At 43.2% G+C, this 211,316-nt stretch overlaps 1 protein-coding gene and 9 long non-coding RNA genes across 38 annotated transcripts; 6 read left to right on the plus strand and 4 right to left on the minus strand.

Moving 5' to 3' along the window:
* Positions 1-302: 302 nt before the first annotated feature.
* Positions 303-6,164, plus strand: LOC144336365 (uncharacterized). The gene is made up of 3 exons (XR_013408090.1): positions 303-1,695; positions 4,097-5,831; positions 6,032-6,164. It is a non-coding gene; the product is annotated as an uncharacterized LOC144336365 (long non-coding RNA).
* Positions 6,165-6,469: 305 nt separating this feature from the next.
* On the minus strand, positions 6,470-183,452 carry KIF1B (kinesin family member 1B). Of its 26 annotated transcripts, XM_077974401.1 has the most exons (50): positions 183,151-183,452; positions 161,772-161,952; positions 137,216-137,292; positions 134,851-135,030; positions 131,288-131,353; positions 125,721-125,899; positions 125,020-125,131; positions 121,082-121,159; positions 120,325-120,390; positions 119,583-119,600; positions 116,935-117,010; positions 116,035-116,113; positions 114,271-114,413; positions 113,268-113,309; positions 109,894-110,105; positions 99,790-99,869; positions 98,831-98,906; positions 95,795-95,874; positions 95,192-95,298; positions 94,298-94,381; positions 93,889-94,069; positions 93,722-93,794; positions 70,369-70,462; positions 68,617-68,765; positions 66,126-66,304; positions 65,284-65,421; positions 63,522-63,770; positions 56,946-57,064; positions 54,839-54,924; positions 54,378-54,507; positions 54,048-54,210; positions 51,698-51,788; positions 49,080-49,198; positions 47,696-47,751; positions 44,401-44,509; positions 42,199-42,265; positions 41,307-41,391; positions 37,879-37,984; positions 35,228-35,254; positions 28,684-28,798; positions 27,588-27,721; positions 25,705-25,766; positions 22,577-22,722; positions 22,173-22,412; positions 17,936-18,007; positions 16,066-16,187; positions 13,475-13,624; positions 12,918-13,110; positions 12,589-12,707; positions 6,470-11,569 (listed from the first exon to the last, which is right to left on the minus strand). In XM_077974401.1, exons 2-50 carry the CDS (start codon positions 161,875-161,877, stop codon positions 11,527-11,529), a joined length of 5,478 nt encoding a protein of 1,825 aa, XP_077830527.1. In that variant the 5' UTR covers positions 161,878-161,952; positions 183,151-183,452; the 3' UTR covers positions 6,470-11,526. The 26 variants fall into 26 exon arrangements, with proteins under 26 accessions (XP_077830527.1, XP_077830557.1, XP_015005262.1 ...); XM_077974431.1 differs by lacking the exon at positions 35,228-35,254 and having other exon boundaries at positions 109,894-110,027; XM_015149776.3 differs by lacking the exon at positions 35,228-35,254.
* LOC144336373 (uncharacterized) lies at positions 58,045-61,209 on the plus strand. The gene is made up of 2 exons (XR_013408101.1): positions 58,045-58,250; positions 58,791-61,209. It is a non-coding gene; the product is annotated as an uncharacterized LOC144336373 (long non-coding RNA).
* On the plus strand, positions 62,494-64,412 carry LOC144336371 (uncharacterized). Its single transcript, XR_013408099.1, has 2 exons — positions 62,494-62,674; positions 62,958-64,412. It is a non-coding gene; the product is annotated as an uncharacterized LOC144336371 (long non-coding RNA).
* Positions 72,625-81,529, plus strand: LOC144336367 (uncharacterized). Of its 3 annotated transcripts, none has more exons than XR_013408092.1 (4): positions 72,625-72,768; positions 73,801-74,507; positions 75,147-76,536; positions 80,854-81,529. It is a non-coding gene; the product is annotated as an uncharacterized LOC144336367 (long non-coding RNA). The 3 variants fall into 3 exon arrangements; XR_013408095.1 differs by having other exon boundaries at positions 73,801-74,491; positions 75,134-76,536; XR_013408093.1 differs by lacking the exon at positions 72,625-72,768 and having other exon boundaries at positions 73,788-74,491; positions 75,134-76,536.
* On the plus strand, positions 99,225-112,155 carry LOC144336378 (uncharacterized). The gene is made up of 2 exons (XR_013408110.1): positions 99,225-100,095; positions 109,853-112,155. It is a non-coding gene; the product is annotated as an uncharacterized LOC144336378 (long non-coding RNA).
* LOC144336382 (uncharacterized) lies at positions 105,064-108,495 on the minus strand. 2 transcript variants are annotated; one of them, XR_013408114.1, is made up of 2 exons: positions 108,369-108,495; positions 105,064-105,959 (listed from the first exon to the last, which is right to left on the minus strand). It is a non-coding gene; the product is annotated as an uncharacterized LOC144336382 (long non-coding RNA). The 2 variants fall into 2 exon arrangements; XR_013408115.1 differs by having other exon boundaries at positions 108,355-108,495.
* On the minus strand, positions 123,132-124,672 carry LOC144336363 (uncharacterized). The gene is made up of 2 exons (XR_013408088.1): positions 123,511-124,672; positions 123,132-123,205 (listed from the first exon to the last, which is right to left on the minus strand). It is a non-coding gene; the product is annotated as an uncharacterized LOC144336363 (long non-coding RNA).
* LOC144336368 (uncharacterized) lies at positions 155,180-161,057 on the plus strand. The gene is made up of 3 exons (XR_013408097.1): positions 155,180-155,649; positions 157,865-158,117; positions 160,059-161,057. It is a non-coding gene; the product is annotated as an uncharacterized LOC144336368 (long non-coding RNA).
* LOC144336370 (uncharacterized) lies at positions 155,869-159,697 on the minus strand. The gene is made up of 2 exons (XR_013408098.1): positions 159,272-159,697; positions 155,869-157,702 (listed from the first exon to the last, which is right to left on the minus strand). It is a non-coding gene; the product is annotated as an uncharacterized LOC144336370 (long non-coding RNA).
* Positions 183,453-211,316: the final 27,864 nt, after the last annotated feature.

Here is a 211,316-nt window from a genome sequence, read left to right on the forward strand (position 1 = left end):
CCAAATCAAAGCATGAGCACAAGTTCTACAAAAACAGCCCTCTATGCAAACCTCCAAGGGTGGAATCCTTGTTTGACTTACGTAAGAGGGTGTGTAAAGCAACATACCAGTAAGGGCAGATTTGAAAATCCCAGCTCTGACACTCACTCGCTACATAATTCTTATAGCTGAACTCACATTGAACTCAAATGACCTCAATATATTTTAGGTAGAAAGAGTACTTTTTTTTTTTTTTTTTTTTTTTTTGAGATGTGGTCTTGCCCTGTTGCCTGGGCTAGTCTGCAACTCCTGGGTTCAGAGGAGTTTACATGAAATGATGCCTTTCATTTACAGGTACATGCCACTATGCCCAGCTCCTTTTTTCTTTTTTTTTGAGACAGGGTCTTGCTCTGTTACTCAGGCGCCAGTGGCACCATCATGGCTCACTGCAGCCTCAAACTCCTGGGCTCTAGGAATCCTCTCCTCTCAGCTTCCTGAGTAGCTGAGGCTACAGGTGTGTACCACCATGCCCAGTTAGTTCTCTATTTTTTGTAGAAATGGGGGCTCACTAAGTTGCCCAGGCTGGTTTTCACTCTGGCTTCAAGTGATCCTCCTGCCACAGCCTCTCACAGTGCTGGGATTACAGGTGTAAGCCACCATGCCTGCCCCCCAACTTTTTTTTTTTTTTAAGAAACAGGTTCTTCTTGCTTTGTTGCCCATGCTGGCCTTGAACTCCTGGACTCAAGCAATCCTTCCACGTCAGCTTCCAGACTAGCAGAAGGAGCAATTCTGAAAAAGCCCAGAGGCTATATATTCTCACGTCAGAGGAGTATGCTTGTGATATGCTCAGAATAGCTAAAATGGTCTGTGCAGGGACAAGGAGTTCCTAAGGGAAAGTGGAATATCTCCCCATCCAACCACAAGTGGAATAACAAGAACCAGATAGAAAAGCAGCGCACCAGGCCGGCGCGGTGGCTCATGCCTATAATCTCAGCATTTTGGGAGGCCGAGGCGGGCGGATGGATCACGAGGTCAGGAGATCAAGACCATCCTGGCTAACACGGTGAAACCCCATCTCTACTAAAAAATACAAAAAATTAGCCGGGCCTGGTGGTGGGCGCCTGTAGTCCCAGCTACTCGGGAGGCTGAGGCAGGAGAATGGCGTGAACCCGGGAGGCGGAGCTTGCAGTGAGCTGAGATGGCGCCACTGCACTCCAGTCTGGGCGACAGAGTGAGACTCCGTCTCAAAAAAGAAAAGAAAAGCAGTACACCAGACTCGTGCACACTTCCATGGGTCACCTGACTTCCCAAAACTATCAGCTTTGCAAGAGACATGGGGATTTACGAAGCGCACAACCCTAGTGAGGACTCAATCCTACATGCTTCTGGGTGAGGTCTAGTTGAGGGTACAACCAGCATAATAAGCGCTGATTCGGGGATGATCTCCCAGTTTAAACTGCAAGTCCAGTTTCAGGAAGACGTGGCCTGACATAAGCCCTAGAGCGGACATTAACTTTTTTTTTTTTTTTTTTCTGGGGGCGGGGGGCAGAGTCTCACTCTGTAGCCCAGGCTGGAGTGCAATGGCCTGATCCTGGCTCACAGCAACCTCCACCTCCTGGATGCAAGTGATTCTCCAGCCTCAGCCTCCCGAGTAACTGGGATTATAGGAACCCACCACCACACCCAGCTAATTTTTGTATTTTTAGTAGAGACAGGGTTTCACCATGTTGGCCAGGCTGGTTTTGAACTCCTGACCTCAAGTGATCCACCTGACTCGGCCTCCCAAAGTGCTGGGATTATAGGTGTGAGCCACCGCGCCCAGCTAGACATTAACTTTTAAGACTGAAGAGTCCTAGCAATCCAGAGACTTGCAGTGTTCCTGTAGCTGAGCTGTCTGCAGCACTGCGGATCAGCCAGGGTGATCAGTTGGATCTAGGATCTACCTCTATGCTGTGCACTGGCCCCTAGTCCCTCAGGCCCACTCCACAACTCTCTCTGCCCTACTGTCTTCCCCACTGCCACATTTTCTCTCCCAGTTCATTTATTCCAGTTAGCACATGCACAAGCTATGCTATTTCCCTTCTTTAAAGCAAAACCCTCTCCTTTACCCCATATCCCCTTCCAGTTACTCCATTTGTCTTCTCCCTTTTACAGAAAAGTCTCTGAAAGAATTGTTTGTGGCCGGGCGCGGTGGCTCACGCCTGTAATCCCAGCACTTTGAGAGGCCGAGGTGGGCGGATCACCTGAGGTCGGGAGTTCGAGACCAGCCTGACCAACATGGAGAAACCCCATCTCTACTAAAAATACAAAAATCAGCTGGGTGTGGTGGCACATGCCTGTAATCCCAGCTACTTGGGAGGCTTAGGCGGGAGAATCGTTTGAACTCGGGGTTGGGGGGGCGGAGGTTGCAGTGAACAGAGATCGCGCCATTGCACTCCCCGGGCAAAAAGATAGAAAATCAGTCTCAAAAAAAAAAAAAAAAAAAAAAGGAATTGTTTGTACTGTTTCACCTTCCTCTCCTCCCACTTCCCCTAGAACCTACTCCAATTAGGCACCACTCAAACAAATGCTCTGCTCACCAATGACCTTGCTAGTGTAGAAGTACTCCTGATGCCTCCCTCCATGGGAAGTGAGCCCCATTACTGGAACGTTCCTGTGAGTCTGGAAGGAGGCGTTAGGTATAGACTGCCCAGCCACTTCCTCCCTCTCAGAACCTCGGCTGCCTTCAGGGGACATATGCACCGCGTTCCTCTTAACTTCTGCTACTCAAAGAGTGATCCCCACGATGGCAATACTGACATCACTTGGAAGCTTATTGGAAGAACAGAATCTCAGGCTCCGCCCAAGCCCTACTCAGTCAGAACCTGCATTTTAGTACGATCCCCAGGTGATTCTGGTGCACAATAAAGTTCAAGAAGTACTACTCTAAACTGCCTCATTCTCAGGTTCAGTCTTACAAAATAAATCCAGGCCGGGCGCGGTGGCTCACGCCTGTAATCCCAGCACTTTGGGAGACTGAGGCGGGCAGATCACGAGGTCAGGAAATCAAGACCATCCTGGCTAACACAGTGAAACCCCATCTCTACTAAAAATACAAAAAAAACAAAACAAAAATTAGCAGGGCGTGGTGGAGGGCACCTGTAGTCCCAGCTACTGGGGAGGCTGAGGCAGGAGAATGGCGTGAACCCGGGAGGCAGAGCATGCAGTGGGCCGAGATCGTGCCACTGCACTCCAGCCTGGGCGACAGAGCGAGACTCCATCTCAAAAAAAAAAAAAAAGAAAAGGAAACAAATCCATTGTTCCCAATCCCAGATGTAACCACATTTTCTAACAGGGGTGGTATTTTGGTCTTCCATCTCCCATCTGTCTTATTTTTTCTCAATTGATTCTGAAATTGGGAAAAATCAGGGTATTCCCTGGTTCCCTCGGACTTCTTACACCTTTCAGTTGCCAAAACCTGTGGTCCCTGCTCAGTACTTACTGTAACCTAATGGTTGCCCTGGACAAAGTGACCACTTCCTCAGTCTTCCACACTCTCCCTCCATGGCCACTGCTTGTCCTCCTGGCAGGACTGCTCTCCCTGACCTCTATGTGTCGGAACGCACCAAGCTCCAAGATCTATCCTTGGTTTCTGTCAGCTACACACACTCTCCAAGTCTCCTTCCCTGCCTGAGCCTCGATCTGCTGTCTTCATCCTGACAACTCCCAAATGTGTGTTTCCGGCCCCAACCACTCCCCTTGAATCCCGCTAGTCCAGCCAGCTGTTTTGTTGACTACACACTTGGGTGCATGTGTTGGCATCTGAAAGTGAAAATGACTCAAATCAAATTATTTTTATGTATTTTGAGACGGAGTTTCGCTCTTTGCTGCCCAGGCTGCAGTGCAGTGGCATGACCTCAGCTCACTGCAACCTCCGCCTCCTGGGTCCAGGTGGTTCTCCTGTTTCAGCCTCGCAAATAGCTGGGATTACAGGCACCCGCCACCACGCTCGACTAATTTTGTATTTTTTGTGGAGACAGGGTTTCACCATGTTGGCCAGGCTGGTCTTGAATCCCTGACCTCAGGTGGTCTGCCCGCCTCGGCCTCCCAAAATGCTATTTTTTTTTTTTTTTAACAGGGTTTCACTCTGTTGACCAGGCTGCAGTGCAGTGGCAAGATCACAGCTCACTGTAGCTTCCAACTCCTGGGCTCAAGCGATCCTTCTGCCTCAGCCTCCTGGGTATCTGGGACTAGTGGCGTGCACCATCATGCCCAGCTAATTTTTAATTGTTTGTAGAGATGGGGTCTCGCTACGTTGCCCAGGCTGGTCTCGAAGTCTTGGCCTCCCAACGTGCTAGGATTACAGGCATACTATTCTCAGCTTTTGTTCTATCAATTGTCTTCACCTTAGGAAACTGCAATGCTGTTCCTTTCACTCAGGCACTTACCCTTTTAGTTACTTTCTTTCCAACTCTGCATGAAGTCTCTCAGAGAACTGTTAGTTCTAACTTCAAAATGTACCCTGAATCTGCCCCATTTCATCCTACCTATACTGCTACTACCTTAGTCTAAGCCACCGTCTCCTCCCCTGGAATGTTGGGGTAACAATCTTATTTTGTCCCTTTTTTCTACTTGTCCCTGCCTGAGTACAGACTGTTTTCCACTCAGCAGTCAGAATGGTCTTTTAAAAATGTAAATAAACCCCTGTGACTTCTCTGCTCCAAAGCCTTCAATGGCTTCCCATTCACTCTAATGATAAATTCCAAGTCCTCACCTCAGCCCTAAATACCCTGGTCCCTGGCTACTTTCTGATGTCTTCTATTGTGCTCCCAGTCCCTGACTCCATACCAGTGACCTTGCTATTTCTGGAACCTACTGAGGACACTGCTGCCTCAAGGGATTCATTTCTCTACTTGGAGACCTCTTTGCCCAGGGGTTTGCATGGTTTACCTTATCCTTTAATTCCAGAGTCTGCTCCAATGTGATCTCCTGAGAGGCCTTCCCTGACTGTGCCATCTAAACACATCCCTCCTTCCCATCCCTCTTTCATCCTTTTATTTAGCTGCTTTCCTCCAAAATACTTACGACTGATGTTGTTAATTTGTTTAAACAATGTCTTCCCCACTGGAATGGGAGGGCACAAGTGCGTGGGCTTGTTTTGTTTGCTGCTGAATTACTGCACCCAGCAGCACACCAGGCACAGGGTGGGTACTCAAAATATTTGTTGGAACAAATCATTGCTTTTAACCTGAGGGCTGCTCCTCCCTCCCTTCTTCTGTTTCTCCCCAAACACCCAGGACAGCGGCCCCTGCTCATGCTCTGCTCATGATGAGGGCTTGTTAAATTAAATTGACATGTTGGAATTTTCAAATCCTCATTTACCCTTCCCCATCCCAAAAAAACAACATGGCCAGGTGCAGTGTAATCACACCTATAATCCCAGCACTTTGGGAGACCGAGGTGGGCGGATCATCTGAGGTCAGGAGGTGGAGACCAGTCTGGCCAACATGCTGAAACCCCGTCTCTACTAAAAATATTTTTTAAAAAATTAGCCAGGTGTGGTAGCAGCCGCCTGTAATTGCAACTACTTGGGAGGCTGAGGAAAGAGAATTGCTTGAACTGGGGAGGCAGAGGTTGCAGTGAGCTGAGATTGTGCCATTGTACACCAGCCTGGGCAACAAGAGTGAAACTCCGTCTCAAAAAAATAATAGGCAGGGCATGGTGGTTCACGCCTGTAATCCTAGCACTTTGGGAGGCCGAGGCGGGTGGATCACGAGGTCAGGAGTTTGTGACCAGCCTGGCCAACATGCTGAAACCCTTCTCTACTAAAAATAAAATCAGCTAGGATGTGGTGGTGGGCGCCTGTAATCCCAGCTACTTGGGAGGCTGAGGCAGGGAGAATTGCTTGAACCCGGGAGGTGGAAAGTTGCAGTGAGCTGACATTACGCCACTGCACTCCAGCCTGGACGACAGAGTGAGACTCTATCTCAAAAAAAATAAAAATAAATAAATAATAATAAAAATAAAAATACAAAAATTAGCCAGGCGTGGTGGCGCACGCCTGTAATCCCAGCTACTCAGGAGGCTTAGGCAGGACAATCGCTTGAACCCAGGAGGCAGAGGTTGCAGTGAGCGGAGATCATGCCACTGCATTCCAGCCTTGGTGACAGAGCAAGACTCTGTCTCAAAAAAAAAAAAAAAAAAAAGCCAACACAACACTACAGAATTATTGGAAGGCATACAAGGAGGCTTCAGGAGAAAAACGACAAATCTTCCAGCCAAAACAACCACTTACATCTTTGGGAGAAAAGTACTTTCAAAGAAACAGCACCATATTAGCTTTCTTGTTTATATAAAAACCACCACTTTGAATATCAGAAAGGAACACTTAAGTGATGATATCATGACTTCTGTCTTAGAAAGGTATTATCTTTGCAAGTCAAGAAAAGAAATCTTTGTGTAATTACCTTTCAAGGGGTGCAAGAATAAATGCACATCGAGAGCCTTCGGATGCACTGGCTGTACCTTTATTATTTTTACCTCGTTCACTAATAGTTCCGTGATGCAAGGTTACCATACAGAGTTAGATAATGTCTGCATTGCACATCTAAGGCTATACAGCAAAAGAATCAGAATTAGTACAAATACAAGAACTATATTTACAGTCTGTATACTCAAGCTCCAAACATCAGATAATATTTACAAAATAAAACATGAAAATGAAAATCCAAAATTAATAATGTACATTGTTGCTAATGTGCTCAACTCCTTCACTGGGGAGAGATCAGTTTGCAAAGTCTTGGTTCAAAAAGGCCACTTATGCATTATGGGTTTTGTTGTCATGTGTGAGGATGGTGACAAGAGACTTGCAATCTCAACAGACAAGTACTTTAGAGCCACAAAGTCTAAGACGATGCCTTAAATACAAGAAGGCTGGTGGACTCCTCAGGTGAACTGATGCCAGAATACGCAGAATGAAAAAAAAAAGAACTCGAAGACATGAAGAACAACACACAACAGCCAGGGTTTGGCAAGAGACCAACCTCAGCTCAGACTTTCCATCCAAGCACAGCCGTTTGGCTGTGAGCTTTTTACATGAATTTTATAGCAACTCTGATTTCTTCCTTTAAATGATTGGAGGCTTTTTAAAGATCCTATGGGGCTCAAATACTAACTTCATAAATGGCCTTTTGAACAATAGCAGCAAATAATCTCTCAGCTGATATTTCAATTTACTAAGGAAGCACAAATTAAAACATTCCTCCTACACAGTCATGGTCTGGCCACACACCAGGGTGAATCACTGGCCCTGGTGAACAACTGTAGTGCACACAAGTTAGAGTCCTATGTAAACACATCCAGCAAACCTTCTGGGAGCAGCAGCAAAATCAATCTTTTCTTTTGAGACAGAGTCCTGCTTTGTCACCTGGGCTGGAGTGCAATGGTGCAATCTCAACTCACTGCAGCCTCCACCTCCCAGGTTCAAGCGATTCTCCTGGCTCAGCCTCCCGAGTAACTGGGATTACAGGCACACGCCACCACGCCCGGCTACTTTTTGTATTTTTAGTAGAGACGGGATTTCACCATGTTGGCCAGGCTGGTCTCGAACTCCTGACCTCAGGTGATCCACCTGCCTTGGCCTCCCAAAGTGCTGGGATTACAGGCGTGAGCCACCACACCCGGCTGAATTTTTTCTTTTTAAGGGGCAGGTTAACAATCACATTTTAAAAGGGAACCAAAAGAAAAACTGAAAGACCCAAGTGAAACAAGCCCTGATACTGTCCCTTGGAACCCGAGCGGGACACAGCATGAGGGAAATGCGGAAAGAGTAGCGATGAGTGTGCACAATGGAGGATCTCTTCTCTCCAATCTACTGTGCAAGTAAGTATAGCTGGATAAATATACATAGACCTGACAAAATTAAATATCCCTGTAAATTAGACAATAAGCAGCAGGCAACAAAGTCTTTGCTTTGGAATATGTGCCAGGCAAAGTCATCTTGTTTTTAGATCCCAAGAGACAGTTCACAATGACTTAGTTCCTTCATCTGAAATGAGCTGAAAAATCCACAAAAACTAGAAGCAGTTATCTGAAGTCTATATGACTGAAGGGAAAAAAAACATATAATAGTGGTTTTTTAGTTGGGAAACTCACTCCATTGCCCCTTGCGGTCAGCACGTTTAACAACGAGCTGGGGCTCAGGTGCCCGGCCACTGCCACAGGCAGCCCTTGCCTGTGCTCCTGACTAGTGCATGGGCTGGCCGACCCTGCACAGTCCTGGCCTGAGCGCTGACTGACTCCCAGGAGGGGACACAGACACAGACGGTCTGAGCATTGATTTGGGGCTGGTAGTGAGGCCATATTTTGCTTTAACGGGAGAAAGGAGGATGAGAGAGAGAGGAGGAGGTGATTAGTTTTAACTAGCACTCATTTCTTTGAATTTGCCTAAGAATTCTCTTTCCTGCCTTTTACATTTTTTGCTTATTTAAAGGCGTTCTTTAAGAAAATAAATAAATAAATAAAGGTGGTTTCCTTAAGGGCTGGGTTTTTTAACTTTTCCGCCACAACAGCAACAACTAGAGCCTCATAAACCGTTCCTGCCACAAATCTTCTCTCAGAGCTTCAGAGTGGGGATGGTTCTGTCGGGCAAAGGAGCACCCACCCTGGACGTGCTGGGGGCCAGCAGAGGCTGTCTGCACCTGCCAGCCGCAGCAGGGGCTCCCCAGAGGGTGGAGAGCATGCAGAACATGACCACTCTGCTCCTTCTGGCTCCCTAAGAGGCCTTCTTATCCGGGCTCGCTATGAACAGACAGTCCAGTTTGGCCTGTTCTAATGTCTGATACTTCCAAAGCAAAGACTTACCAAACCAGTTTTGTATGAGTTGGAAGAAAAACCGAAGTCATTTCAGTGTATCACATAATTTCAAACTCTCAGGCTTCCCACCGTCCTGTGTCACAGACATGGATCCTCTGTCACACTTTGTAACAGCAGCATCAATGACTTAATTTTAAAAGTGACCTTCAAATTCCATCTTCATTTCCCTGAAATTAGATTTGATTCCAGTCCAGGCAGCCATCTCTAAGCACCAACAGATCCTGCTGGTTTGAATAGAACCAGAAGGGCATATTGTGTCCATCAGACAATGAAACTTCTAACTACGTTAAAAAATCTCACATACCACTTAGGAAACAAATAACATCAGAGTTAGTGACCTATGTTTTAACGGGAGGAAGAAAATTTTTAAAAAAATCCACCATAGAGTTTCTGCTGGTCACTTTTCAGGTATAGACACAGCCTGTGATTCTATCCTCTCCTTTCTCTCTCCGTGATTCACTTTTCCTCCTCTTCACAATGCAGTGATAAGGATCGAAGCTGGGAGACCTGTTCTTCAGAGATGAGCCCAACCAGGAAGTGAGAAACAAAGGTGTGGACGATGACACAAGTCTCCCTAGCAACAACTCTGCAGAGGCGTGCGAGGCCCTGGCCTTTGCTGCATGAAGCGGGAGGTCATCCGGCTACCTATCGCCTGAGAGTCAGCAACCTCAAGGCCGAGGACCTCACCAAGTAGGAGCGAGCAGATACTTTCCTGAATGCCTGAGCGATGGTGAAACAGAGAGGTCTGAGCAAGGGAAGTAAAGGATGGTGTAAAACAATCCCAAGACAACTGGCAAAGCAACGGAAGTCTCTGGAGGCTTTCCTTTTCCCCTCTTATCCGGGAAAACAACGGAAGTCTCTGGAGGCTTTCCTTTTCCCTCTTATCCGGGAAAACTTACTGGCAGCTGAAAGAGACAGACTTATCTTCTCTGATGGTCTCAGAAGCCAGATGACCTGGTCTGTCAGAAGGAAAGAAGACTCTGTCCACAGTGAGCATCCTCCGTTCTCCCTGGCAGTTTCCACACCACATGGAGAGGAGCAGGGAATACGCAACAAACGCTGGGGCCCAGGCTCCCTGGACGCTCTTCTGTGTCCCTAGGCATATTGTGTTTTGTTGGGAGTAGTGGTCGTGGTTAGTTTTAATCCTGGGATCCAGAAAGCAAAGCCTGCCACATTTGCTTATTTATGAGTATAGAGAGCATCACTGAAAGCATTTTCAACTTGACAAGCATCAATGAAAATGACTGCTGGATTCAGAGGGAGACTTCCAAGTGTATGCCTGAAAGCTACATTTCTTTGATCAAAGGGAGCTTTAACAATCACAAGGTCACTAAAGCATAATCTTTTTTTTTTTTTTTTTTTTTTTGAGATGGAGTCTTGTTCTGTCACTCAGGCTGGAGTGCAGTGGTGCGATCTTGGCTCACTGCAACCTCTGCCTCCTGGGTTCAAGCAATTCTCCTGCCTCAGGCTCCCAAGTAGCTGGAATTACAGGAGTGTGCCACCATGCTGACTAATTTTGTATTTTTAGTAAAGACGGGGTATCACCATATTGGCCAGGCTGGTCGTGAACTCCTGACCTCGTGATCCGCCCGCCTTGGGCTCCCAAAGTGCTTGGATTACAGGCGTGAGCCACTGTGCCCAGCCTACCCAGCATTATCTTAATCATAACAGTGACCATCAAGTTTATCACCAGAAAGTGAAACACTCCCGCATTGTGGAACATTTATGTATGACATGGCACTAATTCCAACTGTACCACCACCATCACTAATGCCAAAATCAGAACTGAGACACTCCTAGAAAAGAGCTTCCCTCCCAGCAGAGAAAAAACAGTGGGCAGGAATCCTGCTGTGAGGAGCTACAAGCATCCCACCACCTGCTGCCCTCATGGCCCACAGCCAAACCCTGGGGTCCCCTGAAGTCTACCCGAAGCATCCTTGGCATTTCCCTTCACACGAGGTCAAGAGCAGCCACTGTCCCAGGCCCACTGAAAAAGCCTCTCTTCTCCTCTCTACCAGTAAATAAAAATTCCATAATTATGCTCTACAAAGCCCCAACTTTGACTCAGAATACAACTGTTCCAGTTCTATGCTCACCACTACCTTTTCCCCGAATGGAAATGCAGGGATTAGCCTTGGCAAAAAGAGACAGAGGGGGAAAAAACGACTGTTTTTTTCCTCTCAGGTTCTAAAAAGGCCAGATGTCTCCTCCCTTAGTCTCTAAGCCACCCAAGAAAAATTAAAGTGATATCACAAACAGAGAAAAGGAGAAAAAAGTATCATGTTGTCTTCAAAAACAGACAAAGGTGTCTGGTGACAGCAGCACAGACATCAGAGGTGGTCATGATGGGGACCTATCATACAAAAGGAAGCCAAAGTACACCCACAATTATTTGGAGATTCACCAGATCCCCTCAGCGCTTTTGTGTTTGTGTGTGTGTGTTTGTGTGTATTTAAAAACATTTTTTCCTTTTGTTAGGCCACATGCTACTAACAAGATTCTCAGCACAGGAAAAAAGAAAAGAGTACAGAGCAATGGAGATGGGGACGGGAGAGCTGGAAAAGTGCTGGACAAGGAGGGAGAAGTAGTTAAGCCACAGGATTACATACAAGAGTCACCGTCAAGAATCACAAAGAGAAATGAGAGGTAACGTTTTATCTCTCGAAGGTGAGTGAGGGCACTCGGCAGAGTCACTTAGTATTTCGGCTGGCTCGGGCATCTGCGGGAAAGCTTTGACCTATGGGGGACAAACGGGGAGGTAGGATTAGAAGTCTGGGTACAAGTGTTGGCCCCTCACAGTCCTCTCCCTCTGAGGCTCCCTCCTGGAGCATCTTCCTATTTGGCACCGCAGGCCTAGGCCCCATATGCAGACCTCTTGAGAACAAAAAGACAAAGAAGAAAAATAATTGGTGCACATGTGTCACCAGAGTCTCCCTGGTGGTTCAGAACATGACGATGTCTTACAAGATGCAGAGGCCTCATTACCACCCCACAACCAATTTACACACCTGTCTTTCTTCTCTTTTAAATTTATTTTGAAAAATACTTCCTTTCAAGTCAGACATGGTGGCTCACGCCTGTAATCCCAGCACTTTGGGAGGCCAAGGAGGGCGGATCACCTGAGGTCAGGAGTTCAAGACCAGCCTGGCCAACATGGTGAAACCCCGTCTCTACTAAAAATACAAAAAAAATTAGCTGGATGTGGTGGTGGCGGGCACCTGTAATCCCAGCTACTCGGGAGGCTGAGGCAGGAGAATGGCTTGAACCTGGGAGGTGGAGGTTGTGGTGAGCCAATATAGTGCCATTGCACTCCAGCCTGGGCCACACAAGAGCGAAACTCCATCTCGAAAAAGAAAAAAAAAAGAAAAATACTTCCTTTTCTATTTATCTTGATATTCCTGAAGCCAAAAGCCAAAGAGAGAAAGAAAACACAGAACAACTTCTAGACTGGGTGCATTGGCTCACGCCGATAATCCCAGCACTTTGGGAGGCCAAGTTGGGTGGATCATTTGAGGTCAGGAGTTCGATACCAGCCTGGCCATTGTGGTAAAACCCCATCTCTACAAAAAATATAAAAATTAGCCAGGCATGGTGGCGCGTGCCTGTAGTCTCTGCTACTGGGGAGGCTGAGTCAGAAGAATTGCTTGAACAAGGGGCAGAGGTTGCAGTAAGCCACTGCACTTCAGCGAGATAGAGTGAGACTCCGTCTCAAAAAAAAAAAAACCAACAAAAACAACAACAAAAACAACTTCTTACCGTATTGTGCCAGCGAGAAGCGGGTTGAAGGCATACAACCAGTCGTTCATGTCTTTGTCATTCAGGGCCTGCAAAAGGACCCCACGGTGCTTTGTGCAGACAGCAAAGGTGTTTGGTGTCTGAAAGAAAAATGCAGGTAGACAAGAAAGTTACTACAAAGACAGCGATGGGGACCCTTGCCATATTCCCAAGGCATATAGCACTTCACAAAGGAAGTTCAAGACCAGAGAGAAAGGGGAAATTTCACACCACAAAACAGAGAGTGCAGAACTCAAAAGGGAAGGAAGGGCACATGTGGCGATAAGAAACCAAGACAGGGCAGGACGGACCTTCACCATGGCCTGCTGGTCCTCACTGTACTCCACCTGTGCTGTGGACAGGTTAATGATTCCACGCTCCACAGGGTCTTTGTCACTGTTATAGATGAAGACGTAAGGCCGACGGACAACAACAAAATGTTTAGCCCAGTTACTGTAAAGTGGCTCCTTGAAATGAAGGTATCCTTTCTTAGAGACCACTGAGCTAAAAAGGACAATATGACATAAAGTTAGTTTCTCACAAAAAGAAAATAATCATGTGCTGAGGACCATCAAAATATGCCACACCTAGGCCAAGATTCAACAAAACAGTCAAATGACCTCTTTGGCCTAGAATCCTATCTGCCAAAGTAATGCAGCAAAAGAGAGAAACCATGCCATGGCAACCTGCTGCACCAGGGTGCAGATGCATCATGAGACCCAACTGGAGAAACCCGGGCCAGCCCTCTCACCCCAGACTCAACCTGCATTAGACTACAGTACAGACCTCACACAGAAGAGCTGTCCAGTCAATTCTTCCTGTGGATGTGTTTTTTATAGACGGAATTCCTGCTTAATATAGTACTCACCCTGGTCTAATTTCTTCAATATCTGGAACAAGATTGAGAAATTCGTTTTTTCCTGCTCGGGCCAAATAGGGCGTTTCCACAGCTGGGACAATCTGAAACTGTTCAAATTCTGGGCAGGGACTAGAGGCCCGGGAATTGGCTTCTGGGGTCCTTTAAAAGAGATTAGAAAGAAAAGGGTAACAACAGTATCAGTTACGATCAAGGCACACTGAGTAGTGTCTCACTGGGAGGAATACAGTGCCCCTCCCTAAACCCCAGCTACAAACTTGAGTTTCAGAGATCTCAGCTGAGGAGACGAGCTGGCTTCAGAAAGTTAACTCTGAATTCAACTGGTATCCTTCTGAAGTTATGAAAGGAAACTGATCATTGATGACCACTGGGTCACACAGTCTATCTGCCTATATTAAAGCCGTCTGAACACATTATCTGGAATATGAACTCTATTCCTTTATATGTTTCTTTTTAGTCTCATGGCCACACCAAAAGTGATGTTTCTCAAAGTGTGCTCCCAGCCAGCAGCATCAGCTTCACCTGGAAAACTGTTCAAAAACTCAAATTCTTAGACTCCAAGCCAGACCTACGGAATGAGAAACTCTGGGTGGGGTTGAGCCATGGGGGCTTCAACAAGCCTCCCAGGGGATGATGAGGTACACTGAAGTCTCAGAGGGCTACTGCCTTAGAAAATGGAAGAGAAAGCAAACAAATGGGAAGACCATGGGTTCCTGAATGGTCATGCAGAGTAGACCTGCACCACTGACCTGGACCTGGACCAGCCCTCATGACTACTGTGTGATAAATAAATTCCTATACTCTGTATTGTTAGGTATCTTTGTACAGCAATGTAGCATTGTATCGCACTAATTCTAAAAAGCCCATTTTAACATTTTTTTATACTTTATTCTTTTTTTTTTTTTTTTTAAATCGAGTTGGCCTGGTGCAGTGGCTCACGCCTGTAATCCCAGCACTTTGGGAGGCCGAGGTGGGTGGATCACCTGAGGTCAGGAGTTTGAGACCAGCCTGACCAACATGGCGAAACCCCGTCTCTACTAAAAATACAAAAATTAGCTGGGCATGGTGGCGGGCGCCTGTAATCCTAGCTACCCAGGAGGCTGAGGCACCAGAATTGCTCGAACCCGGGAGGTGGAGGTTGCAGTGAGCTGAGATCGCGCCACTGCACTCCAGTCTGGGCGACGGAGGAAGACTCCCTCTCAAAAAAAAAAAAAAAAAAAGAAATAGAGTCTCACTCTGTCACCCAAGCTGGCATGCAGTGGTGCAATCTCGGCTCACTGCAACCTCTGCCTCCCAATCTTCCTGCCTCAGCCTCCCTAGTAGCTGGGATTACAGGTACATGCCCCTATGCCTGGAGGCTCACTGCAGCCTCAACCTCCCAGGCTCAAGCAATCCTCCCACCTCAGCCTCCTGAGTAGCTGGAACCACAGGTGCATGCCATCATGCCTAACTATTTTATTTATTTTTTGTAGAGATGAGGGTCTCCCTGTGTTGCCCAGGCTGATCTCAAACTTGTGGGCTGAAGCAATCCTCCCACCTCAGCTCTCCAAAGTGCTGAGATTACAGGTATAAGCCATTGCACTCAGCCACCATTTATTAAATTGGGATTCATCTTATAATTGATGGCATGCTGAAGTTAGTTGTCAGTGCTTTTTCTTCTTAGTGACATAGAATAGTCCCTACAGTCTGTGGCATCCTAAATTTAATGAAATTACCTGGTTGTGTTATTTTCTCCAGTCACCTTTGCCTAGGTCAGTGTTGGTACAATAAGATAGACAGGTGGATAACCAGATGAGAATAATTGATGGAGATGCACAAGAGTGAGGGTGTGTTGCAAAGAACGGATTATGATGATGAATCATGGACTCTAGACTAAATTTGTCTTTTTCTTTCTCTTTTTTTTTAGGGACAGGGTCTTGCTCTGTCACCCAGGGTGGAATGCAGTCGTGCAATAATAAAACCTCACTGCAACCTTGAACTCCTGGATTCAAGCAATCCTCCCACTTCAGCCTCCCAAGTAGCTGGGACCACAGACACAGGCCACCACGCCTGACTATCTTATTTATTTTTTGTAGAGATGGCATATTGCTATGTTGCCAAGGTTGGTCTCGAACTCCCAGCCTCAAGCAATCCTCCTGCCTTGGCATCCCAAAGTGCTGGGAACCACCTCACCTGGCCTTGTCTTTATTTTTCTTACCTACATAATTTGCTGTGGAATCAAAATATTTTTTTCCAAAACAGTTTCAAAATATTTTTCCCAAGATAGGACTTCCTATGTCTGTTATTATGACTGGGGAGACAAGCAGGGGTAGGAATGGAGGACAAAACTAGCAGAAAGGGATGAAGAAGACAGTCATCATGAGTTGATGATGCAGAAGGTTAGTAAGCCAATATGTGAAGAGCTGCCAGTAGCTAGCACCTCTCCAGTCACCATGATAGCCAAAAAGGCTCCCACACATTTCCAAATGCTGCCTAGGGAGAAGGTGCTGCCTTCAGTCAAGAACCATTGAGCCAAAGGAAGGTTGACGTTTACCTTGGTTCTTAGATTGATTGACTTCTCTCAGTGAAATCTGGGTACTTACTTCTGATCCAAAGAGTTGCTCCTACAGTCTACCAGAGAGGGGCAGGTGGAAGAGGGGGTGAGGGTGGCACTGCTGAAACTGGACTCCGAGGGATCCCGTCCAATTGGAGAGATATCAGACAACTGAAAGCAAACCAAACACTACAAGTTACATTCAGCTGAAAAAAGCTGCCTCTACAATAACAATAGCAAGTTTCAACAACCAGAGCCTCACTTTGATACATCTTGTTTCAGAAAGTCATTTAAGAAAACAAGCCCATATGTACAATTATTATTTATCAATAAATAAATACATAGATAAAATTTTAAGAGACAAGGCCTTGCTCTGTTGCCCAGACTGGAGTGCAGTGGTGCAATCTCAGCTCACTGCAACCTCCACCTCCCGGGTTCAAGCAATTCCCCTGCCTCAGCCTCCTGAGTAGCTGGGATCACAGGCGTGAGCCACCACGCCTGGCCCATTGTTTTGTTTTGGGTTTATTTTGAGGCGGAGTTTCACTCTTGTTGCCCAGGCTGGAGTGCAATGGTGTGATCTCGGCTCACCGCAACCTCCATCTCCCAGGTTCAAGCGATTCTCCTGCCTCAGCCTCCTGAGTAGCTGGGATTACAGGCATGTGCCACCACGCCTGGCTAATTTTGTATGTTTAGTAGAGATAGGGTTTCTCCATGTTGGTCAGGCTGGTCTCAAACTCCCAACCTCAGGTGATCTGCCTGCCTTGGCCTCCCAAAGTGCTGGGATTACAGGCATGAGCCACCGCGCCCGGCCCCCCGGGTCCGTTATTATTTAAGAGACAAAAAAATACTCTGTCATCCAGGTTGGGGTGCAATGGCACGATCATACCTCACTAAAGCCTCAAACTCCTGGGCTCAGGCAATCCTGCCTTGGCCTCCTGAGTAGCTAGGGCTATAGGCGTGTACCACCACATTTGGCTAATTTTTCAAAAAATTTTTTGTAGAGATAGTGTATTTGTGCTATAGTGCCCAGGCTGGTCTCAACCTATTGGCCTCAAGCGGTCCTCTTATCCTGGCCTCCTAAGTGCTGGAATTACAGGTATGCGCCACCACACCCAGCCCCTGAGTTAATGAGTGGTACTACAGTGGTGCACCTTCCATGTGTTAGGCATTGTTCTAATAATATGGCAGAGGATCTGCCTCCCTGGAGTTTAAGACAGACAATAAACTACTCACCAAGCACTTTAAAAGCATCAGGAAGCAATTAGCACTACAGCAAAAAATAAAGCTGGAAAGAGGGGTGCGTAGAAAGTTTCAGAGAGCTGTCAGATTACCAGGTGTTAACAGAGTCCACTCACAGGAGGCGATAAATGGAGTAGAAAAATGAAAGAGGTAAGAGAGCCAACCACGGGAATACCTGGGGAAAGGCAATTCCAGGCAAAAAAATAGGTGTGCAAAGACCCCAAGGCAGGAATGAGCTGGGAGGGTTTAAGGTCAAGCTGACTAGAATTGAGTGAATAACACAGAAATTCTCTGAAGTGTTTACTTCACTCTTTGTTGACGTCAATAAAACTTTATGCCACCAAGAACCTCAGGGTTTCCTTGCACCCTGGCATAGAATAACATACCACCTCCCTATAGAATATTCTCCTCCAAAGGAGTCATGAAAAAGTCAAAATGTTTCCCATCTGATAATCACTCTAAGAGACACAAAGGAGTACTTTTATCTTCAGAAGTCAGTGTTCGGACACTGAAAAATTAGAATGACTACCAGAGCAGTATGTCATAAATTTTCAAATACAATGCTATGCCCATGTCAAGTTGCTTAAAAGCAGCAAAAACCAGGAATAGGTAATCTGGGATGCTGTGGAGAAATCAGTTATCAACACACTGGCTAAAAATTACAGCTTCAATGTGCTCACCTTACAGTCACTGATGCTGCCGTGCACCTGGCTGAATTCTCTGTTGAAAGTGTGGGTGAGAAGTTGCAGGCACTAAAGAAGAGAAAGAGAAGTGCAAGCTGAATGTAAAATGTCAACAGCCAGGAGCCTTGGGATAGCTGACCACGTGGAGGCTACTGGAGGGCTGAGTTCCCAGGGAGGGCACAGAAGCTCCACATCTCTCCCTATGCATTTGTCCATCTGCTGTTCATTGGTCTCCTTTGCACTGTCCTTTCTAATAAACCAGTAAATGTAAAAACAAACAAACACCTCAATGACTTAATGAAGCCCTGGATGCAAGGTAGGAGGGGAAATAACATGTCCTAAACCCACAGTGCAGCTCAGATGTTGCCCTAACAGCTCTAGAAATTAAGTATATAGCAAGGGAAGTTCTATGTATGTCTAATAAAGATAAAGCAAGCGGCTTAAAAAAGCCTTTCTCAAGATTACCAAAGTGAATTACTAAAAACACCATAGTTTTGGCTGGGTGTGGATGGCTCATGCCTGTAATCCCAGTACTTTTCGAGGCCAAGGCAGGAGGATCACCTGAAGGCAGGAGTTCGAGACCAGCCTAGCCAACATGGTGAAACCTTGTCTCTATTAAAACTACAAAAAATGGGCCGGGCATGGTGGCTCATGCCTGTAATCCCAGCACTTTGGGAGGCTGAGGCAGGTGGATCACAAAGTCAGGAGATCAAGAACATCCTGGCCAACATGGTGAAACCCCATCTCTACTAAAAATACAAAAATCAGCTGGGCGTCATGGTGGGCGCAGGTAATCCCAGCTACACTCGGGAGGCTGAGGAAGGAGACTCACTTGAACCCAGGAAGTGGAGATTGCAGTGAACCGAGATCACAGCACTGCACTCTAGCCTGGCAGCAGAGTGAGACTCCGTCCCCTCTGCAAAAACAAAAACAAAAACAAACCCTACAAAAAATGAGCTGGCAATGGCGGTGCACACCTGTAATCCCAGCTACTTGAGAGGCTGAGGCAGAAGAACCGCTTGAAAATGGGAGGTGGAGGCTGCAGTGAGCCGAGATTGCACCACTGCACTCCAGCGTGGGTGACAAAGTGAGACTCCATCTCAAAAAATAATAATAATAATAAATTTAAAAAATAAAAATAAATAAAAAATAAAAACACCATAGTTTAGAAGTACTTAAAAATGCAATAGGTGGCAGGGAACGATGGCTCACACCTATAATCCTAGCACTTTGGGAGGCCAAGGCGGGTGGATCACCTGAGGTCAGGAGTTTGTGACCAGCCTGACCAGCATGGTGAAACCCTACCTCTACTAAAAACACAAAAATTAGCCAGGCGTGGTGGCACCTGCCTGTAATCCCACATACTAGGGAGGCTGTGACAGGAGAATTACTTGAACCTGGAAGGCAGAGACTGTAGTGAGCGGAAATCATGCCACTGCACTCCAGCCTGGGCCACAAGACCTAAACTCTGTCTCAAAAAAAAAAAAAAAAAAAAAAAGCACTGGGTGCGGTGGCTCATGCCTATAATCCCAGCACTTTGGGAGGCTGAGGCGGGAGGATCACCTGAGACTGGGAGTTCAAGACCAGCCTGACCAACATGGAGAACCCCGTCTCTACTAAAAATACAAAATTAGCTGGGCATGGTGGCAAATGCTTGCAATCCCAGCTACTCGGGAGGCTGAGGGAGGAGAATCGCTTGAACCTGGGAGGCGGAGGTTGCAGTGAGCTGAGATCGTGCCATTGCACTCCAGTCTGGACAATAAGAGCGATACTCCGTCTCAAAAAAAAAAAAACAAAACACAAAAAAGTCAATAGCACTCCTTTTCATTTTTTTTTTTTTTTAATTATTTTTTTTAGACACAAGGTCTCATTACGTTCCCAGGATGGGCTTGAACTCGTGGGCTTGGGCAATCCTACCACCTCAGCCTCCTGAGTAGCTGGGACTGCAGGTGCATGACACCACAGCCAGCTACCTCTTTAATTCTCAATTCACTCTGGTGCTAAAAGGCATGAAGGCTTCTGGATGGACATATTTTCCTAAATAAACCAGAAGACTATTTGAGTATTAAAACAAACCAAACATAAAACTCCTCTCATTTTTGTATTTTCTTTTCAACTGCCCAGAAACCAAACCTGGGAAACATCCTCAACAATCCCTCTGCCTTTTCCCACATACCTCTGCCTCCTTTGAAAGAAGGCAGCATCCAACCAGATTCCCCTTCCTCTTCATCACACATACCTCTGCCTTCTTTTTATTTTATTTATTTATTTATGTTGTTGTTGTTGTTGAGATGGAGTCTCGTTCTGTCACCCAGGCTGGAGTGCAGTGGCGCGATCGCGGCTCACTGCAACCTCCGCCTCCTAGGTTCAAGCAATTCTCTGCCTCAGCCTCCCGAGTAGCTGGGATTACAGGTGCCCACCACCACGCCCGGCTAATTTTTGTATTGTTAGTAGAGACAGGGTTTTGCCATGTTGGTCAGGCTGGTCTCAAACTCCTCACCTCAGGTGATCTCTTGACCTGGTGATCTGCCGGCCTCAGCCTCCCAAAGTGCTGGGATTACAGGCATGCGCCACTGAGCCCGGCCACCTCTGCCTTCTTTAAAATGCTTTTATCTGGCCGGGCATCCACACATCCGTAATCCTAGCACTTTGGGAGGCCGAGGTGGGTGGATCACCTGAGGTCAGGAGTTGGAGACCAGCCTAGCCAACGTGGTGAAACTCCGTCTCTACTAAAAATACAAAAATTAGCCAGATGTGGTGGCACATGCCTGTACTCCAAACTACTTGGGAGGCTGAGGAAGGAGAATCGCTTGAACCTGGGAAGCGGAGTTTGCAGTGAGCCGAGATCGCACCACTGCACTCCAGCCTGCGTGATGGCAGCGAGACTGCATCTCAAAAAAAAAAAAATTTTTTTAAGTTTTTATCATTTCTCATCGGATTACTGTAATAAAGATAAAGAATTCTCCCTTCCTCAGCATATCTCTTCACCATCAATCCATTCTCTTTATTGCTGCTAGAGAAATCTTTTTTTCTGAGACGGCATCTCACTCTGTCGCCCAGGTTGGAGTGCAATGGCGCGATCTCGGCTCAATGCAACCTCCACCTTCCAGGTTCAAGCGATTCTCCTGCCTCAGCCTCCTTAGTAGCTGGGACTACAGGCGCAGGCCACCATGCTCGGCTGATTTTTGTATTTTCAGTAGTAGACACGGGGTTTCACCATGTTGGCCAGGATGGTCTTGGGCTCCTGACCTTGTGATCCACCCGCCTCGGCCTCTCAAAGTGGTGGGATTACAGGCATGAGCCACCGCGGCTGGCCAGAAATCTTTCTAAAACACAAGTTCCTGTTTAAAATAGTTCTGCATTGCTCCCATCATCCACTCTAAACTCTTCAGTGCAATATACAAGATTCTTCACTACACACCTTCTGTTCCAGTCCCACATGAATTCCCCAAGACTGATCATGCAGGACACCACTGCCTCCCTCCTGCGCATCCTTCCAAGGTCAGCTCATGAGCGCCCCCACTACAGATGCTTCTCCTCTGACTCCCATAGTATTTGAAACACACACCTCTATTATATGCTTGTGACCTAATATTCTGTAAGCCCTTATATTTTTTAATTTTTAAATTTATTATTATTTTATTTTTTGAGATGGAGTGTCACTCTGTCGCTCAGGCTGGAGTGCAGTGGAGCTACCTTGGCTCACTGCAATCTCTGCCTCCCGGGTTCAAGCAATTCTTCTGCTTCAGCCTCTTGAGTAGCTGGGATTACAGGCGCCCACCGCCACGCCTGGCTAATTTTTGTATTTTTAGTAGAGACAGGGTTTCACCATGTTGGCCAGGCTGCTCTCAAACTCCAGACCTCAGGTAATCTGCCTGCCTCAGCCCTGTAAATTGCTGGGATTATAGGCGTGAGCCACTAAGCCTGGCCTAATTTTTGTTTTTGTAGAGACAAGGTCTCACTATGTTAGCCTGGGTTTGTCTTGAACTCCTGGGCTCAAGCAATCCCTTTGCTTCAGCCTCCCAAAGTGGTGGGGTAACAGGCATGAGGCAGTGTGCCTGGCCCTGTAAGCTTGTTGAGGGTAGGAACTGCGTCTTACTTTTTATTTCTACATTCACAGGATTATCACAGGCCTTCAAACACCTCAAACAAAGCTGTTGAAAATGAATAAACTGAGAGGCTAGTTTGTGGAGCCTTGTGGGAAGACGTTCAACAAAGAGGAAGGGATTCACACCTTGGTAGCCAGCTCTTTCTCTCGGTCCACCAGGCTTTCGATGTCTGCTGAATCGTAGCCACTGCTCTCGCTGGGTGTGATGGCGCTTTCAAAGGTGGTGGTTGAGATCTGAGAGGAGATACTGGTGGAGGTGCTGAGGGTCCCACTGCTGAGGCTGGGGGATAACGAGTCACTCATGGATTTGGGGATGCTGTCACCAAGTCTCTCACGCAGCAGCAAAAAGTGGCGGGTTTTTTCCACCTGAGAAGATCAATACTACTGCTATAGCAAACACAGAGCTCGTTAAGATCTCAGGAGAGAAAAGTAAAAAGCTATGATCACATGCAGCAGGGGGAAGGAAGACTGATACTTTGGCAATCTTGTCCCAGAGTTCTTGCATCTGAGCAACCCTGCCCCCTGGATACCTCATGTAGGAGCTCCAGCTTCTCCAGCTCCCACTGGTGCTCAAGGATGAGACTGTCTCCACGGGGCCGCCAGCCTGCTAAGTTCTCTTCTCCCCGCACATATGCCACTGAGGTATCTAAGATTTTTCTTCTCCTTCTCTGCATGCCTAAGACAAGAGGAAACAAGTTTTTGTTTCAGAAAAAAATTCAATTCCAAGTTTAAGTCAAAACGAATTAATAATTCTTATATGTAGCAAACTAAGACAGTTTGGTCTCAAGATACATGGGATTTTGTTTAAATACCAAAGCAACTCTCTGAACGTTTTTAAAAACTGAGTTTTACATTCTTTGATAATTATAAGACTGGGATGCAATTTAAGAAAATGATAAAATTATGATGTTAGGTGAAAATGTAGAAATATTAAATAGTCTATAATAGTCTATACACTATGGGGCCAGGCATGATGCCTCATTCCCAGCACTTTGGGAGGCTGAGGTGGGCTATCACCTGAGGTCAGGAGTTCGAGACCAGCCTGGCCAACACGGTGAAACCCCATCTCTACTAAAAATATAAAAATTAGCCAGGCGTGGTGGCGGGTGCTTATAATCCCAGCTACTCAGGAGGCTGAGGCAGGAGAATCGCTTGAACCTGGGAGGCGGAGGTTGCAGTGAGCTGAAATGGCGCCACTGCACTCCAGCCTGGATGACAGAGCAAGATTCCATCTTTAAAAAAAAGTCTATACACTATGATTGCAAATAAATAAAAATACACCTAGATGAAACAAGTATGGAAGGCCAGGCACAGTGGCTCATGCTGTAATCTTAGCACTTTGGGAGGCCAAGGTGGGAGAACCACCTGGGGCCAGGAGTTCAAGACCAGCCTGGGCAACATAGTAAATAAGACCCTACCTCTACCAAAAATTAAAAAATTGGCCAGGTGTAGTGGCATGAGCCCAGGAATTGGAGGCTGCAGTGAGCTCTCATCACACCACAGCACTCCAGCCTGGGCAACAGTAAGATCCTGTACCTAAAAATAAAAAATTTTTAAAAGACCGAAGGGAACACACACACGCACATACACACATACACACACTCAGTAGTTCACTGGCCGACAGATGACGGACAGCTTTAGCCTCTATTATTTCCTGTTAATTTTTTTTGTATTATGCTGGTTTTACATATTAAATACATGAATTTATATTAATTTAAAAAATTCCTCAAGGAACTATCTGGATATTATAATAATTAACTGCTACTTGGATTCATACTCAAAGTCTTCTTTACTTACCTAAGTCTTGCCTGTGGGCCCTGACTTGTTTTCCATGTATATTCTATAAAATGACTCAAACTCATACTAATCAAATGCTATTAGAAAACCTTAACTTTTGTTCATGTTTCAGTTTACAAACATAGAAATGCTAAGTGCTGCTTAAGTTCGCCTAGCTAGAGGAACAAGAGCAGTTTAAAAACACATTAAAAAGAATACAGAACAAATCTGACTTAATAATTTGATTTTTTGCTAGGCACGGTGGCTCACGCCTGTAATCCCAGCACTTTGGGAGGCGGAGGCGGGCGGATCATGAGGTCAAGAGATCAAGACCATCCTGGCTAACACAGTGAAACCCCATCTCTACTAAAAATACAAAGAAGTTAGCCAGGCGTGGCGGCGTGCGCCTGTTGTCCCAGCTGCTGGGGAGGCTGAGGCAGAAGAATGGCGTGAACCTGGGAGGCAGAGGTTACAGTGAGCTGAGATTGTGCCACTGCACTCCAGCCTGGGTGACCGAGTAAGACTGTCTAAAAAAAATAAAAATCAATTTTTTTTTTTTTTTTTTTGAGACGGAGTCTCACTCTGTCACCCAGGCTGGAGTGCAGCGGCGCAATCTCAGCTCACTGCAAGCTCTGCCTCCCAGGTTCACGCCATTCTCCTGCCTCAGCCTCCCAAGTAGCTGGGATTACAGGCACACACCACCACACCCGGCTAATTTTTGTATTTTTGGTAGAAAGAGGGGTTTCACCATGTTGGTCAGGCTGCTCTTGAACTCCTGGCCTCAGGTGATCCACCCACCTCGGTCTCCCAAAGTGCTGGGATTACAGGTGTGTGCCACCATGCACAGCCAATAATTTGACTTTCTAAAACATGGGAAATTTAAATTCCAGTCTGATGGCATCTATATACTGCTAAGTCATCTTTGGGCTAAAGTGGGCAGAGAAATAGTTATGAAGTTTTCTAAACCAAACTCATTCTAATTCACATGAATTTTTTTTTTTTTTTTTTGAGATGGAGTCTCACTCTGTCACCCAGGCTGGAGTGCAGTGGCACGAACTTGGCTCACTGCAAACTCTGCCTCCCCGGCTCAAGTGATTCTTCTGCCTTAGCCTCCTGAGTAGCTAGGACCATAGGCGCCCACCACCACGCTCGGCTAATTTTTGTATTTTTAGTAGAGACAGGGTTTCACCATATTGGCCAGGCTGGTCTTGAACTCCTGACCTCATGATCTGCTCACCTCGGCCTCCCACAGTGTTGGGATGACAGGCATGAGCCACTAGGCCCGGCCCATATGAATTTTTTAACTCAAATTTTACTCATAGCCTAGTGATACTGTGATATAATTTTAATACAATTGTACATTATAAACCAAACAATGTTGCAACTCTGAAAAAGGTAACTCCTACCACCCCTCCTCAATCAAACTAGCTTGTAAGACACACATGGTTTCTAAAAGGTTTTATATCTATCCTACTTGGGTAGACTCTCCAGTTTTTATATACAGTATATTTTTTATTTACTTATTTTTTTTGAGACGGAGTCTCACTCTGTTGCCCAGGCAGGCTGGAGTGCAGTGGCACAATCTCGGCTCACTGCAACCTCCGCCTCCTGGGTTCAAGCAAGTCTCCTGCCTCAGCCTCCCAAGTAGCTAGGATTACAGGCACACACCACCACACCTGGCTAATTCTTGTATTTTTAGTAGAGAAGGGGTTTCACCATGCTGGCCAGGCTGGTCTCCAACTCCTGACCGCAGGTGATCTGCCCACCTCGGCCTCCCACAGTGCTGGGATTACAGGTGTGTGCTCCCATGCCCAGCCTAAACACAGGATACTTGAAACATACACAAAGATAACTATCACCTCATCAATCCACAAGAGCTTACCTGGACTACCTGTGTCTGACATTTTGCATAAGCTGAGTTCGTAAATGCCAGTGACTCGATTCCTATTTGAAGAAAATAAAACAATGGTTTAATCTCTTACAGCACAAAAACAGGAAGATTTCAATCCCTGCTACTTAAAATAGTGTCTTCGCTGCAGGGACTGCAACCCATCCTCAAATGTAATTACGGACATTTCTTATTTGTCACTGCTGTTTTCCTATTTTGAACTTAAGTAGCATACCTTTTCCTAGAGGAGTCTGCTTTCATCTCAATTTTATTTATTTATTTATTTTTAATTTTTTTTTTTTTGAGACAGAGTCTTGCTCTGTCGCCCAGGCTAGAGTGCAGTGGCCAGATCTCAGCTCACTGCAAGCTCCGCCTCCCAGGTTTACGCCATTCTCCTGCCTCAGCCTCCCGAGTAGCTGGGACTACAGGTGCCCGCCACCTCACCTGGCTAGTTTTTTTTTGTATTTTTTAGTAGAGACGGGGTGTTTCACCGTGTTAGCCAGGATGGTCTCGATCTCCTGACCTCGTGATCCACCCGTCTCGGCCTCCCAAAGTGCTGGGATTACAGGCTTGAGCCACCACGCCTGGCCTCAATTTTATTTTTTTAGAGATAGGATTTCCCTGTGTCACCCAGGCTGGAGTGCAGTGGTGTAATCACAGCTCACTGCAGCCTCAAACTCCTGGACTCATGTGATCCTCCTGCCTCAGCCTCCTGAGTGGTTGGGACTTCAGGCATGCACCACCATACCCAGCTAATTTTTAAATTTTTTTGTAGAGACAGGGTCTCACTATGTTGCCCAGGCTGGTCTTGAACTCCTGGCCTCAAGTGATCCTTCCACCTTGGCATCAAAAAGTGCTGAGATTATATGCATCAAAAAGTGCTGAGATTATAGGCATAAGCCACCATGCCCCACCTCATCTCTATCTTTTAAACACTTTATTTCAATAGGGTGAATAAAATTGAATGATAAACTAGAAAATTTACAATATAAATATGAAAACTAAAAATTTGTCTTTTCTTACTATAAGAGAGAAGATATGAGGAAACATTGACTAGAATGAAATGATAATCAACAACTTCTGGGGATTGTGAGTAGTAGGAGGTATAATACCTTCTATTGTATTAGTAACATTTTTTAAGCTGGGTGGTGATACCCAAGTAGTCAATGTATTTTTTCTCTTTTTCTTTTCTTTTTCTTTCTTTCCTTTTTTTTTTTAATTTTGAGACAGGGTCTCACTGTTTCACCCAGGCTGGAGTGCAGTGGCTCTATCATGGCTTACGGCAGCCTCAACCTCTCAAGCTCAACTGATCCTCTCACCTCAGCCTCCTGAGAAGCTGGGACTATAGGCGTGTGTCACCACACCTGGGTAATTTTAAAATTTGCTGTGGAGATGGGGTCTCACTGTGTTGCCCAAGCTGGTCTCAAACTCCTAAGCTTAAGCAATCCTCTGTCCTTGGCCTCCCAACATGCTGGGATTACAGACATGAGCCACTGTGTCTGGCCTTCACTGTATTATTCCTGACATATTTTGTATGCCTTAAATATGCATAACAAATCTTAAAAAGAAGAAAATTTCAATGGTACTCTGTTAGAAATAATAATGATGACATTTAAAAGTCTTTGCAAATTTAGTCTTTGCAGAATTGTTTTAGAGGTGTCCACAATGTAATATTCCTTCCTTCCCTCATAACTCATCCATCCATCAACATTTTATTAAATGTCAGCATGCAAATCAGTACATTCCAGGTGCCAGTTACCAAAATGGTTCATAAACTGTAAACTAACCGTGAGACAGTAAGACAAGAATACTTAAGGACTAATGATTCTGTTGTACTGAACAAACAAACTGGAAGCTAACTTGTGTGAAAAACTTACGAATCTGGTGACTTCGAGTAGCCACTGCCAAAGAGGCTACGCAGAGAGCGTGGTGGTGAGATCTTGGCATCTCGGGAATAGAAGACCATGCACACATCCTTGGTGATGACAGCCGGCTGGATGCAATGATCCAGCTGAAAGCAGACAGGGTAGGTGCTGATGAAGTGTAGGCAGAGTACTGTGACCAGAGTCTATACACGAATGTATTTGGAAAGCTAGTCCCAGTTGTGAGAACTGAAGGATTTCAGCTCCACGAATTATTTCAACAGTCACCCAGTGGATAATATGTGCAAGAGTAGGTAGTACTCCTTATAGATGCATTTATTTATTTATCTGTTTATTTTTATTTATTTATTTACTTATTTTTTCTGAGATGGAGTCTTGCTCTGTCACCCAGCCTGGAGAGCAGTGATGCGATCTCGGCTCACTGCAAGCTCCGCCTCCCAGGTTCACATCATTCTCCTGCCTCAGCCTCCCCAGCAGCTGGGACTACAGGCACCTGCCACCACACCTGGCTAATATTTTTGTATTTTTAGTAGAGACGGGGTTTCACCGTGTTAGCCAGGATGGTCTCGATCTGCTGACCTCGTGATCCGCCCGCCTCAGCCTCCCAAAGTGCTGGGATTACAGGAGTGAGCCACCGCGCCTGGCAGATTCATTTATTTTGATAGGTGAGGAAACTGAGGCAAAGAGAGTTTCTCCAAGGACATAGAGGAAGTAAGTAGCAGCACAGGGATTTGAACTGACAGGCTGGGTCCTGGGTCTGGGCTGTTAACCACTATTACACTCTGTCCACAACTATAAAAACAAGAGGTAACATTTTCTTAAAAATCACACATTCTTCAAGCAGTGGTGATTAGGCTACTAAAGCTGAAGCTGGAATGAAAGTCATGTGATTTTTTGAATAAACAGAACCCAGGAATAGAATCTAATATAATCAGAAGAGTTAGCAAAGTATAATAAAATGAAAAACTTAAGGATATGGAGGAAGAAAGAGGACAAAACAAGTGGAATCTTCGCTGACCACTTCCTGCTATAACCTGCACAGTGTTCAGGGCTGACTGTTCGCATCAACTGAAGCTCCAGGTCTCCTCACCTCTAGGTAGGCCGACAAGGTCATGTAGATCTTTTCTCCATAAGGTGTCACTCGGTTCAGAAGAAGGGAGTTATGTAGAGAGCTATCCCACACAGCCTCAAAGCGGTAGAAGGTCCTAAGGTCAGAAAGACAAGAGGGAGTCATCCAAGCTAAAATCACCTTAGCCCAGGTACTGACACTGTCAATCATCCTAAAGAACCCTATGCCAACCAACTGACATTTTCAATTTATCAAACTCTAATAACAGGGAGGAACACTTATCTCCTAGGAGGAAAAGATAGGTCCCCATCATCTTGCCCCCAACCCTACCCATCATTAAGGAACACTTAGTTGTGCCTTTTTTTTTTTTGAGACGGAGTCTCACTCTGTCACCCAGGCTGGAGTGCAGTGGCACAATCTCGGATCACTGCAACCTCTGTCTCCTGGGTTCAAGTGATTCTCCTGCCTCAGCCTTCCGAATAGCTGGGATTACAGGCGCACACCACCATGCCTGGCTAATTTTTGTCATTTTTAGTAGAGACAGGGTTTCACTATGTTGGTCAGGCTGGTCTTGAACTCCTGACCTCAGATGATCCGCCTGCCTCGGCCTCCCAAAGTGCTGGGATTACAGGCGTGAGCCACTGCGCGTGGCCAGTTGTGCTTTTTTAAATTTTGTTTTGACAAGCCTGCCTCTGCCTATAAACATAAAAATAGTAAGGTCAATCAAAAGGATTAAGATGAAATGGTAAGTGAGTATGAACAGAAACTGAAAGAATAAAGAAAGACTAAGCTCTCCTGTCACTCAATGATGAGAGCAGGAAGTGAATGCTCAGTCATTTGTCAGCTTCGATCTTCACATCACAAGAAGGATAAACATCATTCAATCCAGTGCTGCTGGGCCTCAGAAACATCACAGATATATCTGAGGGGATTAATGGTAGAAACTGGGTAGAAGGGTTTAAGTATAGACAGTCTTATTTTATTTTATTTTTGAGACAGAGCTTCACTCTGTCACCCAGGCTGGAGTGCAGTGGCGCAATCTCAGCTCACTGCAACCTCTGCCTCCTGGGTTCAAGTGATCCTCCTCCCTCAGCCTCCTGAGTAGCTGGGATTATAGGCAAGCACCATTACGCCAGTTAATTTTTGTATTTTTAGTAGAGGCAGGGTTTCATTATGTTGGCCAGGCTGGTCTCAAACTCCTGACCTCAAGCAATCTGCCCACCTCGACCTCCCAAAGTGCTAGGAGTATAGGTGTGAGCCACTGTGCCAGTCGAGAGCCTTATTTTAAATAAAAGAACAAAAGGTTATTCTTAACTGACGTTTCAGTAAAAGAGAATAATTTTTTTAACACTAGAGCCAGCCAAATATCATTTGTTAGCTTTAAAAAAAAAGCCATTTGAAAAATTAATCTTACATTTATATAACAAATGGAAACTTAATTTAATAGATACTCACAAACTGTTTTGCTGTTGTTCTAATATCGTTTTTTTCTACTGGTAAAACAACATAAACTCTAATTGACATTAAATCTTCCAGTTCTGCAAGTCTAATCTGAAACACGGCACTTAGTTGAAAAGCAGTGTTACAGATCGATTCCCAATTCTGCCCCATGTTTCCCTTCTCAGACCCCTATGACAAGTGGAGGGAAGATGCCGGGTCTGCCCCGCCACCACTAGTCCTCTGCAGATAGAACACAGCTCACCTGATACACCTAGCAGAGTCCGTGCATACTCTTTCCTGCCCTATACATTCCTTTTTACTCCTTTTCAAATGGTGACCTCACTATGGCTGCCTTTTCTAGACTTCCTATGACAAGTAGCTGGCATGTCCTCCCTCTAAACACATCCCCATGTTTCTTCCTCCAGAAACGATCAATAGAGAGAACAATACATTTGTGAAACTGAACCCCATGACTACACCTCCTCTTCCAAGTGGCAGCGTATGAGGTCTGATCATCTAGCATAGTTGCTTCTAGATCTAAGTCTTCTTCAATTATTTACTACTCTCTCTCAAATGTCTAGCCTTTGAGGCAGTGAGTGTGGGTCAAGAAAATTCTCTACAAAGACACAGAAGATAGAGAAACAACAAGACAAAGACAAAGACACCAAGTGACCCAAACAGGAACAGAAATGACGGACAATGAAAGCCTTTCTATAGTTCCTGGGCTCCCTGGGCACAGGAGGAAACCCTTCAGGTGTCCATAAACCTCTGTGTAGAGGAAATTTTTAATTTGGTTTAAGATATATTCTAATATTGGGTGACGATATCCACTACTTCAACAGATGCCACTTGAGAACGATCACTGTGATATCTTTTTTTTTTTTTTTTTTTTGAGACAGAGTCTTACTTTTGTCACCCAGGCTGGAGTGCAGTGGCGCAATCTCGGCTCACTGCAACCTCCTCATTCCGGGTTCAACCGATTCTCCTGCCTCAGCCTCCAGAGGTCTGCTCTTTTATTGTGTCCCTGTTTTTGTCAAAGTACCTAGAAGGGGTGGGGCTTCTTTGTCCGATTTCAGAGACTGGATACATCCATTCTAAAGTTAAATAAACCCCTCTTCTTAGAGTGAGGGCATTTATGACTTTGGTGACATCTGACAGAAATTTCTTTTTTTTTTTTTTTCTGAGATGGAGTCTCGCTCTGTCGCCCAGGCTGGAGTGCAGTGGCCGGATCTCAGCTCACTGCAAGCTCCGCCTCCTGGGTTCACGCCATTCTCCTGCCTCAGCCTCCCGAGTAGCTGGGACTACAGGCGCCCGCCACCTCGCCCGGCTAGTTTTTTTGTACTTTTTAGTAGAGACGGGGTTTCACCGTGTTCGCCAGGATGGTCTCGATCTCCTGACCTCGTGATCCGCCCGTCTCGGCCTCCCAAAGTGCTGGGATTACAGGCTTGAGCCACCGCGCCCGGCATCTGACAGAAATTTCTATCAGTGCTGCTGTCTTAAGTTCCAAACCACAACGTGGCACCTCCCAGGACCACTGAGATTTCATGACACTGACTCAACTGAGGCAAATGTTTTGAACTTGTCAAAAAAAGCCTCTTCACATTTCTGTTTTCAGACTAAGCTTTCACTTAACGTAAAAAAAATTTCACTGGCAGAAACCTGGTTAACACATAGGAAATTTTGTCTTTTTTTTTTTTTTTTTTTGAGACAGAGTCTTGCTCTGTAGCCCAGGCTGGAGTGCAGTGGCCGGATCTCAGCTCACTGCAAGCTCCGCCTCCCGGGTTTACGCCATTCTCCTGCCTCAGCCTCCCGAGTAGCTGGGACTACAGGCGCCCGCCACCGCGCCCCGCTAGTTTTTTGTATTTTTTAGTAGAGACGGGGTTCCACCATGTTAGCCAGGATGGTCTCGATCTCCTGACCTCGTGATCCGCCCGTCTTGGCCTCCCAAAGTGCTGGGATTACAGGCTTGAGCCACCGCGCCCGGCCAACACATAGGAAATTTTGACTCCACTGAAGTCTTCCTGTATTAAGGGAAAAATTTTCTTTTCTTTTTTTTTTTCTTTTTTTTTTTTTTTTTTTGAGACAGAGTCTTGCTCTGTAGCCCAGGCTGGCGTGCAGTGGAGGGATTCCGGCTCGCTGCAAGCTCCGCCTCTTGGGTTCACGCCATTCTCCTACCTCAGCATCCCGAGGAGCTGGGACTAACAGGCGCCTGCCACCACGCCCAGCTAATTTTTTTGTATTTTTAGTAGAGATGGGGTTTCACTGTGTTAGCCAAGATGGTCTCGATCTCCTGTCCTCGTGATCCACCCGCTTCGGCCTCCCAAAGTGCTGGGATTATAGGCGTGAGCCACCACGCCTGGCTCATTTTTTTTTTAATTTTGTCAATAAAAGTTTCTTTTCTTTTTTTTTTTTTTTTTTTTTTTTTGCTTTGGACTTGCTGCACCAAGTTCTGTTGGAACACCCACCAAAGGTGGTAATTCAATTTTTTTTAAAAAAATTATTTTTTTATTTATTTTTTTGAGACAGAGTCTTGCTCTTGTCGCCCAGGCTGGAGTGCAATGGTGCGATCTTGGCTCACTGCAACCTCTGCGTCCTGGGTTTAAGCGATTCTCCTGCCTCAGCCTCCCAAGTAGCTGGGATTACAGGCACCCAACACCAAGTCTGGCTAATTTTTTAAATTTTAGTAGACATGGGGTTTCACCGTGTTGGCCAGGTTGGTCTCAAACTCCTGACCTCAGGTGATCCACCTGCCTGGCCTCCCAAAGTGCTGGGATTACAGGTGTGAGCCACTGCGCCTGGCCTACTTTGTTTTTAGAGACAGGGTCTTGCTCTGTTGCCCAGGCTGGAGTGCACTGGTGCAATCTCACTCCTGGGCTCAAGTGATCTTCCCACCTCAGCCTCCTGAGTAGCTGGGAATACAGGCATGAGTCACCACTCTCAGCTAATTTTTTTTTTTTTCCCTGTAGAGACAAGTTCTACATTGCCCAGGCAGGTCTTGAACTCTTGGGTTCAAGTGATCTTCCTACCTTAGTAGGAAAGTGCTAGTATTACAGGTATGAGCCATTACAGTGGCAATTCTTGAGAGGTGGCTGTAAGAAATACAACAAAGGCTGGGGAGAAATGTCAATTTAATTAAGCTTGCAATAGAATTTAGGGTTACAAACAGGGCTGAATCCCAAGACATATTTTCCTGTACGCCTCCTAAGGTGGTGAGAAATAATTCCAAATGGATTTCTCAAGATGTTCTGAACAGCAGCAGCATCAGAGGAAAAGCAGGTTTCAAGGTGACTGCTTTGAAGGATATATTCCTTTGAATTTATTATTTATGAACAATTAAAGATCAACTTCTGGTCAGTCATGGTAGCTTACAACTGTAATCCCAGCACTATGGGAGGTAAAAGTGGGAAGATCACTTGAGGCCAGGAATTTGAGGCCAGCCTGGGCAATACAGCGAGAACCCGTCTCTACAAAAAAATTTTAAATTAGCTAGGCATAGTGGCACATGTCTGGAGTCCCAGCTATTCGGGAGGCTGAGGCGGGAGGACTGCTTGAGCCCAGGAATTCAAGATTGCAGTGAGCTATGATCATGCTACTACTGCCCTTTATTTATTTATTTATTTATTTATTTATTTAGAGTCTAGCTCTCTTGCCAGCCTGGAGTGCAGTGGCGTGATCTTGGCTCCCTGCAACCTCTGCCTCCTAGGTTCAAGTGATTCTCCTGCCTCAGCCTCCTGAGTAGCTGGGACTACAGACACGTGCTGCCACGTCCAGCTAATTTTTCTATTTTTAGTTGAGATGGGGTTTCACCATATTGGCCAAGATGGTCTTGATCTCTTAACCTCGTGATCCGCCCGCCTTGGTCTCCCAAAGTGCTGGGATTACAGGGGTGAGCCACCATGCCCGGCCACAATTTTTTTTTTTTTTTTTAAACCATCTGCAGGTATAGCTAGCTACTACACTCTAGCCTGGACAACAAAGCAAGACTTTTCTTGTCTCAAGAAAACAAAACAGAAACCACCTTCTTACATTATGGTCACATCTGATGAACCCTCTTGAGTTCATTAGGAGAATCTCTGAAATATAAACTGAATGGAGTCCAAATTACTCATTATATCAGTAACATGAGTCAAATATATAAATATGTTTATGTATTTTTTTTTTTTTTGAGACAGAGTCTTGCTCTGTCGCCCAGGCTGGAGTGCAGTGGCGCAATCTTGGCTCACTGCAACCTCTGCCTCCGGGGTTCAAGCGATCCTCTGCCTCAGCTTCCTGAGTAGCTGGGATTACAGGCGCCCACCACCATGCCAGGCTAATTTTTGTATTTTTGGTAGAGACGGGGTTTCACCATGTTAGCCAGGATGGTCTCAATCTACTAACCTCATGATCTGCCCGCCTCGGCTTCCCAAAGTGCTGGGATTACAGGCATGAGCCACTGAGACCGGCCCGTTTATGTATTTTTTAACATTTTAGGTTATATTGTCATGTATCACTTCCTTCAATTTTCTTCCCTAAATGAGATAATTTTTTAAAAACTTCCTTTAATACCAAACCAGGATTTTTTTCTATTCCAAAAGAAGAAAATAAACAGATAAAACAAGTAGCCCTGACAGAAGAAAGATAAATATTTAAAAACACATATAAAATATTTCTCACAGACTCAGCTATCCAAATAGCCAAATTTGTCTCTATTACCGCACAGGACAAAACAGAGAAGAAAGGGAACCGTTTTGCAAGGCTGTAATGGGCTCAGGTTTTATAAAGCAATAAACCTTTCAAGCTTTTGACAGACAGAAGACAGATAAAGAGGAGAACAGAAAACAAAACCTGAGATTCTGTATGATATGGAGAAACATTCTACTTTGTAATGTAGAAGAGGAAAACTTGAAAGGGCCTAAGAATAAAATTGACAAGTTTAGTAAATGGAATGAGAAAATAATTTGAAACTAAAAATCATTTAAGAAGCTATATGCTTCTTAGGGTACAGAATAGGGTCTACTTTATCCTAGGTACAGTAGGTTTACATGGGGAGGGGACTACAAAATTAAAATAGTAATCAAAGCAACATAAGACAGAAAGCATTCTGATAAACTAGAATCCTATGTGCAAAAAAGCAAACAGAAAATACCTAGGAATATCCTTATCAAGAAAGAGCCTGCAAAAACATAGAAAAGGCTTTAGTTAGTGCAGCAAAAACAAAAACAAAAAAAAACAAAAGAAATAGAATCAGAAAAAAAAATATATATAAAAGACATATTTGCTGATAAGCAAAGTGAATTCAAGTGGACAATTAACAGAGAATCCCATGGAACACAATTTGATAGCGGACTTACAAAAACATGGATCCCTCTCCTGAGACTTCCAACTAAGGAAAATACCAGACATAGGAGGGAAAGTGGAGACCACCACCATCAATACCCCTTTCAGTGGTGACTTAGTATTGAGAATAATAGGAAATTGCTATGGAGTTAAGGGAAAACCAAGTCAATGCATTAACATAAATGTAAGACTGGGAAGAAAAGGAATAATAGTCCCTTGTCAATTATACTCCACTATCAATATATTAGCAAAGCCCTCTAAGATACACACATAATATAACCAAATTGGAGGTAAGTTCAACTTTAAACATTAAACCTTAGACAAATGGAACGAAAGTTCTCTTAACCAAACTCCATTATGCCACTTACCATATTAACCTATGTTTTCTATATCCCTAAAATATACATATTGATGGCTAGTTCTCCTTGAGCATTCTAAACTACAAAGATGTCTCATTTGCCCAGACACTTCGCTCCGAAGAGTTGAGTGCTTATCAAATGTCAGTAGTATCTGGTCCCAAATCTGTTTCTGCCAGTTGTACTTGTTATTATTATCTAACTTCATTAAACATTAGGCAAATCAATGAAAGATGAAAACAAATAATTTTTGTTCCTGTGAAAACTAAGTTGAATGTTTTCAAAAGGTTTGATAATGGTGAGTTGTTTAAAAATTACTGTTATGTTTGGGTGAGATAAATGTAAAAGAAAGGGGAAAATGATAAAATGTTTAAATGGTAAAATGTTATTAAATGGTAAAAAGTTTAAAGGACTTTGCACTTAGATTTTCTTCGCAGATTTCTAATTCTTGCTCCACCAAACTAAAAGTCACAGATGATGAATTACAGGTGTGGTTTTGCAAGAAAGACAATCAGAATTCCAGTAAATGACCTTATAATTAAAGAAAAGGCCATGGCCTTCCAGCAAAAGCTTGGTGAATTAATGTAGATTTATATAGTTTAAATTAGAACAGAAATATTTAAGGTGTTTTTCTTTTTGTTATTCTTGACTTCAGCCTTTTTTGATCAACTCATTCTAACTCACAAGATAAGCTACTTCTAACAAAGCCAAATTCATTTCTTGTAGCACCTGACCTGTTGTTGGGCATGAATTAAAGGACTTCTCAAAGCTACTCTAATGGAGGCAAACTTAGAATAACCAGTATTTCAACCAAAGCCCATCTTTCCCTGTATATTTTACTAAGTACCTACGGAAATTTACAATACATTTTTCATAGCTACAAAGAAAATGTGGTGGTAAAACCCAGCTGAACATTGGCAGAAAACAGAGAGCTATGCAGAATTACTGCAGACTTCAGGGAAATAGTATTGTTCATGATTTTGCCCACGGATAGTTAAAGCACCTGTCTTGATCTCTGCCACACTCCTCCCCAAACCCCAAACACACATGCCCTCTCACTCCTTCCCTCTTTTTCCACAGCCCCTGCCAGCAAACACAGGTTTGTTTCCTTTTTCTCTTTCCTATGGTAAACTATAATACAAGAAAACAACAGAAAGAAATTAATCCTGGTCCAAACCTTTCATTCCATTTCTGACTATTGTCTTATTCTTTCCCTCCTTCCTCTCAACATGGATGTAAACAAGCTTTTCAGGAGCAGACTGAAGCACAGCAAAGTCCTGTGGTGGGAAGGCAGTGTGCTCAGCCCACATTAGAAGAGGCAGCTGCTCCTGTTTCCCAGCCCCTAGGATATAGAGACAGAGTCTCTGAGACAATGAGAACTCCTTTCCTGGGTGAGGTAAGAGGACCCCAGCTGGTTTAGTTCTAGTCTTACAAGGGAAAATAGAATGGCTATGTACTTTATGAATTGTCTGTTATCACCTGATTATAAAAGATAATTTTAAATGAAACATTTAAAATAAAAAACAAAATAAAATCTACTATTTATGGCAGCCAATCTTGGTCGTAAGAGTTTGTATTATTTATCACTTTTGTGCATAAATGAAAACCAAATATGAAGGATAATTAAGCCTATAGCAGCAGCAGCAAAGACTAACAACAAGAGGCTTCATTTTATCTTAGAGGGCACGTTTCCATGATACTTAGGAGTGAGAGAAACCTTTCTCTCCACAGCAACCATTTCACAGGAAAACATTTAGTCTTGGCAATAATTAATTTGTACTTTTAAATCCTTGGGGAATATACTGAGTTTTCTTTCTCTAATTTTCTTTTATCACTTGTTACATCTATTCAAACTTCACGTGGGACAGATCACGTCCACTCTCTAACAGTAACTGATCACATACCAATATCTCCAATACTTTCTTTCTTTCTTTTGGGACCGCACAGCAGCCAGGTAAAGAAATAAAGAGATTTTTGAAGCTAGAAGGGAGAAGGGAGTTAATTTCTTCGTCTGAACTGGGAGTCATTAATGAATAAGGAACCTAACAGTGTACCAATTAACGTCCGCAAGTGTGGACTCTTCACGCTGCTCTGGGTGTCCTACCTGCTAGAGTTGTGGGAAGACTTCAGGTACTTGGCAGAAATAATATTTAGGGAGAGGATGGCATCAACTGCAGCTTCATCCACCTCAGGCTTATTCCGAATACGACCTAAAAGAAAGGATAAAGAAAACAGAGCACAGACACATTTAAAAACAAAACATGAATTCATTAAGCCAAAAAGAAACTTTTAAATCTACGTGTAAGTTCAGGAGCTGGAAGGGTCATTTGGTTACCTGTTGGGTCCTCCATCGTCTGACTCCATTACTTCCCACATTGAGTTAACTATGAAACCATATCGATTCTTTATTCAAAGAGTTTCTCACATTCATCCCAACTTTTATTTACAATATCATTGCCTTGATCACAAAAGGCCACCTCCTCTCTGATCTGGAACCTGCAACAGCCATTTAACTGGTCTCCCTGCTATTCACACCTCCCCTGTTCCAATCCATTCTACTCTCACCTAATAGCAACTTCTTAAGCCACTGACTGACTGTTTTTTGTTGTTTTTCTTAAATAGGGTCTTGGTCTGTCCCCCAGGCTGGAGTACGGTGGTGCAATCATAGCTAATTCCTGGGCTCAAGTGATCCTCCCACGTAAGCCACCTGAGGAACTGGGACTTTAGGCCTGTAGCACCATATCCAGCTATTTTATTTCATTTTATTGTAGAGACAGGGCCCCACTATGTTGCTCAGGCTGGTCTCGAACTCCTGGGCTCAAACGATCCTCCTGCCTTAGCCTCCCAAAGTGCTGAGATTATAGGCATGAGCCACTGCACCTGGCCATGCTGACTTTATTACACCCCTTTCTTGCTCAAAATCCTACACTCTGTTTTCAAGTTAACACTAGGGGATGCAGCATTGCATAGAGGTTAAGGACTTGGCCTCCAGTGCTGGACTGCCTGGGTTCCAACTCCTACCACCTGTGAGGCTTTGGGCCTAAGGTTCAACCTCTCTGAGCCTCAGTTCCCTCATATGTCAAGTGAGAATAACAATTCCTTCCATATGTTGTTATGAGGATTAAATAAACTAGTATTTTTGGAGCATTCAGAAAACCACCTGGCACATGGTAAATACTACATCAGAGTTTGTTAATAAACTAAAAATGCAGGGTTCTTCAGAGAAGCCATAGTAACCACTGCCTCTGCATCCTCCCTCTCCTTCTCTGGTCAGAAAGCATCTCTTCTGTTTCAGTATTAGTGTTCCATATAAACATTAATTTTGTCAAAGGACATTCAGTGCTTTGTAAACAAAGTTTAAAAAAAACGAAATTAAAAAAAGAAAAATTTATTATGAAAAATCTTGAAAAGCTACTACCACTGCTGCCCCAGACAAGAGAGAACATAATCTCCCTTCCAAGGATTTTTTTTTTTTTTTGACAGGGTCTCACTCTGTCATGCAGGGGCATGATCATGACTCACTGCAGCCTCGACTTCTCAGGTTCAAACAATCCTCCAGCCTCAGCCTCCTGAGTAGTTGAGACTATAGGCATGCACCACCACACCCAGCTTATTTGTAGGGAGACAGGGTTTTGCCATGTTGTCTAGGCTAGTCTCGAACTCCTCAACTTAAGCGATCCGCCCGCCTTGGCCTCCCAAAGTGCTGGGATTACAGGCATGAGCCACTGTGCCTGGCCCCAAGGTTCTTAAACTGGTCCAGAGAGACACAAGCACTCTGTGGACAGAATTCAGAGGGTCCTTGAGCTTGGATGGGGAAAAAATTACATCTTTATTTTCACAAACCTTTAACTAAAAATTGGCATCTCCTTCAATCACAAAGGAATGCAATAAACCACAGAATTGGCCAGTACCCATGACTCTGTCCCCAGTAGAAACCACAGATGTTTCCATGTGCAAAATATCTGTCTATCTATCTATCTATTTATTTATTTATAGACAGAGTCTCACGCTGTTGCCAGGCTGGAGTACAGTGGTACAATCTTGGCTCACTGCAACCTCTGCCTCCCAGGTTCAAATGATTCTCCTGTCTCAGCCTCCCGAGTACCCGGGACGACAGGCGCGCGCCACCATGGCCAGCTAATTTTTGTATTTTTAGTAGAGACAGGGTTTCACCATGTTGGTCAGGATGGTCTTGATCTCTTGACCTTGTGATCCGCCCACCTCGGCCTCCCAAAGTGCTGGGATTACAGGCGTGAGCCACCGCGCCTGGCCACAAAGTATCTTTTTCATTGATCACTACTTTGAAATTATGGTAATTAGAATAACTGCTAAATCTTGTTATTTCATGCATCAATAAAGAAGAGCTTAATGTTTTAACAAGTGTATTTCAATATTATCGGTTTCCTTTGTAATCCTAAATACTTTATTTTTCACATTTGAAAACAATTCTAAGCCTTCACCACTGCCAAAGAGGTCCATAGCAACAAAAGTTCCAAACTCCTGCCTCAGACTGTCATTCTAAAGTTCACACTCTCTAGCCAATACACCTTAATTTATCCACTCCGGCCATGGGGTTTCTTGTCATTTGCATGTTAGACATATTCCTGACTCTCTTACTCAAAATGCTTGTGTCTGGAAAACAAAAAAACAAAACCCCTCTAATTTTTCTTGAATCTATTCAGTCCTCCTGGCTTATTTTCACTGTTAACTCTCTTAGCATAGATCTTCCTTTGTCTTTATTTTGGTATTTATTCATCAAAGCATTCTGCATATATATATGCTGTCTCCCTAACTAAACTGCAAGCTCACAATTAGTAGAGATTTTTCTTTTCTTTTTTTTTTAAGACGGAGTCCCACTCTGTTGTCCAGGCTTGAATGCAGTGGTGCCATCTCAGCTCACTACAACCTCCACCTCCCAAGTTTAAGCGATCCTCCCACCTCAGCCTCCTGAGTAGCCGAGACTACAGGTGCATGCCATCATGCCCAGCTAATTTTCATATTTTTTTGTAGAGATGGGATTTTGCTACCTTGGCCAGACTCAAACTCCTGAGCTCAAGTAATCCACCCATCTCAGCCTCCAAAAGTGCTGGAATTACAGGCATGAGCCACCACACCCAGCCAGCAGAGATTTCTTGTATGCCCTCTCACAGCCTCTATCACAGAACCATACTCTGGCAACTGAGTTAGTTTGATAACATATCACTAATGATAGAGCGAAGAAACAGGAATACAGAGTTTCAAACTCAAGGCCTCTACATCTCCATAGTCTGTGTTTCCCAATATGGTCTTCCACACATTCCCTGTACCACAAACAGGGAAGAATAACATCTCTAACAGGACACAGTGCCTCACACCTGTAGTCCCAGTTACACGGGAACCTGAGGCAGGAGGATCGCTTGAGCCCAGGAGTTTGAGGCTACAGAGAGCTATGATCTCATCATTGTACTCCAGCCTGGGTGACAGAGCAAGACCCTATCTCAAAAAATTCTCTATAAGTCCTGGTTCTGTCCTTGGCTGATGAAATGTACTCACCGACCACCAGTTCACGAACATCCTTCCAATGGAGCTCGCTCCCCTTCTCATGGATAATGGTCACTGTGATCCTTCGCTGGATGCCCTAGGTAATGAAGCAGGGTTGCAATTTAGCTGGAGCAATCTATTATCTCCTCTCCTCTATTGTTTTCTGGGCTGTATGGCATGGCATGGGGGATGAGCAGGAAGGAGAGGCGTGGAAAGAGGGAAAATGCTATCCACATTGTTATTCCAAAAAAAGGGAGATGTGTCAGGGACTAAGGAACAGTCAGGTCTGATATGGTTTTCTTTTTTTAAACATTCTTTTTCTCTATGGTTTTAAGAATAAAACCATAATCTGTCACAGGAGATTATGTGGCTGCATCCCAGCCCCTTGCATAGTAAGTATTCAACCATGCCCTGATTGTATGTCCCAAGTGTATGGCATCCCTAGTCCCTATGCCCACTTGGGTCTTAAGTACTTTTGAACACTGACTGAACCTACTCTTGATTTACCAAAAGGGGACCTATATTTCATAACCAGACTTTTAGTCCACTGAAACCTTATCCTCTACCCCTATTAAGAACTTTTGGTGTGAAAGCACAGAGCTTCCAAACATCCTGAAAAGTATTAAAAGTGACGTAGGAGCTACACAAATTAGAGTAATTAAATGAAATAAAATATTTTTCAAAATAGCTATTCTAAATACATATAAAAGCAAGGGTAAATATAAGCCAAGGTCTGAGGAAGAAATATCAAAAAACAGACATAGAAAAAAAAATGACAACAGGACAATGCCCCGCCCGCCCTTTGAAATAGAGATGAAAACAGAGAAAAAGAAAGAGTTCCATCTCTTATTCTAAACTCTTTTCAGTGTTCCCTCTGAGGCCTATTTTGGTCCCTCATTAGTACCTGATGTAGCAAAAATGTCCCCTGGCAAGGCAAGCCTGCTGTATGGTCAACCACAGCTGGGATATACCTATAAAATCAGAAACGCAAAAGAAACAACTAAGTGCTACTTCATCTGCAAGGGTTCGCCCCTGGTGGTCTTTGTTTTGGTAAATTCTGATCCCATGTCTTTCTCACCCATGCTGGCATTTAATCATACAGTCATTTGCATTTACTAATCCTTTCCACACATCTGTGTCTCAATCCTCTCTAGACTTGAGTACTCAAAGGACAGTAATATCTTTTGGTTGCATTCAGCCCCTTGATATTAAGTATTCAATAAATAATGTAGAAGTGCAATGGCAATTGACAGGAGATAAGAAACACAGATAAGGCCGGGCGCGGTGGCTCAAGCCTGTAATCCCAGCACTTTGGGAGGCCGAGACGGGCGGATCACAAGGTCAGGAGATCGAGACCATCCTGGCTAACATGGTGAAACCCCGTCTCTACTAAAAATACAAAAAAACTAGCCGGGCGAGGTGGCGGGCGCCTGTAGTCCCAGCTACTCCGGAGGCTGAGGCAGGAGAATGGCGTGAACCCGGGAGGCGGAGCTTGCAGTGAGCTGAGACCCGGCCACTGCACTCCAGCCTGGGCGACAGAGCGAGACTCCGTCTCAAAAAAAAAAAAAAAAAAAAAGAAACACAGATAATTTCAGACTATAGTTTTTTAAGATTCAGAAAGCAATTAATTCAGTAGAAACAATTACGTAACTACCTCTCCCTCATAATGCAACTTGTAATCACATTATAGGTCTATGAAAAGTCAAATTCCTCAAAGCACTGTCACTACTGACAACCACATATAAGATTGACAGAATCACACTTAACACAGCATCCTACAAGTAGTAGGAACTTAGTGTTTCCTGATGATGACCATGATGGTGGTTCTCAGAAGTACATATAGGAGAACATTAGGATAACATTTACCCCTACCCTTTACATTACCTGATACAGCCCCTTGCCTCTGTCCTAAGAGTAAGATCTCTTTCATTTGTGTTTTTCCAAAAGCATTTTAGAGATGATTATATACAACAATTACATTAATCACTTACTCTCAGCTCATCGAGAGAGAAAGCTGATGGTATCATTTTGATCTAGGACAGTGGTTCTCAACTAAGGATTCTCCCTCTGGGGGATATTTGGCAATGTCTGAAGACATTTTTGGTTGTCACAAATAGAGTGGAGCTGCTACTGGCATCTTATGGATAGGGGCCAGGGATGCTGCAAAACATTCCAAATGCACAGGACAGCCCCTCACAACACAGATTTATCCAGCCCCAAATAGTGCTGAGGTTGAGAAACCCTGGTCTAGGAAAAGATTCCACCCTTCTATGTCCTCCTTGACATTAGTAATGTTAAGTCTTTACCATATTCTATGCAATATGCTCCTTTTGCTTTACTACTGATAAAACCCACTATGATAAAACCCTTATAACAAGGTACCGCCAGGCGCAGTGGTTCACGCCTGTAATCCCAGCACGTTGGGAGGCCGAGGCGGGCAGATCACCTGAGGTAGGGAGTTCGAGACCAGCCTGGCCAACATGGTGAAACCCTGCCTTTACTAAAAACACAAAAATTAGCCGGGTGTGGTGGCACGCACCTGTAATCCCAGCTACCCAGGAGGCTGAGGCAGGAAAATCGCTTGAACCTGGGAGGCAGAGGTTGCAATGAGCCGAGATCGCGCCATTGCACTCCAGCCTGGGGAACAGAGCAAGCCTCTATCTCAAAAAAAAAAAAACCCAAAAAACAACAAGATTTGCTGTCTCCATGATTTTGCTGTTGCTAACAAGAAGGTAAATTATTATGCTGAACAGTCAGTTCTTTGACAAACATCTGATTCAAATACCAAGACCACCAAAAAACAATTCAAAACTGGAATTCGGCCAGGTATGGTGGCTCATGCCTATAGTCTCAGCATTATAGGAAGACCTATAATGCTGGGAGGCCGAGGCAGGAGGACTGCTTGAGGCCAGGAGTGGTCAAGACTAACCTGGTCAACATAACAAGACTGCATCTCTATTAAAACAAAAACAAAAACAAAACTATCCCTGGAATTTGACAGCGACAGCGACAATGATTCATGAACCCAAATACAAGAACATTCAAAATTGCATTTCCTAATTTGAAACATTTTGCCTTATTTAAAAAATTATTAAGTTGGACTTACTCTCCTGTAGGCTCCAGTTCACTGATCTCAAACCAAACCAGGAGGTCATACTTGCTCATGCTCTGGCCAAGGCTGGTTTTGCTCATCGTGTTTAACTTGGTGGCTGGAACTTTTAAAAGTTTTTAGAGTATGTCAAAATCTGGTCCAAGACTACTCAGCAAAAGTATAAGCTTCTCTAATGTCAGTCTTTAAAGACATACTTGGGAAAGGCAGCAAGAGTCAGAGGAAAGATTGCAATGCAAAAGACCCAGAGAAACACCAATATAAACTTTGTAAGTTATTAGTTATCTCTAAATTCAGAGAACAAGGAAAATTAAGAAATCAGTATTTTTTTTCTCAACAAACTGTCTCTAATGATGCGAAAACAGCTTTTGTGTAGAATAAATGTACTCAAGACACCTTCCAATTCCAGAATCTCAAATTGTGTGGCATGCAGAGCATGGGACTAACATGGGAGAGACGGCTGGGCGCGGTGGCTCAAGCCTGTAATCCCAGCACTTTGGGAGGCTGAGACGGGCGGATCACGAGGTCAGGAGATCAAGACCATCCTGGCTAACACGGTGAAACCCCGTCTCTACTAAAAAATACAAAAAAAAACTAGCCAGGCGAGGTGGCGGGCGCCTGTAGTTCCAGCTACTCGAGAGGCTGAGGCAGGAGAATGGCGTAAACCCGGGAGGCAGAGCTTGCAGTGAGCTGAGATCCGGCCATTACACTCCAGCCTGGGTGACAGAGCGAGACTCTGTCTCAAAAAACAAAAAAAACGAAAAAAAAAAACATGGGAGAGACAACGCTTGGAAAGCCACACACGTCACAGGGGCTCAATCAAAGCTGGTGTCCTGGAGAAAAGACCCATCCTCCACCCCAGTGGTTCCCAAACCTCCCTGCAGGTAGGACCACCTGGGGACCTTAAATTCCAGGACACACCCCAGATCAATTAAATCACAATCTCTAAGGGAAGGACACAGTTCTTCCTCCATGAGGGGTAAAGTTTCCCAGCTGATACCAACGTGAGGACAAAGTTGGGTACCACGGGTCTCATTTATAAACACAGGATTCTGTATATGATCTTATGTTACACATTTTCTTCAGATTTAAATTCCATATTCTTTTTTTTCTTTTTTACGGCGTGATCTCGGCTTACTGCAACCTCTGACCCCGGGCTCAAACCATCCTCCCACATCAGCCTCCTGAGTAGCTGAGACCAAAGGCGTGCACCACCGCGCCCGGCTAATTTTTACATTTTTTTGTAGAGATGGGGTTTCACCATGTTGCCCAGGCTGGTCTCTAACTCCTGAGCTCAAGCAATCTGTCTGACTCAGCCTCCCAAAGTGCTGGGATTACAGGTGCGAGCCACCACACCCGGCCAGATTTAAACTCCATATTCTTAACTGTACTGATGCTATGTGACTTTAGTTAAGCTGCTTAACCTCTGGGAGTCTGTCTCCTCATTTACAAACTGTAGATCCTAATATTTAGCCTACTATCTTGAAAAGCGATCATGAAGATCCACTAACATAATGTATAAAAAGGGGCTTTATGAATCATTTAGCACTATTCACATGTGTACCCTATCACCAGTATTCAGCCCAGCTGAGTTTCACATGAGTTGGTGATGCTAGTCAGAAAGAAAATAGGGTAAGTGATCCTGGCAGTCATCTAAGGGGTCAGAAAGCAAAACCAGAAGTATTCTAACAAACTACCTACTAGTAAAATCTTCAAAATTAAAAATACTATTGCAAAGAATCCATAAAAACAAATGCAAGGGCCTCCCCCACTGCGACGGTGATGTGAAACAGACACATATAGAGAAAGTGCTTCCCAAATCTCTAGGAAGAAAATGTGATACGACCTTGAAAATGTGCTGAGCTCTACATTCAGCTCAAGTTGCAAACGGAAATGTCAGTGTTTCATTTGCAGAGAGCCAGGCTTCAGGACAAGCGCCTGAGGTTGGTTCTACATCTAAGGTGGAGCTAATTCAGCTACTAACCATCTCGTTTGGGTACCCTCTCGCTCTGGCAGCTGGGAACTGGCAGAAAGAGAAAAGGCGGCAATGGGTCAGCCTCATCCTGGAAGGTGGCAATAGCGGAGGATGCAAGCACACTGGCGTGCTCAGAAAATGTGTCCAACACATGCACATTCACATAGCCAGACACGAGAAACCGAATCAGCTCAATCTTTCTCTCATGGTCTGAAGGCAGATGAAGATGGGGAATACATTGGGTGGAGAGTGACCACAGGGTGGGGTGGGAATTTGGTGAATGGGCAATGAGGAAAAAGGACAGAAATAAAGAAAAATCAAAACAAGATCACTGAACATGCAGAATAAATTTACTACGCAAAGAAATGCCTAGTCCCCTGACAGTTATGGGAAGTTACATACAAAGCAGAAAGATTTAGGAACAGAGTGATTATCAAAATCTGCAAATAGAAGACCAGAGAGTTGGTAGATAAGGCCCCCTATTGTTTCTTACTTCTTGTCTTATTTTATTATTTTATTTTATATTGTTTTGAGATGGAGTTTCGCTCCTGTTGCCCAGGCTGGAGTACAAAGGTGCAATCTCAGCTCACTGCAACTTCCACCTCCCTGGTTCAAGCGATTCTCCTACCTCAGCCTCCCAAGTAGCTGGGATTACAGGCGTGTGCCACCATGCCCGGCTAATTTTGTATTTTTAGTAGAGACGAGAGTTTCACCATGTTGGTCAGGCTGTTCTCGAACTCCTGACCTCAGGTGATCCACCTGCCTCGGCCTCCCAAAGCGCTGGGATTACAGGTGTAAGCCACCGGGCCTGGCCTTTACTTCTTATTTTAAATCAGGAACTAGGAATTCTAGTTCCTACTAGATATATACAAGAGGAGCAGGAATACATGTGGATACATAGAAGGATAGAAATTCCAACATGACTTCTATTTGAAAAGTCATTCAGGGCCGGGCGCGGTGGCTCAAGCCTGTAATCCCAGCACTTTGGGAGGCCGAGACGGGCGGATCACGAGGTCAGGAGATCGAAACCATCCTGGCTAACACGGTGAAACCCCGTCTCTATTAAGAAATACAAAAAACTAGCCGGGCGAGGTGGCGGGCGCCTGTAGTCCCAGCTACTCGGGAGGCTGAGGCCGGAGAATGGCGTGAACCCGGGAGGCGGAGCTTGCAGTGAGCTGAGATCCGGCCACTGCACTCCAGCCTGGGCGACAGAGCGAGACTCCGTCTCAAAAAAAAAAAAAAAAAAAGAAAAGTCATTCAGAATAAGAGATGTATTCACACAGAGATTATCATGCAAAAAGCAGAGTGAGTGCTCACCTGGCTTGGACAGAGGCATGGGTGGAGGGAAGAATCGGCGGCATGGCTGAGGCGGACTGCAAAGAAAGGAAGACAAAGATCAAGACTACAAGGAGTTATTTATTTTAGAAATTCTCCCCTTTGTGCTGGACTGCAAATTGAATTTCCTTCTCTTTAGGCATTTCACAACTAGGAGTGAGAATATATGTAAAAGTTCTGTGACAGTACAGAAGGAAAACAATGTTTTATGTATAGCTTCTAAAAGCAGGGAAAAAGAGAGAAACTGTTTGACTTCCACATGCCTATCTCAAGACATTCCATTTGCAGATTTGAGGTTCTGGATTCCAAGTTGGAGTTTTCCAACATTAACGTAAACAGAACTGGCACACAGACATTAAGATTAACGTAATTATTATTCTTCTTGCTGGTCACTACCATCGCTTTATACTTCTCTTTGTGTGAATGTATTTAAAAGAAAAAAAACTTTTTGTAATAACTATTTGCAGTGTATAAATCAATAAACCCCGTTTTTTCAAGAGAAAGAAAAAGACTACAGAGCTGGATGTTGATATCAACAGCATGTTTTAATTCCCTTTAAGAGAGCAGACTTTTGCATTTTCAACTCTGGCATAATACCAGATAATAGAGATAATCCTAGATAGTGAAATAGGCTAAATCTCATTTAAAAAATGTCTCCTTCTAAGTCTTAGCTAATAAATGAAATAAGAAAATTCTTCTGCCAACACTAACACTCTGCCATCACCAGAAAGGCCCACTGTTGCCTTCCTCAGCAGTTTTGATGACTGTACTTAGAGCTTCTATTTCATAAAGCTGTGGGCATTAGGAACTTTTTTTTTTTTTTTTGAGACAGAGTCTTGCTCTGTCGCCCAGGCTGGAGTACAGTGGCACGATCTCGGCTCACTGCAAGCTCTGCCTCCTGGGTTCGCACCATTCTCCTGCCTCAGCCTCCCGAGTAGCTGGGACTACAGGCGTCCGCCACCATACCCGGCTAATTTTTTGTATTTTTAGTAGAGACGGGGTTTCACCATGTTAGCCAGGATGGTCTCGATCTCCTGACCTCGTGATCCGCCCGTCTCAGCCTCCCAAAGTGCTGGGATTACAGGCTTGAGCCACCATGCCCAGCCAGGAACAATTTTCAACAATTTTCATGTTATATTCCTATCACCTCAAATTTCTACCATATTCAAAGTCTCTTCCTACAAAAAGATGGTATTTGAGATCACCCGGTCAAAATTTAATTTGTTCTATCTAAAATCAGCGACTAGGTGACTATAAGATGATGGTGAAGTTTCTAAATCCCTCAAAAGATTTCTTCCTTTCCAGCAATCGAGAAACTAAAAATCAAAACAATACCATCAAAAATGTTTGCTTATTTGGTCCAAACCTGTTAAGCTCCTGTCCTTGCAGATGAAGCGGGTGCTGCTGATAATGCCCAAAGACTTCAAATACAATAGGCTTGGTTTTGATGTAATCCACAAACGATTCAGTGATCTCCACGGCAATCTACAGCCAAGCAAGATTAGGAAAAGATTACAAGAAAACACAGATTTCTGCTTCAATCAGAACTTTAGGTATTTTGATTTTGTTTGTTTGTTTGTTTTTGAGACAAGGTCTTGCTCTGTAGTGCACGAACAAGGCTCATGCAGCCTCACCCTCCCAGGCTCAAGCAATCTTCCTGCCACAGGCTCCGGAGTAGCTAGGACTACAGGCATGCACCACCGTGCTTGGCTAATTTAAAACAATTTTTTGTAGAGACAGCATCTCACTATGTTTCCCAGACCGGTCTTTAACTCATGCGCTGAACTGATCCTTCTGCCTCAGCTCCCAAAGTGCTGGATTACAGGCATGAGCCACTACGCCTGGCCCAACTTTACTACTGCTGAGTGTCCAGAATCTGCTAGGCCTCTTGCAACAAAAAACAGGGAATCCCCTATGTTGTTTTTAATTCTAAAGTAATTTTTCCAAGTTTCAGGTATTTAAGATCTTCCATAATTTGCCTCAACTGATCTTGGCCCCTGTTCCCCTTCCTATGCTTACCATTCTGGCTCACTCACTCATCTGCTGCTCCTTTCACCTGCTCTCTCTTCTGCTGTGCCGAAGACTGGCCCAGGCTGCAACCCTGCCTGGAAGGCACTTCCATACATCCATGCATGTATTGACTATGGCCTATGTGCCAGGCACAATGCCAAGTTTGACACACCTTTTCTTGCTTATACTACATCCTTCAGGGAGCTTCCTATCCCCTTTCTCCCCCAACTATCCTCCCCAACAAAAAGTAACTATTTTAAGTTAGTTTTCCATTCATATAAATAACTTTCCCTTTCTCTACTCCCACTGCATTTAGTGAATATTTTCTCATGTTCATCTTTGCATGACTGGTGTTTATGTATGCATTTTATTTCCCCTATCGTAATTCGAAGCTCACTGGGAGCATCTGAGATTCATCCGCATTCCCCAGTTGTCAGGCACAATCCTTGTGCAAAGCAGCTGATCAAAGTTTATCAGATACATGCTTGCTTATATTTATATGAACATGAAAAAGAAGATAGCATATTTTGTGTTTGCTTTTTCCATCTTTGAAGTTCTCCTTTCCTCTCTTACTTTAGAGAGCAGACATGGTTAGCAAGAGAATGAGAGACAGTTTCACGTAGTAGTGAAGATCCTGAATGCCAGAGCTACATTTCTCTGAGCTTAAGTCCTATCTCTGCCTCTTGTAACACTGATGAGTAACTTTATTTTATTTTATTTTTTTATTTTATTTATTTTTTTTTGAGACGGAGTCTCACGCTGTTGCCCAGGCTGGAGTGCAGTGGTGCGATCTCGGCTCACTGCAAGCTCCGCCTCCTGGGTTCACGCCATTCTCCTGCCTCAGCCTCCTGAGTAGCTAGGACTACAGGCGCCCGCCACCGTGCCCGGCTAATTTTTTGTATTTTTAGTAGAGACGGGGTTTCACTGTGGTCTCGATCTCCTGACCTTGTGATCCGCCCGCCTCGGCCTCCCAAAGTGCTGGGATTACAGGCTTGAGCCACTGCGCCCGGCCGAGTAACTTTATTTTTATTACCACTTTTTTTTTTTTTTTGAGATGGAGTCTTGCTTTGTTGCCCAGGTTGGAGTGCAGTGGCGCGATCTCGACTCACTGCAACCTCCCCCTCCTGGGTTCAAGCAATTCTTGTGCCTCAGATGGGATTTCACCATGTTGGCCAGGTTGGTCACAAACTCCTGACCTCAAGTGATCCACCTGCCTCCCTCCCAGAGTGCTGGGATTACAGGTGTGAGCCACTGTGCCTGGTCTGATGAGCGACTTTAATTGCTCTATGCTTCAGTCATCTCAGCTAACACAGGGATTATCTTAATCTATGGTATAAAGGGAAAGACTAAATTACACAAAAACTCTCAGAACAGTGACTAACACGAAATAAACTCTCAGTGAATGTTAGCTATTGTGATGAGGATAATGACTCTGGAACATAGCTTGAGTGAAATTTCATGTAAGAGAGGGAAGGATCTGTTTTCTTACTTCACATAAGAATACAGTTGTAAAGGGCATTAATGTGTTAATTATACTATCAGTTGCAAGGAAAACAGACTCTAAATCTTAATTTAGCTACAGAAGGTATTTGATATTGTTTATGTTATTTGCAATTGAGCAACATAAGTATCTTAGGGTTTAAAGGACAATGCATTCACTTTAACAAAACTCTTATTAAGCATGCTTATTTTTCTAGGACAGAAACACTAAAACAACTCATTGCATTCAAACTGATGGAAGATATTATTGGCAGACCAACCCACATTCCACTCACTAGGCCCATTGTAATACAGACAAGAAGGCTTGCTGCTCAGGCCACTGTGGATGACCTCACCACTCTAGTCACGCCCTCTATTGTCTACTCCCTCCATTGCACAGCCAGTGACTTGTACGTCTTCTTATCACCCTTCCTCGGCTAAGAAAACCAAGGTACCAGAAAAACATACGTTTGGCAAAAAGGTCTGGCCACTTACATTCTGCACATGATAAAAGCCCAGGGGACTTCCTCTGCCATTGTTTTTGAGGGGCTCCGTGGAGAATGCTTCATCATGGCGATGCAGAAAGCTTCATAAAAAAATAAAAAGACTCGTGAACACTGTATTAAATGGTTTTATCAGAATCTGTTTCAAGAGCCCAATGTGGATCCTATAGAAAGAAGCATTCCACTTAAGCAGATTCTTTAAGTTATTTACATTCCCTTGTCAAGAACCTTTTCCGTATCGCAGAGGGTATTTTAGATTTTATTTCAGAAATGACTGAAAAATTAACTGATCCTATTTTAGACTTTATTTCAAAAATGACTGAAAAATTAACCGACCCTGATCACTTAGCTAAATGGATGTATGTGCAAGAATGCTTTAGAGAGAGTGAAGAAGTGAATTCAATTAACTCCTCTTCCTTTGTAAAAGCTTTTTACTAAAAATAAAAACAATGTCATTTTGTACAGAAAAAAATTAGCAGACTCAAGCTTCCACAGTTAGTGCGAAAGCCTGTGGCTGGCATAGTTACCTAAGAGTGTTGTGGATTCAAATGTCACCTCTTCCAGGCAGTCTTTCCTGACTTACTCTGACAGTTCTGTGTTCCCACATTACTAGTAATGTTTTTTTCCTTAATAGCAATGATTTCACTGTAATAATATATTTATATGCCTCTCCCCCCACCAGACAGCAAGTGTTTTCCCACAGGTCTCGACACACAGAAGACACTCTGGAAAAATTTGTTGAACCAGTGGGCTATATTTAGTTATCTTCACAGATAGTGAGATGCTATTTTTTCTCTTTCTCTCCCTATTATTAGTCTGAAATAAAAATAACTGCACAGTTAAAGTGGACCCAATACAAAGATTTACTGCCAGATAGAAAAATCCATCAGAAGGACACCCCTTCCATCAAGAAAAAGTGGAGAAAAAGAAAATATTTTCAGTTCGGGGGAGAGACCAGTAGTATGAACTTGTTGCCTTCCAAATTAGTTCACCAGTCTGAGAACACTGGCATGTTTGTGCCAAGTGTTCCAAATCCCTGATTCCTGTATTGCTGACACTGCAGCATTCTTGGGGTTCCCTGGTGAAAGGTGAACTCATTCACAGTGCTCTGCAGCCATACCTTCCCGGCACAGGCCAGAGGAGCCACTGTAAAAACACGGATGCCTTTGAGGCTGCTTTCAACACAAGCAACATGCCCTTTCCCCCAGAGCTAACACCAGGTGGAGATGCTGCTCTTTTTAGGAGACTGCAGGACAAAGGTCAACTCACTATTGTCACTTCAGACATCAGTTAACCAAATAGATGTTTTCCATGAAAAACATGCCTGATTAGAATAGCAACAGTTCGAAAAAACAGATTCATCTGGTCAATACTATCCTGCCTTCAGTTTGAGGGTATGAGTGAAAACACATTAAATAGGTGAAATCAATTCTCGATGGGTAATACTTCAACAATTATGAGTTGTAGCAAATAATATTAGTGGCCTACTATATAGTAATCACATTTAATTCAGATCACATTTAACTCAATTTTCTGTGATAAAACCTGTACAAAAGCTTTATAAACTGCACTAGGACCGATGGGAAGGCCAAGGCACACTCTGAGGGGAGAGGGATGGCAGAACCCAAAGCAGCCTCTTGGTGGCACCAGTAGCAAACTGAAGGCTGTAGGTACGGAGGGGTCAGACTTCAGTCTCTTGTACTGTGGCCCTTCCCAAGTACTGAAAAGACACATTGAAGTTTGGAGGTATTAAAACTGAAGATTCACAAAAAAGTGTTTTCCTGGGGCAGTCTTGAGAAGAAAGCACCTAGAGCACAGGGTTTGAGAGGGCCGCGGGAAACAGCAAGTCCTATGTGGATGACAAATGACAAGTGTCACATCTTCTCCACATACTAGCTTTTTTCAGTTGATGTAGAATTTATCCTTCTTTACATTGTTTAAATTTTCCTTTTCCCGAGTATTAAACAGGCATAATTGGTGGCCAGATAAGCCACTGCTTTCAGATTTACTAATAAGACATTTCAACATGAAGAGAACTAGAAAGACTCATCAACAGGCTTATGTGATCAGACCCTACATTCCTGGTAAAGGGGGACCACTCACAGCAGAGCCCTGCAGCAGGGTGCGCGGCATGCTCCTCCTGCCAGGGAACCCTGTTGCATTCCAGGACAGGTTTCTGGTTCTCACTCCCATAGGAGTGATGAAAGCATTTTCCTTCAGAGACTGGTTAGTCTTTGTCTCAAGAATGTCAATCCCTCACACACGTAAAGCACTCTACAGTGCACAAGAGATGTCACCTCGGTTAGCAGCTAGCTAGGAGGCAGAGCAAAGGGGCAGCTTACTTGAACTGACAGAAGATATCTGCATACTCTGGGAGGATTCCACTGGCCTGCAACACTGTTACTCGGAAAGTGAAGGCACTGCCCAGTTTCAGGTGGTTGCCAATCTCTTCAGAAAACCCTTCCATTACCATCTTACCATCCAGCAAAGTGCTTGACTTCAAATCTAAAGAGGGTCAAATGAAGACACAGATGGTTCAAATAATGCAAAGAGGAGGGAGTTGGGCATTCTTTCCATTCCTAGTTGACGAAGGCCACTACGTCCCTTGATAACGGTCAATATTTTCCCTTTGTCGAAAATGTCCCCAAGCATAGTAAACTCTGTCTACATACCCAAGTCATTCATCCGATTGATTTCTTCTGGAGGAGTGATGACCTCAGAACTCTGACCTTGTCCTTCCACAATCCTCAACTCCTCCAAGGACAGACCAGAACGAGTCATTGCAACAGACGAAAAGTCACTCTGAAAAAAAGGCAGGGGCAGGTACATGGTAAAGTAGTATAAAAACATATTTTTCTCCAGTTGCCTTACTTCTGTTTATCTGCCCAAAAAATAATAGTGACTGGAAAATTATACGGACCGAGGGCTGTCTGAGGAAAGGCAATGAATAAAATATGAATGTTGAGTCTATACACCTTTACCTTCATAATTGTTAGACATGTCCCATATTCTATTGAACTACTCTGTGACAACCAGCGCCCTATGTTTTTCAGTTTCACAGGAGAACTGGTCTCCAACGCTGAACATTCTTTTTCTTTCCACAAGGTTTTCCTTCTTCCTGACGGGTTCTCACCTGATTAAAGTATTCATTATCAAAAGATATTTTAGCCGTTCCTGACTGTCGAATTCCAGAGCCATAATCAGGAGCTTCTTCATCCGCTAAAGCAGAAAAAAAAAAAAATTAGGAAGAATTGAGTGAGACTACACAGCGGGAGGAAGGGAAAAGGCTCTTGCTGGATTATAAACTCAAGTCCTTTGGCATAAGAGAATGATACCAAAGTAGTAACACGGCATGGGCTGCTTCGCACTCTATTCATGTAGATTGATCAACTTCTTCAGCTCAAATGAGACTAGTCAATAAAGAAATGAGACTAGTCAATAAAGAATTGGTTTTAGACTGGGCGTGGTGGCTCACGCCTGTAATCTCAGCACTTTGGGGGACTGAGGCGGGTAGATCATGAGATCAGGAGTTTGAGACCAGCCTGACCAATATGGTGAAACCCTGTCTCTACTAAAAATACAAAAATTAGCCGGGCGTGCTGGCACACGTCTGTAATCCCAGCTACTCAGGAGGCTGAGGCAGGAGAAACCCTTGAACCCGGGAGGCGGAGGTTGCAATGAGCCGAGATCGCGCCACTGCACTCCAGCCTAGGCGATAGAGCGAGACTCCGTCTCAAAAAAAAAAAAAGGTTCTGTTTTATTCTTGAGATTGTTCAAATGTCACACCTAGAAATACTGACTGTCTCCATGCTGGCAAGATAATAGTCAATAACACCCAACAAGTATTTGAAAATATTATATTGTACGTGTGGAGGAGACTTCCATATACTCAATACTGGTGATTATGTCACAAGTTTCCATGGGGGAAAGGCTGAAAGGTCACTGGACACAGCACAGCATTTGGCAATTAAGACAGAAAGATTACAGAAAATGACCACATTCTTTCCTCAGAACATAGGCTGGATCATGGAAGAATGGAAAATACCAAAATCTTTTTTTTTTCAATTGTTTTTTAAGAGATGGCGTCTCACTATGTTGCGCCAGTTGGCCTCAAACTCCTGGGCTCAAGCAATCCTACCTCAGCCTCCCAAATAGCTGGGACTACAGGCACAAGCCACCATAAACAGCTTGTATCAGCTTGACCCGTGCATTACGAAACAGCAGCCAAACAAATGTCTATTATAAGTACTCTGAGAAAAAAAAAAACTAAGCAAGTCAAAGGCCTAACAATCCTTTGTTAATAATGAAGCAGTTAAGATACATTATTTAGGCCAGGCTGGGCACAGTGGCTCATGCCTGTAATCCCAGCACTTTGGGAGGCCAAGGTGGGTGGATCATCTGAGGTCAGGAGTTTGAGACCAGCCTGGCCAAAATGGTGAAACCTCATCTTTACTAAAAATACAAAAATTACCTGGGTATGGTGATAGGTGCCTGTAATCCCAGTTACTAGGGAGGCTGAGGCATGAGAATTGCTTGAATCCAGGAGGCGGAGATTGCAGTGAGTTGACATTGTGCCACTGCGCTCCAGCCTGGGCAATAGAGTGAGACTCCGTCTCAAAACAAAACAAAACAAAAGGCCAATGACTGGCCAGGTGCAATGGCCCACACCTGTAATCCCAGCATTTTGGGAGGCCAGGGCAGGAAGATCGCTTGAGCTCAGAGGTTCGAGACTATGCTGGGCAACATAATGAAACCCTAACTCAATAAAAAACTTAAAAATTAGCTGGGAGATGGTGTGCATCTGTAGTCCCAGCTATTTAGGTGGCTGAGGTGGGAGGATGGCTCAGCCTGGAGGTAAAAGATGCAGTGAGATATGATTGCACCACTGCACTCCAGCCTGGATGACAAAGTGAGACCCTGTCTTGAAAATTAAAAAAAAAAGGCCAATGACTTTTATATAGTTAATGCAAGAGCTGCTCTTTAACATGTTTAAGAAAATCTCTTTACCCCATTATTGCAAAATAGCAGTAGTCTGGACTAAGCAGGATCTATTTGTGATACTTGGGAACAATTGCTAGAAAGGAGCAATAAACACTTTCTCCAAAGTATGTGTATGTATATTACACATACAAACTCTCCACAGTTTGTCTGTGTAATATAAGCGTGACCCACGCGGAACTGGCCTGCTTTGTCTCTAGACAAAGAACTCACAGCTCTCATTTCAGAAGAGGGTCACCTACCTGCAATGGCCTGTACAGCCACACGCAGAAATCCCCGCACTTCACCTTTCTCACTGACGATGGCCACCCTGTGGATCAGGGGCACAGGATACAGCAGATTGCTCAGGTAAACAAATGCTCTAGAGACAGAAACCAGGAGACAAATGTCAGAGCATCCATGGAGAGAGAAACTGCTTTCAGGTTCACTGAGAACATCTTCCTGCAACTGTGAGCTGACTTCTGGCCTTGTCTTAAGACCCCTTCTCAGTCCTATCCTCTCAGATTTGCCTCCAGCTGCCTTTTCAGCACAAGCAAATGCTTGTGAACAAGCAAATGCTTGGCAGAACTGTTGACGAAGACCAACACACACCAAATCACGCTCTAAAACTTAACTACTGTAGGGAGAAGAGTCACACCTGGAAGCAGACTTTCAAGATACTGCTCTATGAATGCTGCTGGGGGCAGGTTAGAGGAGCCCATTCAAGAGCTTAACCTATTTTTTTTTTTTTTTTTGAGACCGAGTCTCACTCTGTGGCCAGGCTATATAGTACAGTGGCATGATCTCGGCTCTCTGCAACCTCCAACTCCCTGGTTCAAGTGATTCTCCTGCCTCAGCCTCCCGAGTAGCTGGGATTACAGGCACACACCACCATGCCCAGCTAATTTTTGTATTTTTAGTAGAGATGGGGTTTCACCATGTAGGCCAGGCTGGTCTCAATCTCCTGACCTTGTGATCCGCCCACCTCAGCCTCCCAAAGTGCTGGGATTACAGGCGTGAGCCACCATGCCCAGGCAAGCCTAACCTTTTAATTTAAGAAATTATAAAGAGCTTTTGTTTCATTTTTCCCAATAGATAAAACAGAAACCAGGAGACAAAAAAGGCAGGAAAACGGGCCAAAATACAGCTAATAACTCTAAAATAAATTCCATATCACAGCATTATGGGTCTTTATTGTTTTTTGTTTGTTTTTAAGACGGAGTCTCACTCTGCCACCCAGGCTGGAATGCAGTGGTGTGATCTCGGCTCACTGCAGGCTCCGCCTCCTGGGTTCACACCATTCTCCTGCTTCAGCCTCCCATGTAGCTGGGACTACAGGCACACACCACCACGCCTGCCTAATTTTTTTGTATTTTTAGTAGAGAGGGGTTTTCACCATGTTAGCCAGGATGGTCTTGATCCCCTGACCTCATGATCCACCTGCCACAGCCTCCCAAAGTGTTGGGATTACAGGCGTGAGCCACCACGCCTGGCCTATGGGTCTTTATCGTTACCTTATTTATTTATTTATTTTGAGATGGAGTTTCACTCTTATTGCCCAGGCTGGAGTGCAGTGGTGTGATCTCGGCTGACTGCAACCTCCACCTCCCGGGTTCAAGCAATTCTCCTGCCTCAGCCTCCTGAGTAGCTGGGATTACAAGCATGTAATACCATGCCTGGCTAATTTTATATTTTTAGTAGACAGGATTTCTCCATGTTGGTCAGGCTGGTTTCGAACTCCTGACCTTAGGTGATCCTCCTGCCTTAGCCTCCCAAAGTGCTGGGATTACAGGCGTGAGCCACCACGCCTGGCCATTCATTGTTACTTTCAGAAATGACTATTATTGTCTGGGCCTGGTGGCTCATGACTGTAATCCCAGCACTTTGGGAGGCCCAGGTGGATGGGTCACCTGAGGTCAGGAGTTCGAGACCAGCCTGGCCAACATGGTGAAACCCCGTCTCTACTAAAAATACAAAAATTAGCCAGGCATGGTGGCAGGCGCCTGTAATCCCAGCTACTTGGGGGGGCCAAGGCAGAAGAATCGTTTGAACCCAGGAGGCGGAGGTTGCAGTGAGCCAAGATCGCACCATTGCACTCCAGCTTGGAGGACAAGAGTGAGACTTCGTCTCAAAAAAAAAAAAAGAAAAAAGACAAACGTTAAGGGAGAAGATGACAGTTGATGCCTAAAAGGTTTGCTTTTGCTCCTAGAGTTCAAAACCTAATTCAGAATTCAGAAATGCATAAGAAAAAGGTAAATTATAGCTCTAACACTTTATATTTCAAGCAAACTAGCAAAGTCCTATCTTTGGTATTGTCTTCTTCTTCTTTCATTATTTTGTAGCTATTACTTTTTTTAAAAAGCAATAAAAACTGGTGCTCACAAAGCTAAAGAGTGTTCATTCCAATTAGTGAAAGGGAAATAGAATCTAGTTCCTAGTATGATTCTGGTCTTCCCATTTGGTATATGCTGATCTTCGAACATAAGACAAAAGACAAACATAGACACTTGTATCAATAAATCAAACAAAACCAAGTGACACACATGCTTATCTGATGCTTTTGCTGTTCTGAAATCTATTTTAAAACAAAGAGAGGAGGAGGACGGACTGGGTATTTGGGATTCAACTCAAAGTAATGAAAATTATGAAAACAGACATAATACATCACAGAAAAACAAATGTTAATATGACTAGAGCATAAATGAAATGCAAATGAAAAAATAACAAAACTAACTGCAAATGAACATTAAATCAGATGAAATAATGCCACTTCCCTTTCAGTCTGCTCCAAAGCAGGAGAGAGAAATGCTAAGAAACAGAGAGTTGAAGCTCTGGTGTAAAAAAATGTAAGAATGAAAAGTTCTAAAAAGTTCTAAACAAAACCATCAAACAACAACTACTGCAACAGAATTTAAAAGACTAAGAATTTGGCGTAAGGTATCAAATGGATAATTTCACTTTCAAAGTCAACGCATACACAGATCACTCTCCTCTATTATGGGCACCCCAGCTAGACTTGTCCATTTCAAGGCCTGGCCCATTAAAGAGCCATTGCACATGTCCCCTGCCTGGAGTCCTCTCTGCACTTGATGCCTACACCTCATGCCTTTGATTTTTTTTTGAGACTGGGTTTCACCATGTTGGCCAGGCTGGTGTCAAACTCCTGATCTCAGGTGATCCACTCACCTCAGCCTCCCAAAGTGCTGGGATTACAGGTGTGAGACACCACATTTGGCCTCATGCCTTTGATTTCACATCTTCAGGTCTTATTTCAAACACCACTTTCTCATAACAGGTCCCCCAATGTTATGTGATCTCCAGCAACACACACAACTATTTCATCGTTGCTATAATTTACATTTATTTGTGCAATGATTTAATTTATGTCCGTGTCATCCATCAGACTATAAGTCTATAAGGGCAGGAACCATGTCTGGTTTTGCTCACCACTGTCTGCAGAGGGCTGGGCCACTCTATAAATATTTGGTAAGTGAACATCTATGTACATAAGGGAACAGGAAAATGATTTCTCTCTTATCTTTAAATAGAAGTGGAAGCTTTTCCAGAAAAATGGGTTATACCAGAAGCAGAAAAGCAAAGCCATCCAACTTATACTAGGTTGATTTTTCAGAGCCAGCTCATACTAGATATTAACTACCCAGAACACATTTAGATTCCTAACTATATCTAATTAATTTCAAAAAATAGCTATTCAAAAGCAGGAGTCACTTTTTTTTTTTTAAGAAAGCTTGTATTAAGCACACATTATATTAAAGCACTGTTTGCACACACACTAAAGATGAGCTTGCCTGTCTGCCTATGGCAAAGGCTAGTCCAAGTGTGGGAGCATTGAAGGCCATTATTATAGATTTCCCTTTTTAGATAATTCTGTAATTCTATGGCAGGGACATCAGCTCCATGACTATACAATCACACATTCACTAGACAGCACCTTGTCATGTTACCAGAATATAGCCCTTAGCTCCAAATCAATGCTATATAAACATTCTATTCTGAAGCTTTTTAAACAGAATTTTCATAATTACTCTGCATTTTTGAGAATCTTTATACTTTGACCTAGCAGACTGAAGGAGAACAGGGATGAGAGAGGGGAAAATGTAAAAGATACATTAGCAGAAAGTTCAATGAAGTTACTTCAAAAAGGGAAACAAACTGGTCAACATAAAGATAAGAAAAATTAGCAAAATTATGGTGCTACTTATAGAAAGAATGTCAGTTAAGGTACTTAGAGAGATCACAGAATAATCATCTTTAACCCCCTTTTAACCCAGAAGACTAGCTTAAATATTTTACATTTCATCCCAAATTATGATGGATGGTTCATAACATCCCAGCATGCCATAAGAGAATAGCTAAAGGGACAAGCTCTTTTCATGTGCAATATAAAGTTTTAGCAGAGGCAGTCATGGCTAAAAAACAAACTTACTAATGGAATTTCACAAGAAACTAATGTTTTTTTTTCCCCCTAGACGGAGTGTTTGCTCTGTTGCCCAGGCTGGAGTGCAGTGGCACGATCTCGGCTCACTGCAACCTCTGCCTCCCGGGTTCAAGTGATTGTCCTGCCTCAGCCTCCCGAGTGGCTGAGATTACAGGCACAACCCACCATGCCTGGCTAATATTTGTATTCTCAGTAGAGACAAGGTTTCACCATGTTGTTCAGGCTGGTTTCGAACTCTTGACCTCATGATCTGCCCACCTCGGCCTCCCAAAGTGCTGGGATTACAGGCGTGAGCCACCGCACCCAGCCACAAACTAAAAATTTTACAAGTGAATTATATTTGAAATTATATGCCAATAGGGGAAATCCAATCTTGTGAATCACAAAAACAGGAAACTAGTTACTTTCCTTACACATACAATGACACTACACAACTGGGTGATGATGCATTACTGTAAATTTTGTTTGCAGAAGAGAAATGTAGTCAAGGGCAAAAATGGAAAGCTATTCTTCACTTTACTGATTGTTATTATATTATTTCACTTCCTCCACCAGTCCTTTCTTACAAGGTTAGAACCTGGGAATCTAAACAAACGGAAAAGTCAATTCCTGAGCCACAGCTCATAAGTATTTTATGTGAAAATCAAAATAGAGTTGATTGCTTTATATCTATACTTACATCTGATATGATTAAAAGAAATAAAACTATAAAACTAGAGACAAAACAATACATGTATCCTCAGTTAATTTCCACATTAAGCGGGATTGTCTCCAGTTACCATACAACTTCCTCAAAATACAAATGCTTCTTAGTAGAAGTCTTAACCAGGATATTCATTTTTGCTAGTGTAGATGACAGAATATGAAAGCTGAAAAAGATCTTTATGGCTCTTTATTTCTACCTGTTACTCACTTTACACTTGAGAGCCCAAAAGGCTTCAGTTTAAGTTGCTTGTCCTAGTGACAGAGATGGCCTAGGACCCAAGACTTCTCCTGACAATTAGGTCAGCCCTCTCCTCACCATGTTACGTAAGATGAAGCTGCCTACTCTTCACTGCAATAGTATAGAACACAAGCGAACAGTTTTAGAAACTGTAATTAGCATTGGGACAAAGTTTATGGCCAGAAACTTTTTGGTTAATCCAATGGGTGCTCTACTGTTGAACTTGTAATTTAAATTACCTCAGCATGAAAGCTGGAGATGAACAAAGACACCAGTATCAGGAACATGTGCATAGAGAGTTCTGCATCACTGACAGATGGATGCACAAGCTGAGAGCCAGAGACAATGCCTCAGTTTGGTGAACTACTCTTAACACAAAGCAGTTTCATATAGCACCGAACAAATATTCATTGTTTTTTTTTTTTTAGACAGAGTTTCGCTCTTGTCACCCAGGCTAGAGTGCAGTGGTGCAATCTTGGCTCACTGCAACCTCTGCCTCCCGGGTTCCAGTGATTCTCCCGCCTCAGCCTCCCGAGTAGCTGGGATTACAGGCACCTACCATCATACCTGGCTAATTTTTTGTATTTTTAGTAGAGACGGGGTTTCACCATGTTGGGCAGGCTAGTCTCACACTCCTGACCTCAGGTGATCCATCCACCTTGGCCTCCCAAACTGCTGGATTACAGGCGTGAGCCAAAGTGCTAGGATTACAAGGGTGAGCCACCGCGCCCAGCCAATATTCACTGTTGATGGGGTCAATAGATGATTTTCTGAATTTTATCATTATAAACCCTATAGGTTAAAATTTTAGCAGATGCCAAAGATCCGTAGACAGGCTCAGTGAAACTGGCCAAAGAAAGGCATCCATTTTAGGTAAAGGAGAAGCTTAACTTTCCTGATTCTTTTTAGGACTCAGTAGACTAAGCAAAAAATAAACTTAACTCTACTCCTCAATCTACTTTTGTCCTCTGACTCCTGCAGTACCACAAATTCTTCAGCCAAACCTTGGCCTCGCACTGCCCCCTCTCTCATGTTATCTCCATATGCTTTTTCAATCACAATCCTTTGAAAAGGAAACATCTAGACCATAATACTATTCACTGAACCCACCACATTTGACTCTTAGCTTTACTTTCTCCTTTGGGGTTCCCCTCCTCAGAACAAAATTACTGGACAATTTAAGACAAGGTGTCTTCCATGCAGTCTTCATATATTGCTGCGTATTGTGCTGAGCAGACTGAGGACCTCACACACAATGCCTGAGAACTGTCTCAGCCAGACCAGCACTGACAAAGAACTTGAAGTATTGGAGAACTTGAAAAAGAGCATTCATGAGTTGAATTGGCTAATGCAAGGTTATCCAAAATTGCGCAAGCAGGGAGGCCTTCAGAGCAAGAGCTGGTCCCTTTTCGCCTTTCTCACAATAACCTCACCAACCTTCCCACTAAAATGAACCAAGGGGATCGGTCGTAAAACGGGTCATGCCCGTCACTGAAGAGATCTGATCCCTCCTCCGTCCCTGCGTCAGAGCCGGCGTCATCCACGAATGCCTCATCATCAAAATCCTCCATCTCATCTTGCTGCTCGTCAGCCAGCTCAGTGATGTCGGAATCAGCCGTGGAAAAAGTGGGGGAGGGTGTGCGGTCGGCAAGGCGCTCATTCACACAGCCGTGGAAAATGGGGGAGCTAGACACCAGGTAAGACGCCAATTAACACAGCCAGGGAGAGAGGAATAGTTGGTTAAACAGGAAGCAATAGGTGCCAACAGGACAGAATCCACTGGGGAATCAACACAATAAAAGCAAATGGAAAAGCAAAAGGATAAAATAAGCATAAATCATTTGGGTCAGGTGAAAGGGAACAAGGGCAAGTTGAAAAAGTTATATAAGGACTGATCCTTAGAATAAGAAAAGCAAAGGAAACACGTGAGTAGACCATCCTAGGTAAACACTGTACTATAACACGTTTACATCCTCCCGTTCACATAAAAGATCAGCATCCAGGCCTCCAAGGACCCACTCAACATCAAAGTGAAACAAGAAGGCTTTCAATCTTTACTGAAATGCTCACGTCATCTTGGAGCAGAAACCAAAATGGATGAAATGGTATATGGCAAAGCAGCACATGCTTTGCTAGGGTAAGATGTGTTTGGCCAATTCATCTCTTAGAAAAACTACTTTGCTATCAGAGTAGAGTGGAAAAGATTTACTTCATTTCCACAACACACTATGATTTCAGCAACTCCTTTTTACCCAGCCTCTTTAAAAACCATCACAGGGTTTTCTTTTCTTTTTTTTTTTTTTTTTTGAGACGGAGTCTCGCTCTGTCGCCCAGGCTGGAGTGCAGTGGCACAATCTCGGCTCACTGCAAGCTCCGCCTCCTGGGTTCACGCCATTCTCTGGCCTCAGCCTCCCGAGTAGCTGGGACTACAGGCGCCCACCACTGTGCCCTGCTAATTTTTTGTATTTTTAGTAAAGACGGGGTTTCACTATATTAGCCAGGATGGTCTCGATCTCCTGACCTCATGATCCACCCGCCTCAGCCTCCCAAAGTGCTGGGATTACAGGCGTGAGCCACCACGCCCAGCCCATCACAGGGTTTTCTGCAATTGAAAAAGCAATTCAAATTCTGAAATCATAAGCTCAAAACTTAAATTTCCCTGTTTTGAAAATTTGAAACCTCTAAGAACTTGATTCAATATGGACTCATAGAGGCAATACGTGTTTTCATTAAGTGCTGGAAATAATGTATAAAAAATGAGGCTGAAGGGGACTACCAAGGTGCAATTCACCCTTGCAATGACTAAAGTGTGATGAATCGCCTTTTAAAAAAAGGAAGAACAAATCAGATCATGAAGAGATTGTGTCTGATAAACTGTACTATGAATTTAAACTGTGTAGGATACAGGCATAAGTTTTCTTTTCCTTCTAAATTTATCTTAAGTACAGAACACTTCGTAAGTTTAAAGTCAGGGAAGATTTAAATACTTTGGCTGAAAGTTTGAGACTCGAAACAAAAATGCCTGCTGAATATAACTGAAGGGAAATACACCAAATGATGCAGTGGTTGTGAGTGGATAAGATTATAGACAAGGCCTTTTTACACTCTTTTTTTCCTCTTAAATTTTTATATTATCTGCTCAGGTTTGTTGAATAAAACCATTATTTTAAAAGAAGATATCAACAAAATCATCACATACCTCCCCACAAGTTTAAACCAGTGGAACCGATCATAGAAAGGATCGCTGCCAGTCACAGTGGTCTCGCTTTCGTCTTGGGCACTGGAGGCCATCTCCCCTGCCCTATCATACATCTCTCGCATCAAATCCAGCCTCTGCCTATTTAGTAAACACAAAGCACATTGGGTTAATATAATGAAATTGTATTAAACTTTCACTTTGGAAGCATCTTTCATTCAAGATTTTCTCAAAAAAAAAAAAAAAAAAAAAAAAAAAGGAGTTGCTCCCACTATTTAATGTTACTTAAAAAGAATGAAGGCCAAAAGTACAGAAGCCAACACTCAGTATCCAAAGTGTCTTGATTCTAGAGATAAGCCATCAAAAGTCAAGAATGGCCACCTATCCTCTACCGGGTGAAAAGTCATAAGAGGGAATACTGTAGGTCAACTGTATGTGACACCTCAAATACACTGAGACAGGGGGAGGTATCTCATAATACTAAATATAAAAGAAGCTAGATTATAACTTCCATGTTTATTATTGATTATCCTGAGGTCCAGGATAGAAAAGATAAGTTTCAAATCTGAAACAGAAATATGATGAAACTGGAAAATTTAAAATTTAAAAGAGGGTCTATGGAGGGTAAACTTAAATATCTACAAATGTCAGAGGTGTGTGAGGAGTGCAATTTATTCACTTAAAAGAAAACGGATGGTAATACCATTGGCCAGCAACAGCGTTTAGAAAGTACAGGGAAGGAAGCAATGGTGTCCTCAGAGAGAGGAAAGTTGGAAGGAGCTCACTTGAGCAAGTCATTGTTATTTCCTAAATAAAACAATCAGCCTTTATGAATGTTTTCATACTTGAGTTTCTCCAAAGACCAATAGTGTGTTGCTCCATTCTTCAAATCCTGGACTTCTACTGCTACCACCGTGCGAGGGAAAGGCCTGTCCTCGTGAGTTTTTTCCATCTCAGTGGGAAGTAATTCAGGAGGCAGAGGGGAGTACAGTGTGTCAGTCAGCAGAACAAACTGAAACTGCACCTGAATGGAAAGAATAAACCATTGACAAATGGTTTTCAGCAAGCAAGCTTCAGAGAAGATGATACAATCATGCCCAATGGGAAAGAGGTCAAATGTGCTGTATGTGCTCAACAAACAGCTTGTGACTAACTGAAAAATATGGCCACCTGTTAGCAGTCACAGGGAATAACCCTAACTTCAAATCAAGCTATTTAAGGACTTTGTTTTCCTAGTCTGGCAGTGTTTTTGCACATACTAAAATCTTCTTCAGGGGAAGGCACGGCGGGGACAAGGTTACACTCTGTCACCCAGGCTGGGTGCAGTGGTGCAATCACAGATCACTGTAGCCTCCACCTCCTAGGCTCAGGTGATCCTACCACCTCAGCCTCCTGTATAACTGGGACTACAGGCATTCATCACCAGCCCAGCTAATATTTTTTTATTTTTTGTAGAGATGGGTTTTTACCATGTTGCCCAGGCTGGTCTTGACATCCTGACCTCAAATGATCCACCCACCTCGGCCTCACAAAGGGCTCAGATCACAGGCACAATCCACCATGCCTGGCATAAAATCTTGATAAATATATTTTGATTGACTGAATGAAGACTTTTAATAGAATTTATACCAGAGACCAAAAGGTGGACCACAAAATGCATATCTAGTCCCTCACTAATGAGAGAGGATGAAAACACAGCAAGGTTTCCTGTTTTAAATTCAGAGGATTGCAACTACTGCTCTTAAAAGCATTTATCTGATTGGGCATGAAAGTTCACACCTGTAATCCCAGCACTCTGGAAGGCTGAGGCGGGAGGATCACTTGAGCCCAGGAGTTCAAGACCAGCCTAGGCAACACAGTGAGACCCTGTCTCTACAAACTGAGCCCAGCCCAGAAGGTGGAGGCTGTAGTGAGCCATAATTGCGCCACTGTACTCCAGTCTGGGCGACAGAGCCAGATCCTATCTCATAAAAAAGTGTTTATGGCCAGGCACGGTGGCTCACGCCTATAATGCCAGCACTTTGGGAGGCTGAGGGGGGCGGATCACGAGGTCAGGAGATTGAGACCATCCTGGCTGACACGGTGAAACTCCGTCTCTACTAAAAATACAAAAAATTAGCCAGGCGTAATGGCAGGTGCCTGTAGTCTCAGCTACTTGGGAGGCTGAGGCAGGAGAATGGTGTGAACCCGGGAGGCGGAGCTTGCAGTGAGCCGAGATTGTGCCACTGCACTCCAGCCTGGGCGACAGAGCCAGACTCCGTCTCAAAAAAAAAAGTGTTGATTATATGGTAAGTACTTCATGACATTGCATCATTTATTTCTCACTACCACGTTATATTTTCACCAACAAATTATTATTAAACAATTATTTAATATTAATTAAATGCTATGCACAGCAGTAAGAAAAAAAGACAGTTACTGCCTTTATTTAGTCTACTTCAGGAGTGGCTAATAAATAATTATAAAATGAGAAAGGCTGCCGAGATAATGAATGAAGAAGATATCTTACTCCCTAGAACTAGAATTTAGTTCTAGGAGAAGATAATTAATTTCCCCAAAGTCAGGTGGTCCGTGCTCTTACCTACTACACAATATGGTCTTCCACTGTAATCTTAGCAGTGAAGATACTGATAAACAGTGGAGCATACAGAAGACTGAATCTTAAGGTTTGGTGTGAAGTTGTGGTAATACTTACAAAAATGAATAACATTCATTCCTTTTACCATGCCAGGTACTATTTTAAGTGCTTTATGCATATGCCCATTTTCATTCCTCACAAAATCCCTTGGTGCCAGGTACTGTTACCAACCCCATTATGTAGATGGGGGAATGGAGGCACAGGGCTACCGGGATCGACACCACTCATGGAGCTGGGACTGGAACCTGGACTGTCTGGGTCCAGGGTGCATGTGTTTGTCTGCTACACAACAGTGCCTCGCAGACCCCAGAGGGGGAGCAGATCAATGGCAAAGAGGCAAAGCAAACATAGAGGTGCAAACTTAATAATAGAAAAGCAGAAGAAAATTAAAATTATTCAGAAACCCAAGAGAAGTATTTTTCTACTACTATGTTTCTCCAGTTTTTGTCAGGAATATAGTCTATTTGTAAAATAAGCTAGAAAACATCTGTTTTTTAAAAATTTTATTTAACAAAAATTTAAGTAGTACCTACTATATTCCAGGCACATATATTAAATAAAGACATATATAAAGCTGTTTTATAGCACAAAGCTGCTGAGTTCCCCCAAAGGAAAGGTTAATTTAAGGTGAGAGCCCTGATGCACCCACAGCAGGCTCGGCTTTGCCTCCAGCTCTCCTGCGTCCTCCTGCTCCATACCTTCTTTTTCAATTCCACACTGATGGCATTGGCCTCCTTTAGGTACACGGCATTGCCCCAGAGCAAGTCCCGTAATGAAGTAAACTGATGAGACTTCCATTTCCGGAAGGCCCATTGGGCTAACTCAAATTCATGCTGTGTCCAAGGAACTGAAAGAATGAATGATGCATATTTAAAGATTTAAAGGCAATCTTACAACTATATAAAAATTACATCTCTCTTCTAGCTTATCTCTTTTATCAAGGTGAGGTGTTTTCCAGTTTCTCTCCATTCAGCTTCTTTTGTTTCTTCTTCTTTTTAGTAAAGCTTACCAAATTCTGTTGATACTATGAAAGCAATATACACATTTCAGAAAATCTTTAAAAATCTTACTTTTGGATTTATTTAAAATAGAATAACAAAGAAATAAATTTTTCTCTGTTTTTTAAAAAAGGTATGATTATAACATGTGGCCACAATAAAAAAAAAAAAAAACTCCTGGCTAGGCGCAGTGGCTCATGTCTATAATCCCAGCACTTTGGGAGGCGGAGGTGGGCGGATCACCTGTCAGGGGTTTGAGGCCAGCCTGGCCAACATGGAGAAACCATATCTCTACTAAAATTACAAAAATTAGCCAGGCGTGGTGGCACGCACCTCTAGTCCCAGCTACTCAGGAGGCTAAGGCATGAGAATTGCTTGAACCCAGGAAGCAGAGGTTGCAGTGAGCTGAGACTGCACCACTGCATTCCAGCCTGGGTGACAAAGTGAGACTCTGTCTCAAAAAACAAAAAAAGACAAACTCCTGACCTCTGTTATATTGTATGACTTCATGTATTTATTTTTTTCTATTACAGAGAGAAAAAAGGTACCATCTTGCTTATTTAAAAATAAGAAATTGGCTGGGCGCAGTGGCTCATGCCTATAATCCCAGAACTTTGGGAGGCCATGGCAGGCAGATCTACCCGAGGTCAGGAGTTTGAGACCAGCCTGACCAACACGGTGAAACCCTGTCTCCTCTAAAAACACAAAATTAGCCGGGCATGGCGGCGCATCTCTGTAATCCCAACTACTTAGGAGGCTGAGGCAGGAGGCGGAAGTTGCGGTGAGCCAAGACTGCGCTATTTATTGCACTCCAGCCTGGGCGACAAGAGCAAAACTCTGTCCAAAAATAAACAAGTAAATAAATAAATAAGAAATGTAATACATAACTTAAGAGTTCCTTCAAAGTTAGTTTGAAGCCTTGAGATTGCCAAGAGGTTGGGTGGAAAAATGAACTGTGATAAGTGTTCATACTGCATTATAAGGCAATAAGTAACAATGAAAGCCCTAACTCAACTAAGAAATGCTGGAAAATCTAAGATAGGCAAACATGACTAAGCAATATGACTAGAAATTTGCCAGAAATGGCTTCAAATTGAACAGACTGTCTTAACAAAGATTAAGCTCTATATTTTTAATAGGTATATAAAAGTCATATCTACAGTAATATGAGAGACAGTGCATGTAAACTTTCTAAGGGATTTAAATCAAGATGTGTTCAGAAACCTTGTGAAGGTCTAAGAACACTATCACCCCCATTCCCACCTCATAAAATACAGCCTGGATTCTCAACACTGCACATCTATTCAATCATCTGTAAACTGGCTCAGTAAAATGTCGATAAATGATAGGTCCAACTAAGAGGAATTCAGCTTTGATTATGCATAAATGACTAATTTGATAATATAACTTCAAAAAGATATACACAGGAAAGTTTCAGTCTCTAGATTTCACCTTCTTCCTCCTCTTCCTCCTCTTCAGTTGTTTCTGCAGCCAGGGATCGGGTTTCAACCTGCTTCTGCAAGGCCTGCAATTTACTCTCATAGTCCTGAATGAAAAGAAAGGAGATAACATGTAGGAGTGGGAAGAAATAAGAGGGCAGGGAAAGAGAAATGGAAGGAATATTGGGGGAAGTAGAGAAAGCAAAGGACAAAGAAAAGAGACAAAGGCAGGAAACAATAATAAAAAGACATACAGAGAAATGTTCAGGGAAAAAACCCACAAATCACACAAGATGGTCTGTAATGGGTAAACGTGAAAAAGAAAAAACCCACTACAGTATGTTTCTACTCCCTCAAAGACTCAAGAGTTCTTTACCTGGGGTAGTGGTAGGAGAAAGTGGGAATTTTTAAGTGAAATAATGTGTGTATACCTTAAGCATTAGAATATATTCAGGTAATATATATCAATAAATTCCAGAGAAAAACAATATTGAAAAAGATTAAAGTCACCAGTATCATAAAAAATCTCAATTATCTAACTCTTTGGAAGGAAAAAAAAATTAAGATTGTAGACTTTGATGCTTCCTATGGGTGAAAAATTACTATCTTTGATCAGTTGGATGAGTTTAGCCTTCAGGTAACCAAAAGCTCACAGTGCTATTAGGACTGAAATAATTTATAGATTGCAATTAGTTATTCAAGTAAGATACTTTATTTTCAATATGCAATTATAAGATGGATTACTGACCAGGTGCAGTGGCTCATGCCTGTAATCCCAGCACTTTGGGAGGCTGAGGCGGGTGGATCACCTGAGGTCAGGAGTTCGAGACCAGCCTAACCAACATGGAGAAACCCTGTCTCTACTAAAAATACAAAAATTAGCTGCCGTGGTAGCACATGCCTGTAATCCCAGCTACTCAGGAGGCTGAGGCAGGAGAACTGCTTGAACCCGGGAGGCAGAGGTTGCAGTGAACAGAGACTGCGCCACTGCACTCTGTCACAGAAGAAAAAAAAAAAAGGATTATTGTAATACAAATCAGAGTTATCCTTCATTTTTTCATCTACTCCACGCATTTTTCAATAAGGGTAATATCACCCCAAATGGCCAAAAAATGGTTCTGAGAGGACTGAAGTACAAATATATACAGTATACAGATAATGTAGTAAATCTGAGATATTAAACTCTCATGGTGGGGAGAGAATAGGGGACAAATGTCTAAAAAGTTTCCTTAGGTTGTTAATTTGAAAAACTTGCATTTTAGTGAAAATAAAATACGTAGGGTTAAGAAAGAGACCTGCAAACAGCACACACTAAATTACAGCAGAAGCATAAGCGTTCTAAGAAGGACTGCCAGGGTTTCGTCCTTCTTTTTTGAGACGGAGTCTCACTCTATTGCCCAGGCTAGAATACAATGGCGCGATCTTGGCTCACTGCAACCTCCACCTCCCGGGTTCAAGCGATTCTCTTGCCTCAGCCTCCTCAGTAGCTGGGACTACAGGCACCCACCACCACGCCCGACTAATTTTTGTATTTTTGTATTTTAGTAGAGACGGGGTTTCACCATGTTGGCCAGGCTGATCTCGAACTCCTGACCTTGTGATCTGCCCACCACTGGCCTCCCAAAGTGCTGGGATTACAGGCATGAGCCACCACACCCAGCCCTGCTACTTCTTTTGGTTCCCTAGCAATGACCCAATTACAGGCTGTCATGAGACAAAGGGTGTTTAAGTATGACCATCCACTGTTTCCAAACAGAGCTCTCCAAGTCCCATATCAAACACTGCATGCATCACAAAGCACTGCTGAAAGCCATTCAGCAAACTCCATTACAAAAGGAGCTCCCAAAGCAATGCTCACAAGGATGCATTATCCTCTATGGTTCTGGTCATTTGTCAGTTATTCTCACAAAGGAAGTGTTCTCTTTAGATGGGCAGGCAGGGACCAAGACCACCAGCCAACTACGTAGTTTTATTAGATATCTAAACACACTTTTTAGGAGACTACATGTTATGAAAAAAAAGAAAAATAAACAAAAAATTAAACAGGTAAAAGGCTTGGGTTTGGGGTCCTGGCACTTGTTCTTACTAGCCTTATAATTCTGAGAAAGTTAAATCCACTCTAACCCTCACTTTCTTCATCTTTAAATGAAGATTTTAGCACTTGACTTGCCTACCCACACAGTACTAGAGGAAGGACCAAGAGATGAACCATTTTAAAAACATGTGAAAGCCCTCTTACATGATAATACAATATCAAAATGACAGGCAATTTTTTTTTTTTTTTTTTTGAGATAGAGTCTCACTCTGTCACCCAGGTTGGAGTGCAGTGATGTGATCTCGGCTCACCACAACCTCCAACTCCCAGGCTCAAGCGATTCTCCTGCCTCAGCCTCCCGAGTAGCTAGGACTACAGGTGTGCGCCACCATGCCGGGCTAATTTTTTGTATTTTTAGTAGAGGCAGGGTTTCACTATGTCGGCCAGGCTGGTCTCAAACTCCTGACCTTGTGATTCACCCGCCTCGGCCTCCCAAGGTGCTGGGATTACAGGTGTGAGCCACTGCGCCCGGCCTCAGGCAATTTTTTTAAAGGTTATTTTTTAAGTATTCTTAGCACCTACATCTTGGTTTCTAAATACCACGGCCACTAAAAGGAACCAGGGCTCCTTGAAAAAAATAGCTGTTTCCAGGTCTGAAGCAAGGAAAGTACCAGGTGAGTCTGAAATATTTTGTGTCAGAAAGGATAGAAGAACTCAAACACCACTGGGGCCATTTCAGAAGGACACAGGATCCCACTGACCAATAAATCAACAGAAAAATAACATAGTACATTGAATATAGAAAGAATTCATGACTCCATGGTGATACTGAAAGAAGGAAAGAAAAAGGGGAAACTCTTCTTTAAATAAAAATTTTTAAAAAGCTAGCTAATTACCAGGCATGGGGCATGCACCTGTTCATTTCAGCTACTCAAGAGGCTGAGGCTGAGGCAGTTACTGGCCTCCCAAAGTGCTGGGATTACAGGTGTGGGCCACCATGCCCAGCCCCTGGGATCCCTGGAGCCCAGGAGTTGAAGACTGCAGTGTGCTATGATCAGGTCTGTGAATAGCCACTCCAGCCTGGGCAGCATAGCAAGATCCCATCCGAAAAACAAACAAAAAAAAAAAGGTGGCTAATAAATGCAGAAGAAATGACAATTGGAAAATCACCACATTGCAACCCCACAAGTAATAATTGAATCAAGCAAGGATCATTAATAAATACTAAAATAGGCTAAGCACAGTGACTCAATGCCTATAATCCCAGCACTTTGGGAGGCTGAGGCAGGCAAACTTCTTGAGTCCAGGAATTTCAGACTGGCCTGGGCAACACGGCCAAACCCCACATCTACAAAAGAATACCAAAATTATCCAGGTGTGATGGCACACACCTGTAGTCCCAGCTACTAGAGGGGCTGAGGTAGGAGGATGACTTGAGCCCGGGAGGTGGAGGCTGCAGTAAGCTGAGATCATGCCACTGTACTCCAGCCTGGGCGACAGAGAAAGAGATCCCATCTTAACAACAACAACAACAACAACAACAAACAACAAAAAGCTAAAATAATTGAGTAAAAGATGCATGGGAAACAGAATATGCATATGATCCAAAGTCCATGCCCAGATATCTATTAGTAAGAAGAGAAATGAAATATTTACAATGGAGAGAGCTGGGAAACATCACATTAACCAAATTTACCAAACTTTAACATTATCGATAATAGACCAAATTGACATTTTATGTCTACTGATGTGATGCAATGGGAAGTACACAACATCACCATTACAGCAATCTTTTTCCTTTTTTTTTGGAGACAAGGTCTCCCTCTGTCACCCAGGCTGCTGTGCAATGGTACAATCATAGCGCACTATAACCTAGACCTATCGGGCTCAAGTGATCCTCATGCCTCAGCCTCCCAAGTAGCTGGGGCTACAACAGTGAGCCAACGTGCGTGGCCCCTTTATAGCATTCTTTTTTTTTTTTTTTTTTTTTTTGAGATGGAGTCTTGCTGTGTCACCCAGGCTGGAGCGCAATGGCACAATCTCAGTTCACTATTACCTCTGCCTCTCAGGTTCAAGCAATTCTCTTGCCTCAGCCTCCCAAGTAACTGGGACTACAGGTGTGCACCACTATGCCCAGCTAAATTTTATATTTTTAATAGAGACGGGGTTTCACCATGTTGTCCAGGCTGGTCTCGAACTCCTGACCTCAGGTGACCACCTGTCTTGGCCTCCCAAAGTGCCGGGATTAGAGGCGTGGGCCACCGCACCCGGCCCCTTTATAGCATTCTTAACAAAAAGGTTTAACTTGAATCTAATATTGAGGAAATAATCAGATAAATCAGAATGTGACCTAGATAATTCAAAAATACCAGTATTATGAAAAATTTAAAAAATCATAACCAAATGAAATATATAAACCTTGACTGGATCTTGGATTAAAACACTCTCCTAATTTTTGAGATAATTAGGGAAATTTGAAAATGGACTGTACATGATATAATATTGAATCAATATTGGATCTGTATTCAATTTCCTAGATGGGATAGTATTAGGAGAATATTCCTGGCTGGGCACAGTGGCTCGTGCCTGTAATCCCAGCACTTTGGGAGGCCGAGGCAGGCGGATCATCTGAGGTTAGGAGTTCAAGACCAGCCTGGCCAACATGGTGAAACCCCGTCTCTACTAAAAATACAAAATTAGCCAGGCATGATAGCAAGTGCCTGTAGTCCTAGCTACTTGGGAGGCTGTGGTGGGAGAATCACTTGAACCTGGGAGGCGTAGTTTGCAGTGAGCTGAGATTGCGCCATTGCACTCCAGCCTGGGTGACAGAGCGAGACTCTGTCCAAAAAAAAAAAAAAAAATTCTTGATTTTAGGAGATAAGCATGGAAGTATTTGAGGTAAACTGTCATGATATCTATAATTTTCACATAATTCAGGAAAGGTATACAAAAGTTCATTACAGTATTTTTTTCAGCTTCTCTGTTTGAAATGTCTCAAAAAGCTGGGGAGTAGGGGAAAAACTATACATTACACGGAATTATTTTAGCAAAAACAGAAATGCTGCTGTTTTACCTAAAAATCATCACGTAGAAAAAAATGTTAATACTTTATCTTAGGCCGGGCGCGGTGGCTCAAGCCTGTAATCCCAGTACTTTGGGAGGCCGAGGCGGGTGGATCACGAAGTCAGGAGATCGAGACCATCCTGGCTAACATGGTGAAACCCCGTCTCTACTAAAAATACAAAAAACTAGCAGGGCGTGGTGGCGGGCGCCTGTAGTCCCAGCTACTCGGAGGCTGAGGCAGGAGAATGGCGTAAACCCGGGAGGCGGAGCTTGCAGTGAGCCAAGATCGGGCCACTGCACTCCAGCCTGGGTGACACAGCGAGACTCCGTCTCAAAAAAAAAAAAAAAATACTTTATCTTGAGGATTTCTTCAAGAATAAGTGGACAGGCTGGTCAAACTACCAATGAACACAAAATTCTCAGACTCTGACAGTTAAGGAATGAGGATGACCTTCCCTAACAGCTGTGGCTGTGCTTTAGTAACCAAAACTAACATGAGAGATTTCCCATAGCCCTGTGAATCTAAAAACATTAACTGGGCCAGGTGTGGTGGCACATGCCTGTAATCCCAGCACTTTGGGAGGCAGAGGCGGGTAGATCACTTGAGCTCAAGAGTTTGAGACCAGTCCGGGCAACATGGTGAGACCCTGTCTCTGCTAAAAACACAAAACTTAGCCGGGCATAGTGGAGGGCATACGTAGTCCCAGTTACTCGGGAGGCTAAGGTGGGAGGATCACTTGAGCCCAGGAAGTAGAGGTTGCAGTGAGCCAAGATTGTGCCACTCCACTCCAGCCTGGAGGACAGAGCGAGACCCCATCTCAAAAACAACAACAAAAACAAACAAACATAAAACTTTAACTGCATTTTGACCACAATTGATAGTCAAAATATCAATATCATCTATAGAATTGGCCCCCTCCCCAAACCGGGCTACTTATGAGCTTTTAAAAAGCACACTGTATATCATTACCATTTCCCACAACAAATGGCTAATGAGGTTCATATACTATTGTTCTGTTCATTTTGTGATAAAAACTAATTATGGAAGGCACATTAAAAAATAATACATTTTGGCTGGGCGCAGTGGCTCATGCCTGTAATCCCAGCACTTTGGGAGTCCGACGTGGGTGGATCACCTGAGTGAGGAGTTCAAGACCAGCCTGGCCGACTGGTGAAACCCCTTAGCTGGGCGTGGTGATAAAAATAATTTTTTCCATAGGCATTTATGTTTATAAGAAATCCTAATGGCCGGGTGCAGTGGCTCACGCCTGTAATGCCAACACTCTGGGAGGCCAAGGCAGGCAGATCACGAGGTCAGGAGATCGAGACCATCCTGGCTAACACAGTGAAACCCCGTCTCTACTAAAAATACAAAAAATTAGCCAGGCGTGGTGGTGGAGCCTGTAGTCCGAGCTACTTCGGAGCCTGAGGCAGGAGAATGGTGTAAACCTGGGAGGCAGAGCTTGTAGTGAGCCAAGATCGCGCCACTGCACTCCAGCGTGGGCGACAGAGAGAGACTCCGTCTCAAAAAAAAAAAAAAAAAGAAAGAAAGAAAGAAAGAAATTCAACTAGTTCAAAATAAGCCCCATATTTATAAAGGCACAGCACTGGCTGTTCTCTCTACTAGTATGTTCTCTCCTACCTATCTACCCTGGTTTTTAAGCTTGTTTTATATCAGGAAGTGTTCTTAATGTTAAATGTGAATTATTACAATCTTCCCAATAACCTTATAAAGATGGTACTAGGCTAGGCGTGGTGGCTCACGCCTGTAATCCCATAACTTTGGGAGGCCCAGGTGGGCGGATCACCTGAGGTTAGGAGTTCGAGACCAGTCTGGCCAACATGGGAAAACTCATCTCTACTAAAAATACAAAAAAAATTAGCGGGGTGTGGTGGCATGTGCCCGTAGTCTCAGCTACTTGGGAGGATGAGCCACAAGAATCGCTTGAACCCGGGCAGCAGAGGTTGCAGTGAGCCGAGATCGTGCCACTGCACTCCAGCCTAGGCAACAGAGCAAGAATCTGTCTCAATAAAAAACCAAAAAACCAAAAAACAAAATAAAGATGGTATTATATAGTCAGCTTCATGTTAAAGAGAAAGAGGTTAAGCAAATGCTAAAAATGGAACTTGAGCCCAGGCAATACAGAGCATGCTTTTTAAAACATTATCCATCCATCCACTCAGGAAATACCTTTTGTGCTCCTACTATGTGCCAGATGCTAGTGGTCAATAAGACAGGGTTCCATTGACAAGGGAGACAGAGATGATAAACAGTAAACAAAATATACGCTGATTTTAGTGCAGAGTACTAGTATGAAGAAAGATAAAGGTAGGGTTAGAGACTACCAGGGAGAAGAATGGGAGACAGACTTCTAGACTGAGTGGTCTGGGAAGGGTTAAGCAAGCATGTAGAGGTCTTTGGCAGGGGTTATTCTACTCAAAGTAATAATAACAGCAAGTGCCAAGGTCCAGAAACGGAAAGGGGCACCATGTACTTCAGGAAAAGCAAGAAAACTTGTGTGGATGGAATGGCAGAGTACAGAGAAGGGTAAGAGATGCAGCGGATGTAATCAGGTAGCAAATGGGGTATGGATGGCCTTATAGACCATGGTAAGGTCTGGGGATATATACTAATGGAAACTGCTGGGTGGTTTAGAGCTGGGATATGTTTTTTTTTTTTTTGAGACGGAGTCTCGCTCTGTCGCCCAGGCTGGAGTGCAGTGGCCGGATCTCAGCTCACTGCAAGCTCCGCCTCCCAGGTTCACGCCATTCTCCTGCCTCAGCCTCCCGAGCAGCTGGGACTACAGGCGCCCGCCACCTCGCCCAGCTAGTTTTTTTGTATTTTTTAGTAGAGACGGGGTTTCACCGGGTTAGCCAGGATGGTCTCGATCTCCTGACGTCGTGATCCACCCACCTCGGCCTCCCAAAGTGCTGGGATTACAGGCTTGAGCCACCGCGCCCAGCCTGGGATATGTTTTAAAAACATTATTCTCTGTGGGACTTAGGAGGAACTATGGAAATAAGAAGAATGGTCACAAGGCTGTCACAGCACCGTCCAGCACTGTGGTGGCTTGGACCAGGGTATTAGCAGCAAAGGTGGTGAAAAGAGATGGAGTCAGAATATGTTTTACAGGGAGAGTGTTTAAACAGGATCTACTGATGATCTGATCATGAGATGTGAAGAAAAACAGAAACTAAAGATGACTTGGATTTCTGCCTTGAGCTAGCTGCTCCAGTTCAAATGGTTCAAATGCAAGGTGCCTGCCTGCCAGTGATTTGGATGTCAGGTAGTAGTTGCATGTCAGAATCTAGAGCTCAGGGCAGGGGCCCAGGCTGGAGAGAGGACACCTGAGAATCAGCAGAAGGCGAGGTGGGGCAGAGGTTTGCAGACAGAATGACTCCCTGGGACTGGCTCTGGTTGCCCCGCTGAGTAGCCATGTTACACTGGGAAAGTATGTGAAAAGGGAATAAGCAATACCTACCTCACAGAAGAGGGGTGTTGTGAGGACTCAATGAGTCAATACATGTAAAAGGTTTATGTGTATAAATACACGTAATACATGCTCAATATACCAGTTATCATTATCTTCATCATCAGTACAAAAATGGAAGGGGGAACAGAGAAACATATAGAAATAGCCAAGGTCTGTGGCCAGAGACCATGATGGAGCAGCTAGAAAGGTCCAAGGAAAAGAAAAAGCCAAGAGAAGAAAGTGTCCCATGAAGAGTAGGCAACTGTGTCAAATGCCAGAGACATTCAGTAAGATAAGGACTGAGAAAATGTACTAAATCCGTCATCAAGAAGAGCTTTCATGACCCTGATAAGAGCAGCTTTGGCGGTGAGGGGAGAACAAGAGTCTGACTAGATGAGTTCCAGTAAGAATGAGGATAGGAAATAATGAAAAGAAAAAATGGGGCCAGGAGCGGTGGCTCACACCTGTAATCCCAGCACTTTGGGAGGCTGAGACGGGTGGATCACCTAAGGTCAGGAGTTCAAGACCAGCGTGGTCAACATGGTGAGACCCTGCCCGTCTCTACTAAAAATACTAAAATGAGCTAGGTGTGGTGGCGTTCACCTGTAGTCCCAGCTACTCAGGAGGCAGGAGAATCACTTGAACCTGGAAGGTGGAGGTTGCAGTGAGCTGAGATTGTGCCACTGCACTCTAGCCTGGGTGACAGAGTGAGACTCTATCTAAAAAAAAAAAAAAAAAAAAAAAAAGAATGGGAAGTGGGTAAGTGGGACGTAATAAGTACAGAAAACTTTTCCAACTGGTGACATGTTTGCATGCTGGCAGTAATAATCCAGGAGAGAAACTGATGACGTAAAAGAGAAGTGGGTAAATGTTCAACAAGTTCTTGAGAGGGTATGGAATGCAGGGAGCAAGGGCTGGGCTAGGAGAGGATCAAGGACAGTTCATCCACTAACAGGAGGGAAAGCCCAGTACAGGAATGCAGGCAAAACTAGACAAAGGAAGAAAACAAAGTTTTCTTCTGATTGCTTTTTTTCCTCAGTGAAACAAAAACATTGTCAGCTAAGAGCAATGAGAGGCCACCTTTCATTCCCAAAGGCACCCGTTAAACCCTTTCAGAGCACCTTGTATTTTTCCACCATGGCACTTGTCACAAATGTACTGACTCACTACCGGTGTGGTTATTACAGCTGTCTCCCTCCACAACTCTGAGAACTTTATGAGGCCAGGGACCACACATTTGTCACTTACCACTTATCCCAGCAACTGACATATATCTGTCTTCTAGATCACATACACAGTCACATACTGATCTTTTAGATAAATATTTATCAGAAGTAGCTACCTTCTAGATCGGGGTCGGCAAACTATGACCTTCAGGTGAGATCCAGCCCCCTGCCTGTTTCTGTAAACAGTCTGATTGGAACACAGCCACCCTTGTTCGTTTCCATACTGTCTATGGCTGCTTTCCTACTACAACGAGTTGAACAGTTTCACAAAAAAGACCACATGGTCCACAAAGTCTAAAATATTTACTATCCAGCGTTTTACAGAAAATGCTTACCAAGCCCCCATTCCAGATCACTGGTTATCAAAGGTGGTTACTGGACCAGCAGCAACAGTATCACCTGGGAATTTATCAGATATGCAAATTTATCAGGTCTCGCCCCAGACCTAGTGAATCAGAAACTCTGGAGGTGGGCCCAATAGTCTGTGTTCTTGTAAGACCCCAAATTCTAATTGACATAACAGTTTGAGAACCCCTCTTCCAGGTAATGGATTTATATGACTGGCGAAGTGAGTAAGATAGATACGGCATTTATTCTAGGTGAGTTTACATTCTCACGGAAGAACAAAACAAGTACAAAGAAAAGATAATTACAGGCCATCATTATTAAAACAGTGAGTCAACTTATGGTGGGCTGGGCAGAAAGAGCTCAGGAGCTCAGGTCTGGAAGGGGAGGTAAGCATGATGGAAACGGGATCCAGGCTTGAGAAGTACAAGAGCCCAGAGGTGGGAAGAAACCTGGCATATACAAGGAACAAAAGGGCAGACAGAGTATCTGTGGTGTGAGAGTGACAGTGTTAAGAGTGGTTGGTAAGCAGCCAAAACATGTAAAGCCTTGGAGACTACAATAAGACTAAGATTCTTTCATGCAATGGAAAGCCCCTGAGGACACTGATAAGATATGATTTATGCTTTTAAAAGATGATGTTGGTTGCTATGTGGACAATGGATTACGGGGGTCAAGAATAGAAGCAAAGAGACAAGTTAGGGTACTGCAGTATTCTCGATGAGAGAGCATGGTGGCACAATTAAGGCACCTCTGAGAAGGTGATATTTAAGGTAAAATCAGTATCATCATTCTGAGTTTTCCAGTTAGGCTGTTTTAGACATTAGAGGCTTGGCTCCTAATGGCAGATTATAATTAGCAAGCAATAGCCAGAAGGAAAATATCCACACCCAAGATGACACCCCAGTTGTTGACAACACTTAACTTAGCTCCTCACCACTAGCAGCACTGTGTGGTCACAGTCTCATCAGCACAGAGTCACTACACATATCACACTGTAATCTTCCGTGTCACCCTACAAACAGTAGGAACACTGCAACTTTTCCATCAGTTTCTCCAACAGCAGAGGAATACAAAGTACCTGAAGGAAAAAGGTATGAGGCCGGAAGCAGACCAATTCAGGCATAACAATTCTCTGAAGTTCCAGATTTCATATTAAAAACTCATGTGGATTTTGTATTCTACCCCATGATGCATGATTACGTTGCTTCTAAACATTAAAAAATAATGTCAGGTACAAATTTTCATTGAGACCAGTGGTCCATTCCAGAAAAATATTCTGCTTTGTCCTGTTTCCTCTCTAGTGCACCACTGATACTCTGGGTGAAGAAAAGCAGAGGTTAAAGGAGAAAGAAAAGCTGCAGAGTCACTCAAAACTTTTTAGAAATTTAGTTTCTACCTATAGGAAGGGAAATAAATAATTTCATTTGAAAGAACTTCAAACCAAGAGTATGTAGAGAAAAAACTGAAAACACGGTTAAACTCAAATCAGAAAGTAATATCCTTATTCATCTTTTGTGAGAAAAGATTTTATGTAAGTGAAATGTGGCATAAAATAGGGCTGAAAGATCTTGTTTAGGACAGAATTTTGTTAAACAGAAAAGAGTAGCTAAAGCAAAAGCTTTAAAACTAATCAAGTCCACGTAAAAATATTAAAAAGATTTAGTTTACAACCATCTTCAGAAGAAAAAGCAATAAATGAAAGTCAAAACCAGGTTTAGTTAGCATTACCTTGCTTTCCTTTTCCCTCTTCCCAAATAGAGAGAAATCACACTCTTAAAAGATGACTTCAACTTTTATTGAATGAGGTCTTTATTTTATAACATTACAAACTAACACTCCCTTTCTGAAAAGGCAGATCTTACACTCAAAGACAATCTTCAAGCATTTTTTTGTTGTTGTTGTTTAAGAAATTGAGGGGGGAAATCCACAGTTTATTAACAAGAAGATTCAAAATTTCATTTTACAGTAATAATGGGACAACAACTAATACATTTCACAATCAAAAGTGGTTCAAGCTAAGAATATCTAGAACAGATTTTAAAATCTGGGAAAGATGACATAAACTGGACAATTATCAGTATTGCTCATGACAATTTTGGCTCTAACAGTACAGAACAAATGCTTGTTTCGCACTGCACCTAAGATGGCTCCTTCATTAAGGTTCACCAGGACACAGGCAGCATCCCCTCCTCCCAGTCATTTGTACAAATCATTAAGGCGAGTCTACAAAGGACCAGTAAGGCACTGGGGGCACAGCAGCTGACTGCAGGAAGTCTATGTAACTTCCCGTAGTAAAACAGCCTTTAATGCAGACATAGGTGTGACAAATTCAGTGTTTTGTTTTTTTTCAGCGTCAACCTGCACCTAAAGCACAAAAGGTCACTTCAAGTCACTTCAATGTAATAAACAATTCCCATTCACCACATTACCAGTGAAAAGATAAATAATTCACTGGGCTAGAAGGAATCAGAAGCAGGAATAGACTTTGGTTTAGACTTAAAGAGAATGTCTTTAACTCTCCAAGGAATACCATTCTGCTTTGTGACATTATACCAATTAATTAGGACTCCTCTATATTCCCATTAATGTCGGATCATTACACAACTTCAATAGCATAAACATTTTCTTCCCACTTTGCTATAATAATAGCTAGGGATACTTCAACAATATAATAATGGTTTAAATTATGACCATTTCTCTTTGGCCTTGTGGTATTTAAGCTTAGAGAAAAATCACATTAAAAAAACAGGCCAGGCGCAGTGGCTCACGCCTGTAATCTCAGCACTTTGGGAAGCCGAGGCAGGTGGATCACCTGAGGTTAGGAGTTCAAGACCAGCCTGACCAACATGGTGAAACCCCATCTCTACTAAAAATACAAAAGTTAGCCAGGGGTGATGGCGCACGCCTGTAGTCCCAGCTACTCAGCAGGCTGAGACAGGAGAATTGCTTGAATTTCGCAGGCAGAGGTTGCAGTGAGCTGAGATTGTGCCACTGCACTCCAGCCTGGGCGACAGAACAAGACTGTCACAACAAAAACAAAAAACAAAGTAATATGGGCCATACCAAGAGCTCACAAAAGCATGGCACTAGTTACTTATTTAGTAAGAGATTCAATTTTATTCATACAAAGTTATTCTCTACGATAAGCATTTGCTCAGAAATGCACCATGGGACATACATAGCAGTCAATAAAATCTTGGTTAATTTCTTCCTGGTCGTCTGTGAAATTAAGGGATCCTTTAGCTATCTAAATATTTCAGCAACATGAGGACACCTGGGATTAACAGATGAAGCACAAATATAAACCCAATTCTTTGGAACATCACTGTGGACACACAGTCCTTACCACAATCCACAGCTGTAAATGAATATATTATATAATTCTTCATTGTACAGTGTTACCTAATCACCAGCGGAGAGTAACTCATTCACTCCCATGAAAAGACCACTATAAGAATGAAAATATATGGACCTACCCTATGTTATCTCAAGTCAGGGAAATGAGAGCCCATTTTTGCTACAGAGTTGAAACCTGAATAATATAATAAATATATATATATATATATATTTTTTTAAGACAGGTTCTCACTCTGTTGCCCAGCCTGCAGTGCACTAGCTATTCATAGGCAAGATCCCATTACTGGTCAGCCTGGGAGTTTTGGCCTGCTCCATTTCCAATCTGGGCTGGGTTCACCCCTCCTTAGGCAAGTTTGTGGTTTCCCACTTCAGGGAGATCACCATATTGATGCCAAACTTACACCCAACCGGCATAGTGTACCACAGCTCAGAATTCCTGGGCTCTAGGGATCCTCCTGCTTCTGCCTCCCAAGTAGCTGGGGCTGTAGGCGTGTGCCACCAAACCTAGCAATTATTATTTTTAATCTTAGAAAATAAATTGTGTCTAGAAAGGAATAGTTAGCACATTTATGTCTAAAGAGGAATAAAAAAGGACAACCGGGTTTACACAAAATGCATTGAAGTGACTGATTTGAAGCAGCCTCTCAAGTACATTCAAACCAAATGGCACAGGAGATTGTCATCTCAGTAAGTCAACCCATTACAGACATCATTTACCCACGTCTCATCTGCCATAAAACCTCAGTTGAAGACTTCAACTGTTCTAGCTATGAAAGCAAAAATATCTCTCAAAGCTTCTCTTTTTAAGGGGAAAAATATTAATTGGAAGCAACTTTCTGTGCATTAAGAAAGTATTTTCTTAGAGGCAAAGAAAAAATACTATGATTAAAAATAACGTGTTCTAATAAAGCACAGTGCCCACACGCAAAGGAAAAAAAAACATAATCACAATCTTTAAGGCTTCCTTGAATGCTAACTGCTATCTTGGCTGTAGTTTTTCACACCATTTGGAAGAAAAGTGTTTGATAGATGATTTCATGTGACTTAGGAATCTTCCAGAACATGAAGTCAGGCAATTTCAGACATCTCTGGCTCTTCACATTGCCTCTTAGAAAAGTTTTTGACAAACTCAAGAGATGAGGAACGATGTAGAAAAATAATTCTTTTCTTCCCATTAAAATCCATCTTTCTTAGTGGATTCTCCAGTGAAGCAAACTGAGACCACAACCAAATAAAATGAGGTATTGATACAATAAATGATCGATCATCAGGACTTCGCCTTCCTTGTTTGAGTGTCTACGAGCATTACTACTGCTAACCAAAGAATAGTTTATTATGTATCATCTCCTTTATTCCAAGCCCAACCAAAGTTAACTTTTATTTCACTATTTCATCAACTATTGGAAAAAAGCAGCACCACAGAGCCATATGCTGTAGCTTTGTCCCCATGTCCCACCTCTTCCCTCTCAGGCCAAATAACCTCCTTACAAACTATACAAGTTTTTTGTTGGTATTTCTGTTGGCATGATTTTGGTGAATAGTTCACTTTGTGTGCGTGTGTGTCAAATGACACACTGAACTTCAAAATGCAAACCACAAACAGAATCCCAGACACAGTGCCAATTTATAGATTCTGGTATGACAAATTTCATACATATTCTGATACATTCAAAAGAAAGAAAACATTGTATGAGTTTCTTGTAAAACACAGAATAAAAGAAGACGTGGAAGTTCTGTGGAAGATGCAAAGCTATGTATGGCAAGATATGTTTGAAGACCTTTAGTTTTTGCTTATGAAAATTCTAATTATATTTTTAAAAGGGAACAGACATGGATGAGAAATCCAAAGTTGTGCCCACCCAGTTGCATGTTATTATTTTTAAACCAATTTCTCACATTTATGAAGAATAACAGACATTTAATTCTGCTTATCAAATTCTCCTTTTGAATGTCTGTATAAACTAAGAGGCAGGTCTTTCTGGATGTCAGATTAATTTATAGGCATTATAAAAACATAACAAACTTACATCAAGATGGGACAAGTCTATGTAAGTAAGTATATTAATTATCTAGGCACTAAAAAGGAGGAACGTTTCAGAAAAAGTTCTTGATGCTTTATCCAAAATTTCAAAAACTGCCCATTTATGGTATACAAGCAAAAGGGAGGTGTTGAAACTTTTACCAGTGTTTTGTCTTAACAATATAAAACCAGTTAATATTTATAATGTAAATAATAAGAACTCAAGGCCAAAGGTAGAACCAAATCAAATCACGAGCTAACACTGTCTGTTTCTTCCACCATGATTTCAAGTTTGTCCAGTAACTGATTTATACTGTGGTTTCTCGACCAGCTTTGAGATTGGGTGCTGAGAACTGTCTCCTCATCCGCGGAGGTGTCACAAACTGGCTACAGTGGCTGGGTTTGTCAGTCTGCCTCTGACAGGAAGTGGCCGCACTGCCCTCTAACTGACCTCCAGTGTTATAATTACAGTAAGACTGACGGTGTTGATGAATATGGCGCTTTGCCTGGAAAGTCTGCACATCAGCAGTGGGGTGACCACTGTGGGAGTTTAATGACTCCGCAGAGGCAGATGCCTGGCAACGCGTACTTTTCGGCTGGCCATTATTGAGAGAATTGCTTCTCCAACGTAGTTGAGGTGGCTGTTGCTGATTATTAATGTGCTGCTTGCTAACTTGGATATGATCTTGACTTCTCATTCCTTGAGAGCCCCAAGGAAACTGGGGATCCTTAAAAGTTCCTTTACCCCCTTTTTCTTGGCTCTCTTCTTTATTCCCTTTCCTTGCTTCATCGTCTTTTGGAATCCTAAGCTCTATAACCTCATCTTCTGTTATGATGATATGTGTCCCAGGACTCCAAGAGTTTCTGTGTTTAGGGTTGCTCTTAAAGGGGAAGCGGGGCTTCCGGTTCTCAGGAGGGATGAATCTATGAGGTACATTCTGACGACGAAGCTGCTTTGTTATCTCCTGCTGTTGCAAGTTCTTAAACCGAATTTGCTCTTGCCTCATCCAACGCAGACGTCCACGTCTAAAAGCTGGATCCCCATTCATCAGCTGGGAAACACGTTCTTCCTTTGCAAGTTCTCCATTGTCTCCTTTACTTACATTATTCTCAGAGGTGCTACTAACACTAGCACCAACAGGCTCCTTTGCTTTGTGGTTTCCTGGGCTTTTCTGTTCCTGAGATCCAATCAGTGGCAAGACTTTTTCCATTTTGAGCATTTTATTTCTTAAGACTTTTATCTCCTCATCTTTCATGTTATTTTGCTTTTTGACTTCTTGCAAAATATCTTCCAGCTTGTCTATATGAACCTTGAGGTCATCTACATCAGTGCTGCCTTTCCCGGTGGCCATGACGTCTTCGATCTTCTCATCCCCAACACCGACGGTATCCCAGACGTCCCTGGCCACTGCCCTCCACGAGTCCCGCTCATTGGGGTCTTTCTTGCCATACATGGCACAAAGCTCCTTCATCTTGACAATGGCCAGGGCTTCAATCTCCTGCCGACTGTGCCTGAAGTCGTTGAGAGCAACCTCATAGCAAATCTCTTTGACAGCCTGAATTTTAAGATCTGAGATCGTGACCCACTTGGAATCTTTACTCAAGCGCCTTCTTTGGGGTATCTGATACATTTTAATTGGTTCACGTTTCTTCCCACTGCTGGGGAGGCCACATTTTTTAACAATGGTTTGCAACTTGCTGGGAGGTAGTTTTTCTCTCAGAGAAGTAATCAGTTTCCAGCTCTCTTCACACGACCTCTTGTCAGAATCGTCCCCGCTATCAGAATCCGCGTCCTTTGAAAAAACAAAATCAAAAAATGGCCCCAAAATAACCAAAATTAAAATGTAAAAAAGGAAAATTAAATTGAAGAAAAAGCAAGCAAAAAAGCCTTAACCAAATTTAAAAATAAAACCAAAAAAACTAAAAAACAAAACAAAACAAAAAACCCCTCAATAATGTGGAAGTCTATTAAGACATATGCCTATGTACATTTCTACTAATATAAAGATTTGCTTATTTGGTGTCCCTAATCCAAATTTCCATTTTCTGGCTTAAGTGATGAAATTTGCCACCAAATTTCTTAGGAGAATTGACAACAGGGGTGAGTTTGTCACCCTATGGTCATTCAAAATTATTCAAATGGCATGCCTTAACGACCTCACTATCTGAAGAAAATGAAGTAAAACCTAGGCCCCACACATCATGCTAACAACCCATGCAGACACTTCCCCACATTTGCCTTGGTTATTGCTGTTGCTTCTTCCAGAATCTCTTTCCCCCATGAGTGAGCACAGATGCCATACAAAGATGTGACGAGCAGGCGGATTAACAAAGGTTAGTAAGGCTGTAGGACGCCAGGTTTTGTTTAGCTTTACTAAAAAGAGCAGCCCTAGAAAAAAGTTAGAAGATAAGAATGTAGAAAAAGAAGCAGTCAAACAGGGATGATGTTAAAAATGCTAAGAATCCCTATTAGCAGACCATGTCAGTTCTTAGTCAACCAAACGTTTTCTTCTGTAAGACAAGAGGGTTTAAAAATCACCTTTCCATGAGCAGAGGATTTGCTATTCTTTGTCATGTTAAATTTATCCATTTCAATTGTACAATTACAATTAAAGTGTGTTATCTGGATAACCAGAAAGCTTTTTTTTTTTTTTTAAAAAAAAAAGGATCCTCATAGCAGGTGTGTTTTGTCTTGTTTTTCACACACACAAATCAATAAATACCTCACCTCTAAAATTTTGAGAAATAAATTACCAGAACAAAAATTAAGATGGGCAAATATACTTCCACTGAATATAATTTAAAATTCCCCCAGTCACATTTTAATAAGTACAACTTAGAGATATTTTCTATTTAGAAAGCCCAGGACATTTTTAGCTGTTTGAGGAATATCACTTTAAGTGACAACTCTTCCAATAAACACATAAAACACAAAGATTATACTCTGGTTACATAAAATTGATCCACTTTAAAAGGTACCTTTAACTCTGTCTTTCCAGCTGTCTTTGCACCATTGCCTCTTTTTCAGAAAACCTTACCTAGCCCTAAAACAGCAGCCTGACTTCACAACAACATAATTTCAAGGGCTGTTTAGATAATAACCAATAGCTCTTAACTAATACAAGCAAATCTTGATAATATGGATCTCTATGAAAGCAATGTTGGATTTAGAATTCCAAATAATAAGTGGGATTAGAAAGAATTTCTATCCGGGAGATAAAAGTTGCTGGGAAAAGAAAATACTCAGCTGCTCTGCCTATGAAGTAGCCGTTCTTTATTCCTTTACTTTTTTTTTTTTGAGACAGAATCTTGCTCTGTCACCCAGGCTGGAGTGCCCAATCTTGGCTCACTGCAACCTCCACCTCCTGGGTTCAAGTGATTCTCCTGCCTCAGCCTCCCAAGTAGCTGGGACTATAGGCATCTGCCACCACGCCCACCTCATTTTTGCATTTTTGGTAGAGATGGAGTTTCACCATGTTGGCCCGGCTGGTCTTGAACTCCTGACCTCAGGTGATCCGCCCACGTCAGCCTCCCAAAGTGCTGTGATTACAAGGGTAAGCCACCGCACCCAACCTATTCCTTTACTTTCTTAATAAACATGCTTTCACTTTAAAAAAAAAAAAAAAAAAAAAACCCCAACTCATAGATGAGCAGTTCAGGGCAGCCTAGTAAATGAAAACAGTTACTTCATAGTCAATCTTTTACTCACTGTGGTTACCAAAAACATCTCTAGAGGAGTTTGTTTGCTTGAAACTGATAAATAGTAAGTACCTTGCCTCCTAGACCAAAGTTTGTTGTTTTTGTTTGTTCCTTTGTTTGCTTTGTTTTTTGAGACAGGGACCCAAACAGGTCTCAAACACTTGCGCTCAAGTGATTTTCTTGCCTTAGCTGGGACTGCAGGCACACATCACCACACCTGACAAAACCAAAGATTTGCCTGTATAGTCACTTACTAAGGAACGAAAAAGTAACTTTCAACAATAATAATAATTTGGCCTCTGAATTTAAAAATCTTGCCACTGATTTGTATCATTTCTATTGACCTACAAATGAGTACTAAGTCCGTTTATAACTCCCACCTGTTTGATAACTTAGCAACAAAAGCTTGCTAAATTTATACAGACTCTACATTAATTTTTCTTTTCATTTTTAGTTTTAAAAATCAGAATGGCTAATTTTAAGTGATAAATATGACATTAATAAATATTAAAGAAAAAACTGTCTGACTCCTGAAGAGGATTTTTTGCAAATATGTATAAACTGAATTTTACAGAACATAAACAAATTCTCTCTGATTCTTTCTCACATAACTAACAACTATCACTTTTTTCCTGGCTGTTTTTCTTTTCCTCTTCAAATTGCTTAAGGATGAAATGAATATTACCTAATTCTGGAAATGACAAGTATTCTAAGAATTGTTTTAATATCATGTTTAAGAGACAAAAGTTATCTTTAAACTCTAAAATAAAATATAAATAAGTCTACATAAATCTAAAAGAACTCAAATCTAGCAGCCGTCATTTTCTTTCTTTTTAAAATGCTGCCATTTTGACTGTGTAGAATACGTCCTCTTTAAAGTTCAAATGTATCACCCTGTCACATATTGATAGTGATACTAAAAACTATATGCAAAGTTTATGTGATATAAATCCTGTCTCCATGTCAAAAAAAGAAATGTTTCTATTTATTTACATTATTATTATTTTTTGTTGTTGTTGTTGAGACTGAATCTAGCTTTATCACCCAGGCTGGAGTGCAGTTGTACAATCTTGGCTCACTGCAACCTCCGCCTGCTGGGTTCAAGCAATTCTCCTGCCTCAGCCTCCCAAGTAGCTGGGATTACAGGCGCCCACTATGACGCCCTGCTAATTTTTGTACTTTCAGTAGAGACAGGGTTTCACTGTGTTGGTCAGACCGGTCTCAAACTCCTGACCTCAAGTGATCTGCCAGCCCTGGCCTCCCAAAGTGCTGGGATTACAGGCGTGAGCCACCGCGCCCGGCCAAATTTTTAAAATATTTAGATTCATTTATTAAGGAGTTGGAAAAGCTACTGAGGTCTGGTCAATTCACATGTCACAAAATGATCCTTCGGCTTTCATTAAATGCCAAATGCAAAGTAGGCCTCCTAAAGAGACTCTGCAAGGAACTTATGCAAATAAGAAGAGGGAAGATCCCTAAACTGAATGTAAAAAGCAAGCAGAGAAAAGGACCAGGGTATCCTAGAGCACTAACTGAAGAAAACGCTCAGCACCCTAACAATGTGAGGCATTTGGGAACTATCAGAATAGAAAACACATGAGCCTGAATTTCATTGTTTAATACTGACATTATGCAAAAAATGACTACATATGGTAAATATTAAATAAATATTTACTGATTAATAATTCCTTTGCATTCTCTCAATGTTTATTCACAGGGTGCATTAGAAATATATCTGTCAATTGACCAATACAGGGTAATATATAAAAACATTCAGTATTACTACTGGTAGATATTCTTCAGGCTAAAGTGTTAGCAATCAGCTCCTCCTTTAAGTCAAGAAATGAAAGTGGAAGAGACAGACCTTTGAGAGGAAAGCAAGTTCCTTGCTTTAAGGAGCTGCTCTTGAAATCCTGGCTTGCTTTCAGATACACAGAGCAAGCAACAACCAGAATCTGATTATCTGCAGGCTATATACACTCCCTAGAAACGGAATACGTCTTAGACATTCACTTTCTCTTTATTTAGTGGCAATCTTTATTTTAGGGCACAGAATGAACACCGACTCTTGGTTAGGGACAGCACCAGGCATCCTTATTCTGCCGTGCCTAGTTCCTCTAAGTGAGGTCCCCAGGATCAGGAGCACTGGCATCACCTAGGAGCTTGTTGGAAATGCACACTCAGGTCCCAACCCAGACTTACTCAATCAGTATCTACATTTTTTTTTTTTTTTTTTGAGATGGAGTTACGCTCTTGTTGCCCAGGCTGGAGTGCAATGTCGCAATATTGGCTCACTGCAACCTCCACCTCCTGGGTTCAAGCGATTCTCCTGCCTCAACCTCCTGAGTAGGTGGGATTACAGGTGCTCGCCACCACACCCAGCTACTTTTTTGTATTTTTAGTAGACACGGGTTTCACTATGTTGGCCAGGCTGGTCTCAAACTCCTGACCTCAGGTGATCCACCCACCTCGGCCTTCCAAAGTGCTGGGATTACAGGCGTGAGCCACCGCGCCCAGCCAAGTTTTAGTTTCCTCAACTATGAACTGGAGGTAACATTACATAATTTACTTATACATATGCATAAATAAACAAAGAGGGTTGTTTTGAGGATCAGATAAATTGATGGATGTTAACGCTCTGTAAATTATAAAGCACTATACAAATATAAGGCATTATTGTTAATAATAGAGCTTAATTACACCTGTCCTCGTTTGATCTCTCACAGACCATCAGAGGCATGTTATTAGAATGTACTACATTATTAAGATAAAAGACTTCTTCTTGTGTCACAAACCTTTCAAGCCACTAATCACATTGTAGCTAGTCCCTTCCGTTTTCATTAAAAACGTAATGCTAAAAAGGCCTCCTAAAGAGCCTCTGTCGGTAACACTGCTATTATCTTGCCCAAACCCTTGATTTATTCTTAAAATCCATTCTTTTTAGGGCTTTACTATAATTTACAAGATAACTAACTGGTTTAATCCATGCCCATGCCTGAGAACTGAGGTGCTCTGGAAAAGGTTGCTTTTGCTCAAGTCCTTCACTTTTCTGGCCCACTTAGCACTAGCCCCTTCTTTTCCAAAGCACAGAGCATGACTATAAGGCTGTAGTTTACTTGCTGTATTTTATACTAAGGTAAGAAGCCAGTGCCTGAACTTTCTCCCTAATACCCCTTTACCTTAAAAGATAAGACTGAATCTTAAAAAATGAGAACTTCCTAAACTGCATCCACAGTATCCAAAGGTTAGTTATACTTTATTCTTACATACCAAATGAATGCTGAAAAGGTTCTTATAACCACGGCTTTGTTAACCAAAATTGGTTGTTTGGTTGGCTTTAAAAATGAAAATCTAACTAATGGATCAACTTATTTACTCATGTGATTCAGTTTCTATCAAATCTAGGAAATCAACTACCATTATAAAATGCTGAAGCCATTATTAGTATTATATCAATAGCTGGGACCTTAAACAGACTTTTTCCAGCTGCTCACCCAAATCCTCCTTCCCTCAAAGGAAGCAGCCCTTCTGTCCTGTCCGGGCTGGGTATGCAGCCTCTGCTCCCACCGCTACCATACATGCCACTGAGAACCTGATTGAGAATTCAGACTCCATGCAGGGGAACAGGAAAGGAGTAACACATGCAACTGTGCAGCAACACTTTTAGACACAGTTTAACTTAAAAAAAAAAAAAAAAATCTGCCCAGCGTAAGAACAATCCCAAAGTCAGCCCAAGAGCAGAGAATTAGTACTATCAAGTGATCAGAAACAAAACCAAGGCAAACTCCCACCAAATTCAATATTCAGAGTTATTATCATTTAAAGTACCACCACTGATGCAAATTCCAAAACCACTATCAAGAGGCAAAGGCTACCAGAAAAGTTCTATTTCCTTAAAAAGCACTTGGTTGTAACAGAAAGATTTGGCTTTAAGACATAAAAAGCCCAAAAGAGTACCTCTATGGACTATTTTTTCAGGCTAAGGCTCCTGGGAGATTTAAGTTCATTCTCCATCAAGGAAATCAAAGAATAGTGCTTGGTATCCTTGAGAGAAGCAATTTGGGTGAGTGCTGCTCTGCGGAACAGGGAAAGTACGGGAACAAGCTGCCCTTTTCCCAACAGTTTAGCAGATTCAGGACTCCTACCAGTCTCTGCTGCTCCAAAAGAAGATCTGCTTCTTCCTTCTCCTTTTTGTATAAGATCTCCATTTCCTGTAGCCTAGAAGTAAAAAAAAAAAAAAATTCAAGAAGGCTAATAATATTACATGTTTAAAAGAAGGAACAGTCATGTGGGCTGCGTAACTGTGCATTACCTTTTCTCCATCTCTTGTTTCATATCAATTCCTTGTTTTTCCAGAAGCTCTCTCTGGGCAAATGTCCAGTCCACAGGCTCAGACGGGGTCTCAGCAGAAGGAGTCTTCTCTCGCTCAGCTCGTGCTTGTTCCGGGTGGTTAAAGCGGAAAACATGGTTTTTACCCATGATGATACGGTTTCCTAGCACAAAACAGAAAAATAGGGTTAAGAAATAATTTTTAAAATATATAGTATATATTTAATAACCTCACCCCTCCCTAATGTGAAAAGACAGCTTTCAGAGCTGTTGTTTTCACAAGAACAAAAATCCTAATGCTATTACTTCATCCTTTAAACAGCCAAAAAATTAGAGTGGTCACAGAAGCCATGTGCACATTGCTGAAGAGGGCAAAACTCTCCCAGTCTCACCTGAGCGCAGCTGAACAGGCTGGGACACCCTCTTGCCATTTACGTAGGTTTCTGAGCGTTCACAGGGCTCTAAGGTCACGATAACTAAGAGGAACACAAACTAATGTTATCATCACAAACTACTGGAATCAAATAACGGAAAGCAGTTGCTTATCAGGATTTGTGGTAAGTAGAATAAATCCCTGCAATCAATCAAGTGGCTGAAGTTGTCTACACTGTAGTTCATTTTGGGGTACCAGAACTAGTTCCAATAGAAGAGGCTATCTGGGGCTATGGCTAACACAGGAACATTTAACTGTATTTGATAAACCTAAGAAGATGATAGGAAATACTAGTTTCAGTGATCTCTGACAGTTCAGTCAATAAAACTCAAGACTGTCAGAAATTGTAAGGATGAGACATAGGTAATAACCAGAAACTAAAGATTGAAAAGCTAATATTTTGATAAGGGAATGAGTGAATTATATAACACAAAAATATCATTAAATTGTTGTTGTTTTAATAACCCAGGCAAAAATCAAGACTGACTTTTTCCTCCCTTTTAGATAAAAATAAATTCTGCTGGGTTAAGACTTAATGTCCTTCAAATCTCCTATTATCCAGGATATTTGCTATTTTCTTACTTTTCTATTAAATAATTAACATTCCAGACCAAGCCTAATTGCCTATGTCCTTCTCAGTTCTTGGCAGTAACAAAAGGGCTTCTTTTGTCCAAGCTATTTTCATGTAAAGTAGCCTTGTCCATCTCTGCATTCATAAGCAGCCTATGTCTCTCCATTTTTCAGAATTAGACTGTATAAGAATTACTGATAGACAGAGAATACAAAGTCTTAAGGATTTCTCCGAATATAAAATGAAAAGGTTGCTGCTGAAGCTCCAGCCAGGAATGCTCACCTTCCCCGCTGTTGTTTCTCTCACTCCGGAAGATACAATGCTCTTCTTTAATGTGAGCCCCGCTCAGCACTATGTCCTGGCGCCGCTCAGCATCTGCTTGGCCAACCCTGAACACAAGAGAAAAGTGTTTCCCAGGGAAATTCAGACACAGAAAGCACTACAAACAATGAACCTCTTTATTGCAAAGAATATCCTTTGGTATGCACAAAAAAGGTATTGCCTTGTTGCATCAGAAGCTTTCAACTACAAATTCTATCCTCACATATGATCAACCTCTCTACATCAGAATAAGAAACAAGGAGCACTGATACACCAATGTAACTCACACAGTATTATAAAAAGACATGAGTCAAATAAAATCCCTAAGGAATGTATATTTGTTAAAGGAAAAAAATTTATTTAGGGTCTTCAGAGAAAAACTACATGTTAACTGGCTCCACTGGCAAAAACACATTATTTGGAAAGAGAGGATAGTTTGTAACTATTTCAGACAAAAAATACAGCAAATCATCACATTAATTTTTTCAACTCCTTCCCTTTAGTTATTCAATTATCTAAGAGGGGGAAAAAACATGAAGTGACCAAAACAAGAAAGAAATATACCTTGTAATTCCATCTTTGATGTAATAAAGTAGGCACTCAGACATTAGTGGGTCTTCATTGAGGTTAACAAGATGTGGGGTCTGAAAAAGATTACAGATGATCAATTTGGAGCAGCGCACCACGAGAGAGCTGTGGCAACAACAGGGGCCTACAGGAGTTCAGGCTTCGCCAACTCTCCACAGAGCCTAGAGAGGGATTTCTTTTTATCCCTAGTTGCGGTTCCATAATAAAGAGAAAGCACTCTCTTTAGACTTCACCAAATGGAACCAATGCATTCTATTTTATTTTAATTAATTAATTAGAGACAGAGTCTCATTCTGTCTGGAGTGCAGCGGCCTGATTTTGGCTCACTGCAACCTCCACCTTCCAGGTTCAAGTGATTCTCCTGTCTCAGCCTCCCAAGTAGCTGGGATTACAGGTGTTCGCCACCACACCTGGCTAATTTTTCTATTTTTAGTGGAGACAGGGTTTCACCATGTTGGCCAGGCTGGTCTCGAACTCCTGACCTCAGTGATCCACCCTCCTTGGCCTCCCAAAATGTTAGGACTATAGGAGGTAGCCACTGTGCCTGGCATTCTATTTTAAAACATGAGTTCTGGGATAAAAAACAAGACCCAATTTTTGATAAGATCAAAGCACAAGGAAAAAATGAGGACAGGCCAATTCTCTGAATGGAATAATTATAATTTTTGTAAATGCCTGGGTAAAAATCTTAAGAAATATTTACTTTTATTAAAATGTCCTCATACCCCCCTACCACTTCCCACTATAATTTTTATCAGTTCTTCTATGATCCCAGTTATTAATTTATTAGTCTTTACCTTAAAAGACTTTAGTTTATTAGTCTTTACCTTAAAGAAAAAATTAAAATTACTGATATTCGATAATATAAACATCTTCTAACAATCCTCTTCATCTAACTCTAATATTTCTAAAATCTTTTTTAAAAAACCAACCTTCTTCGGTGAAAATACCCCACTGGAATCCAAAAATAAGTCACATGGTCTTGAAGCCAAAATCTACTCAAGAGAGTGCCAGCAAATGTGGAAGAATGAAAGAAGAGTCAGATGAGGGGGTAAGAAAAGGGACTATAAAAGATGGTTAAAGAGAAATTTGAAAAACCTCCACATCTTCTCAACTAGCATCCACCTTTGTAGTTGAAGAACTTGACTGGTTTGAGAAAGTCAAAGCCCTTTATGGGTAGCATTCTTTAAAGCACATCATGATTTGAAAAATGGAATCTCAGAAACAGGTCCTAAGACTGAGTTTGGATGTGGTCACTGGTATATCCCTTCCTTTCATGAAGAAGTCTAGAAAGCTAAAGCAAAAATTAAAGTAAGAAAAAGCTTTGGAAACAGAGATCTCCTTTGGAATTCCACGCAGTTTACATCTCAACATTTGTTCAAGTTATTTATGATTTATGTTAAATGCCATAATATATTCACTAGTTGCTATAACAAAAATTTTCCAGCCAGGGTCAGTGGCTCACGCCTGTAATCCCAGCACTCTGTGAAACTGAGGTGGGCGGATCACAAAGTCAAGAGATCGAGACCACCCTGGTCAACATGGTGAAACCCTGTCTCCACTAAAAATACAAAAATTAGCTGGGCGTGATGGCACGCACCCGCAGTCCAGCTACTCGGGAGGCTGAGCCAGGAGAATCACTTGAATCCGGAAGGCGAGGCTGCAGTGAGCCAAGATCGCACCACTGCACTCCAGCCTGGCGACAGAGCGAGACTCCATCTCCAAAAAAAAAAAAAAAAAAAAAAATCCTTACAGGTTTAACACTGTAAGATGTTATAAAATACCTTTAGATATATGCATAGGCACAATTAAATTCCACCAAAACTGTAACTGCTAAAATCTATATAATCATAAGTAACATATCTGAATAAACGCATGTCTTACTGAAGGAAAACTATTAAAACTGTGGAAACCACTAACCTCTCATAATATAAACATATAAAACACTTACTGTTCTATTATACAATATGCATCTAAAATGTCTTTACATCAGTCTTTTCTGTTGAAAATAACACATTGGAATTTGAAAAGAAAAAAAAAGTTACATGGCCACAATAGAAAAACCTGACCAGAAGAATTGTAGCGAAAACCACGGGAATATTTCATATCACATAAAAGTACCAATTCAAAACTCACCACCCCTTGTATCCTAACTTAGAGAGATCATCATCAGAACCTAGGTATAAAGATGTTTAAGTCTCCAACAGCCAATGTAAGGTCACTTGAAATAAAGGATAATTTACTAGTAGCATAAAATCATGCTTTATACATCAATATATGTTCTCCTATTCTCTGACACATAAGCACGCAAAATAACCATTCGATAGCCATTTTCCAGTATCCAACAATAAGTTGCAACTTAGTTTAATAAAAAAACAAAAAAAACCCTTACTATTCTAATTAGCTAAAAGCTACCTAACTACGTTATAACTATGATTATGTAAAAAGGAAGGTAACTATGGGAGACACTTTTTTAAAAATGAAGAAGGAAGCAGAGGAGTCTAGAAGGACAGGGAAAGGAATTGCTTTACTCAGTACAAGGGTTGTCTATAATACAAATTGCAGAAGCAAATGGAAGCAGTATTCTTCTCCACAAACCTGGACAGCTGAAACTGGTTCCAAAAAGTTATAAAGCAGGGTAGACGACTTCTGTGGGAAAATCTACATGAAAGAGTAGCCAAAACTGAAAGTATGCTAGGTTAGGCTGGGAACTGAAGAGAAAGCAACAAATAAAGATGACTAAACAAACTGAATCATGGCCAAAAGTTACAGATATATTGCCTTAGGCTTTTTCTTTGGTAAATAGTAAACAAGATAGGCATTTTAAAAATAGGCTGCCTTTGTACTATAAGACCATGCTTTAAGATGAAATCAGAAATATCTGAAATTTAGGCAAGTATCAAGATAATAAGGGGGAGACAGAGTAGGTCCTGAAAGACATGAAGTGCCCCAGTAACAAAGACAAACAAAAAGTGTCTCTGTCTGATTAGGTTTCACAACATTGTTTCCTACCTTTTTAGGTGAGAAAACCCCTAGGGTTCCTCCATCTTCCCGAATGGCAACTCCCATCTCAGCCAACAAAGCCTCTCTAGGAAAAAAAACAGGTAAATCAGAATACTAATACCAAAATGTCAATTAAATCAGTCTAATACGAATTGGAAAATAAAGCCTGCAAAGCAAAAACAACTGGCCATGTTTATAGTCAATAATGCAAACATAAAATAATGTGCTTATCTCTCATCGTTAATGAGAAGTTATCTCTAAAAGCAATATCACATTCGAAATAAATTAAAACTTGGTAAAAGTTATATTCACTGAGATAAGAAATTTGTCTCAACTGACTTTGGAGACAGTCAATAATTCATAAATGATATGCATATTAATATAAAAAAGAAAAGGCTATTCCTTTTTTTTTTTTTTCCTTGAGACAGAGTCTTGCTCTGTCACCCATGATGGAGTGCAGTGGCACCATCTCGGCTCACTGCAAGCTCCGCCTCCCGGGGGTCATGCCATTCTCCTGCCTCAGCCTCCCGAGTAGTTGGGACTACAGGTGCCCGCCACCACGCCCGGCTAATTTTGCATTTTTAATAGAGACGAGGTTTCAACGATAGCCAGGATGGTCTCGATCTCCTGACCTCATGATCTGCCTGACTCAGTCTCCCAAAGTGTTGGGATTACAGGCGTGAGCCACCACGCCTGGCCAATATGTTCTATTTTCTATGAATCCCTAGCAACAGGTAATATGGTAACTATTAAACCTGTGACTCCCTAGAGAATATTTAAATACGTAGATGTCATTTCAAAGCATAAATTCAACTGGCCATAAATCCCTGTCCATTTTATTTGGTTTCATTTTGTGTTTTAGAAGGGCAAATTCTTCTATTTTAATTTACATTTTATCTTTTCTTACTATAAAGTAATCCACATCCCCTAGAAAACTTAGAAACATTTCCAGATTTTAACCTCCTGACCTCTCCATTCTGATGGCCTCTGTTTTACGAAGCTTCTCTTCCCAAGTTTCATTCAACTCAGCAATGATCTTCTCTGATTCCTAAGGAAGGAAGTGCACAGTTAAAGGGGCAAAGAGTCTGTAATTTAACAAACCATGCTAGAAAAGCAAGAAGCAAATCATGCCCTTTGAGGAAACAGGCCAGAATTAAAAGTAATGAGATTTGTATGTTATTAATATGTAAGATAAGAATCATAAAGACTAGACCTAAAACTGAATCAACCCCAAACAAATAAATCCTCTAAGCGTTTTTTTTTTTTGAGACGGAGTCTTGCTTTGTCACCAGGCTGCAGTGGCGTGATCTTGGCTCACTGCAACCTCCACCTCTGAGGTTCAAGTGATTCTCCTGCCTCACCCGAGTAGCTGGGACTACAGGTGTGTCCCACCACACCCAGTTAATTTTTGTATTTTTAGTACAGATGGGGTTTCACCATGTTGGCCAGGATGGTCTCAATCTCTTGACCTCGTGATCCACCTGCCTCAGCCTCCCAAAGTGCTGGGATTACAGGCGTGAGCTACCGCACCAACCGATCCTCCAAGTCTTAATAAAAATATCTTAATAGGCTGGGCACAGTGGCTCACGCCTGTAATTCCAGCACTTTGGGAGGCCGAGGCAGGCGGATCACGAGGTCAGGAGTTCGAGATCAGCTTGGCCAACACAATGAAACCCCGTCTCTACTAAATATACAAAAAAAAATTAGCAAGGCATGGTGGTGCGCGCCTGTAATTCCAGCTACTTAGGAGGCTGAGGCAGGAGGGCAGGAGAATCGCTTGAACCTGGGAGGCAGAGGTTGCAGTGAGCCAAGATCGCACCACTGCACTCCAGCCTGGGTGACAGAGTGAGACTCCATCTCAAAAAAACAAAACAAGAAAAAAAACACCTTAATAGTGACTCTGTCTATATGTATCTGTGTGTGTGTGTTAGAGGAGGAAGGGTAATATTAACATTCCAAAATGAAAGATACTTTTTCTGACAACCACTTCTATAAAAGAATAAAGGCCGGGCGCGGTGGCTCACGCCTGTAATCCCAGCACTTTGGGAGGCCAAGGCAGGCGGATCACGAGGTCAGGAGATCGAGACCATCCTGGCTAACACGGTGAAACCCCATCTCTACTAAAAATACAAAAAATTAGCCGGGTGTGGTGGCAGGTGCCTGTAATCCCAGCTACTCAGGAGGCTGAGGAAGGAGAATGGCGTGAACCCGGGAGGTGGAGCTTGCAGCGAGCAGAGATCACGCCACTGCACTCCAGCCTGGGTGACAGAGCGAGACTCTGTCTCAAAAAAAAAAAAAAAGAATAAAGTTCCCAAAGGTATTTACTGCTTTTGTTTCACTATAATTTCGCCATGACACAATAACCTCCTGAACACAACCCAACAGTCAACATAGAAAGGTTTAGTATTAAATCTCATCTGAAGGCACACAGCCACTGAAGTGACAATTTACCAATCACTAGCTGAGTGTTTACACTTACATAAATATAAGAACCTAATTCATACGGGGCTTAAAACCTAGATAACAGGTTGATAGGTACAGCAAACCACCATGGCACATGTATTCCTACGTAACAAACCTGCACATTCTGCACATGTATCCTGGAACATAAAGTAAAATTTAAAAAATAAGCAAATTAATTAATTTAATTTAATTTAATTTTAAAAGAACCAAAACATGTTTCCTGCTCTCAAGGAGGTTACTGTATACTAGAGAGACAAGTAAGTGATGATTTATTCATTCAATACTTACATATAACCCCATTACATATCAAGCCTTGTTCAAGGCACCTATGGATATGGCAGAGAACAAAATCTCTGCCTTCATAAGATTTACATCATAGTAAGGAGACTGATATAATCCTATTCATTTATTTATTTATTTTCTTTGTTTGTTTGTCTGTCTGTCTGTTTGAGACAGAGTCTCATTCTGTCATCCAGGCTGGAGTACAGTGGTGTGATCTTGGCTCACTGCAACTTCCACCTCCCGGGTTCAAGCAGTTCTCCTGTTCCAGCCTCCCGAGTAGCTGGGACTGCAGGTGCCCACCACTATGCCCGGCAAGTTTTTGTATTTTTAGTAGATACGGGGTTTCGCCATAATTGGTCAGGCTGGTCTTAAACTCCTGACCTCAGGTGATCCGCCCGCTTCAGCCTCCCAAAGTGCTGAGATTATAGGTGCGAGCCACCATGCCCAGCCATGATATAATCCATTTTAATCAATAAGTACACAGTATGTCAGATAGTGGCAAGTGCTCCAGAGAAAAAGCAACAAAAGGAAAGACCACACGGGGAAGGGTAGGTGAGGGAGCGATCTGAAGTGAGGTTGTCAAGACAGGCCTCACAGACTCAGTGATACGTGAGCAGAGATCAAAGAGCAGAAGCTGCCATGTGGGTATGCTGGGAGTGGGAAAGTACCTGGAGTTTTCCAGGAATAATTGTGATGCTAGAGCAGTATGTCTGAGGATTGAGAATGGATACAGTAGGAGATAAGAGAACAGTGTACTAAGAGCTAGAACTGGAGTATTCATAGGTCTCTGTAACATAGGTGAATCAAGGCTGAGTGAGGTCCAGACAGAGAAATGAAGGACAAGTAGCAATTAACCAGACAAAGAATGGAAGCAAAGGAGTACAAAAAAGTGGGACGAGCATATGCCAAAACAGGTGAAAATGCTGGTCATGGAGACGAAGTAAGAAAGTCAGGCCGGGCGCGGTGGCTCACGCCTGTAATCCCAGCACTTTGGGAGGCCGAGGCGGGCAGATCACAAGGTCAGGAGATCGAGACCATCCTGGCTAACATGGTGAAACCCCGTCTCTACTAAAAATACAAAAAATTAGCCAGGCGCAGTGGCAGGCGCCTGCAGTCCCAGCTACTCAGGAGGCTGAGGCAGGAGAATGGCGTGAACCCAGGAGGCGGAGCTTGCAGTGAGCCAAGATCGTGCCACTGCACTTCAGCCTGGGGGACAGAGCGAGACTCTGTCTCAAAAAAAAAAAAAGAAAGTCAGATGATGATAATGAAATGATAGTAATGATGCTAACAGTGATTAACAAGGAAAAGTGTTATATGTTATAGTTCATCAAACACTTCAATGTATGATTCATATAACAGGTCACTAAAGAAGCCTGTGGCCCCAAAACATAAATGTCTACACAGAAAGGACTTGTGAGTAATACAATAAACCTTAAGTTGTCTAGTGTTTGATTTTCTGAATCTCTTGGACTTCCAGAATATTATATGATTGGATGTCACCTCAAAACAAAAAAACATACCAAAGGCAAAGGAACACGTGAAAAAAGCAAGAATGAAGATTCAAGGCAGCAGCTGCAAAAGCAAAGTAGTATATGAGTTTGGTGGAACAAATAAGAGGGGATGATTTAAAATAAAATTTAAAAAAAGAAAACGAAAGATGAAGAACAACAGAACAACAACAACAAGCAAAGGCAGGCAAAGACTAAAACAGATTAAAGAAGGAACCTGGGCATCAGTAAGGTTTACATCAAGGCAGCCATGTAGAAGGTACTTTTTCAGAAAAGAGTTACACTTACAAAGTGGAAGAAGCTAGAACAAGTCTGTGGTTGGGGGTGGCAAGGTGACAAAAAACACCTGAAATGGCTCTCATTAGGCTTCAGAACACACACAGAGGCTGAAAGGCTAAACAGCTACCTGAATGGCATCTCTACAGTCCTCAGCAGAAATGATTACCATGCAGTGCACGTGCCACTCCACGAGTGGAGAACCAAAGTGTCATGCTAGAGGGCCAGCGAGCAAGACAAATCCACGCAATTCCGCAAGGAATGAGAAGGCCAAGGACCAAGTTTTCAACAGTTTATCTATAAAGCACCACAAAAGTTATTCAACAATCACTAAGAGTGGTGTTAAATGCTTCTGCATAAGTGAGCTATGACTGCACCACTACACTCCAGCCTGAGTAACACAGTGAGCACCTCTTTAAAAAAAGAAAATGCTGGCCAGGCATGGTGGCTCACACCTGTAATCCCAGCACTTTGGGAGGCCAAGGCGGGCGGATCATGAGGTCAGGAGATCAAGACCATCCTGGCTAACATGGTGAAAACCTGTCTCTACTAAAACTACAAAAAATTAGCCGGGCGTGGTGGTGGCACCTGTAGTTCTAGCTACTCGGGAGGCTGAGGCAGGAGAATGGCGTGAACCCCAGAGGCGGAGCTTGCAGTGAGCCAAGATTGCACCATTGCACTCCAGCCTCGGCTACAGAGTGAGACTCCGCCTCAAAAAAAAAAAAATGCTTTTGCATATGACTGCTTTTTTCCTTTTTCTTTTCCTCCCAGCCCCAACCTGCATATGATTTTAAATAGACAAGTATAAGACAAGCTGATGACATAACCTACATAATTTTAAGGTCTATTAAAGATAGCTGGGTAGAAATCTATACAGTCTTCTCAAAGTGAAAACCTTCAACAAACAGGACAATAGGATGCACCCGACCTAACCAAGGTATCTTGACTAGTACTTATCACAGTGCGGTCCACAAACCACTGTTGATTATGGAATACAAACTGACATGAGATATTTTAAAAATATTTCTTCCTAGTTGATTACCTTCAGAAAAAGGTTATTTCAGAGCAGAGAATTATCTGGTCATATTAAAGCCACCCTATTTTGGGGCAACTGTAGAACTCACTCTAAGAAAGCAAAATTACTGTCTAGGAATCCTCTTACCATTTTGCAGCCAACTCTAATATGACTTATCTAATTTTACTTACCATCTGAAGAGTAAATCAGAACATGATCTCTTTGTAGAAAAGAGATTTAATGAGTAAGGTATAACTTTTATTTTTATTACAGTTTTCAGCTGCAATTTTGAGGTTGTCTAGAAAGCTATTTTTAAAAACTTTGAGGGAAACTTAGAGAAAATACTAACTGTGAGTCACATTAGCACAACTTCGGAGCCAAAAAAAGCCTGCGAAATCATTTATTCCAGAACCATTCTAGAGATAAGAAAACTAGACCAAAGACGGGAGTTCAAGACCAGCTGGCCAACATAGCGAAACCCCATCCCTACCAAAAATACAAAAATTAGCCGGGCGCAGTGGCACGTGCCTGTAGCCCCAGTTACTTGGGAGGCTGAAGCAGGAGAATCGCTTGAACCCAGAAGGCACAGGTTGCACTGAGCCAAGATGGCGCCAATGCGTTCCAACAGACCAGAGAAGCTAAGTGAGGCCACACTACTCACTGAGCCAGGTCTAGAGCTATTTGCTGACTCACTGTTCTTTCTTCAAATAAAGCAGGATCAACAGGCTTTCAAGTAAACATTCTATGAAACAGTTCACCCTAAGTTAAGAAAGAGTGAGGGATATTCTGTTCAAGCTTGAGTAGCAAACTTAGTATAAATAAAATAGGGAAGCCAAGTGCAAAACAGCATCCAGTCTCAGGAGCATCAATTCATTCTGCCAGCAGGTAGGCATTCTGGTGTCCAGAGCTTCCCATACCCCACTCTAGGGGCCTAATGTAAGATGAACTTGAAATGTGGATTCATGGTTCAGAAATGAGGGATTGAGGAGATAAACCTTTAATCCTCCTCCCTTTCTTTGAAAAAAAAAAAAAATTCCAAAAAACAGAGGGACACCAGGAACTCTTCTTTAAGCTCTGAGGAATGCCGGGCTCAGGTGTCATTCACTCTTTGGTCTCACATCATATTTGTCTGCATCTCTAGCTATTTGTACAGCACTGGTTAATAAATTATGTTCATATAGCTAAACAATTTAATCTCTTCTTGATGGTTTAGTTAAGGAAACAGAAAAATCACCAGGACAAGTCAGAAATATTTCCATGAAAAACACTTACTACACAGAACATTTGTTGAAGCCACTGAATCACCAAGGTTTTACCGTACTGAACATAGCATACTTCCTAAGTGGGTTCCAAATGTGGCCTTGGGTGCTTAGCACAGCATTTGCCCTTGCCTGCTTCTGTAATGGATATTTGTGGATATTTATAGGCTAAGTCTAAGCAACGGCACTCACAGTACTGACTGTGATGCCAGACTAATAAACACGAGAGCTGTGGCTACAGCTGCATGTTTAAAACCTTATTCGACAGGAAGACCAGGCATGGTGGCTCACGCCTGTAATCCCAGCACTTTGGGAGGCCGAGGCAGGCAGATCACCTGTGGTCAGAAGTTTGAGACCAGCCTGGTCAACATGGCGAAACCCAGTTTCTACTAAAAATACAAAAATTAGCCAGGTGCGGTAGTACACACCTGTAATCCCAGTTTCTCAGAAGGCTGAGGCAGGAGAATTGCTTGAACCCAGGAGGCGGAGGTTGCAGTGAGTCGAGATTGCGTCTCTGCACTCCAGCCTGGGCGCAGAGCAAGACTCCGTCTCAAAAAACAGAAAAGATATTTACAATGGTGTGATGTGCATACCTAACATATGCAAAAAGGCTATCCAGTGAACAAAGCCACAGCAACATTGGGTGTAAAAACAGTATCCAATCAACTGACCTTTTTTAAAGTCAAAAAGAAACAAAGGGAAATAAAATGTTAGGAAAATGAATTAACCTCCTCTATTGCTGTTCTCCAGTATAATATTTTTCTCCTACAGTTACCATGCCTTAGGAACCCAGTTCCTAGATATTCTGAAGCATTTCTATTGTACAAACATTGCCCTGGAGCTTTGGATGAAAGATGCTATCTGCCTGCAGCATTAAAATGCAGGTTTACCCGAAAGGAATTCTCACCATTCACAAAATAAGGGCAGAACTAAGGCGCTTATGCTTCAGTGAACTACCACACTGCATTAAAAACCCAAGACAACAAAAAGCCCTAAGGAAGCTCTTTTCTTTCTAGAATAAAACTAGGGAAAACCGAAGAGTTCTTTATTTTGGCGTAAGAAATAATTAAAACAAAGAAAATTTGTTTTCTGATTGAAGTAATACAGTTTTGTTTTGTCTTGCTTTAGTGGGACATAGGGAAGTTGGAGGAAGAGTTCCCTGAATAATGACAGTGTTATTCCCTAGAAATGATCTGGAAGACACTGGGTAACCTGATTCTTAAAGAGTCTGGTTAATGTCTTGACTCCTAACGTGACATTATTTTCAATTGGTCCCACTTGGCAGTTAGGGAGAAATTTCTCCTTTACATCAAGATGAATGTCAAAGGAAAGGGTAATCTCAAGCGTATGCGCTAACGCTTTAATAAGCAAATAGTTACGATTTAAAATCCCCAAAGAAAAAGAACATTTTATATTAAGGACTCAGTAAGTGGGAGTTTTACTTCTCATTCCCAAGGAGCTCCCTATTTTTAACTCTGGTTCTAAAAAGAGCCCTGCAAAGCCGACATGGTCACTGACGCCTATAGTGAGAAAATGTGTAGTTACCACTCCTCTTCGTTAAGGTCTTTAGTAAAATTTCAAAGTCAATTTTACCAACAGCAAAAATTACCCTGCAGCCTACAACATTTAATGGAAAGATTTCTCACTCTTTCTCCCTTTGCTAGGTATTGCAGAACTTCACCACTTTCCACTTACATGTTCTGAAGGAAGAAACAAGAACATTATTTTTGTTTCTTTCTTTTTTTTTTTTTTTGAGATGGAGTCTCACTCTGTTGCCCAGGCTGGAGTGCAGTGGCGCAATCTTAGCTCACTGTAACCTCCGCCTCCTGGATTCAGGGGATTCTCCTGCCTCAGCCTCGATCAGGAGATTGAGACCATCCTGGCTAACATGGTGAAACCCCGTCTCTACTAAAAAATACAAAAAACTAGCCAGGCGAGGTGGCGGGTGCCTGTAGTCCCAGCTACTGGGGAGGCTGAGGCAGGAGAATGGTGTAAACCTGGGAGGCGGAGCTTGCAGTGTGCTGAGATCCGGCCACTGCACTCCAGCCTGGGCGACAGAGTGAGACTCCGTCTCAAAAACAAAAACAAAAACAAAAACATGCTTTAGAAACAAAAATAAAGCTGGGCATGGTAGCTCACGCCTGTAATCCCAGCACTTTGGGAGGCCAAGGTAGGCAGATCATCTGAGGTCAGGAGTTCAAGAGCGGCCTGGCCATCATAGTGAAACCCCATCTCTACTAAAAATACAAAAAAATTAAGCTGGGCGCAGTGGCTCATGCCTGTAATCCCAGCACTTTGGGAGGCTGAGGCAGGCAGATCACTTAAGGTCAGAAGTTCAAGACCAGCCTGGCCAACATGGTGAAACCCCATCTCTACTAAAAATAAGAATATTAGTTGAGCACGGTGGCGCACGCCTGTAATCCCAGCTGCTTCGAGGGTGAGGCACAAGAATCACTTGAACCTGAGAGGCGGAGGTTGCAGGGTCTGGAGATCGCGCCATTGCACTCCAGCCTGGGCGGCACAGTGAGACTCTGTCTCAAAAAATAAATAAATAAAAATAGAAAAATTAGCCGGGCGTGGTGGCTTGCATCTGTAGTCCTAGCCACCACCACACCCAGCTAATTTTTTGTATTTTTAGTAGAGACGGGGTTTCACCGTGTTAGCCAGGATGGTCTTGATCTCCTGATCTCGTGATCCACCCATCTCGGCCTCCCAAAGTGCTGGGATTACAGGCTTGAGCCCACTGCGCCTGGCCAAGCATGTTTTTTTGAGATAGAATCTCACTCTGTCACTCAGGCTAGAGTGCAGCAGTGCAATCATAGCTCACTGCAGCCTTAAACTCCTGGGCTAAAATGATCCTCCTGCCTCAGCCTCCCAAAGTACTGGGTTTACAGGTATGAGCCACCATGCCCGGCCCACACTATACTTTTGAAATGAGTAAAATGTCAAGGGAAAAGGTAGGCTGATTAAGAAAGAAAAAGCAGAACATCTTTCTTCAGATAAAATGTTTGCCAGCCTCACATGAAAATTAAAATGAGAGCATCTGACATTTTCAATTGTCAAGCTTAATTCACTTTAGTGTTAAAGAGTTTTTCAGCAAGCCTTTTACCTATTAAATGTGTCAATGTGTCACTGTTCTCTAATGTCCTTGCATGAGCGGCAGTCAAGGGGAATACCGAGCGAATGTGAAGAGGACTGCTGGCTGGCAGCATGATTGCAACTTTTCAGACTCTTAAAAAGTGTTCCTTGTCCTCCCTGTGCCCCCTATTCCAGCACTCTTAAACACAATGGTTAAAAGGTATGGGTCAAACTATCTTTCAGCACTGCAGGTGATAACTGTCTGTGCACTGAATGAATTGAGGAGGAAGAGAAGCAGTTATGAGTCAGAAGGCTCTGTTGCTCTTAACTTTCATATTCATACAGAGAGGTGAGATCGAACCTCACAGAGCCAGTAATAGGCTGGGAAATACCTCCAACAGCAAAGCTGGGAGCCATAGGCCAAATCTGCATACATGCAGCTATGGCCCTGCGACCCCATGGGTACCAGTGTAGGAGGAGATAACCTTCCTACACAGTAATCATAGGGTATCAATGTTTTCTGTGAACTTCTAGAAGATATAACCTAATAAGTATCTGAATAAACCTGGAAAAGCTACTCAAATGTTCAAACTTTTTTTTTTTTGAGACAGAGTCTTGTTCTGTCACCCAGGCTGGAGTGCAGTGGCGCGATCTCGGCTCACTGCAAGCTCCGCCTCCCAGGTTCACGCCATTCTCCTGCCTCAGCCTCCCAATGGTCTCAATCTCCTGACATCGTGATCCGCCCGCCTCAGCCTCCCAAAGTGCTAGGATTACAGGCGTGAGCCACCATGCCCGGCCCAAACTTTATCTTTATTAACAGAAGCATGGCTCTATACAGAATTCCATCTTCGAATGAAACCAAACGTTTCCAAATAAATTTCTAACAAAACAATTTCACTGTAACTTGATGAACTACCCCAGAATTAACGTACACATCTATTAATCCATTACTCTGCCTTGCCAGCCTATGACCTGCCCATGCACCTCTCCCAACTCTGCCTGACCATGTCAGACTCAGGCATTCTAGTGAAAAGAAATTAACTTACAAAGCAGAAAATTCAATCTTCAGGACACCTCTAAGAGTCAGAGAGTTCTCCATATGCTGAATCGAAATCTTAGTGATTTTTACTCCTAGTTCTTCCTTGTGGAGCTATATAGAATACCTTGTATTCAGTGTGAACTATTACTTACCTTTAGACGTTCAATAGCTTCCTCTCCTCCAGGTGTAGACATGATCCTCTCTTGAATACTGGTCACAGACGTCAAGCCCACCTGACTATTGAGTGAGCAGGAAGATGGGGATGAAGTGAGGGACCCCATGGATGCTGTGGAAAAATGGCCAGGGCGTTGATTCTCAGAGGCTAGCAAGTACCTATGCTTATTGTTCTGAAAATCTTTCAGATCTGGGAGATAGAAAGAAGAGAAGGCAGAAAAAGTAGGGAAAAGGGAAAGAAGCAGAAGAAAAAAAGACAGGAAGGAATATTGTTGTAAGAAAGGACAGCATTAAAGCGCCAAGACAAAGACAGGCTATAATACAAACACAGGTTACAACTGTTCTAGATGGCAGTTCTAAAACATGTCTGTCTTTAATAGTGGTATCCTAGAGGTTCAGAATCATTTGTGCATTTACAAACTAAAAGATTCCAATGTAGGTTAACACTGTATCTTGCAGGGGGATAAACCAGAGCCTCAAAGGAAACTGCTTAGGCACTCTCCCTAAAAAAACCAAAATACCTTCCATTTCGTCTTTCTAGTGCTCCTAGTCTACAATGTCTTCAGATTTACACTTTTCCAGTAGTTTGTAAAGGGGAAAACAATGATCATTTATTTATTAATAATAATCCATATTGGTCTGGCTCAGTGTTTTATGTAATTTCAGCAAAAATTTCCAAGAAAATGTTATGGTTAAAACAAAGTTTGTGCACTGAGTAGTATGCTTTGTATGGCAACATTTCAACATGCTAAAAGGATTTTTAATATGTCTTAAATAAAAAAGCGTAATTATAGAAATGAGAGGAATTTTGTATAAGTCCTGGTTAAAAAGTCAGGACTAACTGATTGCCTCAACAGGGAAGAACAATTAGCAGATGAATGAGTTTTAGTGTAGGTTCCATTCTTCAGTCAGAGCAAGCAAAAAATAAGGCCGATTATTTGTTAATTTAAGGCCCTTAATTAGCCTAAGAGTACAACCATGGGTCACTGCTAAGCCTGCTTCCTAGTATAAAATGCAAGTTTTAGGAACATACTTCCATTTACTAAGTCTCTAATAGAACGGTTAATTTCGCTTTTAAACTCAGTATTGGTAAAAGAAAAAAAAATTTAAGCCACAAACAACAAAATTTACTGATTTGCTGTTGTACTTTCTTTCATTAGTCATCCTTTGCAAAAAGATACCAAAGGTAAACCATAAGTATTGGTGCAATCCAACTTTAAAATTAGCTCATTTTTGAATCTGAAAAATTAAAATTCATATCAAAACTATGTAAGTTTTCCTTAAAGGAGATGAGTCAATACACACAGTTGGAAAAAATACTATTAGTTTTCCCTGGGCCTACTCATCTCTACTATTTAATTAAAGCCAGTTTTTTAACTCCCTTAAAGCCAGTGGTTGCTTCAAGACAGTTTGAAAACCACCATCTGCAAATACAGAACACAGGGAAACAAGCAAAGAGGCATCTTTTAAAAGGGGGATAGGGATTAGAGCAAAAAGTTAACCATCGGGGGAAAAGACCAGGATGGACAGAGTTTAGGTCCAATGGTCACATGCAAGCCCTAAAAGGAATTAAGAGAATTAGATCAAGATGGAAATTGAGAAGTAGTCAGGGCTGCTTTCCCTCAGGAATATAGAATTAAAACTTAGTCATGCGTGGTGTTTCAGGAAATGCCGCAGCTGCTAAGAAAAGAGGTAGGCAACAAGCTGGCAGCAGCAACACCTTGAGCACAAAAGCAAAAAGAAGGCGGCACCTTTTCTACACCAGTATCGTTGAGCTTTGGAAATCTCAGACAGAGCTGCTGCAGTCCAAGAGTCACTTCTGTATCAGGACATTATAGTGTATTTAAGCCCTAACCTCATAACCACAGCCAGGGCTATATTTGGTTTCTCCTATGCATTTTCTCACTGTCTGCCAAGCCTCATTACATGCCTTACTGTAGAAATAAACAACTCAGGTGGCCGGGCTCAGTGGCTCATGCCTATAATCCCAGCACTTTGGGAGGCCAAGGCAGGAGGATCACGAGGTCAAGAGATTGAGACCATCCTGGCCGACATGGTGAAATCCCGTCTCTATTAAAAATATAAAAATAAGCTGGGCGTAGTGGTGTGGGCCTGTAGTCCCAGCTACTCGGGAGGCTGAGGCAGGAGAAATTGCTTGAACTCGGGCAGAGGAAGTTGCAGTGAGCCAAGAGCTCACCACTGCACTCCAGCCTGGTGACAAAGCAAGACTCCATCTCAAAAGAAAAAAAAAAAAAAGAAAAGAAAAGAAAAAAAGAAATGACTCAGTACGAATCTAAAAATTAACCCCAAAATCAAGATATTTTTCTTCTAAGATAACAATTTCTTGATGAATTACCTTAAAAGGGTAAGAAATAATTTCCTCACCAACTTAAGATATATATGGAGAGAATAACGAGGTACATGTGATTCTTTAAAAATGTTTGAGTCATTTTAGACACCTAAGTTATTTTAATTTGTGACTTATGAAAAGAGGAAAGGCTGGGTGTGGTGGCTCACATCTGTAATCCTAGCACTTTGGGAGGCCGAGACAGGAGGACTGCTTGAGGCCAGGGGTTCCAGACCAGCCTGGGAAACATAGCAAGACCCCCATCTCTACAAACAAAAAATTTAAAAATCAGCCAGGCGTGGCAGTAAACAACTGTAGTCTCGGATACTCAAGAGGCTGAGATGGAAAGATCACTTGAGCCCAAGAGTTCAAGCTTGCAGTGGGCCATGATCACGTCATTACACTCCAGCTTGGGTGACAGAATCAGACCATCTCAAAAAAAAAAAAAAAAAAAGGAAAAAATATTTATCTAATCATCTGAGGCCGAAGATATGGAGAAAAGCAACTTAGCACAAGCTCCCATGAGTCTCAGCCCAACATTTACAGAGCTCTTCAATCATAGATAGTTTTGCGGACTGAAAATGATTATTGGTAAAATGGACATAATAAAATATTTTCAAAGCCATTAACAGAATTAAAAGAGACTATATTCAAGGTGCCTAGAATAGGGCCTGGCATATTATGCACAATTAGTAAGTGCCAGTTGCTATCATCATCTATGATTTTTGGATTTAATTTAATCACACTGGGAAAAACTGAAGAGTAGACGCAGCAAGAGATTCTCAAGCCTTTCTACTTCACTCAAGCCACAAACTGAAATTCAGCAAAAATTAGTTTGCTAAATGAAGAAGGGCAAAAATAGGATTATTTCTGATTCTATACTATGCTCTGTCTGGGATTTCTCTGTAAGGATTGCTGGCATGCAAAGCTCATTTTAAGGCTGATCCAGCAGAGGCAGATTAGCAAGTCAGAGTACTGGAAATAACCAATATGTGAAATACACACATTTGCTTCCACTTCCAGAGTAATCATCGATCAATGGATCAACTGAAGGTAAGCAGGAGGGAAAATACGAGAAGGGTCAAAGTTCAGGTTCAGCAGTGACACAGAAAGGGAACAGAGCATTTTTTGGCATTTGGGGAGATGAGAAAGTTAATATTTAGAATATGGTATCAATTTTACAAATGGTATTCATCTAAACTCAGACTCTAATCAATAAGAAGAATTAAACTAGAAGAGGCCTTGAAAATCTTATTAGAACTTTAAGGAATATAATATTAATTTTACACTCAAAAAATAAAAATATGCTTTACTAAACCAACCTATATTCTATTCATATATGAATAATCCATTTTACTCACTTTAGAGAACTTCTGAATAAGCCATTGTATAGGCACATCATGAGTTTTTTTAAGATACATTTTAATACAACATCGTAAAACAATACTGTCTGGAAGTGTAGTTCTTGAACTTCACAGGAATTGAACTTTTCCCCTTCATATGTTCATAGACAGCAGGAGGCAATCCATCATTTTACAGGAGGAGGGGGCCATTCAAAGGAGAATCTTATCTGAAGGTAGGCTTGAATGGTGCATTTCTTGTATTACTGCCACTACACTAATCCAGAGTAACCCATGAAACGAAACCCAAAATTTCAAATAACATTTCTATGAAGTAATTAACTGCTCAGTGATAACAGGTTTAAAATTCCAAATAAACTTCATTGCTGATCTAAAATAGAATTCTAAAAAAAATACTAGCGACATATTTGTGATTTAAAAACTAATTTCATGAGTTCAAATGGATAGCCTGGTATATGCTACATAAAGGAATCTAGAGATCATTTCCATTGAGTTTTTTAAGGAAAAAAACAAAAACAAAAACATTTTCACTACCATTTAGCTTCATCATGTTCCTTAACTTGAAGTTTATTTTAAATATAAGAACCCTGAATAAGAACCTTGAAGAAGAAAGGATTAGATTTTGTAATGATCCTTAATTCACTTACTATCAATAATATCTCCCAGGCCCTGAGCACGAAGAAGGTCCTTCAGCCGTGTCACCTCCTCCTTTAATTCACGAACCAGTTTGGCATTGGGGTCCTCATTGATAACAGCATTGCATTTAATTTGTTTTGCACGATCTGCATATCTAGATCCAAAAAGAAAATTCATTCTTGTCATTTCTCATATGTTCTACTTCTCATAAGTAACATACTATTATTTTTAAATCAAATATCCTGAGTGTTTACATTTTATGAGCCTTCATAATAATACATCTATATAAAGCTTTATAGTACCTATTAAAGATGAAGAAAAAGGCTCAGATGAATTTAAGTGATTTGCGCAAGATCACAATGGAAATAAATAACAGCGAGAGGACTTAAACCCAACTTATGAGACTGTATAGTATTCACTCCATTATATCAACTGTCTTTCATGGAAGAAGGGTAGAGAGTTCCAGACTAAAGTAATGAAACCTACTCATACATAAAAAATAGGCCTCAGGAGGCAGCTCACACCTGTAATCCCAACACTTTTGGTGGCCAAGTGGGGAGGATCACATGAGGCCAGGAATTTGAAACCAGCCTGAATAACATAACAAGACCCCCGATCCCTACAAGAAATTTTTAAAAATCAGCCAGGCCTAGTGGCATGTGCCTGTAGTTTTAGCTACTTGGGAGGCTGAAGTAGGAGCATCACACGAGCCCAGATGTCTGAGGCTGCAGTGAGCTACAATCTTGCCACTGCACTCCAGCTTGGGCCACACAGCAAAAGACTCCATTACAAAAACAAAAACTAAAAAGCAAAAAAAACTTCTCGTGAACATTCTGTTGTGTAATTATTTTGTTTTTTGTTTTTTTAAGAGACAGAGTCTCACTATGTTGCCTAGACTGGCCTCAAACTCCTGTGCTCAAGTGATCCTCCTGCTTCAGCTTTCCAAATAGCTGGGACTACAGGCACACACCACTGCACCTGGCTATGATGGTAATTTTTTAATATTGCTACATATTCCTATAATTTTTATTACTTATTATGACTTCAGCATTTCTTTTTTTTCCTTTTTTCTTTTTCTTTTTTTTTTTTTTGAGACGGAGTCTTGCTCTGTCTCCAGGCTAGAATGCAGTGGTGCCATCTCAGCTCACTGCAACCTCTGCCTCCCAGGTTCAAGTGATTCTCCTGTCTCAGCCTCCCAAGTAGCTAGGATTACAGGTGCATGGCACCATGCGCAGCTCATTTTTGTATTTTTAGTAAAGATGGGGTTTCACCATGTTGGCCAGGCTGGTCTCAAACTCCTGACCTCAAGTGATCCACCCACCTCAGCCTCCCAAAGTGCTGGGATTACAGGTGGGGGCCACAACGCCCAGCCGACTTCAGCATTTCTATAACGACAAACACCACAAGCAGGGTGGCACTTCTTTTTATAGAAATGAATATTATAAGAAAATGTCACTATTATCTAAAAGTTACCCAAAAATCTCACTTGAGCAATTTAAAAATCTTTCCTATGAAAAAGTTCCTGCCTTATCTAGGAATCCATGAGGGATAAAAAAATAAAAAGTTCATACCTTTCCCAATGAAACGGAAAACCATAAAGAGGTAAATTCTACTATAATACAATCACTTTTTCCCTAAGTTTTCCCTGTTACGAGAGGAAAGGAACATTATTTTCATAAATAACTACCCAGACAGCATAAAAACATCCATGGTATCACAAAATGACATCTGATGGCAATGTGGTCTACGTTGCTACTGAGATCAAAACAAAGTACCTCAGAGTGCTCAAAGTCTCATCATAGTTGATATCCGCGGGGCTCAGAGCAGCAACCATTGCAGTCCGAGAATTGCCACCTAAAAAGATTAATCATGAGTATCTCAAGTCACACTCATTTTAAAAGAAAGAAAAATTTCATGGAATGTGTCAAATCTGAGGTTGCGATCTCAAATCCTAAGATTTAATGTAATGTCAAATTTCTTTTTTTTTTTTTTGAGAGGAAGTCTCACTCTTTCACCCAGGCGAGCGGATCACTTGAGGTCAGGAGTTCAAGACGAACCTGGCCAACATGGCACAATCCTGTCTCTACTAAAAGTACAAAAAAGTTAGCCAGGCACGGTGGTGTGTGCCTGTAATCCCAGCTACTCGGGAGGCTGAGGCAGGAGAACTGCTTGAACCCGGGAGGTGGAGGTTGCAGTGAGCCAAGATTGCACCACTGCACTCCAGCCGGGGTAAGAGAGCGAGACTCCATTTCAAAAAAAAAAAAAAAAAAAAGTAGAAGTGAATGAAGAACAGTGATTCGAAGGTCTGAAAACATCAGCAATGAGGAGGAATAAGGGTTGGCAATGTCTAATTTTGTGCACCTCAGAGGAGCATGGATTTTTGAAATAACTTTGAAGAGCGAGCAATAATCTGAAACAGGTATGGGCAGTTGGGAAGACAATTACAGCACAGTTCATGCCCTGAAGTAAATGAGATATGGGAGTACACCCTGGCTTAAAACCAAGAGAATCCAACCAGCTGAAATTAGGAGTAAAAATGAAAGCAGGCAAGGAACACTCAAGTAGTAACATGAATATCTAGAGATTATTTGTCTCCAAAACAGACACAGGACAATTAACCACAAAAGATAATCAAAGTGAAAAAGATAACTACTTTTCACTAGTGGTCAACATACCTAAATTTTCTCGAAGGAGCCAAGTAAGTACAGAATCCCTGTAGGGAATAAAATCCGTTTTCTTCTTCTTTTTACTCTATTAAAGGGAAAGGAATGGTCTTAGCATTTTTTGTTAGGGAAAAAAATTCCCAAGAAAGGCAAATCAGTCTAAAATTCCCAAGTAAATTAAATTACAGTAAAACCCCAACACTGTGGAAGTTTATCATTCATAGTTTCAATTCTTCACAATACCAAAAACTCACGCAATAAGGTAATTTTTTCATTTTACATTTTATTTTGAAAACTGTGTAACATATTCAACAGTTGAGAGAGCAGTATAATGAGCTACCATACCCAACATGCAGCTTCAACCATTATCAATACTCTGCCAATCATCTTTCAATTAACCCCCAAACACTTTTCTACAACTTTTTATTTTCCTGACCCATTCTGAAGTCAGTTGCAGACCTCATCTCCATTTACCCCTAAACACTTCAGCATATAAGAACATTGTCTTACACAGAAAACAATGACCAAGTTCAAAAAATTAACATCAATACAATACTATTACCTAATATCCTGTCTATATCATTTTTTTTCTTTTTCTTACTGTGAAGGAAAAGGTCATGTCTTTTTTTTAAAAAAAAAAAAAAAAAAAAGCCACAAGACCATTATCACACTTATCAAAATAAACAATAATTCCCTAACATCATCTAATACTCCATCCTCAATTTTTATTTTTGCAGAGGGGAGAATACTAATCCTGTGCATTCCAGGTTGGATGTGTTGGAGCAAGTCATCTAGTTAGTGAATTTACTTGGCCAACCACCATGTCATTGGGTGGGTTGCTGCAAATCTAGCAACTCCTTTTTTTTTTTTTTTTTTGAGACGGAGTCTTGCTCTGGAGTGGTGGCGCAATCTCAGCTCCCTGCAAGCTCCACCTCCCAGGTTCACACCATTCTCCTACCTCAGCCTCCTGAGTAGCTGGGACTACAGGTGCCCGCCACCGTGCCCAGCTGATTTTTTATATTTTTTAGTAGAGACGGGGTTTCACCGTGGTCTCAATCTCCTGACCTTGTAATCCGCCCGCCTCGGCCTCCCAAAGTGCTAGGATTACAGGCGTGAGACCCCGCACCTGGACAAATCTAGTAACTCTTGTAAAATAATACTCATTTGGTCTCTTTGAAAGGAAATTATGCGAAAAATAATGCAATTATTAAAGCAAAGACTAAAAGTAAAAAGGTCTAAGAAAGTGATATGATTTGCTAATTTAGAAAGGTGAATGTTCTATTAAGTCTACTTATTCCGCTTTCTTCATGATCCTTCTTATTAACACAGGATAAAGCAAAAAACACCAATGAAAAGGCAGTGCTGAAATGAAAAAAAATTATACTTTCTAAAAGTAAAAATTAATGCAAATGCTTTACAGGTAACAGCTATTCAAATACATGCTGGCTGATTACTGCGTTGTGACACTTTAAGAAGCTACTAAGGGGAGGCCGGGCACAGTGGCTCATGCCTGTAATCCCAGCACTTTGGGAGGCCAAGGCGGGTGGATCACTTGAGGTCAGGAGTTCAAGACTAGCCTGGCCAACATGATGAAACCCCATCTCTACTAAAAATACAAAAAATTAGCCAGGGGTGGTGGCGGGCACCTGTAATCTCAGCTACTTGGGAGGCTGAGGCAGGAGAATCGCTTGAACCCAGAAGGTGGAGGTTGCAGTGAGCCGAGATCATGCCACTGTGCCTCAGACTGGGCAACAGTGTGAGACTCAGTCTCCAAAAAAAAAAAAAAAAAAGAAGAAGTTACTAAGGGGAAAGGCAGGGCCTCACTGATAAACACCACTCCAGCAAATCAGCAATTTTAAAATCCAGTCCTGGTATAATCCAAGGTTAAACTAAGGATGATCCTACTATCTGCACAAGCACTTTTTCTATTCAGAAAACGAGTACTACGTGGCTGGCCTCTTAGTGGCTGGTCTTGTGGTTTTGTGTTTTTTTTTTTTTTTTTTTTTGAGGAGGTAAGGGAGTAGGCAAGAAGCATCTCTTATCAAATATGTCTACATCATCTCATTCCACTCTACCCACAGACACACAATCCACCAATCAGAAAGTCATTTCCAATAGCAGGTTCAATTTTAGATTGCACAGACCTCAAGGGAGAATTAAGCCTTTCGGTCATTCAGATTAGTGGAACAAACTTTCATTCCACTATGTAATCCTTGAGGCCTAAAACCTCAGTTTAAAACCTGTGAATAGTCGGGACACTATGGGCACGCACCACGCACCCACCTAATTTTTGTATTTTTAGTAGAGATGGGGTTTCACCATGTTGGCCAGACTGGTCTAGAACTTCTGACCTCAAATGATCCGCCCGCCTCAGCCTCCCAAAGTGCTGGGATTACAGGCATAAGCCACCATGCCCGTCCTTGTTCCTTTATTCTTAATTCCTTCTCCAAAGCATATAATGTTCTATAAATTAACTTTGGTGTGAAATCTCATGATTTGTGGTCACTCTAAATTTACAGCCACTCTAAATTCCAGAGCCAGAAAACAAATGATGAAAACATTTTTAAAGGTTCCATTCCTACTTATGTCACCATACATCCTGGTGAAGATTTAAAACATAAAAGTCAATTCTAGTTTATCTCTACCAATCCCCACCATACCTTGCTAGTGCAGTTATCCTACAGGTGAAAGCATTTAAAAGAGAAAACAAGAACACAGGATAAGCCTCCAAGTAGAAAATGAGATTTTGTTTAAATTTCATGTCATAGATTATGACTTCTCCAAGGCAAGCAAGAAAGCATTTCATAATTCTTAGCAATTAAAATGAGGTTTTAAACTAAACTAAAACACACAATGACTAATTTAAATAATGTAGGCAATGAAGCCCCTAATTAAAAAAAGAGAATTTTTGTTTTAGCTTTACTGTTCTACCATTAAGGAGTAGGAAAAGAACAAAACTATTGGGAAAAAAACAAAACAAAACAAAAAACCTACTACTGGCTCTCAAATCAACAGCATCCACCAAAGCCAAACTGCTCAAAATACTCCAAAAGATACTGCATCCTACTCAGAAAACATTACACAGGAAAAGAAGAGACAATAAATCAACTTGGTTTTTGTGATAGACATAAAACAAGGCTCAAAAAAATCAGTCAAACCTTAGGTGTTTGCTCTAGTTTTTACAGATCTATATTTACTTTTGTTCTCCTTAGTCTCTTTTACTTGCAGTACAAAGTCAAACTGTTTTATACCTAGTATCTTATCTGAAAAGCTCTAAAAAGAGAAAGGCAAGATTACAGAAAAGGGCCACAAAAAGGCAGCCTTCATAAACAATAATCAAATATCATCAAGTATATTTGCTGAACAGACACAACTCCCCTTATAATGAAGCATAAAACTTACCACCTCGGCCAAGGCTGAAATGACTTTGCCCAAAGTTGTAAGAGACTTATTAATATTTGCTCCTTCCTAAAATAAATACCAAATATGAAAGAATGATGATGAAGAATTTCTACTACTGTCATATCATATACAACATAAAACATGATTTGCCATATGCTAGCATATTTCATTATTACAAGTTCTAAAAACAACCTTTAGTCCTCAATCTATCCTCTTCTCCACTTGATAACAACATGCTGAGACCACAGGCCTAACTCACAGTCCTGAAGTATCTTCGAGATGTTTGTGCTCCAAAAGTTTACAGATGTGTGCAGCCTTCTTCCCTCAACTCATCAACATGAAACTTCTGTTCTCACATCTTAATACTGTATATCCTATTCCCATTGCCATGTCTTAATTCCATCTAGCCAAATGCTGCCTGTTCCTTAAAATGCAATTCAACTCTCACCCTGACTATGATGTCCTCCCTAACTATTTAGTTAGATAACTTATCCTTCTATTGAAGTTACAGATCAGGAGTCAGCAAAATTTTTCCATAAAAGGACAGACAAAAATTATTTCAGGTTTTGTGGGCCATATGGTCTCTGTCACAACACTGCCATTGCAGTGCAAAAGCAGCCACAGACAATACATAAACAAATGTATGTAGCTGTGTTTCAATAAAATTTTATTTACAAAAACAGGTGGTGGCCATGGTTTGCTGTCTCATGGTACAGAACATTTACTGATCAGGCCATTTATTTGCTAAAATAAATACCTTTAATCGAGTCCCTTTGGCACCAGTTGAATCAGCTCGTTCACTTCCTGCTAGATCCACCAAGCTGATTTTACTGACCTGATAAAGAACAGTAACATGGGAGCAATTAAAAAATAAGCAAGATAGAGACAGGAAATATTTAGAGGCAGAATGCTTTTTAAAAGATTAAGGTATGGAGAAAACTAAAAGTATTAGAGCTTTTAAATATGGCACAAAAAGATCAAGACAACACCTATCAGAGTCAGTTTAAACAGCACACACAGCAGGTGCAGTGGCACACGCCTGTAGTCCCAGCTACTCGGGAAGCTCCTTTCAGCCCAGGAGTTCAAAGCTGTCTACTACACTCCAGATTGGCAACATAGAAGACCCTGTGTCTTTAAAAAAAAATTTTTTTTAATTAGAAAAAAAAGAGCGTGCACAAAATTCATAGCAATTACCACGGTTCAAAAAAAGTAACTTTAGTATAAACACGACATAGTTTACTAGAGTATGTTATAAAAATAAGTAAAACTCATCAACTCATTAAATGGCATACTAAAACTGAAGCTTTAAGCAACTGGAACTCTCACATATTGCTGGTGGGAATGTAAAATGGTACAATCACTTTGGAAAACAGTTTGATATTCCTTTTTTTTTTTTTTTGAGACAGAGTCTTGCTCTGTCACCCAGGCTGGAGTGCAATGGAGCGATCTTGGCTCACTGCAATCTCCACCTCCTGGGTTCAAACGATTCTCCCGCCTCAGCCTCCCGAGTAGCTGAGCTTACAGGTGCCCACCACCACGTCCAGCTAATTTTTTCTTTTTGTATTTTTAGTAGAGATGGGATTTTGCCATGTACACCAGGCTGGTCTCAAACTCCTGACCTCATGATCCACCCGCCTCAGCCTCCCATAGTGCTAGGATTACAGGTGTGAGTCGCCGCGCCTGGACTTGACATTTCTTAAGGAGCTACAGTAAGACTCAATCATCCTATTCCTAAGCATTTACCAAGAGAACAAAAACAAATGTCCACACAAAGACTTGTACACAAATATTCACAGCAGCTTCATTTGTAATAATCAAAAACTGGGAACAGTTTAAAAGTCCATCAACAGTTGAATTAATAAACGGTGGTGTATCTGTATAACGCAATACTCATCAACAATGAAAAGGAACTATTGATAAACACAACAACATAGATGAATCTCAAAATCACTATGCTAAGTGAAAGATTCCAGACAAAAAAACAGCACATACTCTATGATTCCATTTATATAAAATTCTAGAAAATGTAAACTAATATATACTGACAAAAGGCAGGTCCGGAACTGCCCAGGGATTGCCGTAGAAGGGATATAGAGAAAGACTACAAACAGGTACGAGGCAACTTTTGAGAATAATAGAAATTATCATTATCTGGATTGTGGCACTAGTTTCACAGGTATAAAAATATGTCAAAACTGACCAAATTTTACGCTTTAAATATGTGCCATTTACTGTATACTTCAATAATACCTCAATAAAGTTGTAAAAAAATAAAGCTTCAAGAAAGTTTAGACAAAAGTATCCAAAATGGACTACCAGGAAAGCTATGATTATGGGATTAACATTAATTTTGTAGATTTGACATCATGGGAAAAGGGCAAAAAACATTTTTTTTTTTTTTTTTTGAGATGGAGTCTCGCTCTGTCGCCCAGGCTGGAGTGCAGTGGCCGGATCTCAGCTCACTGCAAGCTCCGCCTCCTGGGTTGACGCCATTCTCCTGCCTCAGCCTCCCGAGTAGCTAGGACTACAGGAGCCCGCCACCTCACCCAGCTAGTTTTTTTGTATTTTTTTTTTAGTAGAGATGGGGTTTCACCATGTTCACCAGGATGGTCTTGATCTCCTGACCTCGTGATCCGCCCGTCTCGGCCTCCCAAAGTGCTGAGATTACAGGCTTCAGCCATCGCGCCCGGCCAAAACATTTTTATATACAATGTTCTTTCCTGGCATTCAGATAAATACTAACTAATAAATAGCACTAACATTATAACCTCTGGCTAAGCAAGTTGTTTGATCACCTATATAAGAAGTTTGTTTTTTTTTTTTGAGATGAAGTTTCGCTCTTATCACCGAGGCTGAAGTGCAATGGCACGACCTCAGCTCACTGCACTCTCCGCCTCCCAGGTTCAAGCGATTCTCCTGCCTCAGCCTCTGGAGTAGCTGGGATTACTGGCACACACCACCATGAGCGGCTAATTTTTTGTATTTTTAGTAGAGACTGGGTTTCACCGTGTTGACCAGGCTGGTCTCGAACTCCTGACCTCAGGTGATCTCCTGCCTCAACCTCCCAAAGTGCTTGGATTACAAGTGTGAGCCACGGTGCCCAGCAGGAGTTTTTTGTTTTTCTTTTTGAGACAGAGTCTCGCTCTGTCACCCATGCTGGAGTGCAGTGGCACGATCTCGGCTCACTGCAACCTCTGCCTCCTGGGTTCAAGCGATTCTCCTGCCTCAGCCTCTTGAACAGCTGGGACCACAGGCATGCACCACCACGCCCAGCCAATTTTTTTTTTTTTTTTTTTTTTTTTTTTTTTTTGAGACGGAGTCTTGCTCTGTCACCCAGGCTGGAGTGCAGTGGCCGGATCTCAGCTCACTGCAAGCTCCGCCTCCCGGGTTTACGCCATTCTCCTGCCTCAGCCTCCCGAGTAGCTGGGACTACAGGCGCCCGCCACCTCGCCCAGCTATTTTTTTTGTATTTTTTAGTAGAGACGGGGTTTCACCGTGTTAGCCGGGATCGTCTCTCGATCTCCTGACCTCGTGATCCGCCCGTCTCGGCCTCCCAAAGTGCTGGGATTACAGGCTTGAGCCACCGCGCCCGGCAAGCCCAGCCAATTTTTTTGTATTTTTAGTAGAGACAATGTTTCACCATGCTGGCCAGGCTGATCCCGAACTCCTGACCTCCTGATCCGCCCACCTTGGCCTCCCAAAGTGCTGGGATTACAGGCGTGAGCCACTGCGCCCAGCCTAGCAGGAGTATATTTTTAAAAATCATTTTCAGCTAGGAATAAGTCAACAAATAAAAGGTGATTCTAATAGTTGTTGACAGTGGTATCAAAAGGATTTTATAAGGCAAAGGATCTTTTATAATTGCCAGTACAATAAACCTAACTTCAAGTTTAAAAATCCAGTTGCATCCTTCTTAGGAATGTAGATAGAGTAGTATTCAACATAAATTTTTTATTACTAACAATAAGATTGACATTACTGAGTGGCTACTCTGTGCCAGACATTATTGTATGCACTTAACCTATATTAACATGTAATCCTTTTAACAATCCTATCAGGCTGTTATGGATGGGGAAACTGAGGAACAAAGAGGTTAAGTAGTTTGCGCAAAGTAACATAGCTGAAGAGTGGCAGAATAAGAATTCAAAGCAAACAATCTAACTCTAAAGTCTGTGACATTTAACCACTATAGAAAATGAAAAATCAATAAGCAAGAAAGGTATTTGAAGAACATCAGAACTGTTGTGGAGTTACTTTCCAGGAATAAAACATATCATTTGCTTAAACATTTAATCCCACTATAACAGTATCATAGCTCAAAAAAAAAAAAAAAAAAAAAAGAATACACATACCAAAGGCAACTAACATGGTAATAATAAAAAGGTTCAGTCAAGAAGAAGAAAAGAAAGAACTTTCTCCCACAAGACTGCTTAAATGTCTTGTATTGAGTAGTTTTTGAGACCCAAAGTCCTGGATTGTTTTTTTTCCTAACTCTATTCTCTATCTTGCAACTTCATTTAAGAATCTATACAGAAAACTGGTGTAGGGTGGAAGAAAAATTTAAAACACCCTCCCCATCAAGTAAAAGAGCACCCCCCAACACCCAACCTTCCACAAACAGCAGAGGGCAACAAAAGGGACTTCTCAAAATCTCCATCCTTCACAACTCAAGCCTACAGACTGAAGTTCTCCTACCTTCTCAGTGGAAAGGTTGGTCTCATTATCGTGTTTCTTCTGGGTGAAAACAATCGTAAACACAGCGTGGGAACGGCTACTTGTTTCATTCATGTTCGTAGCTGCCACTGTCCTAAATAAACATAAAGGTGACCACGTGACAATGGAATTCTTAGATGAGAGTTGAAATGGACAGCAGGCTCCACATTATAAGCATAACAATCACAAGCAATAGTCTTAAACTTATTCACAGATTGCAAGACTGTCACTTACACAACTGCTCTCAATACTGCCTTATTTGTGAGCCCATCAAGTTCCAAAGGCACCCCATCAGAATCATTTTTCATACTCCAGCTATCCCTTTAGAAACCAATGAAGCATTTAATTTTTATTCTTTATTGGTGCTCATTTATTCCAGAATCAATTACTACCATAGCCACATATATACATGGTAACTAACATTTTACCATGACTTGATGAAAACCTAAGAGTAAACTTAACCAGAGCTCTAACATGTTTCAGCAATGCACTGTTTAGATGGAAGAAAGACACTTAACCCAACACGCTGAAGCCCTCACTGTTACAACACAGTCAAAGGATCAGAGGACTCTACAATAAAAGCAACTTTCATAGCTATAAATGTGGCTTCAAACACTTAACTGGGAAAAAAGGACCTCAAAAGGTGCCAAAGACCTCAGTCATTACTCTATTTCCCACCATACCTGGCTTTGTTCCCAGCATCCATGAGGTCAGCAATGTCTGTGTAGGAAGTAACTGCCAACTTGGACAGATCCTCCACATAGGGTCCAAGAAGTGGGTGTTCACGCACACGCAAATTACCCTTGTTTTTTGGATTCAGCAAATCTCGTACTCTCTCACAGTAAATTTCCATGTAGCTCACCTATGAACAAATTAGTAAAGTGAATTAGAGAGAAAAAGAAATCACATACAGAGGCCGGGTGCGGTGGCTCATGCCTGTAATCCCAACACTTTGGGAGGCCAAGGAGGGCGGATCACTTGAGATCACTCGAACTAGGAGTTCGAGACCAGCCTGGCCAACATGGTGAAATCCCGTCTCTACTAAAAATACAAAAAGGAGTCAGGCGTGGTGGCGCATGCCTGTAGTCTCAGCTACTCGGGAGGCTAAGGCAGGAGAAATCACCTGTACCTGGGAGGTGGAGGTTGGAGTGAGCCGAGATCACACCACTGCACTTCAGCCTGGGTGACAGAGTGAGACTCTGTCTTAAAAAAAAAAAAAAAAAGAAAAAGAAAAGAAAAGAAAAAGAAAACAAAAGAAATCACATACAGAACAAAAAATTTTTTTTAACTTTTATTAAAAGTTCTAAAATTAGAGATCAGCAACCTTTACAAAGTTAAATGCCATAACCCTAGGCACTTTTATTCTATTAACAACACACACAGATCATCACACTGCATAGGGTAAAACCAGCCTTCAGACTTTCTCTGTAAGGGAGAGGTAAACAGATTATCTCTGGAATGTAGTGACTGCTAAAAGATATTTGAGTAGCAATTTATCAGTTATCAATGTTTTTTAAAATGTATACTATTGTCAGTAACTGGGATTTGCATTGAGGTTACTCCAAGAACTTGGAAATAAGACTTCTATTAGAGTTAAAACCAAGGAACAATATAAATATTAGAGAGCAGAGAAGACAAAACAGACAGGTGATGCTAATTCTTTAAAGCTCACCAGACTGTTACTATGGACAATGTATCCACCAGAAGAGATGAGGGTTGACCAGCATGAAAGCTGGTGGTGGCAGGACCTATCCAAGATCTGTGAGGGAGAAAGAAGCCTCAGACAACACACTTCATAAATTCTTGTCTCATTGGCAGGACCATTCGATCATGGTGATTAATGCATTAAGCTATCATTTCTTAACCCGGGGCAATTAAACACGTATCTAAGCAACTCCTCTCCCTCTAATTCCATGCACACCAAACAACCAACACGGTTCCAACAGAGAGGTCTGTCCACAGAAAGATAATATATTAAATAGTCTTGCAAATGGCTTGAGTGTTCTAGCCTTAGTAATAGTTATTTCTCATGGGAAAGTTAACAAACCAACAAGTTGGTTTCATAACATCAGTCAAATGAGCTTTACTCAAGTCTTAACTTTTAAGGACAGTCCTTTTCTTGATGAATCTACAAAATCAGATTTCTAAGCAAACAAGGCTCTAAACTAGGGTAAATTCATCACAATAGGCCACATTATGATGCTACCCAGGAAACAGATCCTTCTGTATCATGGAGCTATTCAAGCTTACACTACGGCTCCTGCATTTTTAAACTTTAAATGTCTATGGACACATTTTCAGAGTATCTGGAATGGAACCTTAATTCCATTTCTATTGCCGTTTTCTTTCATTCAGTCTCTAACTGTATTTTTATACTGTATTTTATTTTTATTTTTATATATTTTTTGAGACTGTATCTTACTCTGTCACCCAGGCTAGAGTGCAATGGCTCAAACACGGCTCACTGCAGCCTCGACTTCCTGGGCTTAAGCAATCCTCCTGCCTCAGTCACTGGAGTAACTGGGACTACAGGCACATAACACCACACCTAGCTAATGAAAAAAAAATTTTTTTGCAGAAACATGGTCTCACCGTGTTGCCCAGGCTGGTCTTGAACTCCTGGGCTCAAGCAATCCTCCCATCTCAGCCTCCCAAAGTGCAGGGATTCCAGGCGTGAGCCACCACACCCGGCCTTATTTTGTATTTTAAAATCAATTAAAGGTCGGACGTGTTGGCTCACCCCTGGAATCCCTGCACTTTGGGAGGTCGAGGTGGGCAGATTGCTTGAGCTCAGGAGTTCGAGACCAACCTGGGTAACATGGTAAAACCTCATCTCTACCAAAAATACAAAGAATTAGCCAGGCATGGTAGTGTGTGCCTGTGGTCCCAGCTACTCGGGAGGCTGAGATGGGAGGATCACTCAAGCCCAGGAGGTTGGTGATGCAGTAAGCCGAGATCATGCCACTGCACTCCAGCCTGGGTGACAGTGAGATTCTGTCTCTAAAAATAAATAAAAAATAAAATAAAATAATAAAATCCATTTAAAAAAATTGAGAACTTGGCCAGATGCAGTAGCTCATTCCTGTAATCTCAGCACTTTGGGAGTCACGCACTGTGGCAGATGCTTGTGGTGCAAATAACTCAGGAGGCTGAGGCAGGAAGATCACTGAGCCCAGGAGGTCAAGGCTGCAGTGAGCCCTGTTTGCACCATTGCATTCCAGTCTGGGTAACAGAACAAGACCTTGTCTTAAAAAGAAAAAGAAAAGAAAAAAAAGTCAGGTGCAGCGGCTCACACCTATAATCCCAGCACTTTGGGAGGCCAAGGCAGGCGGATCACGAGGTCAAGAGTTCGAGACCAGCTTGGACAACTGGTGAAATCCTGTGTCTACTAAAAATACAGAAAATTAGCCAGGTGCGCTGGCAGGCGCCTGTAATCCCAGCCTCTCAGGAGCCTGAGGCAGGAGAATTGCTTGAACCTGGGAGGCGGAGGTTGCAGTGAGCAAATACCATGCCACTGTACTCCAGCCTGGGTGAGAGTGAGACTCCGTCTCCAAAAAAAAAAGACAACCCTGAAAGCTAAAGCAATTAATCTATTATGAGAGTAAAATAACAGAACAATAAATATTCTTTCTGACAGGAAGTCATCCTAGAAAGTGAGATGATTCTTCAATCGTTGCTTTGTACTTAAATGTGTACATACAATCCTGAATCCCTGGAATATATTACATCTTTTGGAACACTCGTCCCTTTTCACACAAATGTGAGACAAAGAGAACCCAAATAATCTGGGTAAAAGTTCATGTGCTTCATTCCTTATTCTCTGATATGTGAATCCATCCAAAGCCATCATTTCTTTTACTTCTGCACTAACCACTCCAGATGCGACCTGGCAAATCCAACTCACTGAGGACTGTTCTCTTATAGGCACTAGGCAATTGGTATACATCACTAAATAAAACAGACAAAGAACCCTCCCCCAGTGAGCTTATGCTTCTAGCAAGGGACACTGATCATAAACAACAAACATAAAAAATAAGTAACTGAGAAAGCATGTTAGAACATGATGAGTACGATGGAAAAAAGAAAATAGAACAGGGGAAGAGAGCTCAGGATGTGGGGTAAAGGGCAAGATACAGTATTAAATAAGGTAGTCAAGGTAAGCCTCACTGAGAGTGTGTGATTTAAGCAGACTTGAAGAATGTGATTTAAGCAGACTTGAAGAACGTGAGAAACTTAAGTGAAAATGACATACAAGCGAACAACATTTCAGGCAGGAAGAGAAGTAAATGTAGAGGCCTTGAAGCAGGAATGTTTCTGGAATGTTCTTGAAACAGCAAAAAAGCCAGTATGGGTGAAGCAGAGTAAACAGGGAAGGAAGTAAAAGAGGCAGGTAGAGAGGTCCCGCAAATGTAGCAAGAAACCACAGTGTCAATTAGGAACCTATGCTCCACTCCAAGTTAAGCCTGGGAACTCGAATAAGAAAGAAAAGAGCATCTTCTTTTATTATCTGTAAGCTCAAAAATTCTATCACCTGATTCAAAAAAAGTGTAACTATGGGACAATCAGAAAATTCATTTTAATGAAAATATGCTTAGGGCAGCACATTCTCTTTTTGGTATATGACAGTCACAAGACAGAATTCCTTAGAATTTACACATTTATGCAACACCTTATAAGTGAAGAAAAAACTCCAAAGCAATTAAATGAATTAACTAGGAATGAAATGCTGTAAGCCCACAGAGAATCACAACATATGCCAAAAAGAAAAGAAAAAAAATCTCGAGATTGCTTAAAAGGCAGCCTATTTTTTCAAAACAGACTCATGGTAACAGAACACTTTAATAATTTCAGTTACTATGAAAGTGAATACCAAAAAAGGGTGTGGTGGCGGGTGGGGGGTGAGAGAGAGAGGGAGGGAGAGAGAGAAACAGCAGTTACTTTCTTTTTTTTGAGACAGACTCCAGGCTGGGTGCACTGGCATGATCTTGGCTCACTGCAACCTCTGCCTCACCGAGTTCAAAGGATTCTCCTGCCTCAGCCTCCTGAGTCACTGGGATTACAGGTGTGCACCACCACAGCCAGCTAATTTTTTTGTGTTTTTAGTAGAGACGGAGTTTTGCCAGGTTGGCCACGCTGGTCTCAAACTCCTGGCCTCAAGTGATCCATTCACCTCCCGAAGTGCTGGGATCACAGGTGTGAGCCCCAAAACAGCTTCTTAAAGCACATACAAAACAGAAAGAATATTTATCAAATAAGTAAATGTGTATAAAGTAATTCTATAGACTTCATGAAAGAGCCAGGGTAAACACAGGATGGATAATTACTTTCCAAGTTTTTATTAGCAATTTAAAAAGTAGGAAAGGGGAATATTTGATTATATATATTTAAAACCTATGCCTGTCAAAAACCATTATTAACAATATTAAAGGAGAAGAGTTCCCACAAATGAATCAGAAAAACATTGTGAACCCAATGCATACGAACAAGCATATGCATAATTTACAAGATGTTCAACCACACTAATAATCAAAGAAATTCAAATTTAAGTAAGAGAATACTTACATTATCAAATTAGCAAAGATTAAAAAACTGAAAAATGTTGGCAAGGACACAGTGGGTGCTTACACCCTCCTGATGTGATTGAAAACTGTTACACAGCATTACTTTCCAAAAAGGCATTTGGCAATTCAAATGTATTATTTAAAAACCAAGAAACATACAAAAGATAATAACTGAAAATAAATGCACAGACTTATCAACAAAGATTCAATTGTGGCTGGGCTCAGTGATTCACACTGTAACCCTAGTACTTTCAGAGGTGGAGGAGGCAAGATTGCTTGAGCCCAAGAGTTCAACACCAACCTGGGCAACATAGGGAAACTCCATCTCTACAAAAAAATCAAGTATCCAGGGGTGGTGGTGGCACACACCTGTTGTCCCAACTATTTGAGAAGCTGAGGGGGTAAGATCGCTTGGGCCCAGAAGGTCAAGGCTGCAGTGAGCTGTGATCATGCCACTGCACTCCAGGGCCTGGGCAAGAGTGAGACCCTGTCACCACCAGGCACTCCCCCAAAAAAAGATTAAAGCAGGACACTATTCATTATACCCCAAACCCAGAAATAGCCTAAAAGGACAAAAATGAAGGAACGGTAAAGTGATCTGTACCACAGTCATAATTTGGAGCCATTTAAGTGATGCTTGAGAGAATGGAAAACAAGGGCCTATGGTGTCAACTCACGGCTGTACTCACCTCTACAGAGTAAGACATTTCTTCATTACAGTTGTCATTGATTTTCTCAAAGAGTTCTTCACATAACTAGGGAAGCAGAATGAGAGAGGCATGAATAGCCCAAATGAGAGGAGTATTAAGTTATCCATGCATGCTCAATGAATTAGCCAGACGTCCTTTCTCACTCTGTCTCAAAACATATTATGTCATAAACATCAAGATATGATTAATGCTTAGAATAAAGTCAGTCATGCACCGCATAACCATGATTCGGTCAATGATGGACTGCATATATGAGAGTGATCCCCCTAAGATTATAAGAAAGCTGGAAAATTCCTATCACCTAGTGATATCTTGATGATACTGACCCTGTGTAGGCCTAGGCTAATAAATGTGTATCTTAGTTTTTAACAAAAAAGTTTAAATTTTTTGGCCAGGCGCGGTGGCTCAAGCCTGTAATCCCAGCACTTTGGGAGGCCGAGACGGGAGGATCGCGAGGTCAGGAGATCGAGACCATCCTGGCTAACACGGTGAAACCCTGTCTCTACTAAAAAAATACAAAAAACTAGCCGGGCGAGGTGGCAGGCGCCTGTAGTCCCAGCTACTCGGGAGGCTGAGGTAGGAGAATGGCGCAAACCCGGGAGGCAGAGCTTGCAGTGAGCTGAGATCCGGCCACTGCACTCCAGCCTGGGCGACAGAGCCAGACTCCGTCTCAAAAAAAAAAAAAAAAAAGTTTAAATTTTTTTTCAAAAATTAAAAATTTGGGCTGGGAGTGGTGGCTCATGCCTGTAATCCCAGCACTTCTGGAGGCCAAGGCAGGCAGATCATAAGGTCAGGAGATCGAGAACATCTTGGCCAACATGGTGAAACCCCATCTCTACTAAAAATACAAAAATAGTCCCAGCTATTCTGGAGGCTGAAGCAGGAGAATAGCTTGAACCCTGGAGGCGTAGGTTGCAGTGAGCCAAGATTGTGCTACTACACTTCAGCCTGGGTAAGAAGAGTGAAACTCTGTCTTTAAAAAAAAAAATTTGGCCAGGTGCAGTGGCTCACGCCTATAAATCTCAGCACTTTGGGAGGCCAAGGCAGGCAGATCACTTGAGGCCAAGAGTTCAAGACCAGCCCGGCCAACATTGTGAAACCCCGTCTCTACTAAAAATACAAAAATTAGCCAGACGTGGTGGTACGTGCCTGTAGTCCCAGCTCTCAGGAGGCTGAGGCACAAGAATTGATTGAACCCAGGAAGCGGAGACTGCAGTGAGTGAGACAGCGCCACTGTACTCCAGTCTAGGTGACAAAGCAAGACTCTGTCTCAAGAAAAAAAAAAACTAAAAAATACAAAAAAGCTTATAGAATAAGAATATGAAGAAAGAAAACATTTTTGTACAGCTGTACAATGTGTTTGTGTGTGTGGTTTTTGTTTTTTTTTTTTTTTTTTTTGAGACGGAGTTTCACTCTTGCTGACCATGCTAAAGTATAATGGCGCGATCTCGGCTCACTGCAACCTCCGTTTCCTGGGTTCAAGCAATTCTCCTGCCTCAGCCTCCCAAGAAGCTGGGATTACAGGCATGTGCCACCATGCCCGGTTCATTTTTTTGTATTTTTAGTAGACATGGGGTTTCACCATGTTGGTCAGGCTGGTCTCAAACTCCTGACCTCTGGTATCCACCTGCCTTGGCCTCCCAAAGTGATGGGATTACAGGCGTCAGCCACCATGCTGGGCCTGTTTGTGTTTTAAACTAAAGGTTATTATAAAAGGATCAGAAAGTTTAAAAATTTTTAAAGTTTATAAAGTAAAAAGGTTACAGTAATTTAACTAAGGTTAATTTATTATTGAAAGGAAACTGTTTCTAAAACTAAATTTAGTGTAGCCTAAGTGTGCAGCATTTATAAAGTCTACAATAGTGTACAGCAATGTCCTAGGCCTTCACATTCACTCACCACTCACTCACTGACTCACCCAGAGCAACTTCCAGTCCTGCAAGCTCCATTGTAAGAGCACTATGCAGGTGTGCCATTTTAAATCTTTTATATCATGTTTTTACTGTACTTTTCTAGTTTAGATACACAAATACCATTCTATTATAATTGCCTATTCAGTACAGTAACATGCTACACACGTTGACAGCCTCGGAGCAACAGGCTATACAATGTAGTCTAGGTATGCAGTAGTTTATACCTTGTAGGGTTTGTGTAAGTACACTCTATGATGTTTGTACAATGACAAAAGCACCTAACAACTAATGATGCATTTCTCAAAATGTACCCCAACCCTTAAGTGATGCATGACTATAAAAGGAAAATTTTAAATACAATCTTCTCACTTAATCTTTTTTTTTCTTAAGTTTTTAGGCCCCGCACAGTGGCTCATGTCTGTAATCCCAGCACTTCCAGAAGTCAAGGTAGGCAGATCATCCTGAGCCCAGGAGTTTGAGACCAGCCTGCACAACATGGTGAGACCCTGTCTCTACAAAAAAATTTTAAAGGCTGGGCATGGTGGCTCATGCCTGTGATCCCTGCACTTTGGGAGGCCGAGGCGGGCAGACTGCCTGAGGTCAGGAGATTCAGACCAGCCTGACCAACATGGTGAAACCCCGTCTCTACTAAAAATGGCTGGGCATGGTGGCAGGCACCTATTGTCCCAGCTACTCGGGAGGCTGAGGCAGGAGAATCGCTTGAACCCAGGAGGCAGAGGTTGCAGTAAGCCAAGATGGAGCCACTGCACTCCAGCCTGGGCAACAGAGCGAGACTCTGTCTCAAAAAAAAATTTTTTTTTAATTAAAAAATTAGCTAGGTGTGGTGGCACATTGCTGTAGTCCCAGCTACTCTGGAGGCTAAGGCAGGAGGATCACTTGAGCCTGGGAGGTCAAGGCCTCAGTGAGCCATGATCACACCACCACACTCCAGCATGAGCAACAGAGTGAGACCCCGTCTCAAATAAATAAGTAAATAATGAAGTTCTTTTTAAATACTTATGTCTTTCACCATTAAATCCTAAGTGAAAAAAATAATGAAAATAAAAATAAATAAATATCTATGTCAGAACTCTTCTTCATTCCCAAACAATAAAGGATCAAATCCAGTAATATTAACTGCTCTAAAAAAAAAGAGGGAGAATCTCAGAGTGTTTGACGTTTAAAGTAATACTATTAAATTAGGAAAATAAAATGAAAGTATCTCCGAATAAGGCCATCAAAAAAACAAAAAATAATCACATTCTTCAGAGGTGATGGAATTTGGAAAAAAATCAGATCAACAATATTCCCCAGGGATCTCCAGGACTTAGAACAGAGCTTTAACAAGCTGGTAACACTTTTCAAATGATAAAATAATATGGCATTGGATATATGGCAAAATCATTACAAAACACTGACTTTCCCACCTTTAATGACAGACATGTGTACATGTCAATCCTTCCCATTCAACTGTAAGCTCTTCTGAGGGAAAATAATGGGTTGTTCATCTTTGTGCCTGACATAAAATAATCCCCGAATAAATGTTCGTCAAATAAAAATAACTGTTAAAGCAATTTAAGACTAACAGTAATAATGAAGAGAAAATTTGTGTTTTGTTTTGTTTTTCACCTGTGGAATGATGCCAGCCTGGCTTTCTTCTTGTTTACCCATCATTGTATAAGATTTTCCAGCACCAGTCTGCCCATAGGCAAATATACAGACATTATATCCCTCAAAGGCGTGTAAGAGCATTTCCTTGCCAATGTCATTGTACACACGGTTTTGAGATGCAAAACAGGGATCTTCGGGCTGTAAAGAGTAAAAGGAGAAATAAATGACCTTTTATTCGTATTTCTTCCTATACTTACTTGATTGCTTCCATAATAAACAAAAGCGTCTGGAATCAGAACAGTCACCTAAAATTCACTACACATTTTTTAAGCCCCCTATACACAAGTTTACTTTTCTCATTAAATACACGTGCACGCACACACACACACACACTCACAAACACATGCACTATCACAGTCATCCAGGTCAGTCATACATAAAAATAGCTATATAAAATTATCTGGCATGATTACATTTCGTTTTCTATAACCTTAAAAGTATCACTCATTCACAGAGCCAAGATTTTCTTAAGTGGAAAATGACAATAAATTGTCATTGGTCAAAGTCCACATATAAAAATACTTCTTTGAACTCATTCCAGCTACTGGGCTGTTTCTCAATAAACATAGCTTTCAGGAAACAGCGTTTCCAATCCCCTTCTCAGTCCCTTCCCTTGACAATTAGGCTTTGTCAATAGTTTATTGACATCTATTCCCCAGGGCCGGGCACAAGTGGCTCATGCCTGTAATCCTATCACTCTGGGAGGCCAAGGTGGGCAGATCACTTGAGGACAGGAGTTCGAGACCAGCCTGGCCAACATGGCGAAACTCCATCTCTACTAAAAATTCAAAAAATTAGCCAGGTGTGGTGGCACCCGCCTGTAATCCCAGCTACTCAGGAGGCCAAAGCAGGAGAACTGCTTGAACCCGGGAGATGTAGGTTGCAGTGAGCTGAGATCACGCCACTGCCCTCCAGCCTAGGCAATGCAGTGAGACTCAGTCTAAAAACAATAAATAAATACAAAACAGGAAAAATAAAACCAAAAACATATAACAAAGTGATGAACGATGCAGAAGTAAACTCTATCAACAATCCCTAAGAAGCAGCAACATTTGGGGTTCCACACTGAGTAAGGGTGCCAGGAAGGGCCCTACTCTGCATTTTCCTAAATATTGGTAATCTTTTGGGGGAATTCCCTTGTGGATCTGCAGCCTCTTTCCTTTTTTTTTTTTTTTTTTGAGACAGAGTCACCTTCCATCACCCAGGCTGGAGTGCAGAGGTGCAATCTCGGCTCACTGCAACCTCCACCTCCTGGGTTCAAGCAATTCACCTGCCTCAGCCTCCCAAGTAGCTGAGATTACAAGCACCCACTACCAAGCCCAACTAATTTTTTTTTTTTTTTTTTGGAATTTTTAGTAGAGGCAGGGTTTCATCTTTCAAAATGTTCAAAACCCGCATTGCTCTACCACAATTTAAAAAAAAAAAATTGGCCAGGCGTGGTGGCTCACGCCTTTAATCCCAACATTTTGGGAGACCAAGACAGGTGGATCAGGAGGTCAGGAGTTCAAGACAAGCCTGGTTAACAACAACAACAAAAAAAACAATTTCTCTGTAGTCATTCCAATCTTGCTGGCCATTTCCTCAAAATTCAACTTAAAATTAACAGTACTCTAAGCAATTTTAATTTGGCATTTCCGGCCAGGCGCAGTGGCTCACACCTGTAATCCCAGCACTTTGGGAGGCAGACACGGGCGGATCACTTAAGGTCAGAAGCTCGAGACCAGCCTGGCCAAAATGGTCAAACCCTGTCTCTACTAAAAATACAAAAATTAGCTGGGCGTAGTGCTGTGCGCCTGTAATCCCAGCTACTCGGGAGGCTGAGGCGGCAGAATCACTTGAACCTGGGAGGCGGAGGTTGCAGTGAGCTGAGATGGCTCCACTGTACTCCAGCCTGGGCGACAGAGTGAAATTCCGTCTCAAAAGAAAAATAATAATAATTATTATTATTATTATTTGGCATTTCCTAAGATCAATGGGCAATAATGTTGGTAATGAGGATCCTAAGATACTGATAAATAAATCTTTGAGAAATGTCTAAATCAGTATAAATTTAGTGTACATGCAGTATAAATTTGGTGTAAACTAAATACATTCTATATGTATATATGTGTATATATTTATGTATAAATGTGTGCATAAACTTTCCATCAACCCAAATACTTTATGAATGAAAATACTATATCACTATATCAAAGAATGAACTCATGCTAGACAACACTTAAGAAGCAAAACTTGGAACTGCTCAGCTAAGAGGAAAGGCAAATTGGCAAGGAAAGAGGAAAGGAGGCAGGAGCTGGAAGCACTGTGGCATGAGGGTACTCACCGAGGTATGAGACCAGTAGGAATAGTCGAAGCTGAAGGACTTTGGAGCTTCCTTTGGATTCTTTGGGTTAATAATACCTAGAAGATAAAAACGTTTCATTGTATAAGTCACTCAATTACTAGTTCTTTAGTTAAACATGTTATTCTGCGTGTTCAAAACATCCCAATCAGTAAATTCATACCACTAAATCTGAATAGGGCAACCAAAAATTAATAGGCTTGGCTCAGTGACTCATGCCTGTAATCTCAGCATTTTGGGAGTCCGAGTCGTGCGGATCACTAGAAGTCAGGAGTTCAAGACCACCCTGGGCAATATGGTGAAACCCTGTCTCTACAAAAAAAATACCAAAAAAAAAAAAAAAAACCAACTAGCTGAGCATGGTGGCACACACCTGCAGTCCCAGCTACTTAAGAAGCTGAGGTGGGAGGATGGCTTGAGCCTGGAGGTTTGAGGATGTAGCTAGCTGTTATCAAGCCACTGCACTCCAGCCTATTTTGAGACCCCGTCTCAAAAAAAGGAATGAATGAATGAAAATAATCATAGTTTTAAGAGGTAATTTATACATGGAACTTGAAAAACCAGAACAACAGCATTGACTGCGTGTTACCAGTATTCAGAACAGACCCTGCTATAAAGTAGATGCTCAGTAAATATTCTGTGACAATGTTTATCCTCCTGAGGTAAGTTAGCAGCCAAAATTTGGAAATGAACCACATTTCTATTCTTTTCTTTCTGAAGACAGAATCTTGCGCTATTCCCCAGGCTGGAGTGCAGTGGTGCAATCTCAGCTCGCTGCAACCTCCACCTCCCGGGTTCAAGAAATTATTCTGCCTCAGCCTCCCAAGTAGCTGGGATTACTGGCACCCACCACTACAACCGGCTAATTTTTGTATTTCTAGTAGAGACAGGATTTCACCATGTTGGCCAGGCTGGTCTCGAACTCCTGATCTCAGGTGATCTGCATGTCTCGGCCTCCCTAAGTGCTGGGATTATAGGCATGAGCCACCGCACCTGGCCCACATTACTATTTTAAGGCACCTGTTAAGCCTTGAAATATTGGAACACATCAGAAATGGGGCTGGGCGCGGTGGCTCACGCCTGTAATCCCAGCATTTTGGGAGGCCAAGGCAGGTGGATCACTTGAGGTCAGGAGTTCGAGACTGGCCTGGCAAACATGGTGAAATCCTCTCTACCAAAAATACAAAAATTATCCAGGAATAGTGGTGTGTGCCTATAATCCCAGCTACTGGGGAGGCTGAGGCAGGAGAACCACTTGAACCCAGGAGGCAGAGGTTGCAGCAGAGGTTGCAGTGAGCTGATATCAATGTACTGCACTCCAGCCTGGGTGACAGAGTAAGACTTTATCTCAAGAAAAAAAAGAGAAATGAAAATTAGAAAAGTATTGAATGAGTCCAACTACTATTTGAAAGAAGCTTTTTTTTTTTTGAGACGGAGTCTCGCTCTGTCGCCCACGCTGAAGGGCAGTGGCACAATCTCGGCTCACTGCAAGCTCCGCCTCCCGGGTTCACGCCATTATCCTGCCTCAGCCTCCCGAGTGGCTGGGACTACAGGCGCCCACCACCACGCCCGGCTAATTTCTTTGTATTTTTAGTAAAGACGGGGTTTCACCGTGTTAGCCAGGATGGTCTCCATCTCCTGACCTCGTGATCCGCCCACCTTGGCCTCCCAAAGTGCCGGGATAACAGGTGTGAGCCGCCACGCCTGGCCATGAAAGCTCTTTTTAAAGATCTTACTATGTACTTCAGAAAAGCATTTGGTAATGAAGCATTTATTACAAATATAGTGTTATTTCTGAAATCTAAGGTTGATAAGTATGTAAATGATTAGAGTGTGTGTATGTATGTAATGTAGTATATAGTGGATCACAGACTAAGTCACTTTGGAGTGTAATTAACTGCGTATTACCAGTATTCAGAACAGACCCTTAGTAGATGCTCAGTAAATATTCCGTGATAATGTTTATCCATCCTAGGTAAGTTAGCAGCCAAAATTTGGAAATGAACCACATTACAGCAAAATTACTTTTTTGACTGAAATGCATGAAATCTCACCACCTACATTAAAAGTGATTTCTCGTGTCATTAATCCAGTCACACTACATTTCAGGGACTGACTATGAATGCTAAAGCTTAATCTTTCTCCCTCACTCATATACACAAAGCTTTAGTTCCTCAGATTTCACATGAAACAGAATCTTTATGGCATGTGGTCATGAAATCTCCTCAAAGACTGGACATCTCAACCAATCCACTCTTTTGAGGGAAGGCCACATCCCAGGCTATTAGTGAGATCAGGATTAAAAAATAAATCTGTCTCAGACAGCTGTTGCTCAGTACACAAATAGCAACAGTTGCTACGATGCTCTTGCTGGATTCCACTGGGCATAGCCACGCATTTATGTTCCAACCTCAAATGCTGACAGAGTATTAATAAAGCTCACACTGTACATAATCATGTGACAAGGAGACATGGTTCTAGAAAGAACATCTCTCCACATGCAAATGGTAATCCAAGCAAAGAAGTGTACTTCTAACCAAAGAGGTATTAAATACAAGATTTAAAAACCAGCTAACATTCACAGAACACTTACTCTGAGCCATAAGTACTTTATGTCTAGTAACTTTTTTTTTTTCTGAGACAGGGTCTCACTCTGTGGCCCAGACTGGAGTACAGTGGTACAATCACAACTCACTACAGACTCAACCTCCTGGGCTCAAGTGATATTCTGTGTCCCATACAGCCTCTGGAGTAGATAGGACCACAGGTTCATGCCACTACACCCGGCTAATTGTTTTTATTTTTTGTAGAGATGGGAGTCTCACTATGCTGCCCAGGCTGGTCTCGAACTCCTGGGCTCAAGCCACCCTCATGCCTTAGCTTCCCAAAGTGCTGGGATTACAGGTATGAGCCATCACACCAGACCTACTAACCTATTTGATGCTCCCAAGCACTCAATGAGGTAGATGTTTCATTACCCCCATTTTACAGATAAATAAACCATCATAGAGAGGTTAAATAAGTTATTCATGGCTCCAGAGCTAGCTAGTGGCAGATTCAGGATGCAATTTTGGAGAGTTTGGCTCCAGAGTTCACACTCTTAGCCAAGACACCATCATTTAAATGCTTATTCCCTACATGCAGCATTGCCAAGGCTAAAGGCAGGAAGGCATTTTCATGGAAATACATGTGCACACGTACATGTACGTGGCCACCCCGCTAAAATCATACTATAGGCATTGTTTAAAACTCTCTTTAAGGGCCGGGCACAGTGGCTCATACCTGTAATCCCAGCAGTTTGGGAGGCTGAGGTGGGCAGATCACCTGAGGTCAGGAGTTGCAGACCAGCCTGGCCAACATGGTGAAACTCCATCTCTGCTAAAAATATAAAAAATCATTGAGGCGTGGTAAGGCACGCCTGTAATCCCAGCTACTCGGGAGGCTAAGACAGCAGAATCACTTGAACCCGAGAGGGGGAGGTTGCAGTGAGCCAAGATCACGCCACCATATTCCAGCCTGGGCAAAAAGAGCAAAACTCTATCTCAAAAAAAAAAAACTGTCTTTATGGCCTGGCTCGGTGACTCACACTTATAATCCCAGCACTTTGGGAAGCTCAGGCAGGAGGATCGCTGGAGTACAGGAATTTGAGACCAGCCTGGGCAACATGGTGAAATCTCATCTCCACAAAGAATACAAAGTTAGCTAGGCATGGTGGTGTGTGCCTGTACTCCCAGCTACTCAGGGGGCTTAGGCAGGAAGATCACCTGAGCGCAGGGAGGTCCAGGCTGCAGTTAGCCAAGATAGTGCCACTGCACTCCATCCTGGGTGACAGATTAAGACCCTGTCTCAAGTAACAACAACAAAAGAAAAAACCCACAAAAACAAAAAATTCTCATTTAAAAGTGGAAACTGATGGCTGGGCACGGTGACTCACGCCTGTAATCCTAGCACTTTGGGAGGCCGAGGAGGGTGGATCACTTGAGGTCAGGAGTTTGAGACCAGCCTGGCCAACATGGTGAAACACCATCTCTACAAAAAATACAAAAGTTAGGGAGGCATGGTGGTACGCACATGTAATCCCAGCTACTTGGGAGGCTGAGGCAGGAGAATTGCTTGAACCTGGGAGGCAGAGGTTGCAGTGAGCTAAGATTGCACCGCTGCACTCCAGCCTGGGCAACACAGCAAGATTCCATCTCAAAAATAAATAAAAATAAAAGTGGGAACTAGGAGGACTATAGTTCCTAAAAGATGAATGACCACACAAACTCTACCAAGAAAACGGAAATGAGTGTCATATTGTGTGAGTCAGATTCTAGGTTTCAGTAGCTTAGCAATAAGAACAATGATGAGACAAGGCATGCCCTCTGAGGTAGTCCTCACCGCTCAAAAACATGGTTATAATAAACACTCCTAGCCTCTAGAAAATTTGCTGTCAAAAAACTTTTAGGCCTCTGCACCATAAGACAGGGCCAAAAAATAAATGATAAAGCTTTTTTTTTTTTTTTTTGAGACGGAGTTTTGCTCGTTGCCCAGGCTGGAGTGCAATGGTAGGATCTCGGCTCACTGCAACCTCCGCCTCCTGGGTTCAAGTAACTCTCCTGCCTCAGCCTGCCACGTATCTAGGATTACAGGCATGTACCACCACACCCGGCTAATTTTGTACGTTTAGTAGAGACAGGGTTTCTTTCCTCATGTTGGTCAGGCTGTTCTCAAACTCCTGACCTCAGGTGATCCACCTACCTTGGCCTCCCAAAGTGCTGGGATTACAGGCATGAGCCACCGTGCCCAGCCAATAAAGCTTTTAAGCCATATTTCACTCAGCCTTTTAGCTACCAATTCTACCAAGAATGACTAAAAGGCTACTCAGATTTTATCCTTTTGTTCTCTTCTCCTCAGTAAAAAAAGAAAAAAAAAAAGAAAGAAAAACTACACCAATGAGCTAACTTCCTCAATTCACAGGAAATCCTTTTCCTCTTCCTCAATATTCCTTTCCCCCAGACTTTTGAAGCTTCTGAAGCTAACAGATTTTCCTAACTTACATCTTCAAAACCAAGCTGATTTTATTTTTTATTTTATTTTTTTATTTTTTTTTTGAGACAGTCTAGCTCAGCTGCCCAGGCTGGACTGCAGTGGCACGATCTCGGCTCACTGCAGCCTCTGCCTCCTAGGTTCAAGTGATTCTCCCCTCTCAGCCTCCCGAGTAGTTAGGATACAGGCAGCCACCAACATGCCTGGCTAATTTTTGTATTTTCCTAGAGACGAGGTTTCACCATGTTGACCAGGCTGGTCTTGAAATCCTTACCTCAGATGATCCACCTGCCTCGGCATCCCAAAGTGCTAGGATTACAGATGTGAGCCACTGCACCTGCCCCCAAGCTGCTTTAAAAATAACTGCTTCTATCAACAACAAATTCAATTTTTTCCCCCAGACAGTGTCATGGTGTCAACCAGGCTGGAGTGCAGTGGCTCAACCATGCCTTACTGCAGCCTGCAACTCCTGGGCTCAAGTGAATCTCTCACCTCAGCCTCCCAAGCAGCTGGGCCTACAGGCATGCGCTACCATGCCAAGCCAATTTTAAAATTTTTTTGTAGAGATGGGGCTCTGCCATGTTGCCTGGGCTGGACTGAAACTCTTGGCTCAAGCAATGCTCTTTCCTTGCCCTCCCAAAGTGCTTGAACTACAGACATGAGCTACCATGCCTGGTCTAATATTCTAAACATATGAAAGAACAATTTAAAAATACTGTATTGTATTTACAAAAATTAGCTGGGCGTGGTGGCAGGCGCCTGTAACCCCAGCTACTTGGGAGGCTGAGGCAGGAGAACTGTTTGAATCCAGAAGGCAGAGGTTGCAGTGACCCGAGATTGCGCCACTGCACCCCAGCCTGGGCAAGAGAGCGAGGCTTGGTTTCAAAAAAAAAAAAAAAAAAAAAAAAGTTAAGAAATACTGTATTTAGGTGTTTTTGTGACCTTGGGTATGACTGCACTTCTGTGTCCTCTCTAAAATTGAGGTAATACCTAGTTTACAGAATTAAATGAGTGAAACACTTACACATGTGTTAATTTTTCTTAAATAGGTATTTTACCTTGTTTTAAACTCTCAATATTCAGTAGGTATGATAATATTCCATTTGATCTTTAAACCAAGGTAAAGAAAAACCAAGGTAAGAAAAACTGACTAGGCCCAGGTTCAGTGGCTCATGCCTGTAATCCCAACAATTTAGGAGGCCAAGGTGGGAGGATCATCTGAGTCCACGAGTTTGAGACCATCCTGGGCAACACAGTGAGACCCCATCTCTACAAAAAATAAAAAACAACAAAAAAAGAAAAGTTCACTAATTGATAAACTAAAGCACAATGTAAGGATTCTATTTCTTTTCTCTTTTAGAGACAGGGTCTTGCTCTGTCACCCTAGGCTGGAGTACAGTGGCAAGATCACAGCTCACACAGTCACTGAACTCCTGGGCTCAACTGATCCTCCCACCTCAACCTCCTGAGTAACTGGGACCATACGCATGTGCCAACATGCACAGCTAATTTGTCTATTTTTTTGTAGAGACAGGGTCTCCCTAGGTTGCTCCAGCTGGTCTCAAACTACTGGGCTGAAGTAATTCTCCTGTTTTGGCCTCCCAAAGTGCTAGGATTACAAGTGTGGGCCACCATAGCCAGCCAAGAGCCTGTTTCTTGGCAAGAGTCAAAATACGACACTCAAGACCTTACTTAAATGTGTCCACAAATCTCTGGTGCTCCCCCGACATCATGTATCTTGAAAGTGCTTGGACCACGTCTTACGGATCCTCTACACTTACCAAGGACTCAGATGAATGCTCTCCATGTGTCATGTACAATTCTGACTAAATTCTGTACCAATTTCAAGAGCATAAAAAGAAAAACAGTGTATAGCTGTGCAATATATACATAAAATACTAGTAGATTTTACCAACATTCACAGAAAAAAATAGAGAGAGGATTGTATTACTGAAAGACTGGGCATAATTAACACAGTAGTTCTTGTATCAAGGTCAACTGAGCTAAAATAGTATGTTGGACTTCTAATTTGTTTCACAGAAAGCACGCACATAAAAATGGAATTATAGGCCAGGCACAGTGGCTCACGCCTGTAATCCTAGCACTTTGGGATCACGAGATCAGGAGATCGAGATCATCCTGGCTAACACAGTGAACCCCTTCTCTACTAAAAAATACAAAAAATAGGCCGGGCGCGGTGGCTCAAACCTGTAATCCCAGCACTTTGGGAGGCCGAGGCGGGCGGATCACAAGATCAGGAGATCGAGACCATCCTGGCTAATACAGTGAGCCCCGTCTCTACTAAAAAATACAAAAAAAATTGTATTTTTAATTTTTTAAAATAAAAATTTTTTAAAAATGGAATTATAGTAATTAACAAACACATTCAACATATAAACAATATTTTCACCCACAAGCTGTTACAAATTTAGTACCCACTCCCAGGGTCACATGGAATCAGCATGTAGGCTTTGTCTAGGACAAGTCACCACTTTTCCTAAAAGAATAGACTACAGGAATATTTTTGAGGACTAGAGTCAGAACATAACTCTTTTATAAGTATTATAGACTTCATATTGTTTTACCTCCTGTAATCCACCTTTTCAAGCTGCTTTTCAAGGCCTCTTTTACAGCTTCTGCGCCCGAGGCCTTTTCTTCAATCTAGGTTGCTCTGGACACACAGCATACTCCCGACCTGGACCCTACAAGCAACTTTCCACAGATGACCTGGGAGCCATCTTTGGCTTTTTTCTTTCATCCTCCACATCTGATATATCCTATCAGTTCTACTTTCCAAATATGGCTTCTCCCCACCACCATCATGACCACCCTGGTTCAACCACCACCTCTCTCACTCGGATGACTGTAATAACTCCTAACTGGAGTATGGCGGCTAAACGGATGGAAGGCATGAGAGGAAGTGCAGAGACCAGATGACAGAACACATCAACCACTGCAACATGTTTGGGAACTTTGCTTTCCATTTGTATAACATAAAGACTCCCATGAGAACTACATCTTTCATCATCAGAAATCCATGAGTCCCAGTATCTAGTGTTGCAGGGGAAGCAAGAGAGAGGGGTCCATTCCTACATCAAAAGCATTATGTCAGCTGAGCACAGTGGCTCACACTTGTAATCCCAGCACTTTGGGAGGCTGAGGTAGGAGGATCACTTGAGCCCAGGAGTTTGAGACCAGCCTGGGCAACATAGTGAGATCTTATCTCTACTAAAAACACAAAAAAATTAGGCAAGCATGGTAGCATGCACCTGCAGTCCCAGTTATTGAGGAAGCTGAGGCAGAAAGATCACTTGCACCCAAGAAGTTGAAGCTACAGTGAGCCGATACTGCACCACCACACTCCATCCAGCCTAGGCAACATAACGAGACCCTGTCTCAACAACAAGAACAACAACAACAAAATTGACCCAATATTCAATGATCAAAAGGTAAAGTGACCTAAAAAATACTTCTAGAAGACATTTTCAAAGATTTTACCAATGAAGTAGAATGCTGTAGAGCAGGGGTCCCCACCCCTGGGCCACAGAACGGTACTGTCCATGGCCTATTAGGAACCAGGCCACACAGCAGGAGGTGAGCAGCAGGTGAGCAGCTGTCAGATAAGTGGCGGCATCAGATTCTCATACCAGCACGAATCCTATTGTGAACTGCGCATGTGAGGGATCTAGGTTGCCCGCTCCTTATGAGAATCTAATGCCTGATGATCTGAGATGGAACGGTTTCATCCCGAAACCATATGCCCCCACCCCTATCTGTAGAAAAATTGTCTTCCACAAAACCAGTCCCTGGTGCCAAAAACGTTGGGGACCACTGCTGTAGAGGCTTTAATGTGGTCCCACTCTAAGTATCTACTGTCACCCTAGGTCCATCTTTATAAGCGTGAATAAACTCTGTAAGCCTTAATTTCTAATTTTCTTATCCGTAATATTGGCATAATAATAATAGTGCCTAACTATACAGAACTGTCATTAATTCTCACATTTTGGCTCAGGGTCTAGCATAAAGTAAATGTTCAAAATACTCTTTCATTTAACAAATACTTGCATGTCTACCATGGCCCAGACCTATAAATACCTAGTGAAAACAAGTCCGTGCCCACATGGAGCTTATATTCTAATAATGGCATCAGACAATTAACTAATAGAAATAGCATAATGTTGGAAAGAAAAATAAAGCCGGGTTAGGAGATAAAAGATGACAGTGTAAGTGGTAGAGGGGGCTATTTTATTTAAAAGCAAGCAAGCTGCCACCTCTGAGGAGATATTTGAGCAGGAACCTGAATGAAGTTTAAGGAACAACAAGACCAGCAGTGTAGCCAGGTGGGCAAACAATGATCAAATGTGAAATCAGACAGCCAGCCAGAGGCCAAATTCTGTGAGGCTGTGTGGCCACAGTGAGGATTTTCAGTTTTATTCTAAAAGTGATAAGGACTGGGCGCAGTGGTTCACACCTGTAATCCCAGCACTTTCGGAGGCCTAAGCGGACATATTGCTTGAGCTCAGGAGTTCGATACCAGCCTGGCCAACACAGCAAAACCCTGTCTCTACTAAAAATACAAAAATTAGCTGGGCGTGGTCGCACACACCTGTAGTCCCAGCTATTCGGGAGGCTGAGGCATGAGAATCGCTTGAACCTGGGAGGCAGAGGCTGCAAGTGAGCCAAGATCGTGCCACTGCACTCCAGCCTGGGCGACACAGCAAGACTCTGACTCCAAAAAAAAAAATTACAATTACAATTAATTAAAATAAATGTGACAGGAACCAGTGAAGAATTTTAAGCAGAGGAGTGACATGATCTGATAGTAAGGGGATGACATAATCTGACATATATATATATATATATATATATATTTTTTTTTTAGACGAAGTCTCACTCTGTTGCCCAGCAAGCTAGAGTGCAGTAGCACGATCTCAGCTCACTGCAAACTCCGCCTTCCAGGTTCAAGCAATCCTCCTGCCTCAGCCTCCTGAGTAGCTGGGACTACAAGCATGCACCACCATGCCTGGCTAATTTTTGTATTTTTAGTAGAGATGGGGTTTCACCATGTTGGCCAGGCTGGTCTCGAACTCTTGACCTCATGATCCGCCACCTCAGCCTCCCAAAGTGCTGGGATTACAGGCCTGAGCCACTGCACCAAGTCCTGATGTATACTTCTAAAACATGACTGGCTACTTCATGGGAACAAGGGCAAAAGCAGAGAGACAGGAGGCTATTGCAGTACTGATCTGGACTAGGATAGAAATAGCAAAAAGTAACTGATTCAAGATATACTGTGAAGGCAAAGATGGCAAGACTTACTAATTGATGTATGCAGCCTATGAGAAAAACAGAAAAGGTAAGAACGACTCCAATATTTTTGGTCTGGGCAACTAAAAGAATTGATAAAAATAAAGGAGGGGCCACTTTGGGTGGTCAGGAAGGGAAACAACAATAGTTCTGTTTAGGACATGTTGAGTTTGAGATGCTTCTGTGGCCTTCAAGTAGAATTCAGTTGGCAGCTAGGTAGAGAAGTCTGTACTTCTAGAGAGAGGTCCAGGCTACAGAAGTGAATCTGGGAGTTATCATCATCTCAATGACATTTAAGCCCCAAGAACTAGAAGAAATCATCTAGGGGGTCTCTCTTTTCTGGAGAGAGAGATCTGAGGACAAAAGCCTGGTAGACTTTTAAACTAAGGAGGTAAATAACCAGCCTGGGAGGAAGGCAGGCAATTAGGAGAGTATGGGGTACTAAGAGCCCAGAAAATGAACTGTTTGAAGTAGGCAGTCACGCTATGTTCCCTACCATTATTACAATGATTATCATCATAACCACTTACAGGACTCTCTAGAAGAATGAGTTCAGACTGTCTCCTGATTTCCCCAATAACTTGCTCTACTCACTCTCACCTCTGGGCCTTGCCTCTAGGTTATCATTCAAATCCCATCTGGTCTCAAGGCTGTTTTCCTAAATCCTCCTTCATAAATCTGAAAGGCAGCTTTAACATCTAAGACCTGAATGTATCTTTTCCCAAGTCCAAAGGAAAGATGATCCTTCCTTTATCCTCTCCATACAACTTTTATACCGTTTCCCTTTTGTCTTCAGGTTTTTTTATTCCTAATGGTGTAGCCAATACAAACCTCAGGAGATCTGGAGAAGGGCAGGACACTATAATTTCCACAAAGGCTGACTTGAACAAGATACTTTTATCCAAGATAAACGTAAATGCCTTCAAAATGACTATCACAAAATGTTTCAAAGGTCTTAGTTTACTGATGACCACAACTGACCATCTTCTCTTTCTTGGAGAAGCTTCAAGTCAAGACTTAGACAGTCTACTAAATTCCCTAATTTAACCCCCTTTTCTCCCTACCTTATTCACAACTTTGCTACTTTAGCATAAAGATGCAGAAATAACATTTTAATTACTGAGCCCTAGAAAATAAGGCAGTCAAAACAAGGTAGTATTTAAACGCCTTTTAATTCTCCAGAATAAATTTAATATCTCAGTCTCTAGTAATTATACTGTTGTTGGCAACCTACTAACGATTTTGCCTACAACTATAATTAACGCATCTGTGTGGCAACACCGTAACTTTATATTAAGTTTAGTAACCAAGCAAGTTTAGGGCTTATTAAAAATCCCAATGATATCTTCAGCACAATCTTCTGCCCTAAAAGCCTCCTATAGCAACAATTAAGAAAAATGGCAGCTGGGCGCGGTGGCTCACGCCTGTAATCCCAGCAATTTGGGAGGCCAAGGCGGGTGGATCACGAAGTCAGGAGATCGAGACCATCCTGGCTAACACGGTGAAACCCCGTCTCTACTAAAAATACAAAAAATCAGCCAGGCATGGTGGCGGGCGCCTGTAGTCCCAGCTACTGGGGAGGCTGAGGCAGGAGAATGGCGTGAACCCGGGAGGAGGAGCATGCAGTGAGCCGAGATGGCACCACTGCACTCCAGCCTGGGCGACAGAGCGAGACTCCGTCTCAAAAAATAAAAAGAAAAAAAAAAAAAAAGAAAAGTGGCACACAATAAAAATATTTTATATACTGCTTATAAAACCAAAACCCATAGGCAACTCCCTCTCCTCCTCATGATATAGGAAATATAGTAAAACCTATGGCCATAAAGAATATTTGCGCAAAAGATCTACAATCATAAAGTTCCTTAATCATTTACCACAAATTTAGTTTCCTATTTTTCATAAAACAAGGATAAATGTACTATATATGTTCACTGTCTACTCAATCCCAGAGTATTAAAAATATATACAATATGAAAATAGGAAAAAAAAATTATAACTCTTCTATAAAACATGCTACTTAGCGTACACATTGAATAAACTCTCAGTTAACAATTCTGTTCTTCCTAAGCAAATTTTGAATGATTATAAACAGAGATGATTTGGAAGGCCTAGATCTCAACCTAAGCTGCCCAAAGACATGTAAACTGATTATCATCTGCCCCTTCCTCCCAGCTTTTTCCTCATAATTTCCCTCCATCAAGAAAATAAATCAAAATAAATTTTAATCTAACAGTTAAGTTCAAAGTAAGCACAGCTATTCAGCATTACTGCACAGAATAGTAAAATTTACTTAATAAATATTTTGAGAGGTGATATGCTCTCCAATAGTAAGGGTTCTGGAGACAGCTCAACTTCATTTTCTACTTCCCTCAATTAATAGATACGTGAGCCCAGGCAAAACAGCCAATAATACCTCTTTGTCTCAATGCCTTCATCTGTGAAATGGTGAAAGAGTACCTACCATATAATTATTGCAAGGATTCAGTAAGTTAAAATCTGCCTAATTGTGCTTGGCACAACTTAAGTGTTTGTTGTTGTTAATTACTAATTACAGTATTTTTTTCCCGCACTAAAAGGCAATTGTTTTTTGAGATGGAGCACTGAACACTGTAGGGAATTTTAACACAGTGGTGACACAGTGGTGGTGAGTATTTGTGGATCTAAACATATCTGACCATAGAAAGGGTACATATATGATAGTAAAAATATGATATTATTAATATAATTTTTTTTTTTTTTTTAAGACAGAGTGTTGCCCTGTCACCCAGGCTGGAGTGCAGTGGCACGAGCTTGGCTCACTGCAACCTCCGCTTCCCAGGTTCAAGCGTTCTTCCCACCTCAGCCTCCCGAGTAGCTAGGATCACAGGCATGTGCCACCAGGCCCAGGTAATTTTTTTGCATTTTTAGTAGAGACCAGGTTTCACCATGTTGGCCAGTCTGGTCTCGAACTCCTGAGCTCAAGTGATTCACCCGCCTTGGCCTCCCAAAGTGCAGGGATTACAGGCGTGAGCCACTGCACCTGGCCTAAAAGGCAATTTTAAAATCTCCCATTTTGCCTCCTCAAGTTTATTCACAGCTAAAGGAACTCTTCAGTAACAGACCAGAACAATGTGGTACGGAAAGAGTAAGTGTAGTTAAATAATTTCCTCATAGTGTTGCTTCTGATACTTCTGGCCCTACAGTTTTCTGGTTATCCAAAACCAAAAGGGCTTCTCAGACATGACCTACCTTTCCCTGCCATCCCTCTCAATTACAAGTCATGCACCGCATAATGACCTGTCAGCGGGCTGAACACATGAAGGTCCACATATCTGAGTGGTCCCATAAGATTATATTAATAGGCCGGACGCAGTGGCTCACGCCTGTAATCCCAGCACTTTGGGAGGCTGAGGCGGGCAGATCACGAGGTCAGGAATTTGAGACCAGCCTGGCCAACATGGTGAAACCCCGTCACTACTAAATATACAAAAATTAGCTGGGCGTGGTGTTGGGCACCTGTAATCCCAGCTACTTGGGAGGCTTAGGCAGGAGAATCGTTTGAACCTGGGAGGCGGAGGTTGCAATGAGTCAAGATTGCACCACTGCACTCTAGCCTGGGTGACAGGGCAACACTCTGTCTTAAAAAAAAAAAAAAAAAAGATTATATTAATAATATCATATTTTTACTATCATATATGTACCCTTTCTATGGTCAGATATGTTTAGATCCACAAATACTCACCACCACTGTGTTAAAATTCCCTACAGTGTTCAGTACAGTAACATGCTATTCAGGTTTGTATCCTAGGAGCACTAGGCTCTACCACAGAGCCTAGGTATGGAGTAGGCTACACCCATAGGTTTGTGTAAGTACACTCTATGCTGTTCGCACAGCAAAATCACCTACCGACACATTTCTTAATGCATGACTGCATTTAGACGCCCTTTCTCGGTGCTTTCCTAACAGTCAGCACATTGCTTTGATTATTTATCTCCATCTAAGACAATACTAAAATCTCTCTGAAAGCTTTTACACCTAGGCTTGCTGAATAACAAAAATCTAATTTCCTATAGGTGCTCTCAAAAACCTAACTTCATATTTCTTATTCTTATCACCTGTATGTATGTACAAGGCATTCATCACTAAACAACACAACTAAGAACAGCTTTCACCTATACAGTGCACATTCCTTGATAAACAGGTACTACCTAAAACTGAACTATGAATGCCTGCTTTGTCTAATATAGAGCCAGAAGTAGCATCCCTTTCACAGTCTTGTGAACTGCATTCCAGACTTTGCTAGCTGCCACTACACCACTTCGCACTTCACTAGGCAATTACTAAAAGCAATCACCACCACGATATTGGCTAGACTTTTTTAAATGAACTCCAAAACACCTCTTGAGAGTTGCCAAGAAGGCATTAAAAAAAAAAAAAAAAAAATTGGGCATGGTTGCTTTCTCCTATGAGAAACCAACAAATGCACATATAAAGGCAGTACAAAGTTTACTTTGGATTTTAATTATGACAATGTCAAAGACTACAAAACAACATGCAAGTAGCAAAGAAAGGACGCTGCCACCAAGATGATTTTACCCAGTATCTCTCTTAGCCATTTTGATGTGAAAAATATTTATTTAGGTAAAGAAGCTTATTAAATTATATCATGTAATAAAAAGAAACTGGCCGGGCGCGGTGGCTCAAGCCTGTAATCCCAGCACTTTGGGAGGCCAAGACGGGCGGATCACGAGATCAGGAGATCGAGACCATACTGGCTGACACGGTGAAACCCCGTCTCTACTAAAAAATACAAAAAACTAGCCGGGCGTGGTGGCGCGCCTGTAGTCCCAGCTACTCGCTCGGGAGGCTGAGGCAGGAGAATGGCCTGAACCCAGGAGGTGGAGCTTGCAGTGAGCTGAGATCCGGCCATTGCACTCCAGCCTGCGCGGCAGAGCAAGACTCCGTCTCAAAAAAATAATAATAATAAAATAAAAAGAAACTCCAAATACACAATAGCAAAAACTCCCTCCAACTCAGTGATAGGTTCAATTATTTCTGCCGTTAAACTTATATTCCCACTGAAAATTTAGACATTAAAACTAACCACAGGCTTAGCATGGTAGCTCATGCATGTAATACTAGCACTTTGGGAGGCTGAGGCAGGAGGATCCCTTCAGTCCAGGAGTTCAAGACCAGCCCGGGCAATATAGTGAGACCCCATCTCTACAAAAAAATTAAAAGTTAGCTGGGTGTGGTGGCTGTAGTCCCAGCTACTAGGGGAATGAGGTAGGCAAATCACTTGGCCCCAGGAGGTTGAGGCTGCAGTGGGCCATGACTGTGCCACTGCATTCAGTCTGCTCAACAGAACAAGACCTTGTCTCACACACACACAAAAAACTAACCACAAAAACAACTTATATAATTTTTCAAATAGTATGCTATATAGTATACATGATTTCATTTGATCCTCGCAAACTGAGACAGCAGACTGGGAAGGCATCAGCAATATTTCCACTCAATAAATGAAGAACCTAAGGCTCAAATGTCTGATAACAGAGGATGAATATAAATGAAGTATGGTTCATAAATAGAATAGAATATTAAGAAGCTACTGAAATCATGTTCTTGAGGAATATTTAAGAAATGAGGCCGGGCGCGGTGGCTCAAGCCTGTAATCCCAGCACTTTGGGAGGCCGAGACGGGCGGATCACGAGGTCAGGGGATCGAGACCAGCCTGGCTAACACGGTGAAACCCCATCTGTACTAAAAAAAAAAAAATACAAAAAACTAGCCGGGCGAGGTGGCGGGCGTCTGCAGTCCCAGCTACTCGGGAGGCTGAGGCAGGAGAATGGCGTAGACCCGGGACGCGGAGCTTGCAGTGAGCTGAGATCCGGCCACTGCACTCCAGCCTGGGCAACAGAGGGAGACTCCGTCTCAAAAAAAAAAAAAAAAAGAAATGAGGGCCAGGTGTGGTGGTTCACACATGTAATACCAGCATTTTAGGAGGGCAAGGTAGGAGGATTACTTGGAGCCAGGAATTCAAGACCAGCATGGGCAACAAAGTGACAACCCTGTGTCTACCAAAAAAAAAACACAAAACTACCCATAAATACTTAAATACATTCAATCCATCTTCACATTGGTTTTTCATGTTACTGAAAGTAATGGATATATCATAAGAAGAAAACAATATTTAAGGTAATTTCCATAACATCTTCTAGCCATCCAACTCTATGCAATCCCCTTTCTGCACTCTGAGTGATATTTGAGATGGCACTTCTAGATCACTATGGAATTAAAAATGGTTCAGGCCGGGTGTGGTGGCTCATGGCTTTAATCCCAGGACTTTGGGAGGACAAGGCAGACGGATTACTTGAGGTCAGGAGTTTGAGATCAGACTGGCCAACATGGTGAAACTCCGTCTCTACTAAACATACAAAATTAGCCAGGTATGGTGGCGCCCACCTGTAGTCCCAGCTACTCGGGAGGCTGAGGCAGGAGAATGGCATGAATCCGGGAGGCAGAGCTTGCAGTGAGCCGAGATTGCACCAGTGCACTCCAGCCTGGGTGACAGAGCAAGACTCCGTCTCAAAAAATAAATAAATAAAATAAATAAAATAAATAAGCCAGGCATGGTGGTGGGCGCCTGCAGTCCCTGCTACTCAGGAGTCTAAGGCAGGAGAATCCCTTGAACCCGGGAGGCAGAGGTTGCAGTGAGCCGAGATTGTGCCACTGCACTCCAGCCTGGGTGACAGAGCAAGACTGTGTCTCAAAAAAATAATAATAATAAAAATAAAATAAAAAATAAAAATGAAAACGGTTCAATATCTAGGAACACATTTGTGTTCTAACGTTTGTCCTGAATATTAAAGCATATAATTACACTTTTAAAAAACCAACAAAACTAGTTGTAATATACCCGTATTACAAAATTTCAAAAGTTGTATAGAAAAATAGTAACATTAAAAATATGAGAAATAACTTGTTCAGCAGCAATAAAAAAATTAGAAGATAGAAAAAGCAAACTAAAAAACAGTACATATAATCCAATTACGTAAAAATCTTAATATGTGTAAAGTGCAAGGAAAAGATTAGAGGACTACAGATCCAGATGTTAATGGTAGTTCTCTCTGCGTGGTGACGTTAGAAATAATTTTGCTTGTGTCAGTATCCATCAAAACTGAAAGAACGGGCAGATCACTTGAGCCCAAGAGTTGGGACCAGCATGGGCAACATGGTTTTTTGTAGAAACTCTCTCTACAAAAAATACTAAAATTAGCCAGGTGTGGTGCCACACGACTGTGGTCCCAGCTACTGGAGAGGCTGAGGTGGGAGTACTGCTTGAGCCAGGGAGGGCAAAGCTACAGTGAGCCAAGATCATGCCACTGCACTCCAGCATGGGTGATAGACCCTGTCTCAAAAAAACCAAAAACAAAAAAACTGAAAGAAAAAAGTACCAAAAAAAATCCATCCAAAGCAGCAGTTCGCTGTGGTTAAGGAGGTAAGAATACAGATGACCTTTCTTTCTCATTTCTTTATTATTCACAATGTTCATAATTTACATACATTTACATTTATTTTCATGTGGTTATAGTAATTTATACTAGAAAAAGTATACAAATTTAAATGCATTACTTTCTTTTTTTTGTTTGTTTTTTTTTTTGTTTTTTTTTTTGATGGGGTCTTACTGTCTCACCCAGGCTGGAGTGCAGCGACACAAGCTTGGCTCACTGCAACCTCCACCTCCCGGGCTCAAGAAATCTTCCCACCGAGTAGCTGCAACCACAGGCGCGTACCACCATGCCCAGCTAATTTTTTGTGTTTTTGGTAGAGACAGGGTTTTGCCACCAGGCTGGTCTCCAACTCCTGAGCTCAAGCAATCTACGCATCTCAGGCTCCCAAAGTGCTGAGATTACAGGCATGAGTCACCAAACCTGGCCTAAATGCATTACTTTCTGTATTTTTTTTTTTTTTTGAGACAAAGTTTTGCCCTTGTTGCCCAGGATGGAGTGCATTGGCACCATCTCAGTTCACTGCAACCTCTGCCTCCTGGGTTCAAGTGATTCTCCTGCCTCAGCCTCCCAAGTAGCTGGGATTACAGGTGCCCACCACCACACCTGGCTAATTTTTGTATTTTTAGTACAGATGAGATTTCACCATGTTGCCCAGGCTGGTCTCGAAACTCTGACCTGAGGTGATCCACCCGCCTTGGCCTCCCAAAGTGCTAGGATTATAGGCATGAGTCACTGTGCCCAGCCTAAATGCATTACTTTCTAAACTCTCTTTCCAAATCTCCATTTTGCCCTTCCTCCATCCCAAATTTTCTTTCTTTCTTTCTTTTTTCCTGAAACAGTGTCTCACTCCATTGCCCAGGCTAGAGCACAGTGGCGTGATCACAGCTCACTGCAGCCTTGACCTCCAGGGATCAAGTGATCCTACCACCTCAGCCTCCCTAGTAGCTAGGACTACAGGTGCGTACCACCACACCCAGCTAACTTTTTTGTATTTTTTGTAGAGACAGGGTTTCGCCATGTTGCCTAGGCTAGTCTCAAACTCCTGGACTCAAGCAATCCGCCTGCCTCAGCCTCCCAAAGTGCTGGGATTACAGGCATTGAGTTACTCCACCCAGCCCCAAATTTTCAATAGTGGACATGAAATCATTATTTCTATCAGTTACGCTGTGCGGCATTTGGTTTAGAAATGTATGTGTGAATGAAAAAGCCAGTAAGACATATATAAACAGGAAAAAAAAGTCAGAGCTACTTCTATACCAACCAAGATTGGGCGCTGGGGAAAAAAAAAGATCCTGGCAAAGGCAGGTTGTTAAATATATGAATGAAATTCACCAAAGGGCAAGAGACAATTTGTGGGTAAAAATAAAGTAAAATAGCACAGTTCAGTCACTTGATGGAGTGTACCTCATATTATATGTGAAAACCAATTTCATCTACCTCCTGTTTTTGAATGCATTTATACAGGTTTAATGTCTCCAGATTTACACAAATAACCTAACCATAAATGTAAGTGGTTAGATCGTTCACTTTGACTCATTTCCCTTTTTACCAAGTAATTAGACAATAAGAAATGCTTCTAAAGTGGGAGAACCTTGGAATATAATGGGATATTATTGAACAGAGCTATTTGCATGTGCTTGGGACTCCAAAATGTCAAGGCAGTAACATTTATTTTTGCCACGGAAAATATTTCCTCCAAGACCAGAAAGTGCTTAAATAAAATAGCTACTTCTCAGTTTTCAGATTTAGCACATTCCCTAAAGTACTCTTCATACTCTTCTACTTTTTCTTAAGAGTTTATGGCAGAAACATTCTAGTGCATTCCATCTGCAATCAGTTACAATCCTTGTGAGCAGCAGTCCAGGCCAAAGCTTGCCAGCAAAGCAGCCTTTTTAATGCAGCTAACACATGTGTACAGCATATTCATTTCCAACAAGTCTATGTTCAAAATGCATGCCCACTTCCAATCTAATCCCAATGGTGTTTTAAAAAAAAAAAAAGTCAATAATATTTTCTAAACATAGCATCTTTCACACAAATGTTAAAAATCTCTCACTTAAAAATTATTTAGCATATATATTAGTCAAATTACTAAGAAATTGCCATAGAAGGCTGAAAACAGAAACAGAAAACAAGTAGAAAACGGAAAATGCAAATATCTACAGAAAAAAGTTCCTCATACAATAGATACAATGGTTCTCATATCATTAATTGCTTTCGAAGAACAGATACCTTTCAAAGGAACCAAACTGACTGTAAATCTCCAAGCCAGGACAACGTATTTAGCTAGAAAACTAACCGCCATTTTTGCAAGACTGATTAACCTACTGAGGATTTTTGTTTCAGTAGACTAATGCTAATTTAAAAGTCACAAATTACAACTGCCGAAATTGTACATGCAGGGAAACGATGTGTTATAATCAGCTGAGGGTAGGAGTACCATTATCTAGTCCTAACACTATCACTAATAAGCTCTAATAAGCTACAATTCTGAAATTTTTCCCAAATATACTATATGGTTTTGTTTGTTTTTTTGTTTATTTTGAGATGGAGTCTTGCTCTGCCACTCAGGCTGGAGTGCAGTGGCACAATCTTGGCTCTCTGCAACCTCCATCTCCAGGGTTTAAGCGATTCTTCTGCCTCAGCCTCCCGAGTAGCTGGGACTACAGGCGCGCATCACCATGCCCGGCTAATTTTTGTATTTTTAGTAGAGATGGGGTTTCACCATATTGGCCAGGCTGGTCTCAAACTCCTGACCTCGTGATCCACCTGCCTCGGCCTCCCAAAGTGCTGGGATTACAGGCTGGAGCCACCATGCCCAGCCCAAATATACTATATGTTTAGTTTAAGTCTTACGTCCCAAGGTCCAGCTTAAATGGAATATCATCAATAAATCCTTATATTTGCTCTTTGCCAAATTCACATTTACACCTTTTTTGTTGTTGTTGTTGTTTTTGAGACAGTGTTTTGGTCTTGTTGCCCAGGCTGGAGTGCAGTGGCTCAAGTGAATCAAGTGATTCTCCTGCCTCAGCCTCCTGAGCAGCTGGGATTACAGGCACACTCCACCATGCCCAGCTAATTTTTTGTATTTTTAGTAGAGGCAAGGTTTCATCATGTTGGTCAGGCTGTTCTCAAACTCCTGACCTTGGGTGATCCACTCACCTCGGCCTCCCAAAGTGCAGGGATTACAAGCATGGGGTCACTGCACCTGGCCTATACTTTCTAATAATCCTTTTTTTTTTTTTTTTGGCTGGGTGCAGTGGCTCATGTCCATAATCCCAGCATTTTGGGAGGCCAAGGCAGGTGGACTGCCTGAGCTCAGGAGAGGGAGACCAGCCTGGGCAACATGGTAAGACCCCATCTCTACCAAAACTACAAAAATTTGCCAGGCATAGTGCTGCGCACCTGTGGCCCCAACTATTCCAGAGGCTAAGGTGGGAGGATCGCTTGAGGCCAGGAGGAGGAAGTTGCAGTGAGCTGAGATGGTGCCACCGTACTCCAGCCTGGGTAACAAGAGTGAGATCCTGTTTCAAAAAATAAAATAAGGCCGGGCGCGGTGGCTCAAGCCTGTAATCCCAGCACTTTGGGAGGCCGAGACGGGCGGATCACGAGGTCAGGAGATCGAGACCATCCTGGCTAACACAGTGAAACCCCGTCTCTACTAAAAATACAAAAACTTAGCCGGGCGAGGTGGCAGGCGCCTGTAGTCCCAGCTACTCGGGAGGCTGAGGCAAGAGAATGGCGTGAACCCGGGAGGCGGAGCTTGCAGTGAGCTGAGATCCGGCCACTGCACTCCAGCCTGGGTGACAGCGCGAGACTCCGTCTCAAAAAAAAAAAAATAAAATAAAATAAAATAAAATAAAATAAAATAATCATCCTTTGTTATGACAACTACCACTTTGATCACTTTTTATCCTGTATTGAAATTATCTTGGCCGAGCACAGTGGCTCACACCTGTAATCCCAGCACTTTGGGAGGCTGAGGCAGGCGGACGACCTGAGGTCAGGAGTTCAAGACCAGCCTGGCCAACATGGTGAGACCCCATCTCTATTAAAAATACAAAAATTAGCCAGGTGTGGTGGCAGGTGCCTGTAATTCCAGCTACTCAGGAGGCTGAGGCCGAAGAATCACTTGAACCCGAGAGACAGAGGTTTCAGATCAGGAGTGGGAGACCAGCCGCTGGTCTCCCAGAGACCACACCACTGCACTTCAGCCTGGGTGACAGAGCAAAACTCCGTCTCAAAAAAAAAAAAGAAAAGAAAAGAAAAATTATTTTAATATGTCTAGTCTCTCCAACCACAAATTTTAAAAACTATTTGAGGGAGGCTGGGTACAGTGGCTCATACCTGCAATCCTAAGACTTTGGGAGGCCAAGGCGAGGATCACTCGAGCCCAGAAATTCAAGACCAGCCTACACAATACAGTGAGCCCTCGTCTCTACAGAAAATAAAAAAAAACTAGCTGGGCATAGTGGCACATGGCTGTAGTCCCAGCTACTTGGGAGGCTGAGACAGGAGGATTGATTGAACCTAGAAGGTCAAGGCTGTAGTGAGCCATGATTGCACCACTGCACTCCAGCCTGCGTGACACAGTGAGACCTCGTCTCAAAAAAAAAAAAGAAAAAACAAAAAAAACAGCCAGGCGCGGCAGCTCATGCCTATAATCCCAGCACTCTGGGGGGCCAAGGCAGATGGATCACTTGAAGTCAGGAGTTTGCAATGAGCCTGGCCAACATGGTGAAACTACATCTCCACTAAAAACATAAAAATGAGCCAGGCATAGTGGCGGGTGCCTGTAATCCCAGCTACTCAAGACACTGAGGCAGGAGAATCGCTTGAACCCAGGAGATAGAGGTTGCCGTGAGCCAAGATCACACCACTGCACTCCAGCCTGGATGACAATGTGAGATACTATCTCAAAAAAAAAAAAAAAAAAGTTCCTTAAGAGCAGGGTCCCATGGTATAACTCTGTGATCCCTACAGCCTAACATTACAGCAAACTTGCAAATCGGATAGAAGGGTTGGAAAGGATACTTAAGGCAGAGCAGAGCCACTCAGCCTATTGTCTAGAAAGGTTTTGGACAAAGTATGGTGGAAAAGCCAGTAGGCATTCAGCATTGTACTGAAAACAACCCTCTTCGGTAGCCATATATAAGTAAAATATGTAATATTACCTCCAGTTTATAGCTGAGGAAACCAAAACTTGGCCAGGCATGGTGGGTCACGCCTGTAATCTCAACACATTGCAAGGCCGAGGTGGGTGGATCACCTGAGGTCAGGAGTTTCAGACCAGCCTGGCCAACATGGTGAAACCCCGTCTCTACTAAAAATACAAAAATTAGCCAGGTGTGGTGGCAGGCCCCTGAGATCATTCCTGCACTCCAGCCTGGGTGACAGAGTGAGACTCCATCTCAAAAAAGAAAAAAAAAAAAAGAAGCTTTATTGAGATACAATTTACATACTATAAAGTTCACCGGCTTAAAGTATCCAATTCAATGTTGACTTTTGCATCTCTTTTTCTTTGATAATTTTTCATAGGATATAATTCACAGAACTGTTGGCAATATTGACATAGAAGAGTGAACTACAATGGTACAGTTGTTTAGCCTTCTACTTTTAAGTTTTTTTAAATATATATATGGGATCTCAAAAACAGACCCTTTTTTTGAAGCAGGGTCTTGCTCTATTGCCCAGTCTGAAGTGCAGTGACAGGAACACAGCTCACTGCAGCCTCAACTCCTGGACTCAAGTAATCCTCCCGCCCCGGCCTCCCAAAGTGCTGGGATTACAGGCATTAGCCACCACATCCAGCCTTCAAATATTTTTTTAAAAAAAGATTGTTGCAAGCCCTTATCTGTCAAGTTCAGAGAAGAGTATAAGCAATGGAACATTCAAAGTCGTATGTGAACTACCTGAAATGTGAGCTACAATATCTAGCTAGATTTTGGTGGAACAAACATTTCCACCAGTAGAATCCTCTACACAGAACATTGGCAAATGGAGCACAAGCTAATGAGGTTAGAATGTGTACTTCAGCAGTAACTTGTGCCTGAAAGGGTGATGATTCTTCTGTATCACAAAATTACAGATTTAAAGACAGTAGAGCCTACCTCTATTTTAATTGATAATTTGCCTATGGACCCATATCAAGAAATTTGGTAGTGCAGGTATAAAAGAAACAACTTAATTCATTTTTTTGCTCAGCAATTCTATAGAGAAACAAACTATGAAGCAATTACTGATAATTTTAGTAATAATGTGTAAGTTTACTATATATTATATCCATTGCCCAACTCAAAATCACTGAAAACTTGTCAGATCATCTTGGCAAAATCAAGTATTATTTAAAATCTAAAAAGAAAAACAATGAATCTTGCAGCCTCGATAGGTATATTTCACATTGGGACTCAGCAAAAAGCACTGTTTATACCTTTATTATCATTAAAATTTCAATTTAATAAGCATAAACACTTGCTAAATTAGTTCAGTTATTCAGGGTTTCTCAATTGTATGGGATAAAATTATAGTCCATATTTAAATATACTACAGCAAACACCACAGAGGGGAAAACATTCAATGGATCATTCACAATAGCAAAGTTCAAAGTGTTAACATACAAATGTTCATCTATTCTGAACACAGCAAGAAGACAGGGAAAGGAAGAAAGGAAAGTAAGATACACAGCTGAGAGAAAACAACATGTACTCACTGGTCGAGTTGCCTTGCATCTGAATGATGCATTTGGATTCCTTGCTGGTCTCTCGAGAATTGAAGGGCCTTACCCGGACAGCCACCTTCACTGAGGCTCCCGACATTTTAATGGCCTTGTTATATATATGCAGTCCAGAAATAAAGAACCAAATCTTCTTTTGAAGTTATAGCCAAGTTTCCTTTGAAAAGAAAAAGATTCCATATGAGGTAGTCAGAATTAAAGCAAGCACGGGCTAACTTAAGCATAAGAACTACTATCTTAGTTCTATTTCTGTTTCCATTTATAAAAACGATGTTCATCCCATTTCTCCCATGCAAATCTTTTTTTGTTTGTTTTGTTTTGTTTTTCAAGAGACAGGGTCTTGTTATGTTGGTTTTTGAACTCCAGGGTTCAAGTGATCCTCCTGCCTCAGTCTCCCAAGTAGCTCGGACTACAGGTACACACCACTGTGCCTGGCCTCCCCTACAAATCTTATATTCTCAACAGTAAATTATTAAATAGAAAATTAAAGACTAAAATTTGTTTCCCTTTTCTATTATCTCCTTCTTAAAAAAGTCCCTACTTATTAATAAAAAACATAACTACAAAGTAACACGTATCTCTCTCTGTGTGTGTTTCTGGATCAATCTTCAATAATAAATGAAAACATAAAATGTTTATTTGCTAAAGAAGTTCCTTAAACAGATAACTTTCCATGGGCAAATCACTTACTACTTCTCTTTAAAGAAGGGCATTGGGCCAGATGTGGTGGCTCATGCCTCTAATCCCAGCACTTTGGGAAGTCAAGCTGGGTGGATCACTTGAGGTCAGGAGTTCAAGACCAGCCTGGCCAACATGGTAAAACCCCATCTCTACTAAAAATACAAAAATTAGCCAGGCATGGTGGTGTACGCCTGTGATCCCAGCTACTAGGGAGGCTGAGGCAGGAGAATTGCTTGAACCTGGGAGGTGGAGGCTGCAATGAGCCTGAGATCGTACCACTGTACTCCAGCCTGGGCAACAAGGCAAGACACCATCTCAAAAAAAAAAAAAAAAAAAAAAAAAAAAAAGTGCACTGCACTCTCTATACGTTAATTATAGTTTGAAACATTTGGTTACATGATGTATATACTGTGTAATTAAACAGCAAAGGACAAAGACACTTTCTACTCAATTCCTTTAACTATGCAGTGATTTCTTCTCACTTCTGGGTTTTCTATTGTTTTGTGTTTTTTTTTTTTTTTTGAGACGGAGTCTCGCTGTGTCTCCCAGGCTGGAGTGCAGTGGCGTGATCTCGGCTCACTGCAAGCTCCGCCTCCCGGGTTCTCGCCATTCTCCCACCTCAGCCTCCCAAGTAGCTGGGACTACAGGCGCCCGCCACCGTGCCCAGCTAATTTTTTGTATTTTTAGTAGAGACGGGGTTTCACCATGTTAGCCAGGATAGTCTCGATCTTCTCACCTCGTGATCCACCCGCCTCAGCCTCCCAAAGTGCTGGGATTACAGGCTTGAGCCACCGCGCCCGGCCTGTTTTGTGTTTTTTTAAGATGGAGTTTTGCTCTTGTTGCCCAGGCTGGAGTGCAATGTCACAATCTTGGCTCACTGCAACCTCTGCCTCCCAGATTCAACAATTCTCCTGCCTCAGCCTCCCGAGTAGCTGCGATTAGATTACCAGCGTGTGCCACCACGCCCAGCTAATTTTTGTATTTTTAGTAGAGATGGGGTTTCACCATGTCAACCAGGCCAGTTTCAAACTCCTCACCTCACATTCACCTGCCTCGGGCTCCCAAAGTGCTGGGATTACAAGCGTGAGCCACTGCGCCCAGCCAATTTCCTTTAACTTCGAAGATCCCTCAGATATATCACTGACTCATGGCAGAGTCAAATCATTACATTTCACTACTGAATGAAGTAATAGGAAAAATGTGAACATTTTTTAGAGGAATAGTTTCCCTCCCAACAGAACAAAGCCAACACTACTGTGTGAAAAGAATCCAAGTAAGTAACTTCTGTAAGAAACAACCAGCAGGGTGCGGTGGCTCACGCCTGTAATCCCAGCACTTTGGGAGGCCAAGGCAGGTGGATTACTTGAGGTCAGGAGTTCAAAACCAGCCTGGCCAACATGGTAAAACCCCGTCTCTACTAAAAATACAAAAATTAGCCAGGCGTGGTGGCACGCACCTATAATCCCAGCTACTCGGGAGGCTGAGGCAGGAGAATCGCTTGAACCCAGGAGGTAGAGGTTGCAGTAAACTGAGATCGCCCCACTGCACTCCCGCCTGGGCCACAGAGTGAGACTCCATCTCAAAAAAAAAAAAAAAAGAAAGAAAAGAAACAACCAATTTTTCTAGTCAGAAAAAACTCTACACTCTATCCAATATAGAATCTTTTTCAAGAATAACCAAACAAAGGAAAAATCTAAAAAAGAAAAGTAATTACGAATCCAATTATCAGGAACCATTACAGAACTTACCTGGCCAACATTTTTTCCAGATAATTAGGAATGCTAACCTCCAACTACACAACACTATAACCCATGTGTTCCCAAGAAAAGGAAAAATAAATAAAATAAAAACGAAAGTCACTCTCTACCTCAATGCCCTACCTGTCCAGGCTACCGTACAGTGGCACAATCATAGCTCACTGTAACCTTGAACTCCTGGGCTCAAGTGATCCTCTCACCTCAGCCTCCCAAATAGCTGCGACTACAGGCACACACCAACACACCTAACTAATATTTTATTTTATTTGTAGAGACAAAGTCTTGTTATGTTGCCCAGTCTGTTCTCAAACTCCTGCCTCAGCCTTCTAAAGTGCTGGGATTACAGGTGTGAGCCACCACATCTGGCCCCTAATTTTCTTAATAGCATCATCGCTATTTGAAATTCTTGTTTTTTGGAGCATGTCTATTGTCCATCTTTCACAGTCTCTCACTCCACCACTAGAATGCTCGGAGATCTCCTGTCTTGCTGGCTAGCACTTACAACAGTACCTGACATAAGAGTTCAGTAAATGTTGATGAAATGAATTAATGAAATATATTTCCCAGTTGTGAGAATTATCTGTTTAAGTCCTTTGCCCAGTTTACTGATTTTTTTCCAAATGTTTACATATTTTTGTATTAATGTTTTTCTATTTGCTACAATGTTTTTTCTAGTCTGGTTCCCATTTTATTTTACATTAAACTGACGGTTCTTTATTTAAATATCAAATATTTTTATGATTACATGTATCAAATGAGAACTTAGCATTTATTAACCTTCCCAATCAATGTAGCATGACTTATATTCACTAGTTGAGTACTATGCCGAGAATGAATGATGCATTCAGAAAAAGCAAGACATAAAACACATTCCAACCTCCCAGAGTTCCCTTTGAAATACAGCCATCATCTTAACTCTCCTCTTGTCCAAAAACCCATTATCTTCTCCCCTAAACTAGCAATCTCTGCCAATCTACCCTTGTCTATTGACAGTACTCTCCCAAGCCCCAATACCATAAATGTTGGAGTCATCTTTGTCACTACCCTTTGAAACCTATTATTACCAACATTATTCACAAAATACCATATGGAAACTTTTAAGATATAAAGTTGCTTTATTCTATCCCTTCCTTCCTCTCATTCCCACTGACATTACCTCAATCTATGTCCTTACTAGCACATACCTAGGATACTTATAATAGCTGGACTGTTGTTTGAGCTTTTAATCTTTGATCCAATAGTCCTTACAGAGTTCTATGAAACAGAATGACACGGGGGTCTTTTGAAAAACAAAGGAGTCTAGACTCTCCCAGTCTGGTACTCAACAGTTTCCAGATGGGCCCCAGATATGGATTTGTTGATTTGGGTTAATTTTCAAAGATTGTGTTACAAATACCCAGCTAAGAAGCACTGCTTTAAACCACTGCTTAACCCTGTTGCAAGATCAACCCCTCTAAAGCGTGACTTTCAACGTCACTTCCAATAGCAAGAACGTCCTCTTGTTCCTAACATGGAAAAAATGACTGCAAATTGGTTTTTAAAAACCAAATCTATAAATTCGTAAGTTTACGATACTTCTTTTTAAAAAAACTTCATTAATAGATCAATGGTTACAGAGAGAAAAAGACGCATTATCCTGAAAACAGCAAATAAAACAGAAGGAAGCATACATTTACTCTGTATAGCCTGTATAAAATATCCAGGATAAGCAAATAGTCAATGAGGGTAAGTTCTTTTTTTTTTTTTTCTTTTCTTTTCTTTTCTTTTTTTTGAGATGGAGTCTCACTCTGTCACCCAGGTCAGGCTGGAGTGCAATGACACGATCTTAGCTCACCGCAACCTCCTTCTCCTGGATTCAAGCAATTCTCCTGCCTTAGCCTCCTGAGTATTACAGAAGCCCACCACCACGCCCAGGTAATTTTTGTAGTTTTAGTAGAGACGGGGTTTCACAATGTTGGCCAGGCTGGTCTCAAACTCCTGACCTCAGGTGATCCGCCTGCCTCCGTCTCCCAAAGTGCTAGGATTATAGGTGTAAGCCATCGCACCCGGCCGAGGGTAAGTTCTTTACAGAAAAATTCTAGCTAATAAATGCATAAGAAATGAAAGAATTATAGAATGTTGCCTTTTCCCAACTTTTTTTTTTTTTTTTTTTTTTTTTTTTGAGACGGAGTCTTGCTCTGTCACCCAGGCTGGAGTGCAGTGGCCGGATCTCAGCTCACTGCAAGCTCCGCCTCCCGGGTTTACGCCATTCTCCTGCCTCAGCCTCCCGAGTAGCTGGGACTACAGGCGCCCGCCACCTCGCCCGGCTATTTTTTTGTATTTTTTAGTAGAGACGGGGTTTCACCGTGTTAGCCCGGATCGTCTCTCGATCTCCTGACCTCGTGATCCGCCCGTCTCGGCCTCCCAAAGTGCTGGGATTACAGGCTTGAGCCACCGCGCCCGGCCTTTTTTTTTTTTTTTGAGACGAAGTTTCGCTCTTATCACCCAGGCTGAAGTGCAGTGGCAAGATCTTGGCTCAGTGCAGCCTCAACCTCACAGGTTCAAGCGATTCTCCTGCCTCAGCCTCCCGAGTAGCTGGGATTACAGGTGTCCAACACAACACTGGGCTAATTTGTGTGTTTTTAGTAGAGATGGGGTTTCACCATATTGGCCAGGCTGGTCTTGAACAAAGGAAATACACAGCTTAGTAAGTATTCTTGTCCCACTCCTCTTAAAATAAAAACTTTTTTAAAAAACCAAACCCTGAATAAAATCAAGCTTTAGATCTGACTACCGGTTTAGAAGACATGTAGGGAGGAAAGCAGCAACTTAGATGACACATCAAAGATGTAAACAGGCAAATTCAGTATATGAAACAATCTACAGAACAAATCAACCAGTTTCTTCAAACAGCATAATAGGGGAGACAGGGTTTTATAACCCTGGGCTTGTGGGCCAGGCATAGTGGCTCATGCCTGTCATCCTGGCACTTTGGGAGGCTGAGATGGGTGGATCACGGGGTCAAAAGATCGAGACCATCCGGGTCAACATGGTGAAACCCCGTCTCTACTAAAATACAAAAATTAGCCGAATGTGGTGACATGCACCTGTAATCCCAGATACTTGGGAGCTGAGGCAGGAGAATTGTTTGAAACTGGGAGGCAGAGGTTGCAGCAAGCCAAGATCTGAACACTGCACTCCAGCCTGGTGAGAGAGTGAGACTCTGTCTCAAAAAAAAAAAAAAAAAAAAGAGACTTGTATTATTTATCAACCAAGTACAATGTTTTTGTTTGTTTGTTTGTTTGTTTGCTGGTTTTTGAGACAGGGTCTCACTCTGGTTGCCCAGGCTGGGGAGGGAGTGCAGGGATATGATCTCAGCTCACTGCAGCCTTGACCTCCTGGGCTCAGGTGATTCTCCCACCTCAGGCTCCCGAGTAGCTGGGATTACAGGCACATGCCACCACACCTGGCTAGCTTTTGTATTTTTAGTAGGGATAGGGTTTTGCTATGTTGCCCAGGCTGGTCTCGAACTCCTGGACTCATGCAATCTTACAGCCTCGGCCTTCGAGTGCTGGGATTACAGGTGTGAACCACCACACTCAGCCTAAAAATACATTTTTTAGATAATCAGGGCAGTCTGAAGATAGGCTGGGTATTAGATGATATTAAGGAATTTGTTAGGGGATGACAGAACAAGATTGCCAAAATGTTGATAGTTGTTGAATACCGTAGATATAAATTTTAAAAAACAAAACAAAACTTTTTTCTTTTGTATTCTACCTAGGACCTACCAAAGTGCTGAATGTTACAAACAAGAAAGGCTGAAACCTCCTTGGTGGGCTTTAGATATACAGTACTACATATTTGTAACTATGAACCAAAACATTAACATCTCTAATACCGAATGTCCCCATACATACCTTTTTCTACAGACTACCTGACTCTTCTACCTAGCTATCCTTCCAGCATTTCATTCAGTCTCACACAACTAAAGCCAAAACCTCTCTCCCCCAAACAATATCAGCTCTTTGACCTCCTTTCTATTTCTTTTTAATGTTCTCACCATTCTGCTGTTCTCACACAGGCTAAAAGCTTGCTTTGTCTATCCATCTAATCAGTCACTAAATTACATGACATATCTATAAAATCTCTCCATTTCTACCACCACAATTACCTCTTGGGCTTTCAATATTTCTCACCCAAGGCCTTCTTAACCAGCTTTCTCTCTTCTTCCTACCCTATCCATACTACACAATATCCCCATTTTCTTTTTTAAAAATCTTTTTTATTATCTTTACCACAGTTACCCAATTAGGTGAATTATCCCTTTTCATCTGCCCTATCTGTACCACACAATACTGCCAAGATTCACTTTCCTGAAGTACAGATCTATTTCCATCACTGTCCACTTCAAAATCCTCCAAGTTCCCCGCCTGTCTACCAAGCAATGACTGAACTCCCCACAATGGCATTCAAAGTGTTCTGCAACATAAACCACCTATTTTTACAAGCCCACATGAACACTGCCTTCCAGCCACATTCTTTTACAACCACCCACCAGAGGGCTTCCAGAATGCATCCCAAGTTTTTCTGCCCCTGTGTTTTTGCTCCAACTTTCCCTTTCCCCACTGTGTCCTTCGTCTTATTCTTTTCAAATTCCAATTTAGTCTTCCAGGACCTTCTCACTTGCTCCTGTCTAAAGTCTTGATAGATTCTCCCAACCCCAAAACCAAATACAATTGCTTCTCTATTTAATACTTTTCAAATCATTGACCTTGCTCAAGGCAGAATAAATTACTTTTTTTGTTGTTTTGTTGTTTTTTTCAGATAGAGTCTTGCTCTGTCAAGGGAATCATGGCTCATTGCAGCCTCAACCTCCCAGGCTCAAGTGACTCTCTTGCCTCAGTTTCCCGAGCAGCTGGAGCTACAGGCGTGCACCACCATGCCCAGCTAATTTTTTGTTTGTTTGTTTGAGACAAGGCCTCACTTTGTCCACCCAGACAAGAGTACAGTGGAATCATCTCAGCTCACTGCAGCCTCAGCCTCGAGTAGATGGGACTACAAGGCACGTCCCACCACACCAGGCCTTAGTCAAGTTTCTAATCCCCTACAAGAGGGGTCCTCAACCCCCAGGCCACAGAGTGGTACAGGTCTCTGGCCTGTTAAAAACCAGACCACACAGCAGGAGGTGAGCGGTGGGCAAGTGAGCATTATTGCCTGAGCTCCTCCTCCTGTGAGATCAGTGGTGGCATCAGAGTCTCATAGAAGTGCAAACCTTACTGTGAAACGTGCATGTGAGGGATCTAGGTTACACGCTCCTTATGAGAATCTTAACGCCTGATGATCTGAGGTGGAACAGTTTCATCCTGAGACCATCCCCCCAGCCCGTCCATGGAAAAACTGTCTTCCACAAAACCAGTCCCTGGGGCCGAAAATAATGGGGACAGCTGCCCTACAACACAGGATGGGTCTTGAATACAATAGTTAATCTTTTTGGTTGAATTCCTATTTATTGGATGTCAACAAACTAACATTTAAATAGCATTAAATAAAAAACATAAATTGGGGCCAGGCATGGTGCCTCACGCCTGTAATTCCAACACTTTGGGAGGCTGAAGTGAAAGAATCGCTTGAGGCCAGAAGTTCAAGACTAGCCTGGGCAACATATTGAGACACTCTCCACCAAAAAGCATTTTTGTTTCAATTAGCTGGGTGTGGTGGCATGCACCGGTAATCTTAGCTACTGGAGAGGGTGAGGTGGATAGATCACTTGAGCCCAGGAGTTGGAGGCTGCAATTAGCCATGATTCCAGCACTGCACTCCAGTTTGGACAACAGAGCCAACAACATCTCTTAAAAAACACAAAACAAGCTGGGCGTAGCAGCTCACGCCTGTAATCCCAGCACTTTGGGAGGCCAAGACAGGCAGATGGCTTGAGCCCAGGAGTTCAAGACCAGCCTAGGCAACATGTGAAACCCTATTTCTACCAAAAAAAACACACAAAAATTAGCCAGACATTGTGGTGTACTAATAACATCTATCCTTTTTAGAAGTTTGTATCTAATTACTTTCCCAAAACAACCTAAACCTAAATATTTTTTCTGATTTTACTTTCTCCTGGTAAAACCTTCAGGCCGGGCACAGTGGCTCACGCCTGTAATCCCAGCACTTTGGGAGGCCGAGGTGGGCGGATCACGAGGTCAAGAGATCAAGACCATCCTGGCCAACGTGGTGAAACCCTGTCTCTACTAGAAATACAAAAACTAGCTGGGTGTGGTGGCACGTGCCTGTAGTCCTAGCTACTTGGGAAGCTGAGGCAGGAGAATTGCTTAAACCCAGGAGGCGAAGGTTGCAGTGAGCTGAGATCACACCACTGTACTCCAGTCTGGCAACAGAGCAAGACTCCGTCTAAAAAAAAAAACTTGAAATCATCTTCAAAATTTTGTGAAAATTTTATCCAGTCATTGGAAGCTACAGTTAAGTGGACTACAGAAAGTTATTCTGTTACTTCTCTACTACAATAAACAGTATCTCTATTATAATAGACATCCATCAAAGACTTACAGCTTCAAAACTCCCTGGTCCTTTAAAGAATTACTTACGTAAGTCTGAAATCAAGTTTAAAACCCAGCGAGAAACAATAATTTTACAGAGGTGTTTTTTGTTTTGTGGTTTTGTTTTGTTTTTGAGACAGAGTCTTGCTCTGTCACCCAGGCTAGATGGAGTGCAACAGCCGTCTCGGCTCACTGCAACCTCTACCTCCCAGGTTCAAGTGATTCTCCTGCCTCAGTCTCCCAAGTAGCTGGGACTACAGGTATGTTCCACCACACCTGGCTAATTTTTGTATTTTTAATAGAGACAGGGTTTCACTATGTTGGCCAGGCTGGCCTCAAACTCCTGACCTCGTGATCCGTCCGCCTCGGCCTCCCAAAGTGCTGGGATTACAGGCGTGAGCCACCGCACCCAGCCTACAGAGTATATTTAAGAAGTTAAAGGAAAACAACACTTCTCAATAATTAGCAAAACAATACATCTTCCAAGTTTTGAAAACCAGAGCAGAAAGACAGGTAGAAAAGGTAACCATACATACTCTAAATCACTTACACAGCCTGAGTTCTAAACTGTTCCTCTGACCACTTTTCCTTATGACATACAATTAGAAGCATTAGGAAAGTGGAATGGAGCAAAAATTCCAGAAGCATTCACTAACATTAAAGAGACAATAAAACATTTAGGTCTAATTCATTTGAATTTTTCTCAATTTTTGCCCAATTGCTTAATTTTGATCTTGTGGAATTCCCATTTGCCCTCAAAGGCACTTTGGATTATAAGGAATCTAAGGAGAAGACTCAAATCAATCTTTCAGCAAAGTGATAAACAAGTATGAAATAATAATAGTTTTTTGGTTGGTTTGTGTTTGTAACATCCCTTTTCTATAGAAACAGCCAGGATTATATTCCTTAAAAAATGATCAGTTCATGCCATTGCCTCTCCTTAAAAACCTTCAGTTGGATGCCACAGCCTCAGAGCATAACCTAAAAGTTCAAGGGCCTCCACAATCCAACCTACTTCCCCTGTCTCAGCTTTCCCTGCCTAACTCTAAGCCTTCTTCTCCACTAGCCACCACCTTCCTACACTACACACATGGATTCCTAGAAGCCCAATCTCCCTTCTCAACCTATTACAAGTCCACATCTTTCAAGGACAAGGTCAAATGAGACCATGGAGCAGGAAGCATTAATTCATTTCTTAATATCCATCTGCTTTTCTGAGTAAAACGGCATACCTTTTTTTCCTTTGCTCCATAAAACTGCTCTACTGATTCCTCACTTTTCCATTTATTTCATTCTGCCCCTATGTTGCAGTCAGTAATTCCCTTACCTCTCATATACTGATACTTTAATTCAGTACGTTTGTTAGAATTAAGCAGAAATGTAGTCTTTTAAATTCCATATTAGAATTAGCCAGGCATGGTGGCGCATGCCTGTAATCCCAGCTACTCAGGAGGCTGAGGTATGAGAATCGCTTGAACCTGGGAGGCGGAGGTTGCAGTGAGCCAAGATTGCACCACTGCACTCCAACCTGGGCGACAGAATGAGACACTGTCTAAATAAATTAATTAATTCAATATTAGCACAGTTTGTCATACAAAAACCAATTTGTAACAAGTAGCTATTTAAAAGACAATCTCTTCCTCTGAATTACGTTTTAAAGCGTGAATTATAATTTAAAGAATGAATAGGTACCCCAAAATAAATTTTTGTAGCTAGAGATCTCCTTTTGAGATGCTATGATAAAGTCCTCCTTATATCACATTTTGCATCTTTCAGTCCAATACTTTCCATGAAGACCAAGCAGGTTTTCGGACCAAACACTGTGCTGCTGACAATGGATATACTGATAAAATGGCCCCCCAAATTTTAAGCATTGGTGTGTGTGTGTCTGTGTGTAGTCACTATTTATTTTTTATTTTTGACTCTATGGATAAAAGTTAACCATGGGCCATGCTGTGGAAGTTCAAAATGAATCATATATTAGAAAAGCAGGCCGGGTGCAATAGCTCATGCCTGTAATCCCAGTCTTTTGGGAGGCTGAAGTGGACGGATCATTTGAGGTCAGGAGTTTGAGACCAGCCTGGCCAATATGGTGAAATCCCGTCTCTGCTAAAAATACAAAAATTAGCTGGGCGAGGTGGCACACGCTTGTAATCCCAGCACTCAGAAGGCTGAGGCAGGAGAATTGCTTGAACCTTGGAGGTGGAGGTTGCAGTGAGCCAAGATCACACCATTACACTCCAGCCTGAGTGACAGAGTGAGACTCCATCTTTAAAAAAAAAAAAAAAAAAAGGCCGGGCGCCGTGGCTCAAGCCTGTAATCCCAGCACTTTGGGAGGCCGAGACGGGCGGATCACGAGGTCAGGAGATCAAGACCATCCTGGCTAACACGGTGAAACCCCGTCTCTACTAAAAAATACAAAAAACTAGCCGGGCGAGGTGGCGGGCGCCTGTAGTCCCAGCTACTCGGGAGGCTGAGGCAGGAGAATGGCGTGAACCCCGGCAGCGGAGCTTGCAGTGAGCTGAGATCGGGCCACTGCACTCCAGCTTGGGCGACAGAGCAAGACTCCGTCTCAAAAAAAAAAAAAAAAAAAAACCTTCTTTCTGTATTCTAACCCAATTCAAGGATCAGACTATACAAGAATAGTCTCCTGACACATCAGATTTTCAATCTTCAATATGGCTAAACAGGCTCAGTCACACTCCCCAAATGTTTTAACTACTATCTGGCCAGGCACAGTGGCTCATGCCTGTAATCCCAGCTACTCGGGAGGCTGAGGCAGGAGAATCATTTGAACCCAGGAGGCAGAGGTTGTGGTCAGTCGAGATCGCGAGCCATTGCACTCCAGCCTGGGCAACAAGAATGAAACTCCATCTCAAAAAAAATGGTGGCACGTGCCTGTAGTCCCAATAACTCCAGAGGCTGAAGGAGGAGGATTACTTGAGCCTGGGAGATAGAGGCTGCAGTGAACTGTGATTGTTCCACTGTATTCCAGCCTGGGCAACAGAGTGAGACCTTGTCTTAATAGATAGATAGACAGATAGATAGATAGATAGATAGATAGATAGATAGATAGATAGATAGAGATAAGATAAGATAGACAGATACGTGCTAAATGTTTTCAATAGCTTCTGTAAGTAAAAGAAAGAAATGTTCTTCAAATACCTTTAAAAAATAAGTAAAAAATAAACAGGGCAGTGATGCATGCCTGTAGTACCCAGCTACTCTTGAGGCTGAGGTGGGAGGGTTGCTTGAACCAAGGAGTTTGAGGCTGCCATGAGCTACGATCACAATACTGCACTCCAACCGGGGCGGTGAAAAAGTGAGACCCCTTTTCTTTCTTTCTTTTTTTCTTTTTTTCTTTTTTGAGATGGAGTTTCGCTCTTGTCGCCCAGGCTGTAGTGCAGTGGTACCATCTTGGCTTACTGCAACCTCTACCTTCCAGGTTCAAGCGATTCTCCTGCCTTCGCTTCCCAAGTAGCTAGGATTACAGGTGCCTGCCACCAAGTCTAGCTAATTTTTGTATTTTTAGTAGAGATGGAGTTTCTCCATGTTGGTCAGGCTGGTCTCAAACTCCTGACCTCAAGTGATCCACCTGCCTCGGCCTCCCAAAGTGTTGAGATTATAGGCATGAGCCACTGCACCCAGTCACTAAATTTATTTTTAATAGAGGTGAGATCTTGCTTCACTGCCCAAGCTGATCTCGAACTACTAGGCGCAAGCGATCCTCTCACCTCGGCCTTCCAAAGTGCTGGGATTACAGGTGTGATCCACTGTCCCCAGCCCTAGTACGTATCTCTTTATTTCTTATTTTTAAGATGTTGTTTTGCTCTTGTTGCCCAGGCTGGAGTGCAATGGCACGATCTCAGCTCACTGCAACCTCCACCTCCCGGGTTCAAGCGATTCTCCTGCCTCAGTCTCCCAAGTAGCTGGGATTATAGGCACGCACCACCAAGCCCAGCTAATTTTGTATTTTTAGTAGAAACAGGGTTTCTCCATGTTGGTCAGGCTGGTCTCGAACTCCTAACCTCAGTGATACACCAGCTTCAGCCTCCGTAAGTGCTGGGATTACAGGTGTGAGCCACCGCACCCGGCCGTACATATCTCTTTATATCAGGATGTTTATAATAACTTTCTCTTAGAACACCTTTAGAATTTAATACTAAGAAAAAAGGTTTCTCTTGACAAACTATTAGGCTTTCATTTACCAGAATGAAAATTGTACAATTTATCTTTCCCTTTTTGCATTAAATTCCATGCTTCCAAATTAAATTACAATAACCACATTAGCCTAGGCAAGCTATACATTTACTTTTTCTTGTTACATAAATTTTTACTTATTTATATTTTAATAGCCTCACTGTATATATTTGTGGTAAGCTGCTCAAATCCTTTCTAGAAGTAGTAACTGACATAAATTATACATAAATAAAAACTTCCTATAATAGCCTATTCTGCTATATTTAATACTATAAATGTCGTGTAGTCAAAGTTCTAGTTCCTAAAAACAAATAAAACCAAACAACACAGCAAGCTTTTAAAAGTTACACAAAGATCAGCTGGGCATTGTGGCTCACGCCTGTAATCCCAGCACTTTGGGAGGCCAGAGCGGGTGGATCACTTGAGGTCAGGAGTTCGAGACCAGTCTGGCCAACATGTGAAATCCCATCTCTACTAAAAATACAAAAATTAGCTGGGTGTGGTGGCACATGTCTATAATCCCAGCTACTCGGGAGGCTGAGGCAGGAGAATCAACTGAACCAGGGAGATGAAGGTTGCAGTGAGCCGAGGTCACACCACTGCACTCCAGCCTGGACAACAGAGCGAGACTCTGCCTCAGAAAAAAAAAAAGTTGCACAAAGATTTGTGTTGAATGAATTTAATAGCCATGTGAGTGGCCAGAAAAACAGCAGGTTCAGAAGACTGAAACCAGCCCACAAACAGAGTAGCCAAACGTTCAAGGAAGGAAAAAATGAAATGAGTAACATACTTAGTACTGCAAAAGTGTGAAGTGTGCCTCCTGGTTTCGGCAATAAAGGCTGGAAACCAGAGCAAGGGCAGTATACATGAAGTGGGGGGCAGGAGGGGACATTGAAGCCAGTCTGTAGTGGGTTGGCATGGAAGTGGGAAATGCCAGTATCCATAATACTGTCAGAGCCTGGCTATGATGAGCAGGAGAGAGCAAATAGGAATGAAGGATTTTACTGGAAGGAACAGAAACAAAGGAGGGCTTTTCCTCCCCCCAGCCCTTTATTTATATTGGAAAGACTGCACATTTCTATACTTTATTCAATAGCTATTTACTGGGTGCCTACAATGCAACAGGCTGTTCCTGGGAAAAATAATCAGCGAACAAAAAAGATAAACCTCCTTGCCATGGAGGAATGTACATTCTAGTAGTGAAAGGGAGGACATTAAAAATAATAAATCCCTATAGAGAATCAGGAATGTAATCAGCATGATGGAGGAGTACAGCAAAGTCGGGGGGATCAAGAGTATGGTGGGAAGGAGTGCTGTGTAGGTGCATAAATGAGGTCAGGGTGGGCCTGCTGACGTGCTGAGATTTAAGCAGACTTGAAAGAGGTGAAGGAGTTAGCCAAGCAGATCTCAGGGAAAAAGTATTCCAGGCAGAAGAAAGAGTAAGAGCAGCCGGGTGTGGTGGCTCACGCCTGTAATCTCAGCACTCTGGGAGGCTGAGGCAGGCAGATCACCTGAGGTCAGAAGTTCGAGACCAGCCTGACCAACATGGTGAAACGCCACCTCTACTAAAAATACAAAATTAGCCAAGCGTGGTGGCAGGTGCCTACCATCCCAGTTGCTCAGAAGCTGAGGCAGGAGAATTGCTTGAACCCAGGAGGCGGAGGTTGCGGTAAGCCGAGAGGGTACCTCTGCACCCCAGCCTGGGAGACCCAGCAAGACTCTGTCTCAAAAAAAAAAAGAAAAGAAAAAGGAAGAGTAAGAGCAAGGGCCCTATGGTAGGACTGTGCCTGATGTGTTCAAGAACAGTGGAAAAGGCCGGGCACAATGGCTCACGCCTGTAATCCCAACATTTTGGAAGGCCGAGGCGGGCGGATCACCTGAGGTCAGAAGTTCAGGAGCAGCCTGGCCAACATGGTGAAACCTCATCTCTACTAAAAATACAAAAATTAGCCAGGCGTGGTGGCACATGTTTGTAATCCCAGCTACTCAGGAGGCTGAGGCAGGAGAATCGCTTGAATCCGGGAGGCGGAGGTTGCAGTCAGCCAAGATCAGGCACTCCAGTCTGGGTGACAGAACAAGACTCTGTCTCAAAAAGAAAAAAAAAAATAGAACAGTGGGGAAGTACTGCAGGGAAAAGAAAAGCAACCAATGCTGCAAGTTCCTAGAGATTAGAAGAGTGCTATCCCTGACAGAGGCCAAGACAGAGTAACCTCTGTCTCACACTGGGGGAAAGAATGGAAGAAGGAGGGCAGAGAAGTTTGTAAGTAGAGGAAGGTAAAGCTCAGGGAGTTCGTGCCCTTTTTTCCTACGAGGTGGCAGGCAAGGTATTCTGCCAAGCATGGGGCAGTGAGAGGTTTGAGTCAAGGGGTCCAGATTTTATAATAGCAACTGTGGAGAAATGGGGAGGGAACTAAGCAGAACTGCTCCGACGAAGACCAAAGACGGATTTAAGGGAGACCTCAGAGTACACATTAATTGTGGAACTAATTCCCAGCACGATGTAGGTTTCCCCCAAGACACAGAGTAAGAATGGAGGGTATGGATGATAGGGATGATGTGAGGCTGGCTTCTGCATAGTAAGTCCTGAAGAATAATAAGAAAGAATAAAAACTGCAAGCAATGCAACCCAGAGGTTGTAGTATAGAAAAGGAAGTAAAAGAAGAAAAATCTGGCCGGGCGCGGTGGCTCAAGCCTGTAATCCCAGCACTTTGGGGGGCCGAGACGGGTGGATCACGAGGTCAGGAGATCGAGACCATCCTGGCTAACACGGTGAAACCCCGTCTCTACTAAAAAATACAAAAAAAAAAAACCTAGCCGGGCGAGGTGGCAGGCGCCTGTAGTCCCAGCTACTGGGGAGGCTGAGGCAGGAGAATGGCGTGGACCCGGGAGGCGGAGCCGGGAGGCGGAGCTTGCAGTGAGCTGAGAGCCAGCCACTGCACTCCAGCCTGGGCTACAGAGCGAGACTCCGTCTCAAAAAAAAAAAAAAAAAAAAAAAAAAGAAGTAAAATCTGGAAGAGACTGATGGATTAGGAGACTTAGGGTGGGAGAACACGCATAAAGTGATTAGAAAGTAAAAGCTATCAATTATCACAGTTTAAGACTTGAAGGCGAATTTGAGACCTTAACATGATGACAAGTTAAAAGATGTGGCCATAATACTAAACAAGTGGAACACAATGAAGCCAATGTTTGCTTGAGCTGAATTCAAGAAATTTTACACTTAAGGGTAGTTATAAAGGAAACTCAGCATAGTGGCTACTTACTAGTACTAAAGATCTTGGGGAAGTCGCTTGGCCTGTTTTAATTTCATTGTAAAATGGGAATAATAATAGTATCCATTTCTTACGGCTGCTATTAGGATTAAATTAGTTAATAAATGTAAAGTGCTTAGAAAAAAGCCTGGCACATAGAAAGTGTTCAATATGAGTAAGCTATTTTATCACTATTGTTGTTTCTGTTATTGTTTATATAGTCATTGACATCTGCCAAGATGATGTCAAAAATCTGGATGAAAGAGAGAACTCAGTCAACAATACAGTAATCAAAAAGAGCAATGGGGCTGGGCACAGTGGCTCATGCCTATAATCCCACCACTTTGGAAGGCTGAGGTGGATCACTTGAGCTCAGGAGTTCAAGACCAGGCTGGGCAATATAGTAAGACCCCCATCTCTACAAAAATTTAAAAATTAGCTGGGCATAGTAGCACATGCCTGTAGTCCCAGCTACTCAGGAGTCTGAGACAGGAGGATCACTTGAGCCCAGGAGGTCAAGGCTGCAGTGAGCCATGACTGCGTCACTGCACTCCAGCCTGGGCAATACAGTAAGACCCTGTCTCAAGGGGGAAAAAAATGGCAATGGTAGAGGATAGTATGGTTGAATGATATGCTTTGGTATAAACAATGTGATATTCCATATAAAAAATATTTTAAAATCCATCTAACATTTACAATCTTGTGACTTAAAACACATATACCAAAAAACCACAAGACAATCGTTAAGTACTGAGTATTAGATAATAACTACAATATTATGTATATACAACATTACAAAGAATTTTGAAAATGCTCTGACTAGAAATCACGGAAACCATATCAGGACACTAAATTGTATGAAAATGAAAAGGAGTTGGAGTTAACTTTATCTCACCATTTCTATATAGAAATGGTAGCCCGCGCACGGTGGCTCACGCCTGTAATCCCAACACTTTGGGAGGCAGAGGCAGGTGGATCACAAGGTCAGGAGTTCAAGATCAGCCTGGCCAATATGGTGAAACCCCATCTCTACTAAAAATACAAAAATTAGCTGGGCGTGTTGGTACACGCATGTAGTCCCAGCTGCTCAGGAGGCTGAGGCAAGAGAATCGCTTGAACCCGGGAGGCTGAGGTTGCAGTGAGTCAAGATGGTACCATGGCACTCCAGTTTGGGCGACAGAGCAAGACTCCATCACCCCCGCAAAAAAAAAAAAAAAAAAAAAAAAGGCAGGGTGCGGTGGCTCATGCCTGTAATCCTAGCACTTTGGGAGGCCGAGGCAGGCGGATCACAAGGTCAGGAGTTCGAGACCTGCCTGGCCAACATGGTGAAACCCCATCTGTACGAAAAATAAAAAAATTAGCTGGGCATGGTGGCGGGTACCTGTAATCCCAGCTACTCGGGAGGCTGAGGCAGGAGAATCATTTGAACCCGGGAGGTGGAGGTTGCAGTGGGCTGAGATCATGCCATTGCACTCCAGCCTGGGCAACCGGGCGAGACTCTGTCTTAAAAAAAAAAAAAAAAAAAAAAGGAAAGAAATGGTAAAGTGTGAGTTCCTTGAAGGTAACGAACTAAATCTCTACATGCACCCTCAGTTAATGGGTAATGCCTATAGTAAAAGAGCATCAATGAATCAGTGGCCCATTAACCAAACAGTTCAACTCCGAGAAGTCCAAGGCATCTTTTTATTTTCAGCAAGCAAGGTCTGAGCCCAGAGTGAAGTGCAATGGCGCTGTCATAGCTCACTGTAATCTCAAACTCAAGCCATCCTCCCAACTCAGCCCCCAAGGCACTAGGACTACAAACACACACCACCCACACCCAGCTTTTTTTTTTTTTTTTGGTAGAGATGGGGGTCCTGCTTTGTTGTCCAAGGCTTGTCTCAAACTCTTGATGTGAAGCAATCCTCCCGCCTCAGCCTCCCAAAGCACTGGGATTACAGATGTGAGCCACTGCAGCCGGCCCAAGGCACCTTTTGCAGGTTTTTCCTACCACGGTCACTTCTGTTTAATTTCACTTCTATCCTGATAAGCTGCACAAAAAAAGTTCAAGAAGTGTGCATATTTATTCACACTCTTCCATGGAATCCAGATATTCACCAGTATCTGTTCAAACGAGGCCATCTTTCAAAGAGAAATACATGAAATAGACATAAAATATCTTTAACTTCAGAGCATTATGAAATTATATCATGTTAGTTTACAAGACCAAAAGGATATGCTTCCTCCTGGAAAAGATCTACTATGATTAGCAGCGTGGGAAGGGGATTACAAACAGGAAGGCAGGGGGCCCATTGTTCTTTACTTTGTACCCAGGACAAGACCACAGTGGGAAAATGGGCTAAAAAGCTTTGGCCTTAAGAAAGACTGTTGGCAGACTTTCTTGGACACTTATTCCCTGCACAAAATCAAAATGGGAAAGAAGAAAGAGAGAAAAAAGGAAAAGTGCATTCATATCTGGTCTTGAAAAGGAAAAACAGTCTGTTCTAAGCCTTAAAAGCTGTATTTAATTGGATACATTTTGGAAAAACACTCATCAGAGCAGAGCTACACATACTCACAAAATCTCCGTATCAGATTCACAATCAGGTCTGATTTTACCAAATGCTGAACTTACTGTTAATCAAAAATGTTCAGCTCTTTATACTAATAAAGTAACTCGAAAAATTAAAAACTTAGAAATATTTCTAACTTAGGGCATGGAATTTCAAAACATTCTGTATTTCTCTCATATTAGTGTAATGCAAAAAACATTAGTTTCTGTTGAAGTTACATTTGATTCAACAAGTTTTAAAAGTAAAGCTTGATAATAAAAATAACAAAAAAAAGTGTTAAGATTTTGCTTAGTAAAACCTATCCAAAATTTTTAAATTTATATATATACACATATATATGTGTGTATGTATATACATATGTGTGTGTGTGTGTGTGTGTGTGTGTATATATATATATATATATTTTTTTTTTTTTTTTTTTTGAGCCAGGGTCTTGCTGTTGCCCAGGCTGGTCTCAAGCAATCCTCCCACCTCAGCCTCCCAAATAGCTGGGAATACAGGCATGAGCCACCATGCCCAGGTATTTATTTATTCATTTATTTTTGTAGAGACAGAGTCCCACTGTATTATCCAGGGTGGTCTCGAACTCCTGAGCTCAAGGGATCCTCCTGTCTCAGCCTCCCAAAGTGTTGGGATTACAAGGCATGAGCCACCGCACCCAGCCCAAAATTTTTTACATAATTCAACCTGAGAAGTTATGAGAATTTATTAACAAGTTGAACTTGAATGAAAGCAAAGGCCACAAAGAAGAAAGCAGGCATGCCATCTCTCCAGGTCCTGTCCACATCTAGGATGTAGGAAAGAACAGATCTACAGACTCATGCTGAACCCAGTTATTGATCGTCTCCAGACCTGCTTTACAATACCAACCTATGTGCAATTCTCATATTCCACTCTCAAACGGTACATTCACAGCTCCACTTGCTCTATAATCCAACAACCATACCAACTTAATCAGAAAACACCACCTCACTTCTTAGAGGAACACAAGAACTAGATTTTGTTATGACTAAACTCAGGAGACAAAATGCCAGCCTTTAAATAAAATATCCACCATGATATTACCTCTTAAGAGTTATTCAGATCTCATCAGCACACTTTCATCAGGCTCAGACAGGCACATCATGACACAAAGCGGAATGTTCAATGGTGGCAGAACAGCTGCCCAAAGCAGTAAGAGATATGAGCAAGGGATATGTTGACAATCTAATTTCAGCTACCTCGAGATTCCACAAAGATGACAGCCTGCATCCTCAGAAATGCCGCCACTAGCCTCGCCCGCTATCAGAATACTCTGGTTTACTTCTTCTGTGCAAGTTGAGCGACTCTGAAAATCTATCCATCCAATGCTGTATGGCTACTCAAGGTCTCCATACTGATACAGCGGCCTTAACAATCCTCAGATCGGCCTATGCACATGGAAAGCATCAGCGGGCCTTCCAGCCCCCGCACTGGACGCAGAAGATGAATAGAGAAACACGGAATTTCACCCCAACGAGAATGGAATCTTGAGGGCAGTTTACCTTGGAAGCTCATTTAGCAATCAAGGAAAAAAAAAAGTGATCTGGAAGCTCCATTCTGGCGTTAGGGGCGGGAATGTTTTGTGTTGCACGAACAATGACTAGCTTGCTCAAGCAGCCTCCCAACCCCCACAACTTGGCTTCTGGTCTGGCTAGTCACCCTGAAAGCTGCCAGGGCTGTCACTCGGTGCCTTCCAGCAACTGGACTTGGCTCCTAAAGGATTTGTCAGATCATCCTCCCAATATGGCTGCCCGAGTAATCCCAATCGGCTGAACGCCGCGACCACACCAGCCTTCCTCACACCTGGCCAGCATCCAACAAGCCCCCTCCCTTCCCATCGCACCCCTCTTTCCAGGCCTCCAGCCCTCGGCTCCCCCAGCGCCAAGCGATGACCTTTCCTATCTCCATGTGGCAAAAGGGCATAGCCACATTCCCAGCCGAAGCCCGATGCCCACCATAAAGGGGAAAGGGGAGAGGGGAAATGAGAAACGATGGCTTCAAACGGAGCAGAGCCGTCCCCCTGGGCTGCAACGTGCGCGGAGCCCAGAGAAGGGCCAGGCAGCGGCGGATCTGGCGAGCGCTAGACACAGCCGGGGCCTGGCAGCGCGGGGGAAACGGAGGGCCGGTGCGGGGCACTGCATGGGCCCCCGCCAGCCGCTGGACGCCAGCCCGGGACTCGCGGCTGGCCTAGGGAGGGGTCCCCTCCCCCGAGGACGAGACTCCCGCACCCGGCGCCCGCCCCGCACTACCTCCCCTCAGACCCCGCCCGGACCCCGGCCCGGCCGCTCCTCCCCGCGGGAGCGGCCCCCTCCCCGGCCTGGCGGCCGCGGCGTCAACCGCTACCCGCCCCGCCGCCTTACCTCAGCCGCGCTGCAGACCGACGGGCGGACCGGATCAACAGGAGCCGCGGCGCGCGGCGGCGCGGGGAGCCGGGCACCGACGCACCTCAGCGCGAGCAGCTGCCGCCGCGAGCCGCAGGGCGCCGCTCCGCAGCCCCATCACGCAGCAGCCCGGCACCGCATTGAGGTGGGAGGTGGGCGGCGGGCAGGAGTGCGCGAGCGCGGGAGGCCAGGGCGCGGCGACGGCCGGCGGTGACGGCTGCGGAGGACGGGGAGCTGCTCCGACGCGCGCGGGCGCCTCCCAGGACCGCTGCCGTCAGACTGCCCCGCGTAGGTCCTAGCGAAACTCCGCCCGCAGTCGCCGGCGCGGGACACCGCCCCGAGCGGGGCGGCTGCGCGTCACCTCGGCCCGCCCCGGCGCCCGCGACGGACGCGGGCGGTGACCAATCAAAGCACAGAGCTCGGGGCGGCCAGCCAATCTTAGGGGGAACCGGGGAGCGGGGCTTCTGCGGGGGGGCTGCGGGGACACCAAGCGCCCTCTGGTGGCCCTGGGACCGGCGCGGTGAGGGGGTGCGGGGTTGGCCAAAGCCGGAGCCCGGAGTTCCCTCCCGGGTGGCCCCCAAGGGCGTTCGTCGGCATCAGCCGCCCCCAGCCACCCCGTTAATCCGCCTTGTACGGGGACAAAAGATTGAGTGGAGCGGGGCGGGGCCCAGGGGTCCTGACGCCCGCAGAGGAGCTGGGATCAACATGGGAGGCGCCGAGAGTGGAGTCATTGTCCGTCGGAAAACATCGCGCAGGCGGAACCGGCCGAACGCGGCGCGGTGGAAGCGGAACCCCGCGAAGGGATGAGCGCATCCCGCGGGAAGCTGCCTGGCCTATTCTTACCGAACCCGAGCACAACACCTCCCACGCGCCACCTCGGGAGAGAAGGCGGAATGAGTAATGGAAAAGCATGACTTGGGGTGGGCATTCCACTTGTCTCCTTGGGAGACCGCGCAAGGGCTGTGAGGAAAGGAACAAACGCTTTGCACCGTCCCTGAGTTAATGAGCCCAGCCCCCTTCTGGGAGATGCCCTTGAAGGAGGGAGAGTGGAAATCAGAAACCCGGAGGACACAAAAGCACGAGCGGTGATTTTTTAAAAATCAGATTTAGGTTCAGCTCGAAAGAAAAATCTCACTGTTCAGAAACAATTCAATTCAGTACTTAATAAAATATAATCTTCAGTGATAATATATTCAATTATCAGGCCCAGGCCGAGCACTATTACTTTATAAGGTGGTGAATTTTTTTTATTTACTAGCAGACATTGAAAGTAAAATCACATTTCTTCCCTGGAATTAAATACAGTATTATTGTGAGTAAAAGGTATTATGTACAAGCATATGCACTAAAACATCGAAATTAATTTTCTACACTAATAATTCTGGAAAATCTCCACCACTACTCAAGTCCTCAGACTCTTCATCCGCTTTCATTGATCACTTCTCATTTTATTTAGAATTTAAACTCCACCTGCCGGCAAAAGGATTTGACATAGCTTACACTAAAGCATACAGCAGTGAAATCGTATAGGATTAAAATAGGTGTAAAATTCATAATAATAAAAGAAACAAGAGACTATTTTAAAAAGCTGTTTGAATAAGAGGCATGCCTAGAAATAAAATTTTTTTTGTTTTGTTTTGTTTTGAGACGGAGTTTTACTCCCACCCTGGCTGAGCGCAGTGGCACGATCTCAAATCACTGCAACCTCCGCCTCCTGGGTTCAAGCGATTCTCCTGCCTCCAAGCGATTCTCCTGCCTCAGCCTCCTGAGTAGCTGGGATTACAGGCACCCGCCACCACGCCTGGCTAATTTTTGTATTTTTCATAGAGACAGGGTTTCACCATGTTGGTCAGGTTGATCTTTTTTTTTTTTTTTTTGAGACGGAGTCTCACGCTGTTGCCCAGGCTGGAGTGCAGTGGCGCGATCTCGGCTCACTGCAATCTCCGCCTCCTGGGTTCACGCCATTCTCCTGCCTCAGCCTCCTGAGTAGCTAGGACTACAGGCGCCCGCCACCGCGCCCGGCTAATTTTTTGTATTTTTAGTAGAGACGGGGTTTCACTGTGGTCTCGATCTCCTGACCTTGTGATCCGCCCGCCTCGGCCTCCCAAAGTGCTGGGATTACAGGCTTGAGCCACCGCGCCCGGCCTGTCAGGTTGATCTTGAACTCCTGACCTCAGGTGATCCACCTGTCTCAGCCTCCCAAAGTGCTGGCATTACAGGCATGAGACACCTCACCCGGCCAGAAAAATATTATTTTTAAAAACCAGAGTCAAGGAAATAAATATGTTACCACTGAGCACAGAACTCAGCTCTTAGCTTCCTGAAGGCTAAGGGTAAAATGAAACTATATAGGTTAATAAACAGGAACTCATCAATTCAACAGTAGACACCACTTCATCGTAGCATGGACCTCCTTGCATAAGTACCGTGATGAGCACCATGGAGAGTTACAAAAACCTTCAGCTCTCACTGGAGCACAATCTAAAACATAGTGAAGAACCGGGCGCGGTGGCTCACGACAGTAATCCCAGCACTTTGGGAGGCCGAGGCTGGTGGATCACTTGAGGTCAGGAGTTCGAGACCAGCCTGATCAACGTGACAAAACCCCGTCTGTACTAAAAAAATACAAAAATTAGCCAGGAGTGGTGGGCATGCCTGTAATCCCAGCTACTTGGGAACCTGAGGCAGGAGGATCACTTGAACCCGGGAGGTGGACAAGGCGGCAGTTGCAGTGACCTGAGATCGCACCACTGCACTCCAGCCTGGGAGATAGAGAGAGACTCAGTCTCAACAAAAAATTAAATTAAATTAAATTAAAACATAGTGAAGAGGGTGTGATAGTGATTGGCAGGAGAAGAAGCCAGCCGAAGGGCACAGAGAAGGGTCAAGAAAGGCAAAGAAGTCTGCTCCAGGATCCAAAGCCAAACAGCCCACTCTGCATAAGCCTTTTGCCTCTCTGACAGAAGAAGTCACTCTGCCCAGCCAGTTTCTCAGATTACAAATTATGTACAAAAGCATCTCTTTAAAATAATAAATAAATTACTAGAAATTTGAATGTAGCCATGATCTGGTAGGGCTGTCTCTGGAATGCAAGGATACAAGAACATCAGAAGGTCTAGCCATGTGGTGCACTACCACATTCCCATCACAATCACAATCACAACCAGGTTTCTGGATGCAAAATCAATACACAAAAATCCGAGTTTTCCATTTTTATAAGAAGACTTTATTATTATTATTATTATTATTATTATTATTATTATTATTATTTTAAACAGGGTGTCACTCCATCACCCAGGCTGGAGTGCAGTGGTGTGATCACAGCTTACTACAGCCTCAACTCTTGCCCCCTGGTTTAATCCATTCTCCCACTTCAGCCTCCAGAGTAGCTGGGACTATAGGCACATGCAACCACGCCCAGCTAATTTTTCTATTTTTTGTAGAGATGGCTGGTATCCAACCCCTGGACTCAAGTGATCCATCAACCTCAGCCTCCCAAAGTGCTGGGACTACAGGTGTAAGCCACTGAGCCTAGTCTTTATTGCTATTTTTAATGGGATCTGGTTTTGTTTGTTTGTTTGTTTGTTTTTTGAGGCAGAGTCTCGCTCTGTTGCCCAGGCTGGAGTGCAGGGGCGCGATCTCGGCTCACTGCAAGCTCCACCTCCCGGGTTCATGCCATTCTCCTACCTCAGCCTCCTGAATAGCTGGGACTACAGGTGCCTGCCACCACGCCCGCCTAATTTTTTGTATTTTTTAGTAGAGATGGCGTTTCACCGTGTTAGCCAGGATGATCTCGATCTCCTGACCTTGTGATCCGCCCGCCTCGGCCTCCCAGAGTGCTGGGATTACACGTGTGAGTCACCGCACCCGGCCAATGGGATCTTTTTAAAAAATCAAGTCTTCCTGGCCAGGTGCTGTGGCCCACGCCTGCAATCCCAGTACTTTGGGAGGCAGAGTAGGCTGATCGCTTGAGCCTAAGAGTCTGAGACAAGCCTGGGCAACGTAACGAGACCCTATCTCTACAAAAAATACAAAAAAAAAAAAGTAGCCGGACGTAGTGGTATGCACCTGTAGTCCCAGCTGCTCGGGAGGCTGAGGTGGGAAGATAATTGAGCCTGGAAGGTCAAGGCTACAGTGAGCTATGATTGCACCACTGCACTCGAGCCTGAATGACAGAGTGAGATCCTGTCTCAAAAAAAAAAAAAAGAAAGAAAAAAGCAATAAAAACTATTTAATAGTTAAGAAAAAATGCACCTGTAATCCCAGCACTTTGGGAGGCCCAGGTAGGTGAATCACTTGAGGTCAGGAGTTCGAGACCAGCCTAGCAAACATGGTGAAACCCAGTCTCTACTAAAAGTACAAAAAATTAGCCAGGTGTGGTGGCACATGCCTGTAATCCCAGCTGCTCAGGAGTAATCCCAGCTACTCTGGGAGGTGGAAGTTGCAGTGAGCTGAGATCGTGTCACTGCATTCCGCCTGGGCAAAAGAGCGAGATTCAGTCTCAAAAAGTGTAATAAATAAATGAGCAAGACCTATATGGGAAAAAAGGTATACAACTGTACTGAAACACATTAAAGAAGCCCTGAATAAATGGACAGGTGTTCTTTATTGTGGGACAAGAAAAAAATAATAATAAAGATGTCAGGTCTAAGCAAGTTAATCTATAAACAATGTAATTCTAATCAAAATTTCAACATTTCAAATTTTCTATGGAATTTGACAAGGTGATGGTAAAATTCATATGATAAATATATTCTGTGTCCTTTTTTTAAAAAAAAATCATGTAACAAAGCTGCCCATGGCAATTTTGAAGAATGAGGTATAGGGACTTTCCCATAAATAAGCAAGAGTCGCAGTGACATTGTGCAGATTAGTGCTCTGTTGTATTGACAAGAATATAGAAATATAAAAATGGAACATCCTGGTTACTCAGGAGGCTGAGGTGGGAGAATTGCTTGAGCCCAGGAGTTCGAGGCTGCAGTGTGCAATGATCACGCCACTGCACTCCAACCTAGCAACAGAGCCAGACCTTGTCTCTAAAAAAATTGAATAGAAAAGAACAGAAGAGAGTTCAGAAACAGACCACATGGGTGAAGGATCATAACATATGACTGCATTGGCATTACAAATTAGCGTGGGGAAATGGAAAATATAAATAATAAGTAGCACTGAAATGATTGCCTAACTACATGGTTAAAAAAAAAAAAAGTCCTGATTGGGTGTGGGGGCCCATGCCTGTAATTCCAGCACTTTGGGAGGCTGAGGCAGTAGAATCACTTGAAGGCAGTAGTTTGATACCTGGGCAACATGTTGAAACCCTGTCTCTACAAGAAATACAACAACAACAAAAAAAAATTAACTGAGTGTAGTGGCATGCCTGCGGTCCCAGCTATTCAGGAGGCTGAGGCAGGAGGATCACCTTAACTCTGGGGAGGTGGAGATTACAGTGAGCAGAGATGATGATACTATAGCCTGGGTAACAGAGTAAGACCCTGTCTCAAAAAATAAATAAATAAATAGGCCAGGCTCGGTGGCTCACGCGTGTAATCCCAGCACTTTGGGAGGCCGAGGCGGGCAGATCACGAAGTCAGGAGATCGAGACCATCCTGGCTAACACGATGAAACCCCGTCTCTGCTAAAAATACAAGAAATTAGCCGGGCATGGTGGCGGGCACCTGTAGTCCCAACCACTCAGGAGGCTGAGGCAGGAGAATGGCGTAAACCCGGGAGGCGGAGCTTGCAGTGACCCGAGATCGCACCACTGCACTTCAGCCTGGGCAACAGAGTAAGACTCTGCCTCAAAAAATAAATAAGTAAATAAATAAATATAAATTTTTAAAGTGCAGGATAATAGGTGCAGGACAGTGGCATTTATACATAAAGTCTGAAGCATGCATATGAGCACTATATTGTTTAGCACTAAATTTATGTATAGTCAAGTGTGGAAACATGGATGACAATGACAATCATCAAACTCAGGATGAGATTAACCCACGAGAGAAACAGAAGAAAACAAAACAAACATAAAAAGGGAGCGTGACATGAGAATCCGCAACTGGATCTGTAATATTTTATTTCTTGAAAAACAAAATAACAGGAAGATGGAAATGTTGAGTTGAAAAACCAGAGAATTTATTGATTTGTCTTGAACTCCTTATTGTCATTTCATTATCATTATTTTTTGTTTGTTTTTTGAGATGGAGTCTTGTTCTGTCGCCCAGGCTGGAGTTCGGAGGCGCTATTTCTGCCATTGATGATTTTCTGCCTTCCATTTTCTTATCTGGAAATGTCTATTGTTGATTGATTGATTGACCTATTGATTGATTTAGAGACAGAATCTCCCTTTCTCACCCAGGCTGGAGTGCAATGGTTCAATCTCGGCTCACTGCAACCTTTGCCTCCTGGGTTCAATGGAGCAATTCTCCTGTCTCAGCCTCCCGAGTAGCTGGGATTACAGGTGCCCACCACCATGCCCAGCTAATTTTTGTGTTTTTAGTAGACACGGGGTTTCACCGTGTTGGCCAGGCTGGTCTCGAACTCCTCACCTGAGGTAATCCGACCCCTTGGACCTCCCAAAGTGCTGAGATTACAGGCGTGAACCACCACGCCCAGCCCCTGTCATTATTATTATTGTCTTTTTTGTTTTGTTTTGTTTTGTTGGGAAAGAGTCTCACTCTGATGCTCAGGCTGGAATGCAGTAATGCAATCTTGGCTTATTGCAACTTCTGCCTGCTGGGTTCAAACAATTTTCGTGCCTCAGCCTCCTGATGTAGCTGGGATTACAGGCATGTGCCACCACACCCGGCTAATTTTTGTAATTTTAGTAGAGACAGCAGGGCACAGTGGGTCATGCCTGTAATCCCAGCACTTTGGGAGGCTGAGGCGGGCGGATCACATGAGGTCAGGAGTTCAAGACCAGCCTGACTAACATGGAGAAACTCCGTGTCTACTAAAAATACAAAATTAGTTGGGCATGGTGGCACATGCCTGTAATCCCAGCTGCTCAGGAAGCTGAGGCAGGAGAATCGCTTGAACCCAGGAGGCAGATGCTGCAGTGAGCTAAGATCACGCCATTGCAATCCAGCCTAGGAAACAAGAGCAAAACTCGGTCTCAAAAAAAAATTTTAGTAGAGACAGGGTTTCACCATGTTGGCCAGGCTGGTCTTGAACTCCTAACCTCAAGGGATCCACCCACCTCGGCCTTGGCCTCCCAAAGTGCTGGGATTATATGCATGAGCCACCACGCCCACCCTATTGCCATTATTTAATACAGTGTATGTGGGAAGGTATCATGTGAGTTTTGTTTTGTTTTGTTTTGTTTTTTGAGACGGAGTCTCGCTGTGTCACCCAGGCTGGAGTGCAGTGGCTCGATCTCAGCTCACTGCAAGCTCCGCCTCCTGGGTTCACGGGATTCTCCTGCCTCAGCCTGCAGAGTAGCTGGGACTACAGGTGCCCACAACCACGCCCAGCTAATTTTTTGTGTATTTTGAGTAGAGATGGGGTTTCACTATGTTGGCCAGACTGGTCTCAAACTCCTGACCTCGCGATCCGCCCGCCTCGGCCTCCCAAAGTGCTGGGATTACAGGCGTGAGCCACTGTGCCTAGCCATCATGTTAGTTTTCATACTTTACTGCCTGTTTAAAAAATATGTATGTAATTTATGCTGGGCAAGGTGGGATGCACCTGTAGTCCCAGTTACCTGGGAGGCTGAGGTGGGTGGATGTCTTGAGCCCAGGATCTCTAGGCTGCAGTGCACTTTTATTGTACCTGTGAATAGCCACTGCACTCCAGCCCAGGCAACAGAGCAAGACCCCATCTGTAAAAAAGTAAATAACTTCATAACTTAAAAAATGATAGGCCAGGCTCAGTGGCTCAAACCTGTAATCCCAGCACTTGGAGAGGCTGAGGCAGGTGGATCACCTGAGGTCAAGAGTTCGAGACCAGCCTGACCAACATGGTGAAACCCCCATCTCTACTAAAAATACAAAATTAGCTGGGCATGGTGGCACATTTCTATACTCTTAGCTTCTCGGGAGGCTGAGGCAAGAGAATCACTTGAACCCAGGAGGCAGAGGTTGCAGTGAGCTGCGATCAAGCCATTGTACCGCAGCCTGGGCGACAAGAGCGAAATTCCGTCTCAAAGAAAAAAAAAGATATTTGTCCAGAGGCATCCCAGCTGTGATGCCACCAGTAATCCTCTGCAGACTGGGTCGGCAGCTACATCAGAGGGCGAGGGACCGATCCCCAGCGGCTGAGCCATGTGCGAGGAGCCGAGCGGGTGGGAGACAGCAAGTCGTAATCCTCTCTCTCTGACCTGGTTTTCAGATGTCCTAGTCTCACAGCCTGCACTGTAAAAGGCCACCGCGTCTCGGCCACACATGTGGTAAATGTGTTACGGAAATCCCTTCCGGATGGCGTCCATATTCACTCAAAACTTCTACATGCGGACCCTTGCACTGACAGAAATGTGGGAAGAGCCCAATTTCATTTCTGGCAAAATCCTCTACAGGACCATCCATGACCATAAAGAGAATTACTTTCCAGTTATTTTAACCAAGGTCAGGTAACACATGTACTTGAGTCCTAGATCATGTTGCATGAGTAAAAATAGAAACTGCTTATATTTTTAGACTTAAGAGCCTAGGCAGTTCTCTACCCCATTAAATCTAGAACATATATGCTTTCCTATACAAAGTCCTTATAAATATTAATTAATGTCTATTTTATGTAAGGATGTATCTATTAAACACTGTATTAAATAATGACAATAAGGAGTTCAAGACAAATCGACAAATTTTCTGTTTTTTTTCCAGTGAATCCTTTAACAAACAGGATGCAATCTGGTTTAACTCATTAATATTAATGTACAGTGGCACCACTTATGCCAGGGTTATTTAGAATCAGAAAATCAAAACTGGAAGATTCTTTAGAACTGGTGTGCTACCTAGTCAGGAAATAAACACGCAAGTCTCTAGTTTGCTGAGGACCGAATTTTTTTTTTTTTTCTCTGAGCCTGAGTCTGGCTCTGTTGCCCAGGTTAGAGTGCAGTGGCACAATCTCGGTTCACTGCAACTTCTGCCTGCCGGGTTCAAGTGATTCTCGTGCCTCAGCCTCCCTAGTAGCTGGGACTACAGGCACCTGCCACCATGCCTGACTAATTTTCTTATTTTTTTAGTAGAGATGGGGTTTCACCATGTTGGTCAGGCTGATCTAAACCTCAGTGACATACCTGCTTTGGCCTCTAAAAGTGCTGGGATTACAAGTGTGAGCCACCATGCCTGGCCTAGGACTGATTTTTTTTTTGATGGAGTCTCGCTGTGTCACCCGGGCTGTAGTGCAGTAGTGTGATCTTGGCTCACTGCAACCTCCACCTCCTGGGTTCAAGCAATTCTGTCTCAGCCTCTCGAGTAGCTGGGACTACAGGTGCCCACCACCACACCTGGCTAATTTTTGTATTTTTAGCAGAGACGGGGTTCCAGCATATTGGTCAGGCTGGTCACGAACTCCTGACCTCAGGTGATCCGCCTGCCTCAGCCTCCCAAAGTGCTGGGATTACAGGTGTGAGACACCGCGTCCGGCCTAGGGCCAATTTTTATATGGTGGCTTCAACTGCCTAGAATCCAGAAGGAAGGAAAAGAAAATTAGCCCAAGAGATTACAAAGATCATGCACCTTCTTCACTGGAAAGTTCCTTAACCTGCGTTGTATGTCTCTTTATTGATATTTCACCACTAATTCTAACGTGCTGCATTGCTAGAAATCTTAGCTAACCAGGTTGATAGGGGCAAAACGGAAATGGGGGTGGGGGCAATGCTGGAAGAAGTCTTATTCCAACAAAGATTAAAATTTTAAAAGCATACATAAAATTTCAGAAAACATAGCTATTTGACGATATGTAAATCCAAAGGAGGTCTGGCTTTTTTTTTTTTTTTTTTTTTTTTTTTTTTGAGATAGAGTCTCGCTCTGTCGCCCAGGCTGGAGTGCAGTTATGCCATCTCAGCTCACTGCAACCTCTGCCTGCCAGGTTCAAGCGATTCTCCTGCCTCAGCCTCCCAAGTAGCTGGGATTACAGGCATGCGCCACCACACCCAGCTAATTTTTGTATTTTTAGTAGAGATGGAGTTTCACCAGGTTGGTCAGTCTGGTCTCGAATTCCTTACCTCAAGTGATCTGCCCGCCTCAGCCTCTAAAAGTCCTGGGATTACAGGCATGAGCCACCGCACCTGGCCGACTTTTGGCTATTTTTAAAAACCAAATTAGGCCAGGCGTGGCGGCTCACATGTGTAATCCCAGCACTTTGGTATACCAAGGCAGGAGGATCACCTGAGGTCGACCAGCTTGGCCAACATGGTAAAACCCCATCTGTACTAAAAATACAAAAAAAAAAAAAAATTAGCTCAGCGTGCTGGCACATGCCTGTAATCCCAGCTACTCAGGAGGCTGAGGCAGGAGAATTGCTTAAACCTGGGAGGCGGAGGCTGCAGTGAGGAGAGATTGCGCCACTGCACTCCAGCTTGGGTGACAGAGCAAGACTCAGTCAAAAAAAGGAAGGAAAAGAAAGGAAGGAAGGGAGGAAGAAAGAGAGAGAGAAAGAGAGAGAAATAGAAAGGAAGGAAGGGAGGGAGGCAGGGAGGAAGAAAGAGAGAGAAAGAAAGAAAATAAATTTCTGCATCCCTACAGGCAGTAGCAAAATCATCTGGTGTCATTTTTTTCTCTTTTCCTCCAGTGCTCAATTATATTTAAATGAATGTCATTTTACCAAGTAGTATATTCATCACACTTCAGGTTAGTCAATCGCAGAGATCACTGTGGCCCTAAGGACCACATAGTAAATACCAAACAATCCGGACAGAAAAAAAACAAACCAAGAACCAAAGAGTCTTATTTTTTTAAAGACTTAAAGAGTGGGAATTATTTTTTGGTTTTTTTGTTGTTATTGTTGTTTTTGACGGAGTCTCACTCAGCTCACTGCAACCTCTGATTCTGTGGTACAAGCAATTTGCCTGCCTCAGCCTCCTGAGTAGCTGGGATTATAGGCACGCACCATTACGCCAGCTGATTTTTGTATTTTTAGTAGAGACAGGTTTTCACCATGTTGACCAGGATGGTCTCTATCTCCTGATCTCATGATCTGCCCCCCTTGGCCTCCCAAAGTGCTGGGATTACAAGCTCACGCGCCCGGCTGGAAAATTTTAATTTGGTGTGTTCTCTTAATTTCCAATGATAAATTTGAGATTTTGTTTTCATCAGCTGTGGGCTCTTTGCACACATGGTCAGCCCTGTAATCAGCATGTCTTGCTGTTTTCCCTGGTCCTGACTGGGGAGCTGTCATTTGGGCCAGGTAAGAATACTCTGCATAGATTTCCTTCTTGTGAATTGCAGTTTGTGCATCATTTTTCTGTAACAGGCATTTTTACTAATTAAGAACAACCTCATATCAATTAACTTTGGTCTTAAAGCCATGATTAAGGAAACCAAATTGTTGTTTACTGAAATTGTTGTGCCAGTGACAGATGGCCCTGGAACACTTGGGCAGGACACAAAGCCTGAAATGGGCTCCCTACAGCATCAGAGCGAGTTCAGTTGCCAGGAAGAATCCCAGAACATGAGAATAGGAACATTCTAGGCAAAACAGAGAGCTTGGAGCACGATGCCTACAGCTGAAAACACACAGCAGAGTCATAGTGTCTCAGGTGACCATATCGACTCCTCTGTTCTCCAAATCTCCCATCCAGGGAGATGATCCCAATGACATCACTAACCCTATTTGGGCTCCAGCTCCCAGCGCCTCATAGGAACTCAACTGTATATATATATATATTTTTTTTTTGAGACGGAGTCTTGCTCTGTCGCCCAGGCTGGAATGCAGTGACGCAATCTCGGCTCACTGCAGCCTCTGCCCCTTGGGTTCCAGCGATTCTCCTGCGTCAGCCTCCTGGGTAGCTGGGATTACAGGCACGTGCCACCACACCTGGCTAATTTTTGTATTTTTAGTAGAGACGGGGTTTCACCATGTTGGTCAGGCTGGTCTGAACTTTATATTTCTCTTGCTTAGAGATGAGTATATAATTCATGCTGACAGAAAGCATCTACTAGAAAGAGGGCATTAGAGAGGGCTTGAGAGCACCTGGTCGTTCCAGCTGGACTGTTTGGATTCTAATTCTGTCACTTGCTGTGTGCTGTGGAGCAATTGCATCGCTTCCATCATCCTGTTTCCTGGTCTCTAAAATGGGAATGAAGATAATACCCACCTCACCCTCACGTTGTGAGAATTAAAGGAGGGTGTGACTGTAAAACGCAATGCCTTCTCATGTTCATAACTAGAGAGCCATGGTCTCCTTCAAGTCAGGAGACCGGAACTCAGTAAACCCTCTCTGTGTGTGTCTCTCTGTGTGTCTCTCTGTCTCTCTCTCATCCCTTATCACTCCTGTGAACAGCTTTCCTATCTACGGATTACAGAATCACAGTATCTAAAATGTTATAAGGAAATGAACCTGCTACCTCCTAGCTGTGGAGTCATGGGCAGGTCAATATCCCTGGACTTCAGTCTTTGATCTATAAAATAAGGCAATTGAGTAGATGAATTGAATTCTAAAGTATATTCAGACTCTAATATCTTAGCACTCTTACCGACTGTATTTTTTTTTCTCCCTATCCATAGAGAGGAAGGATTTAAGTTGATGGTGATGACAGTAATGACAATGGCTGGTATTTATTGAGCATTGACTATATACCAAGAACTGTATTAAGCACTTCACATTAATTATCTTTTTTTTTTTTTTTTTGGAGATGGCGGCTTGCTCTGTCGCCCAGGTTGGAGTGCACTGGCGTGATCTCGGCTCACTGCAACCTCTGCCTCCTGGGTTCAAGCAATTCTCCTGCCTCAGCCTCCCAAGTAGCTGGGACTACAGGCATGCACCACCACGCCCGGCTAATTTTTTGTATTTTTAGTAGAGACGGGGTTTCACCGTGTTACCCAGGATGGTCTCGATCTCCCAAACTTGTGATCTGCCCGCCCTGGCCTGCCAAAGTGCTGGGATTATAGGCATGAGCCACCGCGCCTGGCCTTAATGATCTTTTATAATCTTTACAGCAGCCCTACAAAATAGATCCTCTTATTGCTGCAAATTCGCATAAAAGGGAACTCAATAAAGGTTATGGAGCCATGGCTGGGCACAGTGGCTCATGCCTATAATCTGAGCACATGGGGAGGCTGAGGAGGCAGATTGCTTGAGCCCGGGAGTTCAAGACCAGCCTGGGCAACATGGCGAAACCCCATCTCTACAAACAACAACAGCAACAATAAAAACAGGATTATGGAGACTAAAAAATGTCCTTCCCTACAACCTACCAAAGATACCAGGTCCTGCTCCCTGGAACGTATATATTACTGTATATAAATTAGGATCTTTGTAGATGTGAGTAAATTAAAGTTTTGACATGGCGAGATTAACTGCGATTATCAAAACGAGCCCTAAATGCAATCACATGTAACCTTATAAGGGGGAGGCAGGCACTGGAGGCCAGGCATGGTGGCTCATGTCTAAAACCCACATTTTGGGAGGCCAAGGCAGGAGGATTGCTTGACCCCAGGAGTTTGAGACTAGCCTGGGCAACATAGTGAGACCTCATCTCTACTGAAAAAGGCTGCGTGTGGGGGTTCACCCCTGTAATCCCAGCTACTCAGGAGGCTGAGGTGGGAGGATCACTTGAGCCCAGGAGTTTAAGACCAGCCTGGGCAAGATGGCAAGACCTTGTCTCTACAAAAAATTTTCAAAAATTAACCAGGCATGGTGGTGCACTCATGTAGTCCCTGCTATTTGGGAGGCTGAGGCAGAAGGATCGCTTGAGCCCAGAAATTCAAGGTGACAGTGAGCTAGGATCATGATCATGGCACTGCACTCCAGCCTGGACAATAAAGTGAGACCTTGTCTTAAAAAAAAAAAAAAAAAGAAAGAAAGAAAGAAAGAAAGAAAGAAAAAGGAAAAAGAGGCCGGGCGCGGTGGCTCACACCTGTAATCCCAGCACTTTGGGAAGCCGAGGCGGGCGGATCACAAGGTCAGGAGATCAAGACCATCCTGGCGAACACGGTGAAACCTCGTTTCTACTAAAAATACAAAAACTTAGCCGGGCGTGGTGGCGGGCGCCTGTAGTCCCAGTTACTCGGGAGGCTGAGGCAGGAGAATGGTGTGAACCCGGGAGGCAGAGGTTGTAGTGAGCCGAAATCGTGCCACTGCACTCCAGCCTGGGCGACAGAGCCAGACTTTGTCTCAAAAAAAAAAAAAAAAAAAAAAAAAAGAAAAAGGAAAAAGGGCCAGGCGAGGTGGCTCACGCCTGTAATCCCAGCACTTTGGGGGTATCACCTGAGGTCAGGAGTTTGAGACCAGCCTGACCAACATGGTGAAACCCTGTCTCTACTAAAAATACAAAAATTAGTCAGGTGTGGTGGTGCATGCCTGTAATCCCAGCTACTCGGGAGGCTGAAGCAAGAGAATCACTTGAACCTTGGAGGCGGAGGTTGCGGTGAGCCGAAATCGTGCCACTGCAGTCCAGCCTGGGCAATAGAGAGAGACTCTGTCTCAGGAAAAAAAAAAAAAGGAGGCGGAGGGCGATTTTACTACACATGGTGGTGTGAACATGGAGGGAGAGATCGGAGAGATGAGATCACAAGTCAGGGAACTCCGGCAGCCACCAGAAACTGGAGGGGTGAGAAACAGATTCTCCCCTAGAGCCTCCAGGGGCATGGCCCTGCCAGCACCTCGACTTTAACCCAAAATACTGATTTTGGACATCTGGCCTCAAGAACTATGAGAGAATAAAATCCTATTGTTTCAAATCACCCAATTTCTGGTAATTTGTTACAGCAGCCACAGGAAACTAACACAGAGGTTAGTAATTTATTTATGGTCACAGTAAACAGTGGTGGAGACAGGATTCAAATCCAGGAACCCCTGGCTCCAAACCTCATGCTCTAAAGCACAACACTGGATTTCCCCTTCGAACACATGAAACAGCCAGACACAGTGGCTCACGCCTGTAATCCCAACACTTTGTGAGGCCGAAGTGGGTGGATCACCTGAGGTCAGGAATTTGAGACCAGCCTGACAACATGGAGAAACCCCTTCTTCACTAAAAATACTAACGAAATCAGCTGGGTGTGGTGGCGCTTGCCTGTAATCCCAGGTACTGGGGAGGCTGAGGCAGGAGAATCACCTGAACCCAGGACGCAGAGGTTGCAGTGAGTCAAGATAGCGCCACTGCGCTCCAACCTGGGAAACAAGAGGGAAAACTCTGTCTCCAAAAAAAAAAAAAAAAAAGAGGGCCGGGCACGGTGGCTCACGCCTATAATCCCAGCACACGACGTCAGGAGTACGAGACCAGCCTGACCAACATGGTGAAACCCTGTATCTACTAAAATACAAAAAAAAATTAGCGGGGCGTGGTGGTACCCACCTGTAATCCCAGCTACTCGGGAGGCTGAAGCAGGGGAATTGCTTGAACCCAGGAGTCGGAGGTTGCAGTGAGCCGAGATTGGGCCACTGCACTCCAGCCTGGCAACAGAGCGAGACTCTGTTTCAAAAAAAAAAGAGGCCAGGTGCAGTGGCTCACACCTGTAATCCCAGCACTTCGGGAGGCTGAGGTGGGCGGATCACTTGAGGTCAGGAGTTCGAGACCAGCCTGGCCAACATGGTGCAACCCCATCTCTACTACAAATACAAAATTAGCTGGGTGTGGTGGCGGATGCCTGTAATCCCAGCTATTTAGGAGTCTGAGGCAGGAGAATCACTTGAACCCTTGAGGTGGAGGTTGGAGTGAGCCGAGATCAAGTCAGTGCACTCCAGCCGGGGTGACAAGAGCATAACTCCATCTCAAAAAAAAAAAAAAAAGAAACAGAAAAAGAATACGTGAAACAAACAGAGAGATTGACTAAGTATTAAGTAACAAAAATAAAGAAAGAAGGAGGGGTCAGGTGCAGTGGCTCACGCCTGTAATCCCAACACTTTGGGAGGGCGAGGCAGGCAGATCACAAGGTCAGGAGGTCGAGTCCATCCTGGCTAACACTGTGAAACCCTGTCTCTACTAAAAATACAAAAAATTAGCCAGGCGCAGTGGCGGGCGCCTGTAGTCCCAGCTACTCGGGAGGCTGAGGCAGGAGAATGGTGTGAACCCGGAAGGCGGAGCTTGCAGTGAGCTGAGATAGCACCACCGCACTCCAGCCTGGGCGACAGAGCGAGACTCCGTCTCAAAAATAAATAAATAAATAAATAATAAATAAACAAATAAAAGAAGGAGGATAAAAAAGCTGAAATTCTATCCATAGCAAGGTAACATTCTAAGTGGCTGATTCAACCACATTCATCCTCTCTGCTACAAACATCCCAGCTTCAGATGTGTTACTTTAAAAGTTAATTCTCCCGCACACTTTACATCAAAATTAGGTCATACCTGCATCCCCGCCAAGAATGGCCAAGAATGAGTGCACTTGAACAAAAGGATACAGTTTGTAAAAAGAAAAAAGATGAGATATTTATGGCTAAAGAGGTTACTTGGCAGTAATTTCAGGCTCTTAGTCCACTCCTGGCAAAGAGAAACAGAAATTGCTTATCTTTTTTTAAAGATTTGTTTCGTTTTTTCCCCTTCAACTGGGACTCTGTCCTTGATTTTGTCAAAAGGAAAATTGGTGAGAACTAAGAAACTTGATTTTTATTCCCCTCACTTGCTACCTTCCTGACTGTCTGAGTTCCCAAGCAAATCAATTAATAGGAAAGTTGGGATTTGGGGTTTGAATTTTATCCTGGTTTATAATGAGCCTACATTTTTCTCTGCAGGAATGGACCCTCAGTTCCAACTCTGCGCACACATTAAAATCGTCCAGTTTTTACTAGAAGTCTCCTGTTTTCATCAGTGCATGGCTCCTAATCCATCAATTTGATTCATCTCATCTCCCTCCATCCCCTTTTTTGCCATTTAAATGATATGCACACTTTCTTTCTTTCTTTCTTCTTTGAGACAGAGTTTCACTCTTGTTTCCCAGGCTGGAGTGTAATGGCACAATCTCCGCTCACTGCAACCATCGCCTCTCAGGTTCAAGCGATTCTCCTACCTCAGCCTCCAAGTAGCTGGGATTACAGGCATGTGCTACCTCACCCAGCTCATTTTTGTATTTTCGGCAGAGATGAGGTTTCACCATGTTGGCCAGGCTGGTCTCGAACTCCTGACCTCAGGTGATCCACCTCCCTCGGCCTCCCAAAGTGCTGGGATGACAGGCATGAGCCACTGCACCCGGCCACAAAAATTTGAGATAAACGATCATAACATCAGACCAGCCTGCAATGCTCTAGGTGAAATATTGTTTGCACCCTAAATTTATAGGACACAAAGCAATAAGCATGGAGACACCTGCAGATGAGGCTCCTTTGGCTGCCATAGGATTTCTCAATCATCCTAAAGAAATCAACTGGTGCTGGGCACAGTCATTCACACCTGTAATCCCAGCACTTTGGAGGCTGAGTCAGGCAAATCACTTGGAGTCCAGGAGTTCGAGACCAGCCTGGGCAACATAGGGAGACCCCGTATCTATGAAAATAATTTTAAAAATTAGCCAGGCATGGCCGGGCATGGTGGTTCATGCCTGTAATCCCAGCACTTTGGGAGGCTGAGGCAGGCAGATCATGAGGTCAAGAGATCGAGACCATCCTGGTCAACATGGTGAAACCCTGTCTCTAAAAAATACAAAAAATTAACTGGGCGTGGTGGTGCGCACCTGTAGTCCCAGCTACTTGAGAGGCTGAGGCAGGAGAATCACTTGAACCCAGAGGCGGAGGTTGCAGTGAGTTCAGATTGCGCCAACTGCACTCCAGCCTGGCAACAGAGTGAGACTTCGTCTCAAAAAAAAAAAAAAAAAAAAATTAGCCAGGCATAGTGAAGTGCACCTGTAGTCCCATTTACTCAGGAGGCTGAGGTGCGAGAATTGTCTGATCCTGGGAGGTCCAGGCTGTAATGAGCCATGATGGCGCCGTTGCACTTCTAGCCCGTGGTGAAGAAAAATGTGTCAGGCGCGGTGGCTCACGTCTGTAATCCTAACACTTTTGGAGGCCAAGGCAGGGAGATTGCCTGATCCCAGGTGTTTGAGACCAGCCTGGGCAACATAGGGAGAACCTGTCTCTACAAAAAATTTAAAAATTAGCCGGCGTGGTGGGAGAATCGCTTGAGGCCAGCAGGTCAAGGCTGCAGTGAGCCGTGATTGCACCACTGCACTCCAGCCTGGGCAACAGAGACCCTGTCTCAAAACAATAACAACAAAAAAAACCCTGCAGGGCACTATGACTCACACCTGTAATCCCAGCACTTTGGGAGGCTGAGGAGGAAGAATCACTTGAGCCCAGGAGTTTGAGACCAGCCTGGGCAACAGAGTGAGACTCTCAAATAAAAAGAAAAAAGTTTTTGCATCACTGAAGGCCTCCCTAGATTGTATGCAAAGACAGTAAAGCACAGCCCTGTAAGACAAGGCAACTCTAAGGAAGAAGCTAAGCATTTATTTATTTTTAATTTAATTAATTATTATTATTATTATTATTATTTTTGAGATGGAGTCTTCCTCTGTTGCCCAGGCTGCAGTGCAGTGGCGCCATCTCGACTCATCGCAACCTCTGACTCCCAGGTTCAAGGGATTCTCCTGCCTCAGCCTCCCGAGTAGCTGGGATTACAGGCAGTACAACCACGCCCAGCTAATTTTTGTATTTTTAGTAATGATGGGGTTTCACCATGTTGGCCAGGCTGGTCTCGAATTCCTTAGCTCAAGTGATCCGCCTGCCTCAGCCTCCCAAAGTGCTGGGATTACAGGCGTGAGCCACTGCACCCAGCCTAAGCATTTAGATCTATAATATTTATATAAACAATGGACTGTGTTTGTAACTAAAAATTAACCCTGCTTATTTTTTATTTTATTTTATTTTATTTTTTGAGATGGAGTCTCGCTCTGTTGCCCAGGCTGGAGTGCAGTGGCCGGATCTCGGCTCACTGCAAGCTCCACCTCCCGGGTTCATGCCATTCTCCTGCCTCAGCCTCCCGAGTAGCTGGGACTACAGGCGCCCGCCACCTCGCCCGGCTAGTTTTTTGTATTTTTTAGTAGGTTTCACCGTGTTAGCCAGGATGGTCTCGATCTCCTGACCTCGTGATCCGCCTGTCTCGGCCTCCCAAAGTGCTGGGATTACAGGCTTGAGCCACCGCACCCGGCCAACCCTGCTTATTTATAGCGGGCTTTTACTTACAAGAGCTCAAAGTTTTTAAAAAAGCGATGACATCAGCAATTTCCTTCGACACCTGTGATCTTGACAGGTAACATGCTCATTTTACAAAAAGACCGAAAAGTAGACAAATAATCTCCAAAGAGTCTGCAAACCCATCAGTGCAGGGAACAGAGACCAGAGACCTAGTGACCAGATAAGCCCTGACAATCAACAAGCTCTCTCTTTCGTTTTCTCTCTCTCTCTCTCTCTCTGTCTCCACCAACAGACTTTCGAGGTCTCACAAGGTTGGAGATACCACGTTCGATCACAATCCAGTCTGCTTGTCCCCTTTTTACTTTTCCGTTACTGGCCATTTCCCCAACGTGCTTAGCTTTCAACAAAACAGCATAAATAATTTAAACCATCATAAAAAGCAATACGTGATCCAGAAGGACGGAAGATTTAGAGACTGCCTGCTGGAAACCGGCAACACGACAGTTTCTTTATTCATCCTGGGATCCCACAGGGGTTGGAAAGATGAAAGCAAAGCTCTCGCTGGTGTTTCTTTATTCTCCCAAGAGTGGCTTATAGCATTTGGGGGCAGGGAGAAAAGGCTGAGCTGCAGTGATTTCAATGGGAGGCTGTGTGGTCACAGGCAAGTAACATAACCTCTCTGAATTTTGGTTTCTTCATCTGTAGAGTGAGTATCTACCACAAGGTTCTAGGAATTATTAGATGGAGGGTTTTTTTTTTTGAGATGGAGTCTCACTCTGTCACCCAGACTGGAGTGCAGTGGCGTCATCTTGGCTCACTGCAGCCTCCGCCTCCCGAGTTCAAGCGATTCTCCTGCCTCAGCCTCCTGAGTAGCTGGGATTACAGGTGCATGCCACCATGCCTGGCTAATTTTTGTATTTTTAGTAGAAATGGGGTTTCACCGTGTTGGCCAGGCTGGTGTCAAACTCCTGACCTCAAGTGATCTGCCCACCTCGGCCTCCCAAAGTGCTGGGATTACAGGTGTGAGCCTCCAAGCCCGGCCAGATGGAGTTGTAATCTATACCACTGAAGTGGAGAGGTCAGAACAGAGAGGGAGGCAGATGGAACTGAGAAACCACATTGAAACGGAGAGATCCTGAGAAGAAAGAGGCATTTGGGTTCTGGGGGAGGAGGTGGTGGCAGCTTGGAGAAGAATGGGTGCAGCTTTGGGCGGAAGAGAGGCTGTCGTGTCTTCTGCCTGCCCCCGTCACCCTGTAGTCCTGCACCTCTCACAAGTAACTCGGTGCAGGAGGAGTTCCAGGGAGGCACAGATGCCTGGCTGTGTTGAGAGGAGCAGACAGATGGCCAACATCAGTAGACAGGCTGACCCAAAGTGTCCCCTTCTCTCCATTCCCTAAGGACCAGCTGATTAAAACAAATGTAAGGCCAGGAGCGGTGGCTCACACCTGTAAACCCAGCACTTTGGGAGGCCAAGGCGGGCAGATCACTTGAGTCCAGGAGTTGGAGACCAGCCTGGGCAACGTAGTGAAACCCCGTCTCTACAAACAAATACAAAAATTAGGCCGGGCACAGTGGCTTACGCCTGTAATCCCAGCACTTTGGAAGGCCAAGAAGGGTGGATCATCTGAGGTCAGGAGTTTGAGACCAGCCTGGCCAATATGGTGAAACCCCATCCCGACTAAAAATACAAAATTAGCCAAGTGTGGTGGCACAAGCCTGTAGTCCCAGCTACTCGGGAGGCTGAGACAGGAGAATCGCTTGAACCTGGGAGGTGGAGGCTGCAATGAGCCGAGATCATGCCACTGCACTCCAGCCTGCACTCCAAATCACACCACTGCACTCTAGCCTAAAAAAAAATATTAGCTGGGCATGATGGCACGTGTCTGTGGTCCCAGCTACTCAGGGGGCTGAAGTGGGAGGATCACTTGAGCTCCAGAGGTCAAGGCTGCAGTGAGCTGTGATTGCGCCACTGCACACCAGCCTGGGCAACAGAGTGACATGCTGCCTCAAAAATAAATAAATAGATACAATAATAAAATAAATGTAAAAGGCTCTTGGAAAAGAGCAGTGCTGGGGGAGAGGTACAGGAGGGTTTCTTGAAGGGCAGGGTGATGTGCGGGGATGGCAAATGGGGACTGATGAGGCCTGTAATTTAATGTCACAAAGTCTGTCCACCTCCCACACACGTGCTCACCAGGAGGGCACAGCCTAGGGCCTGAGCCTTGACCTTGCTCAGTACACACTGCTGTTACCATCCAGGTGGCTTCCAACACCCAGGGGATTACGCAGCCCTGGGAAAATAGCCAGACATGTGAGGAGCAAATGGCCAGAAATCGGAGATGATAAACTGAGCAGCTGGTATCAGGGGAAGCAGAATGAATGGACTGGACATAACAAAAGTTTTAAATATCTTCAAAGAGATAAGAGATGCCATTGGTAACAAGTAATAGAATAAGACTTTCTTTTTTTTTTTTTTTGGATACGGAGTTTTGCTCTTGTCACCCAGGCTGGAATGCAATGGCACGATCTCGGCTCACTGCAACCTCCGCCCCCTGGTTTCAAGCAATTCTCCTGCCTCGGCCTCCTGAATAGCTGGGATTACAGGCATCTGTCACTATACCTGGCTAATTTTTGTATTTTTAGTAGAGATGTGGTTTCTCCAAGTTGGTCAGGCTGGTCTCGAACTCCCAACCTCAGGTGATCCACCTGCCTTGGCCTCCCAAAGTGCTGGGATTACAGGTGTGAGCCACCTCTCCCGGCCATTACACACTGCATTGTAGACATGTATTGAAGTTTCACACTGCACCCCATAAATATGTACAATTATTATGTCAATTAAAGCTAATAATAAAAAAGTAAGCCAGGCATGATGGCTCATACTTGTAATCACAGCAGTTTAGGAGACTGAGGCAGGAGAAGCCTGTCTCTACAAAAAATTAAAAATTTAGCTGGGTGTGGTGGTGCACACCTGTAGTCCTACCTACTCAGGAGGCTGAGGTGGGAGGATCAGTTGAGCCTAGAGTTTGAAGCTGCAGTGAGCTAGGATCGTACCACTGCACTCCAGCTTGGGTGCTAGAGACCCTGCCTGTCTCTAAAAAGAAGAAAATAAAATGAATTTAAATATATTAATAAAATTTATAAAACAGGCAAAAATAGGCCAGGCATGGTGGCTCATGCCTGTAATCCCAGCACTTTGGGAGGCCGAGGTGGGCGGATCACAAGGTCAGGAGATCAAGACCATCCTGGCTAACACAGTGAAACCCCGTCTCTACTAAAAATACAAAAAATTAGCCCGGGCGCGGTGGCTCATGGCCGGGCGCGGTGGCTCAAGCCTGTAATCCCAGCACTTTGGGAGGCCGAGACGGGCGGATCATGAGGTCAGGAGATCGAGACCATCCTGGCTAACACGGTGAAACCCCGTCTCTACTAAAAATACAAGAAAATTAGCCGGGCGAGGTGGCGGGCGCCTGTAGTCCCAGCTACTCGGGAGGCTGAGGCAGGAGAATGGCGTGAACCCGGGGGAGCGGAGCTTGCAGTGAGCCGAGATCGCGCCACTGCACTCCAGCCTGGGGCACAGAGCAAGACTCCGCGTCAAAAAAAAAAAAAAATTAGCCAGGCGTGGTGGTGGGCGCCTGTAGTCCCAGCTACTCGGAGGCTGAGGCAGGAGAATGGCGTGAACGTGGGAGGCGGAGCTTGCAGTGAGCCGAGATCGTGCCACTGTATTCCAGCCTGGGCGACAGAGCATGACTCCGTCTCAGAAAAAATAAATAAATAAATAAATAAATAAATAAATAAACAAATGATAGTGGTTGATAGTGGTTAGAGATGTATATCTATATGACAAAGACATGAAGAAGAGTAAGGAGGTGGTGACCATAGAAAGCAGATAACACACCCCTGCGTGTGGACGTTGGGAGTGTCGCGATAGGAGCAAGCACATGGTGGGCTTCTGGGACACTGGGAGGGTTCCGTTTCTTTGCCGGAGTGGTTATTACCCAAGTATAAGCCTTTTTTTGTTTTTGAGACAGGGTCTTACTCTGTCACCCAGGCTGGAGTGCAATAGTGCAATCTCAGCTTACTGCAACCTCCACTTCCCGGGTTCAAGCAATTCTCTTGCCTCAGCCTCCGGAGTAGCTGGGATTACAGGCGCGCACCACCACACCCTGCAAATTTTTTTGTTTTTAGTAGGGATGGGGTTTCACCATGTTGGCCAGGCTGATCTTGAACTCCTGACCTCAAGTGATCCGCCCGCCTCGGCCTCCCAAAGTGCTGGGATAACAGGCGTAAGCCGCTGTGCCTCGCGTATAATAATTTACTGAATTGTATATTCAGTAAATTATGTTTCATTAATTTTGCTGAATAAGTGTTGAAATAGTTTGGATATTTGCCCCCACTGAAATCTCATATTGAAATGTGATCTCGGGCCGGGCGCGGTGGCTCACGCCTGTAATCCCAGCACTTTGGGAGGCCAAGATGGGCGGATCACGAGGTCAGGAGATCCAGACCATCCTGGCTAACACGGTGAAACCCTGTCTCTACTAAAAAAATACAAAAAACTAGCCGGGCGAGGTGGTGGGCGCCTGTAGTCCCAGCTACTCGGGAGGCTGAGGCAGGAGAATGGCGTGAACCCGGGAGGCGGAGCTTGCAGTGAGCTGAGATCCGGCCACTGCACTCCAGTCTGGGCGACAGAGCGAGACTCCGTCTCAAAAAAAAAAAAAAAAAAAAAAAGAAATGTGATCTCCAGTGTTGGAGGTGAGGCTTGGTGGGAGGTGTTGGGCCTTGGAGGGATCTCTGGTGGCTTTGGTAGCTTGGTGCCGTCTCTACTCATGACAGTGAGTGAGTTCTTACCAGATCTGGTTGTTTGAAAGTAAGTGGCACCTCTTCGCACCTTGCTCCTGCTGTTGCTCTGTGAAGTGCCTGCTCCCCCTTCACCACCCGACGTGAGTAAAAGTTCCCTGAGGCCGCCGCGAACACCAAGTGTCTCTTTTGTGGAGATGGAGTTTCACTATGTTGCCCGCGATACAGCAATTTCTGGTCAGAAATCAAAAACAGTGCACTTTCAGGAAGATATCTAAAGATGGGGTCAAAAATGTGACCGCAGGCCAGGCGCAGTGGCTCACTCCTGTAATCTCAGGACTTTGGGAGCCTGAGGCAGGTGGATCGCCTGAGGTCAGGAGTTCAAGACCAGTCTGGCCAACATGGCAAAAACCCGTCTCTACTAAAAATACAACAATTAGCCGGCCATGATGGTGTGTGCCTGTAATTCCAGCTACTTGGGAGGCTGAGGCAAGAGAATCGCTTGAACCTGGGAGGTGGAGGTTGACGTGAGCTGAGATCACGCCAGTGCACTCCAGCCTAGGCAACAGAGTGAGACTCAGTCTTGAAAAAAAGGGACTTCAGAATCCTTTGTTAAGACCTCAGAAAGATTTAAGAGTTACATAAGTAATCCAAAATAGAGGAAAGTTTATCCGGAACAGACTTGTGTGGCTGTGATTTCTGCCTAATAGAGCAAACTCCGGGAAGATTCATAGAAAACCAACAACATTTTAAGATAATTGGTCTGGTCAAAGTGCCTCCAGCTTAAATGAAAAGGGACAGGACAGAGAAAGTACAACATGAAAAGTAGCTGGGATTACAGGCGCCTGCCATCATGTCTGGCTAATTTTTTATATTTTTAGTAGGAACAGGCTTTTACCATCTTGGCCAGGCTGGTCTTGAACTCCCGACCTTGTGATCCACCCGCCTCAGCCTCCCAAAGTGCTGGGATTACAGGCGTGAGCCACCACGCCTGGCCTTACTCCAACATATATAGATAGATAATTAGATAGATAGGATTTTTTTTTTTTTTGGTAAGCAGGAAATGTATTGAGAAGGCTTAGTTGCAAGCTCAGTTTTGTTTTTTGTTTTATGGAAAAGGAAGAAAAGATTCAGAGAAAAAAAAAGAGCCAAGAGGGCGGAGTTGAGAGGCTTGGTGAACAATTCCTGGGCTGTAGGACTGAACCCTGAACAAGGAACTGGTGACATGTGCCTGGCTGGATTTCAGAATTTTTAATACTATGGACCAGTGACTCCTGTGGGGCACCATTTTCCACCTTTTTGAACAGGATCATCCAGAATGGTTTTCCCATGCCTGTCCCGTCGTTGCATGCATGGTGGGTGGGTGTGTACATAGTGTGTGTGCATGTGGTGTGTATGCACGTGTGTGTGTGCACGTGGCATGTGTGTGTGCATGTCTGTGTAGGTAACTGGTATCTTTCATTAACAGATCTTTAAATTCAGAAGATTAATACTGAAGGAACTACATTCAAAGAATCCCATCTGAGAAGCCTCATCTGCAGCTGGACTTGATTTCAATGATGAGATGCTGGACTTCAAGCAGATGCCCTAACGGGATGAAGTTTGGGAATGTCACGGGAAGGAAGGAATGCATCGTTTTGTAGATATGAAGAAGGCAAATTGTTGCCAGAGGAGGAATGTGGCAGATCTTATTCGCAAGATGGTCAGAACAACGTCTCCCGTCCCAGAAGCTCTTCTCACAGAGTGACGCTGACCTCCCTCCCAGCATGAGGTGGGTTCTGTATTTCTTCCCCTTCAGTGCGGGCAGGCTTGTGACTGCTGCTGAAGTGACACTATGTGACTTCCAAGTCTAGCCTGTAAGAGGGCAACGCACAGCTTCTGTCAGATCCTCTTGGAAGCTTGCTCTTGGATCTTCCAGAACCGTGGGGAATAAAATCGCTGCTATTGAACCAAGCCACTCCATTTTGGGGTGATTTTGTTATGCAGCAATAAATAACTGATACAACTAGAATAACCAATATATGAAGAGATTAGTTCATTCAACAAATGTATTTGCCAGGCACACTTAAAGGTGCTGAGGATACAGAAAAAAATCTCTGCCCTCCCTGGGCTTACATTCTAGTGGGGGGATGTAGACTGTAAACAAGAAAATAATAGATATAGCATGTTAGAGAGTGATAAATGCCAAGGAGAAAATGCAAAGAAAGGGATAGCAAGGGATGGCAAGGTTAGGTGAATACATTACATTTTTAAATAGGGTGGACAGGGAAGGACTCACCAAGGTTGTATTTGAGTAAAGATCTAAAGCAAATAAGGGAGTGGCTGACCCCCATGTATATCTGTGGGAAGAGGATTCTTCATAGAGGAAGTAGTCCAGTCCCCTAGCAGAGAGCAATGAGGCCAGGATGGCTGAGTTGTTGGGGTGAGGAAAGAGTTGTAGGAGATGAGATCAGAGAGAATGCCGGGTGAGCATTTTGCCTTCCAAGTTATTTTTTTTTTTTTTTGAGACGGAGTTTCCCTCTGTCTCCCAGGCTGGAGTGCAGTGGCGTGATCTCGTTTCACTGCAACCTCTGCCTCCTGGGTTCAAGCAATTCTCCTGCCTCAGCCTCCCAAGTAGCTAGGATTACAGGTGCCCGCCACCATGCCCAGCTAATTTTTTGTATTTTTAGTAGAGACAGGGTTTCACCCTGTTAGCCAGGATGGTCTCAAACTCCTGACTTCAGGTTATCCGCCTGCCTCAACCTCCCAAAGTGCTGGGATTACAGGCAAAAGCCACCAGCCCAGCGCCTTCCAAGTTATTGTAAGGATTTCTTTCCTTTTTATTTTTTCTTTTTCTTTTTTTGTTTTGAGATGGAGTCTCACTCTGTCACCCAGGCTGGAGTGCAGTGGCTAGATCATAGCTCCTTGCATTTGCTGGAGTTCCTACTCCAGCAGCCTTGAATTTCTGGGCTCAGGCGATCCTCCCACCTCAACCTCTGGAAGTGCTGGGACTGCAGGCGCACACCGCCACACCTGGCTTTAGGGTTTTTTCCAATCCCTTCCTTTCCTTTTCTTTTTCTTTTCTTTTTTCTTTTCTTTCCTTTCTTTTCTTTTTTCTTTTTTTTTTTTTTTGAGACAGAATTTTTGCTCTGTTTTGCTCAGGCTGGAGTGCAATGGCACACGATCTCAGGTCACTGCCACCTCTACCTCCCGGATTCAAGCTATTCTGCCTCAGCCTCCCAAGTAGCTGGCACTACAGGCACGTGACACCATGCTCGGCTAATTTTGTATTTTTAGTAGAGACTGGGTTTCACCATGTTGACCAGGCTGGTCTTGAACTCCTGATGTCAGGTGATCCACCCGCCCTGGTCTCCCAAAGTGCTGAGATTGCAGGCATGAGCCACTGAGCCCAGCTGAGCAGAGAGATTTCCGGACAGATTGGACATAGGAGGAGAGCACAACAGCGGAGTCAAGGATGACACGAAGGTTTGTGGCCTGAGCAACTTGGAAGGATGGAGTTGCCATTTACGGTGATGAGGAGACTAAGAGGAGAGGGCATGGGGTGAAGTGTACGGAGTTCAGGTTGGGATATGTAAGTCCGAGGACCTGTTAGTCATCTGAGATGCCCATTGCGTGCAGTACGGGAGACAAGTGGGGGTTTGAGATATACATTTGGGGTCGACATGAGGGGCTAGTAATGAATGAAAGCTGTGAGACTGACGTTATCTAATCCTTTAAAATGGGGGTTAGGTCTAGAGCTGACCTGAAGGCCGAAGTCCCTTCCAGAACGCTATGCTCCTTCTCCTTGGGCCTTCTGAGCTATTCTGAACTTGTAGCATTCTGGAACTCTGCCATACAGCAGGAGACGGGAAGAGATGAGGCTGGAAAGGCCAGATGGCCTAGATTCATGTGCCAGTTCCACTACATTATGGTTGTGGAGGGTTAAATTAATTAATACATGTAAAAGTGCTTGCACATAGAATATGCTCATGAAATGCAAATGATCGGGTCGGGCGCGGTGGCTCAAGCCTGTAATCCCAGCACTTTGGGAGGCCGAGACGGGCGGATCAGGAAATCGAGACCATCCTGGCTAACATGGTGAAACCCCGTCTCTACTAAAAAATACAAAAAATTAACTGGGCGAGGT

This window comes from Macaca mulatta, chromosome 1 (genome assembly GCF_049350105.2).
Source record: "Macaca mulatta isolate MMU2019108-1 chromosome 1, T2T-MMU8v2.0, whole genome shotgun sequence".
Lineage (NCBI taxonomy): Eukaryota > Metazoa > Chordata > Mammalia > Primates > Cercopithecidae > Macaca > Macaca mulatta.

Excerpts from the sequence above, each read along its gene's own strand:
- KIF1B (XM_077974401.1), bottom strand. The coding sequence starts at position 161,877 with ATGTCGGGAGCCTCAGTGAAGGTGGCTGTCCGGGTAAGGCCCTTCAAT. Across the intron at positions 125,900-131,287 it reads AAATGTCTTACTCTGTAGAG|GTGAGCTACATGGAAATTTA; the intron begins GTGAGTACAGCC and ends ATTTGTTCATAG. Across the intron at positions 54,508-54,838 it reads ATAATGAATACTTTAATCAG|AGTGACTTTTCGTCTGTTGC; the intron begins GTGAGAACCCGT and ends CCTTTTTTTCAG.